The sequence below is a fragment of the Eublepharis macularius genome, chromosome 4 (genome assembly GCF_028583425.1).
Source record: "Eublepharis macularius isolate TG4126 chromosome 4, MPM_Emac_v1.0, whole genome shotgun sequence".
Taxonomy (NCBI): domain Eukaryota; kingdom Metazoa; phylum Chordata; class Lepidosauria; order Squamata; family Eublepharidae; genus Eublepharis; species Eublepharis macularius.
In genome coordinates, this window is record NC_072793.1 from 153,910,398 (window position 1) to 154,198,100 (window position 287,703).

General features: G+C 45.1%; 8 protein-coding genes, 1 long non-coding RNA gene and 1 pseudogene across 11 annotated transcripts; 7 read left to right on the forward strand and 3 right to left on the reverse strand.

Moving 5' to 3' along the window:
- Positions 1 to 3,317: 3,317 nt before the first annotated feature.
- On the reverse strand, positions 3,318 to 15,616 carry LOC129327667 (ankyrin repeat and SOCS box protein 8-like). Its single transcript, XM_054976420.1, has 6 exons — positions 15,612 to 15,616; positions 15,104 to 15,264; positions 12,048 to 12,362; positions 8,062 to 8,255; positions 7,748 to 7,876; positions 3,318 to 6,060 (listed from the first exon to the last, which is right to left on the reverse strand). Exons 1-6 carry the CDS (start codon positions 15,614 to 15,616, stop codon positions 5,839 to 5,841), a joined length of 1,026 nt encoding a protein of 341 aa, XP_054832395.1. The 3' UTR covers positions 3,318 to 5,838.
- Positions 15,617 to 17,163: 1,547 nt separating this feature from the next.
- On the reverse strand, positions 17,164 to 142,567 carry PLXNB1 (plexin B1). Its single transcript, XM_054978319.1, has 39 exons — positions 142,252 to 142,567; positions 115,904 to 115,953; positions 114,431 to 114,555; positions 76,352 to 77,486; positions 70,117 to 70,299; positions 66,634 to 66,762; positions 62,830 to 62,930; positions 61,765 to 61,897; positions 59,715 to 59,871; positions 57,871 to 57,979; positions 57,652 to 57,760; positions 55,568 to 56,425; positions 53,384 to 53,503; positions 51,311 to 51,433; positions 50,528 to 50,621; positions 49,445 to 49,611; positions 47,469 to 47,620; positions 41,122 to 41,227; positions 38,617 to 38,753; positions 37,872 to 38,048; positions 36,000 to 36,168; positions 34,729 to 34,971; positions 34,406 to 34,582; positions 33,084 to 33,232; positions 31,505 to 31,605; positions 29,495 to 29,712; positions 28,399 to 28,577; positions 27,750 to 27,816; positions 26,703 to 26,849; positions 25,771 to 25,948; positions 25,278 to 25,381; positions 24,336 to 24,420; positions 23,899 to 24,065; positions 22,978 to 23,138; positions 21,170 to 21,317; positions 19,081 to 19,145; positions 18,919 to 18,994; positions 18,468 to 18,542; positions 17,164 to 17,554 (listed from the first exon to the last, which is right to left on the reverse strand). The coding sequence occupies exons 4-39, from the start codon at positions 77,483 to 77,485 to the stop codon at positions 17,450 to 17,452; spliced, it is 6,603 nt and encodes a 2,200-aa protein (XP_054834294.1). The 5' UTR covers position 77,486; positions 114,431 to 114,555; positions 115,904 to 115,953; positions 142,252 to 142,567; the 3' UTR covers positions 17,164 to 17,449.
- LOC129329492 (U6 spliceosomal RNA) lies at positions 30,386 to 30,443 on the forward strand (annotated as a pseudogene).
- Positions 142,568 to 188,000: 45,433 nt separating the features above from the next.
- Positions 188,001 to 200,479, reverse strand: CCDC51 (coiled-coil domain containing 51). Its single transcript, XM_054977689.1, has 4 exons — positions 200,195 to 200,479; positions 198,437 to 198,784; positions 197,312 to 197,476; positions 188,001 to 188,837 (listed from the first exon to the last, which is right to left on the reverse strand). The coding sequence occupies exons 2-4, from the start codon at positions 198,734 to 198,736 to the stop codon at positions 188,055 to 188,057; spliced, it is 1,248 nt and encodes a 415-aa protein (XP_054833664.1). The 5' UTR covers positions 198,737 to 198,784; positions 200,195 to 200,479; the 3' UTR covers positions 188,001 to 188,054.
- A 172-nt stretch (positions 200,480 to 200,651) lies between these two features.
- LOC129329139 (uncharacterized) lies at positions 200,652 to 204,870 on the forward strand. The gene is made up of 4 exons (XR_008596918.1): positions 200,652 to 200,988; positions 201,788 to 201,843; positions 202,214 to 202,301; positions 204,365 to 204,870. It is a non-coding gene; the product is annotated as an uncharacterized LOC129329139 (long non-coding RNA).
- Positions 204,871 to 225,182: 20,312 nt separating this feature from the next.
- On the forward strand, positions 225,183 to 231,415 carry LOC129328337 (zinc finger protein OZF-like). The gene is made up of 2 exons (XM_054977334.1): positions 225,183 to 225,402; positions 227,063 to 231,415. Exons 1-2 carry the CDS (start codon positions 225,297 to 225,299, stop codon positions 228,142 to 228,144), a joined length of 1,188 nt encoding a protein of 395 aa, XP_054833309.1. The 5' UTR covers positions 225,183 to 225,296; the 3' UTR covers positions 228,145 to 231,415.
- Positions 231,416 to 240,092: 8,677 nt separating this feature from the next.
- On the forward strand, positions 240,093 to 246,419 carry LOC129328406 (zinc finger protein ZFP2-like). The gene is made up of 2 exons (XM_054977456.1): positions 240,093 to 240,232; positions 242,245 to 246,419. Exon 2 carries the CDS (start codon positions 242,325 to 242,327, stop codon positions 243,261 to 243,263), a length of 939 nt encoding a protein of 312 aa, XP_054833431.1. The 5' UTR covers positions 240,093 to 240,232; positions 242,245 to 242,324; the 3' UTR covers positions 243,264 to 246,419.
- Positions 246,420 to 254,102: 7,683 nt separating this feature from the next.
- On the forward strand, positions 254,103 to 260,771 carry LOC129329155 (zinc finger protein 470-like). 3 transcript variants are annotated; one of them, XM_054978589.1, is made up of 2 exons: positions 254,103 to 254,952; positions 256,079 to 260,771. In XM_054978589.1, the coding sequence occupies exon 2, from the start codon at positions 256,097 to 256,099 to the stop codon at positions 257,108 to 257,110; it is 1,014 nt and encodes a 337-aa protein (XP_054834564.1). In that variant the 5' UTR covers positions 254,103 to 254,952; positions 256,079 to 256,096; the 3' UTR covers positions 257,111 to 260,771. The 3 variants fall into 3 exon arrangements, with proteins under 3 accessions (XP_054834564.1, XP_054834562.1, XP_054834565.1); XM_054978587.1 differs by having other exon boundaries at positions 254,103 to 254,431; XM_054978590.1 differs by having other exon boundaries at positions 254,103 to 254,273.
- An 8,394-nt stretch (positions 260,772 to 269,165) lies between these two features.
- Positions 269,166 to 270,257, forward strand: LOC129327668 (zinc finger protein OZF-like). Its single transcript, XM_054976421.1, has one exon. It carries the CDS (start codon positions 269,166 to 269,168, stop codon positions 270,255 to 270,257), a length of 1,092 nt encoding a protein of 363 aa, XP_054832396.1.
- A 7,171-nt stretch (positions 270,258 to 277,428) lies between these two features.
- On the forward strand, positions 277,429 to 282,172 carry LOC129328083 (zinc finger protein 501-like). Its single transcript, XM_054976833.1, has 2 exons — positions 277,429 to 277,831; positions 278,859 to 282,172. The coding sequence occupies exon 2, from the start codon at positions 278,924 to 278,926 to the stop codon at positions 279,944 to 279,946; it is 1,023 nt and encodes a 340-aa protein (XP_054832808.1). The 5' UTR covers positions 277,429 to 277,831; positions 278,859 to 278,923; the 3' UTR covers positions 279,947 to 282,172.
- The last annotated feature ends 5,531 nt before the right edge of the window (positions 282,173 to 287,703 follow it).

Genomic DNA, 287,703 nt, shown 5'->3' on the forward strand with positions numbered 1-287,703 from the left:
AGTTAAGCTCTGTACAAAACGACCATTGATTTTCAAGGCAGAACAGCGCCATGAAGCTGAATGGATTTTTTTTGGAGCTCATGAGTGTTCCAACACCCATCTTCAACGCAAAGGCTTTAAATCACCTCCACACCTCACTGCGATCTGTGAGATCTCCCCAAAACAGCAAGCAGACTTGCGGCAACTTAAAGACTAAGACTCAAGATTGCTTCTTAGTTTTGCTGCAATTATCTCACATAGATTCTGGAATTTGAAATCTGCAGAGAACACCTTCGTAAAAGTACCATCTGTGGTTACCATCTGCCTCATTAACATATCATCATTATAGCTAATTCTGAAACAGACCGTACAGTGTGGATCAAAAAATCCACACAGCGGGACCAGAGGCAGACAGGAGTTATTATTCTGTAAACTTGAAGTCCCAGGTTTGCAGAAAAATATGCCATGTAAAAAAAAAATTAGAAGTTAGAAAAGCCCAAACCAGTAGAAGTAATGTCTGCTTTCTTTAAAAAAGTGTGCCACTGAGATTGCAAAAAACTTACTTTGTAAGATCTTGATGGCCACTTGAAGGGTTGCTAGGAAACCTACAACCAACATTGCTGAGGATTCCAATTTTCAGTGTCTGGGGAGGATACAGCCTAAAAAAGTTTTTTAAAAAAGGGAGGAAGAACCAGAAAAGAAGGGAAATGTGAAGATGGAGAAGAGAAACAGTAAAAAGTTTGTATGGGAGGGTGCCCGAGGCTGCTGGGGGAATAGAGATACATAATAGATGGGGGGAGAAAAGGAAAAGGAAGTTGCAGGCACTGCCAGGTTGAGGCAAAGAAACTGGAAGGAGACAGGAAGTGGGGATATGACATTCTTCCCTGTCTTTACAGGTCCCCACTTGTAATAAAATAATTGACTGCCCTTTAACAACACCCTAGATTTGCTTTCCAAGATGGCCACCTCACATTGCTTCCACACAGATCTTTTGTTCCACATTACCTTCCAAATGTGGTTTTTAATCGGGGCTTGTGAACATCATCATCATTCTGTGGATATGTCAACACATGTGCTGCTATGGCACATGGAGCTCTGAACCATCGCGAATCATTTGTAAAGCATTCGGCTATACTGATCATGTAAAGGCAGGGAAGCTGATGACATGTTGAGGGCTTCCAGCCAGGCTGCCACCTGGAGCATTTTGAAATCAGTGACCTGTCAAAGTTTGATCTTTTTTAAAAAAATCAAATAAATGTGTTAACAGAAATGGGTGTTGAAAACAGGCGCCAATCGTATTCAACCTTTGCATTTTGACATGAAGGGCAGGGTATTTTTAAGGTGTGTTGATACAAAGATCACATACTTTTACTCCGCTTTAACTAAGATAGTATAACCAAGGTAAGGTGAGCCAGTTACTTGAGGCAGCAGATTCTGGAGTATCATTAAGAGCTGCAGAACTGTAGACCATCAGGTCTGACATGAGAGTCCCCTCTGCTGGGAAGTTGTCTTACAAAACCACGTTGAAACAAATGTGAGAAACCTCCCAGGCTCTCTGTCCATTGTCCTCCATCACTGAGTAGGGCATCAAAGGGAACAATTTCCCCAAAAGCAGTATTGTGCGGATGGTGCAACATCACAGCAAAAACCTGGAATCGGTGTCATATCAATATCACTCACTTGATGTTAACACGACCCTCTAGGATTTGAACAAAACTATGGTAGAGCAATTCCCTTCCTCTCCTGCTGGCCACACTCCTACTAGGAATTGTGTTACATGCTGTCTGGGAATGTGTAATTTCAATCATGTGGATTTGAAAAGACAGATTATGCAGCACAGACAATTTTTTTTTTAAATGTAAATTAAATTTGCACTGAATCAACCCAGATTATTGCTTCCCGTTTCCTATTTACCTTGGGCAGTAGTTACCACAAGCAGGCATGCACAGAAATGAAGCCACTAGATTAGATTTACATTTTAATGAATGTTTTTAAATTGTATTTTTAGTAAATTTACTTGTTTACCACAACAAAGAACAATCAGGCGTATCACAAATTCTTTTAGGTTATAACATTCCTACAAATAGCCAGCCTGTGGGCTGACTGTCTCCAAAATCAATTTTATCTGGAGGCCCTACCAATTTTAATCAAGGGTTAAAAAACAGTCGGTCATACTTTTACACCTGAGGAAACCAGGAAAGTCATTTTGTTGTAAGGATTATCACCCTTTAATAGTACATCTCTTGTGCATTGAACATGTATGCAAATATACATATTTTTATTAATATAAAAAGTTATGTACTCTCCAACTGTGAAACCGTTTTTCTGCTCACTGGCCACTACTTTATTATGAAATTCCAGTCCCCAATTACTGTTTGGAGAACAGAATGGCCAACTAAAATATAGAAGATTGCCATCCCTACTCTAAGCTATTTTCATTATTATTCCTTATGACACTGAACAGAAAGAGAAATACATATAAAAAAGATAATGGGGAAAGCTGGGTAGACATTGTCCTTTGAGTAGACACACAACATGCTAGGAAGAAGGCCCACGAGAGCCCTCCGCAGACAATCTGTCCACGAATTCATTTACCGGAAGAGAAGGGAGAACAGGCGCAAACGAGCTGGCTCCACCCCCACCCACCTCTGCGTTGTCTGTGCAGTGCGAATCTGCAGAGGAAGTGCTGATGTGTATGTCCTCTCCCCCTAATAATTAATGTTTGGAAAGCACCATCACTGATCATGGGGAGGGGGCATAAATGCAGACACTTGCTCTGTGCATTTGCACTGTGTAGATGACTCGGTGACCACATGGAGGCAAGAGGCAAGGCCAATGTGCTCAGAATCACTCTATTAAAACAGTCTGACTTGGGATCCCGTTCCCCTGGTGGGGGCAGGGGATCCCCCACTCAAACCTTTTGCTCCCCTCCACCGCTTACCTGGTCTTGGGTGAGGGGGGGTCCATATCCAGCATTACATGTTCTGTTTATCTCTGTCATAAAAAATACAGTTGTACTCATACCAAGGTGTGTGAACAGAAAGTGGAGTATTTTAGGAAAGGTGACCTTAGACTTTGAACTTGCCTTCGATTACAGCAACTGGGTTACGCGAGAGTTCCACCTTAAGTGAAAACTAAGCCGTAAGACACAGGGTTGCACCCAGGGCTTTTTTTCTGGGAAAAGAGGTGGTGGAACTCGGTGGGTTGCCCTTGGAGAAAATGATCACATGGCTGGTGGCCCCGCCCCCTGATCTCCAGACAGAGGGGAGTTGAGAGAGGCCCTGGAGAGAGGCCCTCTGTCTGGAGATCAGGGGGCGGGGCCACCAGCCATGTGACCATTTTCAAGAGGTTCCGGAACTCCGTTCCACCGCGTTCCTGTTGAAAAAAAGCCCTGGTTGCACACTTATTTTTAACCTTGCTCCCATACCTTTCACATACCAGTCCACCAATGGGAATGGGGGAATCTCCTGCTTCCAGCTTCCACCCCCTGCCCCCACTCATCTAGTTGGGAGGGGAGTGCAAGGAATGGACCCAGGAGCTCCGGAGTACACTCCTGCACACTCCACAACTCTTCTTTGTTGCACCAGAAATGACGTCATTCCCAGCACAATGAGGAATAGCTCTAGAGTGTGCAAGTTCCCCCCACGACACACCCCCGTCCCCTGGTTTGGGCTCCAGTGGTCCTGGCAACCCTGCTTTCACAACATCTGGTCACCCAGAAACTTAGCAGGGGAAGCTTTTACTGGTCATGCTTCAGTTGCAACATTTCTGGGTGTCAGGTGTTTGTTAAAGGCCTTCGGGCAGCACCAACACCAAAGGCAGTCATTCTAAGCCAGTGATGTTACTGTGGGTTTGAGCAGGGCCTCTCACAGCTTGCAGAAGGAACAATGATTCATCAGCAAGGTTCTCTGAATCTAGGGTTTTTTAGGCTTTTTTTGTCAGCAAGCACAAGGACTTGAAAATCATCATCAACATACTTGATGCTTATAAAGATGACACAGGGGAAGACAGAGGCAGGACTCCTAGGAAAAGCTGGGTTTAAAACCTTGCACCATCACAGTCCCTCTTCTCAGCCTCAGCTTCCCCATCCATAAAGTGGATCTATTAACCTACCTGGCAGGGATGTGTTAGCAGGATGAATGACACTATTGCCATAAATCACTTTGCACTCTTTAAAAAAAATATACAGACAAGATGAATTCATATTCTTTGAACACATAAAGAAATTGGTATTTCTAACCATGGGAATAAAGGATTCCACTACTCACTGAGAATCACCTTCCAGGAAGCTAAGAAATCTATTATGTGAGGAAGCTTTGGGGGAACAGCTGGCCTGAGAAGAACCAAGACTCCCTCTCCAGCCCAATCCAATGTGGTAATGAACAGAACTACTTTAAGCTAAGTGGTTATGGCCCTGGCCTCTCTTTACAGGAAGCCAAGTTCAGCCCAGCTGATCCAAAGCAACAAAAGGTATCTGCATTTCTTTCTTTAAAATTCTGTATTTATTTTCTCAAAAGTTGCTAAGGGATTAGAGTACAGGGAAAAAATCCCCGCACAAAAGTCCCATCCTGGCTTGAGTGGGTGGCAACTTCAAGCAGTTACCAGAGCCTCCAGACTGGCACAGAGCCCACCACCCCAACAGCGCCACCACCTTCCCTTTCCACAGGGAAACCTGCTTGAAGCTTGCAGGACTCGCCTGAGGCTTCTCCTCCCAAACAACAAAGAGTTCTTAAAACAAAGTATGACAGCCTGTGAGAAGCTTCTGAAAGAACCAGTTATTGTGCCAGGGCTGCAAGGCCAGCGCCAATGCAGTCTCCATGCAGACGTCGTGCTGACTCTGTGGCTGTCAGTGGGGAGACCAGCAATCTCAGTCCCAAACCCTTTCTGTGCATTGTGCTACAAAGAGACTTGTGATTGAACACGGGGAGATTAGGGACAAGAGCAGCAAGAGGGGTCCCACGAAGCTGCCTTCTGAACCTACCCAGCTCCATGTTGTCTACTCTGACTGGCAGCAGCTCCCTAAGGTCTCAGGCCCAGGGCTTTCACATGGTTTTTCGCTGAGCTATGGCCTTCCCTCCTCTCATCTCCCTTCCACACATCTGATTTCCCTCGGAGAACAAACAGGGCATGTCTCTGCCAACACTGATCTTCTACTTGTTATTCACATTTCTCTTATCCCTTCACCTTTAGGAACTACAAGCAAAGTAGCAGACGGCGCTCTGAGTTTTGGTCCACCACTACAAAAGAAATCTGGCCTCTTCACAAAGAAAAACTGCAATGGGGTGTGAAGCGGTGGTGGGACAACGGCTGACAGCATGTCCTATGGTGGGATGTCCCATCCTCATCTAAGTTCTAGAGAAGCTTAGGGATGAACTCCTGTCGGAATGAACTGTGTGTAAGTTTCCCTAGAAGAGAACTAAATGAAACCTCCATGTTCAGAAGCAGTACCAGATTCTGGGGGCAAGCCACAGGGTATGTGATGCTGGATATGACCTGCCTGCCATGCCTGTGGAATTCCCAGCAGAATGTAGCTGACCATGGCCGCAGCCGGAATGCAGGACATGTCAGACCCTTAGCCTGACAGGCCACGTTTTTCTTGGCTCCGGTGTCCAAGAGACAGGCAAAAGTGACAACAGTCAGTTGCTGATGAGGAAGAGTGTGACACACATGCACACAGCCTGCAGCATCTTCTGCTTGAGGAACTTCCATGTGGCAGAGCGCTGGAACCCAAGCACAAAGACAAAGCTTGGCTTCTGGAGAGGGGGAAAAACAGTGCTGAGCAGCTCTTCCTTCCAGTTCCAGCAGCGAAGCAACGGCAATCTATCAGGCTAGCGGTTGCCAACTCCCCAGGAATCCAGGCTACAGCTTGTCTGGCAAAGTCAGGTCCTCAAACATGAGGTACTGCTTTAGCGCAGGAGGAAGGTCAAAGTCCCTGATGGCTTGAAGCCTCCTGTGGCCAAGAGCCATCCGAATCGAGAGGCGGCTGAGGTGCTTGAGGGAACACGGCTGCTGGCGGCAGGATTCCAACCAGGAGATCAGGGCTGGCTGTGAGACAAGGCGCTTGGGAGGGGCTCCAGTTCTCTGCGGCAGGAAACAAAGAAACAGCGTTGGATTTGGAGGGAAGGAGAAGCCGACGGGCCAGCTTGTGCAGTCCAGTGGGGAAAACGGGGGATCTCTGGAATAAGGGCTCCTCATATTTAAATGAAGCTAAAACTGGAACTTTCTACTAATTTCTTAACGAATTGTTAGCTGATGAATCGTTTGACTTATTGGGTGTCTTCTGAGACCATGGAGGAAGTGCAAAATTAACTGGCAGTTTAATAAACAAAAGATGGTGCCCGGTTGTTTGAAGGAAAGGCCTTCAATGTTTTCATTAAGATTCCATGTTAATGTCAGACACCCATATCAATGTGCTGCAAAAATGAAGAAGTATGCACTTACAAGGACACCCAAAGCCACCAAGGTCCCCTAGAGAAAGCACACACACACCCTGACTTCATACCACATTTGGGGCCCTTGCACATTCAGAAGACGACATACAAGATGTTCGATTCTTGTACGCTGCTCCTATCCTCTAGTGGTCCCTTGCTGCGGTTCCTGAGCCACCCTCCGAAATCTGGACTCCCAGAATTCTTTTCTCCTGCCTCAGCCATCTTGTGCTCTTAATCCAAAGCCACACTGATAAAAGTTGGAGTTATCAGTTAGAGGATTACTCTATCAATAAAAGCTTGTGTAGAAACTAGCTATGAGGGACCCCCACATTGGGGAGTCTGATGTTACTTCTTTGGGATGATCTACAGGCTAATTCTCCAGCCCTACTCACACATTTTTGCCAATGAGGAAAAGGATGGGGAGCATTTTGTCGTTAAAAGGGTTTATTTCCCCAACAATTCCATGCTGTCCCATAAGTGGGTGGAGAACGTTTCCTGTAAGATGCTTCATCACTTTCCCACTGAACCTCTTTATGTCAAGGGCTCTGAACAGATACCGCCTCTTGTTTACTAAGTCAACTACTTGTAGGGAAGGAGTTGTGAAGGACAAGAATAAAATTAAAGAACAGAGTTTCCAGGTGGATATAGACAGAAGATTAACAAAATAGGATATCAAGATGCCCTTTGGGTAGGAACAGGCATTTAAACTGAGCCACTAAGCCATGTGAAGTTATAATAACGATAGTGGAGGAAGTGATGCTCAGACCATGTGCAATGGTTCTCAACCAAGGGCCAATTGATACTTACACATTCCTGGAGCAACAGGAAATGGCACCCACAGGGAAACAGCTGTGGCTTTCCAGCTAAACTTGATCTGACCCCCTACTACACAAAACATTTCGGTTTAGAAATCAGCCCGTGTAGAGCAGAGACTAGCATTTGATTCTAATGTGCACAGCATATGGAAAATCTCTAGATGGAAAGGCAGGTCATGTATAGTCTAAGTTAACAGTTGGACATGTTGGGTTAGGAGAAGCTGGATAGGGCTGGAGGCTGAGAGGAAAGGAAGGTTGGAGGAAAGCAAAATCAAGCAAGTGCTAAAGACCAGATCTGCTATTGAGAGGACAATGTGGTGTCACCCATGGTAGAAGCGGCTGCTCTTGGCTACGTGGAGGAATGACTTTGCTCTGCTCAGTTATCTGCATCGTGTGGCAAGAAGCCTGAAATGGAAGTGCCTCCCTTCACAGCAGTGGCACCAGGCAGAGTGGCCAGGCCACAGGAGGACTTGGAGCCAGGAAAGGCCAGATTTGCTACACCCGCCTTCAGCAAGGGACTACCTTGTTCCTGTAGGAGATGTAGGCGCCTGCTTGCACCAGCAACCGGATGCACTCCGTCTGTCCGCTGCACGCAGCCAAGTACATGGGGGTCACTCCCCAGTTGTCCTGCAGGTTCACATCTGCCCCATGCTGCAAGGGAAAAGAGTTCATTGGGGTCTCCAAATCGTAGGCCCCAAACCCCCAATCTATTTGCAGCTGCACTATGAGAACCACACCCAGACACTAGTGCCGGATGTCTTTCTCAGGAAGATGAGACGTCACCCTTGTTGGTAATAGAATGAGGTGGCCAGAAGCAGTTGGGGGGGGGGTGTTACCTGGATCAGCAGGAGGGTGCAGTCTGGGAAGAGGCCAATGGCAGCGTGGAGGGGGGTCCCTCCATGTTTACAGCACGTGTTGACGTTGGCCCCATGTTCCAGCAGCAGCTCCACTGAACGTCTCTGCCCTTTGTAGGCAGCCCAGTAGAGTGGCGTCTTGCCGTAGTAATCTTTCCTGTCCACCAGCTCTCTGCCTGAAACCAAAGAGCAACGAGCACAAAAATAATGGCTTGGAGTAGTTAAGCCTCTAGGACAAGCTGGGGACATTTTGCTATGCCAGACTAAGGTTGCCAACTGGCCAGTTTTCCCACTCGTGTGACTGGTTTTCTTCCACTTATGGCTGGTTGCCAGGTGCGGTTTTTTCATATCTTGAAGGGAATAGGATGGATGCTGGTTTTTAACTGTAATACTGTAATGAACTCTACGTAGGTCTCCCCTCAAAGTGAACTCAAGGGACTCCAGTTGGCACAGGATGCTGCAGCTTGATTATTATCAGGAGCTAGGCGAAGCACACGTATTACTCCCACTCTGCAGTCACTCCACTGGTTACCCATCAGTTCAAGGTTTTGGCTATCACTTACAAAGCCTCTCATAGTCTTGGCACCTCAAATTTATAGGAAAGCCTCTCTCTCTATGCTTTGCCAAAGGAGCTTTGTTCATTTGGATAGGGCCTTCTGCAGGTACCACCTTGCAAATGAGCAAAATCAATAGGTACCCACATGCACATTCTTTGTTGTAGGCTCTGACCTTAAGGAACAGCCTGCATGAAGAGGTCAGGAAAGCTCCCATCCTCCTAGCTTTTTGCAAACTGTGCAAAATCAAAATTATTCAGGAGGGCTTTCTTACACAGGTAATAGGCCTGTTATAAGGAAATGGTTTAAAGAGATGCTTTGATAAAGGGACAGGAACTGTAGACTATACTACTTGGAACTGTCTGTTGCTGTCGTTTATGTCATGTCAAATTGCTTGCGCTTTGTTTCAACATTGTATCAGATTCCTGCAATCTATACCCTACTGAATTGTTTATTGAATGTACCGGTTATTGATCACATTGACATACACCTTGAATCTCAGTGAAACAATGTAAATAAATTGATAAATAGTTTAGTACTTTTAAAGGCAAAGCTATTTACTTGTGCTGCATCTTTAAGATCGTTGCAGAACTGGGCTTACAGCCAATTTTAACTTTCATTTTCAGCCCAGGATTTTCTGTGCCTGAAAAACAGCTTTGCTGCCTTTTCTGTTTCCCTCCTGAGGTATCTTCCACCGGTGGAAGAAAAAGAAGTGTGCATCTTAGATAAATTAGTATTTTCTTTTGGCTCCAACTTTTGACCCCTCAGGCCCATCCCTGGGCACACAGACTCCTCCCCTTTGAACACTCTGGTCTTTTCCCTAGATGAGTGCGGGAGGCAGGGCTGCAAACCAGAAACCATCTATGTCTCACTTAGTACACACCTGAGGTTTCCAGGAGTTGCCTCAGCTTCTCTGTATTGCCACGGCTGGCCTCATAGTGTAGCTCTGTCCACCTGTAGTTATAGCTAGGCGCTGCTTGGTAACGCTTGACAGGAGGGCGCGAGTCCAGCTGAACCCTGTTACCATAGGGAGGTCTGGAGAGGGAACTTATGTAGAAACCCATCTTGCCAACTGGACAGCTTCCCTCCGTCCACATGGATTGGCATCTGGGCAAGGCAAAGCTTTGGGCTGATGGTGTTAACTGACAGTGAAATAAAGATGGATGTCAAAACGTTGTAGCAATGGCGGAGCGTCATAGTGTTTAGCAAAGTAACTTTCAAGGCACTTTTTGTGTATAAATCAGATGTTCTTAGGACAGTCTGATAAGGAAGGCCAGTATGATTATCTTCACGTTGCACATGGAGGACTGAGGGAGAGTGGCTTTCCCTGAGCCTCCTTGTAAGTTTGTGGTTGAAACAAAATATGAATCAACAACTTCCTGGATTGCAGCTCAGTGGCTTAGCCACTGTGGACTCATTCCTCTGCTGCAGCTGAATTTGCACGAAAGGCTCAGCCCAGATAAAATGCCAACTAATAAATAAGAAGCTGGTGCCCCTAAAACACGTGCAGAGTGCATTTCCATTACAACCAAATACAACTGACTCTCTTCTACTATCAGACGCAGGCAATGGCAAACCACCTCTGTTAGTCTCTTGCCATGGAAACCCCACTAGGGTTTGCCATAAGTCACAATAATTTAATTATTTCAAATGTGATCAGACTGATTTTAAGAGACAAGATTGAATGATTTGGGGCTGGGATGCAAAATTTTCACTTAACACCTGGAATAAACAAACTTCTGACACCTCTTCATTCAGAGGGCTGATTGCCTGTCAGATTGATTATTAGAGAGAAAATTCATCTCAGTACAGCTGTGGCTTAGTGGTTAATGTGTTGCTTTGGAACTGCCAAGGAGCCTGACATTGCAATCCTAAACAGAGTTATGCCAGGCTAATCCCATTGACTTCAGTGGGTTTAGACTGGAGTAACTCTGCTTAGGATTGCACTTTTTTATGTGCCTGTTTGAAATAGTGTTTCCCCCACAAGTCTCATGTAATAGTTTCCAAAGCTTTAAGTCTCATCACCTTTCTCTTTTAGAAATTAACTACTGTGAAGAAACACTGACAGCACCTGACAGATAAAATGCACCCGGCAGGATAAGACCAAGGGTCTCTCTCATCCAGCACCCTGTTTTCCACAGGGACCAATCAGTGGCCCACAAGTAGAGTCACAGAGGCCAAAGCCTCGACAGGTACTTCCCCCAGCAACTGGTACCTAAAGGTATTTTGCCACTAAACATGGAGATTATAATAATAATATTCAATTTATATACTGTCCTTCAGGACAATTTAATGCTACACTCAGAGCAGTTTATGAAGTATGTTATTGTTATCCTCACAACAATCACCAATCAATCATCAATGAGGTGGGTGGGGCTGAGAGAGCTCTGGAGAGCTGTGATTGACCCAAGGTCACCCAGCTGACTTCAAGTGGAAGAGTAGGGAATGAAACCTGGCTCTCCAGATTAGAGTCCTGCCACTAACAGCCATTGATAGACAGGTCATTCATGAAATTGCATAATCTAAAGCCACCCATACTAGTGTCCATCAATACATGCCATGCCAGTGAATACCAAAAGTTAACTATTGTGTGAAGAAGTAATTTGGCCAGAAACTAATACTCATCAACTTTATTGGGTTCTCCTGCATTCTAGCATCGGGGGAGAAAATGTCCCCCCTGTCCACTTTCTCCAAACCATGCATTATTTTATAAGCATCACAGCCCGCCTCCACTTTAATTTTTTTTCCCCTAAAGGGAAAAGCCCACAGCACTTGCGGTTTCTCCATGGATGCAGTGATGGGCAGAGGGCTTTAAAGGGGCATTAGACCAGCCTTGTGGAGGAAAGGCCCATCGTGACTAAACCTCTGAATCAAAGAGGCGACATCACTTTCCGCCTCCCTGCCCTGTTTGTCGTTCTTCCAGGGCTCAACCGGGCTCCCCTCACGTTCCCAAAGGCGATGCTCCAACCCCTCGAATGTTTTGGCTACCGCCCTTCTGCACTTTCCCCACTTCCTCGCTATCCTTGCCGAGACTGGGTCGACCAAAACCGCAGCCAGGATTCCAAGTGCGGAGGCGCCAAGGAAAGGAGAAATGTGGCGCAGGAAAAGGCGCGCTAGGCAACCGTTCCCCCCCGACCCCGGAGTGCAAAAGCTGGGCCGGCCTCGTCGAAACGCTCCCTTGCTTCGCAGCAGCGCCTTTGCGCCGAGTTTACCGCGCGAGGATGCAGGCCGCGGCGCGAACCCCGGGCGCGGAGGCGGATCGGACGCCGCGCGGACCTCGCCGCTATTGTCTCTCGGGACGCTGAAACGGGAGTGGCCGGCTTCTCGGGCCCCGGCCCGCAGGACCGCCGCAGCCCGCCACGCCGCGCGTCTCGCCCGGCCCCGCCACTCCAGCCGGCATCCAGAGGCGCTTACCTGCCTGAGCTACGCCGGGCGGCCGCGGCCACCAGCCTCCTCCTTGCTCGGGGCTCGGACGGCAGCCATCGCCAAGCGCCTCGCGGGGCGGGGAGGCTGGGAGTTGTAGTCCCTCGTCAGGGCAGGCGAGCAGCCAAAAGCGAGCCTGCTGCGGAAGCCGCCTCCTCGCCGCCCCGGCTCTCACTGGCCCCTGCGAGGAGCGCCTTCGCAGCCGCTTCGCCTCGGTTCCTCGAGCCGGCCGGGCGGGAGCAGCTGGAGAGACGGATGGAGCTTCCGGCAGCCAGGGCGCGACGGGCTGCTGCTGCTGCGGCTGGTCTTACGAGCCTGCGGACGTGGCGCCTTCATTTCCTTTGGGCAGCGGCCGCGAAAGATTACCCACTTTGCAAGCTAAAGAGCCCTCTCTCTGGTGCATTTTATTCTTCTCTCCAAGCCAGGCAGGTCAGGGTATCTCAGAGGGTGCCCGCTTTCCCTCTTTTGTCTTCATTACAGCCCTATGAGGTAGGCAACGCTAAGAGGCAGTGATCTGGCCCAAAAGGTCACTCAGGGAACTTCATGGGAAAATGGGGATTTAGCTTTGCAGCTGTTAAACATTAAAAAAATGAAGTTCTCAAATCCAATACTTGTCCAGTGTGAACCAGAGGGACACAACATATACAATGAATGCATTCTAATCTGCACTCTGCAAAGTGTGGGGAGATTCATTGGAGGCAGAATGGGACAATTCTGAGCAACAGGTAAAATCATCTGTAAACCAATTAAGTGTCCTGTTCTTTTGTTCAAAAGTGTGGTAAACACAACCACAGAGAAGTAGATAGAAGGCACATTTGTGCAGGAAGGACCAGTGAGGCTGGCCTGGGATAGCGCCAAAGGGTCATAGGATAGCATGACCAAAATGCTCCAGGCATGTGCAGAGGTTTTCCCCTCTGCGTGTATAGAATTTTCTTGTGTGAAGTGTTGTTTTGTAGATCAAAATGGGGAGGATCCTTGCTTGCAGACATAGACCTCCACTGCTATGCTGAAACCCTTGGATTGCTTTCATTTAAGAACCAAACTCTTGGTCTCTGCCCCTAAAAACCACTGGATAGCCTGTTTTCCTTCTGAGCCCTATTCATCCACATCCAGTAAGCTGCTGTGGGTGAAGGGCTTGCACTGCACATGTGCACCTCCCAACTTTCAAGATTTAATTAATTCATTTATTTACAGAGCTATGATATCTCCTCTCCCTCATCCCGGTCGTTGAATGTGTGTTGTAGTTCCAAATTGGACCAACTGTGAAGTCGATGCACATGAATGGTATCTCAAAGCTCAGCTGGGTTTTTAAAAAGATAAAACAACTCTACTCCTGTCTGACACACAAATCAAGTAAATCAAAAAAGCTTTCTCCGGCATGCAGGCTAAGTGGCCCTCCTGCTTCTGAAGCTAGTGGGGTTTAATGTGTCATTAGGAAGTAACCGGAAGCCAGTGCCCAGATCTGTGTTGTATATTAAAGTTTATTGAATTACCGTGTAAGATTTTTTGCTTTGTAATAAAATCATCTGGGATCTAAACTGATTATTTACAGACAAAAAACTTCTCATTTCATGATAAAATTCCTACTTTGCTCGGGACGGTATCTACAATAACATTATTATATACTATGGGACAACACACACAAAAAGCAACCCCAGGCTGGTTTCTCCATCAAGCTTTCCAGATCAATAATTAATTCTCCAATCAGTTGAGAAAGCACATTTTGGGGAGCTAGACAAGAATGCAGAGAAGAAAACTGAGTTATTGACCAGTGATGTGAAAAACCTGAAAAGAAACTGGGGCATACCAAATTCCCCCAAAGTTCAGAAAGGGGCAGCCATTCTCCAGTTCTGGCTATCAGCAGCTGCACTTCCTTTTGTTGCTGGTAAAGGCTGGTTTTCTCAAGGCAATCCTGGTTGGGTATGTACCACTTTCTATAGCCAGCTGCAGTTGCTCATGTGGGACTTTTAAAACCATCTCTGAAATGTCCATTTGTCACTGGAGGAGGGTGACAGTGGAGTTGGCAGCAGAGGTAATCTCAGGGTTTAAGCTAATTTTACATTTACCCCTCCTCCTTTGGTTATGGCACCAAGAGGGAGCTGCCACTGCTTTTGGGGCCAGTTTCAGAGGTTGGTGGAGGGCATCTGAGAGAGGCCCCCCCCCCAAATATTCATCAAGCTGCTGCCCTTCTCTCTCGCCCCTGAACTGTGGCCAGAGGTAGCTTGCTAGAGGTTAGCAAGAGTCAGCCAGGAGAAAATGGTGTAACCTGAGGACAGGCTGCCATTTCCTCAAGCAGAATGAAATGTGTAACCAGTGTTTAAGTAAGTGCAAGATATATGGCCTTCCTGGTGGAAATCTGAGCAGGCTAAACCTTGACAGACAATCATTCAGCTCTACAGCTCAAGTCAGAAACTCTCCTTAGAGGCAGGACACACGAGGGCTTCTGTTGAATCGATTGTGATATTGGAGTTTTGTGATTAGAACTCCTGACATAGTTTGGCCCCCCAAAATTAGAATCCATAGAGCTCAGTAGGTCTCGGGGCTATGGCACAAGCTCTTCCACCATATGCCCTCTTCCGATTGAAAGAAGACTCTCCACACCCTCCTGGTAGGAAAAAGACAGTGTGAGACAGATACCCGCCTTTTTCCCTACCAGCATTTAAATGCAACCGAGGAAAGAGGAAATTTCAGTCGCAGAAATGGGGGCCGGAGAATTAGCCTCCCCTCCCCAGTAGTCTAGCCCTGAGTTGTATTGTGCTTGCCATGGTTGCTTTTTAGAGCCAAACAAAACATTGAGCACTTCCCATTACGAAACTCCAACATCACATGTTTGGCCCTAAGGGTCTCATCACACGAGACAAAATACACTCAAATTTCACGGGTGATTTGAGTGTATTTTGTAATTTGAGTGTATTTGAGTGTATTTTGTCTGGTGTGGTTTGGCCCTCAGTCTCACAACCTGTGTTCATTTACCGGGCTGAGTCCTGGAATGGGTAATACAGACTAGAGCCCAATGAGCATGTAACAAAGCGCCTTTCTCTCAGCACTCAGCCGGCTCTCTCGGGATGAACTTTCCAGGTCAAAGAGTATGGCTTCCAAGGAGGCTGCTTGAGCCTTGGCACTTGACATCTGAGGTATCAACTGGTCTTGAGAGAACAAGAGGAAGAAAGGAGGCTCTGAAGGCCGGAGTGAGAACTTCAGGAGGCTTCTGCAGAGGGGAGCAGAAGAGACAGGGCAGGGTAAGGCGATTTTATCCTGCTGCAGATGTGTCTGTGCTAAGGTGAGACGAGACTTTTGGCTGGGGCAGTCTTCATAATACTTAGTATTTATATCGCCCTTCCCAGAAGTGCTCAAAGCATGGCGCACACACATACACACACACACAATAGCAGTAGACCACCATGCAAGGTAAGCCAGTATTCTCCTCCTCCTCCTCCTATTATAAATAGGAGGCTGAGAGAGTGGCTGGCCTAAGGCACTCAGTGAGGCCATGCCTGGGTTGAGATCTGAACCAGGAACATTCGGTGGATAGCTTGTGCCTAGCCACTGCGCTACTCCATCTCTCGCTATTCATCATCTTCTGAATCTCTTATCTGACCAACCAATTTTGATGTAAGACCAGCCAGGCTTTGAAGTCACATGGAACTCTTCATAAGGCCTGCTGAAGAGTTCTGTTGAACTCAAAAGCTTGCATACTCCTAACTCAACACAGGCTGGCCCATTTTTTGAAAATAAAAGTCTTGTCCCCTCATCTAATGTGTAGCTTGGCGATGCAGTCAGAGAGAAGCTGCTGACTTGCAGCTGTTAAAGGCACAGGAGTCCTACCAGATGGCTTCAAGGAAGGACTGTGGCCTGCACTGTCAAACGGCAGACTGGAGTGACTCCACTATTGGATCTACTTGTGTCCCAACCTGCCACCTGGGCACTAGTCTTGCTTTCTGACTGTGGTCACAGGAAGAACAGCACAAAACCCTACGGGGACAAGAAGAGGCAAAGAGAAATCAGGAGCCCAGGCACAGCTAATCCTGGTTTCCTCTGATATAAAGAAATGGGGAACAATCCAGCTGTGCTTCAACTGACCCAGGTGGGCTACAAAACAGGGTTGCCAACGCAGCAGGAAAAAACTGCCAGGCTTGTTCCTGTGCCTTTAACAGTAACTTAATCGATGGCCGCTGAAGCTTTTCAGAACACCTGCTAATGCTGAAAGATTTCACAGCTGTTAAAGGCACATGAACAGAGGAGGGTAAAAAGTTGGCAACCTAGCAGCAGGCAGAGAAACCGCCAACACTGCCAATGGGGGTGGGGAAGAGGATGTGCATCTCGGATCGCGGAGGAAGTCAGAGGAACAGCCAGCTGGCTTTTGCAAAAACCCTCGGCTGACTCTGGCAGAGCTAGAAAAGCCCCCATGGGGGACACAGCAGAGTGACGGGACGGGAAGAAGCGGCTGCATGAAGAGGGAGGGGGGCAGGGGGGAGCCCAAGAGGAGTGCTCTCTCAAGGGGGAGCAAAGGAAAGCTAAAACTTTTTAAGCTCTTAAATATTTTTCCCCATTTCTACAGTGCAATCTACAGATTCAGAACAGCAGCAATGTGGATGCGAGAGAGGTGGAGGGAAGCGAGGTTTCACTTTGTGCTTTCTAGGGAGCGGGGGGGTGGGGCTGTGTCTGAAGCAGCAGTGGTCAGAAAGATGTGCTTGCAGGCTGCAAGGACCACCTGGACTGGGCATGGCAGAGGCAGGGACAAACAGATCTGGGCAGGCGGCTGCCTGTTCCTGCTAGCTGGGTTTTCGCCTGCTCCCAAGGAACATCAGCACTTTTAAGTCACATGACAGCTTTTTGTCCCTTGGCCAGTTCCTTTGTGCTTGTCCTAGGCCTGTTGTGAAGCACTGGTGCTCTCTGAGAAAGGGAGGCGCCACAAGAAACCCCCCCAAAGGGTGGGGGAAGAGGCAGAGGTACCCCCCCCTTACTGTTTCTCAGTGGGATCCCAACACATTTGGAGGAAAGTTCATGCTGATTCGGATCCCTGCCTGAAGGGTTCTCTTCAGTGGCTTCAGATGGTGGGGAGAAAGGCAGAGATCCAACGTCTCCGTCTCCCAGGACTGCACAAGTCTCCAGCCCCCTTAGCACATCAGTAACTTCTGGCCTCCTGGCCACTTGGCTCGGCTTATCTGGAGGAGCCCAGGCTGTTTAGGGAGGCTCCTCCCATAAAGATCATCATCATCTTCATTTTTAAAAGTCTGTTTTTAAAAAGTCCTCTGGCGCTCTCAGCACTTTGTGCTTCCTGATCTGCTGCTGCGGCTTCCTTCTCCTGCCTCGGTGTGGAGCGTTTGTTTCTGTCTGCAGCGGGTGCTGTCTGCCCCCCACCCTGGCTCCTGCTGGGCATCCTTGCATGCACATCACAAGTCCGTGACTTTGTTCTCCACTGCTGCGGCGATCTGCTGCAGGCGATACCCCAGCTGCATCTTCTGGGCCGTTGGGTCCTCCTCCAAGGCAGTGATGATCTGGGGGAAGACTAAAAGTTGTCAGCCCACAACCGTCTTTCAGTGTGAGGGTGGGGCTTCAGATCAGTGGTCAAGCACATACCCTGCGTGTTATTGGGCCCAGGTGTAATCCCCAGGGAGCAAGCCGAACAAGACACAACGTTTTGTCTGCCTGGCCACCACGGCTGCATCCTCTTCAGCTCCTCCCTCTCCCACTCCTGTCCCTGGGTGCACAGTCCAAACCTTGCAGCAGAGGGCCTTGCTGGACTGGGCTCAGCTGGAAAGAGGAGGGGCAGCGCGGGGGCTGCTTCCCCTCACAGCACAACGGGAAGCATTGCCACTGTTGTAATCTCTGCTGCCATTGCTGTCCACCCTTCACCCTACTGCTCGCTCCTGGCCAAGCAATGATGTGGCCTTGGGGGCCGAAAGAGCCTCTCCTCTCTTGCCCCCCCGCCCCATTGGACAAAGCAGACCTCTACATAGAGGTCTACACAGAAGTCCCACCACTTTGCTCATGTGGGTTTCACTTTGCATGCATCCCTGTGGCGCTGGATCAGTGGTGATAAAAAAATAAACAAAATTATCACATACAAATTGGTCTTAGGACACGCCCCCCTCAGCTTTGAAACTATTTTAAAATGTGGAACAGTGGAAATGAAAAGGCCATTTGGAGGTTTGCTTACTTGTTTCGTATGTGTGTGTGTGTGAGAGAGAAAGAGACAGTGGATGGAGTTATATATCTTATGAAGTAAGCAGGCAACAGTGGCCAGTGTAGAATTTGGCTCACTGTCAACAACTTGCACCCACACTTCATGCCATGACTTCTAGGGGCAACAAAGTAGTAGACAGTCCTTTGGGCTCTCAAAGTGTATGGGTTTCTGTGTACCCCTCTGAAAGATAAGCTGGGAGGAGAGCAGCCAGGAGCCACACCCACCTGGTCATAGTACTTGTTGATGTACTTGTAGAGTTCGTGCAGAGCCACCAGGGAGTTGAGTTCACCTGTGTAATTCTGTAACCAAGAGAGAATGGGTTCATCAGCAAGGGAGCCACAGCTAAGGAGTAATCACAGGACCAGTTCACAGTGCTGAATTCCACATGGATCTATGGAATGCACCGGTTTCGTGGGTTACCTGACTGGATCCTTATTTTCCTTGTGATAGCCTCTACCCTAGCTACAGGAGAGCTGCAGGCCGAGTTCACCAGAAAGCAGAAAGAAAGACATGTTGTACCTCTATAATGAAGACAGATAGTGCAGAGGAAAACCCAGCTTCAATGCTACTTTTAGATAGCATCATGGGCATTACCCCACCTCATCTAGCAAGCTCTGCAAAAGAAAGGTATGGGGGAATCAAAAGGGGCTATAGTGTGGCTGGGGGGCTACTTACCCGTGATAGCTCAGCCAGGGCAGAGTTCATCTCTTGGTCACTGGCAGAGATCGTTTGACGGATATCAGCGTAGTATCTGCAGGATGGAAGTAGACAGGTGTTGTTTCTCCCTCCACTTCCCTGCCATCCTTCCACTCTCAGCTCTCCCACCCTCCTCCTCACCTTTCTACCATTTGCTTGTAGCGTGGAATGTCACGGGCGTAGAGCAGCTTGTTAATTGGAGAATCCTGGAAGGGAGCAGGGAATTAGCTACAATGTCTAGTAAAGTTTAAAAGTTACAGGGATAAAAGGGGAGCTTTATTAATTAGGGCAAGGTGGAGGGAGAGAAGGCCGACTGATCAGAAGCACAGAGAGATGCACAAGGCAGTCACGTCCCAGCCTTTCATTCAAGGAATTCCTTTCCATCTTTCCTCTAGGTCCAGCATCCTCTCCAAAATGCATTTCAGGGTTTGTCCTTCATGACACGAGGGCTAGCAACTTCATACATTTTGTGCTAGCTTCTGGAAAATGTTTAGAAAACTGGAAAACACATACAGCCTAAATGACTCTCTTCCATCCCTTTGAGGTTTATTATTCCACCCCAAGGCTAGGTTAATGCATGTATACTGCGGGGAAAAGTTCTATGAAGCGCATGTAAAAGCTGAAAGTCCCTAGCGCTGCAAAGTAAAAACTTGGCTTGAGAAACCCTGCTGGTGCCAAACAGCAAGAGGCCCTGCATCCTGGTGAAAAGGAATATCCAAGAATAACCACCCTTACAGTGCAATCCTAAGCAGAATCCATGGGCTTAGAAGGGTGTAACCCTGGTTGCATTCAGACGTCACAACAAACCTCTGTTCTCATGCTGCTGCAGTTGCTTCTCCCCACTCCCACCCTGTGTGACTGATGGCTTCCTGGCTCCCAAGTCTCGAAGCTATCCTGATACTCTGGATTTTGTGGTGTCTGCTTTTAATTTTTATCATAGATACACATGATATTTTTAACATGTATGGTTATTTTAGCATTTAACGGTATTCACCTTTTATTGTGTACATCTTTTGAGGCTTCCTGGTTTGGGAAGCCTTGAATCCAGCTACCGTTTGCTGAGGCACCTGAATACAGGCACCTGGGCAAATGGGAACTGGTTTCCAACCCCACAAACTGGGTTTCTGACCTGGACTTAAACACCACCATTTAGAATCGTCAGGTGACACAGACTTGAGTCAAGGCTTCTCAAATCCGGAAGCACTCCACTGGGCCCCCCGTATCCGGAAAACCAACAAACATGAGAATAAGCTGCGTTTGTGCCCAATCACAGATGGGGGTTTGTTGTGATGTCTGAATGTGGTCTATAGTTGGATGAGAGCTCTGCATTTGTACCATCAGCTAAATAAAAAAGACATTCTAACAAACATGTGCTAAATGGCACTGGAATGTCACGCACAGAAATGGTGTCTTTGAGTGTCATTTGCATGAGAGGTGCTATCCAAAAGGTATTCAGGATAGTACTCGGGCTTTTCAGGCTAGAAAAAAGATGGTTAAGGGGAGAAATGATAGACGTTTATAAACGGTTGGGAAATACTACTTTACTGTGGAATTCACTGTCCGTAGAGGTAGTGATGGCCATGAGAGCAGATGGCTTTAAAGAAGGTTACACTGATTCAAGGAAGAGAGGTCCATCAATGGCTACTACCTCCATCTACAGAGACAACAGACACCTAAATACTGGTGCTAAAAGGCAGCAGCAGGGCAGGTGTTTACGCCCTGTTTATCCTTCCAGGGCAACTGTTCTGGCCATTGTGTGAAAGAGTGTGATGGTCTGATCCAGCAGGTTCTACTTACATTCTTAGGAGCCCAACCACACTCCATGCAATGAACAATCTCATTAGTACTATCGATGTTAACTAAGGAAAGAACAGCATTTTCTAGGGGAAATGCAATACACTTAAAGCAAAATGGCTGCTCTGAGAGAGATTTCATGTACCAAATCAACAACTGCTGCACATCAACAGCGTCAGAAAATTATGGTCTGGAAACGACACACTCAGGATTCTCTCCAAGATAGAAAATGAAGTTGTGGTATCCAGGGCTTTTTTTCAGGGGGGACGCGGTGGAACAGAGTTCCAGCACCTCTTGAAAATACTTGGCAATAGTGCTTGAAAATAATATTATTTCAAAGAAATCCGTGTGTTTCTTCCTCTTTTCCCTCTTGAGAGTTCCGCCACCTCTTTTCCCAGAAAAAGGACCCTGGTTATCTGTTTGTTTCCTAGCTCACCCGACCCAGCTTGTGATCGGCAAGGGTGCAGGAGTCCATGAAGGTCTGAGCGATGACCAAGAGCACAGCATCCACATTATCTGAAGTCTGCACGTCAAAAACAAACTGGGGGTTCTTGATAATGTTGATCCAGAACCTCAGGGGCAGGCTACGGAGAAAGGAGAGGAAATGTTCAACTGACAGCATGTGCACAAAGCTCTGCAAATCAAGTGCACGGAGGCCAATCCATGCAGGCAGCGTATACAAGTTAGGTCTGGAGTCCTCACCCTGCATTGCTATCAGAAGTGAACTGCACATGTGGTGTCCAATTTGGGTCAGGACCACAGCACGCATGGAGGAAGGGGCTTCTGCCTTTCCTGCACCATTTTCCTGACTTGAAACGGTCTGGAAGGGGTGCTATTTGGCCCGTTGCACGGTCAAACAGCAACTCTCCCCCACTTTGTTCCAGGTGGGGAAAGCAACACGGGGGAAGGCTGACGCCCCCTGACAGTGCTCGTCTGAATCAGGCATAGCATGCACAAGAACCGAAGAGAATGTGCAATTCATGTCTGGTACAGCCTGTGCGTTCTGCAGCATGTGAACCGGCCTCTGGTATCAGGAACCGAGCCCATCTGGTTAATTCGGATTATGTGGTTTGGATTTGGGAAATGTGAACTTGGAGCTAGGGATGTCCACACACACACACCCACCAAAAATTGGTAAATCTGATCTTTTTTTTTACCAAAACTGAGAAAAATTCAGAATTCCATGAATTCCAAATTGATTCTTTGTCCTCAAGTCAGAGTTGACTTATAGTGACCCCAGTGGTATTTCCAAAAAATACCGCCCCGGGGGGGGGGTATTTTTAAATAGGGGGGGGGCTATTTTTCAACCAAACATCACCAAATTTGAAGAGAGCCTATTCCTGACCGTCTTCTAAAGATGCTCCAGGTTTCATGAATATTGAACCCCGGGGGCCAATGTTATGGGCTCCCACTTATTCTTCATTATTCCCTATGGGGAAAATATCTTGGGGCTCTCTGGAGGGATTTGAGGGTGGCATTTTTCATGCAAATTCCACCAAATTGTGGTCTAATCTTCCTGAAATTTGGGGGGGGGGTTCCTTAGAAGACAATCAGAAGTATGTCCCCTGAAAATTTGGTATATTTTGCATGAAAAATGCCACCCCCCCCAGCCCCTGGATATTTTTCTCCATAGGGAATAATGAAGAGTTGGGGGGCACCTTCAGGGCCCATAAAATTGGCCCCCAGGGTCCAATCTCCATGAAACTTGAGGAATATTTAGAGAATCATCAGGAGTAGGGTCTCTCCAAATTTGGTGAAGTTTGGTTAAAAAATAACCCCTCCAGCCCACTGGATAGCTCCCAGAGTAATTTCTCATTAAAAACAATCGCCAAATATTACCCATTTTTTCCTGAAATTTGGGTAAAAATTCGGGATACCTGGTTTTTGATTTGGAATACTTGGATTTTACCAAATCAGCCAAAATTGGGTATTTTAATCCAAATCCCAAACTGAACTAAACACTCCTAACTGGAGCTCTGCTCAGCTACCAATGTGCCAAAATGTTTTGGGCAAGCTTCTTTCTCTGACCCCTTACTTATTTAGCCTGCAAAACGGGAACAATAACGGTCTGCCTCACAAGGCTGGTGGTAACAACGAGGATTAAAACATAGAAAGGTCTACAGGAATGGAAATGGTCGCCTTTTGCTGTCACATACTCCACTGCAGCTGCGCCTGACATGGAATGCAGGCAGCTGGGGATCTTCTGCTCTCAGGATGAGCTGGACAGCAGCTTGCCTTACATACCTGTTTGTTTTCCAGATATGGATGGTCTCTGGGTCTACAATCCCATGTTGTACTGCTTGCTCATCCAGCAGGTCAAAGAAATACTTCACAGCCAGGGGAACAGGGCGATTAGTGCTGAGGATCACTTGGAACAAGTCGTCCACAAATTTCTGTAGTGTTCCCTGCAGAGAAACCCAGGCAAAGTCAGGGGAGGGGTGAGCATAAAAATCAAGCAAAAAAGAGCAATTCCAAAACTATCCTCCAGTGTGGAGCCAGCCACAATCTGGGGGGAAAACCAGACTAGAGAAAAAAGCCCTAAAATTCAGTGAATAAAGTTTCTGGCAGATCAATAGAAGAAAAGCTTGTGGGTACATAGCAGCTAAAACCATAATCAAGAGTCTTCTTTATTAGGGTCAATTTTCAAATCAATCAAAAGACACCTAAGAGACCTTTCCCTCCCAGATTTCTCTTCTTTCAATTTTAGCATGAAAGACATGCTCCACAATAGAAATAAGTCATTATAAAAATATTGCTGGAGTTTCAAGTCCCGCGAGAGTCCTTGAAAGAATTTCCTTTGCATGATTTTTTCTTCCTACGGGTGACTCCTATAACTTTCTCCTTCCCCTAAATTTGAACCCAGGCACAAAGTTGAGCCACCATAGCACATTGTTGATAGTGATAAAAAGGAATCGCAAGCAAGGCTGTTACTTTTGCAATCAGTATTTTGCTCTTGAATATATATGAAGCTGCCATACGTGAGCCAGACCCCCTCGGCCTATCAAGGTCAGCTGTCTACTCTGACCAGCAGCAGCTCTCCAGGCTTTCAGGCAACGGCATTTCACATCACCTGCAACATGATCTTTTAAGCTAGAGATGCCCGGGATTGAACCTGGGATCTTCCGCATGCAAAGCAAATGAGCCACAGCCCCTCCTCTTCCTTACCTTCATGGAGAGGAGGCGAGTCAGATAGATTTCGGGAATGGCCTTGGCTCTTTCCCTTTCCCGCAGGCTCCCTCGCCGATGTTTTGGCAGCTCCGGCTCCTCTGTCGGTTTCACCAGGTGCCAAAGCTTCATCCCACCTTCATCTGCATCCTCCAACATTGGGGTCTCTACAATATAGATAATTTAAAAAAAACATTTTGGAACTGGCTCTGGATTATCATTTTCAGGTCTTGCAGTGAACTGCAGACCTTCTCTTGTCAAACCTTTGCCATGTTTCTCCTGCAAAGTTTTCTCATTTGCAAAAAGCAGAAATGAAATTGAAACCTCTTCCTCCCTCCTTCCCGTCTGGGCTTGGTGCCGATATATTCCAGATTATATGATTTTCTCCAGCATCCAGTTCAGAGCCATCATTTTAAAAAAGAGCTGAAATGACTCACTCTCTCCAGGGATGTAATCCTGATTCTCTCTTGTCAGGTGCTTGGTCATACGAGGAACAAGAGCGACCGTTGCTCCGTCAGGCACCTAAAGCATAAACAAACATGCAGGTGGAGCAGCATGATAGACTCTCTTTCAATGTTGCATTGCCTCCTTGAACATTACCAGAAGCACTTGGAATATATACATTTGGGATCATGCGTACCAAACCACACCAAACACTGTAAACACAAAATCCTGCAGCTTTTGACACGGTAAGAACACGCCCAAGCTGCCCAAGCTCAGCCACTGAAATAATTTTAAAAATATTGGTGGCAGCGCTCAAAATGGAAAATAGTGTATACAAGTTTTAACGGCCCACGAACACAGGAGCTTCCATTCACTAGCCCTACTGATCAATCTACAGAAGAGGCCAGTATGGGCCAGATCCCAAAACTGTATGACCTTAAGAGTTTCACGTATGGAAATCCAAGCATGTAAATGGCCTTAAAAAGCAGTTGCTGGGGGGTGGTCTATGGTGTGTGTGTGTGTACTTGGAGAAGGGTGGTGTTCTCTCTCCCCATTTGTGTTTTGATCAAAAATACACCAGGACCTAGCTCCTTGAAATATCAATGAGGAAAAAGACTGTATCATACCTGTCTTTTTTTTTCCTGTTGAGAATTTAAAGCACTTGAAGGAGGCCATTTTACACCAGGTAAAACAGTACCAGGAGAAGGGAGAATTAACTTCCCCTTCCCTGTGACTGTGGATATAATCCACATTTGGGTTTTCACAGTTGCTTTTTAGGGCCAAGTAACAGTATAGAGTTCCAGTTGAGGCACTTCAGGGCTGCAAGCAGTTTGGTCCTCTGGTGCCGAGCAGAAAGGCGCTGAGCTTGAGACAACTCATGCAACAAACCAACCCCCTAAGCAATTAACAACAACAAACCTCCAGCCCTTCCTCACCTTGTAGTGCTGCAGCGTGTTGAGACGCTTCCAAGTGCCCTGGACAACTGATGTCACATCCTCGTCAGAGAGGATGAGGTGCCCAGCCAGGCCTGATCTCCATTCTATCACATCAGAGACGGAAAACAAAATAAGATTGAAGAGCATTGTTGGGGATGCAAAATTCCAGCAGTTTCAGTCCCTCAGGAGGATGGGACACTCGTCCTGTGTGCCCCCTGGTGTGTTCCCAGCAGCTAGACATTGGGGCCCCTGCTGCTGCTGCTGTCTCCCCATTGTGGCTTCCTGTTGTCTGTCTTGAGTTGACCTGGAAGTGGATGGTTAGCAACTGTGCTGGCACAGAGGCAGCAACAGAGTTCCTGAATACAGACATAAGAGAGGGAATTGCACCCAGCAATGGAAGTGGGGGGCAGAGCCCAATTTCCATTTGGGGCATCTCAGGGTTCCACTATAACAGCCATGCGCCCTCTAGCGCTAAGGTTAATATGTAGCTCACCCAAGTCAAGAGAATCCGGGTCTGGTCGGTGGCAATAAGGTGTCCCTTTGTAGATCTGGTCGAGGATCTTTTCCTTCACCTGGGTGATTGTGTCACAGTCCAGCACTTTCACCAGTACCCCCTGAGCACCCTCTGCTCCTCCCACCGTGCTCCCACCTTGTGCCAAGGCAGTTAATGTCTGCAAAAACAAACAACCAAGGCAAGCTGTATTCCACCTGCCCAATAGCTCCAAGCTAAGCACTAAAGATAAGCCTTGACATTATTGGGACACCAAGGAACAGGCAACAGGTGTTTGGCAAAGGGCTTCAGCCCACAACACAAGATAGATTTAGATGGGATTCCCAATCCCGTGTTTTGCGAGGCAAATTGATAGATGTATGTGTGTGTGTGTGTGTGTGTGTGTGTGTGTATTGATTAACCTCCCCTCCACAACATATGGTTCTGCAATTGAATGTGAACTTGGCAGGAGGAAGGGTGGCCTAGAATGGATAGCACTTGCAGGGGAGAATCAGTGGGTGTGGGACAAGGTTAAGGATGTGCCTCTTTCCTTAAGTTCCAGTCTCTCAACATAAGTGGGCCTGGGAGCAGGAAGCTGTAGAGAAAAAAAATCTGGCTCTGATCTCAGCTTGAAGGACCACGGAGACTTTGGAGGGCTGAAACAATGGCTCTTGCACTACCACCCTTTTGAAGCAAGCCTGGCCAGCTAAACAGAGGGATGGGCTGGAATGTCTCCCAGGAGACTCAACAACTTCTTGGGCCACAGCCAGCAAGGGGCTAACTTGAAATGGAGCCATTTGGTCCAGGATGGAGAAGCTGCTGGGAGGTGAGATGGGGAGAGAAGAGCTTGGAGAAGTGACCTTGGTTCTTTGAGTGGCTGGAACAATACATTTCAATTTGAGGCCCATGAAGAGCAAAGCTTCTGCCGCTCTCACCAGTGTGCGATACTCCGGGTCCTCTCGAAGAAGGCGGTTGTCGTTCAGGGTGTACTTGGCTCTTCCAGTTACCCAGTCCACTGGCCCTTTGTCCACCTGGTGCTTGATGCCACGGAAGAGCATATAGAGCGGCTCCCCAACAGAGTCCTAGTGGAGAAACGGAGAAGGCCTCATCACACAGGAGAGGGCTTTGAAGCTTCACCCGCCACACTGGGCCATTCCAGCCACACACACACACAGAAGAACCGATTTGGGTGCAGGAGTCTAACCAAGTCCGTGTCAAAAAATGGTATTCCTTTTTAATGAGCCTCTCGTAGGTCAGTGCCCATTTAACTGGCGGCTGTCCTGAAAATCAACTTCTCATAAGTGTCTTTGTCAGCGGTGGTGGTGGGGAGTGCCCTCAAGTCAAAGCTGACTTATGTCGACCCCTGGTGGGGTTTTCATAGCAAGGGACTAACAGAGGTGCCTCTGCCTTTGTCAGTAAGAGATCACATTTTCACAGTTCTGAAGGGCAAAATGTGTGTGTTCCGTGTGGGTCACACTGTCCAATTCCAATTAATTACCAACAAAAATGAGAGATAATCCCTTGGTTCTTGATACAGAGCCACCCCAGGCTCCTACTCCCAAGCTCTTGGCACCCTCATGCCAGGACAACACACTCAGTTCTTGGGCAAACAAGACAAACCTGTTGGGACCAAAACATCCAACGCTCCCTGGATCTGGTTTCCAGGTAACTTCCAGAAGGAGGGCTGGTTCCCTTGTGGCCGCTGTGGATGCTTTAAAAAGCAGCAGCTGGAAGAGTAGCAGCAAGGACTGGGAGACAGCACCCTACATCACTGTTCCCCCCTCCAGTACCTGATCAGTCACTGATCCCACAAAAAACCTTATTATAGTAATAGGATCTTAATTTTCTCTTACTATAATTTGGAGGCCTATGGCATATCCATTATTGGAAGGAAGGAAGGAAGGAAGGAATATATTCTAGCAGGACACGGCATTCCATCTCGAGCTCCTCTCCCTATAAATAGAGAGGTTGGGTTGCCTTACCCTTACAAATGCATACAGACAGATGGACATCCAGTTGGTCAGCAACTTCTCCACCACAGTTTCGGTCCTGAAAGAGAATCCATATGTCTTATGCTCCTGCCCCTCCTGGAAATAGCCTGGCTACCAAAGTACTTGTGTAATGCTAACTGAGTCAGACTAGCCCAGCTATTCACAAAGGTATTTAGGATGTCCCTTTCTATGCCTTGAGTTTGGGAAACCAGAGATACCCACAGTCTCTTTGGGAAGTCGCAGCTGTTCTGTGTTGCTGTTCCGAGTTCATCCCTGCTGCTCCTGGATTTGTACTAACAACTATTCCCAGTTTGGTGTAGTGGTTAAGAGCGGCAGGACTCTAATCTGGAGAACCGGGTTTGATTCCCCACTCCTCCACTTGAAGCCAGCTGGGTGACCTTGGGCCAGTCACAGCTCTTCCAGAGCTCACTCAGCCCTACCCACCTCACAGGGTATTTGTTGTTGTGGGGATAATAATGACATACTTTGTAAACCGCTCTGAGTGAGTGTTAAGTCATCCTGAAGGGTGGTATATACATCGAATGTTATTATTATTATTAATGTTATTATAACAGCTATTCCCAAAAGCCCAGCCTGAAGAGGAAAATGGTGGAGTCCTCTCTCCCTCCCATGTCCTCACCTTCTCAGCATCAGTTTGGGATTCTTGGCCACGTATTGTTCTACCAAGTCATTCAGTAGAGTCTTGAGGATGTCTGTGAAGTATTCGAGCTTCCCATGCAATGAGACGGTGAGAAGGGAAGCGACATAAGCCCGGTCCCTCGGAGAGAACGTCCGCTGGATCTCCAGGGTGTGGATGAACTGGACCAAGGGAGAGGACCGACCATTTCAATGTTAGGAAATTGCTGTTCTGCTGGGGACCAGAACAGCAATTTAAAGGGGTTGGTGGATCACACACAAGAATACGCGCATGGGCTTGCCCACAGTGTTCATCTACACATGTGGTTGCTTAGATGGGTTTGAGGGCCAGATCAGAAAAATCCAAGAGGGCAAATAAAGAAGGGCCGTGAAGGAATCCCATGGGGCCAAATGCAGAAATGGAGGGGAACTGCATCACCTCCACTTTCTGTGACTTTGCCAGTCATGAAATATGAAGTGATTTCAGACACCCTTCCACTCAATGAGGAATCTTGCCCCGACAGAAGAAGCCTTCTTCCTCTTACAGCAGGGCTCCTTACGCTACAGCCTGGCCAAAGGGAGTTCAATCATCCAATTCACTGTGGCCATCCTGTAGTATTAACTACAACTACATTATTGGGGAAGGATACAACGTTGTCCCTTCCTATCTCTTCCATCACCAGAGCTGTGATGTTTTAATCTGTTTCTATGAGCAGAGCTGTGAGGATGGAAGAGGGCAGAGAAGATAGCAATACCCCTCTTTCACCTCCTCATTGCAACCCACGTGATTAGTACTCCGCAAAGTTCTGCAGCCCACAGGAATCAACTTTCCTGGAGATGGAAATGGCTACTGTGGGAGGGGAAAGCAAGAAAGAACCACAATTCTGCTGTGAGCAGATCGCTGGATCTAACCCATCGTGCTGAGCAATAGTCACACATCCTGACCCCATCTGGTTTCTCAACTTTTATGTCGTACCTCTTAAACAATTTAAGGTTTTTTGCTACAAACATCTCTTGCGGCACTGGGTTCTGCTCTGCAATATGGTTTTTGTGTCGTTAGCACAGGCTTGGCCCTACCTGACAGGTGTGTGTTGGTTTACCTTGGTGAGAAAAAGCTTGCTATTGAGGAGGTTGGAAAGCTGCACCAAGCCCTGTTCTACTGTCTGCCTCCGACACTCCGGTACATCTAGACCTCTTTGTATTGGTGATTCACGGTGACCGGGGAAGAAGATGCGTTCTGCATAGGACTTGTAATCCAAGAAAGGAATTCCAGTGCCGACCAAGTCACTGGTGAGATCCATCATCTCCGTCATAAGGTCTGGAAAGAACGGAAGCCTCTGAATTATGGGAAGAAGCCTCAAAGGGATTGACAGAAGTGCTGCTAAGAAGAAAAGACGGTCCCTGCTGGATCAGGCCAAGGGGCCATTGCGTTCAGAAACTTGTTCCTCTCTGAGGCCAGTAGAATGCTTTCAGGGAGCCCACAAGTAGAGCACGGAGATCAACAGTTGTCCACACCTGAGTATTCTCTATCATGGCTCTGACCTGGTGGATTGGCTGGCCTGATGAGGTCGAAAAAGTTCCCATACTTTTATGACTCCACACAGTGTGTACATGAAATTGGTTTTTTTGCGGGGTGTGTGTGTGTGGATTGTTATGGGAATAAGATTGTAGTCAGCATCTCTGAAATCTTAGGCAGGTTTTATTGCATTCTTCTCTAATCTTACAGTCCAGCTCTGTTGCATTGTTGGTATGTACTGTACGGTTTTCCAGAGCTCTGTTATCTAATTTTGTAAAGTGGTTTTATTTACTGGTGTTTGTATGTTATACACTGTTCTTATTGCACTGTTTTTAAACTGTGTAGTCTTTATTAAATCTCAGCAAGAGAAAAGGTATCTTTTCTATCATTGTATCTACTTCATCCTTTTGGGTGAAGATCGCCCATTATATTACCATTCTCTATATGGCAGCCATTAAGAAGGGGTGTGTTGAGTGTGCTCGCTTCGGCAGCACATATACTAAAATTGGAACGATACAGAGAAGATTAGCAAGAAGGGGTGTGTGAGTGTTGGATTGAGACTGCACTGATCAGCAAATTTTAATCTGCTTCTCCTTCCCTTTTTGGATGTGAACTGGCCCACAAGGTGCGCTGTTTAGAAAAGGGTTAACTGGCACCCCATGCTTTAGACAATACTGCACTTCTGATACAACGGGGGGCAGAGATGACATTTACAGGACTTTAGAGGGAGATACACTCACAAACCTCCAACATCTAATCTATGCTAGTCCTAAACTACTGACCACCACTATTCCTCGTAGCACTGAATTCCTTAAGTATACTCAGTGTGAAAAAGTACTCTTTTACTTCTCCTGAATCTACTGCTAAACAATTTTACCAGGTGACCTTTGAATTCTAGTTATCATACACTTACAGTACAATCCTAAAAAAGATTACTCCAGTGTATGCCAACTTATTTCAATGGGCTTAGACTGGAGTAACTCTTCTCAGGATTGCACTGTTAGTTGACTTTTTTCTATACCAAATTGCTTATGTTTTGTTTCAGCATCGTTCCAGGTCTGTACTCAAATTTCGGCTTGTTTTCAAATTTCTGCAATCCATATTCTATTGTATTGTTTACCAAGCGTCCCAGCCATTGACTGCATTGACTTACACTGTGTAATCCGCCTTGAGTCTCTATGAGAACGGCAAACTGTAAATAACATAAATGAAATAAAAAGAAAAGCCCTGAAATGCTTTAGCTTTCCATTGTACAGAAGGTGGCTCCAAACCCTTCAGAGATGGTGCACCATCACCTCCCCCACTCCAAAAGGTACAGAAGATATCTTTTATCTGAGAGCCAGCATGGTATAGTGGTTAGAATGCTGGACTAGTAAGTAGAAGATCTGGGTTCGAGCCCCAAGTCAGCCTGGAAGCTCTGCTGGGCGAGCTTGGGCAAGTCACTCTCTCTTTCAGCCTAGCCTGTCTCACGGGGTTGCAGTGAAGATAATGTTGAGGAGAACTACACACAGAGGATAACTACAAATATGCCATCTTAAATTCTTTGGAAGAAAGGCAGCCTAAATATGTGATTGACAGACAGACAGACAGACACCTGTGAATTCTTTTTTGCACCGATCTCGGACGCTCGTTTCCAGATTTTCTAGCTGGATCTGAACTTTTTTGTAATCCCTCAGAGCCTGTTTGCTCTTTCTCCTGAAAACAAGAAGGGAAATAGTTGATAACTGGGCTCCTGCTCTTGCAACGGTGCGAGAAAATCAGCCACATTTTGAAGCACAAAATAATAGTAAGTAACTGGAATACATTATGGAGAATTCAATCTGTATACATCAAACAGGGGCAAAGTTGTGCCTCAGTGGCAGAGCATCTGCTTGGCATGCAGAAGGTCCCACGTTCAGTCTCTGTTATCTCCAGTTAAAAGGAACCAGTGGCAGGTGATGTGAAAGACCTCTTGCTGAGACTCTGGAGACCCACTGCCACTTACAGAAGGCAACACTGACCTTTATAAACCAATGGTCTGACCCAGCTTAAGGCAGCTTCAAGGGCTTTTGACATTAATTGGACTTGGGGGGTGTTGCAATGATTGGAATTCAAGGGAAAATGTGCTAAGACAGGCACTGATCTGTAATTTCAGAGATACATCCCCAGTTGGAATGGGATAAAAAGCGGAGACAGAAAAGACATTTGATGCAAAATGCATTTACCAGCTATCTTATCCAGCTGGCTGTCATGGAGATGAACAGCAAAGGTCCATGATAAATGGGGTAGGGGAAATGAATGTTTATTTCAATGTGCCTGGGGTCACCACTGAAAGCTAGACCAGTGGCCTGTACTGTTAGCATGGATAGCATGCATATAAGTAATTCCCATGTTTACTTATACATGTGCTGCATTGAATCTTATTGCATGCATGAAATCTGTGTTGTCATCAGTATGCAACAGCTATGCATAAAATATAACTGGAATAAATTACAGAAAGCAGAGGGGCTATAGTGGTATGCTAGAGACTAAACTTGTAGGCAAACCCTTTGTACCCCTCTAGTTTTTGGAAGCACCACTAGTGAACTGGGAAGAGAGCTCACCCCTAACCGCAGAGGCTCATGTGCAGGTCACACGGAGTATCCCTCCTCCGGCCACTGATTGCTGCTGAAGTGGGAGGGGAATGTTACTGGAAGATGGCAGGAAGCATCAGTTTAGATAGCAGGGCTGTGATTGCTGCACTGTGGGTGCATGCTGCTGGTGAATGGATAGCAGAACCGAGGAGATGATATCACTTGCTGACCCTGGGTTCTACTATCCATTCAGTAGGTGTACTCCTGCACATCTCCCTTGCTGCCTCCCAACACTCTCTGATAATAGCACCACATCCCCATCAGCAGTACTGGGGGAAGGAATGTAAATTCTCCCACCCAGTGCCCCACTACATAAGATACATATGCTACCTGGGGTTTTTTAATAGCCAGAAAAGGAAAGCACTGCAAAGCTCTACAAATTCCAAACAGACTTTTCAAGGAATGGCCATAGCTGATTTCTGTGATGCCAAAAAACAGCGCTCTAGAGCTGGTTACTAAACTGGCCTCTCTAAGGTGCAGACTGCAGAAAGTGCTGCCTGGCTGGGCCTATACTACAGAGCCTTGCTCTCAAAAGATTCCTGCTTCCGTATCATTTCTCACCTGTAGATGAAAACAATGATTAGAACGATCAGTGCAACAAAAGAGGCTCCCACGCCCAAGCCAATCTGGGCTTCCAGGGGGAAGGTGAGCTGACTCTCTGTGTCATATTGCACACGACCCAGCCGGAAGTTTATGTTCCCCATCTGAACCTGCAGGAGGAAGAAAGGATGGAGAAGTGAGCTCTGTTGCAAGCCATCAGGCACTTGCTGATACAGGTGATGGCAACAAGTGTTTTTTAAGAGAACAAGACACATATTTGGGCAAGTGGATTATTAATGCCTAACAGGAAAGACATAAATCCTCATATCTCGGGGTGGGGAGCTGAATTCTGATGTCATGATAAACCATGGTTGGTGCAAGCTCTGGCTGGTCTACCAGAAGTAACAAATCCCAATTTGTGATTTAATCCCTGCTTTGTTTGTTTCTTGCCTCTCTCCTACTTCCTCCCTATACTGGTCAAGCAACTGCAAGAAGCAATGCTACAAAAACCCTCTACATAGTTTATAATTCATACGCCATAACAATTACAATTAGTACAAACCCTAGTTCAAAATGCAGGTTTGGTGCCAATCAACAAACATCAGTTCATTAATCCATCTCCATTCAGAGTCACAACTAACCAGGATTTGGTCAAGCCATAAATAGTATCTGAACACAGTTTTGGGCACAAGTAACTAAAGCAGGCATCAAACCCCATTTAAACCCACTTCATGCGACACTCCTTCAAATCCTTGTTTGGTGGGCCACAGCATAAGATCCTCTCCCCGTACTGTCGTAAGCAGAGAAGGCAACAGAGCGGCTCTTGGGAAGGGGGAAACTGTGCTGGCTATCCCTGGAAAGTCTAGCTTAGAAAAACACGCACAGTTCAAATTAAGCCTTGGAGACTCAGCAGCAGGGATCAAACTTGATCTCTTTTAACAGACTGTATCTGTTTGCTTTGCAAGTTCATAGATGATTAATTAATCAGTTCTAATCCCCCTAAAGATAAATATAAATCTAATATTTTAAGAAATGTTTTAGGTGGGTAGCCATAGTGGTCTGCACAGTAGAAGAGCAGGATTTGAACCCAGTGGCACCACAGAGATCAGTAAGATTATAAGGGTGTGCGCTTTCTAGAGTCAGAGCTTGTGTCTGAAGAAGGCAGCTGACTCTCAAAGGCTTACACTCTGAAAATCTTGTTGGTCTTTAAGGTGGCATTAGACTCAAATCCTGCTATTTTAAGAAATGGCTGTTCCGTTCTACTTCTGAGCTCATTCCAGCGTGCCTGTCCTTCCACCCACCCCCCGGATCAAACTCCTCTGCTGCCAATATCCATCCCTTACCGTGAACTCTGGCAGTGAGTCTGTGCCTTCCCGCTTGGCTCTGTGCAGAGGTGCAGGTTGCTCAGATGGTGGTTCACAATAGAGGTGGTGCTTCGTGAGGGTCTTGACGCCGCAGATCCCAACTCCAATCCGGGCTTCCACCTCATCTTTGGAAATGGCCAAGTCCAGATTCTCTCCCTGGAGGAATGAGCACAGGGTAACCAGGTAAGGCAGTATCCAACTGCAAGTGAGAAACTGGCGTGTTGAGAAGCAGGCCTCTTTGAAGCCTCATTAAATAGCTGCCGCTCAAGAGTTTGGATTGTTAGGGGAACCAACCCCATTACCTCCACAGAGATGACGCTCCCAGGCTTGTGGCGATAAGGCTTGGTGTCATCATCTGCATTCAGGGGATTCAGGACGGGGTCCACCTCGTAGGAGAAGCGAGTCGGATGCAAGGAGTTGAAGTCAAAGCTGAGATTATCCAGCACAAACTCCAGCTTCACTTGGACGGCAGGGGGCTGCGGCTTAATGGCTGGCGTTCTGCACAGGATGAGGCTGGAGGAGTTAACTTCACACGGCTCTTCAAACTAGGATCAGAAACGAGGAAGAGTGAATGGCTGGCCCCGCTCACCACTCCTCCAGAAACAAGCCATTCCTAAGGCCCAACAAGAGCACCGAGAATACTTCTATCTAACGCTGACACTAGTTCCCGGGCTTCTTTTGTAAATGAAATAGAAAGGGGCGAAAAAAGGGTGATGCGCTCTGCAGAGAGTCTAACAAGCCTGTTTGTTCATTCCTTGGCTTATTCCCCCACCCCAAGTCAATGGGTTGGATCCGGCATCCTGCTTTTGCTAGGCTTGTGGATCTTTTCCATTCCCCCAGCACACCTTGGGAAAGCTGATTCCTGGAGTCACAGGACCAGAACGGAGCAACAGGTCAGAGGGCTGCAGTGAAGCTCATCGGAGCCAGCTCAAGATCTGCAGTGACTGAGGCTGGCCCCTACAATTTTAGCACTTGGGTTGGAAAAATTCAGAACTGGGCCAGTGCTTGTGGTAGAAATAAAATATTAAGTTAAAATCAGTAATAATATGCCATCCTTTTAATTGCCGCTTGAGGCAGCTTGTCTCATTCTGCTTATAGCCCTGGCATAGTGTCCTGTTTCAAAGAGACGATGCAAAAAGGCGAGAGTGGAAGCAATGGTCTTGTTCAAAGATAGATAGATCATAGTACAAGTTATGGATCCATGGGGAGGTACTGAATTAGAGAAGGAGTTTTTGTTTTCCACATCTTATATGAATGAGTCCCGCTTGTCCACTCTTACTGTGTGTCCTTCAAAATCAGGCCAGGTAAGCGAACAGGTGAAAAAAAAGTATCTGGTGTTTCCTACCTTTTTCTAAGATAAAAATAAGAAACCTCCCTATCACTAGGCAGCAGACAGGGCTAGAACTGGGGGGGGGGGGCTGGTCCCAGCAGAAGGAGTGATAATCCTGTTTCATTTACACAGTCCTGCCTGTGGAGTAAGTCAGAGGAATAACTCGGGATACTCTCCTCTACAGACAGAGAATCAGTTTCATTCTTGTTTGAGTTTCTTTTAATACCATGGTAGCCAACCTACTTGCTGGACACTACAGAGAGCATTCTCAGGGCACTCTGTTTCTGGGATAATCCTCCGCCACCTCCCCAGGCCCCGGCGACGGCGTTCCAACGGTGAAACTGTTACACGAATTTTCGGCCACTGTACAACGTCGAGGTTATGCCCGTGAACTCGAATCTGCCGCCCACCACTGAAATACACAAACAGGCACAAGTTGGTGACAACTACACAAACCCCTGACAGAATGCCCCACAGCCTTAACAATTCCCTGATCACACTGTGCCCTTAGACAAACTCCCTGGAATCAGCAATTTGGACCCTGGAAGAACCAGGACGTGTTGTGTGACAGCAGTTACTTGCAAGGACACCTGCTAGCCCACTGGTACATGATCTATCAATACCCTGTAGAGGGAATATACGGGTTCACTTGCGCACTGCTATCAGCATCTGCAGTACCCTGTAGGAAGTGCATTGCTGTGTGGTGATATCTTAGAGACCTGCAGGGCAAGGGTGATCATGCATACTGGGAACACTGCCAAGGACAAAACTTTGATCCTAATTTTGGAAGTATTACTGAAACCAGTGTGACTTATTTCAAAGTAGATGTGTGTAAGATGGTACTGAAATGCATGCTGAATATCAATGAGAATACACACTATTTAGATAATATCAATCTTCATTATAGGCCCTCATGGATTGTAGACCAAAATATGGCAAAAACTTCCACCACGGCAAATTTTATTCTATTTATTCTTTTTTCATGCATACTGCTTGTTCTTTCCTAATTCTTCTTAAAAATTGTGCAGAACAGATAAAAAAACAAAATTATGGAATTGAGTAGAGATAGACAAGGATACAATGCCAGCAAAGGATGCACATTTATTCCCATTTAAGAACACATTCCAACAGCAGGAAATGGATTGTGGGGTTGCAATGATGTGGTTATTTGAATTTCCTAAAGCAACATTTCCTGCACTAACTTCAGGATTATATGTGGAATCATGGCACATATTTGCAGTGGTTAATATCCTACTGCTCTGTGGAGGAAAATAGACAAATGTGTGCAAGAACAAAAAAGCATAGCCGTTGACACAAACTGCAGGCATTATGGGAAACATCAGTCAGACAAAGAGAAAGTTTGCTCAATTGGGGGGAGGAAGCTCTGAGATGGGACTGTAATTATGAAGATTTCTTGTTCCCAACCACTAGATAATATTTTATGGTTTGGCTTTTGCTGAATTTCTTAGCGCATCAACTAAAGTTAATCTCCAGTTGTCATCAATATATCCAATTCACAACAGGGCCATATCTGTGAATACTTAAATCCAGAGACTGCCTCCGTTTGCAGGAAAATCTGAAATCTACATATGTGTGTGTACACACACCCACACCCACACCCACACCCACACCCCATAATAGAAACAGCACCTGTAGCTTTTAAAAAAAATAAATGCCCACTGTGGCTGTAGCTAGGCCACCACAACAGGAGATAATATGGGGGTTGCTAGGAAGATGGAAAGAGGAAACAGTGAAGGGAAAATGAGGTGCCCCCCTAGGTCCTTGTAGGCTCCCCACATGTTAATAAAATGACAAGTTTTTCATCTGCTCTCAGCTGATTAAGGGACCTGTGTATACTCTCTTAGAGAATCTGATCAGCTGCTGGTTGCTCCGATGCAGCTTCATACCAGCTGCACCAAGAGCCACCTAATTTGATCAAGTTGGAAGCACACTGAGCACAAAATCCAGTTTCACTCCTGCAACCCATTCTGCAGGGACAAAGATCAAAGGTTCACGCCGTTTGCATGACACAGGGTCTCCCACGTGACTTTTTAGCCTCCTGTGCGAATATGCCAGCTGCGCAGTTTTCTCAAATTAGTCTTCAAGAGTCATTACCTCTGGAAGCTCTTGGATGGTTCTGCAAAAGTGATGTTGGGATCCAGGGTGTATCTGAAGAAGGAACCCTCCAGCCTCCGTTCTTGATCCCCGTACTTGATGGTGACCGGAAGTTCCACGGACAAATTACTGAAACTTGTCCGACACTGCAGCTTGTCCTCTTGCATCTCAGAATGGCTGGGGAGGGAGAGCACAAGGAAGGGGCCTGCTCAAGAGCCTGCCAGCCCTCAGAGATGGCAGAAAGATGGAGGGAAATGGACTCTACCATGGCAGCGGCGGGGGGGAATGTAAGGGGCTAAAACCTGTGCTTCGATACAGTATGCAGTGCTTAATTTGAGGAAGAGGGGGGGAAAGAGACGTCCCATTGAGGGCCATATGGCACCTCCCGGAAATGGCCAACATGAGGTACAAGCCAGAACCAAGGGGCAGGGAAGGTGGATTTCCATCCAAGGAAACAACGCAGGGGCCATGAGTCCATCTCCCTCCCCCAGCGTCTTGACACAATCCATATCGCCTCCTTTCCTCATGTCTTTTTGTGGACAATTTATACATCGGGGGTGGGGGGTGTCCAACCATGGATACTGACTGTAGCTCATCCCTTTGGATGAACAGGTGAGCGGGTCACCCACAGGAGACTGCTGCATATCTAAATTAGAACGGGGAGGCAGTGTCTCAAGAGAGGCTCTTAAGGACTTTGGCTAAGGGCCAAGGCCTGCTCCAGGTCAAAGCAGGCCCCAGTGCTTACATGTAGCAAGGAAGGCGTCCAATCAGAATGCTGATTTTGCCAGGGTTTCCAGTCAACAGCTTGGATCCTGTCAGCGTCAGGCAGGTTCCTCCGGCCTTGGGGCCGCGAGATGGAGAGAAGGATTTCAGCTCTGGATTCTGCAGGCCCAGGAAGAAAGGAATTCACGTTAAGCAGAAAGAGCAACAATGCAGGCAGCACCTGTTCAGATGGGCTATGACTGGTCACGTTCCCTTCAGGGCAATATTTTTTAAAAATAAATCCCCTCAGTATAAATGACAAGAACAATTCATCCATGCGTAGCTTTTTATACGCTGGCTGCTCAGGAAACAAACTTTTGCAGATCCCCTTGCGCACAAAAAAAGCTCCAAGCAGACAGAAAAATAGCACAAACAGTAGAAAACCTCCATCTCCCTCTTAATATGAGGGAGCGTTCCAAAATTTGACCTCCCATCTGCAGTCTGCTCTATTCTATCACCTCGTTCTTCTCTGTGTGTGAACAAGGCAAGGGGCAGCTCTACTGGGGCAGTCGCCCTTTCTTCTCACAGCCACGCTCAGACCAGTGGGCCACATTTACGTGGGAAGCCAAGAAACAGTTACAGCAGCAATGGCACAGTGACTCAACCAAGGGGAAGCCGCCGCCGCAATACTGTGGTTTGTGGCTACTGGATCACACAGCTGAGCTTACAGCTTCTGTTGCAAACATGAGGAATTTATGTTTAAGACATTGGATATGACTGAGATCAGCTTTATGCTTTATGCTGTAGCAATGGTTTGTGTTATCGTTGTGATTGCAAGTGGTAGAGGGATGAGGCCAATCCTGCCTCTCTGGCATGTCTCCTGAGATGCTACATGCTGCAGTGGTTAAGCATACGCTGCATGAACGCCTCTGACCAGCCTGGTGACTGACTCAGATGGCTCCGAGGAAGAGCCCAAGGAGCCAAGGGGGGGAAGCAGGAAGACCAGAGGGATCAGGATGGGCCAGACTGCAGAGGCACAGGCTGACCACGTTCCAGCAGTGCCAGACCCCACCCTGCCAGAGAGACTTTGCCGCCAGCCTCTGAGATCCCCACCAGGCCTCTACTGGGCAGGATGCGAACCCGGGCCCATAGCTCCTCAGGTCGAGCACCCACTCTGCAAGAGCAGCATTGGCGGAAAGCCCAGGCTGAGAGAGCGTGAAGGAGGCAAAGAGCAAAGTCGGAAGCACGCAATCTCAGCCAGGGCTCTGAGCAGAACTGCTTTGCAGGATCCTGGCCCAGGAGCAGCTCAGCTTCAGGAGCCTCCGCACTTGGCAGCAAGTGCATCTGAGCCAGATTAACTCCCAGCCTATTTAGGCTAAGGCTTGGGAAGGCTGCATGGCTTGATCCAGTCTTTGTCATCCAATCTAGCCAATCAGGCCTGGGGCCTTACTCCTGAAGAATCTAGGCCCAGCCCTCCTGCAGAGCATAAGACACATTTGTTTTATGCACGTGCTGTAGCTTTTATGTACAAAATCATTTGTGCAAATTCAAACTGCAATGTAAAAAAATAGAATTAAGCTCTCCTGGAAAGATCAGATTTGTTGCTTGCTTGGGGGTAATACTACATCCATTACTGTGCCTGGATTCCAGATAGCAGCAGTGGCCCAAGGTGCCTTTTTCCAATTTCAGCTGAAAGACAGAGATCTCACCCCATACCAATGGCTCAGTGACCTCTACTGCAATCCCCTTTACATGAGGCTGCCCTTAAATACAATTTAGAAACTTCAGCTAGCACAGGATGTCGCAGCCAGACTTATCTGGTATGCGCAGGCATGAACATATTACACCAATGCTGAAGCAGCTCCACAGGCTTGCTACTTGTTTCTGGTTCAAGCGTAAGGTTGGGGCATTGGCCATTAAAGCCCTAAATGGCCCAATTCCAGCCTATCTGGCAGTGCCTCTCTTGCCATATACACTGTCCCCACACACTCTGAGATTATCTAATCAGGGGAGGTTCTGCTTCCGTACAGAGCAAGGTTTTTTTCCATAGTTGTGCCAGAGTGCAGGATACCCTTCCCAAGAGAGCTAGTCTGGTATAGTGGTTAGTTTGTTGTACTAGGATCTGGGAGACCCAGGTTCGAATCCCCATTCTGCCATGGCAGTTCACTAGGTGACCTTGGGCTGGGGTGGCCCTTGCCCTGTGCAAAGTAGATGAGCATACATGGCTCCTGCTGAGCTGGCTGCTGCCTGTGCCCTGGGGAGGGCATGTGGGGGGGGCATGCATGCACATCCGCTGCCACCCAGGGGTCAAAGGGGGTGACCTCAAGTGGTGGTTGGAGTGGTGGGTGCTCTTGCTTTTCTCTCTCCCCCCAACCCCCAAGGCCCAGAAAAGCTGCCCTGGATTTGACTACCCCTGAAAAGCTGGGAGGTTCATTAAGGCACCATGATGCTGTGGGAAAGTGAAAAAAAAAATCCCACTTTCCAACAGCATCCAATCTGGGGTAAATAACTGGTGCACTCTGTTACGAGAAACAGATGTCCACATTACCTGATAAGTAAAAACATGATCAGAGATCCCCTGTCCTCCTCCGGGAACCTCCACGACCACGTGCCCAGACCTCTCTGTTCCACTTTTGCCTGTGGTGCACACGATACTGCAGGATAAGGGCAGAAGAGAGGATGGAGAAGAATCCCCCACCAAGGTGCACCACATGGGCTGCTCTAAACCTGAGTTAATGAGAGGGGGGCACTTTTAGCATTTGGCCTGGTTGCGTAAGAGACTTTACTCGCTTAAACACTCATCCTGTTCAGCAACTCTGCCTTCCCCACCCTTGCAGGGTGCATCTTGGCTCGCTCACACGAGTCACCTGGACGATCAGCTCTGTAAGCACCTTTCTCCAGTGCAGTAGACAGTGGTCTGGACTGTCAAAGTTTACCAGTCTCCACTCAAACAGGCCATTTGCTTCATCTCCCCCCGCCCCCAGCAATCTTGGTCATGCCATTTGAGGGATGTTGACCTCTCAGTCTGCGCCTGATGTCACCAGCATAAGCCTGCAGGGTGTGAGTGCCCTTTGGCTGAGCATCAACACGCAGCTGATCCCTGCAATTAGCACTGCAAATGGCTGTGACCACAGAGATGGTCTCTGAACCGAGTCTGGAGCAGAATTAATCAGATGCAGGCCACATTGTTAATGAAGTACATCTGTTTCTCCTGCCAATTTTCCTCCCTTTTGTATCAGTTGGAGCCCACTGTTTAGATTATCAAAAACTTCTTTCTCAGATTTTTAAAGTGGATTTCTGGCTCGAGAACAGCATCAGAGGAAGAAGAAATGAGGAGACAGGCAAGGTCCTGGGAAATTAATGGCAGGAGCATCAGGATTCATCCTTGCTCTGTTAAACTGGAACAAGCAGAATAGCAAGTAATTCAGGACCAAACTAGATGTGTAATGTCTGATGGCCACAGCAGGACTTGCGGCATGAGAACAGCTGCAAGTGCCCCATGGGAACTCAATTTCTGAAACACTGCAGGGGCCCAACTGAGATCAGGACCAGGGGCGGGGGGAGTGACTTCAGTTTCCCCCCCCATACTGTTTTCCAATCCTGAAACAGCCCCAGGGAGGTGTTATTTATAGTGGTGTGCAGCAAAAAAAGATTCGGTTTTCCCACTTCGTAATTTATGAAGTGAGAAAAAGAGTCGGAAATAAGCGATTTCCAAAGTGGCTATTTATTTATTTATTTCAAATTTGTATTCCGCCCTCCCCGCAAGCGGGCTCAGGGCGGATAACAACATATTAAAATACAATTAAAATACAGTTAAAATTCATATTCATTAAAAAAAAACACATTTAAAATTGTGTTGCTTATCGACCCGCTTCGATATGGTCCGTCCCTGCAGCTTCCTCTTAATCTGATGGCGGGGGAGGTGGGGGAATTCTCCATCTCCCCGGCACTGGGTCAGTGAGTGGGGGCGCAGCCAGTTTAAACTAGCTCTGCCGCTGCTGCCTCCTCTTCAGCCAATGCCCGGGAGATGGGGGAGTCCCTCTGTCTCCCCAACATCAGGTGAACAAGTGGTGGCACAGCCAGTTTAAACTAGCCCTGCCGCTGCTGTCGCCTCTTCATACCTGGGTGGAGTCCCTCCATCTTCCCAACATTGGGTGAACGAGTGGCGGTGCAGCCAGTTTAAACTAGCCCCACTGCCGCATCTTCACTCTATATCTGGGAGATGGGGGAGTCCCTCCATTTCCCTGGAATCGGGTGAATGAGCAGCGGCACGGCCAGTTTAAAGCCCTTTTCGCGGCATTCCCAGCGGCAGGGTGCAGGCTTAAGCCTACTTCCCCGCCATTGCCTTCACCCGCTGCGGAAGGGGCCAGGGAATTCCCTAACCCCTTCTGCAGTGGGTGAATGGAGCACTTGGTAGCAAGGTGCAAGCTTAAGCATACTTCCCTGCCGTTGCCTTCACTCGCTGAAGAAGGGGCCAGGGAATTCCCTGACCCCTCCTGAAGCAGGCAAATGGAGCGTCCTGTAGCAGGGTGCAGGCTTAAGCCTACAACCCACCGTTCCCTTCACTCAATGTGAGAGAGACGAGGGAATCTCTCTGCCCCTCTTGCACCAGGTGCAGCAAGCACAGTGGTGCCTCCTCACCCAATTGCAAGAGGGATGAGAGAATCTCCCAGTCCCTCTCACACTGGGTGAAGCAAGCAAAGCGACGCCCGCTTGACCGATGGAAGAGGGATGAGAGAATCTCCCCGTGCCTCTCACACTGGGTGCAGCAGCCCGGCAGTGCCTGTTTGCCTGAAGCAAGAGGGACAACAGAATCTCTGTCTCTCTCGCATGGGTGAAGCAAGCACAGCAGTGCCCATTCACCTGATGCAAGAGGGACGAGAGAATCTCCCCATCCCGTTCACACCAGGTGCAGCAGCCCGGCAGCACCCGATGTAGGAGGGATGAGAGAATCTCCCTGCCCCTCTCGCACCGGGTGCAGCAAGCACAGTGGCGCCCACTCACCAATGCAACAGGGGTAAGGGAATTCCTTCGTCCCTCTCACAGCATGCGAGTGCCTGTGGCGGCAAGGTAGTTTTGCCTGCCTCACTGGCGCACCTGCTTCGCCCAGTATGAGAGGGACAAGGGAATTCCCTCGTCCCTCTTGCATCAGGTGAGTGGGTGCCCACAGCAGCAAGGCAGGTTTACCTGCCTCATCACCATGCCTGCTTCGCCCGGTGCCAGAGGGGAGAGGGAATTCCCTTGCTCCTCTTGCACCAGGCGAAGCAGGCACAGAAGGTGCTTTAAACCCCCCCTCCAGCTGACTAGCTCTAGTCAGCTGGAAGGAGGGGGTGTAAAGTCTAAAGTGCTCCCCGTGCTGTTTGCGCGCTGGCGAGCTGCATGGAAAGGGGCATTTCAACCTCATAGGCTGGACTCAGTCGCTTGTCGGGGAAACCCCCGACAAGCAGCTGATTTGGGGGTTGAAATGCCCCTTTCTGTGCCGCTGTGCAGTGGCATGGAAAGGGGCATTTAAACCCATTGACCCAAAGTTTCCTGAAGCGATACAAATTGCTTCAGGAATCTTTGATTCAGGGGTTTCCAAAAGGGACTCAGTACGTTAGGGCTGTTTCGGAAATCCCAAATCTTTGTGAATCGGGTCCGATTTGGGTATCTTTCCCAAACTGGAAACCCAAATCACACACCCCTAGTCATTTAACCCCTAGTTATTAAACTTGTGGGATGACTGCATATGAAATTATTCAGTATATGTGCAGCCCCCTGATGGGGCAAAAAATGCCCCGTGGGGCCAGGTCAGGCAAGTGGCACTGGGGGGAGGCTGAAGGACCTCCTCCTGCCATGCTCTGGTTCTGATCTGAATTGAGCCCCTGCAGAGCTTCAGAATTCCCATGGGGAAAAACAAGGTTTCATTTACCTGTTACTGTTGTTCATTGAGGTCTTCTGTGCAGACACACATGGGACTGTGCATGTGCAGGTCTGCCGATTTCGGTGGTTTTAAAGCTAAACTTCCACCAGTGGGGAGCTTTTGAACTCAACCACTATATACGATTTTAAGCACCCATACATCAGACATAAGGCTACACCGGACCTGTAGCTCTCGTAGCCTTTGCCCCAAAACTGGGTCTGGTCCCAGTTCTAGTCAGAACTGCTTTGGGACCTGTACTTGTTCTTTAGGGTGACGGATTGAGATCCCTTCTGTTTCTGGTTTTGTTTCCATCTGGCAAAGTTGCCCTGGGCACTCTGGAATTGGCGCTGATTAGGATACAAGTATCCTTGGTAAGGGTGATAATGATACAACCATCCTCTATACTAAGTCTGCTCTCTATATTGGCTTCTCCCACCTTGCTGAGTAGATGATAGGACACCATAAGAGTGAGCCGTCAATCTATCTTTCCACTTCTGGGAAAGATACTCATCTGTCTTTTCAGAGAATAATGTCTTTCCCTCAAAGGGTAGATCCTCCACTGTATTCCTTGTTTCAGTAGGTAACACCGTCGCCCTCAGCCAAGCATGCCTTCTCAGCACTGTAGCAGAGGCCATTGTTCTCATTGAAGTGTCAGCCACGTTCCGCCCTGCATTAATCTGATGTCTGGCCAATTTTACAGCTTCCTCCTGTATGACGTTTATCAGGGTTCTCAGATCCTCAGGCAACTTTTCATAGAAGGCTGATGCTTTGTTCCACAATAACAAGTGATAGGCCCCCACCATTGTGGCATAGTTAGCGATCTTGATATTTAGTGCCGCTGATGAGTAAATCTTCCACTCTAGTGCGTCAAGCTTTTTCCCTTCCTTGTTGGAAGGGGTTGAGTAGGGGGCCTTGTCTTTTCTTGGATTGTAATTCCTCCGTAACTAAGGAGGAGGGTGGTGGATGCATCAATAGATAAGGGCAGGACTCATCCTTTGTTTTGTACAGGCTTTCCACCTTCTTGGTCGTAGCTGTGGCCGATGCTGGCTTCTGGTACATCATATCCCTGAAACTTTCCATCACTGGGAAAGCAATGCTAGAGGTAGAGCCTGAGTATAAATGCTGCAATATTTTGTCCTTTGGCTTAGGTTCAGCTGACGAAATGACTATCTCCAATGCTCTGGCCATCCTTAGCAGCTGCTCTGTATACGAGCAAAAGTCATTTGTGGGTGATATTTCCCCTGACTTTCCTACTGCCTCATCTGGCGAGGGGTCTGATGGTAGGCTAGGACTGCATCTCCCCTGATATGGGTCTAGCCCCACATCTGGTTCAGAAAATTGAAAGGCCATCCTTGAGCTTGAGAAGGAGTGACGTTTCCTTAAGGGTGCAGGTGATGGCTCTCTAGACATGACATCTGTATAGTAGGTCCTCCCCGTTATCAATCTCATAACGTGGTTGTTCTGCATAATACCATTCTTTTCCTTCCCGATGGTAGTAGTGCTCCTCCCGTGGTGACCGTCAGGACAGGTACTTCCTGTGGGGAAATTCCCCTTCTTCCTCCGAGGACTGTACAGACATGGACTTGGAGCGCAGAGAAGGAAATCTAGAACGTATAGACCGTTTAAAAGGACGTTCAACGAGTATCATCTCTTCTCCCATCCAGTCCCCGCTTGGGGATGGTGTAGGAAGTTTTTTTGTAAAGAAATGTTTCATCTTGGTCCTTTTCCGTGGTGGTTCTCCCCCACTTGCTTCTTTACCATTCAGATCCATTTCACTGAAGTCAGTACCGGCATTGGGGCCGAATCCGTCGACTTTGATCATCTGGCCCCAGTTGTCAGGTACAGTAGTGACAGAAATCTCGGTTCCAACGTCAATTCCATGTCAGATCCATGGAGCTCGAAGCCTCTGGTGTGGTAGATGGTGCTCAGCTTCAAGGTGTCCTTGACCCCAATGAACTAGGTCGCAGAACTGAGGATGGTCTTGGAGTTGACAGTGCAGCACCATCAGCCTGGGCTGATTTCTTCGCCTTTGGCAGGGGACCCACCACCATCATGGCTTTTTCCTATAGCGCTGCCTTTAATCGACCATTTCTTTCTGAGCGTAGTGAAGCTCTGGCAGTGTTTACATGTTTGTACATTGTGTCCTACTCCCAGACACATTAGGCAGCAGGAATGCCCTTCAGTCTTTGTCATTTTAGTGTTGCACTTCACATAGCCAGTTTGGTGTAATGGTTAAGAGCGCAGGACTTTAATCTGCAGAACCAGGTTTGATTCCCTTCTCCTTCACTTGAAGCCAGCTGGGTGACCTTGGGTCAGTCACAGCTTCTAGCTCTCTCAGCCCCACTCACCTCAGAGTGTTTGCTGTTGTGGGGATAATAATAACATACTTTGTAAACCGCTCTGAGTGGGCATTAAGTTGTCCTGAAAGGCGGTATATAAATCTAATGTTGTTGTTGTTGTTGTTATTAAATAAGGCTTTCTCCAACATTGTAAACACAAGAAGAATAAGAAAAGTTTTACTACTTATCTCCACAATGAAGCTAGAACCTCTTCCAACAGCAGCAAAAGAGGAACTGAGGGTAACGGGGGTGCCCTACCTCCCAAGGGGGCTGTTTCAGTGGGAAATGGCAGTCCAGACGCAGTGGGAGGCAGGGGCACCCCCTGGTGGAAGTTTAGCTTTATAATCTCCAAAATTGGCAGGCCTGCGCATGCGCAGTCCCATATGTGCCTGCACAGAAGACTGAAGATGAACTTGCTGTTGGTATTTGGTTGCAAATCCCCATGGCGATAGAGTTGCAAGTCCACCACTGAGCTCAAAGGAACACCCCTCCTGCCTCCCAACTAACCGAGGCACCACACAAACACAGTGGCATTAGAAGAAGTTAGCAGACAATGCGATGGTTATGCTTTTGGTAGAAACCCTTGCAAGAGGAAGGAGGGAGGATTTCACCTAATACTGACTCTGTGCTATGGTGGGGTGGGGCTGCACTTACCTGCTGGAGATCTCATACTCTAGGGCATCAACCTCACAGGGGATCCCTGCCACAGTGACAGTATCTGCAATATCTTCATGTTTCTGGCCAAGGTTGGAGCCCATGATGGTGATTCTGGTACCCCCTTCAACTAGTCCAGTTAAGGGGGAAATCTGAAAAAGAAGCCCAGACACAGGGGAATGATGGAACAGGGATACTGGCCATGGTGACTAAAGGCAACTAAAGCTATGGTGACTAAAGGCAATATCCCAAGGCAGCAAACCTCTGAACGCTAGTGCTCGGAGGGAATATCGAAGGAAAACATTGGCCTCTGGGCTTGTTTGTTGGCTCTCCGGGGTATCTGGTTGGTCACTGCATGAAACAGGATGCTGGACTAGATGGACCACTGGTCTGATGTGTCAAGGCTCTAAAAACAAACAGGGCCACTCTCTCCAACATGCTAGATTGCATTAGGACAATTTATAACACGGAAAGGACATCACCACCATACCACTACCCTCTCTGGGGCATCTAGTTGGCCACCGTCAGTTAAAGGGTAGAGATTGGTGATGAACCACTGGTTTGTTATCCAGCCAGGGCCTTTCCTTGGTGTGTACATCCCCTACCTCTCTTATCTTATAAGGCCTAGTACCACATGGCAAAAACAGACTTCCATCTCCAGTCTTTGTCCCAGTAGGACCAAGACCATTCGAGCACCTCCTTCTGTACAGGGTAGTCCAGGAGGGCAGCAGGTACATGTACAAATAAAGGGGATTCACTTTGTTTTGTGTTTTCCAGTTTATCAATCCACCTTCATCAGGCCTTGAGACTTAAGCATAATGCTTCTGCTTAAAATTCACTACCTGTCTGCCCTCCTTTTTTATCTCCTTTTTCTCATCTCTCATTATCCTTCTCATTCGCTTTGCTCTTCACCAGCTGACCTCCCAGATAAGGCCTCTGTTTTCTCCTCTTGCTTCTGCTTTTCTGCTGCTCTTCATGCCTGAAGCAAACTCTCTCTCCACACAACACACACACACACACTCATTCATTTATAGCGCAATACAAAGAAGAATTACCCCCTCCAAGCCCACTGACTTCAAGGGATTCAGAAGGATGTAACTGTATTTAGGATTACACAATTAGCCACTTCCCTTCCCCTCCGTTGAGACCCACTTCTTCCTGTCTTTTAAAATGTAAATGATATTGATTCTCCACCCCACCCCCCTTCCAAAGTTACTGCTGTTAAAATTGCCAGCAAACACACAGGGGAACCATAAAAACCTCTCTCTGTTTGCTTGCTTTCAAAGATGCTTCTTGTTGCAGATCCTTAGGAGCATGTGAGGAGGGGGAGGGGGACATTTCCTGCATGTACTTTGCAGGTAAAAGTCAAAATTTGCTCACATGGAGGCACTTTATCAATGCTGATGCGCACATGTATTTTGGACCCTGGAATTAATTTCCAGTGATGAATCAACAGCATTATAAGTTTCCGCAGCAGTGATCCCCCCCCCCCTGTTTTCTTTTTGATAACTTTTTCCAAGTCTGAGTGGAACTACAAACTTGGTGCAATATTCAGATTCATGAGAATTGGAGTTTTAATTTTTAAAAATCCTTGAAAGACCAAGGTTTTCGTTAAAAATATACTGCTAGTTTCTTTGGAAATACAGAATATACACAGATCTTTAAATGGAGTGATTTTTTTTACTGCTATAATCAGCCCCTTCCCAATATGAGAATCTCTTCTTTCTCACTTTAAAAAGTGTCCATTCAAAATTCAGCATCCTGTTCACAGTTCTCCACCCTGAAAAAACAAATTATACAGCCATGCAAATGTTCCCAGATTGGATCTACTATTAAACTCATTTTTGTTTGCAGAATTCCAGGCTGCAGGAAGTAGGTGGGAATTCACACCATTCCCTCTGTGAAGGAGGCTTTGTCAGACAGGAAAGATTTCTGGACCCACAATCTGGCTTCCTCTCCACGGCGCTTTTACTCACAGAATGAATCAGCGGGGCTGGGCACATGTCTGCCACCTTTTCTTTGCAGGAGTCCTGGAAGAGGCAGCTGGGGTGTTCCCCACCACACCACACACAGTTATACTTGGCATCAGCAGTCTGGCAGCGGCTGCAGTCAGAGTGCCCCACCGAGCAGTTGTACAGAATCACTGCAGAGAAAGACGATACAGGGACAGGCCCCGGTAAGCCTTGCAGGACAACCTTTTCCATGCACATAACAGGCAAGCAAGACAGAGACACAGGAGGGACACAGATGATGCTTCCTTACACTGAATCAGACCATTGGACCAGCAAGGTCAGTACTGTCTGCTCAGAGGGGCAATGGCTCTCCAGGGTCTCCGGCAGAGGTCTTTCACGTCACCTACTACCTGGTCCTTTTAACTGGAGATGCTGGGGATTGAACCTGGGACTTTCTACATGCCAAGATGCCGCTGAGCCACAGCTCCTCCCCTAACCAGAATGTGTATGGGAGGGGGACCAGAGGGCCTACCATGTCGTCTCCCTTCCCCCCTACTCCAAGACAGACTGCCCTCCACCCCAAGGTAGTGTCATTTGAAAACTCCAGGGGCCGAAGGACACCCAGAAAGGGGCTGGTGGTGCAGAAGTTCCTGTGGAGCCTTCCTCTCCCTTCTGCTCAGTGAGCTGAATGCCTCCTGGCAGAGAACCCTCCCTGATCCACACTGAATGTGTCAAGATGATTTCATCCCCTTTCTCCACCTCACCCCAACCCCTAGTCTGGGAAGGAAGCAGCACAGCAAGACCTGTGGCTTCGTTCTCTGCGTGAGGTCTTAGGAGGGGTCCAGAGGTGCCCTCTTCTAATGCCAGCCTTTCATCGTTGCTCCACTGCAAACGTTCTTACGTGAGGCAGAGGGCTGCACTTAACTACCCGTGAGAATCCCAATGTGGAACAGTTTACTGGTGCTGCATTAGAAGTGCCGCGCAGGAGGGAAATGGAGCTCCCAACATTTTTTTCCTTCTTAAAGACCGCAGGTACATGGGGGACCAGGTCAGATCAGGACTGGGATTGAGGGCGCATGCACTTTCTCCCCTGCCCAGTGCCTGTACCATGGAGATCTTCTGCGCTGTCCACACGGAGGCGCTGCTTCCTTTGCACAAAAATCACAGCACTGAACTCCAGTTGGGGGGCCGAGTACCTGTACTGCAACAAGACCAAAACATCAGTCCTTGAAAGTGATTAGAAAACAGCACTTACTCAGCCCAAATTATTCTTCTTAAAAAAAAAAAAGAATAAATCCGCTTTGCCAACCAAAATCACAAGATTTCTTTTACAAAATCCGAAGTTTTTATACAAGGTCTGCACAAGCAGGAAAGGCAGATTGGGCTTTATGCATTGTGAGAACTGAGGCTGGCACTCCGTCCAAGCTCTGGCTCAGTGAGGGGACCCTTATTTCCTAGACGTTTCTAGTGTAAGAAATATAAGTCAGATGCACTTTGCCTTGGCACTGGCGAGTAGTAAACCGCTAGGGCAGACGGAGGCCTGAGCCATCAGTGAAGCAACCACAGATAGGCTGACACGTCCTTGGTGACTGTCGATCACAGTATCACCATTCCACCTCATGCCATTTTTATCTCACCTTTCCTCCAGGGTGGCATACACAGCTCTCCTTTCCCCACTTTTGTTCTCACTACAACCCTGTGAGGTAGATGAGGCCGAGAGTGTGTGACTACACCTCCCAGGCAAAGTGAGAATTTGAACCCAGAAATCTTGGGTTCTGGTCCAGCACCACCACACAACACTGCTTCTTACACCTATTCCTCTCTAGCTGGATTTTGAAGCCAGAGCTAGCAGAAACTCAAGGGCAGACATGTCTTGCGTGAAGATCTTACCTGGTGCAGCTGGCATGTGATATAGCAAAGGGATGGGTTTGTTTCATCATGTTCGATGTAAGCATCCACGACCAAGGTCTTGCCTTCCAGAATCAAAGCACACTCATAGTCCCACAGCTGATCCTTAAGCAGGAAGAAATGCAGGGCTTTGTCATAAGGATGAATATTCCCCTTCTCTGCCTCGCGCTGTGCTCTGAATTCCATTCCACACCTCTCAGCCTCCCTCAGAACACAACAAAATGTTCCTCATCCACCTTCCTTCAGAACCAGTTCTTTGTCTTACTTGCCATGTACATAACCCTGTGGCAAAATGCCTTTGGGAGAGGTCATTTATGTTAAATGAGACCAGCAGAATGGAGAATATTATGCTAATTTTGTGTCAGTTGTGCTAGCTGCCTCTTAGTTTCCAAGCCCAATTTAAGCGGCTGCTTTTGACCTTTAAATGATCTGGGTTCAGGAAGCTTAATGGATCACCTTCATTCATATAGTCGTACCAGATCTGCCTCTCTATGTGCAGAAGTCAGATGGGTGGCCATCTGGGACAGGACCATCTCAAAAGTGATGCCGTGGCTGTGGAATCCCCTACCTGAGGAGACTCACCTGGCACCTACCTTGATGAGATTTCAACATCACAGAAAAGCAAAACTCTTTATAGCACCCAGGCATTTTCTCTGAATGTTACTTGCTGTGACTGGCCTCCTATCATTTGTGCTGTTCGCTTTTTTTTTATTGTTGTTGTTGTTGGCTCAGAGGACCGTTCTCCTGATTTGCTGCATTATTAGCTTATCAAATTTTTTTGGTACAAGTGAGAATTGTTGCACTTTCCATTTTTCTTGTTAGCTGCTTTGGGGTCTTTGGGAAGTCAAATGGTGGGGTACAAATATTTTTTTTAAAAAATATTCAAAATTTCAGCCCCCTTTTACTTTCTTCCCATTCTTCACCCTGGTGCATAAAGAGCAGACTGTCCAATCTACTCTACCCCAGCAAGTGCAACAACCAAATCTATCATGACGACAGCAAACCCCTCTTTTAAAATGTGGGCTCACTCCACTCCTGTATAAATCCATTCCAGATTTTAAAAATGAGTGATTTTTATTCTGCCTCAGATGTGATCTACTGAGAGAGGAAAGAAAGTTTTCCCTTCTCTCTCCCCTTGCCTTTAAGATCTTCACAATTCTCTTCCCCTTCCTCTGGAACATCAGGGTGTTTTAGGGTATGCACTGCAGGCCAAAGTCATTCAAGGTCTAACTCGATGTTACGTGAATCTCTGCATAAAAATAAAAAAGGCCATTGGCGGCATTTCCAAAAGGTATCATCAGGGGGCAGCAATTTGGAGCAGTACACACAGCTTCCCTCCTTCAAATTAACCACCCTGAAGCTACTTTTTCCCCAAAGGAAGGCAAGACGTTGGTAACACTCCTTTGTGTACAGTGTGTAATTCCACTGTTAGAGATCCAGAAGAGTTAGCCGTGTTAATCTGTAGTGGCAAAACAGTAAGGAGCCCAGTAGCACCTTTAAGACTAACCAGCTTTATTGTAGCATAAGCTTTCGAGAACCACAGCTCTCTTCATCAGATGCATCTGAATCAGATGAAGAGAGCGGTGGTTCTCGAAAGCTTATGCTACAATAAAGCTGGTTAGTCTTAAAGGTGCTACTGGGCTCCTTACTATTTCACCCTTAGAGAGAGGCACTTGGTTCAGATGACAATGGCAAACCATCTGCACCAAGTGCCCCAAATGGCTCTGTGCCACACCTAAAGGATCCCCAGGCTCATATACTCCCCTCCATACACTTGAATAGAATAGGGCTTCTGACAATACCCTTAACTAGCGGGCAGGTTCATATGGGAAAAAGCAGTCCTTTGGACACCCTGATCCCAGGCCATACAGAGGTTTATAGGTAATAACCAGCACTTTGAATTGTGCCTGGAAGCAGCCATAGAGAGGGTTTTTTTAAAAAACCTGGCGACATGCGATGCCTCTGACTTCTATCTGCTAGAACGTAGCTGCCTTATTTTGAACCAGGTGAAGCTTCCCAAAAGTTTGCCTGGTTCTGCAACAGTGTTCCTCTTACTTGATACAGATGGAAATTTCTCCCGATCAGGGTTATCTTCCTCTGCACATTGACTGGCATCAGAGAGGACCCCTGAATGCCCCGCACACAAGGACAGGCGTCAGGTCCCCAGCTTTCACTCTGAAAATGCACAAACACGCACAAGAAGAGACTGTTCACACAACTCACTGCTCGTCCCTTCTTTCATCCAGAAAGCTAAAAAAGAACTGAAAATCAGATAAGACACGTAATCTTATCTGAAACAGAAGCCATCAGGCTTTATCTGATCATTCCCATATAATATTAATTATTAGAGTTCACAAGAAGTACATTCCAATCTTGGGACACTGCATGCTCTTCCGCTGAGTGAATAAAGAGTTAACAACGCCAGTGTTAATAGTTAGGTTGCTGCAGAAACATGGCATTATATAGAGTTTTTTCTTGCATTGGTTTAGATCCTATGAATGGATCTCTCCCCCTTTTCTCCGCAGCTCTCTGTACCCCCCTGAAAAGCTGCTCCTGAAAAGCAGCCCCTCAGTAACAGAGTGGGATGTAGCAGAGGAGACCACAACAAAATGAGTAAAACTGGCAGAAATTTGCCCCCTCCTGCGCTCTTGCTTTGCCGACAGGATGAAAAGGGAAGGGGAGAATGGCTTCTGTCAGTTTCCCCACGAACTTCAGCCTTGAACCGCATCTAACTCTGTTCTCGAGGGATGTTACAGGGAGAAGGGGTAGAGATCTGTCTTATGAACTCATTACATTGCTCATAGCTCATAGGATCCAATCCTTTCATTATCTGGATTAGATCAAATTTTGAGTTTGTTCTCAATTTAATTGTAATATGCAGCGGTATTGTTTTAAAACCCTCTTTATATAAGCTTCTGCAACATTCCATATTAGTGGCCACGATATTCCAGACAGGTATTAACTCTCACTGACAGTGTTCCAGACCTGTGTTTACCTCACAAACTCATGTGAAGGAAAAACAGTTGTGTGCGGCAGCAGGAGAGTGTGAGGAGACTGGAAGGGTTTAAGCATTCCTTCCCCTTTCTGCTCACCCGTTCTCTGGTGGAGTGCAGCCCCACTAAGGGTGTTTTGAAAGGAGGTAAGGCTGTAGAGCTCTTGTTAAACATGGCTTCAGTGTAACACAGGCTAATTCCACACAAAGATTTTTCTCTGCTTCAGCAACTCTAGTTGTCTGCCTTTTTTGTTTGTTTGTTTCCACATGTAGTTCTCCATTTCTGTACAAATCATGAACAGCTCATTTCCCCCCCACTAAAAACTCTGTTTCTCAAAAGTCTGGGGAGGAAAGCCTGAACTTTCCTGGCATGGTGTTCTTGGAATTATATTTTTCAGGTGTGCAGAAGGGAAAATACAGCTTGCATTTGAATGAAAGGACATGCCCCCTTCATCTGCATTTTCACAGTGTCGTTGCTGACACCAACAAAACTGAGAGTTTTATTCTGGGGCATCAAGGCAACATCTGTCAAGTGTTTTTCTCTCCTCCCTGGATCAGAATTTGAGAGATTCCAGAAGTGCTCTATCTCCTTGTCCCACGCAGTAGGAAGCAGATTAGTCTTTTCAATGTAGATGACCACAATGAGATACCCAGTACCTTTCAACGATCAGCATTACCAAAGCATTCAAGTATTGCATTGTTCTGCAGCAGCATTATGCAAATACATGTCTGTTTTTTAGTGTAGTATTACGCTATTCTTGAGCAGTACTATACATGAACCCAAACAGTTTTTAAAAGATGGGCAAAGAATCAAGAAGGCTGCATAACAACAGTGGGGAGAGGGGAGATGCAGTCTACTTCTGGTGTGAAAGGCAAACAATGGTTACACAAGGGTGAAAAACCAGATTACTCTGTACTGTGTATTTCAGGTGAGTTGGTCTGCAGTAGAAAAGTAGGATTTGAGTCCAGTAGCACTTTAAAGACCAACAAAGTTTCCAGGCTGTAAGCGTTCGAGAATCAAACAAATGGAACTTTGATTCTCGAAAGCTTGTACCTTGGAAAACTTGTTGATCTTTAAAGAGCTATTGGGCTTGAATCTTCCTTGTATAATGTGTTGAATCTCTGTTTGAAAGTGCAAACTGAGTAACAATTGTACCAGCAACATGACGACCATGCATGCACATACACACACACACAAAACCCTCATATGGAATCAGCTACACTCTCAATCGTAACTTGAGACTCACCAGGTCCAAAAACCCAGGGGCATCATATTGGTAATCCAGACCTGGATTCAGGATTCTGGGGAAATCGGTGGTATCACTCTCCAAAGAGTCTCCATCGCCTGAGAGAAGCATGGAGGCAGAGAAGGAAGATGTATCGTTTTCAGATAGCAATGGATCCATCCATTCCTCGCTGTCCTTGAGTTCTAGACCATCCCCAGGAAGCCAGTCTGGAAGACCTGTAGAAGGAGGCACCTCGGATGTAGGTAGCCCAGTCTCCATGTCTCCAGGTAAGTCAGCAGAAGAGGTGGAGGCACTTCCTGTCTGATTGGGGGTGAAGGGAGTTGGGATAGAAGATGTGGGTGCCTCAGGCACAGGAGATGGAATCATGGAATCTGCAGCTTCTGTGGAAGGTGTTTGTGCCTCTATGACTGGCTCCAATGTGCTGTGAGTCGGAGAGGTGGGAGAGTCCGTGGACCAGTCTTCAGGATCAACGGGAGGTTCAGAGGTAGGCTGTGTAGTGAGGCTTGGAGTCTCCGGTTGGCTGCTGGGGACAGACTCGGTCGCAGTGATAGTAGTAGTGGGGACATCCGTAGCGGGCAGTGTCAAGAATTCTGTGGTTGTCCTGAGAGAAGTGAGAGAGTTTGTGGATGGAGATGGCGAGTGTGTGGGGCTGAGGGTCTGTGGCTGCGGAGTAGTTGGGGCAGAGGTTGCTGGCTGAGTGGTGGGGGTGGGGGTGGTAGTGGGACTGGGGGTGGAAGATTCTGCTGATGTTTCTGGGAGGACGGCAGGGTCAGTGGCCAGAGCTGGAGCCGTTGAAGGGGACGCTGCCGTAGCTGGAACAGCTGAGGACGGTAGAAGGCTAAAGACTGGTATCTGAGTCTAGAGAAGTGGAAAGAGACAGAGAAGAGACAGGCAGTCAGAGCCAGAATAACACAGCAAAGAACTGGAAAGAAATCAAATCAGAAAGAGATCTTAAGGACTACTCTCATTTTTAAAAGAAATAATTTTTAAAAACACAACAGACGGGATACAATTTTCTCAGATATGCTAAATGCACCCTAAACTACCAGACAAGTGCCCTGTGAACGTTATGGGATCTTGCTCACATGCTGATTGGCGGAGGGGCAAAAGTGACGGGATTTTTGTGTTTGTCAGAAATTCTGTAGCCCAGAACATCTTATGTGCATGAAAATATCACAGTGTGCTGGGTGATCACACAACAAAACCCATTTACTTAGCAAGAACTGAAATTTCCTTTCCTATTCATACTTGGCTATCAATTATTGCTGCATCTCTGCTCATTTTTTGCAGATTGCACTCATCATTTTTAGAGAGATCTGGAGCTTCAAAATGAGGCCTTGATGACTTATTGTAGCTAGAGAACATCTCATTCTATGGCAGCAAGATTCAGCAGACATTTGATGGGAAATGTGACCATGAACAAATTTTCAGAGGCGTGTGGCCATGGCCCCCAGTGATTATTTTATTTAAATTTTGGATGTAGAAACATTTCAACATGCATAATGACTCTGCAAAATGTCAACACAATCTGGGCCTACAGCGCAACCCTCTTTGAGTTGACATCGAATGCCCTGCTTGCTCCATCCCATATTATTCTCCCTGTGCTCTTTTTTGTCACCAACACAAAGCTCCTCTTGACATATTTAAAGCTGCTTGGCTAAATAACAGAATAGGACCTCCTGTGCTTTTAACAGTTGTTACAGCAGAAAGATTTTTGGCAAGTGCCGCTTCTCCTGTCACTCCGTTCCTCTCAGGCACATTTTCCAGCTTCCTGAGGAAATTCAGACTGGGCAGTGAGGCAGACAGTTGAAGAAGAATAAATTTCTTCCATGAAAAAGGACAACTTGGATATTCTGCCACACAGTAACTGGGGCGCTGCCTTCATCCTAGATAAATACCACCCCCCCCCTTTGGAGTCATTCAAACATCTTCCAAAGCAGGCACTTCATAACAGGTTCTGCAGAGCTACTTTGTTTGGTGCACTGATTCTTATGGCAGCAAAATGGCTACCCTCCAAAGTCTGAAACATAACCTACTAGGAATACAACAGACAGATTAGCAGACAGGAGCTATGAAATACACACTCTTTCATTGTAGATAATGATCCCTTCTTCACAGGTGGTCTTATGTGTGCAGACGTGTTGATAGACGCACCAATTACACCCCCAATGGCTGCTCACACACCCCTGGCATCTGTGGAAAGGGAGAAAAGAACAGCTGCACAACAGGTCTCGTAAGTAGCTTTGAAGTGACTCAAATGCCAGAGAACTAAGTTTGGAGAGATGTTATCCACATGGACTTACGGTGCTGATTTCCTCAGAGAGGCCACTGCGGCACAGTCGTAGAAGGAGAATGCCGTTGAAGCAATGAATACATCACGGAAACGCACCACCAGCTGAATGGTTATGTGGTCTGAAAATGGAAATTAAATACCTCCAGTCTCTTCAATGCAGCTCATCGGCCAGCACTGCTCTATTTTGACACTATGGAATTCACAGCTATTAGTTACAATGGCAAAATGGAACCTCCAGGATTAGAAGCAGCGAACCTCTAAATACCAGGTAATGGGGACAAGGGGGGGGGGGCTACTGCATTCTTGACCTGTTTGTAGGCTTTCCACATGAATCTGGCTGGCCACAGATGGAAACAGGATGCTAGCCTATTCAGCAATTCTCTTCTCGTTTTCATAACATACCACTCATTAAACTTGAATAGGAGGAAAGCCAAATTCTGCAAAGTAGCTGCCAGGAGAATGAACTATGCTAAGTTTATTTTGGACATTTTATTTTTCATACAGTGGCTTAGTTTAGACACCACCAGGGCCGGCGCGTCCATTGAGGCTGGTGAGGCCGCCGCCTCAGGGCGCTAAGGCACCAGAGAGGCACCGGCCCAGAGGCAGGGGCGCGCGCCACGGAGCTGCTGCCGCCGCCAGCCAAGAGCGCGTGCTGATGGCGGCAGCGTGGGGCAGCTAAGCAGGCAACCTCACATTCAGTTGCTCTGCGGGCAAGGCGCAGCCGGCAGCCAGGGCGGCCGGCTGCACCTGGCCCGCAGAGCAACTGAATGGGAGGGCTGGAAGCGCCCCCATGCGCGCACCAGCCCCTGTGTGATGATGTCACATTCAGTGACGTCATCATGGAGTCTGGTGCGTGCGCACACACTCACACACACACCGAGGCAGCATTAAGCTGCCTCAGGTGCCGGTGACGCTGAAGCCGGCCCTGGACACCACACAAAATCACGGTTCAATTTAACTTTGGTTAGTGAGACAGTTTGAATGTAAGCCACTCCACTAACTATGGTCAGTTAGGCTCCGTCAAGCCAGGATCTGAAATACAGTTGCCAAGTCTGGATTTGGAAATTACTGGAGATTCAGGGGTAGAGCCTGAAGACAGCAGGGTTTGGGGAAGGTTGCAGGGTATGACGCCACAGAGTCCATCCTCCACAGCAGCCATTTTCTCCAAGGCAACTGATCAGTTATAATCCCAGGAGATTTCCAGGCCTCACCTGGAGGTTAGCAACCCTTATCTAAAACCACAGTTTGAATTTAGTTTATTAACCACTATTAGCCTTAGCTAGAGTTTTGCATGACGTGTGAACACAAACGTGCTGTCTGCATCCTTGCTTGTTCCCTGGCACTGCTTTCCCAGCTAGGGAGCAAAGGCCAGGAAACCAGCATTTGTTGAGGCAAAACCAGGGCCGACTCCTGACGTCCCTCCGCATCGCAAAACTCGCGCGAGAAAACGCGATATTTCGCGTTTTCTGCACGACGACGCGCGACGTTTCGCGATGCGGAGGGCCGTCTGGAATCGGCCCAGGTCTGGAGCAGCCATCTGCAATCTCAATCCTAGTTTCACCAACTAACCATAGCTAAAATAAACCATGGTTTTGCATTATGTCTCAACTGAGCCCATATGTATTATTTAAACTAAGGTATATGAGTTGATTAGGTTGCAGGACTAAATTGCCTATTTGAGGGGCGGGGTGCAGATTCAAGACTGAATCTACGGCAGGTGCTATACACTAGTAAAAAAGGAGGAGGGACCTTAATAAGGGAGCAGTGGCTGCAACCCATGTGGACTGAACAGAGTATTCTGAAACCTCCACAACTTCATTTGTTGTGCTTGTATTTCTGACCTTTGTCACTCACCTGTTCCTGCTTTCAGACTTGGAGCTCGGCTGGGATCTGGCGAGGAACACATAATGCCCAACCCCATCCGCACCGCAGGGCTCTCATACTCTTCAAAGAAGCATGAATACGATTCTCCGTCTCGCAGGGGTGGCAAATCCGAAAGAGTTAGGAATATCTGCCAATCAAAGAGCAGCCTGATCAAGAACGTCCCTCCCTAAGCAATTGACATCACCTCGCCTTCCAGAACTGGGAGAGAATGAATCAGAGGAAATGTAAAAGAAAAGGGTCACGAGCGCGTTGGCAGGCCAAGTGCTTAATTCCAGGGCCTTGACCAGTAAAAGCGTCACAACACCCTACAGTCCCTAACTCTTTAGCTCATGCCCCCATGTACACAAATTCCCCTTCTAGGAGGACTAGCAACTTATTTTTGGTTTTTAATTGCAATCAGAGATATCCAGGCGTCTGAATCATTTTCCTCACTTATCAAATGCTATGCAACCAAATTCACCATTGATTGGCTGGATTGTGTCCATTTCCAGCACCTCAACTAAGGCGTAATGTCTAACCAGCAGAGCAAAATCTGGACTGGGCAAATTATGAATTTTATAAAATAGCTAGAATTTGCATGCAGAATAAATTAGGTGATTTTACATAGTTAAGTAACTAATTTTGCAAAATTAGGTATGTTTGCAAAGATACACTAACTTTATACAATTTATTCTGTCTCCGAGATTTAGGTTTTCAAATAATTAGGAATCTGTTTTACAAGAATTGGAGTGATAAAGGGCAAAAGAGGGAGTAAAATTGAAAAGGCGAAAGAAATGAAGATTGCTGATAGGTGGGCATGGCAAAAGACGCATTCTGACCAGCTCTCACTTTTAGCCTACATAAAATGTTGTAAATAGAATTGCAGAGGTTTCGAGAGCCATGAGGACTAGATGCTTGCTTTAAAATAAAAGAAATAGATGTCAGATTTTCTGCTTCTACACAAATGCATGGGATGGACCCATGAGATGTTAAAGGGTATCAACCATACAAGATCTAAAACAGCTTCTACAACATAATGTACCACACAACTCCCGTGCAATATTCTAAAGCACGGTTGGAGCCCGTGTGATATGTATGCATCATAAGAAAACAAGAGAGTAACAATGCAATTTATGTTGCAAAAAGGAGTTTGGGGCATTCTGGTATCTGTGAATTCTGTAATTTTGTATTTTTATTGGAAGCAGTCTTAAGAGCATGGAAAGGAGGGATATAAATGTTCTGAATAAAGTCAGCAGGAAATCTGCTCTCCATTGTGGGGAAATGAGCAGTTCACAAGGCAAGGCTGTATACGGCTTGAAGATGCCCATTCAAACCCCAAGAAACTAGGCTCTAATGAATACCCAATGAATAACAACAACATTTGATTTATATACCACCCTTCAGGACAACTTAATGCCCACTCAGAGTGGTTTACAAAGTATGTTATTATAATCCTCAAGACAATCATCCTGTGAGGTGGGTGGGGCTGAGAGAGCTCTGAGAGAGCTGTGACTGACCAAAGGTCACCCAGCTGGCTTCAAGGGAGGAGTGGGGAATCAAACCCAGTTCTCCAGATCAGTGTCCCACACTCTTAACCACTACACCAAACTGGTGTTAGCTCCCACTTCTTTAGCTCCCATTTTGGCAAGGGAAATCTTGAAAACATCTCTGTGTTAACCAGTGGGGTTCTTTCTCATTAAAAAACATTTGTAGGATACATCTCACCTAGTGCATGCAAACACACACACTGAGGTCCAGAGTTAGTGCATTTGTGCACACACATGTACACACACATTAGTTTCTTCTTTCTTTACACACTCCTCGCATCTACTCCTCTCCCCTTACACACTCCTCTCCCCATACTCCAAGTACTCTTTTGGAGTATCCATGGTTATCAGTGTGATCTTGACCTTAGATGACCAAGGAAGTGTGCAGAAGTAGCACAAGCCACTCCCACTTCCAGCATCACAGCTTATGCATAAGGCACAAAGCTGCTCTTCACTGGACCTTTAAAGAGGAGCATTAACAGATCAGGACTTACCGTTCTCTGTTCTTCTCTGCTGATGCTGGCTGGGCTCAGCGACTGGACAGACAAGCACTGCTGGGTAGAATTGAACCCCCAGAGCCACTGCTCACTCACTCGGAACCTGCCACATTCAGAGCGACGGCTGCACCTGGGGAGGCAGGAAAAAGATGTAGGTGGGGAAAAATAAACTATCAGCACCCACGAAGGCTGTCCTAGAAAGGAGATTATTTTCTCCCTCAGCTTAAACTTTATGCATATCTCATGTCTACAGGCACACAGAATGGATTATCTGGCCCCAAACAGGATGCCTTAAGAGAATCAGGCACTTCCAGTCTTCGTTTCCATTGCAGAGGAATGAGAATGTAGCACCACAGACACTGAATGAGAACTTGCTCTGCTTTACCACTTACAACAGCAAGAGGTCTGGAAAAGCCTCTGCTTTCATTTTGAAATAAATCAGACTTCTGATCCTCAGGTTTATAAGCAACGGTCCTGAGAAGTTTAATCAGCAAGCTTTTTGACCTTTCCTGCTTTTGTCTACACATGTGCAACAGGGACTTCTTTATTTCATCAGGAAACCAAGATGTGGCCACATAAGGAGCCAGTAGGGACATGTTTTAAGGAAAACATCCCTGAGCATAACCACAGGCAGACTCATTAAACTCTCCACCGATCCACTGGTAGTTAAAGATGCTCCCACTATGTGAGTATGGTGTTTTGCACATTCATGTGTTCGGGGACTGCTGTCAGGAGTTTCCCAGGGATCCTAGTTGTATCTATTATAAACTATGATTTTTTTCTGTATGCTGTAACAGTCACATTTTGCTCTACCTAATGGGAGTGTAAAGGGCAACACCCAAGCACAAGCCAATAATTCTCACCCTGTGGCTGCAGCTTCTAAGCCCCCATGCCGATAGCAGTGCTCCTGCACCAAACCTATTTCAAAGGATCCTCCTCCTTTAAGCATGAAAAGAGCCTTTAAACTCTGAGCACACTGTTCTTGTGTTATATTACAATGGCACCAGCCATTACTGATGCCCATATGAAGACATGTTGAGGAAAATCAAAAGGAGATCTCACCTTCCTTGGAGAACACACCAGCCACAATATGGATCCCTCAGTGCTAAACATGATTCACAGTCAGTGTACTGGGAGCATTCAAATATGGGAATCTTCGTCACCTACAAAAAAGGCATAGTAAATTATTTATTGAGAAACCCAGCCCTGACTTGGATAGCCCAGGCAAGCCTGATCTCGTCAGCTCTCAGAAGCTAAGCAGGATCAGCCTTGGTTAGTAATTGGATGGGAGATCTCCAATGAAGACCAGGGTTGCAGAGGCAGGCAATGGCAAACCACCTCTGTTAGTCTCTTGCTATGAAAACCCCACCAGGGGCCGCCATAAGTGAGCGATGACTAGACAGCACTCTCCACCACCAGAGAAACCCAACCACTTTCTGACCACACATTCTGTAGATCTCTCTAATTGAGTCCAACAGCAACACAGACCATCATCTCCCTGCCACTGCTAATACAGACTGTGTGCACTTTCATGCAAAAGCAAAAGAAAGCCACTGGATAGAGAAATGCCTCTTCCCCTACATAGCTGAAGCAGAACATTATAAAAGTAGCGCTGTTGAATCAGCCCAAGAATCTTCATGCTTCCAACAGTGGCTAAACAGATGCTCAAAGGCCAAAGCCAAACAGCAGGGGCACAGAGGGCAAAGCTAACCCCCCTGCTTCTCCCCCCCCAACTGATAGAGGAATTCTTCCACTAAACACAGAGTTTCCAGTTAGCTATCATGACCAATGCACTGACCAAATCTGTCCAATCCCATTTTAAAGCCACCTCTGCTACTGGCCATCATGACTTCCTGTGGAAGTGAGTTACACAAGCTAATCATGCATTGTGTGAAGAACTAACTACTTTCATCTGTCCTGAAACTACTATGGGGCAACTTTATTGGGTGCCTCAGAGTACCAGTGTTTTGGAAGAGGGAGCATGAAGGTCTCTCAATTATTTTCTCCGAACTACACATTACTTTACAAACCCTTATTACCACCTCCTCCATACTGGGCCCCAGTCGGCTCTTTTCTAAGTTAACGAGCCCTGAATTCTTTAGCCTTTCCTCACAGCGATGGTGCCTCACCCCCGCAATCATTTTGGTTTGTCCCTTCCTACCTCTTTTCCAGCTCTATGATGTCCTTTCTGAGGTGGGGAGACCAGAACTATACACAATATTCCAGATGTGGCCACACCAAAACCATTATAAATACTGGAGGGTCTGTTTTCGATTTTTACCCCTCCTGCACAATGACTCCAACATTTTCACTGAGGAACCCCAAGATCTCTTTCTTAGCCAGTTCAGACCCCGCTGGTGAACATGTGAAGTTAGAAGGGGACAACCCTCCCTGTCACCAATTATTCAAAGTCAGCAAATGCACATATTGATACTTAAAATATCGAGGCATAGCAATCGGTTTCGCTGGGTGCAGCATGTATTCCGTGAAACATACCCAACCCTGCATGTTTTCAGCTGCTGCTTTCTTCTGATTGCAGAACCCAGAGGAAGAGGAAAGCATCGGAAGGGATGCCTACGTGGGGGCTGGTGAAAACAGCCTCTCAAGGACTGAAATTCCCAACTGGCTTGGACAGGGGATGGTCACGTGGATGGAAACCGGGTGGAAAGCTCATAAAGAAAGGACAGTGATAAATGATAGCAGGCTGGGAGAGATGGCTGGATAGCTAGGGCTACAGAGAGCCTGGCCCAGCTCTTTGTCTTAATGGACACTTCCCATCTGCTGGATTCCACCCCCAGCGCAACCTCAGTCTGTTGTCTGTTTTTTGTCTTAACTTTTTTTTTTGCATTTGAAGACAAGGAATTAGTTACCCCCCCCCCAAAAAAACCCCACTTTAGTTCCTAGTGCACTGAACATGCGTAGAAGTCACACTTAGTTGAATGAGGCTAGCACACATGTTAATGCCCAGGATCCCAGAGTGTTTTGTATATTAATGACTGCCCCATGGGCTTTGTCATGCTGAATTATTGCTACCTGTCCCCAAGGCCTTAGAGAGAAGCGGGTTAGAAGATCAAACTCGATAAAATAAATTAAATGGAAGTATGTTCAGGAAACAGTCTCTTATCCGGTCACATCCCCAGTTTACAGCTGCGAATTAAAAGAAGCTCTTTCTTCTCCATTACTCAAGGGGGTTCCGATATTCAAGATCCCTGTGGGATGTTAAAACTACTGCCCTAAGCTTTGTTATCTTTATTTATTGGTATGGATTTCTATGCTACTCTACACCTAAGGTTCAGAGAAGGTCATGATGTTCTAAGAGCTTCAGAGTATCTTCATTTGTACTTTGTAGAATGTAGAGAGAATAACCCAAAACACAGCTGAATGCTTAAAAAACAAACAAACTACAAGAACTACAAGTTTTCTCTGTATGGTTGTGTTAATTATATGGTTTTGGCTGAACATTTTTTACCATTAGCTTTTCAAATCCAGTTCCTAAGGAATCTTCCCTGAGAATTATCTTTTAAGTTTATTTGTCAGAAGAATGGCTTGATCTTAATATAACCTGGTAGTATTTTTAGATTTGCCAAACAGCTTTCCCTCCCTCGTGGGCACTGATCATATAAATGTTACTCTGAAGTAAATCCTACAGCTCCCAGTGAGGCTACTTGCGTACTTGTTGCATGTACATATGATTTTAACTCGCTGGTGTTTTGATGCCCTTTTGGCCTTCACTCTGTCACTTTTGAATGGAGTTAAAGAAAAAGGAAGTACTTCTTCATGCAATGAGTAAATTGCGGAATTCATTGCCAGGGGACACAGTGATGAGCCCAAGCACATATGACTTTAAAAGAGAACTGGAAAGAATCAGGGAGGAAAGGTCCATCAACGGTTACCCATCATGATGGCTTAAGGGAGACTCCACATCAAGAGGTAGTCCACCTCTGAATCTCAGTGGGAGGAGGCAATATCAATGGAAGGCTTTGACCTCTGTGCCGTTTGTATACCTTACAGGGCAACTGGTTTGTCATTGTGTAGAACAGGATGCTGGACTGGATGGACCATTGGTCTGATCCAGCAGGAGACAGAAAGCAATTTGAAATGAAGGGTACTTTCTGATCAACGAGGTTCATTCATTGTTTAGAAGCACCAGGTATTAAAGTTCTTGACATCATTTGACAAAGCGCCCTTGGCCACAAGCACACAATAAAATCTGAGAAAGCTGAAAAGTGGCTGGAGTGCAGCTTCATTTCCCCAGATATACTTATAGATTTCTTCCATTCTGCTACCATCTTTGGTCAGACAGATTTTTGAAATGCTGCAAAAATCTGCTTATTGGTGGCGAAAATAGGATGACTGCAGACATTATGACCAGTGTTTGTCTTTCAACCTGCCGTCCCATCACAATCGTTGTCAGAAATGGCTTTTTAACAGCTTTGTCATTCCCAGAAGACAAGTGGCTCATAGCTAGTCAACAAATACAGCCTCAGTTTTCAGAGATCCAGCAGTACGCAAGCAGAAACGTAAACCGATTCAGAGCCGTTTTGCTTGCACAGGGTCTTGTGGAACACCCAGTGCTTGCCTTCCTCTATATTACAGTGCCCCAAAATTGGTTGCAGCAGATCCTGTGCAAGCAGAAATGCAATTGTGGATACGATATGTCTGACTTGGCATAAGTGGCTCCAATCCATAGACAGCAAGCCTGAGCAGATTTATTTAGAAGGCAATCCTATGTTATTCAATGGGTGCTTATTCCTAGGGAAGTGTCCTTAGGATAGCAGCCTTATTCACCCTCTAGATACCCCGCACGGAAAGTCATGGGCTTTTCCCATGTCTACAGTACAGTGCCATAAAGCCAGTGGCTCTCACCATTGACTGAGTCATGACATACAAATGCTTCTTGGACTGGTCGAAGAGAAGGTCTCCATTCACTGCGCTGTTTGGTTGGATCACTAGAGAAGCATACAGGTCAGCATCCCCCATCGATCCCAAGTAAGCCTGCAAGGCAAGAAATCAAAATGGGCAGAGGTCAGTATTCAGGTGGGCAGGGAGAGGAGAGCTATAGTCCCTGGCTGTCCAAGGTCCTTGACGTACCTTTCAGTAATAATTTCTAAACTCTACATTCTGAGGCTAGAAATTCTAAATAAATGAGGTGAAGTGGGTGACTTCTTTATCTATTAAGATCTTTCCACACAATCAGGCTAAATCTCAACTGTATTTTCACCTAAAATGGAAAGCTCTTATTATTGCAATATCCTGTTCAGATGAAGGTGATATTACTCTTGCTAAGCGAAGAGAGTTATACATAAGCTTAGGAAGCTTATGACTGATAACCCAGCAGGAGAGGGACGAAAAGACTGACAACCTAGCCCACTGATCCAGCTAGCTGAGTACTGCTGGCTCTGACTGACACCAGCTCTCTGGGATTTCATGCAGAAAGTGGCCTTTCCTGTTACTGGACCCTAATGAATCTGGGACCTTCTACATGAAGAGCAGGTGCTCTAGCTTTGTCTGGAGATCGCTCCAATAACTGTTTGCCTCCACCCTATTTTTTTAAAAAATATCTGGTTAGATGTATATGCCAGTGCAGAAGAGGGGGAGTGCAAAGCCTGTAAAGAATATTTTTAAAATGAATGACTGAAGAAAAATGTTTGTCCAGTCGCAAGGCACTGCTGCAGAAGGAAAAGAAGGACAGGGATGTTACTGACATTCCCACGCTAAGTAAACATGGCCTGTTGAATGCTCCTATGCTGGAGTTGTACAAGAGGGGAGTTTTCAACGTCTTCAAAGAATTATGGAAAGAATAATAAAAAATAGCAAGCTGCTGGATCTACTGCACGTAAGTTTATGAGCAAGCAGGAAAGCAAAGGTATCTGTCCAGACACAGGAAAGAGTTTTACAAGCAAAGTTTATTTAAAATATTTGTGTCACGCTCTCTCAGTAAAAAACGTTGCTGAAGCAATATACAACATCCATTAGGACAAATCTAATTAAATAAACCAGCAGCATAAAAATACATAAAATCAGTAATAAAATGGGCAGATGAAAAAGAATAAAAGTAGCAACACTTGGTTTAAAAACAAAACAAAAAACAGTGGTACTTGAGCAGTAAAACGTTTAAGGGACACGAGGAAGAATGAAGCAGGGGGAAGACAGTTGCCGTAACTCTTGAATGAGTGATTCTCACAAAACCTAGAAGCCCAGATCAGGAATGCACCCAATAAAGGACAGACTTTGGTAGCTGCTCCAAACGGAAAGTTTCTGGGCATCTCAGTGAAAATTGCAAGCCCTGGTTTCATTTCGGAAGAGGGCCACAAGGTGGCGACAAGGCCCAACTATTGGAGGAAAGGCTGTTTCTTGACAGCTTGCAAAAAACTACAGTGGTACCGGCATCGCCCAAATGTCCTATGCTGACAAAGTAATCCGGCTGAGGGAATCAACAGTGAGTGGCTCACCTTGGGGAATAATGCCAACAGGAATCAGAGGGGGGAGAAATTTTCACAGCAGCTTCAGTGATAGGTTATGCCTCTGGTCATCATTTCACAGCTCATGGAGAGCCACATTTGCAAATACTATCAACTGAAAGAGCCACGTTTACTTCCATCCATGGCATGAGGCCTGCACCTCAGGGAGGCTTGCAGCGTACCCATTCTTCTGGCAGTGGCTGTTTCAAGGTGGGAAAGGAACTAACTGACAACCAAAAGCCTCGCTGAGCAAGGACCTTGCACATTCTCATGAAATATGCGGCAGGTGCCACACTGGGGAATAATGCTCAGAAGAGCCATAGATGACATGTCAAAGAGCCGCATGCGACTCCCAAACCACTGAGTGAGTATTAGTGGGTTGCCACTTCAGTTACAAATTCTCTGGGTAGACACAGCCATGCCATGGCCCCTCGGCTTCAGTTTCCACACAGTAAAATGGTTCTGCCAAGTGTCACAGGTTTCTCCTTATGGGAACCTGTAAAATTTAGCTTTCTGGACTGTAGAACATGGAGCTTTTTAAAAAATGAAGTGAAGATAGGGATAGCCCGAGGAGACATATTCTCGTGCCGTCCAGCAGCATCTTAAGACTATGTCTGAACTAAATGCTGCTGCCAGCCAGTTCCAGCACCTCAAGTTCATTTAGAAACGTACTTATGCATGGAAAACAACAAAGCTGAGAAGGGCCGTTTTCACATGTCTTACCTGCCGCCGGAATATCGCACAAAACCCTCAGAAGACGAAATCGCACCAGGAAGACGCGATTTTGTGCAAAACTCCTGGATGACAGCATCTTCCTGGTGCGATTTCACGCAAGAAGACGCTATCTTCCGGGTGTTTTGTGTGATGTTCCTGCAGCAGGTAAGACGTGTGAAAACGGCCAAAGTCCTGAGAATTAGCACACATTAATTTTTCTGGTGCTGAAATTCACCTCCATATCAGAGAACAGACATGTATGCCATGATGTGTAGAGCAGAGTGTTTCTGGCCTCACATCTCAGCTTCCTGACCTGCTGTCACACAGTTCAAAAAGAGCTACTCTCATACTCTCATGACTGGGCCCAAGCACTGAAAATGGTATTGGATGTTCAATGTTGAGGTTTCCATTTCTAACAGTGCAATCCTAAGCAGAGTTACTCCAGTCTAAGCCCACTGATTTCAATGGGCTTAGACTGGAGTAACTCTACTTAGGATTGCACTGTAAGTAAGTTTTTAGTTGCAAATTTAGGTTGAAAAGCCTTTTGGCAATTGGTAAAATCTCAGAAGCCAACAGGGGCAATCAGTGTGATTTCATGCAGCTGAGGGGTGCGGCTTGAGAGTTTTGCATATCTCTTTATGTCTTTAAATAAATTATTTAAAAAGATGGGCTGGGACTCACAGGGGAGTGGAAATTCCATTCCCGGCTGGCTTCCACTTCTTCCTCTCTTGCTCTCATTAATGACTTGGTTTCCACCCCTTCACAAACTCTTCCAGTTGCCAGTTTTCCTCACCCTTGCCTTCCCCACCCAACTGACTGGTTCCCTCCCACCAAATCTGATCCCTACTTTGTTTTGTTTTAAATTTTTGCACGGCCTTTTTTAAAGGTTACTTTGGGGACCAGTTAACCATATATATATATATCTTTTACTATCTTTATGCAAAACCTCTTGTGGATTTTTTGACCACACAGGAGGGGCACCTATTACAAGGAGATATAGGATAAACACCTGCACATTTGATTATTCACAATTAAACTCTGTGCTGGAACAAGTAATGTGCAAAGCAGTCCGGACTTGTTCCTAGCAAGAAGCAGCCAAAACGTGACTCAGGTAGGAACAGAACCAAGACTTGTACTAGGCTTCCTTTCCTTCCATGACCCAATTAGCACATACCTTGTGCAGGCGACCTTTGCTGTCCCCCAGGAAAATGACAGTGTGCTCATCTTCAATACTGACAGCTACTGCAGTCAGACGTGCATCTGGCTTCTCCAGGATTGGGGTAGCTTCGAGTGGCACCCTGCTGGCCATGGGGCTGGGGGTATGGTCTGAGCCACACGGGTAGGCATCCAAAGTATCCTTTGAAAGAAAGAAGAAAAGATTAATTCCACATCAGCCCATATTATTGAGGGCTTTTTTCATTATCTTTTTCATACTGCTGAAAAACTAAGTTGCAACAGAAGAATTTAATATGAACACACTCTTGGTCTATCACGGTCAGTACTGTCTGCTCTAACTGACAGCAGCTCTCCAGGGTCTGAGGTTTTTCCCAACAGCTATTATCTGATTCTTTTGACTAGAGGGGGTCAAGGATTGAAACTGTGCCCTCTTGCGTGCAAAGCAGACACTCTACTGCTGAGCCTCGGCCCCCTGTCCCAAATTTAGAAACATTCCATTCTAGGACATTGTGCTGGGAAGGCGGGAATTCTAAAAATCAGCCCTAAGTCAGGAAGTGGTTGAACCTGCTTGAACACTGGAATATATTACCTCTTTGTATCAAAGTTATTATTTTCTCAGATATAGCACCCCAGTTCAGGGCCATACAGATTCCTAACCCTATCGGCTGAAGGCGCAGCAAGCCTATGTTCCACCACCAAGCTCTGGGCCAAGGGAGAGGTCTACAAAAGAACTCTCTTCTTGATCCACAGGACAGAGGAAGGTCAGACCTTTGATTAAAAGAATTATGGTTCAGGCTTGTCTTTTGGACTGACCCTCCTCCTTTGGCTTCAATTTGCTGCTGCCATGGTTTTATTCCCAGGATTTGGCAGACATTCATTCTCATATATATGAGCATGTGTGGTAATTGGTATTATTGTTGTTATTGTTATTGTTTTTATTTGACTTAATAAATGGCCCACCTTTCTCATTGAGACTCAAAATATAGAAGGCAATTCAATCCGACAGCCAAGATCACCAACAAAAATGGTGTAGGAATAGAATTACAAAACTGGGAAACAATGCAAACAAAAACTGGTCTAGAGCATGACATCCCATAATGAAGGAAGGGGGTTTCTAACTAAATTGTTTAATTTGAAAAGTACGGTCTGCACATTATATTGGATACTGTCCTGACTGGCATTCAGGTTTCGAGCCCCAAGATTCAGATCTCACATTTGCCAAGATGATTCCTCAATCCTACACACATCTAGATCAAAGTTCTGAAGCTCCTTCCACCTTAGTAACTGTTCTGCTCTCATTCATCCATCGAATCAGCTGCTCAAAGAGAGCACTGACATTTTTCATTTTGTTTCTCTGTCCCAGTAGCTTTAGATGCATCTTGACACCTATTAGGTACGTAGCACCTGAAATCCAGTTAAATCCACGACACTGTTCTCATTCTCCAAGACTCTCCGAAAAGGCAGACTAAGGGCTCCTCCAGCAAGCCCTGAAACATCCTTTTCTCTCCCTGCCCAACCTTTTTGTACTAAACATCAATTCAAAGGCTTCCTGGTCCTAATTAAAGGCTGCTGGCTGTTGATTTTGGAATTCTTCTATGGACACAGCTACCCATAATCTTTGTCCATCTTTGTAATAATTTGATTTGAACACATCTGCTTATTCTCCAGTCACTGGCACACAGAAATCACATTTCAAGTTTTGTTTTCTTACTCAGCACACACCCGAGCTTTTCACAGTCACCTATGTGCAAGGGGGGAGGTTTTCAAGGTTCATTCCTTTTCTCTTTTTGGATTCTGTATACCCCAGCCAAGTTAGCAGTATATCTAAGGAGAATACCTCTGGTTTTGTGTAGTTTTGGCACAATTTTAGAACAATAAGCCTGCTTCACAAATGCAAAGAATGGTCCATTATTCCAGGAAACCGCAGTAGTACTGCAGATAGGATTCAACATGCAATGTTTATGAAATATGATGCACGGGGATAACAAAGAACAATATATTATGAAGCAAAACATCATGCATTTTAATAGAAGCGCACTGCTGTAGCTCAAGGAAACCAAGACTGCACCCAGGAGCACATCACACACCACTGAAAGGGGGTGGTGGAGTACTCAGGGCGAATGGAGGGCACCCACTGCAATTCTTGCACGTACCTATTTGTTCCCACCTACCTAGCCTGGAATGCCAGAATTCAATACTGTACCAGAGAAGTCAGTACCAATGAACAGTACCGAAAGGTAGCCAGATAGAAAAGAACACAGGAGTAGCCATACCAGATCTAACTAGACTATCAGAAGCATTCTTCCTCTAAACCTGGAGGCCCTGTAACTGTCATGGTTAATAGCAAATAACAGCCCTTTCTCTAGGTCTTCAGTGCTCTTCCTTAAACACAGTAACTGAAGCCGTGACGACTGAAAACAGCTACTTCATCATATGAATCCTCCCTGCTTGCAATACGCAAAACTATTATTCCAGCCTCAGTAAAAAAGGGAATGTATTTACAGCTCATGTGCCATTTTTGGTCTGTGCAGTCAGCATCCAACCAAAGAGATAGCTGAGATCAGTAGCCGCTCAAAAGTTCCTTATTTTAACCCTTTACGGTCATAAGGGTACTACAGAATACTGCTAGAGCTGCTGTCTCATCCAAGTTGGTAAATATGGAACAAAAGATGAAGCGTTTTGGTGATGTGAAACATTCACAGAAGCAAAAGGAGCATTGTATGGTTCACAAGGGAACACGCTGTCTTCCCTGTACGCAGTGTGAAAACACGTGCACGCAAAAAAACCCTCTGAACAAGCCAATTTAGAACGCTTCATTTTTAAAAAAATAAAGCTCTCTCAGGTGTCACTCACGATTTGGGACCCACCTGCAATTCCAGCCATGAGAAGTTCATCCATTGCTACTCACAATGTTTCTAGAGGAAGAGGAGCCCCTTTGGGTCTAGGGAAGTTAACAGGGAGCGACCATATTCCCTCCACGAGGGAGTTCTCACACAGCTGCAACAAACAGGAGCTTGTATTCGGCACAGCTACCAGTTCCTCTGATTTTATTATTAAGGTGGCTCGGCCATCACAGTGTCCTAAGCAAACAGTTCCCCTCCACATGGCTCCCAAAGTTTACAAGGCCTCCCTTTCTGCCAGTGCCAGACATTTTCACACTTGAAGTGGAGATAAGAGGCCCACCCCAGCCCCACTCTGGACTGGTGCCCATTTTTTAAAAAAAATAAAGGCGGTTGGAAAATGGTTTCACCTTTGGAGTCTCCTCTCTGAAGCAACTGGTCCCTGTAGAAGCTGGCTGTGTCCTCCTCTTCCACCCTGTCTGGTTCTATGGTGCTTATTTAATGGAGTCTTCCTTCCCTTCCCTCCTCTCCATCCTTTTAATTATAGCATTCAGGTAGTCGTTCCGCAGAGTTGCCAACTCCTGCCTGGGAAACAGCTGGAGACTGGGGGGCAGTGTCAGGGAGGGCGGAGTTTGGAAACGGAGCTCAGTGGGGATGTGATGCCATAGAGCCCGCCCTCCAAAGGTGCCACTGCCTCCAAGGAACTGACCTATGTAGTAATTGCATGAGAATTCCAGGCCTCACCTTGAGGCCGGCAACCCTTTTGTTCCTCTATTCCGCTCCTCTTTCCATACCTCATAGGGAACGTCTATGTTACAAATTTAAACTGGTCTGAAATCAGTCATGTATGAAGACTGTGGTGTAACATTTGCTCACTGTGCTTCGGAAGGTTCATAGGCGTTGGGGTTCCTTTACACTTGCGAGAGATCAGGAGTCCTCACAAGTCCAGGAACTTGTCACCAACCTCTTAAACAGAAATTTGAAAAAGACAATGTTTGCAGAACATCACCACCACCAGCAGCAGGGAGCTGAGCCAAAGATTTTCCAGAGGAAATGACCGAGCTGAACTTTTGTCTAGTGTCTGGTGTTTCTGGCGGACCCCTATATGTTGAAAATAGATTTGAATGCTAGCTTGGGAATTCACTAGGGAAATGGTTAAGTCAAGAGAGAGTACAGAATTAACATTCTGCCTGAAGAATGCAATGAGAATAGGCCTCCGCTTGAAACCGGCCAAGCTCAAAACCCCCTCTGGATATATACACATATTGAAGAAACCTCACTGATGGAATCTTCCATTCACCAGCCGAATGGTGCCACAGAAGAGTTGGCACAGCAAAATGTGCCCTGCTAGATACAAATTTTTAATGACAAGCTCTTCCATGTGCTGAATGGCAAGGGTGAAGTTCACATGCCGCTGGATAAACGAGTCATTAAAAGGTCTGTGTCCCACACATAGTATTTAGATCGAAAGTATGCAGCTGGAACTTCAGAAGACTGAGACAGGAAACTCTTAACTTTTGTGGTTCTCTCTCCCCCAGAAGCCTTTTTCTCTCTTTAGCCCAGTTATTTATTTTGATATAAAATTCCATTTACCATGGCATCCACCCTCCCTGCCCGTCTTAGTTTCCCCTCCCCCAATCTTCAGCGTGTCGCATATTTTGGCACGGAAGTTGTCTGCAAAAGTTAGAAGTTTGCTCTTCTGGCACTGAAAGTCCACGATTCAGCATCGTCTGGTAGCAAGAGGAGCATACAAATTACCTAGCAGTTTGTAATTTCAGTCTAGGACGGTGAAACCCAGCATGTACCTACCAATGTGTTTCTGGTGCCCACTTCTTCCTTCTCCGAAGCAAAGAGCCAATCCTGACTCTCCTCTACTTCATTGGAGGAGGAAGTTGGTACCAGAACAGCCCCAAAGGCATCAATTTTATGTCTGCAGGGAGCACCCATTTTCAAAATAAAACAGTTTGTCACTTCAGTCAAGGACAGTGAAATCCAGCATGGTCCAGCATGAGTGAAGGAACCAGCACCAACCTGCGATGACCTTGTTGATTAACACCTGCTTCAAGGGTTATTGGGCTATTGGGTTTCATGACTTTATTTGAACGGGGGGGCGGCGGCAGTTTTGTGTATGTGTGTACTTGATTTTATTAGCCTCTTTGAGTTGTCAGAGTGGGACAGGAAGGGTAAAATACTTCACTAAATAAATTAAATACATGTGCCTCAGTCACTAGGTTGTGAGCAGAATGGGGGACGGAGCAGGTTTCGTGAGCTTTTATGCACCCCCTCCAAATTTTTGTAATGGGGAAGGAGCTAGAAGGGCTGCGAAAGTGTTTGCAAGATGGGGGGGGGGGGTTGTTACATTGCACAACAAAATCCTACAGTGTTTTACAACCAAAACAACGGGCTACAGAATTATTGTTTACAACACATGAATTATCAATGACAGTTTATGTAATCATAAATAGTAATTCATAATTTACTATTGATAGACTGCATGAAAGTGACAACAACTCATGCTAAGATTCTGCCTCACATATAATAGTCTTGTTTATTTTATTAAATAAATAAATACAATAGTCATTATAATATATAGTAGTCTTCAGTTAATTATAATGACTTACGCTTCTATTGTTGCTGCTGTTGCTTTTTTTGAGGTGCAAAAAGATTTTGAGACAAAGCCACAATTTACCTCAGGCAGTTAAAGACACTTTCATTAGTGAACAACTTTTCTCTGTGCATGATTAAGGATTTCATCACTTACTCCCTTCTACTTGACAAAAAGGACTCTAAAATAATGAGATGTGCATATCCTTCTCCGTTTATTTGTATCTTACTTGTCTTTCACATTATTTTCCTGGCTTTCCTCCAAGAAACTCAGGGTAGCATGCATACGTCTCTTCTCTTCCTCTTTATCCTTACCACAACCCTATGAGGTTGGTTAAGCTGAGAGAGACTGGCTCAAAGTCACCCAGAGAGCTTCGTGGGAATTTGAACCTGGGTCTCCCAGAGCCTATTGCAACCCTATGGGAGGCAACCCCCACCACATTTGTTGAACAACTGCATGCCAGACCATTACTTTTGACATGCAAGGCAAGTTCTCTGTCCAAGGGACTCAGTGAGTTTCTGAGATACTGGAAAGAGGTACTGGGACTTATTCCTAGTGTACCTGGCCAAGTCCAGCCCTCGTCTCTCCTCCTCTTGTTGTTTGCTCATACACCACCCCCTTCACAGGAACTCTCAGGTTTCTTTCCTACCCTATTAGTTAACCGCTGTACCACACTGGCTCCCACATGAATCACATTTATATCTCATCCTCTGGAATCAACAAGATAACAACTGTTCATATTCGTTTTACTGATAATTTACACACATATGCAGTGAACAACCACTTACCGCTGACAACTGGACACAGTCCGAGTTGACGTCGTATTCTATGTAAGCCACCTCTACGCCCTCCTCCGATTTGCCGTCCTTGGTGTAACAAAGGTCCCTCGTCTGGGTGGTGAGGCGGTTCACCTCGTCCATCGTATAAATACAGAGTGCAGATTCCTCACTCAGCTTCCCTGAGGAAGCATGCCAGGCAGAAAAGGCAGTGAAGAGTACGTCTCCTTGGGCCACAGCAAGGTCTCTTTCCCCATTCGGCTGTGCAACATAGGCAGCCTGCAGGAGGCTGTAAGTCTTCTCTTTGCTTCTGCAGAGCAAAGGTAGCTCTACATAGGAATAATAGTGAGAGTCATCTAGGCAGATCCTAGAAATGTAGGTCCTGTACTCACGGGACTGTGACTTGAGATCCCGCCGGTAGAACAAGAAGTAAACACTAGAGCCGTAAGTAAAAGTTTTGATAAAATGATGGTTATATTCTGAGAGCCGGCCCACAGCCAGCTTTGCCGTTTCTTCATAGGAGAAGATGGAATGAGAGTCTGACCCAGGCTCTTCCCCAGGGTGGGCCCAAAGATTCCGAGTCGTAACGGGAGGAATGCTTCCCCCGACTCCTCGACTGGTGTAACCTCGGCCTACAAACAACAGTGGCACGTTGTCTTTGGAGTACCCTACTAGACCCACAGTGGAAATATTGGGGTCATTTGCTGCTACATACTGAGTGTCTCCTGGCGTCTGGGGCTGGAAGAGAACATGCTTAATGAAGCCAAGGTTCCTCTTCTCACAGATCCCTTGCCATACGCTGCCACACACTATGAGCTCCTTCTCCACTGAGTTGATCAACAACAGCTTGTTGTAGTTGTCCGTCTCCTGGGCCTGGGGACAGTCCAGCTTGGTGACAGGGGGAAGGCAGTCCTTGCTGTCTAAAGATGGACCTGTGGAAACGGCTTCCTCCATCACCAGGTTCGCTGTCAGCTGGAAAAGGAAGTTTGTAGCCCCAAGATAAAGAGTCCCAGAGTCAGAATCCATAATCAAATGAAGAAACTTGGTTGTGTTGTATGAAAAAGTGGCATACTGTAGCCCTTCTGGAATGACTGCCCCCAGGAAACACAGAGCAGAAAGAAGTAAACCCAGTGGCATCATAATCATTCTACAAAAAACAAGAGAGAAAAGAGTATGGTTAACTTCTTTGCCACTTCCAAAGCCTGAAGGTTATCAAAAGCATCTAATATCTATCCAGCATTAATAAACAGGAATCCTTTGGTACCTTAAAAACTAACAAGATTTTATCCCACCATAGCCTGTGGACTACAGCTCATATCAAAGATACGAGGAGGAAGCAGTCTCTACTCCACCAACACTTATCCTGGAGTAAAATGCTGATATTCTTCAATGCTCCTGTTAATTTTCTGCAACATACTAACAAGGTTACCTACCCCTCTAGAATTATCCACCAGATGAACGCATGTCAAGAGGCAGCTAATTTGCACGCAATCAGCAGAGTTTGCATATCCTAGGTTGAAATTAAAGTTGGGGAACTTATTTCACTTAGTCTTCAAGGAGATGTGTAAACTGTTCATGGTAAATAAAACCCTCATTTTGCATCAAGGTAATTAAAATCAGGATGAGCTAAATTATGCATCTATTTGTAAAGATTTGCATTTACATTGATTGGCAACAGAGAAAGGAAAAGGAATACCAAAATATTAGAAATCCTGCTCCCCATCTCTTCCACTTCTTTAAAATTTCACTCTAAATATTATTGGTTTTCAGTTGGAGACATGGGACAGCCTAAGGTGGAGGACTGTACCAGAAAAACCATGACCATTTTATTTTGTTCAATTAGGGTGAATACTTTTTTTAAAACTTTAATTGAAATTTTACAGAGAAGAAGCAGTATTATGAAGCAGTATTATGAGAAGATGACTGGCAGTGCATTCCGATGCAGAGATACTCTAAGCTCACTGAAATCAATGGGTTTTAGACTGGAGTAATTCTTCATGTTCTAAAAGAGGATCACAGGCAGGAGAAAATAACATTTTTAAAATAAAAGGAGAAAGGAGCTTAAGGAGGGGTAAGGAAAGAGGAGGACTGTGCAGATACAGGACAATCCCAAATAGTTACCCCATTCTTAGCCCAGTGAAGCTGACATGCTTAGAATAGTATAACTCTATCTAGGACTATACTATAATATGGGCAATTCCAGGGCTTTTTTTCTGGGAAAAGAGGAGGTGGAACTCAGTAGGTTGCCCTCAGAAAAAATGGTCACATGGCTGGTGGCCCCGCCCCCTGATCTCCAGACAGAGACTCCCCTCTGTCTGGAGATCAGGGGGCGGGGCCATCAGCCATGTGACCATTTTCAAGAGGTTCCGGAACTCCGTTCCCCCACATTCCCCCTGAAAAAAAGCCCTGGGTAATTCTATGTGTGTTAACTCAGATATGTCCCACTTTATTCAACTGGCTTACTCCCAGGTAAGTGTACATTAGGACGGCTGCCAGAGTTTTCAGTTAATCAATATCTAGAGAAACAAAATTCCATCAACAGGAGATCACAAGGTAAGTACATTCCCATAACAGCAGATTATTTGTGCAATGTTTGGCATCCATTCCTGGTCTTTATGGACCACTCTTCACAAACCCATTCAGGATATTTCAAAAAAAGAGAGAGAAAAGGGTTGAGAAAGAAGAACCAAATGCAAAAGAGCAGCAAGCTCCTATGCTTTTGATACCCACAGCTTTTTCAACCCTGCATGAATGTTGCATCTGCCAAAATTCCCTCTTGTATTCAAGATACATGGTATAAGAGCCCCCCACGCCTTTGCATCAGGTTGCCCTTGAGAGAGCTGAGGAGGAAGAGGTAACATAAAAAATTGAAAGTGAGTCCCACGGTGCAGGTAAAGGCTAGAGGTGAATCCCTGATCTAAGAAATTTGGCCTACACTTTCCAAGGGTATCTTTACAGCCATTACCAGTAGAACTCCCCCCCCCCCCCCAAATGAAAACTTGAGATTTCCAGGTGCTGAATTCTGTTTTCAGGACCAAATACCACATTTGTGCAATGCAATCCTTGAAATGCAGGCCTTGACAATACGAAACATTTTTTTACACTGAAAAGCTCTTCAAAGCTTATAGGCCTCTTTAGTTACCATCTGCACCCAAAGGCTCTGGGAGTAGACAAAGTACAATGAAACTAGGCATTCATAAATTTAAATATGTAGGTACTTCATGGTTTACAGGTTGCTCATCTTGCCTTCAGTGTAATTTCAAATGAGTGCACACCTATGATGAAGCCTACTACCACATAAGGGTTCACACTTCTGAAATCTGGCTTTATCTTTGGGAAAAGGCCAACAGAACATTACACCAAAGTTTATTGTGCAAACCCGATCTGAATATTATAAATCAGGAATGGTAACATGCTGTTAACGCCCCACATGTGACACAGAAGCTGTTCAAGTGCAGTTCGCTTCAGGGCACTTCAAGAATGTTCTGACTTCATTTGTTTTCTTGCCACACACTAGAATGGTGGAGGTGTGAATGGAGAAAAGAGGCATAACTATACATTACACTATCCTTGCATCCTACCCAGGTCCCCCATTAGGACATCTGATCAAACGTGCATTGCAAGTTTCTTGCTGGGAACTCAATTTCCAAGTACAAACATGTCTGATTCAGATTAGGATAGCGGCAGTGAGGAGAGAGTACTTCAGTCACCCTTCTGTGCCATGTTTCCCACCATAAATGGCCCTATAGAGCTGCTATTCACTATGTGGGGGAAACTTATATGTAGCCCTCATTATATATAAGTTTTCACAATGAGGAAAACAGCAGCTCCTTGGGGCCACAGCACTCAGAACAGGAAAAATGGCAGGGGGCCATGGCACCGTGGTCTTAATCTTAACTGGGGCCCTGGAAATTGAATTCCCAGCACAGAATTTGTCAGAATGTCTGATGGAGACTTTTCTGGGTGGACATAGAGAAAGTGGGAGAATAATGTAAAGTGCAGTACAGCCAGGACTTTTTTTTTGGGAAAAGAGGTGGTGGAACTCAGTGGGTTGCCCTCAGAGAAAATGGTCACATGGCTGGTGGCCCCGCCCCCTGATCTCCAGACAGAGGGGAGTTGAGATGGCCCTCCGCGCCGCTGAGTGGCGCGGAGAGCCATCTCAACTCCCCTCTGTCTGGAGATCAAGGGGTGGGGCCACCAGCCATGTGACCATTTTCAAGAGGTTCCGGAACTCTGTTCCCCCGCGTTCCCCCTGAAAAAAAGCCCTGAGTACAGCCATCTGGGAGCCTTATTATCCAGAGGGGCAAGCTGCTGAGGGACCTAGACATCTTCAAACTTCTTACTAGCAGCTCTTCAACGTGAAGATATTCTCATCTGTATGTATACCAAGTCTTATACCAAGCCTTATACCAAGTCATACTTATACCAAGTATGTCTAGCCCAGTGCTCTTCCCTCTCTGGCAGCAGCTCTCCTGGTCTTTTTCAGCTCTGCTGCTGGAGAGGCAAAGGATTGAAGATGCAACATCATACATGCAAGGCTTGTGGTCTACCACTGAGCTAGGGCCCCTCCTCCCGCTGTACCAGGGCATATGCTCAAGATAAGTAACAGTGGATAAGCTCCTCTGAAAGGCAGCTTCCCTACTGGCACCCATTTCCCTAGAAACACAGTTAAGAGAACATTGGGCAAGTCTGACATAGCATTTAGTCTGCCTGGTGCAAGGGGGTTGCCAATCTCCAGGTGGTGACCAGAGATGTCTTAGAAATATAACAGCGATCAGTTCCCCTGGAGAAAACAGCTACTTTGGAGGGTGGGTTCTATGGCATTTAAACCTGCTGAAGTTCCTCCCCTCCCTAAATCCTGCCTTCCCTAGGCTGCACCCTTAAAATATCCAGGAATTTCCCAATCTGGAGCAGGCAACCCAACTGGTACAGCCTCCAACATTTGATAGTGGAAGACAGGTTGCGATGAGTTAACTAAATGAGCTCAAGTTGCGAGCAAAAAAAGAAAAGAGTGATCCACTTCTACAGGATCTGCTAGCATGTCAGAGAAAACTTTTTGAAATATTAAAATACAATCCAGAAAGCATTTTTGCAGGTCTTGTAAAGCTTATGCTTGTTTATGCAACCAAGTTAAAGGAATAAAGAATAGTTAGGAGATACACAACCCTGTTCACAGCAATAAAACTGCATGTTTTGAAAGACAGCCTCTATTTTGCCCATTAAATGGGCACAAAAAGGACAAGGACATCAAGGATTAAGATGTCTCTGTGGCACTTACTTGGAAGCAGACACACTCACCGAACACAGAGTTTGATTCCTACAATCCACGCATGGTAGGGATTTTGAACTATGATCTCAGGGATCTCAATCAAGCTCCAGGAAAGTATTCTCCAAAATGAATCCTTTCATGCTGCAAGACCTGCCGCTGATACGTTGTTAGTGCAAGATTAGTCCCCGTTACTGGTATACCTTATCAGTGCCCCTCCTCAATGTTATAGCCTCATCTCTCGCTCTCTTTAGAAGCAAGTAAAAACAATTTTGATCTGACAGGCCTTTGGAAGAAGAGGTGGCCTTTCTGACACAGACTGAGATCTTCTGCTTTATCTGGTTCAAGTGTTTGCTTTCTTTGACTGAATTGTTTGAGGGAGCTTTAATTTTATTACGGTTTCTCTTGTAAATCAGTATGAAAAAAGTAGTACATAAGTATCCAATAAATAAAAGCAAATATATTATTATGGGTTGTATATATTCTGCAGAGCTGGCTTTTAGCTGCTTGTATATGTGTATGTTCCGTGGGACAAGTTACCTGTTGTGTCCCAAGAAAAATATATATAAATATTTTAGCTATTTATTTATTTATTTACTTCATTTATACCCTCACTTTCTCCCAGGTGGGAATGCAAATCAGCTTACATGATTCTCCTCTTCCCCATTTTATCCTCACAACAATGCTGTGAGGTAGGTAGGTTGAGAGATAGCGACTGGTCCCAGATCACCCAGCAAGCTTCCATGGCAGAGTAAGGATTCGAACCTGGAGCTCCCAGATCCCAGTCTAACACTACACCACACGGACTCTCCAGATAGAGATGGACATCTTATAAAAAAGTGCAAGACAATGACTAATGATACAGTTATTACACTGTGATATTTTTATACTGTTGGGTTTAATATTGCTGTTCACTGCCCCAAAAGTCTGATGGCTGAGGGATGCTATATAAATTATTGAGAGAGGGGGCGGGGGAGAGAAAAGAAAATGGGATATATGGATGAGTAATCAAATTGATGAAAGAAGGTCCAAGAATTACAGGAGCCCAACAGCCAGAATGCATTTTAGGAGATCTTCATCAAGGGCCAATTTGAACACAAGGCTTCAATAATCCATTTAACATACAAAACCCCAAAAAAACCCAGAAACGCTGCAGCTTCTCTTCTCAGAAGTTTAAAGACATAGTCTGCAACAGGTAATTATACTAAATGATCTCTTGAAATTTAAATCTTAAAAAAAACCCAAGAACTCAGTCCACACAGGGCAGAGAGTGCCGAAAGTGTGTCCCCAGTCCCCACAATTAAGTCCAGGCTATACATGCCGTGAAACAAGGCGGGAATGAGGATGCTGCAGAGTCCTGAGGTAGCAGAACGGACTGTACAAGGGTTCAAGGTGGTGTGTGAATCAGATTTTGAAATGGTCTCCTTGATATAAAAATAAAACCCCTGCTGCAAATAGAAAACCATTACATAAGAGAGCAAGGCAGGGGCAGAACCTTTCTCCCTGGTGTGTTAGGTAGAACCATTTGGAAGAGAGAGGGGATAGAATGTGCCAACACCAAAAGCCAGGCTTTACATGTAATCAAATTATAGATAAGCAAGGCGAAAAAACCTCACTCGTGTTAAGAGAATAATAATACACTGGAACAAGATACGGTAAGAATGAGTTAGTGACCGCTTTCCCAGAAGGAGGGAGCTTGTGGGTATGAGATGTCCAATTTATGGAAGGGGAACCAAGCCCAGCATTTCCAAATGGAGAGCCAGTTTGGTGTAGTGGTTAAAAGCGTGGGAACCTAATCTGGAGAACCGGGTTTGATTCCTCACTCCTCCCTCCACTTGAAGCCAGTGGGTGACACTGGGTTAGCCACAGCTTTTCTAGAGCTCTCTCAGCCCCACCCACCTCACAGGGTGATTTGTTGTGGGGATAATAACAACATGCTTTGTAAACTGCTCTGAGTCATCCTGAAGGGCGGTATATAAATCAAATGTTGTTGTTGTTACAGCAGCATAGGGCCCATACTAGCAAACAAAACAGATTCAGGCCTTATTGACAAAACCACAGATCCTCCCTATTCTTAATCCATCACTATGGTAACTGGCCATGAAGGCATGAAAGGTCAAAGTTGCCCTGGAGAGGAAGGCAAAGCCCAAGGCGGCACTCGGCTTCCCAAAGAGGACTCTTTGCTCCCAGGACACTTCAATATGTTGTCAGGGCAAGAGTTCTCCAAGTGTGACTGGCCACAACACACTCGGGTGGCTGCAGGAACAGGCCGTCCAGGCCAAAGTCTCTCCCTCTACCCCCTTCTTTTTCTTTGCTTGTTTCTATGTTTGGAAATAAAGTTTTCAGAGGCTTTTCAGAGTTGATCTCAACAGAGACTTAGTTGTTTTATTGACAGGGATGTTAAGACAGAATTCTTTGACATTTCTGTCAATAACACTTTAAAATCTCCCCTCTCCCCCCTCCTCTTCTGTATTTGACCAGTTTGTATCATGCATCTGACGAAGAGAACTTGATTCTCGAAAGCTTATGCTGCAATAAAATTGGTTAGTCTTAAAGGTGCTACTGGACTCTTTTTGATTTAGTTAATTCTCAGACACACTAAGTAACAAACATCTAACTACTCTACAATTACAGGAGGCCAATCCACACATGCTAGCCCGTGAGCCCTCCGCCCCCTGGCCACCAAATGGTCCCCCCTCTTGATGTCCCATCTACAGGATCATCACAAGGAGGAATAAAAACACATTAATTGGCCAAATACAGTCACTGTGATTTCTACAATCTAAAAACTTCTGCAGTGATCACAGAAATAATAAGAATAGTTTGGCTGTACTATCTGTCAGAATGGTTTTCCACTGTGCAGCCCACCCCTGTAAAATAGCACTCAGACTCAAAAGCAGCCTGCCCTTGCATCTTGGTGAGCTGCCTCTTGAGAAAACCAAGTCTAAAGTCCCTTTAGTGCAGGGAACTGATTTCACAGCTTTTTTTTTCCTGGCCAGCTTAATCACATAGTGACAGTTCACCAATGAGTGGTGAAATTCCATCGTAATCACAGAAACAGCTCCAACTTTATTGTGAGTGGCTGGTTTTTTGAAATAATCTTTATTTTTTTAAGCTAACTGATGTAACATTGGCCTGCCTGAGGAGGTCAGGAAAGCTCCCACTTTCCTGGCTTTCCACAACTATGCAAAACTGAATTATTCAGGAGGGCTTTCTACCCAGATTATAGGGCTGTGTCATAAGAAGTAGCTCAGAGAAATGCCTTGGTAGGGGCAGGGACTATATGCTACACTACTGGGTGTTGTCTACTGATGCAGGTATGTGCCTACTAGGGAGTTTCCACATTGCTAAACATGCCATGTAAATTAGTTATGTGTTATTTCAGAAAGATTTATGCTTGTTTTCACATTTTTCTCCTACCATACTCTATTATATCTGTTCAATGAATGTCTTAACTGTGGTTCATTTTTGTACTTTGTTCAGTGAATGTCCTAGCTGTTGATTATATTGTTATTTCATTTCCACTGTGTAATCTGCCTTGGATCTCCGTGAGAAAGGGGGACTACAAATAAATTAATAACTTGATTCACACTCAATCTTAACAATGTACTAATTTCCATTATTCTGTTTAATATAAAGGTGAGGCACAATTATACAAGTCTAATGATATTTTAAAATTATTCCTCTAAAATTAAAAAAAAAGTTTTCCAGCTATCAGAAAAATAAGTTTTTTTTAATACAACCCTCTCTTAATTGAACGATGTCTGAAAATTTGTTTATCTTGTAATAGCCTAAACTTTTTGAATCCAAAATTTAATTGTAAGATATTTACTCATTTTTCAATTTTGCCAATATGCGTGTGAGGGAGGGGGCAATTCAGCATTTTCACTATGTTTGGGGCCGATTTGGCCCCTCTAACACCCAACAGACTCCATCTTTCTACTGGAAGTGCTTTACTGGGGCCTCCAGAGCATGCACATGTCATTCCACTGTGCGCCCCAGTATCAACTGGCCTACCCCACCCACCCCACCCCCGCCAGCCAGGTGAAAGGAGCTGGGGGCGAAAGATTATTACAGATAATAATCTCCATAATGTAATGAATTTCTATTAGATCAAAATATTTTTGAACAATTGATTTTTGTATGTGGCATTTCTATTTATAAAATCTGCCTTCAACTTCCTACAATTTGAAGAAGGGGAAATTAATTAATTTGCAAAATTCATCCAGGTTGCAAAATACCATTTTCCTGATGTGAAATTCTATTCGTGCAGAAGGACATGCAGAGTAACAGGAAACAGAATGTATTCCCTTCATACCTCCATATGTACTTGCATGGTCCCTTTATTGCCTCCAATTATGAGAAGGGCTGCAGACAGCTTCCTGCACACTGCAAAACATCGGCCTAATCTGTTGAAGCTGCCTATGTATCATTATAACGTTTTACAGTCAGCGGAACAAGCACTGTGTAAACATACTGTATAAAGAACAAGCAAGTGTCTCTTGCCCAGACAAGAAGAGAATTGGGCGAAACTCTGGAAGCCAGTCTGGAGAAAACAGGTCTTTTTCTGGGAAATGAGGCATGTGCATTCTCCTGGTGTTGCTCTGTGCCCATATCTTCAAAAAACAATAAGAGTGATGAGAAAGGAAGGAACCCTTCCAAAAGACAACTTGCTTTCCTTTGGGGTTGATGTCCCCTGTTTGCTGGTACTACCTGAAAGGTGTGTGCGTGTTTGTGCCTGCTCTCTATGTGTAGAAATTGTAAAGCAAAGGCAATATAGCATACCGATTATTGTTACAACATTTTGCTTTAGACCAAGATCCAGCTCTGCGTGCTGATTTTAGGTAAGAAGGCAACTAGGGACACTCACGGGGTTCACCGATGCTACTTTGGCACCTTGCCCTTGAAGCTCACATATGTGGATTCACATCACACTAGCTCTGGCTGCTGTTTAGGTGGCTTACACAGAGGAGCTTTTGTTCTTAAGGGATAATGGGCATTTAGAATTTCCTCCCCACAGAGCCACCAGAAGAACCCGCCTCGCTTACATTCCCAAGCAACGCTCTGCACTGAGCTTTGGAGATCTTTTTTTTTCAGGCTTTCATGGGAAGGGAAAGAGATGGAGGTGCATTTATTAAAGCTGGATAGACAGTTCTTTGTGGTGAGTTAAATATTTTGATGTGCCAAAAACCCTCAAAATAACAATCCCTTCCACCAACACACAGAAATCTTCATGCCCAAGCAAGGCAAGAAATAGCCAATGTTCATAAACAGAAATCAAATTCCATCTGCCAGCGTTCTAATGGATCAGTAGGAGGTTTATTTATTTATTTATGCTGCCTCTCCAGGGTCCTCCTGGAGAGTAATACCGAGTGCATAATTTGTTAAAGGGGCAAAAAGCCTGGGTTCAAAGCCGCCTGGGGAAAATGCCGTCTGCTGCCGTAATTAAAGCAACTTGCAAAATTTGAAAAGTATTGTTACTTGGTCCCTAGTTAATCAAGTGATGAGTAATTCCATAGGAAGTACTTTCTATGTTTGGTTTCTTTGTATAATACAGTACTGAAGATATGGCATATCTGTAATAGTTGAAATATACAAGTAAAGCACAATTGAGTGGTTAGAGTGTTGAACTAGCATCTGGGAGACCCAGGTTTGAATCCTCAGTCTGCCATGGAGGCTTGCTGGGTGATCACATACCCAGTCACACACTCTCAGCCTAACCCCATGGTTCTCAACCAGTAGTACAGGTACCACTGGTGTGACACAGAAGTGGCTTAGGTGGGGACACAGAGCTTTCATAATAGTTACTAAGAATCTGATCTCTTTCAGTCTCCGTGTCTATCTGCAGGTGTGACTTGCCATCTCCTTTCTATCCCTTTGTGCCACAAATTATCTACCTGAGACCTTTGTACATGCTGGTAGTAATATCACAATAATACAGAAAAAGGCAGCTTTTTGTTTCAGTCTTGACAGAATGATTAATGAGACGTAAGATATGAAAGGCTGAGAACCACTAGCCTAACCTAGCTGACAGGGTTGTTGTGAGGATAAAATGGGGGAGAGGAAAACTATGTAAGCTGCTTTGGGTCCCCACTGTGGAAAAAGTCAAGGTATAAATGAAGGAAATAGATAAAGGCACTCCTAGAAGGCAGAAGATTTGCCAGCTCCAGAGAGGGGAAGAGAGAGAATTCTTGCCCCCCAAAGTGCTTCATTTTAAATTCAGTCTCAAGTGTCTCTGTCCGCCTCTTTCTGCTCCTTTCTGAAACACTGACTGCTCTTTCCACACAAACTATTATATGCCTACCCTCTCCCCTTAACCAGAGGGTGACACCTTCTTCAAAGTCTGAGAGAGACCCTCATACCAAAGCTATCAAGAGACCTTTCCTAACAATTAGCTCCCACTGAGGAAACACCCACAGCCATTAAAGAAGATTAACTTTCATTTGTCAAAGGTCCAGACTCTCAGCACAGCATCACTGTGGGGCAAACCACAACCAGAGATCTATTTTAAAGTAGTCAGACAACACACACACTCACAATAGGACTTTTGCAAGATTGCCTGGAAGCAAGGGCTGACAGACTGTCTCACTGTCTAATTCTGTACACATGAAGGCTGGATGTAGCCACTTGGGGCCTGTTAACATGACTGGGAATAACAACTTCACAATTCACTTCAATCCCTGACTTCCACACTTGGGAAGGGGGCGATGAATCACAGGCTGCTGTGATCTGAGAGAGAACAAGGACTGCTGACTCACCTCTCTTTCCTCTCCGGATCTTCTTCTATGCAAACAACAAGCGAGGTGGTTCACTTGGATTAGTGAAATTCACCATTCTGTTTGTGAATTTGTTTATCTTTGGGATGCAACATTTAGTCAGACGCTAAAATCTTTTGACAGGTTAAAACGGAGTCCCCATTAACCTCTGCGCACACTGACCCTATATCTATCATGCATAGGATTGTGAATAGAGCATGTTGAGGGATTGCATCCTCCTGTTGGTTGCTCTCTGAATAATAGCTTACCATGTAGGCTCTCAGGCACTTATGCCCGGTCTGTACAATTATTATTCAGAGAGATAATTTTTAAAGGTTGCATGTTGGATATAGATTCCAATCAAAATGTGACATCAAACGTGGATGTCACGTGAGTTTGGGTGAATACATAGTGGGTGGGTGTGGGGAATGTGACAACAAATCAGGTCTTATGTTAGTAACAATGTACTCTAAGCAGGGACTTTGAAATCCATGGTCACAGAAAGATCAAATGCTTCACAGGACTGCAACAGTAGGTTCTAGTCTGCGGTAACAGAGCCACATAGGCAACGGCTGCAAGAGCCTTTGGATAACTTAACACCATCACCGAGGGACTGTAATGTGAACACCCTGAGATGTCTGGTTTGCATAGCCAGGGGTAGGTTGTAATCTCCAGAGAATAACTGTGGGATAACAACTGACTTTTGCTTGTACAAACTGAGGGGAAAACTTTGGGTTTTTTTTTTAACAAAAAACGTGCCAGTTCCCAAAGAAAGGCTGCCTCAGTTTCTACCAACTTCTCCCTCAGGACTTGGAAGAGCCTCAAAAGCTGCCAGTACTCAGCACTGGTGAGTATCTTCACTCACACACAAAAAAAGCCCTGGGAAAACGACATTATATGCTAGTGCATGCAATGAAGCCCAAATGTTTATTTTTTTAAAGGAAAAAGCCTAATATGGTTGCGATTTGAGTGGAAGGCAATACTTTTATGCTCAAAATGGCCCTCCAAACCACTCCCATCTTGGAGAGTTCCAGATAAGCAGTTACCACAGCAAAATAATACTGGGGGGAGTTATTTCTCCCGTTTTGCTCCTCTATATGCACAGAATATACCATGTGGAACAGCAAAAACAGCGAAATAACTCTCCCCCTGTTATGTATTGGGCTAGCTTTGAGGAAAACAGGGCTCCTCAGGTAGCCAATCCTATTGGGAATTGGGGTTATCAGCAACCAATCATTTCCCCTGGATAGGAGCCAATCGCGGTCGTGTAAACATGTTACCCTTTTGTTTAGTGCATGCAAATGAAGGATCCTAGTGCCTGTGTTCCTGTTGGGGAGTTACGGAAATGGGGTGGAGTTGGAGGTGTATATATCTGGCTCCCTCGGGAGCCACGTTGTTCTTTTTGCAAATAAAGTTACTATCATGAGCTGCCTGGCTGACATCACTTGAGCACTAGGCTCAATATTTAATACTGGCGACATCACTTGAGCACTAGGCTCAATATTTAATACTGGCGACGAGGATGGGATGTAAGGCAGGTATGCAGCCCCACAGAGTGCTAAGAGCGAAATCACTACACGCGGGTAACCCCCCTCGTGTTGTTTCAACATAGGAAAACAGTTGCGGGGAGGGGGAGGCAGGAACTCTTCTTCCCACTGTGGCAGAGTTTTGAGTTCACCTGCACTGTTCATTATTTAAAAATGCCATTCCCTGCAGCTGCTGTGTGGACTGTGGGGGCCTGAGCTGGGTCCAGGAAACCTGGGCTCAACTCTTTAAAAATAAGCACATCTAGTTTGGCCCTAAATCAACTTTCCTACACAGAATCTCTCTACACGAGACATCTGACAGGTGAAGAACACATGTCAAGAGATGCAATGTTAGCAGGGAAGGGTAGTTTTAAAAGACAGAGCTGGAGGCAGGACAAAGACTTTGCTATATACTGGAGCTGTGTGAAGGGGCTATGAAATGCCAGAAGGGAAACTTCAGCCCATTATAACCTCTCCAGGTCTGGAAGGCAGATCCAGTCCATTGCCACCCTTCGCTGCCCTCTAGCTGGGATCCCGCACAGTTTTAGACTGGAAAGGTGAAATTGACAGAGCCTTCAGAGAGGCGAAGATGAAATTAACAAACCCTCTGAGGAGCGATCTCCTCTCTGGTCGCTTCCACACACTCAAATTTTTTCGGGTTTCCCCTCTCCCAAAGCCTCATCTTCCCAATCCGCTTCGAGAATTCACTTTCCACATGCATTGTCCTCATGTGTGTTTTGTGGCTGTTTGTCGTGGGGATAAAAGGTCACAAAACAGAAAACGCATTCCCGCCCAACTTTCCTCCCCCCCCCCCACAGTGCATTAGTAATTGCACTATACCATTGTCCTGTCTTTCAGCTTCTCTAGAAACTGGGCATGCGTAGTGCTCCTTCCCTACCGTTGACTTCCCGCTCAAAGTTTTACATGCAAAAATGTTTAATAATAAATATGCAAACAGTAGAGTAGCGCAATCATGCAATTCCATATCCTACTATATAAAAGGCAAACCATGTTCCCCACCACTCACTCCTTATCCTCGTGGAGGCGCAGTGTGTAGTGATAAGAAGTGAGTCGCAGCAGTAAGGCCTTCCCAAAGCCCCACAGCTGTGGGGGTGGGGCTCCCTGCCGCCTCCATGGATCCTTGGGAGGGCCGCGCCCAAGCCAAGTGACAGCCAAGAGGTCAGAGGAGAAGGGCGCCCCACTCTCTTTCCCAATTCCCCCTTGGCTGATGCCATGGGGAGAGGTGGGGGGGAAGCACTGCTACGACCTATTGTATTTTCCCAAACAATGGGCCTTGTTGATAGTTTGAAATAAAATCAGAAATGGCATTCCGTTCTCAATGTTGATCCTAGACTGATACTCTAATTGCTGAGCGATCCAATGTAGCAAACACTGCAGTATGATTCTCTTTGTATACACAGATACTGTAATAGCGCAAGTACCATTTTAAAAAGTAAAAAAAGGGGGGGAATTATATGTTCGCGCACGCAAGCCAGGTGCATGTATGGAAGGGGTAATGGCGGGAGGAGGGGGTTGGAGATTTGTGGGAGGGCACTTCAAAAGCACAAAAAAGCTTCCACATGCATGGATACGGTAATAATTGCGTGGAAAAAGCAACATCAAAAATGAAAACGGAATAAAACAGGTCTCACAAAAAACGCTTAAAAATCCAGGATCATCATGACCTGCTCGTGCATGGGAACAGATGACGTGTGTAATGAGTGAGATAACCCGCCAAAGTTCCATTGGTAGGCCATCTCATTAAGGATGTGTGGAAGCAACCTCTGTCTTCTTAAACTATGCTTTCCAGCTAACATTGCATCTCCCTACACTTGGCAAACATGTGATAAGGAGTCTCATGTAGAGAGAGACGGTAATCCTCGAATTTAGAAACCTGGTGCAAGTGAATTCAGAACTGAATGGTTTTTACATGTATACTTTACCAGGCGAGGGTCTGAAAAGCACATTAATTGGTACAACCTAAAGCTGAAATGAAATTTTGCACATAATCCAATTCCAGAGGTTTTGTGGTTTAAAATATTCATATTTAGAACTTAGAATTTTTAAACTTGATTTATAAGAGCTACTTTTAAAAATCTAATATATTGCAAATATTCCCTTTCCAAATGTACCCCTTTACATCCTGTTTTTGTAAAAAAACTCTTGAATCCAACACCAGCCATAATTATGACTCTTGTAAATTAGATCAACAACTGTGTTAATTATTGCCAGTGTAAAATAATTAACAAGGCTGTATTAACAAGTTCAGGCAGCCAGAGGCAGAAAATATGCCTTACCTTTAAAAAAGCAATTACGTTCTATAATGTCACAGTAGTTGTGTAGCTATGCATGAAGGTTAAAATGAACTGCTTTGCACATGTTTACCCAACTCCATCGGGATAAAATAAAATAAAAACTTGTACTGGTCTTTTGCAGAATGGAAGATCCTTAAATGTTTTGTTTGGAGGGAAAAATTAGAAAAGGAACGACACACAGCACAAATTGTTGCCAGGAAGGAAGCGCACAAAAAAAGAAGACAACAAAGACCAGGAAGGAAAATGGAGAAAGGAGAATACAGGGAAAAATGAAAAACTCCAAAGGTCACTGACAACACTAATGTTCACTCTCACAGGAAGCTTATTTTTCCATGGGCTCGGCAGAATACATCACAAAAAGACATCCAACAAGCTACCAAAAACTCAGGCAACTGCCAACAGCCCACCACACTCATCAGCACTGGGACAGAGTAGGTCAACACAAACAGAAGATCACTGGGGGAGGACTGTACCACTCCTATAAAAAATTAGATACTAGAGAAGGATTCTAGTCTTTCTATGAGCAGGTACATTTTTCTTACCCTTGGGGATGTGTGCAAGCAAGCAGTTTATCTAGGGACATTCTGCTTACAAGAAGCATGGGGTTCAAGTTGGACAGTTTACTGGATGCGTACAGCAGCACATATTGGACATATAATGTATATACATATATCTTTATTGTGTGTGCGCACACGTGTGTATGTGCACCCACGTATAAAAACCCCTGGAATCTCCAGTTTAAAGGATCTCAGATGATGGGAAAGATCTTTTTCTGCCTGAGATCACAAACGGCTGCTGCCTGTCAGAGGAGACAGTCAAATGTGTTATAAGGTAGCTCCATGTAACTTGTGACTAGAGATGGGCATGAACCGAAATATGAACCAAAGTTCGTGACGAACAGAGCCAGTTCATCGTTTGCAAACCGGCGGTTTGTCAGAGCCCATTTCTGACAAACAGCCACAAACTTTAGGTTGGTTCGTTTTTTGGTTCGTCACTGCAGACAGCCTGGCACCGATCAAACAGTTTCCTAGGCAACGGGGGATGGACTTCATGTAGACCTTCTGCTGACCCAGAAGTAGCCTTCTGCTGGCCCAGAAGTGACCTTCTGCTGGTCCAGAAGTGACTTTCTGCTGACCTGGATGTGACGTTTTCATGAACCAAACGAACCAGTTCGTGAACCGGGGCAGGTTCATAAAAGTTCATGGTTCGTGAAATGCAATGAACCACAAACCACAGTTCGGGTTTTTTCCAGTTTGTGCCCATCTCTACCTGCAATGTATGTGTTCTATCCCTGAGCTACAGCCTAACTACGTGATATTGAGTGGGGTTAGAGTGGTCATACTGTACAGAACAAACTTTAGAGCCTCAAATGTGAAGTCTAAATAGAATCTTGATGAATCCACTTTCAATTTTTTAAAAAAAAACAAGTTAGAGCCTTCAGTATGTTCATCAAAATTCAATAAATCACAAACTGTTTGATTCTACAGGCAGAGCCATGGATTTTTGCTTTTGCCCAGTTCATAACTGGTTATTTCTTCTCTTAATGTTTGCTATTTGTACAACAGGATCAGGCTGGTTTGAGGCAAGCATGCTATATGGTTATTCTGGTGAGAAACTAATCCAAGTGTACCAGTATGTAGACAGCAGCTTCCCACACTAGCTTTTGGGTGCTGCAGAGCCCATGCTGTTTAAATTTCAGTGCCTTACAAGCAGCGTTGGGTTCAAGTTGCAGTAAAACAGATAAAGACTGAGTATCAGGAAAAACCATAAGGGGAAAGAATGAGACAGAATTTTGATGGATTCCCTGGATCACTTTTGCTGGATAAGTAACAGCACAATGATGAGAGAGTATATTTCTTGAGCTAATCCCTGGACCAGTTTTAGGCTAACAGTGCAAGTTTCTGGATTTAGACTCTGCGTAGCTTATTTATTGTTAGACCTCCGTTTTCTCCCTTATCTCCCTGATGGACCCAAAATGGCTTAGATTGTACTGTAGGTCCCTTAAATTAAAAAAAAAGGGGGGGGGAGTATATTCCTTCTCCTGCACTCTCAATGTAACCTTGTTTTTGCTGCCTCTCTTTATACGCACACACTCAAACCCAGAGCTTATCCTGCCATGGTGGGGCTTCTTTCATACTCCCATTTGCACAGTCCAGCCAATCAGCCATTTCCTACTTGGATCCCTGATTCGCCTTCTTCCAACCATGTATCTTAATGAACCTCAATCCCAAAGGACCAGCCTCTTTGTCCACCCTCACCCCATTCTAGGCACATGTGACTCGTCTGGAGTAGAGGGCAGAATTTCATTGTTCATCATGACTCTCTGTTTACCAGATATATCCAAAATAAGTAAATATAGGGGCATTTTCATAATCTGAACAGGTCCAAGGAGTGTTTTTCTTGTTGCACAACTAAGATTCATAAATAACAAGTACGCTTGTCCTTGATTACAGGATTAGGATTAGGCCCTCCAGCGTTCTTTTGCCCCTACTGTTCTCAATCTGTAGAAAAGCATATACCCTGCCTTCCTACCCTTCCTTTGTTCTGCTGCTACAGTGGCAAAGCTCACTGCTCTCTTATCTATGCACAGTATGATAATTTGTAAGAGAAGAGAAGAGACAAGGATATTCAGTGATAGATTTGGCTAGAATTGGCTCCAATAAATGCAGGTTTGTCCACGTAAGTTCCATCCTGAGTCAAAGTCGGGCCTTTTCACTCACCAGCCATTCCGTTTAGGGACAGAGAGATAGATTCAATTTAGCAATTGCCCTTTTAAGTGTTTTTTTACTCTTCTTCTGCCAGAAAGACAATAGGGTACTTCATTTCCCTTTTCTGTGGGCCTTTCCCCATTCCTCAGTGCTAAAATGCCACTCACAGGTTTATTAATCTTGGCAACAACAAAAGATAATGGCCTAACGTGAGATTTAATTGCTTCTGCCAGAGAAGTCTGTATTCCCTATTACCAAGCACATGACTTCCAAAGGCAAACTTTTTGGTGTGTTTTGTTCTTTTACTAAAACCACATATTGGTTGGGTATCTGGACCACTCCCATCTGCTGCGTGCATGGGACTTTTAGCTCTGGCGAAAGCTTTTTTACATTTCTGCAAAAATTAGAAAAGTAGAAAGAGATCGTACATATCAGAACCCCCCACCCCCTTTCATTAGGGAAGAATACTAATGTAATAGCTACGCTTAGAGACTTATTTCAATCCTCTTACATTATTTGCCTAAATAACCAGACCTACTCCCTCATGAATACAAGAAGAGATGGTATATAATGCCTCTGCTTCCAGGCGAGATTTCATATTATTAGTTAATAATCCCTACCATGTTCTGTAAACAGAGGGGGTTAATGCTTAGCCATTAGCAGATGCTGTTTTCTCTACTGCACAACCAGCAAACCTACTCCAGAGAAGCCCTTTAGCAGATGGTTTTGAAGGATTTATAAATTGTCTTTGCTCCTAAAACTGAAAGTGGTGGGAGGAGAGACCCGCTGTCGATCTAATTAGTTTTGGATCTAGAGCTTTCTCAAAGTACAATATGGGACCTCCCCAAGGAGACTGTGGTCATTCACAGCAGCCCCACGACTTCCTTTCTAAACCGCTTCCACAGCTTTGTTTCTTTGTAGATAGGAGGTGGAGTCAGGGATAACAGCACACAGCAACTGCTCTCTTGAGGGCTGCTTCACGCATGATTTTAAAGCTGCCCTTATTTTAACTTGTTTCTCTCAGGGCTAAGGAAGAATTCTAAGGTCAGTTTAAACCTCTGTTCAATCTCGGTTTGTTATGATGTCTGAATGTTGCCACTATTTTGAACAGCTGGTAAGTATGGTTGCCAACTCCAGGCTGGGACATTCCTGGAGATTTGGAAGTGGAGTCTGGGGAGGGTAGTGTTTGGGGAGGGGGAGGACCTCAGAGGAGTATAATACCTTAAAGTCCATGCTCCAAAGCAGCCATTTTCTCCAGGGGAACTCATCTCTAGCCTCCACCTGGAGGTTGGCAACCACAAAGACAGTAGAACATTTATGTTCTTCTAGGCTGCTACCGTGTGGGGATTTCCCCTTGCACGGGTAGCGAGAAACACCTGCAGTAAAAAGGAATGTCAAGACAATGTTGTGCACAATCAAGGCATTACTCATCGGTTCCCATTTCTTTCCTTTTTCCTTTGGAAAAAATAAAAACCTGTTTCTCAGATTCAAACACAAAACTGTGAGGAAGCCACTTGCCACTACAAGGAGGGAGCAGAGCTAAAATCCTCTTTCAAAATGGCACAGGCATTCCTCTTTAGCCCTTTAAAGGGCATTCCCCCCCATTTCTTGCTGGGCTGAGTCATGCTGTAGCATTACAGTGCAGATTGGTAAGGAAAGGGATGGTAAAGGGGGGGGGCGGTATCAGACCATGAGAAGTAGTCTCCAAAATTGCCAGTTTCTGTGCTTTTGCACAGGCATGATGGAAGAAAGGGGAAGGGGTAGAAGCAGCGAGTGAACTAAGAGTGAAGCAAGAACAGCTGTGTGTGGACCCTGATCTTTCCTGTTCCTGCGAGGGTTGCCAGGTTCCCTTTACCTTCCAGCAGGAGGGTGGAGGGACCCAGCACTTACCTCTAGGAGCTCCTTTCACAATTGCTCCCAGGACAGCATGATGACAGCCTTGGGAGTGCTCCTGGGTTTTGCACCGGGCTGCTTGGGGCTCCAAATGAGCCAATTCTTTATGAACTGGCCAGGCACGAATCCCAGGAGCACTCCCAGGGCCTGCATGATGACATCACTCCTGGAAGTGACGTGATTGCACAACCCAGGAGGCCCGTTCCCACCCTTTTCCCCCTGCTGGCCAGGTGAGTACTGGCAAGGGCTGGGGGGCAAGGGCTGGGAGTAGGACATCCAGGGCCGGCACGCCCATTGAGGCCAGGTAGGCAGTGGCCTCAGGCGCGAGGTGCCAGAGGGAGTGCCGGAGGAAGCGCGGGGGGCAGGAGCGCATGCCACAGAGCTGCAGCCTCCTATCCCTCCCGCCCTGCGCCGCCGCCGCCAGCACACACCCCTGGCTGGGTGCAGCAGCCGCGGGCAGGTGTCTGCGGCGGCACAGGCAACAGAGCGGGAAAGCTCAGAAGCCACTCGCACACCGTCCCAGCCGCCCGCTGCAGCAATTGGGCCGGCGGTGCGCACACACCCGTGATGATGTCACACATGACGTCATCATGCAGGCCAGTAAGTGAGCGCGCATGCGTGCGCGCAGAGGTGCCTGACCACCTGGCCAGCTGCAAGCGCTGAAAACCCTGGCGCTGCGCCTGAGGAGATCCCCCGCTCCCACCGGGGGACCGGCAACTCTAGTTTCCACCCTGCCTGGTGGTAGAGTTGCCAGTTTCCAGGCAGTGGCTGGAGAGCTCACATAATTACAAATGATCTCCACACAAGAGAAATTAGTTCCCCTGGAGAAAATGGCTACTTTGGAGGTCCATGGCATTATAACCTTCTGAGGACCTTCTGTTCTCCAAACTCCATCCTTTCAAGGCTTCACTCCTGAAATCTCCAGGAATTTCCCAACTTGTCAACACTACTTGGTCAGGCTGTTGCCATGGCAGAGGGTTACAGCCATATGTAGATGCAGTTCTGCTGTATTATAACTAAAGAACAGACATCTATCTGGCTTTTAAAACTATACAGAGAAGGCTACTGCAGAGTAAACAGACACAGCCTACAAAGAGAAAGAGAGAGAGAGAAAGTGTGTGTGTGTGTGAGTGAGAGAGAGAGTGTGAGTGAGTGAGAGTGAGTGAGTGAGTGAGAGAGAGAGAGAGAGAGAGATCCCATTTGCTGAAATGTATTTTAACAGATTAATGACCGCTACTGGCCCCAATACTCGCATATATAACCCCCCACTGAGATCCTAGATTTCATTCCCTTTGACAACAGCCCTTGAGAGGGATAAGCATTTCTCATTTATAATCTTGTAGCAGTATTAATAGAAGTCAAATAGTGAGCTTCTTGCCCACGTGGTGCCCAACATTATGTTCCTGAGAGATGTCAGAGTGCATACTTTTTATTGCCCAATGGAGCAAATATTTATGATAACCGCTAATTATAGAAAGTGGAAGAAACCAACAGAGGCGTGGCATTCAGATGCTCTGGTTTGCTTTAACAAGGCAATATTAAAAATCACATTAAGAGGCTCACATGGGTTCTGGCCTATCTTAATAACCAGTCCTAAGACAAACCTCAAGGTAGTTTAACAACTGGTCATATAAAAAGAAAGTTACTACAGAAAATAAGCGTTTACTGGCCCTGCATTTGTGCTAACATGCATATATATACATGTCTGCACAGGGTTCTAGACTGCCATGTGTTGGTTTCATGCAATGAAATGGTTCCCAAGTCTGGTGAGAAACTGAAGGCGTGGGAGCCAAAACGGAGCTCCATCTCTCAATGCATCCAGAACATAAAACTTTGGTACCGATCGATCAGATTGTTTTTAAAAGGGCATTACGGTATTCATTTTGTACAACCTGACAACAACCCCTGTAAAGTGAGTAACTGATTTCTAGTTTATTCATGGAGGAAAGAAGGCTAAGAAATACAGAGTAGTTTAAGATCATGTAGTCTACTAGGACAATGACCTACAGTCAACAAACAAAGCCTTGTGGTAGGAACTTGCTTTGTCTGAGGTAAAGATTGTTGAGGAGTCTTTGCAGGGCCTTTGCAGCTCTCAGCTCCCTGAGGAGATGAGGGCTTGCAGAAGACCACAGTGTGCATGTTTTTATTCTGGAAAGCCTCTGAACCAATTTAGTGGCCATGCTGCAGATTACACCTTTTTGTTTGTTTTAAATGGTTTTTGTCTTACATTTTTTATGGTTCTACTGTAAAGCTGCCTTGGGTGCTGTAAACATGATACAAAGGTGGCATGGAAATGAACAAATTCAATTAATACCAACTATGGTCACCAATTAATAATGCTGATTCTTTGTTGAATAGTGTGATTGGGACCACGTGGAGCATGCCTGGGGCTCTGCTCAACAACTACTTTTCATGGAGGGGCTCAGAAAGGACAGATGGTAGTAGGCAGGGTTTTTTTCTGGGGAAATAGCTGGTGGAACTCAGTGGGTTGCCCTAGGAGAAAATGGTCACATGGCTGGTGGCCCCGCCCCCTGATCTCCAGACAGAGGGGAGTTTAGATTGCCCTCCGCACCGCTTGGCGGCGCGGAGGGCAATCTAAACTCCCCTCTGTCTGGAGATCAGGGGGCAGGGCCACTAGCCATGTGACCATTTTCAAGAGGTTCTGGAACTCCATTCCCCCGCGTTCCAGCTGAAAAAAAGCCCTGGTAGTAGGTCAGGGGATCTTGCCTATCTTTCTTTAAAGCATGGGCTGTTGCCAAATCCGCCATAACCGCAGCCACTATTCCTCCACATAGGGCGATGGGGTCATGACAGTATGGTAGAATACTTCCTTGGCAAGCGGAAGTTCCCAGGTTCAACCCCCCAGGATCTCCAAATGAAAGAAACAGTAATAGATGATAAGCATGGGGGTGAGAAGACAATAAGTATATTTTACCTGGTCCTGTGGATCTAGGTAGGCCCGGTCTGTGACAAAAGTCCATTCCCATGGTGTTATATATTCATGACATTTCACACATGAAATGAACATTTTTATGACTCATGACAGAGTATGTATCCAGTGCACAGAACTATGGTGGGCGGAATGTCAGACTAGGCTCAACAGCTGAAATCATTATCTCTTAACTTAGGCTACCTTTACAGGACTGTGGTGAGGGTAAAATGAAGAAAGGGTGAGCCATATATGCCATCCTGGTCTTTGGAAGAAGAGTAGGACAAAAATGTGATAGATAGGACGAAATGAGTGTTGGACACGTGTTAAAGGAGAGAAACAAGCACCAGTGGAAGGGTTTCCAGATCTCCCGTTACAGCAGTCTCAGTCTCCAGTCCCTTTTCAGTCTCCAGGCCTCCACTGCTGCCCAGTGCTGCTGTGTCAATGTCATTTCCAGTCATTTATGCTTACTAGGTGCATGCCAATGGTGAGCCATCTCCAGGCAATTTATGTTTCTGCCCACTGATCGCCAGCTGATTGGCAGGAGGAAACAGGCCAAGGGAAATGAGCACATTCACATCCTTGGGCCCTGACAGCCCTACTAGGGTTGCTAACTGCCTGGTGAAAAAAACATCCCTTTAACAGAAGCTTAATGGGGTGCTCTTTACCAGATGATGTTTACCTCTATGTTATGAAAGGCTGCCCATTTCCATACATTAAGAATCATAGAGGTGGAAGGGGTCTTAAAGACCATCTAGTACAACACCCTGCCCAATGCAGGAATGGCTTAAAGCATCCTCAACAAGTATACGGCCTCTCCTTGAAGACTGCCAATGAGGGGGAGCCCACCACATCCCTAGGCAGCTGATTCCACCGCTAAATTACTCTTACTGTGAAGAAGTTTTTCCTAATGTCCAGTCAGTACCTTTCCTTCTGTAGTTTAAACCCGTTGTAAGTCCTATCCTCTGTTGCCAACAGGAACAGCTCCCTTCTCTCCTTTAAGTGACAGCCTTTTAAATACATAAAGATAACGATCATGGCTCCCCTCAACCTCTTCTTCTCCAGACTGAACATTCCCAGGTCCCTCAGTCTTTCCTCATAGGGCTTGGTCTCCAGGCCCCTGATCATCCTGGTTGCTCTCCTCTGCACCTGTTCCAATTTGTCCACATCCTTTTTGAAGTGAGGCCTCCAGAACTGCACACAATACTCCAAGTGGGGCCTGACCAATACAGGATATAGTGGGACAATGACATCCTGGGAGTTGATTGTTATGCCTTTGTTGAGCCACCCCAAAACTGTGTTCGCCTTTTTTTGCTACTGCCTCACACTGACTTCTCATACTTAGCTTCCCATCCATCTGTATCCCAAGATCTTGTTCATACACACTGCTACCCAGAAGTGTATCCTTCATCCAGTATGCATGCTTTGCATTTTTGTAACCCAGGCGGAGAACCTGGCACTTATCCATGTTAAATTGCATCTTATTCAAATCTTGAAGATTGGGATGATATTTGTCCTCCTCCAGTCTCCTGGCACACCATCAGTCCTCTAAGAGGCCTGGAAGATGGTTGACGAAGAGCCTGAAGGGTCTTTTGAAAGTTCTTTAAGCACTCTCAGGTGCACCCCATCTGGCCCAGGGGATCTGTACACATCCAGTGCAAAAAGGTGCTTCTCTACAACTTCTCTGCCCATGTCAACCAGCAGCCCCAGAGCCATGCTGTGCCTGCTACTACCTCTAGGTGGGCCTTTTCTCTCCTTCAGGGAGAAAACTGAGGCAAAGTAGGCACTGAGCCTTTCTGCCTTCTCTCTGTTCTATGTCAGAGTTTCTTCATATTCACCCAGCAATGGGGGTGTTGCCCCCTTCACATTCCGTTTGTTCCTCATGTATCTGAAGAACGTCTTTTTGTTCTGGTGAGCCCCCCTAGCCAGTCTCAGCTCCTTCTTTGACCTCTCTGACAGCTGCCCTACAATGTCTAGTTACCCCTAGATACTCGTCTTTGGATGCATTTCCTTCCCTCCATTTCTTGAGGGACATCTCCTTTTTCCTCCTTAGCTCATCAAAGCACTCTGTTCATCCACATTGGCTTCTGAGATCGTCTACCGCATTTCCGTCTTGCTGGGATGGTGATGTCTTGACCATGCAAGAGCTCTTCTATTAAAGCTTCTATTAAAGAGACTGTTTTCTCCAGGCTTGTTGACAACCCTGTACCTACTCCCTTGATTGGACACTGAGAAGCAGGCTAGGACCCTTAGGCAGCGATACCCAAATTTAGACCTGGTATAGCTGTTCTCCTGATCACTGTATGGCTTGAGCTGGAGTGCAACGAGCTACATGACTGACCAGGCAAAGCCTGATGGGCAGGCGTCATAACTTATACTAAGCCTGGCCAATTCATCAGCTTTATATTGCCTGCCAGGCCTTGAGGTGCACATCCCCATTTCAGCAGGGTGTAATGCCCTACAATCCAACCACCACAGCAGCCATTTTTCTCCAAGGGAGAGGATCTTTGTAGTCTGGAGATTAGTTGTAATTCTGTGAGCTCTCCAGACCCCATCTTGAGGTTGGCAACCCTAGCTGGCAGCTCTGACCACATCCCTGCCTGTAGCTGATCTTAGTCGCAGGACAGATAGCAGCTCAGTAGCCTCAGACATTCCGATTCCAGGTTAATGCTCTAGCGTTCCAAACAGACACTTCTGTACCTTCTACAATAAAACCGTAATTCCAGTGGGGGTAGTATGATCTGTGTCAGCAAAATAAACAGGAATCTCATGGCACTTTAAAGTCTAATAAAATTTTAGTCCAGTGTATTCCTACATAAAAATGACAGCCTAGCGAGGATCCAGTCACTGCATCTGAAGAAGTGGGCTCTAGTCCATGAAAGCTGTTGCTGGGATAAGACTGCGTTCAGTCTTTTACGGCACCATAAAAATCCTGTTTATTTCTGTACCTCCTGTAACCCAGGCCTAAGGATGGGACAGATGAAACAGAAGTCAAATCCTTTACTGAGACCCTAACATGCTTTTATTTTTCCACAGAAAAGCATATTTTAATTCTGACTCTATTCACTTCCTCCATCTGCTCAGGCTTGAGGGGCCACCTGTGGCTTCCAGTTCACATGTCACAATTTGGCCATGTCTAAGGTTGCCAGGTCCCTATACCCTCCCGCTGGGAGGGTGGGGAACCTGGCTCTTACCTCATGCCAGAAGCGAGGTCGCACGTGCTCCAACACCTGCACCATGATGTCACACACATCCCCCAGAAATGATGTCGTCACGCTGGCCACAGGAGCGGTCCCCTGTTCTGTGCGGGGCTGATTTGGCCCGTTTGGGGCCCAAATCGATCCCAAATGAAGCACAGGAACACTCCAGCAGTTGGCATAATGATGTCACTTCCAGGGGTGATGTCACTGTGCCCCTTGGGAGCGTGCGCACAGAGTGCGTTCCTGGCGTGCCTGCTGTTGGCAGGCAACCTCCGGGAGCTTGCCACCTCCCGTTGACCACCGGCAGGTCAGCAGGCAAGGTAGTAAATCCCTGGGAGTTTGTCTGCTACCAGAGGGCACCTGGGAACCCAATGTCCCATGCAGCAGATACTCACAGGACTGCAACCTCTGCCATTTAGAAGAATCCCTGCAGGTGAAAATCTGCAGAACTATCAGTATGTGGGCAACTAGTTGGTACAACAACAACCTGTGCACAAACTAAGTAAGCCACTTCGAGGATGTGTGTAATTAGGCATGCCATTGTTTAAACAGCTTTCATAACAGACAAAGCCTTAAATGATTTCTTTCCCCTGAGGCTACTAAGGAGCCAAGATTTTCAAAGTTCCTTAAAAAAGTTGCACCACCCCCCACACGCATGCTCTCAGTGGTTAAATATAGGCAAGCCTTCGTTCTTCATTAACAGTTCCAATTGCAACCCAGTTACACCTAAAGCTTGATATACACAAACATCACATGGGGAAACTATTCTCAGATGATCCCACCAGATTACAAGGAGAGGATGATACAACGGAGCGCTCCCCCAGATTAAAAAAAAAAAAACAGCCTCCTGGCACATAGAAAAGTAGGCCACAGGGACGCTTTTAGCCTTCTCTTTCACATGCCAGTTCTCTTGTGGAAGGATTATTTTTCATGGTACTGCATTCAACCACGCGATCTCCCAACCTCCGATCTAAAGTCAAACAATTCAGAAACAAGAGTTACCACATGATCTGCTGTCTCAGTAGATTATACCTTAGTTCTCTGAGATTTTTAAAAACATTGTTTATATCCTTCCATCCTACCTTTATTTAGTTATTTATTAAAACATTTTACCCTGCATTCCCTTGTGGTTCAAGGCAGCTTAATAGATTAAAAACATTTACAGTTAAAATCAAAACAAAAAAAATCTCCCAATCCTCCTCCCTTAAAAGATGCCTTTCATTTAAACTCCCTCAAAACCCTGGCAAACAGACAGGGCTTGAAGCGCCTTCTAAAAATCTCTAAGGTGGGAGGTCTTTCTCCACAATTGGTGACCAAAGTGGCTCACATTGTTCTGCTTGCCCTCATTTCATCTTCACAACAACTCTACGAGGTAGGTTAGTGTGTAATTGAGAGTGTGGAACTGGCTCCAGATCACCCAGCAAGTTCCCATGGCAGAGTGGGGATTTGAACTTGGGTCTACCAGATCCTAGTCCTACACTCTGACCAATACACCACACTGGCTCTTTGCTATATATGCAGGGTTGCCATCCTCCAGGTGGTGGATGGAATATCTCCCAGATATTAGTTCCCCTGGAGAAAATGGCTGATTTGGAAGCTGGATTCCATGGCATTATACACAGCTGAGGTCCCTCCCTTCTCCAAACCCTGCCCTCTCCAGGCTCCTCCCCTAAAACCTCCAGGAATGTTTCAACCCGGAGCTGCCAATCCTAGCCATATGCTGTATTCCATTAGACATTTGCATTATGTTGTTTAATGGTTGCCATTCAATATCTTTTTTGATATTGCTTATGACACTTTGGAATGTTTGTGCAAGATGGTGGAAGGGTGAGCAGCTATGGAGGGCAGGAGACTCAGGCTGAAGGTCCGGGGGGAGGGGGGGGAAGCAACTGTGCAGAGGAGAGCCCAGAGCTTCGTGGTAGGTAGAACACATACTTTTCCACGCAGAAGATTAATTTCTGGCGTCTCCTACTAAATAAACTTTGAGTAGCAAGCTGGAGAAAGACAAGGCTGCTCAAAGTAGGCTGGTGGTTCAAAAACGAAGCTCAGACAAGAGAAACTGAAGCATGCACTGAAAAGTTAAGCTACAGTCTTGGCAGCAGCCTCTACTATATACTCCTCAGAGTGGACAGGCTCCCTGGAGTACTGATTCCCCCTCTGCCAATATACAGGCAGTAGTATTCCCTAGAAAGTGGGCAAAGGATTCCCTAGAATCCCCTGATGTAGCCTGCATGGAAGCATCACCATTGTCTAAACTCCGTCTCTGAGTGAGCAAAGAGGACCACATTAATCACTCTGTCTTGCAGTTACAAGGAAGACATCTGGCTTTTGGTCTAAAAGATGGCTCAGAAAGTATACACAGATGAAACATGCTTCCAATAAGACCTGATTTCCAGGCACAGTGTACAATACAACCTGTCTCAGAATAAAGCTGTTTCATATACCTGGATAAAAAAACCTTCTTGTCCTTAGAAACATGACACAACACTACCAGTGTGAATTTTTATCAGACATGCTCCTCCTATATCCAAATATCTGTGGACAATGAGGGCTAGAAACTGAGTTTTTAAAATAAGGGTTGCGGCCCTCAAGATTCCAAAACAAAGCCACAGATGCCTATATTGAAAGGGCAGATTCCTCGATGTGAGTCTCGTTTCATAGCCGCACAGACCTCTGGCCCCCCCTTGACTATAACTAGCACACAATAACTGTCATAATGAAACCACAGAAAGCTTTTCAGCCAGACAGCAGTCTTCCATGAGAGGGATATAAATTGACAAGAAAATGAACAGTGATCAATTGTTCCGGGTCACACGGGAGGAGGCGGCTTTGAGTAGGGCTGGCAGCCATCCCATACTATTCAATATTTTAATTAGATATTTGAAGGGCTGAGTGGTAAATACACTAGCCGAATTCATGAATGATCTGAAGCCCAGGAAAGAAATAGTGAAGACAAGGCCAGAGATCATTAAATAAAGGTCTGACCTCAATAAGATGGAGGAATACACTGTGTCGCTGGCCTGATGCCACATAGAAGCTTATACGGGGTAGCAGCAAAGCTACGTTGATGTGTTCTCATTTTATTTATTTATTTTACTTTTACCCAGTTTCGAATTCTACCAGCTTTAGAGGATTTAAGTAGGGAGCACAGCACATCTGCTTGGCTCCTTTACCAGCATACAAAGACAAACACTTTACCGATGTACAGTTCAGCTTCAAAAGGAGAACTAGTTAGAAATAGAAAGGTGGGGTGTAAATTAAATAAATAAATATTTCCAAAAATGTGAGACTTCTTCTGTGCACATAAAGAGTCAAGACCGTCTGTACAAGCCCTACCAAGTCTCAAGCAACACAGAAAATTAGGCGGGGTGGGCGGGTGGCCTTTTTCTGTTTCCGGCCCCAACTGTGGGTCATCAGCTGTACAAAGCAGAATTGTCCACTTTATTATCCCACTAGCAGAGCCTATAATACTGGACTGTAGAAAACCCTATAAAAACATAAAATTTCTGTATAAAGCCAACATGTGTAGAAGATCCAGAGGAGTTAGCCATGTTAGTCTATCATGTGTAGAAGGACTATGGGAGCAAGTGAGCACACAGGCCACCCCCCTACTCCCAACACTAGCCAAGCTGCCTCCTCCACATGCACCACCTAATTTAATTTATTAGATTTATATTCCGCCCTCCCACACCAGCAGGCTCAGGGCAGATTACAATTTATATACATTTAAAATACATCTAACAGTTTAAAATTATAAATATATAAACATCCTAACTTTTAAAATACACATATATATATACATACACGTATACTCAGCGGCATAATAAAATGCACTATACACATACACAAGGCACCTCCCTTTCACCTTTACAGTGGAACTCAACAGGTGGAGGATGTCGCTAGTGGGGAGGGCACAGACCATGCTCGACTGAACAGGGGGGCTCCGCCTAGCATCAACCATACGCCTATCGGAACAGCTCTGTCTTACAGGCCTGGCGAAAAGACAATAAATCCTGCCGGGCCCTGGTCTCATTAGACAGAGTGTTCCACCAGGCTGGGGCCAGGACCGAGAAGGCCCTGGTCCTGGTCGATGTCAGGTGGGCCTCCCTGGAGCCAGGGACCTTCAGCAGATGTTTGCCATTACAGTGAAGAGTCCTCTGAGGCTCATATGGGGAGAGGCGGTCCTGCAGATACGCCGGTCCCAGTCTGCATAGGGCTTTATAGGTTAATACCAGAACCTTGAACCTGAAAGGCAGCTAGACACTTGCCTTCTGCCAGAGTACACCACGTCCTTCTGTTATCACTGTTCTAGTGCTAACCGTATACACTACCCCCCCCCATATAAGATTGGGGTGGCGATAGCCTTGCTGATAGAAGCTTGTGTTTCATTTTGTTTTTTAAAGATGTCACAAGCATGCAACCTAGCAAAGAGGGTAAACATACAGCCTTTGAGGAGGATTTTTTTAAGGAAGAAAATTAGCTAGAACATCAATGGGCAAAATGAAGTGGGTATGTAGAAGAGGGACCAGTGAAGTGCCCAACAGTGGTCAAGGGTACAGTCCAACAGGTGCCCATTAAAATCATTGGCAGTGCACACACAATCATTTTTAAGTAGGTATTTATTATTTATTTACTTCATTTATACCCCTCCTTTCTCCACAATAGGGATCCAAAGCAGCTTGCATCATTCTCTTCCCTTCCATTTTATCCTCACAATAACCCTGCGAGGTAGGTTAGTCTGCGGGTGTGTGAGTGGCCCAAGTTCACCCAGCAAGCTTCCATGGTGGAGTGGGGATTTGAACCTGGACTAGACTAGATCCTAGTCTGAGACACTAACCACTGTGCTCACATATTAGATCAAGCATTTTTATTTTCCAATTACAGTGAAGAATAAGAAGAACTCTGCTAGATCAGACCGGTGGCCCATCTACTCCAGCATCCTGTTTCATGCAGTGGCCAACTGGCTGCCCTGGAGGGCAACCAAGCAAGGCAGAGCAGCCCTGATGTTGCCTCTTACCTCTGCTTTACTGCCTCTGGATGTGAACATTATCTATCTGGATTAGGGTTGCCAAGTCTCTTTACCCTCCTTGCAGGATGGGGAGGGACCTGGAACTCAGTGTCTTCAACGTCTTCTTGGGATGACATCACTTCCAGGAAGTGATATCATCGCACAGGGGGTGGAAGCATGCACACACTGTGCAGCGGGCCGATTTGGGCCCCAAACAGGCTCAATTTGGCGTGTTTGGGGCCCAAACTGACCCAATGCAAAGTGTGAGAGTGTTCCCAGGGTGGCGTGATGACATCACTCCTGGGAATGATGTCATCATGCCACTCTGGGAACATACCTGGGAGGCCTATTGCCCCGTCTTTTCCCCTCCAGCCAAATGAGTGGTGGAAGGGGGTGGAGGATGTGAATGAGGGATCCCCTGCCCCCACCAGGGGACCTGGGATTCCTAATCTGGATGCAAGAATACCCTGATTTTATTATCAGTTGGGGAAAGTGGTAACTGGGACATTACTTTGTGAGTAGATTAGCAGCAAATGTACCAGCAAAGGCAAAGGCAATTTCCGAAAATAGTTGCATGACACAAAGGAAAGATGCCCGGGTCCCCAGCAATAACTAACTGCCATGCATTTATTATATAATAAACTGCCCAGAAACGATTTTCAAATGGTTGTGAACTGTATGTTTTATAGCCACAATGGCTTGGGAATATAATAACAACTTTGCTGTCCCCCCCCCCTACTCTCTGCTAAAAAGAAAAAAAAAGCACTGTGTGTGATGTTTGAATGGGGCAGGGCAAAAAAATAAACACAACAAACCAAAGAACTGCCTAATTGAACCGGATTATAGTTCTTCATCCATGCAAAGAGCAGAGGGTTTATCCTAACCCTCTCATCACTCTGTCTTTTTCTGGCTCTCAGAGCGTTTGATGCACTAATTAGCCCACCCAACCTGGGACTGCCCATCTTGGTCTTCCTTTTTGGCTCTGACCATTTTTAGCCTGAAGAAGAGCCACCCAAAACGCAACCTCAGCTTTGCCACATATGTGAGTGTTCACTGTTGTTAGTTCCTCTAGCTCAGGGGTTGTCAACCTTTTTGAGCCTGGGGGCACGTCTAGAATTTTGAGAGGGGATAGTGAATGACACCCTAAAAATGGCTGTCGCAGGAAGTGGAACTAAACACCATACCTCCTTCCTCACTTTGCAAAAAAAAAATGCAAAGGGGCATTAAAAGAACCTAAGGCAATACCAATCACATCAGATCTTTGAAGCTAAGCAGGGTCGGCACTGGTTAGTACTTGGATGGGAGACCACTAGGGAAGATTAAGGTCACTACGCAGAGGCGGGCAATAGTAACCCCCCTCTGTTAGTCTCTTGCCTTGAAAACCCCAGCAGGGGTCGCCATAAATCAGCTGCAACTTGACAGCACTTTGCACACACATGGAAAGCCCAGGAGAAGGAAGCAAGAAAGGGGATGTTATGCCAATATATATTAAAAGCACATGACAATAATCAATACTAATCAGTACTAGGCCAAGCTCCTGTACTCTCTAGATGAACTTTTAAACTTTGTATGAACTTTCTGTGTATTTTTTTCTATGTGTTAGGTAATTCAACAGGTGTGCTTTCATCCTTTGACAATTAATTAAATTAGTGGCCTCTACCGAGATTTATGTTCCTCTATCAGAGATTCAACCAATGGTGATCGCCCAACTTAACTTTTCTTGACACTTGTTAGAGATTTATAGTTTTCTTTTGCAGTTCTGACTATGACATAATTTTTTAACTAATTGGAAGGCTGTACTATGAAATTATGAATATTCAGTGAAGTGTCAAACCAATCATTATTTGTTTGTGCTATCATGTGAATAGACCTTAAATATTTGCATATGATTAGGTATATAATTGCAAACACAGATAGTATGGCAGGGTACTGATGGAAGAGATCTCTTGGGAGAATCTAGGTGAGAACTTATTCTACCTATGTATTTCATAGAAACTTTGAGCATGTTAAACTTAGGATTTATTAAGAAATGTTAGTGAACTTATTTCTTATTGCCTTTCTATGTTCTGTTGTTATAGGATTCATATTAATAGCCATTTATATTTTGATTACTTGCTTCATTAAAAAACTAGGGTGTATTTTCAATAAAGTGAAATAAACTCTAGATAGGTGTCTGCGTGTTTGATAAAGAGTTGCAAAGCAATATTGAACCCTATATAAATACATGTACTGATAAACAGCTAGTTCAAAGAACTTATCTGTTTGACAGGTCTAAGACTAACTGATTTCGGCTTCCCTGGAGAGAGATCCATCTTTCTCCTGGCTAGTTGAAGCTTAGTTTTAGACACGGGCAAAGGCTCGTTACAGGGAAATAAAGAGAAAGGAGGTGGGAAGGAATGGAATCATGAAGCTGGATGCTTACTAGTCCTAAACCTCCAGTGTCAGCTGCTGCTATTGCACCCATGGAACCCCCTTTTATTTGATCAGGAGATACCATCTATGGAAGACTGGATTTTGAAAGTTCTGAATATGGCAGAAATGGACAAATTAACGAGGAAATTGAAAGAGCAAGAAGTATTGGAATATACATTAAGCTGGGAAAAATTCAAGAAATATGCGGAGAAGGGATTCGGTTTCGTTTTCCCAGCCATGTCGGACGCTCCTCTCCGCAGGTCTGGGAGGAAACGTCCGAGCAGCCTGACCGGGCGGTTGACCTGCGAGGGTTAACCCCCAGGACTCCCAGTGAGGGAGGCAGGGTCCGGAGCACGGCGGGAAGAACCCCCTGAAAGCAATGCAGGGGGTAAATTGCCCGTTTGCTCCAACGGAGGCCGGCAGACTTGTGCAGCACTTCGCGTGCTGCCGGGCCATGGAGAACGGCAATAAGCAGATTTAAGGTGAAAACCTGTAAGTAAGTGAATCCCTTCTGATTTCTAAGCGTATGCGAAGGATTGGTGGGAGCTGAAGCAAAGAAGGCGCGGATTTCTTCCCCTTCACGGAGTTTCGGAACTTAGCTGGCGCCCCCCCCCTAAGATGGCGACAAAAAAGCAGAGCCCTGCGATGAGTAAATCGGTGATGGCAATGTTACAGGCAAAGGGGGAAACCCTGGAAGAGATGGTCAGACGAGCGGTCTTTGAAGCTATGCAGCCCTTTGTAGCGAAGCTAAATGAAATGGGGCAAAAGGTTGATTCAGTGGAAAGCGAAGTGAAAACCATTAAAGAAACAGCGTCTGGAGCAGAGCAGTCTGCACGCAAAAACGCAGTACTCATGAAAGCAACAAGTAAAGAAGTGAAGCTCTTGGAGAATCAAATAATAGGATTACAAGTGGACCGTGCCCAAACGGTACTGCGTCTCCAGAATGTAAAAGAGGAGCAAAGTGAAAATCTAAAAGATTTGGTGTCGTAACTTTTGGCGTCATTCGCAAAGGCAACTAAAGAAGAGTTAAAAAGCGATATTTTGGAAGTCCGTCGGACATCTTCAAAATATGCAATGAAGTGTCAGCTGCCTCGCGAGATTATTATTGACTTTTCATCTAAGAAGACTCGGGACACCATCTTATATAATTCGCATAATGTGGACTTGGACTATCTGGGCAATAAGGTTAAGATATTGAAGGATGTTCCATTTTTGGCTCATAAAAGAAGATTTAAGTATAAAAGACTTGCGGCTTTCCTGAGGAAATGTGATGTAAAATACAAATGGTTGTTTCCGGAAGGCATCTGGTTCAGATACAAGGATCAAACCTACAAGTTAACATCGGAAGTACAGCTGAGAGACTTTTTGTTTAACCATCAGGAGTTTCAGCAAGAAGAAAGTCCAAAGTCTGAAGGGGAGAGTGGGGGGGGAGGAGGGAACGAGCGCAGCTATTGTAGCTGCGCAGAGAGAACTGAGACCGAGACGCGGGGGGGGGGGGGGGGGGAGAAGACCTGATCCTGAATGTAGTCTGTATTTTATAAGATCTACCAATCTGATAGCATGTTAGAAAGTTAACTTTAAAGAAAAATTGCAGCATGAAGGGAATACAAGACATGTACACGTAGTGTGTGTTTTCTGTTTATATGTTGCTCTTCCCTTTTCCCCAGTCCCCTTTTTTCCCTTTATATTTCTGTAGTTTTTTGTAGTGAAATTAAAAATAAAAAAAAAAAATTAAAAAAGAAATATGTGAAGAAAAAGTGGGACATGAAGGGGAAATTGTGGTCTTTGGATAGTTGTTAAGGGGGAGATAGAAACTTACTTAAGGTTAAAAGGGGGTATATTTTATTATATTTTATGGGATTAGTATAGAGTTATGGTATTATGGTATTATAAAGTTAAGAGTAAGATAGCGTATTTATATGGGAAGTAGTAAGGTTGAATAATAAGAATGTATAGGTAATAGGGAGTATATACGATATTTTAGTGATGTAACAGAAGTAATAGATTTATAATATAGATAATAGGTATTTAAGGATTAGTATATTACATATATATATATATATATATATTTCTTTTTTCTCTTTTAGTGAGTATATGAACTTATTATATACTTATATATTTTTTATACTCTTAATTTAGATAAGTAGTATATTAAGATAGTTAATACAACTAACAGATTAGATTAGTATGTATTATATAGATATATAGTATATATATTATTATTATCGATTTTAAGAATTTAAAGTATATATTCTTTAGGTTAAGTTGGGTATGGAAAACTGTTGGGAGTCACTAGATAAGGGAGGGGGGGAAGGATGGGGAAAATGTAATGGGGTGGAAATGATAATGATTATCATGTTTATGTTTGTTAACCCATCCAATAAAAAAATTTGAAAAAAAGAACCCCCTTTTATTTGAATGAGGGCAGTCTCTAACAAGCCTGGCCTACAAGGGTCCCACCCACTTTCCGAGCAGCTTGGTGTGTGCCAAGCTGGTGGGCGCCATGGCACCCACAGGCACCACACTGGGGAACCCTGCTCTAGCTCTGTATCTCTTAGTATTCTGATACATGAACAGTACAATAGAGGAATGCCAAGAAGGAAAATAATATTCCTTACACAACCCATCATATCACATATTTTAAAAATTCCCCAAATGGCACCCACGTGGGGTGGAAGTTGTGCTGCTCCATGATGACACAGGCACCAACCAACACAGGACCACAACCACATTTCAGAAACCATTCACAATCATTGGAGATGCCATCAGTGAGGGGTGGTTTGTTTTCCACAGGGACAATAGGTTGCTACTTGAGACCTGGGAAGATGTGGTATTCTAGCAATAAAAGCACTACCCTGAAGAAAGATCTCTGGATGGCCCAGGACAAGAAATAACAGTCTGCAAAAGCACAGTTTTCCTCAAACCCAAATCTGCCTCCTTACTGGAATATTTGTTCTGGCCTCAAGCTCTACACTATGCAGCCTGATAATCTGATTAAGCACAGGAGTGCTGTGCTTTAAATTGCGGCTTTGGGCTGTGAAAAACTTTATGCTAAACACACACACACACACACACACACACACACACACAAAAGGCACCAAAAACACAATGCTGTTACCTCATCTCATCCTCTCCTTTTTCTTCCCCAGACTAAACACTGCCTTGGTGCTTCTGCTTCCCCTTAATCAAACACCCACTCAATTGCTTTTCATCTTGTTTGTTCTTCTGGGATCGGATGTATGGCCAAGACCCCAACAGATCTCACCTTTGGCAGGGGTGTGTGCTGTGACAACAGTACACATCCTGTTGTGAGCTCTGCTGCACTTGCCAGCTAAGAGCCTCCATGTTTCTCCCTTATTGCCTAGACTTTCGGCCTAAAGGGACTGAGAGCATGGGGCATATTGGTCACACTACATTAATTCAAATAAATGCAGGGGCTGTGCATTCAAAAACATACATGTAAAACACACACAAATAAAAAGGAGATTATACTGAAGCAGTGTTCTATGTGCTAATGGGCATCACTCGCAGCACCGTTCCAAGCAGATTTACTCAGGAGCAAATCCCACCAAGCTCAATGGGACGTACTCCCTAGAATGAGTGTTACGGACAGCAGTCTGTGCTGGGGTGGCAGCCATGGCAACTGGACACAGCTGCATCCTGTCTTGCACAGTTCCCACTTCCTAATAGCCGTCCTCAAGGAAGTCGGAAGAGGCTGCTGGTCAACTTTGGTTTCCGGTGAGCGCTTGTCTGTTTTGTGAACTTCTTGCTCTGCTCATCTTAGACCATTCGCTTGACTTGGATCACCGGATGCTCTCCACATTTAGACATTTCAGTCCGGCTTGCCAGGCAGGTCATTTGAGAACTGGGTTCTTTGTAGAGTATGGAAGGCGAATGTCTCATTACTCCACAACCAAAGGTTACGAAGGCATGATAATTTGCCAAAAAGCTATTGTGCAAGTCTTAACACTGAAACTTTCTTAGCCTGCAAAAACCCAGGGCAATGCAATTGGCTGGGCTTTTTGCTTCGCTTGGAACATGGGCTGCATGCATTGGTATATGACCCAGAACAAACTTACCTGACTGCTATAGGCTTGTCCCAGTAGGAGTCCACGATCTTTGCAAGGGGAGCAGCAGAACGTCCACAGGTGAGTCGCTTACATCTGCAGCCAGAAATCTGCGCAGTACCCAGAGTTCAGGCAACCTTTTAAAAAAATTAATTTTTTTTAGCAAAGTTAATCTTCTGCCACATGGAGAGGATGAGTCAATGAAGCAGGTAAATTTGTCTGTTCAGGATGCAATTCAGAGATTCTAGTTTCTAGAATCAGTGAAGGTAAATCCCCCAAAAGATGTGCATGAAGATCTTAGTCTCACCCATTTGATTCACAGAAGCCGATTAATCCATACAAAGAGCAGGATGTTAGTTAAAACAAATGCATGACCCAGTCCTAATTAAACACTTCTTCGTTCTCACTGATTTCAACTCAAGACATTTAAACATGTGTTTAACTCAATAAAAGCAGTGGTGGTTGAAAGTGCTTCATTCTGATCGGGTTGTGTGCCAAGTACATGTATGCACAGTTACTCACTCTATATCTATTATTCAAATATAACATGGCCAGTCTTGGCACAGACCATTTTTGATTTTATCACTTCTTATTATAGCTACAAAGTGTAGTTTGTTTTTTAAAAATAATACAATGAATTCTAGGAGCTGCATTCCCTGATGTGTGCAAAAAAGGGGAAACACTTCTTTTAAGATGAAGCTGGCTACAATGCAGACATGCATCATATACTAGCAAGCAAAGTATACCTTTTTTTTTAATTCCATGGCTTTCTTCTATGCAAATGTATGCTTATCTAATCAGTTAAATTAACCAGTCAATTCAAATGCATAGGATTAATCAACTAGGATATCTTAAAGCAGACGATAATCCTACTTCCTCCACATTCCGAGCCATCAGCCAATCAGCAAGGGCACAGCAAGGCATGAAGATTCATCAGCTACGCAAATGACTGACTGTGTCATTCTAAAAAGAGGTACTCCCTTCTAAACCCATTTACTCCAGTGGGTGTGTAATGCTGCTTAGGATGGCACTGCAAAGGTTGCTTTCAACTACCAAGTGCCCATAAGGTTCTACGGGTGGCTATAAAAGGTAAAGGTAGTCCCCCTGTGCAAATACCAAGTCATTACTGACCCATGGGAGGACATCGCATCGCAATGTTTTCTAACTTTGCCAGAAATAAACATATGTAAGAAGCATAGCTCAAAATGGATGCACGTTAGTTAGTAAGGTCCTACAGGTGGTTATAGCTGGCTCCCAAATATTGCTGTCCTACACAGTTGCACCCTTTTAAGTCTATTGAAGGCAGTGGGCTTAGAACAGCTTAGCTATGCTTGGTACTCAGATGGACATAGTTTTGACTGGTCCAAAAATGTGATCTAAGGCTGGGTCTAAACCCTCCCTCCTCCCATGGCCTCCCAAGTTTCTAGCCTGTGGCCTGCCCCACCCCTAGTAGTACAACAATGAATCGTGGTATCTTTTGCTTACCATCTGGACTGCCGGGACTTCATTTCTCTTCTCAGTCAACGCACCTCAAGCTACAAAGACACAATATGCAGAATGTAAAGGGAGTGTATTCTCTTAAGGAAAGCAAATGCCGTTCTCCTTCAGTGGACAGTTAGGGCCTGCCTATTTCTACTTGGCTCAGATCTCCTGCTCTTTTCATAAGTGTACCAAAGAGAAAATTTTACCAGGTAGAGTTTCTCCCATCAAAATGCTGCAGGGTGGGAGATAACAATCTCTGCCACGGAAACTCGCTGGGTGACCTTGAGCCAATCATACTCTCTCAGCCTAACTTACCTCACAGGGTTGTTGTGAGGATGAAATGGAGAGATGTAAGTTGCTTTGGGTCCCCACTGGGGAGAAAGGAGGGATATTAGTGAAGCAAACAAATAAAAAGCATGCCTTTAACAGAAGCCAAACACACAGAAATATTGCAAAGTGAGCCTTTGCCCACTTACTGGTATGCTAGGAAAAACTTCATTCTGCTAAATTTCTGAGTATCAGCCAGCCAGTTAAGCATAATAATAGGAAGACCCGGTCTCCTGCTTCAGCTCCTCCTGGTCTCCCTTTCTGATTCCCAATGCCACTTAGCGGGGCAAAAAAATGGCGGCATCACACCAACAGAGCAATGTCAGTTCCAGCAAATACCGATGTGACGTCATTTCAGGGTATTCATCCGAAGTGATGTCACACCAGTGTCCGTTCCCCCTGACCCCGTCCCCCTCCCTCTCCCACTGGTTGCCAGCTGATATAGCTGGAAACATTAGTTAGTAAAAAGGTAGCAAACCTATGCGGCATCTTGGATTGCCAACCTCCATGAGGGGCCTGGATATCTCCCAGAATTATAACTGATCTCCAGACTACAACGAACGGTTTCCCTGGAGAAGATGGCTGCTTTGGAGAATAGGTTAAATGGCATTATCCCCCACTGAGCTCTTCCCCTCCTGAAACCATCCCCTCCCTAGGCTCCATCCACAAATCTCAAGGAATTTCCCAAACCAGAGTTGGCAGCCCAGCATGAAATAATAACTTGGTCAGTAATTATCAGTAATTCTGATAGACAGACACTTTTATAAGGGAGTTGGAGACAAAGGGCTAAGGATTCCTGCTTCCCCCTTCAAAATAGTCTGCTGCCAAATCCTACTGCCACAAGTATCACCCATCCACACTTGCTTTTGCAATCCGAGGGGGGTGGTACCCACAGAGGCTTGGATTTAGCTCAAGGGCTACCAGTTCCTGACCTCTGAACTAAAGGCACTAGTCTTCTATCCAGTTTGAGAAACCCTTGTCTATAATACTTGATAGGATTTCCCCGTCTAGTGACCCACTTCTTCCTCTGCTGTTTTACAAAGCTAAAAGTAGAAAGAATCAGGATAAGGGTCTTTATACTGGTATACCAATGCTAATTATAAAGTAGCATTATTACCACATCAAGGTAATGTGCTGTGCAGCTGCACAGCACAAGGCCTCACATGAGCCAGATGAGGAGTGGTATTGGGGGGGGTGGCAGCTGGGGCAGGTCAGGGCTTACCATAGCATGCTGAAAAGGGCAAGAGTCCAGTAGCACCTAGAAGACTAACAAAATTAATGGTAGGGTACGAGCTTTCATGAATCACTCACAAAAGCTCATACCCTACCACTAATTTTGTTAAGTCTTCTAGGTGCTACTGGACTCTTGCTCTTTTCTACTGCTACAGACAGACGAACACGGCTACCCATCTTGATCTACAGCAAGCTTGGAGGAAGGATGGGATTAAAATTGTTATAAATGAACAAATACATGACTGAGAGACATTCCTCCCATCCCAGTTGTTGGCACTCAGGCTACCAGAAAGCCAGAATGGTGTAATGGTTGGACTAGGATCTGGGAGACCCAGGTTCAAGCCCCTGCTCTGCCATGGAAGCTTTCTGGGTGACCTTGGGCCCATCACACACACTCAGCCTAGCCTACTTCATAGGGTTGTTGTAAGGATATAATGGAAAAGAGAAGAACGATATAAGCCTCTATGGCCACTGGGGAGAAAGGTGGGGTATAAAGTAAACAAACACACATGCACTAGTGAACACATACACTTGTGAATGAACACACTAGTGAACACACACACACACACACATGAGGCTGCCTTACAGTAAGTCAGACTATTGGTCTATCAAGGCCAGTTCTGTTTTCTCGAATTGGTGGCTGTTGCACTCCAGGGGCTCAAGTTAAAATATTTCACGTTCCTACTACCTGATCCTTTTCACTGGAGATGCCCGGGACTGAATTTGGGACCTTCTGCCCACAAAGCAGAAGCCACTAAGCCACAGCCTCTTCCATAGGAGAGTCATATTAGGACCCATGAGTATTAATTTAGACATGAATATTGGCCATCAATTCATGGCAGAAGATTTATCAATGGATATAAGCCATGAATGATGCTGTGATGATTAAAAACGCCATGTCTCCAATGAACAGGTGCCATGTGCAAATGATGGGGTCCAGGTATTTCACCATGTCCTGCCCGAGAGCTTTCCGAGGCATCTAGTTGGCCAGCACCAGAGACAGAGTGCTGGACTAGATGGACCCTTGGTATGATATGACATGTCAGGTTTTGTCAGAAAGGGGACTCAAAATAAAAGAGCCAGGATCCTAACACCTTGGGATAAAGCTATGGCACAGCTGCATTTGGAAGTTCTGATCACTCCACTTTACAAAGGACACACAGAGCTGAAAAAGGTGTAGCAAATGCAGCCCAAATTATGAAGGCGTTGGAACACCTTCTTTACAAGGCAAGGGAAAAGCCTTCAGGGCTTCTGTTGTTCAGAAACAGACAAGGGAGGAACCAGCCAGGACTCATGGTGGAGGGAAATATCTTCTCTCCCTGCCAGTCCCCACCTTCCATCTCTTGGTTTCCCCCTCTCTCCCCTCTTCACTCCCCCTGCCACCCAACCTTTGTCCTGTACACCCTACCACCCACCTGGACTTCCCTATGGTTGCTATTTCCAATTCACTGCCATTTCTGGCTCCCACCCCTCCAGACCTGCTAGCTCCTGCTTGTCTCCCTTCAACGCCCCCCCCACCCTCCTCTTTAAGATCTTTGTGTTCTTCTGCAAACTGTAGTCATGTATGAGCCCATTTGCCATTTTTGATCCACAGTGGGTGGGGGTCACACTTGGCTATTAAGGATGATGAAGATGAAGATGATGATGACGGGAGGATTATAAAGGTTAACAAAATTCCAAAAGGCGTGGAAACAGTACATAAAGAGAAACTCTTTATAAAGCAGGATTAACTTATAGAATTCACTGCCAAGGAATACGGTAATGGCCACTAGCTTTGGTAGCTTTAAGAAAGGATCAGACAAATTCAAGTCCATCCACTATTAGCCATAATGGCTACATGCAACCTCCAATTTGGAAGCAACACGTCTCTACATATACCAAACCCAGAGGAAAGGGGCTACTTTTACATCCTGCTTGCAAGTTTCCCAGAAGCATTCTGTCTGTTCACTGCTGGAAGCAGAATACTGCGCTTGATGGCTCTTTGGTCAAACCCAGCAGGACACTTCTTATGAGCCAGCAAAGCAATTTTTATGTTCAAGGCTCGCCGCTCAAACCAACCCCAGGATGCTGCTTAGCTGGTGCGGATGCCAGTGCCAGTCAACACCAAGCCTTTTGCAGGCACACAAAACAGTATGTTGTGTGTGAGTGGGGTGGGGGAGGCTAGTCCACTGTACCAAGGGTAGGACAATCCTGTGAAAAAACAAGGGAGCGTTATTCTTGCCCGTGTCCATTTTTGGCTGGTCCTCTGCTTCACCTTTCCAAACAAGAATGGAGACAGAAGATATCCTCAGCTCCATCGCCCCCAGGGGAGAGGATTCCAGTTGGCATGGTGACAGTCGCCCAAGCTTTCTTTTAACAAACAAGAATAAAAATGTTTTGTTCTCATTAAGAAAAAATAGAGCTGCATTCCTGATTGGTGAGTAATGTCTCTGCCTCCGAGTTAAGCTCCCAGAAAGCTGTGGCAGGTTGGAACTGTTTCCAGTTCAGCCCACGCAACTTTCATTATTGCCTCCTGAGCCTCCAGGTACTCTACGAAAAGGGTCAAGGCCCACACTCTTCTACATCGCTTGGTACAAGGCTCCCCAAACTGAAAACCGATGCTTTTTTCAAACTCCCCAATGGGCCATGAGATGCCAGCTGGGTGGAGTTGGTGTGGGCAGGGGCTGGGTAGTAGAGTATCTGCTTTGCATGCTAAAAGTCCCAAGTTCAAGCCCTGACATTTTGAACAAAAATGTTCAGGTAGTGGTGATTTGAAAAACCTCTGCCTGAGACCCTGAACAGCCATTGCTCATCAGAGTAGAAAATACTGACTTAGAGCTAACCTGCAAGAGAATTGCATGAAGATGCTCACATGAAGGGAGTCACAATGTTAGCCGGGAAGCTGAGTTTTTAAAAAACAGATCAGAAGGCTTTGTCAATTTCCTCTCTCTACAGAGCCAGCAAAGATTGCTCTTCAGAGGGTTTATTTCCTCTTCCATCTCCAGAAGGCTCTGTCAATTTCACCTCCCCTTCTAGGAGGCAAAGAGGAAGTAAACCCTCTGAGGACAGATCTTTGCTGCTTTGTTGAGAGGGGAAATTGACAAAACCTTCCGAACTCAGCTTCCCAGCTAACACTGCAACTCCCTTCATGTGAACATCCTCGTGTAATTCATCTCTTGTAGTTTAGTTCTCAGATAAACCAAGGATCTGACTCAGTAGAAATTATGTGTCTAATAGATGAACTCTTTGTCATAGCTCATGGTTTCTCCAACTTTTTTTTCATGCCAGATGTATAAACTGGTATTTTTTTCTTTTTTATCTTCAAGGAATCCTTTCCACATCAATTTGTCTGCTGAGGAATACTTGAGTTCCTCTTTAAGGTGCAACTGGACCCGAATTTTGCACTTGAGCTTCTAATGTGGAACTCCTGTGAACTGCAAAGCCTTCTGGGACATGTTCAAGGATGCCCACTCTGTTTGTGCACAGCAGTGGCCAGGACCATCCAGTTTGTCACCTAACACAAGCAGAAAATGCACCCACCCCCTGAGTCTCAGTTGGTACAGCACATGCTTTGCATGTATACAGTTCTTTTGCATAGTTCTTCACAATAACTCCCTGTGAACTGACAGCGTGCCCTAGAACTAGTACCTACCCCGCAGCTGCATGTTGCAAGGGAAATATTAATAGTGATGAGCAAGCTGTCTTTCATCGAAGCTTCATTGGACCACAATTCACAAACCACCCATTTAGAGCTCAGGTTATGCATAGTTTATCTGAATTAGCTTTCAGCAACACCCATTGCTTTGATTTAGCAAGCTCAGCTCTGGCAAAGGTTTCCTTAACTGCCAGCAAAATGCATAAGAAACTGAATGAAGGTTACAAATTCCCAGGACGTTAGAATTTGTAGACAGAAGGAAAGTTACCAGTCTTAAGTGCATCCCACTAAGTCTAGGAGAGCTGACAGATCTGTTTTATATTATGACAAAAGTGTTATATTATCATCATGTACGCTTCAGATTTGTTTAAACTGTGGCCTTGTGCTCCTTGTTTATTCTGTAGTAAACTTTCTTCACTGTACCTCTGACAAATTCTTGGAACCTTCACATCCTGTGACGATGCTTTTATATGTTGTCAAGCCAATTAGTGACACGTCTACACTACAAACTTGTAGTATTACTACACCAGTTTATTGTTTTTCCCAATGACCCTTGGGAACTACAGTCTAGTAAGGTGCTGAGAATTCTCTTAGAGATCCCTACAACCCTCACCAGGTGATACTTAACTAGCGGTCAGAGGCAGTTGGTATTAAATCAATTTAACATCTATGGTGTAGAAATATTTTTTAAATAACTTTGGCTTGGCCTGAACTAAAATTGGCTTCCTCAGCACCCTTGTTTTTTAAAAAAAACGGAAGGAGGATCTGTTGCTCTTAAATCTTCCTTTCTCTTTTTATGCTCACGAGAAAATGCCTAATGACATCCGCTCACAGCGACTCTTGCAATGCTGATTCTCCGGCAGGCGGCAGATGGACCCTCGAAGCCATCTGTGATATGAGCAATTAGCGTAAATGCCAGGAGGAGATCGTTTCCCAACTGACAACAGGGACAAGTTATTTCCAGTGGAGAAGCAGCCGAGTTCCGATAGGCCCAGGCAGGCATTTCACACCCTGGCAGCCAACACTCGCTCTCCGCCTCCGAGCAGGACGTTCTCCTACTCTCTGCAGCAGCAGCAACGGGCAGCAGCAGATCCTCCAGCAGACAAAGGGCCTTCTGACGAGCACCTCACTGAAGGAGGCAGCTGAATGCACAATGGTTTTCTCCCCCCTCCCCTTTCATCCTCACAGCAAGCCAGAGAGGCAGTGGGCTAGTAGTGACTGGCTCAAGGACACCAACAGAGATTCACAGCAGAATGAGAATTGGAACCTGAGCGTCTCGGATCCCGAAGCCTGTCCTAAAGTCCGATGATTTTAAAGCCGCTGAATGTGCAACTAGGTGATGAGTCATAATGCAGCTGCTACCAAAAGGCTCTTCCCCCTCTCAGCTCCAGCAATGTATAGTAAAAACAAAACAGGTGATATGATTATCTGCAGAGGCAGCTCCAAGTTTCCCTGCTCAACTTTCCTGGCTAGTGTGGAGGATTTGGGGAAGTTTGTGGTGCAAAGATGTCATACCACGCATTTTGTTTTGCTGCATGTTGCTGGGGAAGATACAGAAGAAGAAACATGGAGCTGCTGCTTTGGGTGGCAGCTGTGCTTTTCTTAAGCCCAGTTCTTCCCAAGGCTAAGTACCATAGCTCCTGAACAGAGGTGAAGGGTTCCAACAGCCTCCCTAGCATATTTTATATAGGTGGTATGCATGTTTCCCTTCAGCACAGGGATCAAAGGGTTGTTGGGCCTCCCCTCTATAATTACGTACTGGGCAGGGGAAATCGATTACATCTTAAGACCACAGATTAATATACACTGGAAAATTCATATGAACAGGAACAGCTTGCTATCCAAATGTACCCGTCTCTCAATACGATCACTCAACCTGGCTCAGTGTAAGGCAGCATCATATGTTAAATCCACTTCTGATCTCTCCATCCGTAGTCTTAAACAAAGTATGTGCAATATTTCAAAAATAAGCCTGAAAATTTAAATGCATGTTATCTGGAAGACTGAACAGGGTTTATTCTACTATCCCACCATGCAACTGCAAAAATCAGTACAGGAGTAACTCTGTTTAAGATTGCACTGTCAGTTATTCCCAGGATATATAAAACGGTTTATTCACTTAGTTGAGGTAAAAGTTGCCAAATCAAGGTCTTGGGAAAGTTTCAGTTGCTTTAACAGCTGCCCAGAAGAGAGAATTCTATCATATGCAGCTTCTCCCACCATGGTGCTGTGCTGAACAGAAAAGATGCACAGATGCTGGTGCAAGTCTATGCTTGGCTTAACTCTGACATGATGAAATTAAGCTTCAATTCATTTGTGATATCCACTGACATCAAAGGCAACCAAGAAGCATTAGAACAATATATAGAAGGCAGGTTTTGTGGCTATCAGCCATGATAAGGCTGAAAATCCAAGTTCAGAGACTGTGTACCTTTGATTACAGGGTCTCCAGAGCCATTACTAGGTACCAAAAGGCCCTAGTTTTGAATTTCTTTACAGTGTAGGTACAGCCACCATCAAAGAGAATGCCGATTTACAGACTGGGCCCAAACACTGAGTCGGTGAGAGAAAATGAGTACAATAAAACGGACATTTTTCTTCCATGGCTCACAAAAGTGCATGCTGAGGGTAGTGTAGTATAGTGTCGTGTGAATGTGCTTGAACCTGGTCCAGAGAAGCGGTTGACTGGAGACGGCGTGGCCCCCCTTCTGGCCCACATGGCAACTCTTAATGTTCAAGGTGCTCGACCCTCACAATCTCCATGGCTCTCAGTGTGCCCGCCTAGCCTCTTCAGAGAGCTGGCCGGCACTGTGCGAGTTAACGTCCACATTCCTCCTCTTCTGACCTGAACGGTGCTGCTTGAGTCTGAGGCTATTCTTTGCACTCTTGATAAAGCATGTGAAGGCTGAAGGCCTCACACATTCCCCCATTCAGGGCTTGGCTGCCTGCCTGTAAACTGTCACTCCCTGGCACCCAGGGCAGAAAGGGAGAGAACTCCTGGGAACGTAAGCCAAACTCCCACCCCAGCCAGCTGCACTTAACCCCCCTGCCTTTACCCCACCAGAGAGATTGGATCCCTTCTTCCGGTGAGAGAATAATACAAGATTTGGCTCCGAGTGGCTCCTTTCAGAGAAGTCATCCCCTCTCCCAAAGGCTTTACGAGGGCTGGGAAGGCTGGAGGCTACTTGTAGCAGCAGCAAGCTTCACGCCTTCCCCATCCTTCAGGAACTTTCCAGCATAGGCAATTCAGAACAAGCCCTGCTAATAGCAGGGTTGTGCCACATTTCTATAAAACGTGGAGGGAGGAGGAGACAAGAGTAAGAAAGAAGGCTGTGATTTGGATGCCCTGACATTTTAATTACCAGCACCATACCTGTCCCGGGGAAGAAGGGCTGCAACCCAGGTCTCGGCCGCCGTTCCTCTTTTTCACAAGAACGCTGATCCCACATTTTCCTCACTCAGTGGGAAGTTGGATGGTTTGCTTAATATATTGTTTTTTCTATTTTTTTTTTTAAAAAATCCAACTCATCTGTTGCCAAAGCAAAACTTTTTAAAAATACTTCTTAAAAAAAATAAAAAGATAGCTCAAGAAGAGGGCATGTTTAAAAGCCAGTGTCAGGGACAATGGAGATATTTTTAGATACTCTGAAAACAAAGTCTCAGCTATTGGGAAACACAGAGAGAGGATGACGGGCAGGCAAGGGAGACTCCCTTATGAGTTGGATTTGCAACTGTGAGCCAGCCAGGAGTCCTCTTGCTCAGGGTTGTTTGTGGACTCTGTGCCACTCCCTTTAAAAACAAAATTCTGCAGAAGTGGAAAGACAGGGAGACTGAACAAATTACTCAAGGGGAAGAAAAGGAGGAGTAAGGATAGTAATTGGAGCCTCAGGAAACCCAAAAACATCTAAGACCATGATACAATAAATAAATGATCTACCTCTGTGACGACCAGCCATAAATTGAATTCTTAACTGACTGGGTATATGTGATAAAGTATCAACCCCTTTTAAATATAGCAGGCCGTCTAGATAGCACGTCTTGACAGTTAATAGTTAAAGCAGGCAGGTGCTTCCCATTCCCTGTTACCACATGTGTCTTCCTGCATTTAATGCATTAAGATTTCCTCTCAACGCCTACCTCTCAGCTTGGGAATGAAAGGAAATGCAGGTGTCCTAGAGAATGAAGAATGCTCAGAAGCTATGGCTGGGCAGACTGCAAAGTGTATTATCTAGGGATACCAGGCTACTGCCCAACACTCCCAGGTGCTTTGGGCATGGGGTGGAAGTGATAAATAAATATTGTACAATGTGCCGTGCCGTGGTTCCCAGAGCATCTGCTGATGCCACATCGCCATACAGTTTAATGTCATTGTTGCCCCCCACTGTTTCTCCTGCTGGCACAGACACAAGGGTGGGTGGAAGGGAGGGATGGACTGCTTACCCAAAGCGGGCAAATGGCATGCCTGATAATATCATAGCCATTGAAGTCCATCAGAATCTTAACAAGAATCTGTCAGCAAATATGGAAAACAAAACAATGCCCCACAGACCGGAAATGCTCTCTACATTCTAATTCTAAAAAAAGGAGATGCCAAAGAGTGCAGCAACTATCAGACTATCACATTAATTTCCTGTGCAAGTAAAGTGATGCTCAAAATTCCACAGCAACGACTCTTACCGTGTATGGAATGAGAAATGCCAGATGTTCAAGCTGGATTCAGAAAAGGAAGAGGCACCAGAGATCACACTGCAAATTTACAATGGCTAATGGAACATAGCAGGGAATTTCAGAAGAAAATCAACCTGTGTTTTATAGACTATAGGAAACCTTTTGACTATGTGGATCATGAAAAGCTATGGAGAGTCTTAAAAGAAATGGGGGTGCCACAGCATCTGATGTTTTGATGCGCAACCTGTACTCTGGACAAGAAGCTATTGTCCGGACAGAATAGGGAGAAACAGAATGGTTTTCAGTTGGCAAAGGTGTCAAACAAGGATGCATATTATCTTCCTACCTGTTCAACTTCTATGCAGAATATATCATAAGGAAAGGTGGATTAGATCTAGAAGAAGGTGGACTGAAAATTGGTGGAAGGAATATTAACAATTACAGCTGGACATCAAGAAGACAAAAGTAATGATTACCGAGGAATTACACAATTTTAAAGTTGACAATGAGGACACTGAAATAAGATTTTCTATTCCTTGGCTCAATCATCAACCAAAAGGGAGACTGCAATGAAGAAATCAGAAGAAGATTGAGACTTGGAAGAGCAACTGTGAGGGAGCTAGATAAAATCCTTAAAGTTAAAGCTGTCTCTCTGGGAACCAAGATCAAGATAATCCAAACTATGGCATTCCCCATTACTATGTATGGATGTGAAAGTTGGACAGTGAAGAAAGCTGACAGGAAGAAAATAGATTTATTTGAAATGTGGTGCTGGAGGAGAGTTTTGCAGATACCATAGCCAAAGACAAATAAGTGGGTTCTAGATCAAATCAAACCTGAATTCTCCCTAGAAGCTAAAATGACAAATCTAAGGCGATTGTACTTTGGTCTTATCATGAGAAGACAAGATTCTCTGGAAAAAGTTAATAATGCTAAGAAAAGTGGGAGACAGTAGGAAAAGAGGAAGACCTAAAATTAGATGGCTTGACACAATAAAAGAAACCACATCCTCCAGGGTGCAAGATCTGAGCAAGTCTGTTAATGATAGGACGTTTTGGATGTCTTTCATTCATAGGGTTGCCATAAGTCAGAGGTGACTTGGCAGCACATAACACACACACACACACACACAGCCATGTCTGGTGGCTCATGCACTGAGCTTAGACCAGGGGGACCAGAGTTTAAGACCCTGCACAGCCAATGGAAAACGTTACACGTGAACACATAAAATTACCTTGTAAAGAATCAGGGCATTACTTTATCAAGTTCAGTACTGTCTATTCATTATGGCAGCAGCTCTTCAGGATTGAACCTGAGACCTTCTGTATGCCAAGCAGATGCTCCACCACCGATCCGCAGCTATAGCTGCCATGAGGCCTGGAGAAAACTGTCCTCCCCCTTCAATAGAAACTTAAGGGGTGGAAATTGACACCTGAGGCTTTTAATGGAATGGAGGTAAATAATTATCAGTTAAATAGCATCCTATTAAGCATCTATTAAAGGTAAAGGACATTTATTCTCCAGACAGTTGGCAAGTCTGTGCCCTTCCCCAACCTTCAGCACCTGGCAGGGTAGTACGCATGCAAAGTGATGCCACAAAATTATGTTGATCCAGCGTGACATGGAAACTACAGGTTGTGCCAGGAGGCGATTTGATAAAAATCATCCCCAAACACTAAGTTTAGGGGTGATTTTTAGTGAATCCCCCCCCCGGTGTGACCCATAGCTTCCCGCCCAACCCCACCTGACCTCTGGGGACCTGGCACCCTTTGGCTGGGCAAAAAGTTTCTATCCTCTCCAGCAAGCAGCCCTTCTGTAAAATGATGTGGACCAGAGATGACAGAAGACAATCGATGGTTGTTGTGGATTTTCCGGCTGTATAGCCGTGGTCTTGGCATTGTAGTGCCTGACGTTTCGCCTGCAGCTGTGACTGGCGTCTTCAGAGGTGTAGCACCAAAAGACAGAGATCTCTGTGTCACAGTGCGGAGAAGATGTTGGCAGGTAGTTTATATCTACCCAGGAAGGTGGGTTTGGGCTGAGTCATCCAGTAAGAGTTTCCCAGGAAGATGGTGGCAGGTAATTTATATCTACTCAGGAAGGTGGGTTTGGGGCTAAGTCATCCTGTAAGAGTTTCCCAGGAAGACAATAATCAATTACCTCTTGCTCGTCAGTTATTTCTCGTCCTGGATCCAGCCATTCTGGCCATGGTGTTCTTGTTTCACCAGCTCCTACTTAATGTACTCCCTGCTTCCCCCCTCCAAAAAGTATACATTCTTCCTCAGCCTAAACCAGATCCTTCTTTGCAGTCTGCCTTTCTCAGTGAAACTCAAGTTGGATTACATAGTCAGTATGAACTATGGCTGGAACAATTTATAAACAATGCAATAGGTTATAGCAACAGTTAGCATACAGTAGTAGAGTCTGCACTTACTATTCCGTCACCAGTGCATCTTTCTGAACCATTTCCTTACATTTCCCTATCACCTGTGTAAAAAAGCAGTTTGTAGAAAGCCAAGAGAGTGGGTGCCCTCCTAACCTCATCAGGCGGGCCATTCTACAAGGTGGAGGCTACAACAGAGAATAAGCATCTACGAACAGTTGTTGATTTTGCAGGTTGGCACCTGCAGAAGGCCCTGTTCAGATGAGCAAAGCTGCCATGGTGGAGCACAGGGGGAATGGCAGTCCCACAGATGTGAGGGTCCAAGACCATGAAGGGCTTTGTATGTGATAGCTAATACCTGGAATTGAGCTTGGTAACTGATGCGCAGCCAATGGAGTGGCTGCAGAATGGGAGTGATATGCACAGTCTGCCTAGCTTCTGATAATAACAAAGCTGCAGTATTTTGCACTAACTGGAGTCTCCAAGTTGGCATTATCACTAATAAGACGCTAACGTTACTGATCAGACCACATTCAGAATAAGCTTTAACTACAGGATAGAACCATTCACTGAAACTGTTTTTATCTTTCAGTTACGCTTACATCTGCACTTCCTTCCAAAGAACTTACCAAGAAACATAAAACAGCTTACCTGAGGCTCCCGCCAAATCACCTCCCAATCATGTTCTCACCAAGCTGAAACCTGCTTAGATTTAACTACGTAACTGCATCACTGCCCTCTAACCATTCTCTGAAATTATTCTAACAGCACTTCCCCTGTGAGCCCCTGAGGCACAAATTTCCCGCTTGAAACTCCCCATGGTTTTTCCACCTCAGCAGCCAGCCACCACTCTAATGTTAATATTGGAGCATGTGTGAGACTGCTAGAATGTGGCTGTTCTCCAGCCGCTGGAATCAAATAATACTGATGTAGGCAGCAGGATTTGGGGGTGGGGGTGGGGAGGTAGAAAATTTTCTTGCATTGTATTTATTTATTTTTTGGAGAACCTATGAATCAATGACCTCCAAAATGTCCTATAGTTGAAAGCCCTGCTCAAACCTCATGAGGAGATTTCAAAGCTTGTGTGTTATATTGGTTTGTTTCTAATACAGTCAAATTGGCTGGAGTGGGCATTTGAGTGCTGAACTCTTGCCTGTATTAACAACATTTATCTATAACACAAAAAGCCCGGAAGACGTTCAAATACGATGCATTGTTACATATTGTGGTTGCCTTCAAAAACGGGGAGTTACAGGTCCCACCTACCTCAGCCACTCCTACCATATCTTCCCTTAGCTCCACCCATGGAATCCTCCCCATCAGCCACGATAATATAATGTGTGCTTTTTTTGCTAGTCCTGCTCACATCAGCACCATTTTCTTTACTTCAACCCCCACAGCCACCACCTTTCCCCCTACCTGGGAGGAGGATTGAAGCAAGGAAAGTATGGGGGCAATTACTATCTGGATGGTCTGCTGCCACTGCGGATGCCTCTGCATTCCCGGTAGAAAAATAAGTTATGTGCAGAATAATAGGCTCCATAAGGAGCAGCCAGAGTTTTTGTTTTAAAAAACTAATAATAATCACAGACAATTATTTCCTAAACAAAACATGTTCACACTTGATCTTAACCCTTGGAAGTCAGTGAGATCATCTTCCCAATCCTTCAACACTCCTGCACATAACTGTTTCACTCAAAGAGACCATACTGGAAGGGAGACAATATAGTAGGGAGTACTACTGCCTTACTGCCTCAAGATCTGTTTATTTAACAAAAGCTTCTCCTGATACAACATAGTCTTTTGTTTACCTGGACCTAGCGCTGACAAGATCTCTCTTCCCAGCCCCACTCCCCATGGCATTATTTCAGTTCCCTTAATAACTGCCTATCTAGTAGATTACATTTTTCCCAGCATGATGATAAAGTAAGAACGCAAAGTTTTACATGTGGAATTGCTGCTTATCACACAGCTGTTAAAGGCAATAGAGCCCTGTCACAAAGAAGCGGGAAATCCCATTCATAGCTCCTCCCTATCTGATCTGATCCCATCTACCACAAAAGTAACACCACACCCATCTCCCCCCCATTTCTGTCTTATTCATCTGGTGTAGACTACAAAACTCTCTAAGCAGACATCCTCTCTCCTCTTTGTTCTGTACAGCACTTACGCAAAACCCTAGAGCAAAATAAATATTAAATAGCAGCAAGTGTTAATAATTAAGAAGGGGAAGCTTTGAAGTCCCTTGCTTCATTAACACCCCAACCATAAATTCACAGTTCATGCTTCAGCCAAGTCAGGACAATTTTAATGGGAGAGTTAAGATTGTACGGAAGTTTCTCCCACTGAAATTTCCAGAACTTCAAATATTTAATTTTAGCTGGGACATGCCCACTGCATGAAATAAAGCTCCACTGAAATTTGTGAGCTTTTCTTCCACATAACCTGACTTGGGCGCATTTGATCTGGCCTCACTTTTGACTCTTTTCACAGGTCTCATTAGTAACACATCATTCAAATCTACCACAAAAGACATCTTGAACTTTCTGAGCAATGGAATTGTCTCCTTGCAATCTCTTCAATGACAGCAAAGTTGTTTAATTTAAAGGAACATAAAATTAATCTACAAATTGAAAAAAAATGCATCTTTTTCTTTCTTTCTTTTGCTTTTTGAGGACATATAAAATGGATGGTGAGAAGCATCAGTGGTTGTTAAATCTCGCTGGCTCATACTAGGGCAGCCACCTCTGGCTAAAAGAACTGGGGTAGCATGACTGGGAAAAGCCCCTGCCTGTGGCCTTGTGCGGTCACCGGCACAGCCACACTAAATGACAAGATATGTTAGTGTAAACCTCCACATGTTCATCCCGTATTTACTTTATAAATCTCAGAAGAGCTTTTAAAAAATAATTTTAACTGTTAATGGCTTCTGACCCTGAGAAGTGTTAGGGATTTTTTTTTTGTCAAGGAGGAGTGTTGAGAAATCTGCCGCTACAAATAGGATCATATGGAATTGCCTTGTATCTGCTCTGTTCATGGGTCCATCTAGCCCAATAACTCCCACTGGCAATGGCAGCTGCTCTCGAAGGTTTCTTGGACAGATGTTTCCCAGCCCTGTTGCCCAAGACCTTTTTAAGTAAGGACTGAACCGGGTTGGCACCCTCCACATGAAAAGGGGAACTGATTTCTGTTGCCAGGAGATCAGTTGTCATTGTCTGTTGCCAGGAGATCTCCAGCTTCCACCAGTTGTCTGCTGCCAGGAGATCTCCAGCTACCACCTGGAGGTTGGTATCCCTACTCATGGTAGATTCTGTGGGATGGTGGCTAAGTGGAACCTCCATGCTCAGAGGCAGAATACTTCTGAATAGCAGTTGCTGGGGGCAACCATAGGGGGAAAAGTTGGCCTCCATGCTCTGCCTGTGGGCTTAGCTCACACTCTGAGGTGGTGACCAGGCAGGTGTTTAAGAAATCTTCAGGCAACGCTGACAGGGTGTTTAATGGTGTATAGACTGAAGGTATTTTATAGTGGGGAGGGTATTTGTGGTTTTATTTTGTATGTCTTAGATTGTAGTTTTTAAACCACGTGGAGCCACAAGAAAAAGCAGAACATAAATATTTTGATCAATAAATAAATATTTGCAGTTGGCCACTGTGATGTAAGTGGATGCAGGCCTAGATGGACTATTGGTATGCTTCTGCAGGGCTCTTCTTATGTGCATTCTGCATTTAAAAAAACATGCTTCCCAAATTAGACTTCACACCTTATTCACTTTCCTTTTTAAAAAATCGATTTCCTATCTGCTTCCATACCTTCCTCTGGGCCTTCTACAGATATCATCCTGTAGTTGGGCAAAATCAACAGCTGCTCATACATGTGCATGCTCTATCATACATAGCTTGTCCTCTATGATAGCCCCCACCTAATGCAAGGGCATGCCTGAAGAGGTCGGGAAAGCTCTGACTCTCCTGGCTTTCCACAAATAATGCAAAACTGAATTATTCAAGAGGGTTTTTTTTTACTCAGGTAATAGGGCTGTGCTATAAGAAAGATGCTCTAGTAAAGGGTCAGGGTACTGCGTACTGTCTGTTGATGTAGATATGCTCCTACTAGGTAGCTTCCACATTGTTAAAGATGTCATGTTGTATGTATGTATGTATGTATGTATAGTCCACCTTTCTCACTGAGACTCAAGGTGGATTACACAGTATGAGGTTAATACACTCAGTTTCAAGGACATTTCCATAAACAATACCATAGGGTAAATAAACATAATTTTACAAAGACATAGCATTAGTATGAATCTAATACAGAGTTGAAGAAATGATAAAACAGAACATAAGCAATTCTAGGGCTGACATTAGACCACATGAAGCACAAGTAGCTCATAGGAGCACATATTTAAGTCAACAGGTAGTACATAATGCAACATAGTGGTGTAGTCTATGGTCCTTGACTCATTAGTGAAGCATCTGAGAGCCCCTCCCTACAATACAAGCGCCTTTTTGAATAATTCGGTTTTGCATCATTTGCGGAAAGCTAGAAGACTGGGGGCTCTCCTGACCTCCATAGGCAAGGCAGGCCATTCCACAGGATAGGGGCCACCACAGAGAAAGCCCGTGTATGGGCTGCTGTTGATTTCACCCATGTGCAGGGTGGCACCTGCAGGATATTACTTATGCTTTGTTTCAGCAATGTTTCATCTCTGTATTCAGATTTATCTTGGTTTTCAAATTTCCAAAACCCATACACTATTGTATTTGTTCACTGAATGTCCTCACTATCGATCTTACTGACTTGCCCTGTGTAATCTGCCACGAGTCTCAGTGAGAAAGGTAGACCATAAACAAACAAACAAACAAATCCACTGCTCACACACATAGGCAGACAGGAAATCTTTCATCCATCTTCCTAACCTGGACTGTCGGAGCTCTACCTTCCTCCTGGTCTTCAGACTGTTTACAGAACTTGACACCCTGGGCATTGTTAGAAAGGGGTGGAGGGAGAGAAACCGTGACCACAGCCAAAGCAAGCAACAAAAAGGAGACTGAAAAGACTTTTTATGCCAGGACATTCTCCCAGGAGATTAACAGTGTGCAGTGGGGAAAAGGGAGGGAGACCTTTAACAAAGCTGCTTCTTAAATGAGATTTTACAAAACTACAACAGATGTGGGAGCTGAGGCAGAAGGGGGAGGAGATTGGTTAGTTATCAACCTGTTTGGCTGATTTGCAGAGAGAAAGCTAGGCAGGGAACTTAAAAACTTTTAATGAAGACTTCTCACAGAGCACAAAATTACATTAACAAATCAAGTCCATGCTTGACAAAAAGGGATTAGACAAATTCATGGAAGATAGGTCCTTCCATGGCAATTAAATGGTACTTCAAAATCCGAATGCAGCGTACTTCTGAAAACCGTTTATTGGGAATGCAGCAGTGGGGGAGTTGCCTTCGTGCCCTGCTTGTGAACCTTTGAGGGGCAAAGAGGATGCTACATGGACCTTTGGGCTAATTCAGAAGGGCTTTTTTATGTTCTTAACACTCCTTCCCCTAAATATCATCAGGAAGATTCTTGGGCAGTGTTCAACAGCTGAAAACATTTGTAGCTCTCTTGTGCATCTATATCAGAAGACCAAGCCTTCCTCCACAGCAACGGGTTTGTTTCACAGGTTTCATTTTCCTGGAAGCAGTCAACTTTGCAGACATCTTCCTAGTGAGCATTTTTCTCTGCTCATGTTAGAAGAGGTTAGTGCCAAAAATAAAACCAAGCCATAAAGAGAAAAAGACTCACAAGCAGGGCTTTTTTTCAGCTGGAACACGGTGGAACGGAGTTCCGGAACCTCTTGAAAATGGTCACATGGCTGGTGGCCCCGCCCCCCGATCTCCAGACAGAGGGGAGTTGAGATTGCCCTCCGCGCCGCCAAGCTGCACGGAGGGCAATCTAAACTCCCCTCTGTCTGGGGATCAGGGGGCGGGGCCACCAGCCATGTGACCATTTTCTCCAAGGGCAACCCACTGAGTTCCACCACCTCTTTTCCCAGAAAAAAAGCCCTGCTCACAAGGAAAGAAAAGCAAGGTTCGGGTCCAACAGCACCTTAAAGACCAACTAAATTTCCTGCATAGGAACTTTTGAGTCAGAGCTCCCTTCATCAGATACATTACACATGAAGAATAAGGATCCCTCTAAGTCGCACATCTCACAAGGCGAACTTCGGCCAGTCACATTCTCTTTCAGCCGACCTTAGCTCACAGGATTTTTGTAAGGAAGAAATAAGAAGGGAAGAACTACAAAATGCTCCTGAACTCCTTGGAGAAGGGAGGGCTTTTCTGCACGCTCAACTTATTCCTGATTTTCTTAACAGGCAATCTATAAGCAATAGAATCAGTCTGTGTGCAGTTCTGTCACATGACTGCTCTCCCTGTGCCTTTTTACAGTTGTGGAGTCTGTTTATTTTCTTCCTAATGTGATTAAATAGCAAGGATTTTCAAGAAAAGACTGCTGCTGTCATTGGTGGCGTCATCAGATGCATCACAGCACACACATCATTTATTTTTGTGCATGCTTATTGATAATAGATGCAGAGGGTTCTTTGAATTCCCAGCTTTCAGTTGTTTTAAAAATATAAGTCTCTAGCCCCTTCCATTGTAGAAACATGCCGCTTTTCTTAAATCTCCAAAAGAGAAGGGGCTAAAGACTTAGTTTTTTAAAAAATGAAAGCTAGGAATTTAGAGAACCTGCTGTATTTATTATTACAACAGTAAGTTGGTATAGTGATATGAAGGTGATAATTTTTTTAAAAAACATTGAAAATGAAATCAGAAAGGGAGGGGTAAAGGAAGGCTTGGGGAGGAGGTATTCGACAACAATGAACATCCAATCATCAAGAAGTGGGTGGGAAGTGGGTGGGAGTAGGCAGGACAAAAAAAAATCAAAAGAAACATTACACACAAGGAAAAAAGGCAACTCGGAATAGGCTTCAAAAAAAGATTGGGGTAAAAGCGGTCTCAAAAGAACGAGAAATTTTTTTGAAGGAATTAAAAAAAAAACCCAAGCAACAACTGAAGGCAAAAAAATGTTAGCATAAAACAGGGGATAAACTGAAGTAGTATGGGGTCAGACAACTAAGTGGGATATTAGATCAAATCAAGCCTGAATTCTCCCTAGAAGCTAAAATGACAAAACTGAGGCTATCATACTTTGGTTACATTATAAGAAGACAAAATTGTCTAGAAAAGTCACTAATGCCAGGGAAAGTGGAAGGCAGTAGGAAAACAGGAAGACCTAAAACAAGGCTTGATGCAATAAAAGAAGCCATGTCCTCCCGTTTGCAGGATCTGAACAAGTCTGTTAATGAAGGGACATTTTGGAGGTCTTTCATTCATACGGTCGCCATAGGTTGGAGGCAACTTGACGGCACATGACACACACATGGGGTCAGAACCAATGAAAAAGCCCTGTGCAGAAACCCCCCAAATGTTGTGTAGTGGTTACAGCACTGGACTGGGATCTGTGAGACGCACGTTCAACTCCCCATTCTGCCACGGAAACTCACTGGGCCAGTCACACAATCTCAGCTTAACCTACCACACAAGGTTGTCATTGTGAGGATCAGATAGAAGAGGAGAGAACAGTGTTGTAGGGCACTTTGGGTCCCAACTAGGGAGAAAAATGGTTTATAAATATATATTTTGGACACACGTCATCACATATCTTGCTGCTATAAAGTGTCCCCGTTGTGACCTTTTAAAAGTCTGTGGCTCCTTCCCCTGTTCTCTTATTGGGACGTGAGACATACCACCCCCACTAGGATGTTCAACGTGTGACATTCCACAAACATCGTTGCTCTACCATGGAAGCATTAAATGTAGGAACACCATTCCAGATTACAATAAGGAAAGAGGGCAACATTCAGTCCCTCAATTAGTGTACAGAACCACCATATATAGGCCAGAGACAGGCTTTCTTAAGACTGACCACATGTGGTTTGAAACGTTAAGAGAGTGGCTGCCTCTTCTGCCTTTTAGATATTGAGAATTTATTTATTTATGAATTTTTCTGCCCCCTCTCCAGAGACCAACTCATGGCAGTGTACAATAAAAGTAAAGCAATAAAAATTCAAATTACTGCAACAAGTCAATAAAAAGCTCATTAAAGCTAAACCCACCAGCGGTAAAATTATTGTAACCAACAGTCATAAACCCAACAGCCAAAAAAAAACCCCAACAGTGCCTCAGCAGCACAAAGCAATCAATAAGAGCAAATCAGAAACACATCAGAGAGGGAAGGAGACACACCTTAATATCATAAAATTATTAAAACCAATGCTTAAAAATGGGATAAAACTTCAGCTAAAATTCTGGGCAAACAGATGTGCTTGCTTTGAACGCCAAAAGGATGGGTGCCAGGCAGACCTCAGGGCAGGGGTAGCCATTCTAAAAATGGGGTACCACCACCAAGAAAACTTTACCTTGAAATGCCACCTCTCTTGCCTCCGCAGGCTGAAGCAAAGGGTCTGAACAGTCTAGGAGGAGACAGTCCCTCAAGTACTCTGACTCTAAATCATTTGGAAATCAGCCCTGTCCAGGGATACTGTAATACTCTCCTCATATTCAGCACTCAAACTTCAATTTTTATCCCTCTTGATGTCCCAACAACTGAAATGTCAAGGTGTCATGGCTGCCTGGATTACGAAAGGCCTCCACACATGGACCCACTGCAATGGAACGTTCTTTGGCTCCAAGTAAACTGGATGGTCCAGGAACCAGAGACAACTCTCATAGGGCCAGACAGTCAAGCACTCTGGTGCATCAGAATTGGCAGCATGTGCTATATTGACACTATACCATTGAGGGCCCAATTTTCCCTGCCTGTCTGATAAACTGAGGGCTCCATTTCCCCTGCCTGTACCCATGACAACATACAACTTTGAAATGTGTGGTTCAACCAGTGGTTAGAGCATTAGGCTAAGATCTTGGATACTGAATTCCACACACTGCTGTGGAAGCTCTCTGGGCCTGTCACTCTGCCTAACCTACCTCACAATGTTGTTGCAGTTGTGAGGATAAAACAGAGGAGGAGGGAAGAATGAAGTTGTAAGCCTCATTGAGACCCCATTGGAGAGAAAAGCAGAGTATAAATATCTAAATTAACAGATCCTTAATTAGGCCTGGAAGCCAATCAGAAGTCACTCAGCACAGACATTTCAGAACAGGGGCTGTGTGTTCAAATTGGCTAAGTAGGTAAGGCAATCCCTTTCATTAGATCAACTTGGCAAAAGTATAGATAAGCTCCCAAGCTGCACGTTATCACACTTATATCCCACCCACAACAAGATAAATAAGATTCCTGCTGGTCTTCTAGACACTCACTGACCAGACTCGCGGCTGCTTATCTTCAGCCTTCCAACTATAACTTGAAACAATCAAGATGGAAAAGTATCCTAAGTAGAGTCATGCCATTCTAAGTGTGACAGCCAGCATGATGTAGTGGTTAGAAAGTTAGACTATGAACTGGGGCATCCAGGTTTGAATCCTCATTCTGCTGTGGAAGCTAGCGGGGTGACCGTGGGCCAGTCACACACTCTCAGCCTAACCTACCTCACAGGGTTGTTGTGAGAATAAAATAGAGAGAGGGAGAGTAATTTAAACTGTTCCTGATCCCCTGTGGGGAAAAGTCAGGATATAAATGAAGTGAATAAATAAAAATTTGTTGACTTCAATGGACTGAAAAGGGTGTAACTCTGTTTTGGACAGAGAGGCAGCAAAGATACATTTTAAAATTCTAGCCACCTCCATCTTAAAAACAAGACAAGTAACAAGAATTTGAAAGGAAACAAAATATTAGATACAAAAGAAAATGTGGCTTAAGTGATTAGACAAAGATGCATGCCTGGTTGCCACTGGAAATCCTCCATTCCCAACTTGTCAGTGTGGGTGCTGGGGCAAATCCCACATTTTGGCATTCAGTCTGAGATGCGCCTGGGCTTGTTGACTGCCAGAGAAATGCATGCTATTATGAGGGAGGACTCATGTTGCAGATTTCAGGTGAAAGAGGAACACATGTTCCACTTTCAGACTCTGATTCATCAAAGGATCTCAGACCATGCGCATACCAAGCAGCAGCTTTTCTTCTACTGAAATGATGCACCCTAACCATTTTTATGCTCCAGAGTCAGTTAAAGCCAGTGCATCTTTATGATATTTGTATAGCACTTCCCCTTCCCTCTTGTGTCCTGTCTACTTAGACTATTAAAAAAATTGGAAGTGTTTTCATTAACTGTGAACTGCTATACCCTTTTTAAAAAAATTAACACATACTGCTGCATTATCTGTGGTCAGTTCAGACAGCTCGCCCTGTGAGACAGGCCAGTTTGAGAGTGAGGATTCAAACTGGGTCTTCCAGGCCCTAGTCCTGGTTGTATACTCTAACCAATACACCACACCTGGTTATAAAAACTTAGTGCATCATCTCATGTAAAAGAACCAACAAATGCTGTCCTCAGTCCAGTAAATGGGCAATCCCTACTGCTGGCTGTGAAAGGTGAAAAGTTCCTCTGCTTCTGCAGCCAGCAATGGAAACCCACATGTGCACATAAGACTGTGGATGGCTGACCTAATTTGATGGAACTTCCATGAATGTTAAGGTGCCCATAACACTTTATTGTGCATTTTATGCATCCAATTACATAGGCTCTTGAAAGGTATCACTTTTTGCTGAAACAAGCTAACCAGGCAATCCTATGGGAATTTGTTCTCAAAAACACAATGGAGAAAATGTAATACCAAATCTAGCATTCAAGAAGCATTCACACATGGGATATATTGTCGCTCCACTTCGTGAGCTCAGCTACACACCAGTGTCTTGGCCTCTTCTGAATGAATTAGGCCGGACCTCAGCATAACACACTTGACCCCGATAAATCAGAGTTGCCAGATGTCCTTTACTTGAAGGAATGTCCCTTACTCTCCGCAGCACTTTATAGGATAGGCCTTGGTTCATTATTTTTGGACTTTTGACCTAGTGATGTTCTCAGCTTAATTGGAAATGCAGGCAAATGTCTTGGGCCACAGCTGCCCAAAAGACTTCAGCAGATGACGACAACAGGTTTGCCTAAAAGAAGAGCAGGGGAAACAAAGCTCTTACACCGAGCCCAGCCATTGCCAATAGGAAAGCGAGCCTGCCCCAAACCCTCAGGGACGCTTCCCATTTCTCTCCATTGCCGGGGGTGACATCTGCTGGCAAATTGTCACACCACAATGTGTTACATTCACATCTCCGCAGACAACACAAGGTGATGAAAGTGACTGTCTGCTGCAGCTGTTTGGGAGCCGGATGCTGATCAAAGGCTTTCCCCATTTGCATTTCGACACAGCTTGCAAAGAAAGCTTCAGGCAAGCCATGCAACTACTGGACCCAGATCTTGCTCTTAAGATTTCCCTTTAGTGGTTCAACTAGGGCAGGGCTGGATCACTTGATCAACTGACATTCAATCAATCTATTAAGATTCCTCACAATCTCACAACTTTTTCCTCCCCAAATACTAGAGGGAACACCTAATTAAGCTGGTGGGCAGAGATCCGTGACAAACAAAGGGAAATACTTCTTTTCTCAATGAGTGAATTAAAATGTGAAATTTGCTGCCAGAGGATGTAGGGATGGCCATGAACACAGATAGCTTTAAAAGGGGATTAGACACATTCATGGAGGAGATGTATATCATTAGTGGCTACTGGCCACTGAGTGAGGCAGTAAACCTCTGAATACCAGTGCCAGGAGGCAACTTCAGGGGAAGGCCTCAGCCTCCTATGCCCTCCATAGCAACTGGCTGGCCACTGAGTGAGACAGGATGCTGGACTAGATGGGCCACTGGCCTGATCCAGCAGAGCTCTTCTTTTGTTGTAGGCTCCCAAGTCTAATATTCCCCTAGAGTAGCAGACCCTGGATACCTTTGGGAAATTATAACTAAAATCTGTAGAGTCACACACCTGATTTTCTGCTTCCCTGGCAGAAATATCCAGTACCTAAATGAGCTTTACTGCATTAGGTTGGAGACACAGGGCCAGCAAGGAGCTGAAAGATGCTACTCTGCCTGGCCTGCCGTTCTCACTAATCCTCCCAGCAAACTGACATATTTTTATTAACCAGTCAGAAAACATATCTAATTATTCCAAATGTTTAAAAATAGTATTATCATCAATTTATTACATGCCTCTTTGTTACATTACTGATACTTCAACTGTGACCGGCTGGAGAAAGGAACAATTTTCTTGTAGCTGGGAGGGGGACACACAATCTTTCTTCTACTTTTGTCTTCAGTTTTATGAGAATTACAAAAGGACAAACCAAGACTTCAAACTGCTTAACTTTGGCTAGATAGTGTCTGGTGCATGTGGGTATTAAAGTGTGTCCGCCGATCTGTCTTAAATTAACAACTCCTAGCCTACATATGCACACACAATCCCTTGAATCCAGAATAAATATTCTGAAACAAAACCATTCACTTGAGATTGGGTTCACCATCTCTTACACAGATTAAATTTTGAGTTTACGGTAAACACATACTAAAAGGAGAGTAGGTGGGAGAAATGAGAATCCACCCCTTTACCTTCCAATGATACAAAAGGACAACTAAATGTTAACTGAAGCACAGGAAGTGATTATCGTGTACTCGGCCCTAGATGATGATTTATCTTTCCTAAACTAGGGACAAAGTTCATTATTCAAAGGTGGAAGTCAGAGTCAAAAGTAAGATAGCCTAGCGTAGTGTTGTGTTCCTTTGAAGATCTTCCACTGCTTTTCCAAACATCCCTGAATATGCCCTGCCATAATGAAAATCTCCCCAGGGAAAGATGCTATCCAGTCACAAATTGGGAGTGTGTGTAATGTAGGCAGAAGGGCTCGCCCTGTTAAAAAACAGAGCCGGGGCAGAGAAGCTGGCTGGAATCATCAACATCCCCTCTCCAGCACGACGTTCCCTCCTTGTACAAGTCCTTCTACCTAACGCAGGTCCCAACTTTGTTGGGAGAAAGGCCGGCTGACAAATGTTTCAAAGAGATTTCGCGCTGAGGACACGCACGTCAACCATCACCCCATCCACCTTCCCCTCGCTACACAGGCAGGTTCAAGGCACAAGCGCATCGCACCATTCCCATTCTTCGCCCCCTCCTCTGGCAAGCAGGTTTCATGTTTCTTGCAAGCACCACCAGCTCCCTGTGGGACAAGCCAGCACCTCCACGAACAAAGGAGACAGAGGGGGGTGGGACCAAGGCCGGCCCTCCAGCGCGGAGGGGAAAGGGTCTCTGCTGTTGGATGGCTCTCCCCCACCTCCTCCCCCTAAGATAAAGGGGCAGGGAGAGGGGGGCACTTTTCAGGGTGATGGAGAAACCAACTGATTTCCAACCTCGCTGCACGGGAAGGCCACTCGTTCCGAGCGAGGCTTGAAAGGGGCAGAAATGTGCCCTTTATTCTCTGCCCCCCTCCCGGGCTCGTTTTTGCTGGCTTGCTGGGCTGGATTGTAAGCCAAAGGGGAGAGGCCAGCGGACAGGCTGCTTCACACAAGCAGGCAGAAATAAAGGGGTCATTCTAAGGGCCGGTGCCTCCGCCTAAACACACACACACCTCGGCGACTTTAGCGGCCAGCCAACTCGCACGCAGGCACACAAGCCTCCTCAGTGTCTTACTAGGGAGGCGATTCCACCCCCACCCCCCAACTCCCGGCTCCTGGCGGCGGCTTCCTTCACAAGTTCGAAGCAAGCCAAGCCCAAGCCCGGCGATGCCCTTTCCCACCACGGCGAAGAAAAAGTTCGATTCAAGCCTTGCGTGCGCCGCCTACGTCGCAGAGCCGAGTCCAGAATGAATGAACAAACTTGGGAGCGTAAGGTGTGGGGGAGAAGATCCAAGGAGAGGGAAAAGGCGGTCACCCGATCCCTCTTCCATTACTCTGAATGCAAAAAGCAAAAAAAAAACAAAAAAAAAAACACCCCACCAACCCCTTCCCACCACCGAAGCTCCCCCCCCCCCCGCCCGCCTGCCAAGTTGGAGCAAAAGCCACACCAGAGGCTCGGGGGTGAAACAAAAGGGCATTCTGCACGGGGAAGCACGCAGCCAACTCACCCCAAATGCCATCTCGGGAGAAACTGCCCAGAGAAAGGGCTGCCGGTGCTGCTTGCGCCCCAGGAGACGGCAACAAGAAAGAGCTCTCCCAGTCCACGCTCGCCGCGCCAGCCCCAGGCAAACCACCTTTGCTGGGGGGGATTCCAACGACTCCGAAATCCGCCCGTGTAAACAAAACCGGCGCGCAGTCGGGCACGCAGCTCCGCGCCCTAATCAATCCAGCGGCTTTCCCGGGAAGGCGCCGCCGCCGCCGCTGTTTGCGTGAAAGTACTTGTGCGCCCGGCAAACGTCGCCCAGCCGCTAAAGCCGCCAACGAGCGAAGGCGCGGGAGCCCCTGCTGAGGGGAAGCGGCTACTGCAAAAGGAGCGGGCGCTGCTGTGGGGGCTGCAGGAATCCGACGGACAAAAGCCGAGCCGAGCCCCAGCGCCGCTTCCTCCTCCCCTGGCTGCGCAGAGCCGCGAAGCCGAGCGGGAGACTCCCTCCGGGATCAGAGCCCGGAGGGGGAAGCCGGGAAGACTCGGCCTGCGACTTGGCTTCCCAGGGAAGAGTCGCGGCAAGCCCTTGGCTCGGCGGCCAAGCCTGACTTCACGGCTGTTGGGAATAGGAAAGAAAGGGGCAGGCAGCGTCTCGCGGAACGCAGAGAAGAGGCGCTCTCCCGAGTCCTGGGTTCGAATTCCAACCCAGGCAAAGCATTTGACCGCACGCTTGTGGTTTCAGCACATAGCTGTATTCTGCCCCCTGGCTCCTATAGAAAGAGCTGTGGAGAAACGTGCACTTTTGAGAAACACTCTGCAAAACTTTGTTTGTGACAGTAGAAAAGAGCAAGAGTCCAGTAGCACTTATAAGACTAACAAAATTTGTGGTAGGTATGAGCTTCCGTGAGTCAGTCTTATAAGTGCTACTGGACTCTTGCTCTTTTCTACTGCTACAGACAAACACCGCTACCCATCTTGATCTGTCTTGTTTGTGACGTTATGTAACTTATGTGTTGTTATTTTCCATAAAAGAACATACAGAGAGAAAGGAAACCTAGTAGGAAATGTCATCTAGACGTATCAAAGTTTAAAAGTGACAGTGCAATCCTAGGGAAAGTTACTCTTATTCTAAACCAATTGAAATAATGGGCTTAGATCGCAGTAATTCTCCGTAAGATTGTTTGAAGGGCTGTGGCTCAGCTGCAGATCATCTGATAGCATGCAGGAGGTCCCAGGTTCAATCTCTGGTTAAAAGGACCCGGCTGTAGGTGATGTGAAAGATCCCAGAGAGCTGCTTCCTGTCTGACAAATACTGACCTTGATGGCCTGATTCAGCATAAGGCGGCTTCATGTATTCATGTGAGTCTTGACAGAGCAATCCTATGCTCCAGCTTATGCCATCTGGAGATATTTAGGATGGCAACTAAGGCTGCAGTCTTAAGAATGGTTTCCTGGAAGTAAACACCGTTGAATAAAATGAGGCTTAGGCATGTTCCCTAAGCCTCTTCCTTGAACCAGAGGATCTTCAGCCACCTGAGTAGCTAGGATTGTTCTGTTAAAAACCCATGTTTCTTTTTAAAAAGGCTTGAAGTTTGGTGTCACCTTCTGCCATAGACGGAAGATAACACATTATGTGAGTCCATGTCATGCTATGGTCCATCCCTTTTTCTTAGAAGAATAAATTGGGCTTCTGCACCAATAACTGCATGCAAAAGCATTGCTACAGTTCTGATAAATTAGCCCTTTTCTTGCACAACAATGTCTCATCCCTCAGCCTTTATTCTTGTTTGAAATGCAACTGAGAATCTGAATGGTTCCAAAATCTACGTGATTCATGAAGCAACTACGTATACCTGCAGCTATTTACTGTCAATCCTTTGGATTCCAGCAGACCAGATAGAATGGGGCTTATTTTGGTCTTTAGTTGAACGCAATCATCCCTGTTTAAAATGCTTTCGTAAATTCTTTGGACATCTGATAATTCTTTTAATTGTCCTTCCTGTCAATTAGCTTTCAACATCTAATGTAGAATCATAGATTACAGATACTGTATTTTTATGTCTGTCTCCTTTATTTTCTTATAATGTCTTACGTTTGCTAAATAAATATTTCCCACTTTTATTGAATTATTTATGCCTTGGGTTATTCACAGGGTCTGCGTACAAACCTACATTGGTTACAATCTAAACTACTTGGATGATCAGCTTTAGGATGATGGATGGTAAGATTAGAAAGCCCCTTTTGTTGTGTTAGTAAGGAGTTTGTAGACTTTTCCTCATTTATTTTTATGTTGTGTTAACTAAGTATCATTAGCTACCTGAATATGTTATTCATTTGTTCGTTCGTTCATTTGTTTGTGTTGTTTTTAGGCTGCCTTTCTCACTGAGACTCAAAGGCGGATTACATAATGTAAGACAATATGATCTATGCCTGGGACAAGCAATAGCATTTGCAAAACAGAAAATCTGAAAACAAGCAGAAATCCGATATAAAGCTAAAACAATGCTGAAACAAATCATAATCTACTAAACATGACATGTTAACCAATGCAGAAGTTACCTAATGGGAGCATACTTACAACAACAGACAGTAGACAGGAGTATAGTAATGCTATCAGTAGTAAAGTAATGGTATCTGTCTTGACTGTGCAAGTTGGCTAGCTGATTCCTGTCTGTGTGTGTTAAAAGGGCTGGGCTTCAGTATGAGAGGCCAGTGCAATCCTAAGAACACATTCCTGGGAGTAAGCCCCATTGAATAGACCTGAGTCAGATTCTGAGTTAGAATCATAGAATAGAATCATAGGGTTGGAAGGGACCTCTAGTTCAACCCCCTGCAGAATGCAGGAAATTCACAACTACCTTCCGCCCACACACAGCGACCCCTGCTCCATGCCCAGAAGATAGCAAAACCCTGTCAGGATCCCTACCCAAACTCACCTGGAGAAAATTGCTACCTGATCCCAAGGTGGCAATCAGCATTACCCTGGGCATGTAAGAAAAGGCCACGAGAAAGAAGCACTGCTGTAACTCTTCCTGCCCTCCCTCTCATAATCTGCCTGCTTCAAATTGCTCTCTGTGTGGATTCTGCCTCCAGGTCCCTAGCAATGGCCTATGTGAGTCAATTTGAATGCCAGAAAAAGTGGGATATAAGTATTTTAAATAAAAATACTGAATTTTCAAGTTCTGCAAATTGTTCTGTTTGCATTTTGAATGGTACACTGAAAAATGTAGAGATACGTATATTTGTATCTAAATGCAAAAATATGTTTTCAATAGTGTAGGGAAATACACATTTTGAATTTCAGATTTTCAGGCAGAATGAAAAGATAGGAGGGCACCAATTCCTGACCACCCTGGGCTGGATCCAGCAGTTTGTCAGCAGAAGGAATGTGGATTTTTGCCCCATTTCCCTTTGTAGTCCCTTTTGACACACAGAAATTCATTTCTGGGTTTGCGGTCCCTATTGGACAAACAGCCACATGGGTGGGTGGGGGGTTCTATGAGGAGGTGGAAGGGGACAAAAATTGCCCTGTGCTCTCTCTTCCACAGGCACAGCTCCACAGACAAAAAGAGAAGAGCATATTTTTGTCCCCTTCCCATTCTTCACTGCCTTCCCCCCCAATCTACATTGCTCTTTCTCCAGGCAGATCTCATCCTGGTTATCAGCCTTCAAAGGGCCAGAAGGGACCACTGGGGAGAAGGCAACATGGTGAAAAACTGCATCTGCTACTGCCGTCCACTAACAGATCACTGGAGGAAGGCTTCTGCAAACTTTGTCGAGCTGAGCCAGTGTGGTGTAGTGGTTAGAGTGTCTGATTAGAATCTGGGAGACTGCAGGTCCAAATCCCTGCTCAGCTATGGAAGCTCGCTGGGTGACCTTGGGCCAGTCATATTATCTCAGCATAACCTACCTCACAGGGTTCTTGTGAGGATAAAATGGAGGAGAGGGGAATGAGGCACGCTGTTTCTCCCATTGGGAGAAAGGCGAGGTATAGATGAAGAAATTAAGTAAAAAAATTCAGGCCGCTGTCTGCATAGATTCCTTGTTACCACAGCACAACTCATATTCATCCATTCACCTATGGCGAGTCTCTTATAGGTTATACATGCAGACCACCTGCCATCTAGGCCACAGGAAGCTCTGACAAGGCATTAAGGACTGCTCCTGGGAGACTGGGTGTGGGAGGGCTTGTGGGATGTGTTCTGTGACATTGACCTGGTGCCTACCATGCATGGCTGAGGTGGGAGTGTTGATGATACTGTGACTGGTAGATGGTGGTGGAGTTCCCAAAGATGCTGCAGGGGTGACTACTGGCGATGTTGCATTATCTTTGTTTTCTATTGCCATGTGTGTGTTTTCTGGTATTACTGATGGGGAGAGCATAGGGCTGCAACTGTATTATGTATTATGCTTAGTATAGCATACCAGACATAGTACAACAATAACTACCTACCTCCTATAATGAGTTCCTCTGTTATTTAATGGACAAGGGCAACATACTGGTCAAATGTCAGAGAATATTTAACAACACCCAGATCTTACAATGCCATTCTAAACAGAGTTATCATATATTTCTGAACTACAGTGTCAGTGTGCATATCATTAAATCCACACACCGGGGGTCAGGTACAGAGTAGGGAGATGTTTGCACAAACCTGAGTCAGCTCCCAGGCTTGCACAAGATTTTTTAAAAAGTTTTAAAAAAAACGAATAAGCTTCTGCAGTCACCATTTTGCCATTCTGTGGCTGCCATTTTGAGGGAGTGCTCCTTCTCTTGTGCGGGCAATTGTCCCTTGTGAGCAGAGCAAAAATGGGTGGAGTGGCTTCCCTCCCTTGCCACTTGCCCCTTGCTTCTTCCCTGCTGGGGCAGGCACCTCTGCCAGCAGCGTTTCCTGTGATGGCTGTTTCACCAGCTGCATTCCTCACTGCTACTGCTGCTGTGTAAGCCAAGTAGGTGGCAGAGAGGCATGGGAGACCCTACCTAAGTCAGGCAAAGGTGCTGCAGGCAGGCAAGCTGGCCAGCGAGTGAATGAGATCCCCCCCTCATGAGTCTTCTGGGTCCCCCTAATGGTACCATTCTAAGTCCACTGACTTAGCCACTCTGCTTAGGACAGCACTATTAGTCCTCTATAATGTCAAATTATAAAACTGGAATCTGCCAGCCATCTGATCTACGCTCCTGCCATAATGTTCAGCTTCCTAAAAATCAACACTCAAAATCCAGATGGCAGTCATTCATAGCCATCAGACATTTTAACGCTTTAAGCCTTGCATTGTCTCTTCTTGATTTATAATTGGTGTATGGGAAATCCTTATCAGAAGGCTGAAGGAAGAACATCAAAGATCGGTGACTCACAGCTCAAAGCAGAATCTAAACATCTACAAAGCCTGGGGATGCTACTAAATGAATTTGATGTTAGTCAAATAAGGCATCTAGTTTATTTATACTGATTAGCAAGTGTTAATGAGGAATCATTCTGTAAATCTCATTTACAAGTGCTTGCTGGAATGAGAATTCACTCCTAGAATCCCTCCTAGGCAAGTAACAGTCTTCTCCAAATGCTCTGCTTAAGAAAATCGTTCTTCCTCTTAATGAGTGGCTTGCTCACTGCAAGAGGAGTTTGCCATGTTTTTACTTAATGAAATGAATAATCCTTATCTAACTCTCTAGAATTGTCTCACTGTTCAGCATCATTATCTGGTATAGCAGCTCAAATCTTGCAAAGCTTCTCTTAATGAGCCAATGCACAGGAAAAAAAGGCACCGATGCTTGAGATGAGAAAAACAACCAAAAGTGACCAAAAGGCAGGTAAGATTCAAATATAATTGGAGGTAGATTAGTCCTATCGAATGTAAACTACCTGGCCCCCATCGAAAAGGTGAACTGCTCAGGAAATGAAGCCTGCTTAAAGCACAAAGATGTGCATGTATGCAAAACCAAATTATTCCAAAAAGCTTTTTACTCAGATAGGAGGGCTGTATTGTAGGGAGGAGGTCTTAAAGAGATGCTTCACTAATGAGTTAGGGACCATAGACTTCACCACTATGTTGCCTTACCTGTTATCTGTTGCTTTGAATATGTACTCCTGTAACCTACCTATACTTCATGTGGTCTGTCAGCCCTAGAACTGATTGTGCTCTGTTTCAGCATTTCTTCAACTCTGTATTGGATCCTTGCTAATGCTCTGTCTTTGTAAACTTGTATTTGTTTATCCTATGGCATTGTTTACTGAAATGTCCTTGACACTGTATGGAAATGTCCTTGATATTGATTGTACTAATCTCACATTATGTAATCCGCTTTGAGCCTCAGTGGGAAAGGCAGACTATAAATGAATTAAATAAATAAACAAATAAATGTATCTGAGAATTGAATGCAGATGTGAGTATCTTTCACCTTGTTAAAAAGGAAAGTGCAAACATCTCCCGAGGTGGCGGGGAGTAGCTTAATTGCGGAGTGTTTCCCACGTCCGTTGCTGACTGGCTTGCTAGTGCCCTGGCCATTGCTTGTTTCCCATTTCAAATACTAACAAATATTCTTTTTATGCAGGGTCCCAATCCCTGCTTCCTATTTAAAGCACTGGTTGGTTTGCACTTGTACAGAAGTGAACAACACTTTGCAATAATAGTTGTTACTTTTGGTAGGGCTTTTTATTTTAGATTTTTGGGAAGTCAGTTCCATTGTAATCTTTCAAAAGCATGGCTGGCTCTACTGTGAGACAAAATGAGGTGATGGCCTTGGGCGGGGGGGGGGGAGTGGGTTTAACCTGTTGGTGTCACGGTTGCTGTGCTGCATCCCTCCACCCCATCCAGAACTGGAGTAGCTAATGATGACCCCTTCCTTCTTCCTTCTCCAGGCATCTTTCAAGACAGCATGGCAAATTGCACATGTGCAGTAAGTCTTCCTGAACACTCATGAGAGTTTAGGAAGCCCCGTTGAGCACATGCTGCGTGCCTTGCTCGGGATCAAAAAGCATTACTTGTTCCAGCTCCTGAGCAGGGGTGATGAGAATTGGTGGGATGGGGGGGTGATGAGCGGTAGTGTGGTGGAGAGATGGGGAGCAGATGGGGTGGTAGCAAGGACTAGGGGCAGCAGGGGGGAGCGACCCCAGACACCCCCTCTAACTGAGCCATCACAGATCCAAATCTGCTGTTCTTGCTCCTGAAATTTAAACCCCCAGATATTTGTTGCATCCCCTAGACAAAGACTGCAACGTCAGGAGAGCCAAAGTTCTGCAGTGACAGCTGCCCATCTGCTGCCTTGTCTGAAAAATAGTCAGCCCAGTTTTCTGCACGACTGCACGAGTCAACTGCATGATTGCTCCTCTCGAACAGTGTTGGCTGCAATCTATTCTCTCAACAGGAGGGAGCTGAGCTGCAATTGGGCAGGAGGCATCCTCTGCAGAAAAGGGGGAGGGAGAAGAGGTTTGCTTTTAAGAATTCTAAAAGTTTCTCTCTGCAGCAGCCGTGCACCTGCCCTTCCCAACACACTCCTCGGTCACAGGTAAATCTTCCAGGTGTTTCACAGACTCCTGCTAACCTACAAAAACATTTGCAAGAGCTGAGCCCACTTAAGAAGTGGGAATTAGGGGGGATATTGATTTTTTAGGAGAGAAAGGTGACCTTTCACATGTCATCCAAGGGGCTTTCCTTTCACAAAAGTAATTAAACCGACTGGTAGGCATGCAACCCCTAGGAGAATGGACCTTCCTTTCATCTCCTGGCTCCCTAAACTTATTTTGCAAAGAAGGAAAGCCTCATAAGAGCATAACCCAAAAGAAGATTGACCTGGAAAACAGAGTTGCCAACCCTATTGAGAGAGCAGCAGATTTCTTCCTGGGATTGCAGAATCCCAATCTGCTTGCACTTTAATAGCTCCATCTCAGCCTCTTCAGCAAGAGAGGCCACAGGTCTGGAAAGATGGATCCACTGAGGATGAAGAGAGCATTTATCTGTCAGGGTCGTTCAATCAGCCAGCCACTAAGCACAATGCAGAGTCGACTGGGTTGGAATTCAAATAAGCAGTGCAGCCACTGGACTCTAAGCACAGCTGAGGCAGCAATCTCCATTTCAGTACATTTCCCCCCACAACAAGGATTGAGAATCTTACCTTGCAAAACAGCAAATATCTGGTGTCCTCAGCAAAAAGCACCAAAGTGGCTCTGCACCTGCAAGCAGAATCAGGGTTAGATTTTTATAAATGAGGTGAAATCTGAAAATGTCACTTCTCCTCCATTTGCTTATGAAAAATGACACAGGGATGGCACATAGAAGCAAGAAAATACTTCCCCCCCCCATCCCCTGCTGGCACTTATCCTCACTTCCTTCCACCTTCTGTGCACTGTAGGGGGAAGAGAGGCAGTAGCCAGAGGCTGCCAGCAGCGGTGGCTTCAAACAGCACACTTTGTTGAGCCAGCAGTGTGTGTGTGTGTGGGGGGGGGGGTGTTGTTGCTGTACTTCATTGGTTCTTGAGGGCAGATTCCAAAAGGTGGATCCATTGTTTGAGGTTGTTTAGGCTTTGGCAATAAGGTAAGCTGCATGAAGTCCAGATAAAGTTCAGAGGTGTGAGTTGGTGTCACTTGCTGCATTTTGAAGATGCTGGATGGTTCTTCTCACTGTAGTCGGGAGTCGACTCGGGACTCATCATTGCTCTTTACCATCAGGGAGAAAGAGAGCGACACACAACGCACATACATCAGAAGAATGCCCCAAATCCCGCTTGACCTACAGCGATGGGGCACAATATGTATATTGCATTTCCTTGATCTCCCAGTATCTCTACGGTGATTTTTGAGTCCTGGCTCTCATCTCATGTTTAGTATGTCATATTCAATTGCTTATGTATTGTTTCAGCTCTGTACTGGATTTCTGCTTGTTTTCGAATTTCTGCAACCCATTCCCTATTCTATTGTTTGTTGAATGCCCCCAGGCATTGATTGTATTGACTTACACTGTGTAATCCTCCTTGAGTCTCAATGAGAAAGGTGGATGGTAAATAATGTTTAAAAAGAGACTGAGGTGATGTTAGTAGGGTGTGCCTCAAACCAGGATAGCATCTTAATGTCTGGTCTGGATAATCTAGCACTCTTCATAAAGCTACGGTCTTCACCCTTTCAGAGGTGGGACCCACTGAGCATGGAACTTATCGAGCTATGATGAGCTCATGAGGGGAAGTGATGTGACATCAGCATCTTGTGACAGGAAGAAAGGGAGCGAGAGTTATGGCATCACCAGTGTCAGGATTATGGTCAGCAGGCCAGAAGAGCTGGGGACAAGAAACAACAAACCAAACATCCGGACGTATATTGTAGTGAGAAATAAGCCAGCAGTCAGAGCTTTGAAGGAATCCTCGCCACCTTCCTTCTGCTCTTCTCAGCATGAATGCAAAGAAAGGCAAGAAGCATGAGTACCCTTACTCTCTACACAGCAGGTCCTTCCAAAAGGTGGCAAAAAAAAATTGGCAGCTCCTCATGACCCAGCGGGGGCGGGGGTTCTGCAACCCACCCAACGATCCCAACCTACTGCTCTCAAGGACAAGCTTTGCAGTTTCAGAGTGCTGTTGGGTAAGTACAACCTGGATACAAATGACCTATCTACCTGCTGCTCATGACAAGCCTTGACCAATATATTGTGCTCTATGTGGGTCTGACCTTGAACACTTTGTGGAAACATCAGCTTGTCCAAAGTGCTGTGAAGAAATTCATGCCGCTCTGATACTCAAATATCTGCATTGGCTTCAAGTTTGTTGGGGGGGAGGGATTCAAAGTGCCAGCCTTGACCTATGAATTTCTAAATGGCCTGAAAACCAAATATCTGAAGGAATGCCCTGTCCTGTATGAACTTGTGCATGCATTGTCTTCTGCAGAAGTTCTTCTCTGGATGGGCCTGTCAACAGATTTTAGGCAGGGAGTGACACCACACCCCTGGAACACTCTGCTCCAGAGATTTACCTGGCACATTTACAGACCAAATGCTAACCAAAGTTACGACACATTAAGAAGGGGTTTGTAAGAGCGTAACTCTGCTTAGGATGGCACTGTTCATTGTCCGGTAAAGACGTTCTTATTTCATTTTCTGCTCTGGGTTGAATTTGTCTGAATGCTGACAGAAGACTTTGGCTGCTTCGTTTCTGGCTTAAATTTAGTTATTTTCATTTAGTTGATGGTTAGTTTTCTCACTGCTCTTATTATGGGCCACTATGATTTTCTTTTAAAGCTGTGCCATTGTCTTACTGTGTGCTGCTTTTTAATGAAAACAGTTTTACTTCATTGTTTTATGATTTGTTTCAGTTGTGAGACGCTCTGGATGACTTTCCAATTGGGAAAGTGGGATACAAATATTTTGAAATAAATAAATGTACCTTCAAAATTTCTGGTCTGGAACCCTACAGGCAAATCATCCCCATTTTTATTGTTTATTGCTCATAAGCTAGATTTAGATCAAGGCAACGGCTTTCTTGCTCTGCATTAAAAAAAACAAAACCCGCCCTCTTCATATGTCCTCTTTAAAAGCAAAAAAGAGCACCTTCTCTTAACGTTTTGTGGCTCTCTTATTAATCAAGGGTACTTGTCAGCGCAGGGGTCTGCATTTCCCATAGGAGGAAAGAAAGAAGGAGGGGGAGAAACCAAAGAAAGCAAGCAATATGTCATATTCTGACAGGTCCACAACTTCAGTGTTAGACTTCAGTACATAACAATTTATGAACCATCTGTGCCCATCCAAGGTCACCCTACATGGCATTTTTAACGAACACTGTTAGATATAGCATACAGTACTAGGAAAAATATTAACCATGCTGGCCCTTGTCTTTTCACTAATAATAGCAGTTGAAAAGATAAAAACAGCTTTATTGCAATTTTACAGAAATTCCCAAAGTGTGTGTAGTAAGAGATCTAATGGCATTTATCCATACATTTTAACCTCCACTCCCTCTGTGGCGTTCAGGGCAGCATACATAATTCTTCCCCTCCCTATTGTATCCTCACAACAAGCCTAACTAGGCTGAGTTAGAAGGAACGGCCCAAGGTGAATTTTGTGGCTGAGTGCTGATCTGAACCCAGGTCTCCCCAATGACACTACCCCACACTAGCAAGATCACAGGATCATAGCCGTAACAAACAAGTTAGTCCTTCAGATGCCAGAAGTCTTTCTGCTAATTTTGGTTGCAGCAGACTAACGTGGTTGCTCCTCTGTAAATAATGAATTGATCCAAGCCCAGTGTATCTACCCAGAGCCTTCCTGCTACATCTTTACATGGTTTGGTCAGCCTCTGGGTAATTCTGCCATGTCTTTGCATCAGGTGCAGTTGAACTATTAAGTCACTCCCAGCACAAACATGCAACAATACAGGCTGCCTTCAGAGAAAGATGCCAGTTCTGTTTCTGCATGCTTCACTCACTGCCTTTGGGTAGACCTGCTTCCAAACAAGTTGCTCATGGACTCCTACAGGAACACAGGGCATGGGCTCTTTTTGACGGAATAATTCTTATTCTTGTGTGAGTAAAGTGCTGTCAAGCCACAACCAACTTATGGTGACTCCATAAGGCTTTCAAGGCAAGAGATTAACAGAGATGTTTTGTCATTTCCTGCCTCACTGTAGCCACCCTGGACTTCCTTGGTGGTCTCCCATCCAAGTATTAACCAGAGACCACCCTGCTTCGCTTCTGAGATCTGATGAGTTCAGACTAGCCTGGGCCATCGAGGTCAGGGAATTTACGTGTACATTGTTTAAAAGTGAACCTTTTAAGGCATAAAAACGAGGTATGTCTCCAATTTTTTGTTCAAGAAAAAACGTGTCTTTGTTATCAGAAATCTATGAAACATCGAACTATGAAAACGCATAACTCAAAAGTGCTTTTTTCATGATAAGGAATCAAAAAGCTAGGAACAGCCAGAGGCCATCTAGTCCAACTCCCTGCCTCAAGGCAGGGCCACCCATCCTCCAAACAATTATGAGTCAACTTACCCAAGTGAGATCTCAATGTTCCTCAAGCAGAGAAATGCAATTTAGTTTATATGTCTGAGGAGCAATTAGGGTTGCCAGCTCCAAGTTGGGAAATTCCTGGAGATCTAGAGGGTGAAACCTGGAGACACCTGGAGAAAGTGGGGTTTGGGGAGGGAAAAGACCTTGGCATGGCATAATTCCATAGAGTCCACCCCCCAAAGTAGCCATTTTCTCCAGGTGAACTGATCTCTGTGTCCCGGAGACCAGTTGTAATTCCAGGAGATCTCCAGCCACTACCTGGAGGCTGGCAACCCTAGGAGCAATTGCTCTAGGTAACTTGAGCAAATCGCTGCTGCTACATGCTAGAGAAAGGGAAAGACTCAAATAATCAGTAACTAATCATATTGGGGCAATGGGTACATTCCAAATATAGTGATTAGTTTGGTGCTCATGTGGTTCAGTCATGTCCTCCACTGCACTGCCTTAGAATGCACATGAACTGCACAGAAGCATACCCATGTGGTCATCATAAACACACCGGGGAAAGCAACAAAGGGTTTCTGATATCGGCTAGAAGTGCTAGCATACAAGGAATCCTTTACTTATATTCTGGGGTGAGAAAGTCCAGAGCTGGAGGACTGTCCTGTATGTGCTGCTCCCTGTTTACACTGCCTCTGCAGCGTGAGCCAAAGCAAGCATCTTGCTTGCATACAGTTTGCACACATCATCTGTTCAGGAGAACAACAGAGAAGACACGAGGACATGGAAAATATGTCCTCTGTGGTGCTTTCCCACAATTCTCTGCAAACTACGGATACACTAGAATTAACTACCAAAGATAATTGCACCCTAGAGAGGTGGAAACGGTTTTCTGCGTGGTGGACAGAGAGAGGCACAGGGTGGGGCACAAGGCTTGCCTCCTGGCACCAGTCATCCTATATGTCTGTCTATCCAGAAGTAAATCCCAGGCAAGTGCCCTTAGGCTTACAGCTTTAGAAGAATCTCAGCGGCATGGATCTCTCTCTCTCTCTTATTAAAAGGACATTCTGGTATCCTGTTGTTTTAGCAACAACAGAAATAAACATTCTTTAAGGGATTCCTGGAGTAAAATGGATCAAGTCATAGTACAACACTGCAAGCAAAGGGAAAGGGTTATTATTACACATTTTGAATCCTCACAAATTAGCTTGATTCATTCTGCCTGAGTTAGAATAAATTGCAGGGTTTTCTTTTCAGAAAATACGATGATAGCAATAATTATGAGTGTCTGCTTCTATTCAGAGTGCAATCTGAAGGGAAAGGAAGAATAGTACCCTTTGGGGTTCACTGACTGACTATGAAGACATTTCTCATAAATAATCAAGATAATTATAATGCAAGATTTGGGGGCTGCAGAGATGTTGCGATTATATTGCCTAATTGTCTGGCATGGTGAAATGTAATGATGCGTTGTGAAATATAATTTTGCCTCATGAAAGGTAAAAAACAAATATTCTATAAATATGGGTCAAAAAGGGAACAGTCTCAGAAAAAGAGTGTAGGTCCCTTTAGTTATATAGGAAAAGAAGAACGACGTTGTTACTGACCAGACTGCATCCATAGAAGAATTATTTTAGTAACTTTAATCATATAAATCATGTTTATGTTAATCACATTAGTAGCCTAATTCTTTTCACGTTTGATGGCGTGAAGTTTTTATGTATCACAGAGGCTACATACTATCAAGTTAAATTCTGATATTGAGCAGTATACATCATCACATTTGCTGTTTGATGTTCTTTCTGAAACGCCAATACAGAAATTTTCATTGAGACTCTCATATGTAAAAATCCAAAAAAATCTCAACATTTGAAATCTGAGCTTAATGTTTCAGTTTTAGATTTTGGGTAGATTTTCAGGTTCCCTACACTTGAGCATCCCCGTGCAAGATGTCTTGTGTAGAGAGACTTAGTCAAAGGTCTGAGATACTACACTTGATCTTATTCAATCCAACAACAACACATTACATTAAAAAAATATCTTAGGCTCTTCTAGAGTGGGTGCAACAAAGACCATAAAACCAGAATTAAAAAAAAAACAACCAACAGTGACTGTGAAAGCTGAGCCAAGAGCTAAAAGTCAGGAGAAGTCAGGACAAATAGAAGCTGAAACTAACAAAAATTTTTACAGCACATCAAACTGTAATGAAAATATCTTGGATGGGGCCTTCCTTAGAGACTATTCTACAGCTGGAGCTCTACCCAAGAGGGTGCATGTCCCAACACCTTCAGAAGACGCACAGAAGACACGTTCCCTTTTCAGACATGCCTCATTGGGCAGAATGTGGAAGTGCAAGAGCACTCTTACATCTGCGGCCCATACAGGTACTTTGTCTGTTGTGGCCCCAACCTTGTGGGGCTCCCACACTTCTGCAAATTTTGTAAAATGGAATTGGAGGAAAGGAGGAGAGTTTTTCTATAACGGTCTCAGCACTTAGAAAATCCTAGGTTTTGTTTAGAACTCTGACATGGGAGGAGGACTCTACCATTAGCCTTCTTCTCTCCCACTCCCTCTTTCTGTGTCTCACAGCTCCCCAGTACCAGAAAAAGCCACCTTACCTCAGAGATGTCACTAGGAACAACACAGCTGCCCTTCTCAGTGGTTTACTATTCTCTCCTCAATCCCTTTCTGCCCCCTCAAAGCCAGAAAACTTACTGAGTTTCACAAAGAGCAAAAACATCAGTAAAAGACCTCCCCATTTCAGCTCAGCTGTTTTTAGCACTGATAAACTTCTAGATTTTATTTTATTTATTTTATTTTACTTCATTTAAACCATGCTATTCTCCCCAACAGGGACTCAAAGCAGCTTACATCATTCTCCTCTCCTCCATTTTTTCCTCACAACAACTCTGTCAGGTAAGTTTGGCTGAGAGTGGCCATTTCCATACGTCCTTAATGGGACGGCCCACTCAACAAACGTTGGTGGCTTCTCCTCTTGACTCCAGAGACCTCCGTTTTCAAAACGGTAGCAGGCTGTTTGGCTTCTGTTTTTTGGTGCCTTTTCTGAGAACGCACTTTCCTGAGGTCCCAGAAAAGGTGCCAAAAAAACGGAAGCCAAACAGCCTGCAACCATTTTGAAAACGGAGATGTCTGGAGTGAAGCGGAAAAGCCACCAGCATTCGGTGAATGGGCCGTCCCTTTAAGGACATGCGGAAAGGGCTAGAGTGTGACTAGCCCAAGGTCACCCAGCAAGCATCCATGACAAAGCAGGGAATTGAACCTGGGTTGCCAAGATCCCAGTCCATCATTCTAGCTACTACACCATGCAGGCTCTCATATGTACAGACTTGTACAGATATTGTACAGACTGCAGTGCCCCTTGTCTGGACAGCTTTTACAATTTGGTCAGTCCTATGCATCAAGTTCATAATCCCTTGATTTCAAGCAGATCCTAGTTGTGCTGGTGTAACTCAAGAGGAGTTCAGGAGGCTCCAAGGGAAGTGCCCTTGCTACATCTTGAATGAGCGGAATGGCTTCAGGCTGGTAAATCACACCTTTGAAATGACAGGGTGCATTCATTCAGACTCTCTGAGCAGTAAAATCACAGCCCAGAGAATAATCCTCACAAAGCCTCTGCATCTAACATGTAACCTTCAGTTGCACGATACAGGATGGGCCAACCTGCCCTCCTTTTTAAATAACTGCCTTTTACTGTTTACAATGCAGTGGGATAAAAAAAATCGGAACAGAATAGCAGCTGGGCAAGTTAAAATTCTCCATGCATGGTTTTTAAAAGCTTGACACTGTTTATTACTATTATTATCATTAATATTATAATATGATGATGTTATTATGATAATTTATTATTATTAATAATAAATATTTTACAAATGTATTTGAAAAGTGCCCGCTTCGCTAGAAAATGATGGTATAGCCCCTGCAAACAGCAAATGAGGTGGCAAACTTGTGTTGGGGCTGTAAAACTTCATACTGCAAATGGGAGTCCACACAACTGAATTAAAAAAAAATCTTGTTCATAGAAAAGTAGCAGGGAGAAAGCTAAGCTAGAACTTTTGCAATATCCTACAACTCCCGTTCTCTTGCCAGTATCTTACATTGCTTCCCAGCATCACTACGCATTTGTATCAGCCCCCGCCCCGCCATCTCCCTCACCTGCCATTTAACCTATAAATGATTTCTTAACCATTTTCTCTTAAAGAAGCAGAAATAGTGTGCTCAGTCGTATATATGTAAATGTATTTCCACACACCTTCTGTTAAATGGACAGATAATTGTTACTTCTATTTGTTCTTGACACCTGATGTCACATACAGCTACTGCAATGCGCAATGCGCTCATCAAAGAATCTTTCAGGAACCTTGTCAGACCTTTATATTTATTTAGTACATTTTTATCTCACCCAAGGAGCTCAGGGCAATTGAACATTATTCTTCCCTCCTCCATTTTACCTCATAACAACTATGTGAGATAGGGCAGGCTGAAAACTGAGAAAGTGTGACTACACCAAGGTTACCCAGCAAGCTGCTTGGCAAATGGTGGATTTGAACCTGGATCTCCCAGAAATACTAGTTCCAGCACTTTAACCACTGGCTCAAAACTAATCATGTCCCCTTTAGGGCATCATACTCTAATCTCCCACATGACAGTCAAGGATTCTTACCGCTATACTAATGAGGAATATATTTGGGCTGGCATTCAGTGGCTGGGATTAATCTGCTTTTGTGGTGTGTCTGTGTTGGTTTGATTAAATATTGTGTAAACCTCATTGTGGTTTTCACTGGCTGTTTACATCTGCTAGCTAAATACCTGTCAATTTGATGGATATGCCTGTATAGTTTTCAGAGTGGGGAGGTATTGAGAGGGCTCTGGGCCTACTCTTATACATGTACTAGGAATTAAGGGCTTCTGTGTGAGATACAAGACCCTCTGCAGTCTCATTATATGAAATATTTCAGAATCCATCCGTTCTAATTTGGGTGGCACAGTAGTAATTCCTAGTAGGCCCAAGAAGTCTATGTGTGAGTTAGAGGGTGCTGGAGGAAGGTAGCTTTTTGTCTGCTTTATTGCCATTTTTACCCGTATCTGGTATGCGGGGGGGGGGGGGCGGTTCTGATCGTGTATTCTCTTCCTTCTTTACCCAGTGGCAGCACCTAGAGCAGCAGAATGCAAGCAAATGAATTTCCTTCCTTCCCTCTCTCTTCTTTTTCAAGTTGCCTGTGTAGATTGCAGGCTGTGCCACTGGAGGTGGAAAGTGGAGAAGACTGAGAATTTTTGTTATTGTTGAGCGTTTTTTCCCCCCAAGACACCTCTCAGGATCACCTTGGGCCATTCTCTCTCTCTCTTTCCATCTAATCTACTTCATAAGATTGTCACAAAATGGGGGAGGGAGAGCCCTGGACTCCTTGGTGAAGGGTAGGATAAAAACGTGATTGCTAGATAAAAGAGAGCAGAGCAGGGGGTGATCCTACATCTTTTTAATCTATCTTAGATGTGGGGAGCAGGTGATATTCTTGGGGCTGACGATGCATGAGAAAAAGAACAGAAATGCAGGCAACAGTAACGAAACATTAAAATTTTGATGCGCTGAAATTAGAATTTCAAATTGAGAATCTGGCAATACTGCCCCTGGCCTTCTGGAATTAGTACATGTATACTTACTTCCTATTTTAACTTTCTGAATGATATGTGCTTTTCTTAAATAATAGTTTCCTGTTTATATTATAGTATGGATGTGATGTAAAGTTGAGTTTGATCACTGGTACAGAGACAGATCACCTGATTGCTGGGTGATGCACAATAGCCAGTCTGAAGCCAGCTGTTGGAAGTGGGGAAAGAAGGTTTTTAGAACACTTGGTTATAAAGAAGAGCTTTGGTGGAGTGTTCAGTTGTGCTCTATTGTAGAGCACATAATGGCTGTACAGAAAACTTTAAATTCAATCCTCAGCATCTATGGCTAAGAAAGATTTCTCTTCTAGTCACAGGGCCAGAAAAATCCTCTGCCTTAGATTCAAGAGAACCACTGGCTGAAATCCTAACAGTGCAATCCTCAGCAGAGTTACCCGGAGTACTCCAATGTAAACCCATTGATTTCAGTAGGCTTAGGCTGGAGTAACTGATTTTAGGATTGCACTGTAAAAGACACTCCTGAGCGCCACTGAACATGGGCCTTCCTTGTCAGCAAACCTGCTTAGAATTGTTCCCACTGCCAGTCAGGCAGACAACTAAAGGTCTGATTCAGCAATCAGCACACAACAGCTTCACATTTTCATATACAAGGCTGGGGAAGTGTTTTTCAAAACCTCACTGCTATCACAAAGCTTTCTTTGTTTTGTTGTTGTTTTCATTTCCCAACTACCATTAGTACTCGTTGGTGATTTTTATATGTTTATAATTTTTAAAAAACAATCACATTAATAGCCATCAAAGCTAAATCCACTTAGGTCTGGGAGCTGAACGCATACAGTTGGCGCCAGAATCCAACCGGGCTGCCTAGCATATGACACACTTGATTCCATCAGTGATATGAATGAGCTATCTCCAGAGCAGGCCTGGCAGTTCCCAAGACAGAAACCAGGCTGCGGTTGGTTGCTAAGAATAGACGCTGGTAAATTTTTATTATGCTTATCTTTATTTTTCTTCAGCAATGCTGTCCAAAAGCTACTTTGCCAATGATCTTGTACATAGGCCCCTCCACCCCTCCCTAGCACATGATCTGTGCTTTGTTCATTGATTTAAGCAGGGTTTAATTTGGGCCAGAGCTTAGCAGCCCTGGAATCTTTATTTTCTTTTTTAAATGCTAGGCGCGTGCGCGCGCACACACACACACACACACACACACAAATTAGTAAAATATCCTACAAATGGACATCTCCCTATGCCACTTATGCCTTTCCTAGGTTATCTCCATTCACATTTGATAGCAATACAAAAGAGCATCAAATAGATTTAGACAGAAATAGCTACCATCCTGCAGATTAACTTCTCTCCTCCCCCTGGAATGCAACATATCTTTTAAAGAGGTCTTTATGAGGAAAGGCACTTTCATCACTAATTTATTCCTGGAGCCAATCCTTTCTGAAGATTATTCTGGATTTCAAAGACTTTGACGTCTGGTGACATTAATATGTGAAGAAATATGCCCCATATACCTCTCCCACAAGGTCTCCCCATTCTTCCCAGTGATACAACTCAGCACTAGTTTGGTGGTATACTGGTTAGAGCAGGATTGGGGAAACCTGGGTTAAAAATCCCCATTCTGCAGCTCACTGATGGATCTTTGGCCTAGTCCCTCTCTCTCAGCCTAACCTACTTCATAGAGTTTTTATGAGGAAAAATATCGGTGGGAGGAGAGGAGACCATATAAGCCGATTTGAGTTCTTTGGCAGCGCTTTTTCTGGAGATGGGTTGCCAGCTTCAGGTTGGGAAGTTCCTGGAGATTTGGGGGTAGAGTTGAGCAGGGTTTTGGGAAGGGAGGGACCTCAGTGGGGTATAATTCCATAGACTTCACCCTCCAAAGCAGTCATTTTCTCTAGGGAAATTTATCTCTGTTGTCTGGAGAACCATAGTTCTTCCTACACTAAACAGTTGAAAGCATCAGGAAATCTGTCATGATAAGGGATTTATTTGTAGACTGCAGTCGCTTGATGCCCCAAGGTACAGAAATGTAGCTTGTATGGTGTATTCATTAAAAGCCTGAGCTATAAACCCAGAAATTCCTGCTTCAAATCTTTGCTCAGTCTTGAATGAACAGTGTGGACTTAGCTGAGCAACTTCATTCAGTGTCAACCTGGTCTGATACAGTTGCAGGCCACATAAGTACAGTGGCACAAACACCAGAGCCTAGAGAAAAGCTTAAGCATCATCCTTAGTTGCTCTTCCACCAAGGGAGATGAGCTGGGGGCATTGCTCCGTCTGAAGTCCGATAAAAATCCAGTAGGATCATTTTATAAAAGGGAAGGGTATAAACATCTAAAATAAATTAACAAACAAAATATGACCAGAGCAATGAAGGAAGGCATCCCTGGGGCAACCAGCCTGCTGAGCAATCAGCATGTCATGCTATTATTTGGGAGATTTGGGTCCCAATCCTATTCAGCCATAAAACTCACGGAGTAACCCTGGGCTAGTTATACTCTCAGTCTAGCCTGTTTTTCTGGGAGAATGAGGGAGGGGAACCATGAATGCTCCTTGAAGCAAGGGTAGGATTAAAAATGTAGCAGAACAATAGAAAAGGAACTCATCCTTATACTGATGTCAATAAAGTTTACTTATGAATAAAAATTGTTAGGATTGGAGTGCAAGTTCTCCCCCTACGTGTGATCTTAACAACCCTGAACGTTAGGCCAACATTATTATCCCCACCTGCACCAGACCAGACTGACACTGAACGCAGTTGCTCAGCTAAGTCTACACAGTTCATTCAGGAGTCAGGAGGAGGAGGACTGAGCTAAGATCTGAAGCAGGAATTTCTGGGTTTATAGCTCAGGCTTTTAATGACTACACCACACCAGCTACATTTCTGTACCTTGGGGCATCAAGCAATTGCAGTCTACAAATAAATTCCTTATCATGACAAATTTCCTGATGCTTTGAACTGTTTAGTGTAGGAAGAACGATGGATCTCAGCACTAAAAGAGCCATTTCAAGAGAAGAAAGAGAGAGAAGCCTGTGTTATGAGCTACAAGAAACCTAGGTGATCCTTAACTGTCATACCACAAAAAACTGAGCCCAGCATCACACTTTGCTGGCAGCAGTAACTATCTGTTCCACATAGAGGCATGTCGGAGTTTGGCTAAACATGAACATACAAGCACAAGTAACTTTAACGTGCTACAGAACTTGAAGCCCTTGAGTACATACTCCCCTATCCCCAGTTGCACCAGAGTTAGGGTCAGTGATATTTTTATGCCTCCCTATCTCTAAGTGCCCCCCCATTTCAACAGGTACACCTAATGTGAGCTATCTGTAGGGCTGCCAGCTCTAGTGTGGGCAGGGTTTGAGGAGGTGGGACTTCAGCAGGGTATAATGCCAGTCTACCCTCTAAAGTAGCAATTCTTCCAGGGGAACTGATCTCAGTACTCTGGAGATCAGTTGTAATTCCAGGAGTTGGCAACCGTAGCTACCAGAGGCACTTAATGACAGACATACCACCATAAGTGTATAGATATGTATTTTATTAACTAGCCAGGAAATATATATTTTCGTGTTAAAATACCCAAAATGTTTCTCAGCAGCTGCGGCAATTTATGTTTGATGTTGTTTAAGATTTTACTGGGTTATTTTTTAATACTTGATTTTATTGTTCTGCATTGCTCTCCTGACTTGAAAAAAAATGGCAAATAAATCCCCCCCCAATCCATCTTTGCACATAAATCCACATGCTAGCCTCCAAAAAAAAGTTACTTGCCTGTCTGCCTGCTTAAAAATAAATGTTTCTAAAAGTTCTCCCTACTTGGTCACCTAGGTATAATTCCTAGTACTTTTTTATTTTTATTATTTACATTTTATAGGTTGCCTTTCTCACTGAGGCTCAAATTGGATTACACGGTGTGAGTTAGTACAGTCAATTTCAAGGACATTTCAATAAACAATGTAATATGGTATATAAATGCAAATTTGTAAAGATTTAAAACCAGTAGAAATCTAATATGGAGTTGAAGAAAATGCTGGAAAAAAGTATATGCAATTCTAAGACTGACATATTAAACAACTTAGAACTACCCAGTAGGATCATACTTCAAGCAACAGATAGTAACTAGCTGGGCTCATTTCGAGGGGGGGGCGCACAGGAACGCAGTTCCGGCAGTTCCCCAAAGAGGTCACATGTCAGGTGGCCCTGCCTACCTGACTCTCGGCCATTTTGGGCCCGTTTCGTCCTGGATTGGGGCTGAAACGGCCTGGATCGGGCCTCTGACGGGTGATGGATCACTATGCCACTCATCAGCGGCCTGATTCTGACCATTTTGGGCCTCCTTTCAGGCATTTTCAGCCCCTTTTTGCCATTTAGGCCCAATTTCGGCCCTGAATGGCCAGGATTGGGTCCAAAACAGCCGGAATAGGTGATGTCAGGGGGTGTAGCATATGCAGATCAGTTATACTAATGACACACTTCCGGCGATGGCAAGAGGCATGGCATATGCTAATAATTTATGCTAATGAGTTATGCTAATGAGTCCCTCCCGCTCTTTTTCTACGAAATGACCCCTGGTAACTAGTATATAGTAGTAAAGTCTATGGTCACTAACTCTGTACTGATGCATCCAGGGCTTTTTTTCAGCTGGAACGCATGGAACAGAGTTCCGGCACCTCTTGAAAATGGTCACATGGCCAGTGACCCCGCCCCCTGATCGCCAGACAGAGGGGAGTTGAGATTGCCCTCCACGCCGCTACAGCCCCTCCAGTGGCGCAGAGGGCCGTCTGTCTGGAGATCAGGAGGCGGGGCCACCAGCCATGTGACCATTTTAACTGATGGCAATTTAAACTTTAAAAAACTCCCCCCCTTGTTCCAGCTGACCCAAAGTGACGTCATTGTGTGGTGCTGGGAGCAGAGTTCCACTACCTCTTTTTCCAGAAAAAAAGCCCTGGCTGCATCTCTTTGAAACCATTTCCTTACAGTACAGCCCTCCTATATGAAAAAAAGCTCTCTTGAATAATTCAGTTTTGCATTGTTTGCGGAAAGCCAAGAGAGTGGGAACTTTCCTGACCTCTTCAGGTAGGCTGTTCCATAAGGTGGGGGCCACCATAGAGAATGCACCTGTACAGGCAGGTGATATATTGTTTAAAGCAGGCTGTGGAAACTTTGTTTGTTTTCTTTATTGTTGGGACATTTAGATTTTTCAGTTAAAGCTTCTTAAAATTAATTATTGAGACTTACCAGCTATTGGACCCTACTTTTTCAGTGCTGCGAATCTTGCTATGAGGAACTCCCATTGTACGCATGGTATCAAACTATCTGTTCCTCTTGTCTTTGGAAAAACATTGGAAGGTATGTTATTTTCTGAACTGCTAAGGCAACATTTCAGCCTCATCGTCAGCTCTGATGATGCACAAAAAAGCAGAGATATTGTGTCCCCCAGGAAGCCAAGCCCTGCATGCCCTCACACCAGATACATCATACAGCAGCCACCACGAATATGACACTCTACTGGTTCCAGCTTCCCCCAGCCTGTACAAATTTCTGTGAACTGCAGGAATTATTCACAAAGCAGGACAATATCACTAGCCATATAACCAGAGTGTCCCCCCCACCCCCACCCCAGTTTCCTTGCACGGAAGGCCAGCAGTGCGAACGCTGTGTGCATTTCAGCACTCTGAACCACTGCAGTCGTCAAGCATAAATTCCCCACTCTCTGTGGTGCTCCCCCCTTAAGGCCCCTCCACCCCGTGAGGCTGCATTTAAGCAGCAGCTGTTACCATGAGACCTAGAGGAATATGTTAGTTGCAGCCCATCCCCCTCGGCTGTTCACCTCCTGTCCACAACAACTGAGACAAAGCCCGGGGTCTTTCCTCTTTCTCTTCTCCAGCCTGGCTGGTAAAAATGTAAAGCTTGCTCCTCCTCAAAGTATAGAAAAGATCCAAGGTAACTCTGTCATCCTTTATGAACAGAACTCAAGTTAAAAAAAGAAGACTCCATCTACGCTACAGACAGAAATCAGATTCGGATTCCAATTAAAGATATTGAGCAGCCAGAGGTTTGCTGGTCTGGCCAGTCAAACTGTGTTTTTTGTTAAGTAACCAGTACAGGGGATGGGCTCTGCCCCAGAGAGTGGTCAGGCCAGGCATTTGCCCCAAGATTAACAAAAGGCCGCCACCTACTCACCCAGAAAGCACTGCCATTTGCATATTGCTCCCAAGGTTACAGATACTTCAAGAGAATTCTTGGTCTTCATGCCCCACATCCAAGTTAAGTAGCAAACTGATTGTATATCTTGCATAAGAACACTGCCCAAAGAAAGCAATGTACTGGGGACAGCAAGAGAACTGGTTATCTAGGGTACTGGAAGGTTGCTACCAGCAGTCCATTTCTGTACACTGACCATTACAATAGCAAAATCCAGATTCTGCCAGACTTTACCCATCCTGCCAGACGCTATCCTTCTGACTCCTCCCCCTTGCTAGATTATCCTACATTCTACCCTGTGCTACCAGGTTTTGCCTCAAGCCCACTCAGCCAATATTTTTGAAATCTTGGATTTGCAGCCCTAGTTCCAGCGTGGTTCCCAGCACATTAGAATCAGAGGTAAGAATGCCTGACTACTTTCCAAAGCATCCTAGTCCCACAAAGTACTATAAACCATATTGTTCCCTGGCTCCAAAATAAAATTTCAACCACAGATTCACTTATTCTTTCAGCCCCATCCAGCCTCCTTTCTGCAAATTTGGATGATATGATCCCAAAACTGTTTCAAGGATTATAGCACAATTCTATGCACATTTACTCCAGTTTAAACGCATGGGCAAAGACTGGAATAACTCTATTTAGGATTGCATAGTTAGTGAGCAAATGTGTGTGGAGTATTTTGAAAGTCTGAAATGCACTGCATAAATGTTAAGTTTTATTTTCAAACTACACTTGCTTGTACTGTCCTTTAATTCTCCAAATTTTAGTCTGGTGAAACTCATTATTTATGTCATTTATAGTCCGCCTTTCTCACTGAGACTCAAGGCGGATTACACAATATGAGATTAGTACCATCAGTATCAAGTACATTTCAATACAGTATCAAGGACATTTCCATAAACAATGCCATAGGATAAATAGATACAAGTTTAAAAGACATAGTATTAACGAGAATCCAATACAGAGTAGAAAAAATACTGAAACAGAACATAATTGACAGTAGACAATATGGAGCACAGGTGATACATAGGAGTACATATTTAAAGCAACAGATAATATGTAAGGCAATATAATGATGACGTCTACGGTCCCTAACTCTTTAGTGAAGCATCTGAGACCCCATCCCTACAATACAGCCCTTCCATTTGAGTAAAAAGCCTTTTTGAATAATTCGGTTTTGCATCGTTTGTGGAAAGCCAGGAGAGTGGGGGCTCTCCTGACCTCCTCAAGCAGGTCATTCCACAGGATAGGGGCCACCACAGAGAAAGCCCATGTACGGGCTGCTGTTGATTTCACCTGTCTGCAGCCTGGCTCCTGGAGGAGACCCTGTTCAGATTAGCGAAGCTGCTGTGGAGGAACATAGGGAGGGAGCGAGGGACATAAACAAATAAATTTGACATGATAGCTTCAACTGGAAGCCAACTATTCAAATTGGCATTGCCCAGGTATGGATTCAAAACAATGGCACTAATTTCTTCAGGAAACTTTAGGGCTACTCCCTCTTAATCCATTTGGATAGTTTCAGGAGGGTAGATATGTTGGTTTGTAGTAGAAGAGCAAGATTCAGATCTAGTATCACCTAAAAGACCATCTAGACTTTCAGGGTATGAGCTTTTGAGAGTAAAAAAATATCTGACAAGGGGAGCTTTGACTCTTGAAAGCTCACGCCCTGGAAATCTAGTTGGTCTTTAAGGTGCAACTGGAACCGAATCTTAATCCATTTGCTGATTCATCCTTTTGTTCTCCAGATAATACAATCCTTCCAAAAGATCCGAGGATAACTGCATTACACCTCCTTTTCCAGGGGCAACAAACCCAGTTTAGGCAAAATAGAATTCATAGTTATTAAAAATATAGTTCATGATCTGCCAGCAATGTGTTGCTTACTATTTCACAGCAGAGTCTCACGGATTACATGTATTTATTTTTTATCTAGATGTAAAAAAGTTACCTGAAGACTGATTCTTTCACACTTTCTCATATTAAGTTGACCAACACTGCAAAGATAGAGTCTGCAATAAATGATGTAAGCAGTAAGCACTAATATGAATAATCTTACAGGCCTCTGTCAAAATGGGGATGCAATTACACTCCGTGTTCCCTCCTAGTCCCAGCTGAGAGTCTCCATAGTAACCCTCTATCCACAGACCTATTCACTGATCAGCCAGTCCACAATACATATTAGTCCACACCCCCGTAGACCCCCTCCTCCTAGCCATTCTAGCATATTTGTATTAATGGTTTGCCAAGGCACCATTGGCTGGCTAGTCTTTCTTCTCTAGAAGTTGCACTGCACTGTCAAAAAAGGGTTTACTAGCACTTCCATAACTTACCCAAAGAATCCTGCGAATAGTAGTTTGGTGTGAGATCTAAGAATTTTCTGTTCACAGTTCAAGGGCAGCCTACAAATTATGTGGGAGACCTGTAATCAGCGGGTTTGGTGAGAGTTGTTGCAGTGTGGATGGAGCAGGGGAAACGGGACAAACCCCCTTCCTAACTCTGCTGTTTTCTTGGTAGAAGTACTCCCACTGCAGAGCCCCACCTTTAAGTTGCTATTAGCCATGGGTGGGGGGAGGAGAAAAGGGTTCAATAGCATCAACAGTGGATAAATGTTGACGTGCAGGGCTTTTTTTCTGGGAAAAGAGGTGGTGGAACTCAGGACCGAACAATGACGTCACTTTGGGTCAGCTGGAACAAGCGTTTGTTTTTTTTAAGTTTAAATTGCCCTCAGCAAAAATGATCACATGGCCAGTGGCCCCACCCCCTGATCTCCAGACAGAGGGGAGTCTAGATTGCCCTCTGTGCTGCTGGTGCGGAGGGCAATCTAAACTCTCCTCTGTCTGGAGATCAGGGGGTGGGGCCACCGGCCATGTGACCATTTTCAAGAGGTGCTGGAACTCCATTCCATCGCGTTCCTGCTGAAAAAAAGCCCTGTTGACGTGAGACAAAATGGAAGCAGAGAGTCAGCATAACTGAGTAAACTGGGGGGAAACTCTGGAGGTAGGATTGTCAACTCCAGGTTGGGTAATTCCTGGAGATTTAAAGGGTGAAGCAGGTTAGCCATGTTTCCACTGATGGCAGGAGAGCAACGGGCAGTATCCTGATGTGCCCAGAAGTGATGTCAGAACATTGCTGGGGATGCTCTTCTATGGCTTAGCCATAACATTTTGCCCAAACGTTATAGAATCTCTGGTGATGTGCCAACAACAATTCCAGGTGCATGGGGAGTGAGTGACATCAGAGTGTCATCACTAATGTCATTATGCTGCCAGTGTGCCCCCCCCCAAATAAGTCTCCTGCTGGTTGCCAGGTGGCAATCCTAAAATGAAGCCTTGGAAGAGCAGGGTTTGTGGATGGAAAGGAGGTCAGCAGGCTATAATGCAAGGGTCCCCAACGTGGTGCCTGTGTGTGTCATAGTGTCCACTAACACATCTCCTGGTACCCATTAAGGTTTTTTTTAAAAATGTGAGTGGAGCCAGGTAGGGTTTTTGCTCTGCAGGGCTTCCAGTTGGCCACTAGAGACCTGATTGGCTATGTAGATTTTTAAGAAGTTGCTTTAGCTGCAGCTGCCACCATAACACAGGAATCTTCACTGTATGACTGAAGGTAAGCTGTGTGTATGTAAGGAAATATACAATATTTTAAACCATATGTTCATTTTGAAAAGCATCCCTTTTAAGCAGAGCTTCTGCCTGAAACTTTGAAGACTAGTGGAGTCTGCAAGGAGTAGGCTTGGCAGGAGGAAGAAAAATGGTTTTGATTCCCCACTCCTCCAGTTGAAGCCAGTTGGGTGACCTTGGGCCAGTCACAGCTCTCTGGAGCTCTTTCAGCCCCATTCACCTCATAGGGTGATTGTTGTAGGGATAATAATAACATACTTTGTAATCCACTCTGAGTGGGTGTTAAGTTGTCCTGAAGGGCGGTATATAAATCAAATGTTATTATTATGAATGAATTAGGGTCCAGGGTTCTAGAGGAGCCAGGACATTGTTAACCCTGTTAACATGTCCATAACTAGGTGTGCCATCATTTCTATAATATCTGCATATTTAAAGAGCATCTCAAAACTATAGTAATACCAGTTTTGTATTAGTTTAAGTGTCAAAACTTATGCCAAAGAATTGTAGTCTAACCAAAACAACAACAACAGCCCTAATTTTCTTGTTCCAGATCCCTGGTTCCAGAATTATAATTCCCATGTTATCCTAAGGAGAAAAAATTACTATTAAACAAGTTTGCATATATAATGTGGATATGCCCAAAGAGACCCTAAAAACAAACACATTTATGATGGCATAAGCTTTTTGTAGGAAAGACTCTTCTTAATCAGATGTGTGAAGATGTATGCATATACACAATATGGGTCCCGGCTGTATATGTTGGTGGCAAGGATGTGTTTTTACAAGGGAAAATCAGTTCATTGATTTTTTAATTGCTGGGTGCTAATAAGAACCCAAATTTTGGGATGGGTCAATTATTGTCATCCTCAACTATCTCCTCCTGGTCCACTGTGAATCAATTAGATAAAAAAAAGCTAGAATTTGGGGGGGGGGACATCTGAACTAGTTGCCTGGAACTTTCGTGCAGAAGTTGGAAACTTATGCTTGTTTCTGTTACAAAACTTAGCATGATTTTAAAAAGACATATCTTCTTCCCCCATAAATGCTAACAATAGTACAGGAAGCCCTTTTCCAATTAGATAAACCCACTCTGTGAAACCAAGTCAGTGTTGAATGGTTAAACCTCTTCTCTCACTGTCCAATCCCAGGCAAATTGGGGCTGCTTACTTAAGTAACGGATGAACAAAGATCTGTGATCTCTGACAGGTCCGCTTGTGCCCTTAGTAAACATGTTTGAACTGAATATCCCGGACATATTTACTAAAGTACCCCACATTACTGAACTCAACCATAGTGTTTTGAGCTCAACCATTTGTTTTTATCTTAAGGACAGCACAGCAGTACGTATAGTTCCTCCATAGCCTTTTTACCCACCCACAGTCTCTTTGAGCCAAAACAGGCAGGGTAGCCAAAGCCCAGGAAAAAATGGAATTTGGCAGCCCAGGCAGTGGAAGTTATGGGGATTGTTTCCATACCCACTTGTCTGCACAGCTTCTTAAGGGAGGAGCTGTAGCTCAATGAAAGGGCATCTGCTTTGCATGTAGAATGTCTCAAGTTCAGTCCCTGATATCTCCAGGATCGAGTAGTAACCAGGATCGGCTAGTAATGTGACTCTGGCACCTCCATCCTCCAAGTCTACCATTTTCTCCAAGGGAACTGATTTCTATAGTCTAGAGACCAACTGTAAATCCAGGAGAATTTCAGCTCCTTCCTTAAGGTTGATGCCCTAGCCCTAACTAGAGATGTGCGATTTGGTATTGGCAATACCAAATAAAATTGAATGATTGCCAATTTAAAATTCCAGGTATACCAAATCAGATTAAAAAATCTCGAATAACATTGAGATACCAAATACACTGATGCTGGATAAATCTGAATATATTTGGGTTCATCTGGCAAACCTCCACCAAATTTGCAAGGAACCACCCTAGTCCTTCTTGTCCACTAAAGACCCCCCAAGTTTCAAGACAATTTGACTTAGGGGTCCAATTCTACGGGCCTCTGAACAAGGTGCCCCCCACCAACCACTCTCCATTGTTTCCTATGGGGAAAATATTTCCAAGGCTTTCCAGACAAAAGAACCTTAAGCAAAAGGGCAACCCCCGTCCAAAAACCAGTCCCCATAACCCTAATCCAGCCTAGGTATCAGAATGTTTAAAATCAAAACAATGGAAATCTTGTTTATCTCCACACCAAGAATTTTCTTTGAAACTATGTTCCTGTTCAGGATTAGATGCTTTTCTTTTAATAGCTCAGTAGATAGTGGTTGCCTAATAAACAATTCAGATGTTTGCTGGCTCCTGCTTCAACCTAAGTTGATCCAATAAAAGATATAACGTTACTCTACTTTATATTGCTTTGAAAAAGCTACTAAGATTTTCTACCCTGATTTTCTGTAAAACATTTGACGAGTATTATTTCCTCCAGTAATTACCTCAGGGCTCCTTACATTGTGTTTGGCTGAAATGTCCAACCTTGATTCGAGGCCACAAGGGATGGTGAATCCATCACTTTCTTGGCAGTCTGTTGCTGTTCATCCTCTTGCCAAACACTGGGCCCTTATTTCTCTTTTATTTTTGTCTTACTTTAACTGTGTTATTCTGTTCTGTTCTCTTCAAAAGCATTTCAGGACTCAAATGTTCCTATATGCCATAACTATGCGACATTTCAGCCTGCTAAACAATAAACTAAAAAAGTGTTGGTGTTGGAGAGTGCCCTCAAGTCAGAATTGACTAATGGCAACCCCTGGTGGGGTTTCCATGGCAAGAGACTAACAGAGGTGGTTTGCCATTGCCTGCCTCAGCAACCCTGGTCTTCACTGGAGGTCTCCCATCCAATTAGTAACTAAGGCCCACCCTGCTTAGCTTCTGAGATCTGACAAGTTCAGGCTCACCTGGGCTATCAAGGTCAGGGCAAACTAAAAAAGTACTGATTTTTTTTTATTTATATCCAATCTTTCCTTTGGGGGCTTCTGATGGAATGCTCTTTAAAGAAGGTTTCCTAAGTGCAGCAAACAGAAAGCTGTGAAAGAGTTAACAATTGCCTGGAATGAGAGCTTGATTGACAGGCCTCTCTGATTGGCTAGTGAGAACCAGCTTTCAGGTTGACAGTTGGTTGCTGACAGGATTTTATTTTCAGAGAGAGTTTGTGAATGAGTCTGACAAGGAAGGTAAGAAAAGTTCCCCTCAGGAAAAGGAATCTTTTGCCTTAACTGTAACATCATTGTCCTGAGGAAGAATTCTAGTTAAGAATTTCAAATGTAAGAGTCAGCACAAGCTGAAGCCCATTTACACAGCCACGAGAGAACTGAGAGTGTGTTGGCAAGAGTGCTAGAGTAGTTGGTTGAGACTCCATGTCAAGCTAAAAGAAGGAGGATTATATCTTCTTATCCTGCCCAGATTCAAAAAGGGGATTGGCTCTGAGGAGGACCCTGGGTCTATTGTGAAAGCAGTTTTAAACTAACTCCAGGAAACCTGAGTTGTCAAAGGGAACTCTGAAGAAACATTGTTGCTGTAACTAAAGAATTAAGTAAAAACACCTCACCATTAGCAACCACGAAGATAAGAAACTAAGCTTCAAGAAAGATATTTTGCCTGTTATTCATAGAGAGCCAGTTTGGTGTAGTGGTTTAGAGCGTGGGATTCTAATCTGGAGAGGTGGGTTTGATTCCCCACTCCTCCACTTGAGGCCAGCTAGGTGACCTTGGGCTAGTCACAGTTCTCTGGAGCTCTCTCAGCCCCACCCACCTCACAGGGTGTTTCGTTGTGGGGATAATAATGGCATACTTTGTAAACCGCTCTGAGTGGGCATTAAGTTGTCCTGAAGGGCGGTATATATATCGAATGTTATTATTATTATTAATCTGTATTAACAAATTCTACCTCAGCACTTTCATTCCCTGACTACACTTATTCCATCTCTGCCTATTCAAAAAAGTTGTTGTTTCTTTTTGAACGTTATACAGTCTCCAGTGCCATTTCCAACACAAAGGGAGAGGGCTCCTGCTTTCCCCCTATTAAGTTTCTTGTCTGGGCTAAAAAGCCAACATTATAATTGCTTATCAGGGTAGAACAAACAGACTTTCAAACGACAGAGACATGCTACTTGGGGCTGCTCAGCCAAAGCAGGCAAACTTGATTTTTGGTGGGAAAATCTGCTTCATAAAATAGGAGTGAAAGGGGGAGTCCATCATAGGGCTCAAGGGGTGTCTCTCTCTTTCCCTGTCTCTCACACACACAAACACACAATTTTCATAAAAGAATCTGTGGTACTCCACCATTAACTGGTTATAATAGTTGGCCCTTCCTTTTATTGTCTCCCCTATTGTCAAATTTTAGATTCTATGACCTTCAGGGCAAAATCTCTCTTTTTTTTCTTGTGCTCAACATGCACACAGCTGGCACTATTAATAATTAATTATCATTATTATATGTGTTCTGACATATTATTCCTGTTCTGTGGTGTATGGTGAAAATGAGGGCAGTTCTTCTCTTGTCATTTCATGACAGCCTGGTTCAAATTAAAACTGATTTCTCAAAAAACTGCAGTTTACAAATCTAAAGCCAGCCTGAAGAACAAGGATTCCTTCCTCTGTTCTCCTCACACCAGTACTAATTCCTCTTTCTGCCCTTGCCAGTTGCAACAACGGTTCAGCATTACTTCTGGGCAAACTTAACTGTGTTTTGCAGATCCATTTCAGGCCTTGGCTTCAAAGCCAGTTAGGATGTAAATCCTGGTATAGAATGATACAGAAAAGAGGAGTTTGCACCTCTGAACATGAATATAACACATGTCTGGAAAGATAGCAGATACCCCTAGGAACCATGACCAATCACATATTTACTTCATGCTTGCAGAAATGTCCCTAATGTAAGTTTCCCAGCAGTATACCTTTACCAACTCCTGGCTCCCAATTTACGCAGAGCCTTTTCTCTGGCCAGATTTAATGTTCTTCCTTCAGCCGTTTTATCTGGCAGATTTCATGGGACTCCTTATTATAGCAGGTGTTGTCCTTGTTTGATGGACTGTGTTGCAACTGTTTCCCATGTTCTTCTCCAGTGCTCTTTTTATCAGGTGCCATGCTGGGATCTTCTACATCCTATATTAGCCCAACTTTCAGAGTTTTCTGATGATTTTAAGGTTCAGTTTCTGCTTGACAACCCAGATAGGGAAATAACTGAAATAGTAGCAAAGTTTCTCTACAGTGCCATGGCTATACGCCCTGACAAGTAATATTCTGTACTGGTTTTGCTGCACTGTTGCCCTGCTCCTATCTGTATTTTAATCTCATTTTGTATGGAGTCTCTGTATTTAAAATTATATATTTTATATATGCCAGTAAAGGCTTGCTTGACTGACTGACTGCATCTCCTTTAAATTCAAACACTGTATCATGTTGCAAAAATCTATTGTACACATCATGCGAATGGTTCTCACAGACATATTACCTTTGGTTTACTTCAGCATCTGCCCCTGGGAGATACACTAACTCTAGTCAAATGCTGCAAGAGTCAGCTATGGTCCGGAGCCTCTGAAAGGAACCAGTATGTTAAAGGAGCAGCAATACAGATAGTTTGTTCAGGGCTTTTTTTCTGGGAAAAGAGGTGGCGGAACTCAATGGGTTGCCCTCAGAGAAAATGATCACATGGCTGGTGGCCCCGCCCCCTGATCTCCATGCAGAGGGGAGGTTAGGTTGCCCGGGTGCTCTAAACTCCCCTCTGTCTGGAGATCAGGGGGCGGGGCCACCAGCCATGTGACCATTTTCAAGAGGTTCCGGAACTCCGTTCCCCCACATTCCCCCTGAAAAAAAGCCCTGAGTTTGTTAATAACTTCTGACCTTTCGGACATAATTGGCAGAAGCATCTTTACCAAAGCAGTTAGTTTTAGGTGAGTGGCTGTGTTGGTTTGCAGTAGAATGCTGGGATTTGAGTCCAGTGGCATTTCAGAGATCAACAAGAATTTCAGCGTATAAGCTTTTGAAAGTCAGAGTTCGAAAGTTTATACCTTGAAAATCTTGTTGATCTTTAAAGTGCCACTGGAGTCAAATCCTGCTGTTTTACCAAAGCAGGCATCCTTCTTTATGCCATTATCAGGATCCCAATCCAATCCTAGCCATTTAATCGTGTCTGATCCTTGGCTACTCTGTAGATCGTATCCCTCCAGGCCTTTCTGTCTCTGACTGCTTCTTTCAATTCCTTCATGTTCAGTCCAGTGTCTTTCATGATGGTATCCAGCCAGCGGGTTTTTGGTCTTCCTCTCTTCCTCATTCCACTCACCATTCCTAGCATCATTGATTTTTCTAGTGAGTTGGCCCACATTACGTGCCCGAAATAGCTGAGCTTCTGCTTTGTAATCTTCCCCTCCAGAGACATGTCAGGTTTTATGTGTTCCAAGACAGCTTGGTTTGTTACTTTTGCTGTCCAAGGGATCCTCAGGAGTCGTCTCCAACACCACAGTTCAAATAAGTCAATTTTTCTCCTGTCCGTTTTTGTTAAGGTCCATGTCTCACATCCGTAGGTTGTTATAGGAAACACAATGGCTGTGACCAGTCGGCGCTTGGTGCTTATTGTGACATCTTTGCATTTCCAGATTGAATCCATGCTGACCATTGCTGAGCGTCCAAGTGTGATTTGCCAGTTTACTTCAGGTGTCCAGTCACCCCTGTTATTGATTTGTGAACCTAGGAAGACAAAGTTGTCAACCATGTCGATCTCATCATTGTTTATCTTGATATGGATTCGTTTGTTAGTGTTGGTCAGGAATGGGACATTAAAAGCTGTCCTGGAGTGAGATGGGATAAATGGCTGCTGCACTGCTGGCACGGCACGGAGTCCACTTGGCTTGGACCCAGGCACCAGTAATAATAGTAGCAGGTATAGGGCCAAGCCTAAATCTGTTTCCATTGTCACCAGAGCCCAGATCTAGCCTTGTTTTATTTTACTTGGTCTATATGCTGTCTTTCTCCCCAGTGGTTACCTCTCCACAGGTTACCTCAGGGTTCACTTGAAAACATGAAGTTGCCTTATACCAAATCAGACCACTGGTCTCTCAAGGTCAGTATGGTCTACTCAAACAGGCAGGAGCTCTCCAGGGTACCAGGTACAAGTCTTTCATATCACTTACTTAACTGCCTCATCCTCTTTTAAAGGGAAATACCAGATACTGGACCTGGGACTCTCTGCGTATAAAGCAGATAACTCCCCCCCCCAAGGCTCAGCTTGCTCCTCGCTGCCAGTGGTCCTCCAGGGCAGTACCCCACCTCCATGAACGTTCCCAGGTAAATTAAAGAGCCAATCCGCCCCTCGGCATTACCCACTTCAAGAAAGCACAGGATGGCCTGAAAAACCTATGCAAATAGAGAGTGACAAGAGAAATGGAAGCAAAGTGAGTACTGTGAGGGCAGACATCGTAACCCTGTTTGAGAGGAAAGAGTATAAGGATAGTTGTGATTGAGGAATGGTCAGGGAGCAGTAATTAGGCTATTGTCTGAGCGGAGTGAATGTCTATCACTATGAGTTTGCCTCAAGTGGCATCTGATGGGGAGTCAAGGCCTTTGAAAGAAGCATGTTAATGTTCCTGAATGACAGCAGATGTTTCTTCAATGGGAGCTAATTGTCAGATGATCTCCAAATGGCTCTCTTGTTGAGGGGCCCATCAGAGCTTGGAAAAGGAGCTGGCTAGAAAACGAAGCGCAAGTCTTTCTCTCCACACTCTGGTACAAGGAGCAGTGCATCTGCATCATTCTAAGATGCCTTTGACTCCAGGGGAGCTCTACTGCAGCTATCACAAAGTTTCCAAGGGCACTCTCTCTGACTCCCCACCACCACCACCACCACCACCACCACCACCACCGAACCCAAGCCACGTAGCCCTGACCCTGGAACTTTGCACCATTGGGGTAGCGAGGAACAGTATGAGTCACATGGCTTTTCAGTGCAAAGGAAAGGAAATTATTTCTGTCATTGTTCCCTCTCCTACATCCCTCCTTAAACGAAACAGTAGTTTGAAGAGGCCCTGCACAGAGGACCCCGTCAAGGTGCTTCAGCTCTCAAGCAAGAGCAGCAGGTTTTTAGCTCAGCGGCACCTTAGAGACTGACAAGATTATCAGACTTAAGATTCTTATCTCACTACAGATGCTAATTTCTGCTGTAATTACACTGCATTATCCCTTTACCTCCTGATGCCCTCCCTTGTAACTCCCCACCCATCTTGTCTGGGATATGAAGGTTCAGAGATCCCCTCTCATGTCTGAAGAAGGGAGCTCTAACACTCAAAAAGTTTTACACCCAGAAAATCTTATTGGCCTCTAAAGTGCCACCGGACCCAAATCCTGCTGTTCTACTGCAGACCAACATGGCTACCCACCTAACTATCCTCGTGCGGGAGCAGCTCTTGTATATTCTGATGCTCTCCTAAATTCACTTTCCCCTACAACTCTAAAAAGGTCATTTGTCTCTGCCGTGCTATTTGTGGCATGTCTATTATCTACCTACTATATTTCTTCCCTGTCTTTCCAGCAAGGAGCTCAGGACAATGCACATGGATCTCGCCTTTTATCTTCACAATATTGTGAGGAATATTAGGGAGGGAGAGAATAACTGATGAGGCCCCAGATGTCATCCAGAGAGCTTCATGGCAGGAGGGGAACATGCACCCAGGCCTCCTAATCTAACATTCTAATCTCTGTACCAAACTGGGTGGATATTATTAATGCAACAGAAAATGAATGTGCTTTATATCCAAGCAAGGTTTTATGTTTGTATCCTTAGATCAATTTAAGTCAGGTTGCAAAGGAGCGCCCCCCCCCCCCCCGCACACAAGGCACTTGCTAGGTGACAGGTAAGATGTGAGTACAGTACAGGTGGGCATTCTTTATGGTTTGGCACATGGATGCCAGTTGCATGCTGAAAACATTGTAAGTAGAAAAGGAACGTGTGAGCCAAGAACTTGCTCCTACACACATTGCTGGCATTTTAGAGAGCAAAAATATCCCATGTACTGGAATGTCAGTCCCGTCTTCCTGTATCTGTTCCTGGCCAAAACTCAGCTCAGCTCTGCTCCTCTGGGGCTGCCCATCTAAGCCCTAGATTTCTAAGTAGTCACAGCAATGACAACACGGCATTAGTGTGATGGTCTAGGACCCCCCCCCCCAACTCTATGGTTTTCCAGGTTTCTGTTTGAAGTGATATATACTGTCAGTGCAATGGCTCCACCCATTTTCTCCCTCTGCTCTGCTAAGTAGTGGTGGAGACAGCATGAGGTCTTCCACAACACCTCTGTCCTCCCAAGCCTTTTCCCATGCAAAAACAGTGCGTGGGGGAGACATTTCCCCATTTCTGCTGCTCCACATGGAGGTATTATGCACACGTGTGGCAACAGAAAAGGATCCCCCCCCACCCGCACTGTTTTTGCATGGGAAAAAAGCTTGGGAGAAAGGCAGGAGCTCTCCCTCCCTTAGCAGCAGCTTTCCAAAGCCATTTGCACTCTCGTTCTTTTAACAGAAGCCAATCCCCAGAGCTGACGTGAGTCTGTGTGGAGTATGGGTTAGCTCCATGGGGAACTTGTAAAAGAAGTAATGTGTAGAGTGACCAGCCTCTTGCAGTCTTCTGAGTTAAGCTGAGAGACTGACTGGCCCAAGGTCACTTAGCAAGCTACTATGAGAGTAGGAATTTGAACCCAGTCTCCACTACACCATGCTCACTCCCAAGCATAGTATTATGTAGAACACTTAGCAGCAATGCCCATTGTGTGAAAAAATACAATGGACTCTAGAAAACTGATCTGGCAGGCCCCCTCCCAGCAGCAAGTGGGTGCTTCGCAACGGCCTGGAGGCCAGAGCAAGAGGGCACTGAGGGGAGGCGTGGGGATGAGTGCTTAGGCCGTCAATTTGAAGGCCCCCTCCCAGCAGCAAGCAGCTACTTCACAGCAGCCTTGAGGCCAGAGTCATCAGCAATGCATCTGCATGAGGATAAAAAGTGAGTTTTTGGCAATACAGCTTGCCTTTTATATAGTAGGATGAGTATAAGAATTTTCAAGAAACAAATGAGGTTATTAATAGTTCTAGAAGGAGTCAGCTTTAATAGACTATCCAGTTTTGAAGGATTCAAAGGAATCTTCCCGCCCTCTACAGCTGCAGTTTACTTTTTAAAAACAATGGGAATTTCCAATTGCAAATCTTGCATCATCTTATCTCGTTTGACCCTCAGTTCACCCAAAATAATTGTGAAACCCACCAGGCCTCTCCAGTGCCTTCTATGAACTGACTGAAGTCTAGAATCTTGACCCAGAATCCTTTTCAGTGCATAAGGCTTCGTTGACAGACGAGTCTGTACTAAAAGGGCTCCCTAAAGGCTTGCAGAGCAGAATCCAGAGCTCATAGCACATGCTTTGATTCTGAATACAGCCACATCCCGGTGAAACATGTTAAAGGGGTGTGGGACAGAAGGGTTGTTGATTCAGAAGTGTCTAGTTCAATGTGCCAAACATCAAACAAGAGGAAAGGCAATGAAGTTCTTTCCTTATTTCTTCATCCTCTCTCCTAAGCAAAGTTCAGGTCCAAGTTATACACACTGATCTCATAGAAAAGGACTTCCAGTGTGCCACAGTCACACAAACATTTTCTCTGCTCACAGACATTCTGAAACTCCAGCAGTTTTTTCCACCCAAATCTCAAATTGGTAACTAGGAGACAGAGCCAAAAACACACTCTTGCCTTGCTCCCATCCATTCATGACTTTTAAACACTAATCCTCTTTGTACCTCTCCTCCGGAGCCAATCCTTGCCTGCAGCCCATTCAGCCCGGTACAGAGTTTTCTTGCAAGCTTCATTTAAAGAACGGGGAAGGGAGGGGGGAACATTAAAAAGAAAGGTTGGAAAAAAGTAGTCTTTTCTTCCTGTCCCAATCTCGGTCTGGAGTGGAGAACTGTGTTTGTATGTTCTGTGTCTTTGCAGCAGAGTAAAGACAGGGCTTTCAGTGAGAGCAAGTGCCTGTCTGTCACAGCCCTAGAGCATTCATTCTCAAACACTGTATGCCATTCATGGGCTGCCAGGCCTGGATGCAGAATACAGCTTAACTCAGAAGACTGCGAGAGGCTGAGAAAAAGGGACAGAGGTGGGAGAGAAGGATAGACCAGGAAGAATAAGAGAGGCAGAAAGGACTAAGAAAATGGAGGATTGGCAGGGAGATTGTCAATGCCAACTGGTCCCCAAAAGCAGACCGGCCTGGTCCTATGTCTCTTACAAAAGCAGTTTCATAACCTTGAGATAACTCATGTTTGCAGATGAAGCTATTGAAGGCACAGGGACAAGTATTTTTTTTTAAGTGTTGACCCTCAGACTGTGGCACACGTAAAAAATGAAGGTTATGTGCATAGATGCATATATATTAGGCTTAACTTGCTGCGAGCTTCAGCCCTGGAAACCATAGGGCTTACCTTTTGAACAAGATGAACAGTAGTTCAGAAAATTGATCATGCACAGAGTGACCTTATTTCATCACCTCCTGCTCCTGCAATAGGACAAAATGGCTTCTACGCCTGAATATGGCTTCTGGACTTCCAGTGCCACTTGCCTGAGCCCATTTTAGAAATTAAGCACTACATGTGTGTATGTGCCATCAAGTTGCAATTGATGTATGGTGACCCCAGCAAGGGGCTGTCAAACAAGTGAGAAACAGAGGTGGTTTGCCATTGCCTTCCTCTGCAGAGATTTCCCCATCCAAGTACTGACCCTGCTTAGCGTCTGGGATCATTAGATTGGCCTGTACCATGCTGCCTTTCTTCCCAAGCACTACATATATCCTCAGACAAAAGCCAGATCAGGTTAAACACTCTATTTTGCATTTTGTGAAATAGTTTGTTATGATGGGGGAAGACAGCAAAAGCTTCTGAAACAAAGCAACTCCTTGACATCAGATGGTTGGAACACTCTACGTGATTTTGTGAAAAATCACTGCAAAATTTGTTTCCCCCACACCCGTCTACACTGGCATATTCATATGTTGTACAAATCTAATTGCCAGTTTGGAAGCCAAGGTGGAGAAAAATCTCAGAGCAGAAGTAGCTCACATTTGTCAGAGTTCCATAAACTACATATGGTACCAAAGCCCAAAAGGTGATGTATTCCTATCCAAATAAATTATGTGGAGAATAAGTTTCAGAATCAGGCACAATTTTACATTTCCCCATCCCTAAGCACTGAGAAATAGAGGACAGCCTTTAACATGTAACTTGTTTTTAGAAGGACCATTCCAGTCCCAACACAATGTTAACTTGCTATAACTTCTCAAAAATCCCTAGAAAGCTGTTCTGCCCACTCAAGCAAAAAACAGCTCCCATGTTAATGGGTGTTTTAACAGCATTCTAGAAGACAGCAATGTGGCAAGTGAAAATATTCCAGGCACTGAGTAGTACAAAAAGCTTAATCTGTTATACAAAAAGCTTAATCGGTTCTATTTCTCTTTGTTGAGTGCTGCTCTAGCAAGACACCATTTACTTTTGTTCACATAAACATAGTTTAAGGACTAGTCTATAGCTTTAGGCAAGGAAAGTTCAGTCCCTTTCTGGGACCATGCCATTTCAGAGCGGAGGTGGGGAGGATTTACCATTCAATCTCTCCTCAGTTATAAACTTAATTTCTACATAGCTTTAAGAAGGTATGTGAACATTGTTTCTTGTCTTGATAGAAATAAACAGGTGCCATAGGGTACCTTAAAGACACATCAGATTTTATTCCTGTGTTTTCATAAAATAGGGTTTAAGATGCCACAAATAGAGTTGCCAACTCCAGGTTAGGAAAATCATGAGATTTGGGGACAGTGCCTGGGAGGGGAGGGCGCTCAGCAGGAATGCAATGCCATAGAGTTGACCCTCCCCCCAAGCTGCCATTTCTTCAGGGAACTGATCTCTGGTGTATAGAGATCAATTGTAGTTCTAGGACACCTTCAGGCCCAACCTTGAGGTTGGTAACTTTAATTGCAAGATTCCTACTGGAACTACTTCCTGCCGGAGGCTCTGTGGCATGAGAACGCAGATGTGAACAAAGTTTGGCATGTGCAGTTTCTGTCATGAAGTCAGAATACCCCTATGAAGGAAAATAGGTAGCACTTCTACCATGAAGGTCAGATGCCATGAGCAGAAGTAACATTCCTACCCACCCCTTGTATTATTTATTTATTTTCTACATCTTTCTCACCAATGGGGATGCAAAGTGGCTTACATCATTCTCCTTGCCTCCATCTTCCTCGCAACAACCCCGTGAGAAAGGTTAGGTTGTTTGTGTGTGAGGCAGGCCCCGAGGTCACCAACGAACCAGCTTCCATGGCAGAGTGGGGATTTTAACCCGGGTTTTCCAGATCCTATTCTCAAACTCTCATCACTAAACCATACTGGCTCCCACATCTTAAATAGTTAAATCCCATACCATAGAACTCCCATCTCTTAAACAGGTGTAGAATATATTTTCCCTGTCAAGTCAAACTATGCTGAGAAAAGCCTTACCTGTCAAATGGCTGCTTGCTACTAAGCTACTTAAAAATACAGGAAGCCAGCCAGAGGGGTTTAAAAAGACAAGGTGCTCTTGAAGCAGTACTCTAATTTCACAAATTAAGCACCAGTTTTGTGCTAGCAGTTCCCTCTCCCCCTGCTGGTTCCTAAGATGAATGTGGGTTGGTGGTGGGGACTGTTTGCACAGAACTCTGGCCAGTACAGGAAGATTGGCTTCTGTCAGGGGGAAATGGAGGAAAGGCTGAATATCACCCAGGCAGCCTTCCAAGAACCACAAAAAGCTCCCCCAGCTCGCACTCCCAAATTAAACATGGAAATTAGTCAGTTCCCTCATTACAGGCACCTGGGAACTGGAGAGCTCCTCAATAATTTCTATACCCCTTTGCAAAGCCAAGGCAGTAAACATGAAGCAAAACCACAGCTCGATGGGGATTCTTTTTCTGGACCTTAGTTTTGTCAGAAGATCACACCAAACTCCCTGCTCAGAGCCAGAGTGTGACCCTTTGGAGAGCTAAATGCTAACAAGAGGGCTTTCTTTAGACTTGGCTAATACGGGCCTCAGTCACAAGGTAATTACAGCCTTCCTGGGGTAAAGAAACAGCTCAGTAACCCCCCCCCCCCACTCCCACCCCAGCTTCTAAAGAAACCTCCCTCAATTCAAGCGAGTTTGACGGGTGATTGTTTCCAGTTTCCTCAGAGACCAAAGTGTTGCAAAGTTTGAAAGGAAGCCACAACTAAATTAATAATTAGAGCCCTTGAGGGGATGTCAAATTTCTTTCTAGGAAGCGTTCAGGAAATTGGCTAACAAAATGCTAATAAAGCCAGACCTTAAAACTTTTGTAGCCTCAGTGGCTTTGCAAGAGTGACCTTGGATTTCTAAATAAACCCTTTGTAACCTGAGTTTGTTCACAGTTACAACCAAGAGTTTCCCAAAACCAACCTCTCTTTTATTCAGCGTGGGAGAGATGCTAAGAAGGTTTATTGAAGATGAAAGGGGATAATTAAGGAGCAGAACATCCAATTTGATAGATATGAGCATCTGTATGACAGGTTGAAATTCACCAGGTGTAACTTTACCTAGCATAGAGAGAAAATATAGGGGCCAGAGTTTCACTTTTGGATGTTTGCTAGTCATATTGCCATTATAAGATATGAGGCCTGCCCAAAAGAAGGCAGAAAGTAGATATTTATATCTTAAAGTAGATATTTATATGCCACTTTCCCCCACAATGGGGACCCAAAGCCACATACGACATCACTTGCCTCCATTTTCTCCTTAAAAAATCCCCTTTTGAGGAGGTTTAATGACTGGCCCAAGGTCACCCAGTAGACTTCCATGACAGAGGGAGGATTTGAACTTGGGTCTCTCAGATCCTAGTCTGACACTTTACACACTATATCACACTGGCTCTGTTAAAAAATGCCACAGAGATAATGAACAATAGACTTTAACACACTGATACTCATTCTTAATTTCACAGAAAACCACATTTGCTATTACCATCAACTAAAAGTTGATATACTTCCATCCTTGGCATGAGACTTGCATCTCTGGGAGGCTTGCAGCTTACCCATTACCCCAGTGGCAGCTATATCAAGGTGGGAACCAAATGCCAATCACTAGCTCCACTGGAAAAGGGCCTTGCCCACGTTGTGATGTAGCATAGTGAGCTACAAATCAGCACTTTGCTGGTTCGAATCCCACTACTGCCATGAGCTCAGTGGGTGGCCTTGGGTAGACGACTCTTCTCAACCCCAGATGTATTGTGCAGGTAATAACAACACTGATTCTGTTCCCTGCTCTGAGTGGGGCCCTAATCTGTCAAGAACGGTATATAAGCACAGTTATTATTTCCTGAAACATGGTGCAGGTACCACATTGGGAAATAAGGCTCAGAAGAGCAACAGGTGACTAGTAAAAGAGTCGCATGTGGCTCCTGAGCCACTGTCTTCCCATGTAAATGTGTTTTGCTTATAAATCGCAGAGCCCCATTTTTACTGGATCTTGTTTTCCCATTTCTCCTCCAGCCCTTTTGCCTACCCTTTCCTCCTGCTGGCTGAGTAGAACAATTAGAATTTTCCATGGTTACAGTGAGTAGAAGAAGCAGTCGAGGGTGATAGTGGAAGACATGGCTGCATTCTTTTTCACGGTGCTGGAGCTATTAGAAAAAATGCAGGAACAGCTCTACTGTGAGGCAAACGAGGCAGCCAATTTCTATGAGAAATTTCTCCTGCACAAGGACCAATGAAAGGAACGGAAGCCTTACTGAAAGCTCGGTAATTTTATTTCAGTGAGACTGCTGTAGAACGTCCCTGGGGATCCTGTTGAAGCAGCTCAACTTCCCTGCTACTGCTGAGCAGGAACAAATTAACATCATAACTACTATAAAGCCTTCTTCTCAGACAGAGTTCTACAGGTTATGAGTATGTGCGCCAGCGCACACAAACTCCAGGGAAGCTCCTGCTTTGTGTGATGGAAAGAAATTAAGAGTGGAACAGGAGAGGGGGCACCAAGCAGTCCACTTACTGGCAAGGCTGCCCTCCTCTCTTTACCATTATTCAACCAACAGACATGCAACAGATCAAACAGGTTTCACAGCCACTTTCCTGAGCAATAGACTCATAGAATCATAAGGTTGGAAGGTACCTCTAGGGTCATCTAGTCAAACCCCTTGCACAATACAGAAAATTCTGTTACCTTTCCCCCACCACCACCACCCAGTGACTTTACTGCACGCCCAGAAGGTGGCAAAACACCATCAGGATCCTTAGCCAAACTGACCTGGGGAAAATTGCATCAATAAAGCATCAAAGAAGACATGGGTCACAGACCATCTGTCCATTTGGATCCATGCCACAGTAACATCAAGAAGACTACTACGTCTCACCTTGAAGTCAGCTTGGCAACTCCAGTTGGTGCATTATCCACTTTCTGGGTTTTCCCCTGCTTTGATATGATCTTTCCCAAACCTAGTTTGATATATCTCAACAACAAATGGGGCTAGAGACTTCTCTTTTAAAGGCTAGGAATTCAAAGGAATTCATAGTACTCTAGTCTGTAGCAATGAATTGTAATGCTATAGGGATCTAGCAACCACCGATTTATCTTTCACAGCCCCCCAAGCCCTCTGGTGGTAGTAAAGGGAATGGCAACCAAGAGAGGCTACTAGGAAAATGTGGGGGGAAACTGCTTTGTGGACGCTCCATTGCGCTCCATACAGAGAATGCCTCTGTATTTGGTGTGGCAATGAAAGCTGCATGGAGAATTGTTGCCAGGTGGCAATGACAAGGAAGTAAAGTCCAGGCTAGGAATTCATTTTTACAGGGAACAGAAGGCTAAAGGGGGCAGCAAATTGGCTTTGCCTACTAACTCCTATACAGTATGGAATATGGCACTTTGACCGTCTCTATCCCTGTGTGAACTGCACAAGCATTGGTAAAACTCTGCCTGAGAAAAAGGCAAAAAAGGTTCTTTAAGCCTTTTTTTATAGCTCAAGAGAGTTCTCTCCTTGTGCACTGTGGCGAAACGGGGCCTTTCCTCCCACTGGTAGACCCCGCTCTGCCTACCCCTCCCTTTCCGCCTCTGGCCAGGTGCCTGAAGGGGCTGTCTCCCTGTCCTGTCTCCAAGTAGTTGCTGCCACCACTGTCCCTGTATGGGATCCTGGTTAGGCGGGACAGCCTCCCTCCTCTGCTAGTGGGCCCAAGCGGTTGGGAGACTATGTGGAACAGAAGAGCTTTCTTCCTTCATAAATTCCAAAACTCATTTATTTAACTTCTAACTATACACAGGCCAAGATACAGTGAACGGAAGGAATAATAAAACAGAAACAGAAACCCCTGCTCTATCTCCCTCATGCCCTAATTGGATGTTGTGTAGGGCAGGCCCGATCCTTTGATACCTGGGGTTACATTAGATCTCCCTCTCCCCTCAGAGCCATCTCTCCCTCCACTCTCCAGCCACCAACTGTCAATTTCCGACTCCCACAGACTCGCTCTCCCTCCAATCACATTCTACTCCAGAACTGGCCCCTCCCCTCTGCAGCCCGTAGACAGTTAACTCCCCAAAGCAAACGGGCATTTCTCCACATGCGCCTTAGTAATTCACTGTCAAGATGGAACCAAGACACTAAAATGCACAAGAGCTGGCCATAGCCTGGGAAGAAGGTAGGTGCTTCAGGAGCCCTGTGCTTAGTGTCTTGGGTCCTGCAGGAGAAAGAGGTTTGAGACAGGCTTAATGGGGGTCCTTGGGACAGATGGGTAACCTGCAGAGGCTCGACTGAGTTGCTAAATTGATCTAGTGCTGCCAGCTCCTTGAGTAAGGCCTGAAGTGAAGACTAGTGCTATGCACCCTTAAAATATTTCCTAGGTGACTTTCTGACAAAAACATAAAACTCTTTAAGGAGTAACTTCTGGAAAAGCTAACAGATATGTTAAGGCAGGAAGACCAAGAGAAACAGAGGATGCAGCACAGAAAGACTAAAGGAAGTCACACAGAAAGCATCATACCTACTAGTATCCAACTGGCAGCTTGGTTCCTTTCATTTCAGAAAATAATCTATGTTAGATAAAGCACTCTGAAACGGCACTTTATTCATTTGGGAGCTCTTAAGAAACAGAGAATGGAAGGCTTTGCTGGGACTAGTTCCTAGAGCTGCATCTTTACTAATGTAACATGCGAAGGGCAAAAATACAGCAACGTCGCCAAGAAACAGTACCTGTGAATGGACAAATCCCATAAGCAGTTTTGGAACACGTGCATGTTAAGACATGTATGTTACATTTTTACTAAGTGGAATTGGCCTCTCCAGATGCTGGGGCGAGTTCACAAAAGCACTTTAAAAAGTAATACAAGAAGGACCCAATAGAGCTCAGGGAATGTCATTTTATTACTCCAACACATAATTTTTCATCCGGCCGTAGGCTCAATTACCCTTGAGCAGCACATACAGCACAGGAAGCGCAATGGCAAAGACAGTACACGTGAAGGCTGTGCTGTAGATGGAGTTCCTCTTCATTTGTGCTTCCAGTCTCCTCTCCGCATCGCACAGCTCTAGAACCACATCCTGTACCTCATAGGTCTGACTGTTCCCTTCCACAGAAGAGCCAAGTAATACTCTTTCCCCAGGGGTGGGATAAGCTGTACTCTTCATGCTCTGTACTCCGGAAGCCATTTCCCCCAAACTCTTTTCCAGATTGCCAAGCTGCTGCTGCAGGCTTCCAAGCAATGAATTCATTTGTTTCGAGTGGCTGAGCTGTTCTTTAATGGAAACTAAGACAGGGTCCATTTTAAGTGAGGCGCTCAGGCTGCCTTTGGCCGAGGACGCCCCCTCCTTCGCTTCTTGTGATGTCACAGTCACAACGTTCAGGATGCTCTTCAGGTTGGTAATAAGATCACTTAGATCCCTCTGTTGGGAGTCATAGCTTGAGGCTTGTTCCCGGATGGCTTCCTGAAGGCTTTTGGGTCCCTTTTGCGCTTCAAGAACCAAGGCTTTTAATTCCTGCAGTCTAACACGGTTGACGTAGGTGGAACCAAGAACCCCAATAATGGCCCCTAGTACTGAGCCGATAATGGACCAGTTCTTTGTTTTCTCAGCTCTTGTTCGCTCTTTCTCATGGCTTTCTCTCACAGCGGCAGAGAAGAGAGAGAACATTTCTCGCTCAGATGCCTCAGCAGTTAAGTAGGTTGCTCGGTATTTCTTCTCTTCCTATAAAGTATGGTCAAAGAACAGCACATTAAAGGCTTGGAGAAACCTAGAAGTTCAACAGAAGTTTACACAATACATCGGGATAGGCTAATGGTTGGGCTGCCACCTTTTCAATAAGCCCTGCTCTTGTGCCTTGAATAGCAGCCCGATGTGCTAATTGTTTATCTCTGTATCAGGAAAGACTCACCTGCCAACTTTTAAAAGATCAAGTTGGTATTACATGGCAGAGGAGCAGGCCAAATTTTTGCTTTTCTGGTCATTTGGCCAACCCTAGGTGTTATGGCTAAAGATCTGGAACACAATGTTGTGGGATATGGCACCCAAAGGAAACATACATACATAATTAGGAGACTTTGGTGGAGGAAAAAAAGGCAGACCATTGTCTATCTGACAGTATTTTTCTATGTCTCAGATCTTTAAAATATTCTGCCACAAGGCATCAGGATACAGCAGAAAAGAAGTCCAGCAAACTAACAGGCGAATGAATAAGAACCAGATACAGGAACTCTGCTGGGGATATCCAGCCCAAAAAGTTGGATGGCAGTTTGAAAGCCCAATCTGGGAGGAATTTGGGACACATCCAGGAGGTTCAATCTCCAGCAGCTCCACTTGAAAGAACTTAGATGAAGTTTTAAGACTTCCCCACTGGGTGTGAGGCTCATTACACTTATAAAGACAGAACTAATCTAGATCAACTGCATCCGCCAAAGCCCACGTTGGAGCGTCTTTCAATACTGCATAGTGGTTAGAGTGTCAGACTAGGATTGGGGAGATCCCACGTGAAGTTCCCTGAGTGATCTTGGGCCCGTCACACACACTCAGCCTGACCTACCTCACAGGGGTACTGTAAGGATAAAATGAAGGAGAACGACATAAGCCACTTCGGGTCTCCGTTGGGGAGAATGGTGGGGTGTAAATGAAGGAAATAAAAAAAATGCAAAGTTACAAGAGTCTGCCTATGTGGACACATTAAGGAAGTTGCTGCCTGGTTGAGCTGTTTCACCTCAGGTAGCAAGCAAACGAAGATCCTTACCTACAGAAGTGCTGAAGCTCTCTGGCAATAGGAAACCCTGACCAGCTTAAGGAGCAACCATTTAGGAAAGACTCTTTTGCCCTCCGCCTCTTATCCCAGGCCTGAATTTTGCTCGCACAAAACATGGGTAGCACCACCATCCAACACTGAAAGAGCTCTGTCTCGAGATAAGGCTCAACTAATCTTCATGGAGTTCACAGGCTTCCGCCACCACTTTTCATTGAACCGTGGCTAAAGGGGCATTTTCTGCCCTCTTTTTCAATGTGTGTTTTTCTCACAGTCATCCATGCTTTAAATTAACTCAAAATGTCCTCACAATCACTTCCGCAGTTAAGGAATATCATGGCACCCCCTAAAGAAGAAAAATACTGAAGAACAGAAAGGATAAATCGTGTCCAGTAAACCACAACCAATTGTTTGGTCTGAAGCCAGCTCCCCATAAATCCGTTGCGGCTTGGCTCGGCTGCTCTGAAACATGTTTACTCATGAGTAATTTCACCGGGCCTTACCACATTGCTATTATGCTTAGGATGGTGGCCTTATTTTGAGAAAATGCCAGGAGGTACAGATTCCTTTTCTATTACACCACTGTGCAACAAAAGACCCACAACTATGTGAAAATATGTACCTATCACTTCCTTCCCCTGAATGCTTTTATTGCAAATACCTTTGGCTCATTCCTCTGACACAGTATGAGATCTCATTTCCTTTCCGACTGAAAGCCTGCAAATCCCCCTAAAAATTTACATTTTAAGCTTCTTGGTATGGGGATTTGCTTCACATATGTGACTGAAAAGCCCAAGTGCCCATGCTCTGAAAAGAGCTTTGCAAACAGGATGCAACATTAGGACAAGCTGCCTTGACAAAAATTTTATCTAGTAGATTTTTATCCAGCTTTTTTTCCCAAGGAGCTCATCATGCACCTCTCTTTTCAAGGATCAAACTCAACCATTCTCATCAAAGGTCGGCAATGGGAAATTCACACAATGTTGCTTGTTATTCGAGTAATCACTGAAGCCAGTATATCTGGGCCACAGAATGTGAACTTTGTACATGGAGGAGTATGGGAGTCTTGGATTCATGTTCCTAGCCCACATGTTGAATTTCATAACTAAGGCAGTGGCGTCTGGGATCCATCCGGAAGCCCCTACAGAGCCACCATTTTTTTGTTGGTTTTTGGAAGGACCTCATGCTTTGGCGCGTATGCATACACCCTCTTTTTGTCCACACTGCCATGAAATAAAGAGGATTATGTGGTGTGGTGCGGATGCCATTGTTGGCATCACTGTAAGCATCACCGGTGCTGTCACATCTCCACCCCTTTTTAAATTTTGCATATGGCCAATCACGTTATTACATTATGACGTTATGACAACCAGAAGCATGAAACACTAAGGAATTAGCAAAACATCCCAAAAAAAGAACAAAAGGAAAAGGAAACAAAAGAAACCCAAAAAAGAAACAAAAGCAAAAGGAAACCCAACATGGCGTATGTGTAGTGTTGGTGGAGAGTAAGCCCAAACACAGAACATTTAACCCAAAAACCATAGAGAGCTAATCTTTGAAAACCTAAAAGAGATCCATATAATCATAACACAAAGTAACCTCGCCATTATATTGTTATTTTATTTATTTATTTTATTAAATTTATATTCCGCTCTCCCCGTTACAATGTCATTATGCTTGGTTTAATTTTTTTTTAAATACCCAATACCCAACAGCCATGCTCCAAGTAGACATTTTTGTTTATGATTTATGACCTCCCCATGTCCAAACCAGAGAGCCCCACAAAGGCTGACCCAGAGCTGGCAGGCAGAGTCCAGCTCCACTGGGGCAAACCGACACAATACAGTAACAATAACATTACGATGTTATAATATCATTAAGTTTTCTTTCAAAAAAAGGCGCATCTTGGGAAAGGAGGGGGAGGAGGGGAAGGAGGAGGAGGAAAGGGGGAGGGAGGCGCTGAAAGGAGGATGGAGAAAACAATTAAAGAGAAGTGACCTGCAAAGGAGAGGGAGGAGGGTGGAAGAGAGGGCGGAGGGGGGGAATGAAAGGAAAATCTGCACAATTCAAAAAGTAGACTCAAAAATTCATTGAGAAAAACACTGGAGAATAAGTGCAGAGAGCTCTTGAAAATGCCACACTGAAATCTGAAAGGGGAGTTAAGTAGAGAGAATTCAGAAGAAAACCTGAAGCAGTACGAGGCTAGAACTGGCAAAAATTGCCCATGTGGAAAAGGCCAAAGACTAAAGCTAATTTCAAAACCTTCTATGCTGTGCAAGTGCTAAGCTTCCAAGGAAGGTCTTCTCTAGAACTCCATGCCACGTATCAGAGATCTCGTGTGGTACAGTGGTCAGAATATTTTACTAGTATCTAGGAGACGGGTTCAAATCCCCTCCCTGCCCCGTAGCTCACTGGATGACCTTGGGCCGCACACCTTAACTTACCTCATACTATTGACATGAAGATAAAATGAGAGAGGTGAGACTAAAAGGTGTCCTGTGCTCCAGAAGACAGAGTAAAATATTAGAGCAGCCAACAACCTGGAGAAAAAAAGTCCTGCAGCCGCTTAATAATGGCTTAATGGCATGTTGTTTACTCAATGATGTTATTTACCTCCGTGTCATAAAAAGCTTCATCTTTCTATTTCTACACATTTAACAGTGAAATCCTAAGCAGAGTTCCTCCAGTCTAACCCCATTTATTTCAATGGGCTTAGACTGGAGTAACTCTGCTTAGGATTTCACTTCAAGTCTCTGGTGAAGGAACAGGGCTTTCTTTCTCTAAGTTGTTGGCAATCCTAGATAAAACATGGCAAACATGTAGAACTCTGCCTGCTTTTCTTTGCCTGTCTCCACCTCTAGGTTCCATTTCTCGGTCATGATATTACAACAAAGACAGAGAAACTGGGAACCGGTATTTATAAATGGTTAACAATGGGTACATTCATAAATGTCACCGTTTTTAATGCTATGTTTAGCTCCATATTTGCATTTGGTTAAAGCTGTTTCAGAAGCCAATTTTGTTGAAATCAAAGCTGTATGAAATCATTGGTGCCTTCAGAGTCTCCATTTGGAACAGATGCAGAAATGGCTGCATAAACACATCTGCACAGCTAGGAAGGAACTCCATCTGCCTGTTTGGAAGGTAACGTCAGCTAGGCTAATGGGATCACAGCTCTGTCCTCTTTTCCCATGAGAGCGCTTCTCTTCCCCCCTGAGGAATATAAGATAGTTCTGTTCCTGGCAACATGAAGCAGATATGGAAGAGAATGAAGGTAAGACTACCTCCCCATGAATGTGCGCATAATGCACAGGAATCATAAACTGAGACCCCAGGCCCAATGTATGCATGAGATCCATGCACACTGGCAGGTTTTCTCCATGGCATTCCCTGTTGCTAACTGGGTCACAGGAAAATGCTTATTAAATCCCCACAGGTTTTTTTAAAAACAACAACAACAAACCAGCTTAGCATTTTTCAGGCTCACAAACAAATCCACACTGAGATGCACCTGCTGTTAGGGAGACAGTAAAATGAGATCTGATGGACTAGTGGCAATGAGGTCATTCGGTACCAAACTCCAGTATATGTTTCAAGCAACTGCTTCTAAGTTTCTATGGAAGAAGCCCCCAAAGCAGCCCATAGATCTTGTGCTCTGTGATGTGGGGGGCTGTGACTGCAGCTGACAGGGGAACTGACATCAACAAAAGACTGGAATGCAGTTCCCTGATGCACAGTCTGAGATTGCGGATGTTTACTCTAAAGTAAGCCAACTCAGTACAGTGGGCACTAATTACAAGTAAGAGCATACAGCACTGCCCTTTTAGAACAGTAAAGCGGAATGATACCATACCAGCAATAACAGGGAAGTAATTCCTAGAACAGGATTTTCCCTTTGACACTGTACACATGTAAAATGCCTTTATAATCAGGCCATTGATGTGTCAAGGGCATCGGCTTACTCTGACCAGCAGCAGCTCTCAAAGAGTTTCAGGCCAAGGATTGACCTTCTGTGTGTAAAGCATAGGCTCTACCACTGAGCTATGGCCCTGTGAAGTACATCTTCACAGAATGCAATATTCACTTATGGAATTTGCTGTCATCAGATGTGATGATGTTCTTTGGCTCAGAGGCCTTGAAAAAAAGAACTTAGACATTCATGCAGGAGATGTCTATCACTGGCTCTCAGTCATGACAGCTAAATGAGACCTCCATGTTCAGAGGCAGTATGCCATTGAATTGCAGTTAACAACAACAACTACAACAGCTGATATATATACCGCCCTTCAGGACAACTTAAACACCCACTCAGAGCAGTTTACGAAGTGTGTTATTATAATCCTCACGACAATCACCCTGTGAAATGGGTGGGGCTGAGAGAGCTCTGAGAGAGCTGTGACTGACCCAAGGTCACCCAGCTGGCTTCAAGTGGAGGAGTGGGAAACAAACCTGGCTTTCCAGATTAGAGTCCTGTCGGTCTTAACCACTATACCAAACTGGGAGCAAGGCAAAGAGTGTGGGGGCATTGTTGACTTGATGCTTTGTTTGTGGGGTTCCTGGAAGCTTCTGTTTGTCCGCTGATGGAAACACGATGCTGGACTTGAAGTAGCATTGATCGAATCCAATGGGACTCATTACGTTATGTAAGAAAGCTATTCCAGGCAGAACGCACAACTAAGATTCTTTTGGAAAGAAAGATTAAGTTTCTTGACAATTATTATGGTATATTGAGTGTTTATAGTGAAAGCTATCACGCAATCCAACCTGTATAGCAAGTTATAGCTAAGCACCAACCTAAAAAACAAGGCAGACCATCCCAGAATGGTGTGTCACAAAATGAAAAAGAATTTAAAAGTATTGCATGCTTTCAGCCTGCTGTGGGGCAAAAATTGATAAAGAGATTTTGCTCAAGCTTCTCCAGCCATCAAATAAACTAAAGAAGCCTGCTTTGTAAAGGGAAGGAACATAAGGGTAACTGAATATTTCCTCTAGAACGACATCTGTACAGTAGGGAGGGCAGGGCAAGTGGAACCAAACAGCAGGCCAGGCAGATCAGATGGCCAGAAGACAGGGTGAGGCATAGGCAAACAGGTCAGCATAAGCCTCTTTTCTCAAACTGTGATGCACACAGGATGCAAAAGCCAAGCAACTGAGGGGAGGAGGGCACTCAGAGCTAAACTACACAAGACGTCTGACACGTGTTGGATTCTCATCAATTTCCGTTCTGCTCAGGTTTTCCTCCGGGAGCTCAGGGGCAGGGCCAACTACACTTCCCAGGTAAACTTGCGAGAACCCAACATGTGTCCGGTGTCTTATGTAGTTTAGCTCTCAGTCAGAGGCTGCTGTAAGAGCAGCTGCTGAATATGGTCCACCTGTCACTTGCTACCCTGCCACGGGAGATGGACAGGCCCAGTAATCTAAAAACCCCTTGCTGAAGACCCTCTGTAACATGTCTCTCTCCTGAGATATGAACACATACAAAGCTGCCTTATATTGAGTCAAATGGTTGGTCTATCAGTCAGTATTTATATGGACTGGTAGCAGCCCTCCTGGGTCGCAGGCAAGGGTTTTTTTCTATCACCAACTACCTAAATTTAGCTGAGAATGCCAGGGATGGAACATGGGACCTTCTGCATACAAAGCAGATACTCTGCCACTGAGCCATGAAGCCATAAAGAAAGCTTTTCATCTCAGACACATTTTATATGTATTCAGCACACATACCCATGCACCAAACAATTGCCAACAGGGGAGGTAGGACAACTTTCCATCAACAGAAAATTTCAGGTTGAAATGGGAAGACACCCTCTGGCTATGAGTCAAGAGTGCAGGAAAAAACATATCTTTCTTGTACTGTACCACTTCAAAAGACTAAGAGGGAATTGCAGGACTGAAAGCTTCCCCCACCCTAAAAACTCTTTGCACACAGAAATCTAGGATGGCATAGGCTTTTCATTTTGAAGGGATTTTTCACTGTTTGAGGATGCCCACGGACTGCTGAACACATCCGTGGCTCAATGCTTGTTCTACAGAGACTTGGCTCATAAGGACAGAGTGCCTCTCACAAGGCTTTGCAGAAGTTTTGTAGAGGAAATGAAACCCCTCAAAGAGGCAGAAACCTGTTAACAACCATCCCAAACCTGTATAAGCTTAAAGAACATTAGCTCCACTTGTGTCTTCTTATACGCTGTACATTATTGCACATTTTCCATAATAGACATCTACCTATTAAAGAGACAGAATCGGGATTGTAGCAAGGAGGGGCTGGCTATGTCTTAGTTTCTCTCAAACAGCTGCCCAGCTGAAGTTAAGTAGACCTGGGACTGGTTAGTGCCTGGATGCTAAGTCTCCTTGGAACCTTATAGGTAGATCCTTTCTGCGTTTCCTTCTGGGGCAAGGAGCCTGCCTGCCTTCCTCAGACAGGAGAGGCTCTTCTGCTAGCAGAAAAGCGCCTTGATCAGGGTAAGGATCCTTCTGCCAGACCAAAGCATCACCACGAGCACAACAGCTCTGCAATAGCCAACCCTATGGATGCCACTAAATAACAACTCTGGTTAATGTTCTGCATGCATGATAAAACTAGTTGGCAGGAAGGGATCCTTGAGCTGGGAAGAGGGCTTGTTCTAGAGAGGACTGCATACATTACGTGCTTAAATATACAAACCGAAAATGGTATTCAGCAAATAGTTATCAACTTTTATAGTGATCATTCAAATGAAATATGCATCATTCATATAGCTTCTGCACATCCAAAGTAAGATGTCCTTCAGCAGTGCTGTATAACTAGTGGAAATTCTATTCAGACCCTGCCCACATGCCATCTTTGCAGCCTTAACAATCAGACACTTATTTAAAAATTAAAGCTGTCATTCTCAGGATTCTATTTTTTATGCCCAACAACAAGTTCTGCTCTTGTACAATATAGCTTGAATCCACTGGTAATTCCATAAGTGGAGCATGACTCTCCCCCTCCCAACCACAGTTCATCCCGCCCTCCCACAATACTGCTTCTACAGAATACTCCCCACCAAGATCAGCATGAGAGGGAGTCAAAGGTTTGCTATGATAAGGAGTAATTAGTGGAAAAAACCCTCCCCTTCCATCTGCAGAAATTCTCTGTGAGACTGAGGGAAAGTTACAACAGATCCTGCGGAGTTTCAGAATGCTTAGTCACAAAGAATGGTCCAGAATGCTACAGTGTTATCAAAATTTAATATGAAACTAAATTATGCAAATCCAACCATTAGGAAAAAGAATTGGCGTGCAGAATTTGAGTGTATTTTTGAAGTCCTTCCCCTGTCCTTTCAAAACAGTACTGTCACAGAACGACTTGCCCCCAAACCCCTATAAACAAAAAAATTCCTCCAAAATTAACAACTAAAAGCAAAAGCGAACATAGAATGTTGTTGCTTCGTATCATGCCAAGTGCTCTTACCTGCAGTAACTTGTGCTCCAGGGTTGCCAGCTCCAGGTACTGAGTGTCATCTCGCGAGACTCGGTCCAAACGGTCTCGAATGTCCTTCAATTTGACCTGCTGAGACTCCCAAGTTTCACGGGCTTCTCGTACGATCCCTCGAGCAACCATAAACTTTTTCTCAGCCTGAAATGGGTTGTGTAAAAAAGAACAATTTTCCCTTTTAAACACCCAACAGCAGAATCTACTGAAGTTGCAGTGCCTCTTTTTGCAATAGTCCCTTTTTCAGAAGTGTGGGATAAAAACAACAAAATGCAGCTTTTGATTTTCTCCAAACAGCTGCTGGATTGGCAGTGATCCGCCTCTCAGGGTCAGTTTATACATGACACCTTACTCAAGTCCTTTTTCTGGTCTGTCCCAGTCACGGGCAAAGTGGCCACGCAACTACAGGGAAATTTCCTGGTGGGTTGCTGGCAGCCCACCAACAGTGTTTGAGCTCCAGAAAGTTTATGGATTCTTAACGTTTCAGAAGCAGTGGCCTCTTGTGCAGTTAACTTGTGAAACTCACCGTCAGAACTGGCAGTGATGATCACTAGCTTATATGGTTTTAGAAGGGGATTTGCTCAAATTAATGGAGATTAGGTCTATCAATGGCTATTAGCCATGATGGCTTAAGAGGAAACTCTGTGTTCAGAGGCAGTATATCTTTGGATACTAGCTGTTGGAGGCAACAAAGGCCACTTATACTTTGCTTGTGGAGCCTCCAGGAGTAGGCAGTTAGCCACTGTGTTAAACAGGGTGCTGGACTATATGAACCACTGATCTGATATAGTAGCACAGCTCTTTATTTTCTTATGGTTTGGGGAACTGGCATGACAGAGAGAACATCATGCATCATTTTTAAGGTAGCTCATTCTAGGCCTTTAAATACTGACATTACAATAGGAATTGCACTGTGAGATGGAATTCTTATGAAGACAGACCAGCCTCAAGGAAGTCATCTGACTCTGATGAATCCACAATGAAATTCCCTGCTTCCTTACGGAAACTATCCATCCAGAGAAGAAGGGGAGCAAGCAGAAAACACCAAAAGTTGACAGTAGCTCAAGAAGCCTGAAAGCTATATTTTATTTATTCTGCCATTACCTCAGTCACATTTCCCTGAGCTTCTCGGACTTCGTTGAGACCAACAAACTCCTCGTATTTGTCCCACCAGTTTTTGGCAGCCGCAGAGGTTCTCTGAAGGGTGTTCCTTCCTACAACCTTCCCTGATTCTGTTAAGCGATGGAGAAGACTTGTAGCTATTTCCATTGTGGTGTTAGCCTCAGGCCTCTTGGAGGCTGGTGAACAGTATGGCTGTACCATATGCCTATGTGTTCTTGGACTCCTCAGAACTAACAGACGATGGTGCTGCATATTGTGGCGCAAAGACAATAGAAGCACCATGACGCCTCATTAAACCAGATTGTAGTCACCAATCATGGTGGATGATGCCTACAAAGACATAGAAGCAAAGCTGTGAATGTTACCATGTTAAACAAGCATAAATAAAACTCTTGAACGACTTCTATTGTACACAGAATATATGCTTTGGTGACTATCTAAAACAACTTTGCAACATTTAATTTTTGTTTTCAGGACAAGAGCAACTGGGTGGGGATAGACAGATCCACACATAGATGTGTAAAATTTCTAGAAAATATGAAGCCATGTGAAAACGGGTGTTTTTTGGTGATGGGGTTTGAAAAAAGAGAAATTTTTGAAAACACAACACTTTTGTCAATTCTAAATTTATTCTGCTGCTTTATAACTTAGCATATACAACTGTACTATTTTACATATTTAGGAATTTTAAAAGTTACAAGTACACACAATTCTAAAGAGAGTGCTGCACCTTATGCTACCTTAGCACATGCATCTTAATTTTCGTAATCCAAAAGGTAGAGGAAAAAATGTTAGTTGAAAATAGAGAACACAAAAGAAAGTGTCTTATTTCAGCAGAAACAGTTTTATACAGTCACACGATAGCAGTTCAGGGGGCACATTTTCCCCTACATTTCTGCAGCCTTTACATCTCTACCCACGGCATGCTTAATTAAAAGAGGCAGAATACAAATTCTGCAAAACAAAAATGTACCCAAAGGATTACCTATTAGAAAATTTTATATTAATTATATGATGCTGACTTGTACTGAACCAGATCATTGATCCATCCAAGTCAGCATTATTCATTAAGGCTGGCGGTGGTTCTCTTCCGTCTCAAGTAGAGGTCTGTCACATCACCCACTGCCTGGTCCTTTTTAATGGGAAATGCCAGAAACTGAACTTCGGACCTTCTGCATGCCAAGCAGATCCTCTACAGCTCCTCCCCTAAACTGAAACCCTCATGTTCTGGAAGAGGAGGAATCCACCAGAGATACTTCCAATCTCTTTGGTCATTACAGCACTGTTTACTAGGAAGGTCTATCTCATGTTCTATTGACTACCGAGTTAAAGAATTCATCTGTTTAAACATTAATCCCGACACAGAAATTGAACCTCCTTTCTTGAAAAACCCCAAGAGACTCTGCAGCTTTATCAGCGGCATAACATTCAACAAGGGGCGGGGCTTGAATGAAAGAACTGCAGGCATTCATTATGTCCTGCTGCCACTCAGCTGTTAAATCAGAGGAAAAATAAAAGTGACAATCCTGCTCCCAGCTCCCACTATTGACAACTTGCAAAACGTGGAGGTGGGTGACTGAGGAATTCAACTACAAAGCGCAGCATCAGTGCGGCACCTGATCTATAGCATTCATTGCTCTGCGCTCCATTAACCCACAGTTGCCCTTCGGCATCCCCACGCCCTGCATTGCTTCAACTTAGAATTCTACGTCTTCCCCGGGACCCTCGCCTGTCACTCACTTTTCTGTTTCTTTCTTCAGCTTGTGCCGAGCTTCTTATCCAGGTCACGTGCTGCAAATGCCGGGCAAAGCCCAACAGGAAATAGTAACGAGATACGGGCGGAAAACGAAGTATAGGTCAGTTTGCCGTTGGTGGCCGCCTCCATAGGGAAAAAAGACAAAAAGCATAGACGGCACTTCCGTTAAAATGTGATAGGCGGGAACAAAATACTTACACAGCATTTAAAATATAGGACCAGTAGCCAACTGATAATTGGTTAATGCTTTTTTTTTAAAAGTTCTTAAAAACCAGAAAAGATTCCATTGGTTAGGATTCTCACATAATGGCGTCGCTCTAGGAGCTCGGTACCTCTATGGTAAATGACCTTTTCGGATGTGGCTTGGAAGTCATAGGGAGGAATTGGACCCATGAGAACGGAAGCGCGTTTCCCAGAGGGACTTCCGGTGCGAGAGCCGAACTTGTGTCCCCTTCTAATGTCCAAGAGGTTGATTTAATCATAGAGACGGGACGGGTAGAGCGACACAGCCTCTGACGTGCTAACGGCTCGTAGTTTTTTTTTTTTACCGGAAAATCAGCTTGTGCGTCGCTCTAGCCTCGTGGTTTTTCTGTCATAAAGCTGGTCTTATTTTCTCCCTATTTGCATGGGAGCGCCGCTTCAGGTCTAGGAGGAAGTGGTCTGCGAGTCCTGACTTCTGGCCATTGCGGTGCTCGCTTCTTTCTCTGCTCCAGGGGCTTTTGGTGCCAGTACCAGAGGAGGGCCGGTGCAAGCGAGCGAGCCATGTCGGGACGAGACGGTAGCGATCCTCTAGGGATGGAGGGGGCGTGTTAGAGACGTAATGGTGGTGGGCTTGGAAGGTCTGAGAGAATCTGAGGCGGTGCGGTATAGCCTGGTTAGATTAGGATTGGAGAGTCCAGAGTTCCAATCCCCCCCCCTTTCCAGCTCTCTCAGCCTAACCTACCTTATAGTGTGTAAGTTGTGAGGATGAATTCGTAGGGTTGGAGCCCAGTACACTCCGTTGAACTCTTTGGAGAAAAGGTAAAGTCAAAATGTGGCTGGTTGACGGTTTAGTAGCAGAATTAGATTAGAATTAGAGTGGGGAGGTGGAAGAATAGGATGCGTATTAGAGAGAAGGGGAAAGAGAGGGGTACCTGTTTAGTCCTTTCCATATTCTGCTAGATTTCCTCTTGTAGGTAGATCAAGATGGGTAGCTGTGTTTTTCTATCTGTAGCGGTAGAAAAGAGCAAGAGTCCAGTAGCACCTATAAGGCTAACAAATCAGGTGCTACTGGACTCTTGTTCTTTTCCTATTGTAGAAAATATTTCAAAATGTCAAAAAGTATAGTTCCTCCCTTTCAGTCTTAAGTGGTAACAGAACATCATCTCAGCACTCTGCCCCCTAGTTCTGATGCAGGTGTTGACCATGCCTGGGTCTAGTTGGGATGGGGAGATCTTTTTGAGATGAGGAAACAGAAAGCCATAAATCCTGGTGTGTGTATTGAAATCCTGTGCATTAAAATGAGGGTTTATGTGGTGTTTCTGTACCCCATAATCTGATCTGCTCTCCCCACTGCTGTTTCCTGCTGTTAACCTTAGGTGGTAAGAAAAAGCCTTTGAAGCAACCAAAGAAGCAGTCGAAGGAAATGGATGAGGTATGAATAGACAAGGAGGGGGTGGACTAGAGTAAAGACTAGGCTTGTTGTGGAAGCTGCATCATTGGGAAGGCGGTTAATCCTGTGATGCTGCAGCTTGGATTAGCCTCATTAGCCAAAAAACCAGTTTCCATTGCTCGTGTGAGATGCGCATTCTACGAAGTGTTGCCTGTCACTCCTGATTTCTTTGATGATAACATTGTGTGTTTGTGCTGACAGCTGCGCTTTGAAGAGTGAGCTTCTTCACTCTCCTTATTTTCTTTCCTATAAAAGGGACTGTTGATTTTTGCAGGGCATGGCTTTTGTAGTGGTTTTTAGTGTATTTGTAATTTTGGATTGACCATAGATTTGTTGTTAAATGTCTTCCTAGGAAGACCGAGCTTTCAAGCAAAAGCAGAAAGAGGAGCAGAAGAAGCTGGAGGAGCTGAAGGCAAAAGCTGCTGGGAAGGGCCCGCTTAGTAAGTGATGTTCTTCTGTACAAAGGAAGGATAATCCTGTGGATTATGACTACTGAGCAAATATAGAAGGGGGATCAAGGTTAGGTTAAGGATATGGGAGCAGGGAAGTTGTGCTTAAGGCAGCACATTCTATGTTGGGCCTCTCCAGTGTCTTCTCTGGTAAATGCAGACTTATTCAGATAAGTGAACACAGTGCTGCGCACCTTCTTATGTCTGACATTTTGTAGCTTGCTGGTTTGGGATAAGTTTGCTTTTTACTGTGGGTTGCCTTGATGGGGACTAGCTGCTGGCTTCTTCCTATCTTCCTCTTGAGTCACTCCCATCCTCAGTGCAGCCCATTTTGGGAGACACCCTTTCAGTGAGAGAGAATGTTATTTACATCCATGCTTCATAAACTCATTATTCACAATGGCTTAAAGACTTCTAATACACAGTAAAAGATAGGTCCTGTGTGCAGGTCATTAAGACAATTTGAAATTATTTTTGATAGTGTTCCTAAATTGGAATAGGCTCATATGAGGGTCAATGAGGAGAAAGTTCCAAACTGAGGGCTCCAGAGTAAAGATGACCTTATTCCTTGAATTCACATCTTCGTTAGAAGTGGGCAGTTTGAGACTTTCCTCCTTTGCAGATCTCTGTGAATAGGTGGGCTCACAATGAGAAAGGCTTTCTCTGAAGAGTACAGACTTATGCATGCTAATTGAGGTTTAAGCAATAACTCTTCCTTCCAAGCAACATACCTAGGGTAAAACAATAACACAGACAGAATAATCTAGGCTTTAAATCTTTAAATATCAATATTAACACTTTAAAATTGACTTGGAAGTTGCATTCTGGTTAAGTACATCAGCTTCATTTAAGTGCTTGATTTTGGTTGGGTCAGCAGAACTAGATGTCTGCATAATTTCCCCCACCCTCCATCATTTAACTTGAAGTTTGCAACATTCTTTAAAATTTGGATAGTTATTTCTCCAAATACAGTCAGGAGCGTTAATTAAACGTACAGTGTTAATTAAAGACAAAACACTTTCTATATTCATGGCAAATTGGAAACCCTTTATGGACTCTCTGTAAGAGACGAAGAAAAATGAATTAATGATTTGTGGTTTTGATTTTTAAGAATAAGGATTTGGGATATCAAGAAGACAAGATACAGGGGAAAAGATACTAATTAGACCACAAGCTGATTGGTACTAAAGGAGGAAGTGTAGGTGAAAAACTGTAATGGATTAACAAAATGCTTATTATGCTTTTTACTGTTTTTTACTTTGTAGATCGATATGTAGGCTACTGTTGGCTCTTTGTAGTTGTGTTTTTGTTGTTTTACTTTCCTTCTTTTGCTCTATCTTTTAACTTTTCTACAATAAAAATAAAAAATAATCAAATACAGTTAGGAGGACAGTTCTTGTAACACTGGGTCAGCCTTCAGATAGTTGTTATATTTTTGCTTGTGTGAAATCTCAACCCTGAGTGGCAGCAAAAGAAATTTGCATTGTTCCTGGAAGTTTGAAGGATCTGTTACTATTTGAACCCACTGAACCAATTACTTGAAAAGTGATCTTTCAAAAATGCCAGTATGTTAACAGTACTTTCATAAACTGAAGGGCTCCTGCTATTTCACTGACTGCCTCTAGATAGCAGCATGGTACAAGAAGCAACATGGTTTCTTGGTTCAATTCCTAGCCATGGAATGCCAGGTCTATCAGGAATTTGGGGTTGATCCAGTGTAGGTGCTGGAGTACCTGCATAATGCTCACTGTATGACCCTGTAAGAAAGTGGGCCATTGCATCAAGCAGAACTACTAGAAGAGAGATGGGAATGAGCCATGTGTCCTCCAGTACTCACAGAACTTTCTGTCTGAAAGTTCACGGGTATCATGCTATTGCCTGGTCTTTTGGACACTAAAATAGTATTTTATGGCTGTTTCCTTCCATGCATACAGATGAAGTGAGAAGGAAAATATGCTGAGGACCAGGCCAGGAGAGAATTTTTTGCTACCACTAAAACATGTTAGCTCTGTTCTTGGTTAATGCTTAGTGGTGTCTTTTTTTTCCCCTTGCAGCTGGAGGTGGAATTAAGAAGTCTGGTAAAAAGTAGCAGATTTGATGGACTACATGACAAGTGAAGCATTTTATTTCCCTAGGATGCTTGGCAGTGGAACAGAGCTAATGTCGTAGGATATGTTAATCTGTACCCTTGTACATTTTGTTCAAACAAAATAAATTGGGGGTGGGGGGGTTGGCTAATGACTGTTTTCTCTCTTCACCTGTATACTTCAGCATGTGTTATTACCAAAATGCAAATATCTTCAAGGTCTGAATCTGTTCAGAGTCACCAGTGTCTCAGAGTTCAGCCATTCAATGGCAGTAACCAATGTCTCAGTATTAACCTCTACGTTTCTTGTCCCTGCTATGTTGCAATATGCTACACTTCAGGAGGAATTTTTATGGGAAAAACATAGATTCCAATAAAGCTGTCAGGACCCAAAAGCACATTTTTAAAAGGTGTGCCGTCTGGCCTACAACACATGCAGTTGGGTTTGTTCTAATAAACATGTTAACTAACAAATCTTTCAAAAGTTCTGGCTCTCATTTTTGAAACAAAAAGAAATGGGAGGGGAAGAAACCATGGTGCTCTAAATATTCCTGAATTCTGGAGAGGAAATTCTGGAACAGGCATGCCTCTGAATTGTCTACAGGGAATTTGATTAATCGTCCCCTGTTGAGCAACTGTGTTGACGAGCTTACAGTCTAAAGTTTGGCAAGGAGGCAGTGAAGGAAAGAGAGAGGTGGAGATAGCCCAGTATGATGCTGAGCAATGGGAACGAAATATGTTTAGGCTTCCTTTTGTTTGAGCAGAAGAACAGAGAAGTGAAACCAAACACTTGAGGGGACAGAGGGATTTGGAGGAGGGAGTGGAATGGGGAGGAAGCAAGGCTTGCACCACATTATTGGCCTGAGAAGTAGGCAGTGAAAGAGAGGCCAGTCACTTAGAGTAGGAGACCTTTGATTGGTAAAGCAAAGGTTATGGGCCTGATGGGGGACGGGAAGGCTGTAAACAGCCTTGAAGGTAAGGCATTCACATGGCCAAGAAAAGGACCACGGCAAAAGAAAAGAAAATGTGCATTTAAAATGACAGTCTTTCCTCCAGCAGTGTCAGCACTTCAAGAATGAATGGAGGCAGAAATTTGGAAGTGCCTCTTTCTTGTTCTAAACTCAGCAGTAGAGGCTAGTAGAGCCAGACAACTTGATGCATTTTGGAGGGGTGAAGGTAGAAACTTCAGAGCCTAAGGAGTGAATGGAGAAGATGGCAAGTGATTCCAAAAGAGCTACATCTTTGATAATTCAGATCCCATAATGTGGGGAGGGTGGGAAGGAAAACACCAGTGATTTCTTATTAGGCCAACAATTGTTACTGTAATGTGTTCAGAAAAACTTGTGTATCTGTCAGTTTTTCAGCTGACACAGTCAAGACTTTTGATAGGTCTTGAACATTGATTTTTGATTGTAAGATTGGGACGAATAATTTTACTGGTTTTAGGGTGGGAAGATAATTTCTGGTCTCTGATGTTACTCAATTTAGGTATGGAGAATGGTGTCAGTCCTTGGCAAGTAAATCCCCAAGTTCTCCACATCAATCACACAGGTGATTTGGTTGAAGTAAACTTTATTAGAGCTCCATCAGGTTCAAGGTACTCAGACAGTGAAATTGGCAGAAGTGCCATGTAGAGGGAAAGCATGGTTATAAAGTCCCACCCCCCCAGGTTAGTAGCCCGTTGAAATTCTGGTGTGAACACCAGAGACAAAAAGTATCGAAGTTTAGACTACGATATGCAACAATAGCGAGAGGAATGATATCATCCTTGTTCTCATGGCAGATAGGATTCAGTCTAGCTGCATCTGGCTCCAAGGCCGTCGGCTACAGAAGTGAAAGTGTTTAACTTCAAAGGAGAAAGAACACAGTGAGCTTCTAAACAACAGACACTGAAAGGCACTCAGAACTCTTCACAGTGTCAGAGGACTACTGGACAGCATACAGCATACCCATAGCATGTATTGCAGGCAGGCATACATGACAAATGGAAAGGTTTTAAAGTCCAGTCTCCAAAAACAGAGCTTCTAGAAAGATAACAGTCCTGATATGGAAGGTCTTTTAGCCGAAGTCTGCAGTTATTTACAGAGGTCATGAATCTATGGCTACATTAATAAATGCTATGGGGATAATGTTGAGCGAGATCTAGAAGTCCCATTGTGAAGCTGTCCTTGCCAAAAAAATTAGATTCCATTCTGGAAGTATTAGCGTCAGGCCTGGGGAGGAAGAATATGTAACCACTCTTGCTTCATTGCAGTGGTTTTAAACAGCCCTGCTTCATTATCATGTAATCATTTAACTTGTGGGAAGATAAATGTTTCACTCAGCACCCAAATTTTATATGATGTGATTACATAAATGCTCACTAATCCAAGTATGCCTATTTTGGAACCCACTGGTTATTCATACTTTTATTAATCCTTCCTTCATTGTTAATTAACTTTTATTCATGCTCTTTATAGTGTATTATTACTGTTGTTGTTAGTATTCATAAATATTGCTAATAAATAGTGTTAACATGTGGGAAGATACCAAAGGTTGATTAAATGAGTGGGTTTATGCTTGATGTTCAACAGTTAACCATTAGATCAGTGTGGAAGAGTATACGGCCACTTAGCAACATACCCTAGAAATAATAATAACTGCGCTTATATACTGCTCTCCTAGATAACTGCCCCAATCAAGGCAGTGAACAAGTCAGTGGCATTATCCCTCCAGTCCAGCTGGGGAGCTGGGACATAGAAGTAGCTTACTGAAGGCCACCTACTGAGCTCATGGCAGTCATGGGATTCGAACCAGTAGAGTGCTGACTTGTAGTCCGACCATCAAAGTGCTACCTACCTTCTCTAGATTCTGGAAAGGGAGAAATGGTCTGCAGCAGCTAGAGAAGATCCCGCTCTGATTGACTCAAACTGGTGGAATGGTGCTCAAGCATATAGATCAAGGGAGCTTCCCAAGTATTAGATGGACTCCGTAATGATGAGCTGCTTGTAGAGAACATTTGTCTGAAAAAGCAGCAAAAGAACCTCCAAGAGATGGAGAAATTCATGGGTTGGGACTGCGCCATGTTTATCATGGTGGCAGTGAAATCCTGAGCTGAGGCCCTGGCATGAAGGCCTGAGGGGCTTTGACGACAAATCAAAGACCATCTGCAATTCAGACTGTGTCATCTTTCCTGCACAACGGTGCATTGATATGTCAGGGTTCTGTGGGTTGTCATAGAGGCTCCCACAATTTTGTAAAATTACCGTTTACATATGGCAAGACAGAAATAGGACTTACGTTGGGGTCCTGATAAAAAACAGATCGTGCTTTACCCAGTTTATACGAAAAAGTGTTAATATCGTCATCAATTTACAAAAGCAAGCGCTCTTACAACAAAATTGAATTTGCAATACCACATCAAGTATCCTGCAATCTTTTGTGTCCAGTACCAAGATCAAATTAAGAAGTTTTATGACCCTCAGTTGGCAGAAGCTTACCTCATCAGTTCAAAAAAAGTGTTTCTGCTGACCATATGAAGAAATATTAAAGCATTTATACATATATAAATATATTTATTTAATATATAAATAATATATATAAACAAATCTGGAAACAGGCCGTCTCCCTTCAACCTTCCCTCCTTTTTCCCCTCAGTGTCCTTTTTTGTGTTTTGACTCGGGGATCTGGGGATAATGCCAGCTAGAGATAACAACTTGACTTTTTGCTATCTCTGTGGATGTGTCTAATTTTTTTCTCAGATATATGGTCCATAAATAATTATATCTATCTGTAATTATATAATTATCTATAGATATAATTATATAATTACAAAGAATGGAGTGGCCGGTATTGTGAAGATCTCTGGTATCTTACCTAGGAGTAAATACTCCCCCTTCCCCCTTTTTTCCTTTATTGTTTTTAGAAGATCCCCCCCCCCCTTTTATGTGGAGTGGAAATTGTTGCGGTAGGCAGTTGCTAGCTGATTTACAGAATTATGGTTCTGTAACCCCCTTGTGGGTTTTCCCCTTCTTTCTCCGTCTTGACTTCCACCTGCATTTGGATATAAACGAACGTAACATTAGCAGTCAATTTCCTTCTGGCTATTATGCCGCACTTACCTGGAGTTGTCTACTCGGGAACCCTGCTGGTACACATCGGGTCCCCGAGCCTTTTTGATTTGCTTTTTGAATCAACAGCATATCAATTTAAAGGAGTCTTGAGCTCTTCAAGCAAGAATACACGCTAATGGAAGGACTTTGATAGCTCTATGAGACTACCTTAAAGGGACGTCGTTTCATTCATGTCTGACATTTGGACTTTGAATTTATTGTAAATGATTGTATTTGTTGTAAATGATTGTATAAGCACATCTTGACATTGAGCACTTTAAAGAAAAAGGAATTTTTGCTAATTACATAGTAACTGTTTATTTTCAGCAGCAAGTGCCATGTTTGCGCTAGTTGACCTCCTGCACTTGATATTTGCCTTCAGTTTGTATAGGTTCACAGAATCAGCATTGCTGTCAGATGGCCATCTAGCCTCTGCTTAAAAACCTCCAAAGGAAGAGAGCCCACCACCTCCTGAGGAAGTCTGTTCCACTGAGGGACTGCTGTCAGGAAGTTCTTCCTAATGTTTAGCTGAAAACTCTTGCTTTAATTTCAACCCATTGGTTCTGGTCTGACCTTCTGGGGCAGCGGAAAAGAACTCCATGCCATCCTCTATATGACAGCCCTTCATGTACTTGAAGATGGTTATCATATCACTTCTCAGTCGTCTCTTCTCCAAGCTAAATATACTGAGCTCCTTCAACCTTTCCTCAAAGGACTTGGTCTCCAGACTTCTCACCATCTTCCTTGCCCTCCTCTGGACAAGTTCCAGCTTGTCTATATCCTTCTTAAATTGTAGCACCCAAAACTGAACACAATACTTTAGGTGAGATCTAACTAGAGGAGAGGAGAACGATACCATTATTTCACATGATCTAGACCCTATGCTTCTGTTGATACAGCCCAATATCGCATTTGCCGTTTTAGCTTCCACATCACACTGCTGACTCATGTTCAGCGTATGGTCTGCTAAGACCCCTAGATCATTTTCGCTCATACTACTGCCAAGACAAGTCTCCCTTTTGCTATAATTATGCCTTTGATTTTTCCTGCCTAAATGCAGAACTTTGCATTTGTCTCAGCTGAAATTCATTTTGTTTGTTTTAGCCCAGTTTCCCAGCCTGTCAAGATCATCCTGTATCCTGAATCTGTTTGCTACCCCTCCCAATTTAGTATCTGCAAATTTAATAAGCATTTCCTCTATTCCTTCATCCAATTCATTTATAAAAATGTTGAACAGAAAAGGTCTCAGGATCAATCTCTGAGACACTCCACTTGTCACTCTTCTCGAAGAGGATGAGGATCCATTAACAAGCACTTTTTGGGTGTGGTCCGTCAACCAATTACACATCCACCTAACAGTAACAGGATCCAAATCACATTTTACCAACTTGTCAACAAGGATATTATGTGAAACCTTATCAAAAGCCTTACTGAAATCGAGGAAGACTCTTCAAGCCCATAGATTATTGTCCTTTCTTGCTCATCCATGTGGGAACAAATGATACTACCCGGCACAGCCCAGAACACATTAAAAGAGACTCTGGCTCTGGGTAAAAAAGTGAAGGACCTTGGAACACAGGTTGAGTTTTCATTTGTTTTTCCTGTTGAAGGCTGTGGTTTCAGAAGGGAAGGAAGAACAGTGCAAATAAATGAGTGGCTATGTAGATGGCGTCATCAGGAAAGGTTTGGGTTTTTGGACCATGGCTTATGCTTTCAAGATGAAGCGCTTCAATTGAGAGATGGTTTGCACATCACGAAGGAAGGGAAAATGTGTTTGGTAAGAGCCTTGCAAACCTGATGAGGAGGCCTTTAAACTAAATTCCATGCGGGGGAGAGACAAAAATTCAAAGCCTAGTATGATGCCAGTAACGAGCTGAGAACATTAAAGATTTTCAGAGAATGGCACATATGCTAGAAAATATTAACTCACAGGTAAGTACAGAAACCAAAACCTCAGGGCACATAACCCATGGATCCCAATGTCTCTACATTAATGCCCAGAAAATGGGAAACAAGCAGGATGAACTTGAAATCCTAATACAGGAAGGGGACTATGACCTAATAGGCATTACTGAAACTAAGTGGGAGGATGCTCACATTTGGAATACTAGAATTGAGGGATTCAGCTTGTTTAAAAGGGATAGACAAATAAGGAAGTGGGGAAAAATAGCGTTATATGTAAAGGAGGTATGTACCTGTGAGGAAATACAGGTATCTGAGCATGGAAGTTCAGTTGTTCTGCTATCTTGGACTTGCTTCTCACCAACAGGGAAGAACTGGTTGACGAGGTGAAAGTAGTGGGCACCCTGTGTAGTAGTGACCATGTAATTTTGGAATTTACAGTCATAGAGAAGAAAAGAGTTCTATGTAGTCAGATGTATAGGATGGAGTTCAGGAAAGCAGAACTGCTGAATTCCTACTTTTCCTCAGCCTTCTCCTGTGAGGGAAATAGTGCTCAACATGGCAAAAACAACACACAATGAGAGAAGGGAGTTGCAGCCTAGGATCAGCCTAGGGGTAGTACATAAATACCTAGTTTCTTTAAATGGTCCTCAGGGCCAGATAGCAGGTCCCTTTGTTTCCTTCTCCACTTTCTGAAAAATGAAATTGTCAGCAAGACAACTCAGGAATTAATTTGACCTTTCATTTTCAACAGTTAGACTTCTAACAGATATCAAGGAAATTGAAATCTCCCATGATCACTGTGTCCTGGCTCTTTGATAACTTTGTAATTTGTTCTTTGAGTGTCTGATCCAAGTCCTCTGCCTGGCTTGGTGGTCTATAGCAGACTCCCACCATAATATCACTATTATTTCTTACTCCTTTTATTTTTACCCTGAGACTCTCAACTGAACTTTGCATTAGTGTAGCTACATTGGAATCCATGAGTTGTGTGCCCTGAGGTTTTTGTTTCTGTGCTTAGCAAATGGACCACTCCCCGCAAATGTATAGTGTTCTCAGCTCCAGTTATAGGCTTTGAATTTATGTCTCTCTCTCTGTTGGGCATTTACAAGTGTCATTCTCTTCTGTCATGAAAGGCTTCATCTGTTTGTATTTAGCTAGGCATAATTAGTTAGCTTGAGGCCAGTTAGATGTCGAGTTACTCTTTCCGGCAGGGCAAAGGGGAGTTGCATGCTTAATGAACAAATCTAGGATTGATTATTGGCTGACCAGGTTTATTGGGCGCAAATAACATTCTTTCCTTTGTCCAGGACGCCATTGCTCCCTAGTCAGTTAGACCATTATCTCCCTCATGTAAGGATGTAGGAACTGAGTTAGCTCTTCTTTATTTTATCACCAATGTAACCTTTATTATTTTACCCTTTATGTAGTAAACACTGTTTTAGAAGCTGAACACACGTCTCTGTGATTATCTGCTGTGCAATGCTCTACTCTGCTAAACATAATCATACCCAACACTCTCCCTCATATGATTTTGTTTAAAGCCCTCCTTATCACCTTTGCAAAGCTCTTACCAAACACATTTTTCCTACCCCCATGAGGTACAAACCATCTCTTGAAAGAAGAGCTTCATCACGAAAGTTTAAGCCATGGTCCAAAAGCCAAACCTTTCCTGATGACATCATCTACGTAACCAGTCATTTATTTGCAGTGTTCTTCATTTTCTTCCTAAACCACAGCCTTCGAGAGAAAGAACTGACGAAAACACAACCTGTGCTCCCAGATCCTTTATCTTTTTACCCAGAACTATGTAGTTTCTTTTAATGTGTTCTGGGCTGTGCAGGGCAGTATCAATTGTTCCCACAAGGATGAGCAAGAAAGGATAATAATCTGTGGGCTTGATGAGTCTTCCTACCCTTTCTGTCATGTCCTGGATGCGTGCATCTGATAGACGGTGTACCTTTCAAGACAAGTCCAGTCAGCACACTTTACCCTCTACTCCCCTTCATAGGGAATTCCCAATCATCAGCACATGCCTTCTCCTATATGTGGGAGCAGAAGCTCCCCATTTCTCATAGGGGCCTGAAGAATTTCCTTCAAGCTACAAGGAGGCTGGGAGAGCAGCCCTTGTTCCAGTGGTCCAGAATCAATATCTATGGGGAGATCCTGGAACTGATTGCTTAGCTACACAGGCTCAGAACGTCTCCTGGTTTTCCTGCTCCTGTGTGTTATATTCTTTCATGCACCTGCCTCTTGTGTGTTAGAGCGAGTGTTAAACTACGCTGCGGAATTAAACGCCGAGCTGGTCAGAGAGGCAAAAGCTTTATTTGAGGAAGTTACATGCTTGAGGGAAAGGGAGAGAGATAGATCCTAGCTATCTGACTACATCTTGCAGAGAGAGAGAAGAAGTGTGGCAGGAGAGAGAAGAAGCAGGATATTGCCCTGTTTAGCCCAATAGGAGACAAGGAAATGACCCCCAGGAAACAAGAGAGGTGCTACTCTCACTGTCCTAACTAAGTGATCCTTGCTGCCCCCTGCGTGGTAGGCTCTTCTTACTTCTTGCTGCTGCAGTACACCAGACATTGTTATTTCTAACACCCCTTCTCAATGTCTAGTGTACAAAGTCCACAAAGTTCAGTCTTTCTCGTAGACTTTGAAATTTCTCTTTGGCAAGTGGCTTGGTGAGGATGTCTGCTATCATTTCTTCTGTAGGGCAGTACTGTAGCTCAACAAGCCCTTCTTCTTGCATATTTCTCACAATGTGATTCTTTATGTCAATGTGCTTGGTTCTTGATCCAATTCTTTCTGTATTTGCAAGCTTTATGCAAGATTGATTATCTTCAAAGAGTTGTATAGGTTTGGGTTCATTTATCCCAAAGTCTTCTAATAGTTGTAGAATCCACTTGAGTTCTTGGCATGCTTCTGCTGCTGATATGTATTCAGCTTCTGTAGTTGATGCCGCTACTAGGTCTTGCTTTCTGCTTGTCCAACTGATTGCTCCTCCACCATAAAAGAATACTCGTCCACTGGTAGACTTTCTGTCTGTGATGTCTTCTGCCCAGTCAGCATCCATGAATCCCACTAGTCTGGGATTGTCGCTTGCTGGTAGCTTGAGCTTCAGTTGTGCAGTACCTCTCAGGTATCTTGCCAGTCTTTTGACTGCTTGCCAGTCATTCACACTTGGTGATGCACTTTTCCTGCACAGTATTCCAACTGCTGCTGCTATGTCAGGTCTGGTCACTGTACTTATGTAGAGCAGTTTTCCAATTGCTTCTCTGTACACTTTGATGTTTCTCAGAGGTTCATTGTTTCCATTTTGTTTCAGGAAATTGTTTCCTTTGGAGTACATGTTTGTTTTCCATCTTTCATGTCCATGTAGTCTAGGAAATCCATGATCTTTTGCTTTTGATTGAGAAGATAGCTTCCATCTTCCTCTCGCTCTATTTGAACTCCAAGGTAAAAGCTGACATTTCCAAGACGCTTTACTTCAACCTCTTGGTTCAGGTGCTGAACTATTTCATCACAATCTTGTTGATCCTCATAACAAAGAAGAATATCATCTACATAAATCAGGATAAAAGTCCATTTGTTGTCTTTCTTTCTTGAGTACAGGCAGCGTTCTGCCCCGCCTTGCTTGAATCCTTCCTTGATGAGCATTTGGTTCAGTTTCTGATTCCAGGCTCTTGCACCCTGTTTCAGTCCATAAATGCTCTTCTGCAGTTTGCATACAAGTCCTCTGTCTTTGGACTGTTCAAATCCAGGAGGCTGTGTCATATACACGTCTTCTTCCAGCTCTCCATGGAGAAACGCAGTTTTCACATCCAGATGCTCCACATGCATCTTCCTTGCGGCTGCTATGCTCAGTAGTGTTCTTACTGAAGTGTGTTTCACTACTGGTGCGAAGGTTTCATCATAGTCTTCTCCATACTTCTGGGAATATCCCTTTGCAACTAGTCTTGCTTTGTACTTTTGTACTTCTCCATCTGCATCAAGTTTGGTTTTGAAAATCCATTTGCATCCTACTGTCCTTTTTCCAGGTGGTAGTTCTGTGAGAATCCATGTCTTGTTCTGGATCAGAGAGTCAATTTCTTCTTTTGCAGCTTTTCTCCATTTCTCTGCTTCTCTTGCTGGCATTCCTTCTATGTCTTCCCAGCTAGAAGGTTCTGGTACAGCTTCTGTTTTTGCCAGGTAAGAGAATTTCAGTGGTGGAACTCCTTTGTTTGCTCTGTCTGAGCGTCTGACACTTGGCTCTGCTTCCCCTTCTCTTTCTGTGGGCTCTGCAGGTGTCTCTTGCGTCTCAGTCATGTCCCAGAGTTGCACAATTTCTGGCTGCTGTGCTGCATCAGTTTCCTTTGGTATAGACTCTCTGGTGTCAGGCTTGCTTGCCTTCTCTTCTTCATCAATGTGCACCACATGGCGGATCTTCACCGTGTCTGTCTCTGGGTTGAGGATTCGATATCCCTTGCATCCCAGTGCATATCCAACAAATATGCCTGCTTCTGTTCTGAGATCCATCTTAGACCTCTTTTCCTTCGGAACATAAGTGTAGGCTTTTGATCCAAACACTCTCAGATGCCTTACATTGGGCTTGCGGTTGTACCACAGTTCAAATGGTGTGCTGCTTGCACCCTTTGTAGGTGGCATGTTCTGCAGATAGGCAGCAGTGTTGATAGCTTCTCCCCAATATTTTTGAGGTAGCTGTGCTTCTTGCAGCATGCTCCTGCACATTTCTGTGAGAGAACGATTTTTCCTCTCTGCTATCCCGTTGAGTTCGGGGGTGTATGGCACGGTCAGGTGATGCTCTATTCCTTCAGCTGCTAGGAAGCTTGTCATCTCCTTCCCCGCGTACTCGCCTCCATTGTCTGTGCGGATAGCCATTGGTTTTCTCTGGAATCTGTTCTGCACCATTGCTAGGTACATCTTGAATTTTTCCAGTACTTGGCTCTTTTCCTTGAGCAGGTAAATCACAGTAAATCTTGAAAAATCATCAGTAAAAGTCAGAAAGTACTTACTTCCACTGGGTGTTTCTGTTCCCATGGGTCCACAGACATCACTGTGAATCAGCTCCAGTGGTCTTGTCGTCTGCTTCTCACTCTGTTTGGTGAAAGAAGGTCTTGTGCCTTTGGCTTGAATACAGCAAACACATTTCTCTGCATCAGGACATTTTCTCATTTGCAAATCATTAGTCAGATTCTGCCTTTCAAGCTGATATATATAATCCATATTAGCATGTCCAAGCCTTCTATGGATAAGACTAGTACAATTCTTGTGAGTGCACTTTTCAATTAAATTCACTGCGCCTTCAGAGCAATCCAGCATATACAGGCCATCCTCTAATGTGCCTTGTGCAATTAATTCACCTTCATTGCTAATAAAACATTTCTCTCCTTTGAATACAGTCTCAATTCCTCTTTTGGCCATTGCAGAAACCGATATTAAATTAGATTTAAGTTCAGGTACGTATAGACAATCAGTGATCTGCACTTCTCTAGTTTGGCCACTGGGTAGTGCACAACATGCAGATACGGTCCCTTGTCCCCGAGCCGTTAAAGCCTCTCCATTTGCTGTATACAATTTGTCGTGGCTTTCTTTCATCTCATTAAAAAACTTCTTGTCTTTGCAAAGGTGGTTAGTACACGCACTGTCAATTGCCCATTTGCATATGCTTTGATCATTTTTACCAACATTTAAACAATTCTTATCAGATCTGCTTTTCCTTTGACCATCGGCATTAGGTGACTTAATGGCTGCATTAGCATTCCTAAAGCCCTTTGTTCCCATCCCTCGTGGCGGCGTGCTTACTCTCTGTGAATCACGAAACCAACAGTCTTCCTTTAAATGTCCTTTCTTTCTGCAGATGCTGCAGGAGAAATCACTTCTTGAACTGACTCTTAAAGCTAGCTCTCTTGGCTCACTTATATGATCCAGTTTGCTAAAACTTTCCTCTTGCAGTCTTGCAAGTACATAGTTTAAGCTTAAATTTTCTCTCATTTCCAAAACATGTACAATGCTTGCATAAGATTGAGGAAGACTAGACAGCAAAATTATAGCTAGATCCTCATCCTGGATCTCCTTTCCAAGGGATCTTAATTTCTGTGTTAATTCCATGAAATTTGCAATATGATCTTTCAGTTTTTCCTGAGGCTTCATCTCAATCCGATACAATTGCCTCATTAGCAAAATTTTAGTTTTAATTGATTCTTGACGGTTTATTTCTAGAAGAGACGTCCACATTTGTCTAGAAGTGGGCTCATGAATTACTCTTATCAATTGTTTATCACTTAAAGCATTAATGATAATAGATCTTGCCTTATTGTCATGCTTGACCCATTTGGCTTCCTTCTGAGGATCTCCAGTCGGTTTTTCATCTGTTATTGCAGACCAGACGTCCAGTTGAATAAGATGGGCTTTTATTCTTTCTGCCCAAAGATCATAGTTCCTCCCGTCGCCTAGTCGGTCGATCTGGAACCCCTGCTGTGCACTGTAGGAGTCAGCCATCTTTCCTCTATTGTCTGCCCTCTGTGCTTTAGCCTGCGGCTACAGCAGAACTTTTATTGCTCTCTCTTAACTTCAGCTTGCGTTAATTGCCTCTGTGGCCCATTACCCTGTTAGAGCGAGTGTTAAACTACGCTGCGGAATTAAACGCCGAGCTGGTCAGAGAGGCAAAAGCTTTATTTGAGGAAGTTACATGCTTGAGGGAAAGGAAGAGAGATAGATCCTAGCTATCTGACTACATCTTGCAGAGAGAGAGAAGAAGTGTGGCAGGAGAGAGAAGAAGCAGGATATTGCCCTGTTTAGCCCAATAGGAGACAAGACAAGGAAATGACCCCCAGGAAACAAGAGAGGTGCTACTCTCACTGTCCTAACTAAGTGATCCTTGCTGCCCCCTGCGTGGTAGGCTCTTCTTACTTCTTGCTGCTGCAGTACACCAGACATTGTTATTTCTAACATTGTGTTGGGTGCTCCTCCATATGCTGAGATACCTTTCCCTCCTCCTCCTGTTGCCCTCTCAAGAGTGCTTCATGTATTCTCTCCATGAACTCTTCACCTTCCCTTATAAAAGTGGAGTGTAGACAAGCGTGCCTCAAGGCCCTGTATCTTCTCCTCCAATAGGGCTACCAACTTATACTTGCTGCAAGTGTAATTGCTGTTACCGTCAGGCAGGGCTTTTTTCAGCTGGAACCTGGTGGAATGGAGTTCCGGAACATCTTGAAAATGGTCACATGGCTGGTGGCCCCACCCCCTGATCTCCAAAAAGAGGGGAGTTTAGATTGCCCTCTACACCACTCCAGTGGCACAGAAGGCAATTACGCTCCCCTCTGTCTGAAGATCAGGAGGCGGGGCCACCAGCCATGTGACCATTTTCACTGAGGGTCATTTAAACTTTAAAAAACTCCCCTCTTGTTCCAGCTGACCCAAAGTGACATCATTGTGCGGTCCTGAGTTCCACCACTGAGTTCCACCACCTCTTTTCCCAGAAAAAAATCCCAGCCCTCAGGTAAGAATACGAACATGCCATAGTCTTTGCATGTCACGGCCTCTCAGTTCTCTCATCAGTTATGTTACTGCAATCCACTGCAGAAGTGGTTAAGTTTTTCTTGTACTTCTCTGATAACTCCCCGGCCAAACTGCTTCACAAGACTACTTGTGAAAGCCTTGTAGAAACAAAAAAGCTTAACACATATAGGATGTAAGAGCTACTCATCTTCTTACAGGCCAAACCCTCAAGCAAAGAGCTATAGGGCAAGAGCCCTTAAACTCTTGCCGAAAGCTCACACTTCTGGGGAGGAGGAACACAATTCAAGGCTCACACAGCAGAGGGCGGGGCCAGCAGTCAGCCCCAGGCAAAACAGACTCTCCCTAATCAACAACAATCACCTCCTGCAATCAGCTACAATCAGCACTTCAGCAGTTCTCTTTACTGCTCCTTCTTTGAGCCCAGCTGACTATGGTCTGCCTCTGGCGAGGAGGAGCCTTATACAATTCAAGATGAATTCAATGAACTGTGTTATATGACCAGCAGGTTTCCATATTCCACACCGGTAATATTTCTGAGTCTGCTAATAAAGAATGTGGCATGGCTAATAACAAAATCAATTTGAAGAGCAACTAAAACATCTTGTACGAAATGTTCTAGGCCATGGTTTAGGTTATGTTAGGGCAAGTCCTCAAGCTACCAGTTCCCCAACTTCATTAAACGTAAAGGAAATACCTCACAAGGTGGAACGCCCTCAAGTACCTCTGCCAATAGAACAGCCCCACTCAGCATCCCACATAAAGTTATGTCTTCTGCACCATTCCTGGCATTCTTCACACCATTGTTGCAAGTCCATGAATACTGCTTGCAATGGAAGTCTCCCTGCTCCCAGGTGTCCTCAGCCTTTTTCTTGTGGGAATCCCATTCCTCTGCCTTTGGAACAGGACTGCCAAGTATTACTCCAAGGTGGGCTTGATGCAGATCTGGTTGTTTATAACTTCCATCTTGATCATCCTCCTCTGTGTCTATTGAGGTTGCAACATAGAAAACATTAGGTGAGTAGAAGAAGAGAGGAGTGTTTGGAGAGTATGCAATTCTGTTGGTGTTGGAGAGTTCTGTGGTTTGCCATGTAGCAGTGGGTTTTGTACAAGTGGCTAGGGTGGTGGACTATGATCTGGGCCACCCAGGTTAGATTCCCTGCTTTGTCATGAAGGCTTGCTGAGTGACCTTGGGCCCATTACACACTCTCAGCCTAACCTACCTTACAGGGCTGTTGTGAGGGGGGAAATGGAGGAGAGGAGAATGAAATGAGCTGCTTTGAGTCCACTTTGAAAGTTGGAGTATAAATGAAGTAAAATAAAAATAAAACATATCTTTTATGTTCCAGAGGACTGATTATGCAATCTTTATATAAAGATGTAAAGATTTCATTGTGCCCCAAAAGAACAGAATTTGTTTTAGGGTGTGGGGTGTTTGCCACAATTCCTGAATGCTTAGATTGACACCATGATGGGAAAGGCGGATTAATTACTTTTGGTTCACTTTGTGGGGGGAGTAGTACCTTGTGTATTTTTTCAGTTTACAAATGGGAATTGACAGCTCTTCCAGCTCTCTTGTTTTGATCATTGGGAATTCACAGGTTGCCTCATGAAATTACTTTCAAGATTTTCATCAGAACTTTTCTGTCAAAGATGTACTATGTGGAGGACACATTAACAAAGTGCGTCCATCTTGGCAAAAACGCCCCCCAAGTCTAACCTCCCTCAGGAGCACATGCCCAAATCAGGGATGGCACAAATTTCACAGCAAGCTTGATTGGCAGCTGAACATACTGTGTTTGACACAACCAAATTGTTAGCCAAAAACAGATTTCTTCATTTCAGGCTACCTAAGGTGGAATAAGCAGGGTAATATTAAACAGAAAATCTAATTACAGAAAATACATTTTGTCTAAAATGGAAATCTAATTAGGAAAGATTGAAATGTTCAGAAACCAGTATAGAACACTTGATTGAATCTTGTCAGGAAGGTGGGGTTGTCTTGATGGCATCAGCTCTGGAATGTGGTGGCTGTATTGAGAAGCGTCCATTAAGTGTCCTGGACAGCCGGCACATAGCTTCCATTTATTGCACGAGTAATCTGGAAGAGAAACTCTGGTATAGCTGGTTAAGATCCGCAATAATTTAACCCAGACTGCAGCTAATTTCCCCATAAAAGAGCAGTTCTGGTAACACCTCTGGTGATCTCTTCATACCATAGCTACTTCAACAAAAGGATGAAAAGGTTCACAAAGGGTGAGTGTTGCATAACATCCATGGGCGAGAAGCCACATATTAAAGCTCAGGTTCATCAGCCACTATCAAGTAAGTTTCCAAATTGAAATGGAAACCAAATAAGACAAAAGTGATGCAAGTTGGGAAGATCTTGAATGATGTGCTCCCTATTTTCAGTGGGTTTCAGCTGACACTTGCTGACTCAGTTAAGAGTAAAGGGATGATAGTGAATCCAGCATTGCTGCTAGAGAAGCAAGGTAATGCAGCTGCAAAAAAATGCTTTCTACCAACTCAGCCTAGCCTGGAAAATGGACCCCCGTACCTTGACACAGCTAATCCGGCCACCTGGAACCACACCAAGGTAACACTGAGACTAGACTACTGTAAATGCACTCTACATAGATCTTCCCTTGAAGTCAACTCGGAGATTCCAGTTGGTGCAGAATGCCACAGCTCAGTTATTATCAGGAGCTGAGTGGAGCATGCATATTACTCCCATTTTGCAGTTACTCCATTGGCTATCCATAAGTTACTGGGCTCAAGTTAAGGTTTTGGCTATTACATATAATGTCCTTGATGGCTTTGATCCTTCATATATGTGGGACTGCCTTTCTTTTTATACTCACCAAGGTAGCTTTGCTCATCTGAACAGGGCCTTCTGTCACTTTACAAATGGGCAGAATCAACAACTGTTCATACAGGTGCATTCTTTGTTGTGGCACTTGCCTTGTGGAAAGGCCTGCCTGAGGAAGTTAAGGGGGGGTCCTTACTTTCCTTTCTGCAAATTATGCAAAACTGAATTATTAAGGAGGGTTTTTTTTACACAGGCAGGAGGGCTGTGCTGTACGGAAATGGTTCTGAGAGATGCTTTGGTAAAGAGACAGAGACTGTGGACTATGCTACTGGGCAGTTTCTGTGTTGCTTAATATGTCATGTTTAATTGCTTATGCTTTGTTTCAGCATGGTTTCAGCTTCGTATTTGGATTTATGCTTGTTTTCAGGTTTCTGCAATCTGTGAGTCCTGTGGTGCAGAGTGGTAAGCTGCAGTACTGCAGTCCAAGCTCTGCTCATGACCTGAGTTCAATCCTGGCAGAAGCTGGGTTCAGGTAGAAGGCTCAAGGTTGACTCAGCCTTCCATCCTTCCGAAGCCAGTAAAATGAGTACCCAGTTTCCTGGGGGTAAAATGTAGATGACTGGGGAAAGTAATGGCAAACCACCCCGTAAAAAGTCTGCCAAGAAAATGTTGTGATGTGACGTCCCTCCATGGGTCAGTAATAACTCGGTGCTTGCACAGGGGACTACCTTTACCTTTTTTAACCTTTATATCCTATTGTTTATTGAATGTGTCAGCTGTTGACTGTAATCTGTCGAGTCTCAGGGACAAAGGTGGACTATAAATAACATTAAAAAATACCCTAATAATTTCTGAACTTACTTTCCTTGATTCCCTCATGAATTACCACTGTGAAAGTACAAAGGGGAGTCAACGGTCTCTGGAAGGCTCATAAGCCGTTACTTCATCTTTTTCTTAGAGAGCTAGTTTGGTGTAGTGGTTAAGAGTGTGGGACTCTAATCTGGAGAACCGGGTTTGATTCCCCACTCCTCCACTTGAAGCTAGCTGGGTGACCTTGGGTCAGTCACAGCTTCTAGGAGCTCTCTCAGCTCCACCCACCACACAGGGTGTTTGTTGTGGGGATAACGATAACATACTTTGTAAACCTCTCTGAGTCAGTTTTAAGTCACCCTGAAGGGCGGTATACAAATCAAGTGTTGTTGTTGTTATTTTCAAATAATCATTTGCCAGATTAATGAGTTTTCTATCCCGTTTTCTCTGTCCCCAGGGAAATGCACTATTCAGGTCCTGCCCAAGGTGGAAACACAAGGGATGAATATAGAGAATTTCCCAGAACTCACAAAATGGGTACGGAGCACTATGTTGAATGTATTCAGCAAGACGGAAGAGGGCCTCCAGTGACACCAGCACTACATTCTGTCTTATGTTTCACCTTCCCACTGTCTCATTAGTCACAGAGTATCATGTGCCTCAGAATTTCTTAAAGCAGTGGTCCTCAAACTTCTTGAAGTGGGAGTCTCTTCTAAACTTACTCTGCCTTTTTTAAGTTTAGGAGGGCCTTCCACTTCAAAAAGTTTGAGGACCACTGCTTTAAGAAATTCTCTTTTAGGACGTAGCAAACCCTTCACCTGCCTTTTCGGACCTACCATTGCAGCACTTCAGTCTGCCAGAAATGCAAGTTTGGAAGTCTGTGGATGTCTGGTGGAGGGGAGCAAGCTAAGTTTCTGGAAATCAATGTGGATTCAGCAGTTCTAATTTCTTCTCCTTTTCCTGCTGCTGGGAGGACAGGGTCCCCTTCTTTCCTAGCTCAAGAGTTTGATCCTTGTGACCCACCACAGGGAAAGTTGTGAATTGCTTCTGGGTCATGAAACACAGTTTAAGAATTGCTGGTTTCATGGTTGATGTACTATCAAATGGTGTCCAAATGGTGTCATCCAAAGAAGGTGACAGATTGAGAGAGAAAGCAGAGTTTGAACAACTAATCAGTGGAGATTTAAAGCACTTATTAGGAAAAGTATTCAAAAATTTATTGCAATATGCCTCAGAAACAGAACAAATTAAAAAACTGTATGATGAAATGGATTGAAAATTTTGGAGAAAGCGTTTCTATGATCCAATGGGGAAATTTATGGACCAAAGAAATCAAATTTACAGATTGTCAAATGTTAAGAGAGAATCAGTATAAAATGTTCTACAGATGGTATATTACCTCTAAAGACATTGGAAGAACCAATAAAAGACTATAGCAGACAGAGTTGAAAATGTCAATGAATGCAACGTTCTAGCATATGTGATGGACAAGAAAGCGAGAAGATATTGGACAAAAATACATGAAGAGATGCAAAAGATATGAAAGTTTCGCTTTGAGCTGAATCCTAAAAATATGTTATTAAATATTTTAACAAGTAATATTACAAAAGTACTATATGTATATTATCTAAGCTTTTTTATGCACTTTCTGTTGTCTTGAGATAGAGAAGACTCTCTAGACCAAGGGTTTGTAACATATGTCGAAATTCAGAGCAAGAGACCAACAAAGAGCAAGTATAACACAGCCGATCTGCTTAACTGAAAATATACGACTTAATATTACTGAGCACTGACATATTGATTAATAATCCATAAAGTTTCACAGCCCAAACACTGGCTGCCGGAAATCCTTCCAAAGTGGCATGCACAAGGGTCTCACAATAAGTAACAAATATACACAGGAGCAGTCTGCACGTTTACTTTGGTGAACTGGTATAAATGTATGCATGCTTTGCACTTGGATTACTGGCAACTGTTTTCTATCATTTCCCTCTCTGGAAAGCATTTCTAAATCCTATAAATATCTTTCCCTGCCATTCCCATCACATACTGGTTATTCTGGCACCCCCCACCTACCCCTCCCATATATACCAACCCGATTTCCTTTTTTTTTTTAAAGAGCCAAATTTGGCTCCGTACAGAGCCAGTTTACAGAGCCCCACTCTAGACCAAGGGTACACAACATTCAGCTATTTTGTGCAGCCTATGTGGCGCCCCTCTCATTAGGGGTAAAGGAGGCACTGGCACTTCAGCCAGTGGCCAAGAGACACTGGCAGTTTCCATCGCAAGCCTCCCCCATACAACAGAGCAGTTTCTCTTCCTCTGAGGCTGGGTCACAACACCACCACCCATCAAGAAGGCTGAATGCGCTTCTTGCTGCGGTTATGGCAACTGCATTGTCACAGGGGCTCTGCTTCCACAATCGCCTGCCCTCTTCTGTCACAACAGAAAGCAGAACCTAGGTGAACAGGCAATTTCCTAATTAAGGAGATACAAGTGCCCACCTCTGTTCCCTGCAGTGGCCTACAGGCAGCAAAAGGACTCCAACGTCACTAGAATCATAGGGTTTGAAGGGACCTGTAGGGGCATCGAGTCCAACCCACTGCACAATGCAGGAAATTCACAAATACCTTCCCCCACACACACCCAGTGACCCTTACTTCATGCCCAAAAATAAGGGCTTGTTGCTCTCTGTCGCTGCCTCCCACCAACTGGTTTTTAGAAGAACACTGCCCCTGAACATGGAGGTTCTACTTAGCCCGTATGACTTATAACACGGAAGGATCCCTCTTTCTTGAACATTCACTAACCATGAATAACTAACCAGCATGTATAGAGTACTAGAATGGTGTGCTGGTCGCGCTTGGTATTCCTCCCGTGCTACTGTTGTGTTGAATTTAAAATAAATCTTACAATAAGGGTCTGGGCATTTTGCAGGGTTTACCTAGCCCAAGATCAGCGCAGCCTTAGCTGCATATACCCATTAAAAGAAACCAGCTAGCTCCCAATCTACTCAAGCAACGGAACGAAGGGCTTAGAATATTGAAATCAAAAAGAGTCCAGTAGCACCTTTAAGACTAACCAATTTTATTGTAGCATAAGCTTTCGAGAATCAAGTTCTCTTCGTCAGATGCCTGATACAGAGACTGGTCAAATTTGACCAGGCATCTGACGAAGAGAACTTGATTCTCGAAAGCTTATGCTACAATAAAATTGGTTAGTCTTAAAGGTGCTACTGGACTCTTTTTGATTTTGCTACCACAGACTAACACGGCTAACTCCTCTGCATCTATGACCTTAGAATATTGAGAATCTAGAACGGGTTGCACCATTTCCGGGTGTGAGGGGTATATCTTTTTTGAACGCTTTTCAATCTTAAAAAAAATCTAATTGCAAATAAAAAAGCAGTACAAAAAAGCAGTCTCTCTCTCTCTCTCTCTCTCTCTCTCTCTCTCTGATACATAATTTTTATGTTTTCGTGTGTGTGTGTGTGTGGGGGGGGTGTTAACGTAGTATTCCCCTCCTGTGGCGTGAAATGGTACAAACCACTCGACCACGTTGTTTCATTTTACTGCACGCGGCAGAAGTTCCCATGCAGCGATTCAGCGTTGCGGCCACTGGGAGGCTCTCGCTGGGCTTTAACCGGGGGTGTCCGGCTTCTGTGCTGGGGGGTGGAGCTTTCTGGGTCAGATCGCCAATGCGGCCGCCTGCGGTCTCCATTGTGAGTGGGGAATCCCGAGCTGAGCGAGCCATCTGCTTGTTCGGGTAGCCTTATGTCGGTCTGTGCCCAACCAATGGGGGGACTATCCCAAGCCAGAGCCAGATCCCTGGGCCAGATCTTGCAGCAGATCTTAGCTCTTGGGCAGAAGGAAATCCCAGGTAAGTGTGGTGGGGGCGAAGGAGGACGGAAGGGGGGGTGAGAGGGGAAATGAGTGTACAAAGAGCGCTTCCTTACCCGCCCTTTTGCACTGGGGTGGGACACTTCTCTGTCCTATTCCGGTCTGCTGCTCGTGCCTTCATTGCCCCACGTGCTGTGAGCAGAAGAAGGAAGACGAGATCAGGGGAGGGGGCACACTAAAGTAATACTTCAGATCACTTAATCCGAATTAGTTTTACTACAACGCTCTTGGAATCAGCGCTGCAAGTTTCCTTCCCCTAATCTCGCCCATGCCATTGGAGAATTTTTTTTGCCAGTGAAAGCAGCAAAGCCTTGAGATACTCTCCATATAGACTTCCTCCGTTTTATGCCTTCCCCGCCCTTCACCCAAGTTTCTCGGGGACAATATTGGCTTCTCGGGTTTTGGACTGAAATGCAGTTAATATTGCGTGGTTTTCTGCCCTCCCAGTTTAACATTGGCTTGTGTGTTGAATTGACTGCTCTACTGTAGAAAAGAAACTCGATTCTTTTAAAAAACGCACCCAATAATGCAGCCTTGGAATGAAGTGTAGGTTTGGATTGCTCTTTGCACCTTAATGATAAAGAGACCTGTGACACCCAAAAAACCTGGTTTATTAAGATATGTGTACATTACCTAGAAGTATGTCTTTGCCTGGGCACGCCCATGGCACAGTAAGCAAGGTCAGAAGTTCTCAAACTTTCTAGTTTGAGGGGACTTTTTCTAGATTAGAATGAAGACCAGGGTTGCAGAGGTAGGCAATGGCAAACCACCTCTGTTAGTCTCTTGCCATGAAAACCCCACTGGGGTCGCCATAAATCAGTTATGACTTGAGGGCACTCTCCCCCACCATGTTTGCATTTAACAGTCTGTTGTTGCAGAGGATTCTGGGACATGTTCCAGGCCTGGGCTACACATGCAGTAGAATAAGTCAATAGAATACTGAGGTGGTACAATGAACTATATCCCTTCAAACTGAAGGATCAAATGTATGAATTCTTCCCTGCGTAAACAGCTCCCTGCAGGTACAAAGCAAGTACAATAGAGATTGGCCTGAGCTAGACTCTTTCTACTTGAGGAGCTCATTTTTTTTTAATTTGGGGGAGGGTTTATGTGAAGGAGCAATAAAAATGGTATCCCCCATCTGCACTTGCAAGTGAGTAGATTCCTACTACTGCATCTGTAAATCAGGCTTCAGTTCATGCTGCTTGGTAGCCAGGCTTGTTGGGCCCCACTTTCACCCGAAACAATCTGAGAAGGCCCCAAGAGCTCTTCCTTGCATTTTGTGTTACAAAGAAAGATCAGAAATTGTGGAGAAGCCATCTTTTAGCAAATGTTACTTAGTGTCATTCAATCTTCTTGGTGAGGAACCCCTGATAAGACCCTGAAAACTCTCAATTGATCCCTGGGATAGAATGAAAACTAGGTAGTCCAAGGTTTTACAGGCTTTTGCCTTAGTCCTCTTCTGTGACTGTTAGCATGAGCCAAGAGGTTGCTTCATAAATGATCCGCAGTACATTGGAGCCATTTCCCTGTGGTGGAGACTTGTGGGAGCTGTGTTAGAATGAAACAGCTACATAGCCCGTTATCCTTGCTTTACAGGTTTTTTGTCATCTTGACTCATATCTGATTTCTCCTCTTAGGTGAGAGAATTGGAAGGGAAAATAATTCAGCCTTCAGATCTGAAACGCCAGGCAAGATCTCTCCCCAAAGACCTCCCAATGATTGTGTTCCTGAGCACTCAGATCAAGACAGTTCCTCCAGGAGTTTAGGAAAAGAGCAGCAGGCAATTGTTACCGAGGTGACAGGAGGCAAAGAGAGCCACGAGGGCTTAAGAGTTAGGAAACGCAAAGGGGCTGTGGTCCACCGGCAGACCCATGTGGGGGAGAAACCAAACATCTGTATTGAGTGTGGGAAAAGCTTTCTCCAAAGTTCAGACCTAATTAATCATCGAAGGATTCACACAGGAGAGAAGCCCTACACATGCCCAGACTGCGGGAGGAGTTTCAGCATGAGCTCAAACCTTCTTAGGCACCGGAGGACCCACACAGGAGAGAAACCCTATGAATGCACTCACTGCAGGAAAAAGTTCACTGATAAATCCACACTGATCCAACACCAGAGAACTCACACGGGAGAAAAGCCTTATCAGTGCCTGGACTGTGGAAAGACCTTTAGCCGTAATTCCCATTATAAGAGACACCTGAAGAGCCTGGCAGGGAAACATCATGGCCAGTGCAGCTATCTTGAGAATGCAGCTAGCAAGGCTGCCTCTGCCCTCAGAAAGGAACGAATGGCCAAGAAGAACTCCCCTGCCAAGTTCCCGAACACATGTGTGGAGTGCTGGCAGAGCTTCAGCCAGAACTCAGACCTGATCAAGCACATGCGCATCCATACTGGGGAGAAGCCTTATGTGTGCGGCCACTGTGGTAAGTGCTTCAATGTCAGCTCCAACCTTAACCGGCACCAAAGGATTCACACAGGGGAGAAGCCCTACACCTGCTCAGACTGTGGGAAGAGCTTCACTGACAAATCCACCCTCACCCAGCATCATCGCACCCACACAGGAGAGAAACCTTATAGGTGCACTTATTGTGGGAAGAGCTTCAGCCACAGTTCCCACCACAAGAGGCATGAGAAAATCCACAACGGGGGAATCCCTGTTGGCTTTTTGCCCTTGTGGGCCTATCCCAAGCAAATGTTCTCAAGCATGCAGGTTTCTTGAAAAAGGTGGAAACCTGCTTGTGTGAGTGTGGCAGGGGAGAATTGTGTTCTCTGAAGATTGCAAGCTGTCTGTACAACCTCTCTCCTTAAACTGACTGGTAACCATATACCTCAGAACAAGATGTGGAAACTCTGACATTATAGGGGCAACAAGATTCTTAAACATTTACGTTTCTGACAGTGCAATCCTAAACCTAGTGACACCTCAGCCCATTGACTTCAGTGAGTTTAGAAGCGTATAACTGCTTAGGATGGCATTGTGAGATTTTTAGTATTTTAAAGCTTAGAAATTGTTATAATTCTGCAGGTATTTATAAGCTTTTTAATTCCCCAGTGTGTCTTTCCCTCAATCCTAAACTTAATTAAAGTAACATATTGTAGGAGTGAGTTTCATGTGCCAAGAAGACATAATCTTTTAATCCAGTAGATCATCTCTTGGTTTACCCTTTATAGTGGTGATTGGGAGGTTTCTTTGTCAAATATTCCACAAGATAAGTCCTAAGTATTCAACTATTTCATACATATGTAATCCATCCGGCCCAATCTCCAAATCTTTCCAATTAGTATTAATTTGCCTCTCAGCTGTGGTAGTGGAAAAGGCTGTCAAGTCACAGTTGACTTATGGCAGCCCTGTAGGGTTTTCCAGGCAAGAGACAGTTCAGGGGTCGTTTGCTATTGACTGCTTCTGCTTAATGACCCTGGTCTTCCTTGGTGGTCTCTCATCCAAGTACTAATTAGGGCTGAACCTGCTTAGCTTCCAAGATCTGGCAAGATCAGACTTCCCTGGTCCATACAGGTCAAGGTCTCTGAGCTGTAGCAGGTAATAATATAGTGTGACAGACACGGGTAGGGTTGCCAGGTCCAGGTTGCGAAATTCCTGGAGATTTTGGGAGTGGAGCCTGGAGAGGGTGGGGATTGGGGAGGGGAGAAGCCTCAGAATGGTATAATGCCATAGAGTCCACCCTTCAAAGGAGCCATTTTCTCCAGGGGAACTGATCTCTGTCACCAGGAGATTATTTGTAATTCTGGGAGATCTCCAGCCACCCTAGACGCAGGCAAAACTTCAGACTTCATTCTATGGCATAAGCAGGCATAGAAGCCATCTTGCTCCTATCTAGTAATGCTTCAGTTTCCTCGGTATCTGTGTCATATGGCCTCTGGGCTAGAACTTGAGGATGAGTCACAGCATGTACTAAGGGCAGAGCATGTGCATTGCATTCAGAAAGCCCCAGATTCAGTCTCCGTTTAAAGGCTCTTTTCAGATAACAGGTGCAGGGATAAGCCTGAAATCCTGGATATCTCCTGCCAATCAAAACAGACAATATTGGGTAAGATGTATCGAGAGGGCAGTTGTTTTGTTCAGTTGTGCTAAGACAGATGCTTGGATCAGTCCTTTAATTCTAACCAGGAAGTGCAGGAAGAGAGAGCAGGAAAAGGCTGTGGTTTCCTGTGCCTCTCAACCTGTGCAGACCGCCGTTGACGCCTGCCTCCGCCCCCCTTCCCCCCCCCCAGCTTCTAAGTAGCACAGGCAGAATTACTGCTCTAGGAAAGGGGTCCTCAATCTGGTTGATGCAGATGCTTTTGGAATTTTGAAAAGAGGTAGTGGATGCAACAACAGAATTGCTGCCGTGGGGGCTGGGGCCCATCACAAGTCATTAAAAGGTCCTACAAAACATTAGGAGGTTCCAAGCCAAGCATTCTGTGATGTAGTCAGCAGTGTTCCCTGCGGAATGAAAGATGGTATCCGCTGGGCCTCTCCTGAAGCACCTCCTACTTTAGTAAAGTGGAGAAAAAGCCAGGATTGGCTCTTTGCTTTGGGGAAGAAGTAACTAGGCGTCTGGAAATGCATCAGCAGGTGCCATAGCATGCATTGGCACCATGTTGGGGATGACTGGCCTAGAATAATGATCAACAGCCTTGGTCCCTAGTTGCCAACCTTGGCCCAAAGAGGTATGCTGAATAAGAGCATCTGGTGTCTATACCACCATTTTGCAGAGAGTCTACAGAGTGGGGACCCATAGATATAGTCAGCTAGTGAGAAGATGCAAGAATCTCTTTCTTTACTCATGAGTGACATCATGTGTTTTATGGCTGTGGTCTAGGGGAAAAAATCACCCATCATGTATAATAAAAATGCTCCAGGACTACCACTGGAGGGATCATATGACTGGCTAGTCCCCCATTGAAGGGGGAAATTATAAATACAGAAAACTAGCATGTCAAGGAAAAGGCTAGGCCCAAACCCTTCTCTTTAAAATTTATTTGCAGGATTTTTTTTAAACATTGAGGTGCCAGTCATGTGATTCTCCAACCTTCAGTCTACTATGGAACAATTTAGGAATACATTTGCCACATGTTAGTGTAGATCTGGCTTTTACTGACCCTGGCTAAGGTCAGAATGTCAATCTCTCATATGTTGCATTAGAGAAGAGGCTGAGCATGCAGCATCCAGCAATTTATTCTGTTTGCTTCATTTATACCCTGCATTTCTTACTGAAATTCAAGGAGGATTACAATAAAAAAAAAGTTCACTCAGGCAGCAACAACCTCCGATAAACAATGCAGTAGGACTAGGATTACAGAATTGGAAAACGATGCAAACAACAAATACTAAACCGTCAGCATGAAATGCCATAATGCAGAAAGTGGGTTTGGAAGTGCCATTCTAACTAAATCGGAGGCAGAACAGAGGGAGTTAATATACTGGAGATATGGTGGGAAAAGCTAATGATGTGTTTTTTAAATGCTGTAAACCATTCTGAGAAAAGTGGTTGAAAAGTGGGGTAGGCATCTTAATGAATGAATAGTAGGACAACTGGTGGCAGCAGTGGTTCTTACTCCCGTGGTTCTCGCTAGGAAGGAATGTGATGTGCATATTGGTCCTAAGATGGCAGTCCTGAGCAAGCTACCAACTATGCTAGCAGGCTTGCTGGCACTTCTGCCGGGTCCCATTGAGTTCCCATTTGTCACTTTTTTTTCAATTAATCAGTCTTTTCAGAGGAGGTTGCAGAAAAACTTTGAAAATTAATCTCTCCCAATGTGTCGATTTTATTTTCCGCTTACTGCTTAGAGCTTTGCTGAACTAAGAAAAGAATGATGGAGAAATTGCTGATGCCCAAAAGTTTCTAAACCTAATTTTTGTATGTTTTCTTTTTTCAGAATATTTTTTGTATTCTCACATAAAAGTATATTTATAAGCAGAATTTTGCAGATGTTCTGGGATTTTGGATCCAATACCAAACTTTTCTGAAAAATTAAAAAGCAAGCTATTACTTCTGAACCAATAAAAGGTTTTTTAAAAAAAATGACATTTGACATGGAGAAGGGATGGATGGGTTCCTCTATTCAATTGTTTGTGTGTGTGTGTGACTGAGAGAGATTGCATGTGTCTGTGTGGAAGACTACGAGTGGAATCATGGGGGAAATGAGGGGGTATGATAGAATGTGCACAAGTGCTTGTTCAGAGACAAGAGACTGGCACAAAGAAGGCAGTAGAAAATTATGGGAGATTTGAAAGGATACTTGGGCATCCCTTCTCTTCAGTATCATGGTGGGAGAGTGCATCAAAGTATGGGGGGGAGGGGAAGGATGCACATGCATGCATGGGAGGGGTGGAGCACCGAGGTCCCAAATAATGGGAAATCTTCCTTCTTCCCTTCTCTGCTCCCTTACCATTTCTTAAAATGATACCAGTGAGCAGTAGAATGTAAAATCACAGAAAATCCACTTGTTTTTAAAAAGGTAATACCAGCCCTTTTAAAAACTGACAATAAATTATCAATCAGCAGGTCAGACCAAAACAAGCAACCGATCTCTGGAATTCATTAGAAAGGACCATAAATAACAAGGAATGTGATGGGGGGAAATCTAGGAAAATGTCTAATACAGCTGCTGAGGAAGCCGAGGGAAGGAACACATATGATTTAATTAAAAAGTTTTGGGAAAAATATTGTCAAAGGCTTTCACGGCTGGAGAACGATGGTTGTTGTGGGTTTTCCGGGCTGTATTGCCGTGGTCTTGGCATTGTAGTTCCTGATGTTTCGCCAGCAGCTGTGGCTGGCATCTGTCAGGGCTTGCTGCGGCTGCCACTGGGCGTGGCACTGGGCAGTCTGCTCCTGACGTCACAGGGGGGCCAGGGAATCTGCAGGACCCTGCTCTGTGGAAGGAGGGGCGGTATACCTCACCCAGACTCCCTCTCAGTCCACTCGCTGGCCTGCTCAACCTGGCCTGCTTACCCTCTGCATCCTCCTTCATCTCCTCCTTCCAGAACTCTCCTCCAAGCCACCACCCTTGCATCCTACTGCTCTCACTCCACATCATCACTCCTCACTCACACCCACCACCTCAGAGCTCTTCCTAGCCACCTTATATAGGGCTTCCTTTCCCCGCCCTGCCCTCCTTCTAGGCTTGTTCCCTCTCCTGACTTGGCCCAGCTGTGCCTTCCCTCAGGTGTTTCCCTCCTACCACTAATCCCTTCTTGGCTTCCTTGCCTTGCTGGCAGGGTGGGGTTGAATGCGAGCCATCCCCAGCTGAGGTCTCCTTGGCCTTGCTCACGAGGAGCTGCCCCAGCCGGCTTCTGTGCTGCTGAGCCTGCCTGGCCTTGCTCGCGAGGAGCTGCCCTGGCCAGCTTTTGTGCTGCTGAGCCTGTCTGGCCTTGCTCGCGAGGAGCTGCCCTGGCCAGCTTCTGTGCTGCCTGTTCATTGATGCCGGGAGGGGCTACCCATCTCCTCCCCCAGAATGCCTGTGGCAGCTCCACCTGGAGGGGCTTGGCTCCTAGCACCTCCTGAGCCAGGCTGCTGTCCTCTAGCCAGGGTGTGGCTCTGGGCTGTGGTGGCTGCTTTTCCTCCTTGGAAGGTAAGGGCTCTGTCTGGGCTGTTGCTGTGTCCCTGTTCCCCTTGCCTTGGCCCTTTTCCTCTAGCCTGCTTAGCCACCTTTCTCCCCCATGGTGGGTGGGACTAGCTGGCTTCTCCCTGCTCCCTCCAGCCTTCTGAGGCTTTGGCCTTTTGCCCCTTCCCCCTGGAGTAGGCAGGGTCTGGCTCTGTTTGCCAGACAGAGCAGCTGAACTGCTGTCTCCCGGCTGCCCCCTGCCGCTGTCTGCCAGCAAGTCCGGGGGCTGGGCCGCTGACCCCGGACACACACCCCCTCTTAGCCTGGACGCTGGCTCGGGGGGGTCTGGCTCGAAGAGCCGTGACATGAAGTCCGCATCCCTATGGCTGGTCCCCCGGCGGTAGGTAATGGTGAACCGGTATGGCAGTAGAGACAGGTACCACCTCAGGATGCGAGGGTTGTGCTCTTTCATCCGGTGCATCCATTGGAGGGGTGCATGGTCTGTCACCAATGTAAAGGGGTTATTCGCCAGATAATACCGCAAAGCCCCCACGGCCCATTTGATGGCCAGGGCCTCCCTCTCAATGGTGGCATACTTCTGCTCCGCTGGCTGGAGCTTGCGGCTCAGGAACAAGACGGGCACCCTCCCTCCATCTTGCTCCTGCATCAGGACCGCCCCCAGGCCTGAGGCCGATGCGTCAGTTGCCAGTACGAAGGGTTTCTCAAAGTCCGGATTCCAGAGCTTGGTGGTGTCCGATAGTGCAGTGCGTAAGTCCTGGAAGGCAGCCTCCCGCTCCGGCGTCCAGCTGAGGCGACTAGGGCTGCCCTTCTTCAGACAGTCCGTCAGGGGGGCTGAGCGGGTCGCAAAATGGGGGATGAAGCGCCCGTAGTAGCCAAGAAGCCCCAGAAACCTCCTGAGCTGACGCTTGGTCTGTGGTTGGGGCACATCCCCTATGGAGGCCACCTTTTCAGGCGGGGGTCGGATCTGTCCACCTCCGATGACAAATCCCAGGTACTTGAGCTCCTGGAATCCCAAGTGGCTCTTCTTGGGGTTGGCCTTCAGCCCTGCCTTCTGGAGTGCGGTGAGGACTTTCTCCAGGTGCTGTAGGTGGGAGGGCCAGTCGGGACTGAAGATGACGATGTCATCAATGTAAGCCATTGCAAAGTCCCGACAGTCCCCCAGGACTTGATCCACCAGCCGCTGGAAGGTAGCCGCTGCCCCGTGGAGGCCAAAGGGCATGCGGCGGAACTGGAAGAGGCCCCGGGGGGTGGCAAAGGCCGTCTTCTCCCGGTCCTCCAGGCGCACTGGTACCTGCCAGTACCCTTTCGTCAGGTCGAGGGCGGACAAGTACCGGGCCGGCCCCAGTTGCCCCACTAGGACGTCCGCCCGCGGCATGGGGTATGCGTCGAACTTGGCCACTTTGTTCAGTTCCCGGTAGTCGATGCAGAAGCGAGTCGACCCGTCTGGCTTTGGCACCAACACGATGGGGCTGCGCCATTCACTTCGGGACGGTTCAATCACCCCCAGGCGCAGCATTTCCTCTGTCTCCCGATCCACCGCCTCCCACTGCTTCCGGGGGATGGGTCGCCAGGTTGCCCGTGCAGATTGCCCCGGCTGGGTGGGGATGGCATGGTGCACCAGGTTCGTGACCCCGGGGCGTCTTGAAAAGACCCCGGGCGCTTGCTTCCACAGGGCCTGTAGCTGGGCCTTCTGTGCAGGGTTGAGCTGTGGATCCACCTTCGGCTCCTCGAACTCCGGGGCGTCAACGGTCCATGGCAGCTCGCTTTCTGGGAGGTCTAAGGGGTCTTCGGCCAAGGCGCACCCATCCTCTGGCCGCTCATGCCACCGCTTGAGCAGGTTCACGTGCAGGGTTCTCCGTCAGCGTCGGCCTGGCCCGCACTGCAGCTCATAGGTCGTGGGGCCCAGCACCCTCCGAATTTGGTAAGGGCCCCTCCATGGGTCCCCCTCCTCCCGTGGGAACACCGAGTGGTGTACCAGGACCTTCTCTCCGACTTGGAAGGTCCTCATCCTTGCGCCCCGGTCATAGGCCGCCTTCTGCTTTGTCTGGGCGTGGGTCAGCTGGCGGTTGGCCTCAGCCTGGGACTGCTGCACCCGCCCACGGAGCTGGCTCATGTACTCCGGTATGGGGGGAGCAGGGCTGCTGGTGCGGGGACCCCACTGTTCCGCCAGCCGAGAGAGCATCCCCCGCGGCTTGCGCCCGTACAGCAGTTCAAAGGGGCTAAAGCCAGTGGACGCCTGCGGGGTCTCCCTAAGGGCGAACATGAGGGGGTCGATGTATAGGTCCCACTGTCGAGGCTTGTCCCGTGTCATCTTCCTCAAGGCTTCCTTGACGGTCTGGTTCAGACGCTCTGCCAAACCGTCAGTCTGAGGGTGATATGCCGAGGTGAACACCTGCCGGATCCCCAAATTCTGGCAGAGTTTACGCATGGCTTTGGCCCGGAACGGCCCCCCACGGTCTGTCAAGATTTCATCAGGCAGTCCCACCATGGCAAAAAGCTTGGACAGGGCTCGTATCATCCCCGGGGTCTGCATCGTCTTAAGCGGGATGACCTCAGGGAATCATAGGATTGTGTAGCATAGTCCACAATCACCAGGGCAAAGCGGTGGCCCCGGGGCGTGCGTGGCAGTGGGCCGATAAAGTCCATCGCGATGCGCTGGAAGGGCGTCTCCATGACGGGCAGCGGGGAGAGGGGGGCCTTTGGTGGGCGCCGGGCTGCCACCCGCTGACAGGTGGGGCACGAGCGGCAGTGGGCCTTCACGTCCGCGTTCACAGAGGGCCAGAAGAACTGCTCGAGGATCTTCTTCAGGGTCTTGTGGTGCCCCAGATGCCCGGCCCAAGCGTGTTCATGGGCCGTGCGGAGGACTTCTGCCCGGTAAGCTGCCGGCACCAGTAGCTGGCGGATCTCTCCCTGGCCATTTGGGGCACGGGCTAGGCGGACCCACACCCCTCCTTGCTTCTCAATGCGGGGAAGCCGTTGGGACCTCCGCTCATCCTGCACTCGGTCCTCTTCACGAGCTGCTGTCTCCCGCAAGCGCTGTAAGGACTCATCTGCCCCTTGGGCCTCGCAGAAGGGGCGGTCGGCCAGGGGTCCCGCTGATTCCTTGGCCTGCGGGCCTGCTCCTGGTCTGGTAGAGGGACCCTCATCCGGGTCGGGGGCCTCCTCCACTTGCAGCGCTGGGGCAACCTGTGGGTTTGCCAGTCCCTCGGCTGCCTCCCTAAGTAGCCTGGAGAACCCCGGGGCATCTCTCCCCAGCAGCATAGGGAGCGGTAAGTGGTCTACCTTGGCCACTTCCAGGCGGCGGAGCGCTCCCAGGTATTCCACTGTGATCCAGACCATAGGGTACGGCTGGGTGCGGCCCATCACGTCTGTCACCGGGACCCAGCGATGCACTGGGGTGTCAGCTGGGATAAGTTGGGAACGAACTGCTGATACTGCGCTCCCTGAGTCCAATAGGGCTTGTAGGGTCTGCCGTCCTATTCTCACGGTGGCGCACAGCCCCTGCACCGCCTTGCTGGCTGGTGGGTTAATTTCCCACGCGAATGCGCATACCACTGGTGGAGTGGCTGTGGGGGTGCAGGCTTGTATCTGGTGTTCCACCGCCTGTGCTAGCTTCACCTGAGCTGCTTGGAAGGTTGCCTCCAGCTTCCTCCACACCTCGTCCAGGTGTGCCTCTAGCCATGGTCTGAGCTCTGCAGTGGCATTGGGATGCATCCCCTCGCCTGGCGCCTGCGTTGGAACGACCTTCCCCGTACGGGCCACCAACTTGTCAGGGCTTGCTGCGGCTGCCACTGGGCGTGGCACTGGGCAGTCTGCTCCTGACGTCACAGGGGGGCCAGGGAATCTGCAGGACCCTGCTCTGTGGAAGGAGGGGCGGTATACCTCACCCAGACTCCCTCTCAGTCCACTCGCTGGCCTGCTCAACCTGGCCTGCTTACCCTCTGCATCCTCCTTCATCTCCTCCTTCCAGAACTCTCCTCCAAGCCACCACCCTTGCATCCTACTGCTCTCACTCCACATCATCACTCCTCACTCACACCCACCACCTCAGAGCTCTTCCTAGCCACCTTATATAGGGCTTCCTTTCCCCGCCCTGCCCTCCTTCTAGGCTTGTTCCCTCTCCTGACTTGGCCCAGCTGTGCCTTCCCTCAGGTGTTTCCCTACCACTAATCCCTTCTTGGCTTCCTTGCCTTGCTGGCAGGGTGGGGTTGAATGCGAGCCATCCCCAGCTGAGGTCTCCTTGGCCTTGCTCACGAGGAGCTGCCCCAGCCGGCTTCTGTGCTGCTGAGCCTGCCTGGCCTTGCTCGCGAGGAGCTGCCCTGGCCAGCTTTTGTGCTGCTGAGCCTGTCTGGCCTTGCTCGCGAGGAGCTGCCCTGGCCAGCTTCTGTGCTGCCTGTTCATTGATGCCGGGAGGGGCTACCCATCTCCTCCCCCAGAATGCCTGTGGCAGCTCCACCTGGAGGGGCTTGGCTCCTAGCACCTCCTGAGCCAGGCTGCTGTCCTCTAGCCAGGGTGTGGCTCTGGGCTGTGGTGGCTGCTTTTCCTCCTTGGAAGGTAAGGGCTCTGTCTGGGCTGTTGCTGTGTCCCTGTTCCCCTTGCCTTGGCCCTTTTCCTCTAGCCTGCTTAGCCACCTTTCTCCCCCATGGTGGGTGGGACTAGCTGGCTTCTCCCTGCTCCCTCCAGCCTTCTGAGGCTTTGGCCTTTTGCCCCTTCCCCCTGGAGTAGGCAGGGTCTGGCTCTGTTTGCCAGACAGAGCAGCTGAACTGCTGTCTCCCGGCTGCCCCCTGCCGCTGTCTGCCAGCAAGTCCGGGGGCTGGGCCGCTGACCCCGGACAGCATCTTCAGAGGTGTAGCACCAAAAGACAGAGATCTCTCAGTGTCACAGCTGAGAGACAATGCCAAGACCACGGCAATACAGCCCGGAAAACCCACAACAACCATTTTGGGAAATATTTTCACTTAGTGCCTGAAAGACTAGTCACCAGGTGTACAGATGTGGAGAGGACATTCCAAAACTAGACTGACACAATTTAAAAGGCCCTGACAGTAGAGTATCTCCTCAGAAAGTCAGGAACACATGGGACAGGACCTGTGACACAGATCTTAGCTGGCAGGCAGGTTTGTATGGGAGGAGGTGGTCCTTTCATTTTAGTACTATTATTTATATCTCAACTTTTTGTTCAAAAGAACACCCAAGATGGCTAACAACACATGAAATACTAACATCATAAAAACAAAATCCTGTAACAATAAATTACACAAATGGAGGAGATGAAGCCCCATAACAATACGTCAAATTACCAGCTGGAAAAATCTTCCTAAGCAAAAGGCAGCACCTCCATGTCAGTTCCTTTTAGTTGTGGCATGGGGCTGAGAAGGTGGGAAAAGTTCAGCCTAGATGGGAGAGTCAAAAGCCGCCCCCCCCCCCACTCCCAGGTAAAAAGAGGTCTAGTTTTCCTTTGCCCATGGTCTCATCCTATGGGGCTTTTGGGCAAACATTAAACCAGGGATGCTAAAGAGAGTTCCTCCTCAGAATCACCAGCCATTAAAGCCCTATTCCTTAGTCAAAGGTTAACCAACAGCCCAAGGTGTTGTTAACCACAGCAGCTATGTTTTTTTGAAAGGTTGAGACAGGAAGCTTATAGACGGGAAATGCTTTGAAACAATCAGGTTACCAACAACACGTACAAGACAGACAAATGAAGTAGTCTAGATTGTTATCTTTATGTCCTGATGTACCTGATATGGATAATTAGTAGAAAACAGGCATACCATAATTCACGTTGTCTGTGTTGTATGTGTGTGCAATCTGAATCCTGAGTTTATCTGTGCATATATTTGCATTTGACTATGTGAATTTGAAACACTCGAATGTGTGTTTAGAGTTTCTGTACACAAGCTGAACATGTCTAAGCAGACCTCCAGTGTCTGCAGTGTAATTATGTCCTGAAAGGCAGAAAGAGAAGGATAACGGAGAACAAATTATCATTGGATCTCATTGTTTTAGATTGGGATTACAGTTGAATCTGAAAAAGTTGGATACTACTGTGCTACACTACACCGAGGGATGTGTCTATGTGGAGAGAGTCAGCGCTGACAGGCAATCCTTATGAGCAACTATTTCTCTGGCCAAGCTCATTAGTTCTGTTCATACCAAGAATGAATATCATGTGGGCCTATTAAAAACTGCATATGCCAAAAACACTAATCCTTTTCCTGGGGTGGTTGGTTGGGGGAGACTACTGTGATAACATTGAAATTAACCCCCAGGGTTAGAGTTTTGTGTCCCTAATTAAAAAAATTGGGCTTTCTTGTTGCTTTTGCATGGGCTTTAATATGACCCTGGTTTCAGCCAAGAGTTTCCAACTCCATCTTGGTAAATTGTTGAAGATTTGGTGGTGGCATTTGGGTAGGAGTGGGGGGGCTCAGTGGGTATGCAATGTCAAAAACTCCTCCAAAGGGGGCATTTCTTCCAGAGAGGGCCAGTCACTGTAGCCTGGAAATCCAGTTGTGATTCTGAGAGAATTCCATGTGCCACCTAAACACCCTAGTTTTGCCCCAGGGCCTCTTTTTTTCTTCTTTTTAAAACGTGTTGGGAGTCCCCCTCTGGAATATGGGAAAGCAGAACTGTTTAGAAGAGGCTTTGACAGTGTCTAATGGTTGTACGCGCAGGATGGTGTAGAGGTCTGTCAGGTGTCGCTCTGAGGCTTATTCCTCACGTGTTCTATTGCTTCAATATTATTTTAATGTCGTTTCAGTTTTGGTATGTAAGCCGCTCTGACTTCGGACCTTAAAAAAACCGAGATAAGCGAGAGTGCCTCTGGGCATGTGAAGCACGCCTTTCTGTCAGCAACCCACCCCTCCCATTGGGAATGTAGGCGCTGCTTTGGTCGCGTCGCAATTGTGCCTTCCTCAAGCGGGTTGACATTTCAGCATCCAACCTGGGCGAGGGGAAATGGACGCGGCAGAAGGCCTGGCTGAGCTGCAACCACCAGAGGGCTCCTGTGGCTGGCGCGCAACGGCTGCTCTCTTTGTCTGTTCGGGCTGAGGGTTGAGCTTCCTAGGTCAGGTCCTGCTACAGTGGCTTCCTCCATTGTGAACCCGAAAAGGTCCGGGCACAGCGAAGCCACTACGCGCAACTCATCCCTGGAGCAGCCGGGGACTTCCACTTGGAAACTGGGCAGGCTCTCCCGGCACAGGCGCCCCCTTCGTTTCCCGCTCGGTTTGATGCGCGCCTCGCAGGTGCTGTGGTTTCGTGTCCCTCTTTAGCAAGAGACGCAAAAGAGTTAATGATGAGAAAAAAGGAGGGGTCGGGTCGCTGGGGATACGGAATTCCCTGCTACAGAATGTCTGCGCCTTCTTTTTTTCCTGTTAAGATACCTTTTGCAGAACATGGGTCTGTCAGTAGATCATACAATGAAACTTCCATGTTTAGAGACAGTATACCTTTGAGTAACAGGGGATGGCTCTGTCACGATTTGCTTATGAACTTCCCAGGACAATCTGCCTAGGCACTGATGGAGGCTGGATTAGATGGCCCTTTATTTTGAGTTTTTATGGGGGGGGGGGTTACAGCAAATTTGTGGAGAGTTCACCTCTTCTTTCCCAGCAGTGCAAATGGAAACAATTATTCTCAAGCCTAGGCTGTTTGAGAATAATTTGCCTAATAATCTCAGCCAATAAGTACATGGCTGAGGCAAGATTTGAACACCAATTTCTGAGGTGCTGTTTCTGAAGCAGCTACACTACTTTGATTCTTGATTAAATAATGTATTTATTTATTTCATTTATTTGTTTATTTATTCAATTTTTATAAGATCTCGAAGCCGTTCACAATTACAACAAATAAAACAAAATAAAATATATTCAATAAAATCACAATGGACTAATACAAATAATTAAAAACAATTCTAGTCCCTACCCCACCCAATAAAACCTTGCATATAACATAAAAATTTCTGGTATACCCTGCCTGTTGCTCCAATGGAGACTTAAAGCTGCTTATATCATTTTCCTGTCCTCCCATTTTTTCCTCACAATACCCCTGTGAGATAGATTAGGCTAAGAGTGTGTGACACCCAGCAAGGTCACCCAGCAAGTTTCCATGGCAGGATGGGGTGTCTCAGATCCTTGTCTAACAATCTAAATGCATTACCACGCTGGCTGTGAAGCCAGAGTAATTATCACTATGGTTCTATATTTCTAGTTGCTAACACAGATTCAGATTGAGAAAAAAAACAGAAGCATTTAATCTTTTCTCAGATCTCACAGGTTTCTTTCATTTTTCTTGTTGGAATTTGGATTCCTACAAATGTGATTTGAGATCAGATTTATGCAAGGTCACCTGCTCTTTCTAGTATTTCAGTGGCAGAAGTTCCATCTTTCTTTCTCATAGATTTCATTATCCTTGGCCAACATGGTTGTTCCTGCAGGTACATAACTGAGGTGCAGTTTCTGCCAAATGTTCCTTTTATGTTCCTCCCCGCACATACTTGATCTCTACAAAAAAATACGTATGTGGTCACACTTATTTTTAAATAATCATAGTTGTTGTTTTCCCTTATGAATACTGGAATTCAGCTAGTGACTTTGTAGGATGGTACAATAAAACAAGATAAAAACACAGAAAAAAAGGATAACTCACATCCTTTCCTTTTACAGAACTATTGGACAAAATAGGGAGATGACATGGTACATAGTAGACAGGAGCGCTGAAAATGTGTATTTATGCTGCTGAGTTCAGAATGTACAGCAGATAGAGAATCCAATAGCATCAACATGGCGTTTCTAGCCCCCATGGTTTGCAGGAAGAAGCCTAAATATTTGTAGACAGGGCTATATATATACAGACTGCAAAACTGTACCCCCTTAATTGGGTATCATTTAATTCTTTTTTGTGTGATCCAGAAGTGGCCCTGAAGCTTCTGTCCCTAGGGGTAACTCCATGCCACTGGGGTATATAATATTTGGATGAACAATATCAGTAGCATTGATGTCCCCTCCCTCTATCATTGCTAGGAAAGAGGATGATGGGAAAAGCTGACATAACTAATACCCTTACAGGCAGACACTGCCCTGTGGCACAGGATCACGTCTTAGTGTAGTGACTCACAAGCCAATTATGAAGAGGGTCGCCATTCTCAACGAACAGGCACACACTTAGGTCTCTAGTGTTTTTAAGCCACAGGCAATAGAGTCAAATTAAAATCAAGCAGCTCTCACAGTAACGAAATCTGGAAATTGTGTTTCCTCAGGTGACAGTATTGTGGCAAAAGGAGAATACTGTGCCATGGAGGATACATTGCAGAGCCCTTCTTTCTAAACGTTCCAAAGGATGTTAACCACCAGTCCTGAGTACAGTCAGCTCTGTGACAGCAGCCTCCAAGCTAAAGGAGGGGAAGAAAGGATGCCCAGTCCCATGAAAGCTGTTCATGGCATAAGGAAACGCAAAGACTTTGTGGTGCATCAAGGTACTCACACAGAAGAGAAGCCCAACATTTGCATTGAGTGTGGGAAAACTTTCAGCCAGAGCTCCAGCCTGGCTAACCACCGGCGAACGCACTCTGATGAAAAGCCCTACAAATGCCCTGACTGTGGGAAAAGCTTTGGCGTCAGCTCCAGCCTGAACAGACACCAGAGAATCCACACAGGGGAGAAACCCTACAAATGCCCTGAGTGTGGGAAAAGATTCAATGACAAATCCAACCTCACCCAGCACCAGCGGATCCACACTGGGGAGAAGCCCTACAAATGCATTGACTGTGGCAAATGCTTCAGCCGCAGTTCCCACAAAAAGCACCACCTGCGACACCCGCTAGGGAAGAAGCTGAACAAGGGCGCCCAGGCAGACGGTGCTTGTGCTGCTGCTGGCACAAAATCGAAACCCAGGCGGAAAGTGGAGGTGGTGAACACCTGCACAGAGTGCTGGCAGAGTTTCAGCCAGAATGCAGATCTCATCAAGCACATGCGCATCCACACTGGTGAGAAGCCCTATCAGTGCAACGTCTGTGAAAAGAGCTTCAGTGTCAGCTCCAACCTCTTCAGGCACCAGCGAATCCACACAGGGGAGAAGCCCTATGTGTGCTCAGACTGCGGGAAGAGATTCACTGACAAATCCACCTTGGTTCAGCACCAGCGAATCCACACTGGGGAGAAGCCCTATGCCTGCAGGTTTTGTGGCAAGAGCTTCAGCCACAGCTCCCATCACAAGAGACACGAGAAGATCCACAAGGGAGAATACCCTTTATTAGCTTACCCTGTCCCGCTGAGCTAGCCAGGCATTGAGAGAAAAGTATAGGGGGTGCTAGTGAGCATTTGTTTTTGGAAGCATTTGAACAAGCTAGAGGCTAGCATGGGCTCATGATCTGATTGACCACTGGATTTCAGTTCAGTGATTCTTGGATCAGACCCTCTTTTTGAGCTAGAGCGCTCATTTCAGAAAGGGATCCTCCAGGCTACTCAGCAAAATGGTATGATAAAGATTTTCCTGGACCTGCATGTGTGTGGAAGGGAGGAGCATATATTTTAATATCCTTGTCATTGACCACACTGGAACCTTTCCTCCTGATGTATTAATTTTCCACATACAGGGAGGAATATTTTTTGTAACATAGAAGAATTATTCATAACTGCAGTCTGAAATGGTATGTGCCAAGAAAGGATCTGCAGCAGGATTTTGCCACGTGTTGATCAGCCTTTGGTCTCTGCCATTTTCTTGCAGAGGCCATTCTGGCAGTGGATTAGCATCTTTATTGAAAACAAAGTTCTTACTTCCACAGGAAACTTGTTGAACACTCTGCTTTTTGCTAACCTCAAATCCTTCCTGCTGTTAAAAACAAGATCTGTTTGTAAAGCTACATACAGACTGTGGTTCTGCCAGTATGTAAACATTTCAACTGTAAGCTAAAGAGTTTTTAATAAGCATGTCCAGACTTTGAAAGTGCTATACAGGGACCATCTCCTCTTTTTCAATGTACTTTTCATAGGAGAGAGAGGGAGGGGCAACAGTAACTTGGACTTCACCAATTCCAAATAATCCTATTTTCAAATGAAGACTGAAACGGAATGTGGAAAACTCCTCAAAGATCCAAGTTTAGATTTTCCTGTCCCTTGAGAATATTGCTGGTTATGTCAGGACGTTTTATGCTTCCGTTGTTTATATTTCCTCTTTACAAATGTGGGACCCACAAGGTTTTGCAAGAGACATACCATTTTCTTCTCCCCGACTCTTTCCTCTTTCTTTTTCCTGAAATCCCCCATAGCCTCTTCCCTTTTTCTCCTTCCTTCTCTCCTTCTCACCCGCCGGTCAATCTACCTTTATCTACCCCCCTGTTTTCATTCCCTCTCCTTGGCAGCCTTTCCCCAGGAAAAGTCTGGCCCAGTTGCACCATGCCAGCTGCTGTGCTGGTCAAAATGTGTGGTGCTGGGTTGGGCTGGGTCCAGTTGCATGATGGGAAACCTGCAAGCACTCCTAGGGGAGAGGAATCTCACTTCCTCCATTCCTCCTGGCAGCCCCTATATCCTCAATTTCCCTTTGTTTCATTCCCACCCATCAAGCAACCTACCTTTTATCTGCCCCCCATCATCAGGTAAATCTATTTACTTCATATGTAACCCATGTTTCTCCAAAACGGGGACCCAAAGCAGTTTATATTGTTCTCCATTTTATCTTCATAACAGCCCTGTAAGATAGTTTAGGCTAAGTGTATGTGACCAGTCAAAGGTCACCCAGTAAGATTCCATGGCAGAATGGGGATTCAAACCTGGCTTGCTAAGATCCTAGTCTGACCACTACATCATGCTAGTTTTAATGGGATGGTTGCAAGTGAACAGTAGCAAGATGCCAGGCCTGAGTGAGTCATGCAAGCAGCATGGTATCAAGTCACCTGGTAGTTACTGGTGGGCCTGGCTCCAATGAGTCCTCCATTATAGACCAAAACAACTCTGGAAAGGACCCTGCCCCCTCCCGCTGCCTTTTATTGATAGGCATCAAGGCTTCTGCAGGTAATGTTGTGGTTGCCTAGCAACAGCCGCTGAGGGCATTCATTTCTTAAAGCTTCAGTTTCTGCTTCTATTATTTTAAAGGGTTTAACACACACACACCCCTCCCCAGTGTATTTTTAAAAAATATTTCTGGTTTTTCTTCAAAACGGGGGCTCAGGTTTGTAGAAAGACCAGTCATTTCTCTTCATGGTTCCAATCTCTAGATTTAAGTATCCACAGCTTTGGCCCCATTGAGTATTAGATACATGGATGTAAGGCATCTCTTTGTCATTCCTAGTGTATCAAATATTAAATTGACCCCTGTCTCGCTACAAAATCACAATATAATTATGGATTTCAATTTTTAAAAAAGATTTCCTGTTTCATTCTGAATGTGTCCTGAAGGGTGCAAGGCTCAGTTCTTCTTGACTCAAAAGGACAAAACAGCCATGTCCCCTTCAACCTGCTCTGTCCCATTCATCATCTTAAGTGCTTACTATATCTCAGTTATTTTCCCCTTTCCCTTTAACAGCACAACTGAGCTGAGTTTTCATTTGCAAGGAACACACTGGAAATGTATAATAAGATGGCGGACCTTTGCCCGTCACTTGGCATATTTAATTTGCATGGAATTCATATGATATACATTAAAATGGCAAGTGGAGGCTCCATAGATTCAAGCTCTGTTGCACTTTCCCCATAGTGTCTACTTTACAGGCTACCTGTGTTATTTCACAGACAATCACTTGTTAATTGCGACCTCTATTTTCATTGTTTATATTGTCACTTGGGGTCATGGGTTTAAGAGGATGGTTTCAACGCATTGAAGAGGTTTATTGAAAAATGTTTTCATCTTCTGCCATGTTTAGGGAGGGAGGGGGATTGAAATGCAAAAAATATCATATATCTAGGAAGCTATTTTTCATTCTCATTTCAGAGGAGGTCTCTGGGAGACCAAAGTTAAGTAAGTTTGACAGACTACCTTGAACTGTGATGGAGATAGATCTTCATCCTTAAGAAGATGTCATCAATATACTGTTTGCCATTTACTGAACCCAATTTAATGATTGTCCTGTACATTTTGAAAAAGGATGATCAGAACTCAGTATCATATTTTTGAGAAAGATAAGCTATTTTAGTTTTTATAGTGCAGCATTTTTATGCATCCTGTTTGTTCAAACTGCACAGTAAGAGGAGATTTTTGCCCCCAGCAAATTCTCTACTCTGGAATTTTTTTTCTTGAATCAGTTTGAAACTTTGCAAAGTACATGTTCAGGTCCTGTTGTCACTTCCTGATCGGTCACTTAGTGCTGAGAAGCTCCTACTGGCTGCTAAAATAAAGGGAAAAATCACTTTTACAAAGTCATAAGGCATTCTACAAAATTCACTGTCACGGCTTTTAAGCCCTTCCCAGCTGAATTAAGTCTCTATAACAGAATAAAATAAGATTTGCTACCAAGCATGCCAAAATACTTTGCCTCTTTATCTACCCTGTTTAATGTGATCATAGTATGCAATCACCTAGCTTGATTCAGGCCTGTTTCACAGGTGGATGTTCATCATATGATACAGTACCAGGGCTCTCCTAAGCAGAGTTATACCCTTCTAAGCCCATTGATTTAAATGGATTTAGAAGCTGGCTCATCTTCAGGGGGTTTTTTTTGCCCTAGCTGAAGTTTGACTTTGCTGTCTGCCCATACCCCACATTCAATATAGAGAAAAAATAGAAGTTTAGATTGAACTTTTCTCTTTATTTACTTGGTTTTTGACATTAACAGTGCAAATATATTTTGATTGATTTTGTTTTTTTAAAAGCCTTTCCATTAATCCTAACAATTATACTGTGTAGATAAACTGCCCAACAACTGACCCTTCACAGTTTTAACTGTTTTGAATGGGACACCATGTTTCTGGTCAGCATCACAGAAAACTGCATTTCACATTTATGAGAGGTAACAATAATGTTAATATATATTTTTAAATGCAGGAAATAAATTCACTTCTGTATCATTTGGCATCCCTTAAAGCCTGGTGCCAAGTTCACCTATATAGTCAGACCCTCCCTGCTTCCAAGGGTGTAAGTCTGTCAATCGTCTAGTGATAATTTTCACGAGTACGTTCTCACCATTTTTGCTTCCTGAGTCCACTGTCATGGCAACCTCTGCCTCACACACATGCCCGCCAGCATACACTTCTGTTGCTTTACCCACCTGGTAGCTGGAGCAGTTCATCCTCCTTCCCGCTTGGCTCTCCCTCTAGGGCTTTCTAAATTATCACAAGATTTCCTCTTGCAAGAGTGGGACTCTCATTTTGGTTGCCCAGAACATCCTGCTGGTTATCATGAGTACTGATACAATTAATATGATAGCCAAACTGTTGTAAGAAGTAGAAACCGAATCAGGGGTGTTCTATAGGGTTTGTGTGGTCTGCTGTGCCATTTTTAAGAGAACCGAATAGCAGCAAGAGGGCAAGCAGAATTAGTTGCTCTGGTTTCATGAGCAGACGTAGCAGGGAAACGGGTGAGACAGGGCTGTTAATGGGCAGGAATGGAGGACACTGCCTCCCCAGAAGTCTACCATCTCATTTGGCTTCATGGTAGAGCTGGCCCTGATTAGCATGTGTGACTGGCCTGTCTACCACAGATGGTACTTCAATATAATTTCAGATTACCTCAAGCGCAACTCTCTTCAGTATAGGGCCCACAAGCACCTGCAGTTATCAAATATACATTAATGAAACTGAATGTGCACCTGACTAGTGAAAAGCAATGTGTTTGAGGTGACATGGGTATTTTATTTGCTGTGCTGAATCTCCAGTGGCCATTCAAACATGCACATCCATTGCCTGTGGTCCCTTCCACCCCCCAAGTCCTTGACAAATTGAAGACTGAGTTTAAAAAATTCTAGAGGTCAGATTGCAGGGTACCCATAGATTTTTTTAAAAAAACTTTGCATCCAGTGTTTTATCTTAGAGCAGAACCACAAGTGACAAAAGGCACAGATTGGACACTTGTCAGCTTCCCTCAAGTTTTGATGGGAAATGTAGGCATCCTGGTCTCGCAGCTTGGCTCTCTGACTGCTGTCCAATGGACTTTTCAACTGTCACTTGTCCAACATTCCGCCAAGCTGCCTACATTTCCCATCAAAACTTGAGGGAAGCTGACAAGTGTCCAACCTGTGCCTTTTGTCACTTGTGGTTCTGCTCTTAGATAGAAGCAGATGTATGGAAGAGTTTGTCTTGGAAGGTTAGTTTTACTGATGGATGAATCAAAAGATTAATGTGCTTTGGGGAGGGAGAAGGAAAAAGTTTATTTCCCATGGAAAAAAATATTCTCTCTCATTTTGTATATATAACATGAGTTGCCTACTCAGAATTGACGTCCACCCAACTGAGCTTTCCAGAGACCAGCCAGATGCCTCTGAAAATGCAAATATGATGTTTCCTCTGTTTATTTGTCTCTTGAATCTGATATTGAGAAGTATGGTTTTGTACACAGAGGCTTCAATATGCCTTAGCACCAGTGATATCTTTGTTAAGAATATGTCTATCCTTTTTAAAAACCATGTTGCTACTTCCACGCTTTGAGCTGTGAATTCCAAAAGTTAATTATGTGTTATATGAAGAATTTCCTTTACTCCAGAACCTATTGCCAATCATCTTCATTGGGCTGGGGGTCCTGAATTTTTATGAGGGCTAAAAATTTCCTTCTCGCTAAACCATTTGAAATTTTCTAAACCAGTTTCCTCTCTCATGCCACTTCCCCCCTCCCTAGTTCTTTATTGCACATCAAATGAGAGGACAAAACTTCATGAGAAATTTTCCAGAAGGGCAGCCATGTTAATAGCAAACAAATGAATCTCGTAGCACCTTGAAGACTTAACAAAAATGTATCCCAGCATGGGCTTATGTACACTACAGCCCGATTCTGAATGAAACCTTCATGAACGTTTATGCTGGAATAAAAAGTTGCCTCAGGAGGACTACTATTTATGCTAAACATTTTCATTCTCCTTACCCCTTTTATCAAAGGAGGAGCTCAGTATGGCATATATAGAGTTCTCCCTACCTCTGTTTTATCTTCACAACAACACAGTGTGGGGATGGGCACAGTGGGTGGCCCCAGATCATCCAGAGAATCCCATGACTGAGTAGGGGATATGAACCTGCTTTTCTCTATTCTGAAGTTTTTAACTTCACTGGTTCTGATACATACCGCATTGCCCCTTTCACCCCCTGGGCCTATTTCCTGTGCCCTTTTTACAACAGCCTGACATGCAGAAATAGAAACGATGAAAGTTTTCCTGAATTAAAGGGATGTCACTATCTTTATTTGTTTAACCCAAGATCAGGACTGGATCAAAGACCAACTGCAGACCCTTTTCATATCTGCAGTCCTTTGGGAAAATTCCAAAGCCCTATTGTTTGTGATTTTCTCTGACATCACAGTCCCCGCAACAGTGGGGGACTGGCTGCTCCATTTCTCCTGGGAGAGAGGGTCTACTTCCTTGCTTTGCTTGTTGCTTGGTTTACTGTTTTTAAGGTGTGTTTGCTACCAAATTCAGGGAAGAATAGGGGGAGGGGAGCAGAAAGAAATGGAAGGGAAAAGCGGGGGCACAAAGATGGTTGCATAGAGAGACAGAGAGAAATTGGAACTTACACATAATGTATCTGAAGTCAGGAGTGAGCAGTGAGGTAATGAAGGTTGCAGAAGTATGCTGAAGAAGCTGAAGTATCCAGAATGATTACATTGCAAGCAGACAGTAGCTTGTTAGCTGTAAGCAAAAGCAGCCACTGGAGGAGAGGAAGTTGCTCCTTAAATCTTTCCCCAGTGCCATTTTCCCATCCAAAACTGGAACCCACCTCTACCCTTCAAAGATTTTCTCCGCATGAAGACAGATCTTGAGGAATTTTGAACAATTCTGACAGCATGAGATGATTTTGCATTAAAAGTTGGTTGGTGTGAAAATGTGAGTAAGCTAGCACATTTCTCCTGTGTTGCTCCTCAAAATTGCAGCCTTAGGCTGCTGAGCTAGGGTTGCCAATTGCCTGGAGAAAAAAAATGTCCTGCCCCTTTAATATAGGATGGCATTTCTCGGGTGATGTTATTTATTTCCAAGGCACGAAAAGCTTTAGCTGCCCATTTCCATATACTACATCTATGTTAAGGAATAGGACATTTTCCTCCAGGCCTGTTGACAACCCTCCTCTTCACAGGTTTCCTGTGTCATGATACTGAGGTAAAAAATGGAAGGTAGGAGAGAAAAATAAAACACACTTTAATGAGAACACCTGTGCATTCTTCTTTGTCTATTCTCTCATGCAGGCTAAATAAATAAATACTCACTTCCTTTATTTATACCTCTCAATGGAGACAAAAGGTGGCTTGTATAATTCTTCTCCCCTCCATTTTATCCCCCTAATAACCCTGTGAGGTAGGTTAGGCTGTATGTGACTGGCCCAAAGTCACCCATCAAGTTTCCATGGAAGAGTAGGGATTTGAACCTGGTTCTCCCAGACCCTAGCCTAACACTCTAACCACCACAACACACTGGCTCTCTTGTCTATTGTCTTGTAGTCAGTCATAGCTAATGAGCTTTTTCTGTGCTTGAAGCCCAACCTCAGTAACTTTCCACAGACCAAATATGGAAAGTAAGCACAAAGGTTATGCTGATCTTATCAAGTATGGCCTAAAGCCGTCTCTTCAGAGAGGATGTTAACATTACAACAGCTATGAGAAGTAATACAATTCTCACAGTAATCGTCAGAAAAAGCAGGAAAGTTGTACAACCATATGGTTCCATTTAAAATCCAAAACCGAGAATGAAATCTGTATAATACTTTTTATTAGGACCAACCATACTGACACAAACATTGTGCAAACATTGTGTCAGTTTGCTCAGTCCTTATAAAAGGTATTGCACATAGCTTATTCTTGTTCTTCTATTCTTGTTTTGGAACAAAGCCGGGGGCGGTGCAGAACCTGGCCAGCTTGTTTTCTTTGGAGGGACAGTTGTTAGAAAAGCAAGACCTGTTTTGGCTTTTCCCTGCTTTTTTGGCAAGATTTTTTAAGCTGTACATCTTTGGTGATGTAGACCACTTGCCGACTGGGTAGAAAAACATGGGGTTCTGCACCAAGACTTGGAGAACACTGCTTGCTTCTGTCCCTAGCCACAAACTGTTGAGTTTCACCCCGCCCTCAAGAACTTCCCAAACTCTCTGAGCCTCAACATCTGGCCTGAAGTTGCGTCAGACCTGCTACATGCTCTGTCCCTTGTTTGATTCAAGTCTCAGGAAACCTATTGACAAAGAACTTCCCAACAATCTGAACTCATAATTGGATCATTCTGTGGTTTATATTGAAAGGCAATTGATTTCCATTTCTGTCATCCAATACCATGGGATATATTCATTGGTGATCTCTTGAGATAGCCACTTAGGAAAACATCCAAACGGCTTTCTTGGCCTACTTGATGCCTAATACAGATCTCAATTATTTCAGAGCAATCTCTCATACTTATATCTACAGCTGTTTTAAACCATGAATGTTAGAAATGAATTAGGATATTAAAACTTAATAATTTTCTTTATGTCCTTACTGAAACCTCTAGGAAACCTAGGAAAGTATTTCTGAACTTGAAGTCTTTAAAACTATCATGTTTTTATTCATGTTCTGTTTTATGATGTGAAGACCTCGTGTTTAGCTTTGTGTTTAGAATATTGTGTTTGTTTGTGTATTACATTGTGTTTTGAAAGTCAATGTGGTGTAGTGGTTAGAATATTGGATGACATCTGGGTTCAATTCCCTATATAAAGCTACCTTGGATGACTTGGATCAATTGCCTTCCTAGCCAACCTCACAGGGTTGTTGTGTGGATACATTGGCTTAGAGGAGAACCATGGATGCCACCTGGAGTTCTTAGAGGAAGAATGGGATAAAAACATGATCAATTTCTGATTGATCATTTATTTTAGGATAATACAGAGAACAGGAGCTTAGAAGGAAAGAGGTCCATGTCTTTCCGTGGAACGCCACCTCCTTAGCAGCAACCATGGTCCTGACGCTGAGGTTCAGGTTGAGAGCTTTTATGGTTTTAAACGGCTCCTGTGCCATCAGTGCCTTAACCTTTGCCTGATATTCAGAACTTAAGATAACGAAGCATTCTCCATTACTTTGGAAATAGCTTTGAAACAGTTCTAAAAAAACTGATGGAAGATATTTCTATCAATACTTGCCATGGCAAACAAAAAAAGAGGGCTATCAGTAGCGTTAACAGCTAGTGACATTCTCAAGAGCATCTGGCTGGCAGCTTTTAGGGATTGATACTGCAGTTACTCCATTCTAAGCTGGAGAACAAAGAAAGTTTGTCCCCCAAAGAAACCAGAATTTTAAGCCGAGGTGTAAAGCCAGGAAACATTATTCTGGCTATTATTTTTGTTATTTCTATATTTGAATCCTAAAGATTCATTAAAAAAAATACTGTTCAGAGGTAGGGTTCAGCATTTGAACTTGCCTACTGTACCTTAAAACAGATCTTTTGTTAAGAGTTCACAGGAAGAGGTCAAAACACAAATGTCTCTGCATAACAATGAGCCGAAGTATAAAGGTATGTATACAGCTGTTGTTCTGTGGATTTCCAGTTTTGTAATATTACTAGGTGTGCTGCAGTAGTGAAAAATCATAGTATGGATTCGGGTGCTATATTACTGTGTTCTGCTTTCAACAAATCTAATAAAAACTATTTAGGGTTTTATGTTTACTTCCAGAATTGTGTTGATTCCAAAATGTTTTTATTTCTTTACACAGTCATCAGATATGGAAATAGGATCCCATTGCTTTGCAACCCTGCTCACAGAGTGTAAAGGAAGTTGGCATATGTGACTTCACTGATGTGAGGTATGATGCTGGCAGCATTTTCAAACCCTGTTCCTTCCTGTTCCTTAAGCAACAGTTTAATCTACAGCAGTAAGTGGATTCCAGTAGGGTAGCCCTGTTAGAACCTTGCAGCAAAAATTAAAGATGCAAATTTGACATAAATATGGCAAGTCAGAAACCTATAGAAGAGCATTTCAAATGCTAGAATGTGCAGTTACTGACCTTAGGTCCCCCCACCCCCAAATAGGTTTAATTGTATTAACCAGAGCTTATATTTATCTCAGCCTTTACTGTCTTTAAATTGCTTTGCAGAACAAAGGACACTTGTGTATTCACCCATTACAGTTGCTGTGAATGGTCACTGTTTAACTTGTGTGCTTTAGAGTTTTGCATAGAAAAGTTACAGACATTTGGTATTTTATGGCCTTTTCATTGAACAGTTACCCCACCTGCTATGTATATATCTACAGACTGGGGTTTCACTTCATGCATCCAATGATTAATTTATTTACTTCATTCATTGGGCCTTTCTGCCCACTGTGGCAGCTTACATTGTTCTTTTCTCCTCCAATTATCCTCACAACAACCCTGTAAGGTAGGTTAGGCTGAAAATGTGTGGTCAGACCAAGGTCACCCAACAAGATTCCATGGCAATGAGGATTTGAGCCTGGATCTCTAAGATCCAATGATGGGGGCTCTGTCACACAATTGTGTACACAACAAATCTGTTCATTTTAAGGTGCCATGCGGTTTTGTTTTTGCAGCCAGAGGGGGATCATGCCCTGAAAAGTTCTGCTGGCGTAACAAAGCTCTTGTTAAACAGTCGGAAGCAGGGTGGTCCAGGGCTACTTTATTCCAGCCAGCCAACAACCTTACTTAGGAAGGGCACTCTGCACATGCTTAAAGGTCTAAACATTTTGTTGCTAGTGGCACTCAGTCTGAAGTGCCATTTTTGCCTTGGTTTTAACAAGGACAATAACAAAAGTGTATTGCAGGGGATAGGGGATAGAAGTTAAGCCTAGATGAGAGACCTCTTAGCACCCCTGTGAAAATTGCCTTGAGTTCCGTAACGGAAGAAATGCAGGCTACCAATGTAGTACTGTTAATAATAACCCGGGCTGATTCCCGGCCAATTGTCGCCGTTGGCCAGCAGAGGGCTCTGGTATTGCTGGGAGGCTTCTTTCTTTGTCTGTAGGGTCAGCCTTTAGGATTGAGTTTCCTGGGTCAGAGGTAGCTGCTGCAAGCCGCCGCCGCCGCCGCCTCCCCCTCTCCTTCCATTGTGGAGGGGGAAGCCCGCGCTCGACCCCAGCAGCTTTCCAGGCGGAGGGGGAAGATCCGCGCCCAGGAATGGTCCTCTAGCAGCCTCACATGAATTGGGGAGGCGGGTGAAGGGGCTGATCCAGGCAGGGGGCTCGCCCCCTTTAACCAGTAAGCTCCGAACCCAAGAAGGGATTGGATTAGCCGAACAAAGGCGCCCTCTTTCTGCCCCCTCACTCACGCCCCTGTTTTGGGTCGCCACCGGACAGGGGATCTCGCCGCAGCTGCCTTGGCTGACCCGCATGAGCTCTGGCTGCCTGGATCGCCAGGTAGGGATGAGCAGATCCCCTACGGATGGCAAAAGGAGAGAGAGGAGCGTGGCCCAACTGGGGGTGGGGAATGCACCAGGGTGTTGTGCATACTCGGGTCTGCTCCTATGCATCACACTGCTCCGACGGAGCCATCCGCGACTCGCGGGAGAGAAATAGCTCCGGGTTGCAGTGCTAGGAACTAGATCGCTCCTTGCCGGCCGCCTGTGGCCTGGCGCACTGTGGTTGGCTGTAGCCTGTGCTGCAGCTTTAATCTTCATGCTGTGGGTAGCGGATCTCTCTTTCGCGGGGGTTAAATTGCAGCCCTGCAACATGTGGCATGCTGAGGAAGGAAGAGTGGCTCCGAGCATGTGCAGAGAGCCCTTCTCTCCCACCGTGGCCCAACTCCTACATCACTCTGTACTTAGGGCTCTGTTTTCGGGCTTCAAATACATGCAAACGGTGGCCTATTTTCAGATTGCATATAATGTGCTATCCATTGTAGAGCTTGCAAGCAATATACATGACAGCAGCAGCTTGTGGTATGTACCAATGCGTGTATCTTCTGTAAGTCCTGTTGATATGTGTTTTGTTCCTGAGAAGGGGCCCTCAGTAACCAAAGTAAATCTCAAAAGTGTTTGAGGCTAGGGTGCCTGCCTGAAGACTTGTTCATAGAATCATAGAGTTGGAAGGGGCCATACAGACCATCTAGTCCAACCCCCTGCCCAGGGGGTTCTCTCTTATTAGGGAAGAGCCACTTTAGAAGAAGACTGGGAGTAGGTTGTGGATGGTGGTTATTCTTGAAAGATCCCTGTGGGGGATGGTCAGCCATCTCTTGTTTTAAGGAGCGTTAAGGGTTGCAAAATCAACATTTCTCAACATTGAGTGCAACTTCTATATAGTCAAATAGCAGAGCAGCAACTGCCAGCTCAGAAGCTAAATTCAGCCCTTCCAGAGATATCAAATGCCTGCCCCCCTCTTCAGTGGGGCAAGGCATACAGTGTCTTTTGTGCTATTTCAGAGAACTCAGCTGTGTATTCTTGCGGCTTGTCATTGGTGCAGAGGACTCTACCTTGGCATGCCCCAACCCTTCCCAACAAGGACTAGAAACTTGCTCTTAAAAATAGTTTAAAACATCCTTAATACCTTAGGCTGTTGATTGTTACAAGCAGTACATACTGTGGTTTTCATTCTTTTCTGTCCTTGGGATGGTTCACAAAACTAAGAAAGCAGGACAGCTATAGAGCAGTGTTTAGCAGTAGGCCCTTCAAAGCCCTTTTAGCTGTAGGATTTTGTGCTGAATGCTTCCATCTAGTAATCACAGGCAGTAACAGCTGATCTGTCTTCCTCATGAAATCAGGAGCAATTGGCCAAAGTAGGTCTTTTTTGGCTAGTCTGTAATTGAGGGCTAGTTCCTGCATTACTTTTTTTCTTCTGTTGCATCCTTGAATTAAGAAAACAAGTGAAAAATACATATCAGAAAGTGACGCTGATATTTAGAATTTGCTTTGGGGGTGCTACAATTTCCTGTATCAGGTTGATTGGGAAAGTTGGGAGTTTAGACTTGGGTCAAGGGGCTGGTCATGATGAAGATGTTGCTTAACTTGCTGTCTGAGAATTCTCCTTCCCCACCTCCTTAAAAAAGCAACACATTTGATTTCCTGCTAGGTAAAAAGAGGTGACAAAATGAGCCACATGGAGGAGAACTTTAGCCCAGAGGAGGCACGATCGCAGCTTGTGACCAAACGTAAACTCCTTAAGATGTTAAGCTTAAGTCCTGGACACAGTCAGTCTCGCGCTGAAGTGAGGGAGAAAAAAATCCCTTCAATGACGTGGCCAGTGAAACCAGTTCAGACCATCAAGAAACGGAAAGTCTTTTTGGTCCATCGGGGTACTCAGACAGAAGAGATTCCTGACATTTGCATTGAGTGCGGGAAAGTCTTCATCCAGAACTCGAGCCTAGTCAGTCAGTGGCAAGCACAGCCTGATGATAAGCCGCACAAGTGCTCTGAATGCGGGAAAAGCTTTTCAGTCCGCTCCAGCCTGAACAGGCACCAGAGAATCCACACAGGGGAGAAGCCTTATATATGTCTTGACTGCGGCAAACGGTTCAATGATAAGTCCAACCTCACCCAGCACCAGCGAATCCATACAGGCGAGAAGCCCTACGAGTGTATCGACTGTGGCAAAAGCTACAGCCGCAGCTCACACAAGAAGAAACACCTGAAGGACTCAATGGAAGAACAGATGGAGACCTGCACTCCGGGCGATGATGGTGCCGATGCTAGCAGTGGCAGTGAGAAACCAAAACCAAAGCAGAAACCGGAAGTGCTGAACACCTGTACAGAATGCCTGCGGAGCTTCAGCCACAACGCTGACCTTATCAAACACATGCGTATCCACACAGGGGAGAAGCCGTACAAGTGCAACATCTGTGAGAAAAGCTTCAATGTCAGCTCCAACCTCTTCAGGCACCAGAGAATCCACACAGGCGAGAAGCCATATGTATGCTCCGAGTGTGGGAATTGCTTCACTGACAAATCCACCCTGGTTCAGCACCACCGGATCCACACTGGGGAGAAGCCTTATGCGTGTCGGTTTTGTGGCAAGTGTTTCAGCCACAGCTCTCACCACAAGAGACATGAGAAGATCCACAACAGAGAAAACCCCTTGTTTGCTTATCCTGTCCCCTTGTTTTAACAAGTAATTCTCTCAGTGGGGGAGGGAGCAGGGGATATGGGACTGTGCGCCTCGAGGAGCTTACTTTTTTGAAGAATGCAGAAACCGCCAGTTTGAATGACAGGAGGCCAACGAAAGGTTCATCCATGACTCAATAGAGCTACTGGATATCAATGCATTAAGTTTACAGTATCTTTAACGAGCTCAGCATACGTTACGTGTTCCAGGGGATGCTCAAAAGTTAATGAATGTTGGTGTTCTCAATCAAATGCCAATAATCCTAGCTGAATTTTGTGAGTGTCTGAAAAAAGAACTCCCTAGCTTTGAGGCGTATGCCCCTGAATGCTGAGGCGAGAGCATTGAGGCGAGAGCCAGTATTCATTGGCTGAGTCTGGGCATGTGCTGATATTCACATGAATATCAGCCTTCACCAAAATAGGGAATATCTAATATTTCCAAAGAGCTCCTTGAATGGAATATTGTAAGAACTTGGGAATGTTGTAAGTAACATTTGGATTTTCAGTCAAGGTCCTGTAGAATTAGTATATTGATATGCAGTCATTGTATTGAGTTGTGGGGGAACCATCTGTTGATTCTGCTCCGGGGTGTTTTGGCTCTTGGGCCTCTGTTTTTCTTTCTGGCTCCTCTGACTACCTACGCAAACAAGTCCGCTAGTCTCTTTTTGAGAAAAAGACTCCCAGTCTCTATGCAAAGACTCTTGCGTGATGGAGAACCTGCTCGCTTCCATTAGGAGGTAGTGCTAGTAGTAAATTAATCTCAGTAGCCTTATACTTTGGGGCTTAACTTTTGGATCATGCTATATTAATTGGATTCCAGCTATTAGATCATGCTATATTAATTATCTGCTAAATTAGAACAAGCCCATATTTGGTAGAAAACTGTGTGCCATGTAGGTTTCTACGGAAAATTCACCTGATCAATGCCTCTTTGGTAAGCTAGGTAACTTGAATTTTCTTGAGGCCTCCAGAAAAGGCGTTTTTCAGACTTGGGAACTGTATTTTTTCCCTGCCCTTTGCTGCACTTTCTCAGCAACGTGGCTAGTAGAAATAGACATTGGAGGAAGAAGAGGCATGTTATTCTGTAGCAACAGGAAGATAAATTGTGCTGTAACACCATAGAGACTGAGTGGTTATTATGGCCTGAGACTTCATAGGCAACAGATGCCATCACGTACTCACACAGTGGACTGAGAAGGTGGAGGGTGTGTGCGTGTGTGTGTGTGTAAAGTATATAAAACACACGGACACACACACATGGTTAAAAATCAAATTAACAACATGAAAACTGAAGGTAACATGCTCAAATTACTGGACCACTAAACGTATGAAAACAAAACGTAATGAAATAGAGGATAGAAATAGAGTAAACCACCTATATTCTTTATCCAAGCCCTGAGAAAGGTTATCAGATTAGTTAACAAATCCTATTCTTTTCGGATTCTTCTGATTTAAGAATCGCAGCCCTATGGACCAAGAGGGAGCATTGGTGAAGGCTGCGACATTCAGTCGTTGGTTTCTATATGTTCCCCTGTGTTGTCCGGTTTATGTCCAGAAGAGCGTGATCCATTCTGATAAGAGTTAGTGTTCCCTCCAGCCATGTTGGAGATGTTTTATGTGAATCTTGGCTCAGCCATGGACCTAGTGGGCAAAGTCACTGCCTCTGTGCCTCTGCTCCTCCTCTGTAAAAACAGGAGTACTGGTGATCTACTTAGCTGGGTAGTTATGCTTAACTATTAAAATAAGGCAGTGTTGTGGCCCACTCTGATCTTTAGAAGTAAGGTGGGCCTACAAATTTAGATCTAACAGAGGTAGCCTGAAATGGGAACTATAAAAGTAACACAATGGGAAATTTTGGAATTAGCTGTCCATAGAAGACTGTTGTTTGCTATTATCTAAGTAATTTTTGTGGTTAGCTTTTATCCTTTTCTGTAGGCATCTTTTATGAAAATGTTTGTCATTAATAGAATGTCTGATAGGAAATCTAACCTTGGCTCTTTTGACATATTATAGCAGTTGATTCTACAGGTTAATTAAATATTTTGGACTATTGGCTTTTTTTTGGGTTAAGCATCTTGAATGAGATCTAGAGGGGCAGACAGACCTTGTCCTCTAATTCTACAAATACAAGGAAACAACCCCCCAACATTTCTAACCCCCCTATCCATATGCCCTGCATTCATGCTCTTTGAATTCATGTTTTATTTCTGTCTGCTGTCTGTGTTTTGTATTCCAGAAGGCAAACTCTTGGCTAATATAGAGGGCTTTAGAATATTTCCACTATTATTTGTAGATTATTCTTTTTCAAGCATTATGTGTTAAGGGTTTTTTTGTAAAAAAAATTTAAGTCAACCTTACACAACATCACCCATTGCAAACACTTCTGCTGCCCTGTCTGCCCGCCTCATTGCTAAAATGCACCTGCAGTGCTACCATAGCATTATGGTTTGTTGTATGGTGTTGGAAGGGAGGGAAGGTGGCATGGTACAGCCTGATCTCGTCAGATCTCGGAAGCTACGCAGGGTCCGTACTTGGATGGGAGACCACCAAGGAAGACTCTGCAGAGGAAGGCAATGGCAAACCACCTCTGCTTCTCACTTGCCTTGAAAGCCCTAGCAGGGGTCGCCATAAGTCAATTGTGACTTTATGGTACTTTACACAGACATGGTGTTGGCATGGCACGTGATAAACCCTCTCCTAAGCATTTTTGTGTTGGCAGAGCTAGACTTTGGATCACAGCAGAGTGATCTGTCTGCTTTGACAACCAAAGTTGTGGACCCGAAAGATCAGCTGAAATCTAAGAGGTTTTTTAAAGATCAATAACCATGCAAGATTGCTGCCCAGCATCCAAATTCAGCAAGTCTTTTATGCTTGTGATGTCCACTAGCAGGGAGGATGGCTTTTTAAAACAACTTAAATAAATGGATAGGTCTATCAAAGGCTATTATCCATGCCAACTAAGTAGAATCTACAGATTCTGGCTGAATGGAGTCTCTCTCCATGTACTGAGGCAGAACACTGAGACACTAGTATTGGTAACTTCCATCAGGGCCTGCTAAAGAACTTCCCAAGAGATCTGACTGGCCACTGTTGAATAAAATCTTTATGTGCATTAGAAGATGAATGTGGATTACATGTGTCCCTCCCAAATTCCCATAATAATATACCCCATAATTCTAAACTTAGTGATTACTGTGGATGAAATGTTTTGCCAGAACTCTATAAAGATTTGCTGGTACTCTGTACCAATCTATTCCTGTCTCCTTCTGCCACTGTGTTTCCTGATGTACAGAGCCATCTTCCCCCACCCCTCCTCCCCAGGTGTTTGCCATTGCAAGGATTTCAACAGTGGGCATAGCTCACAGAGAATGGGGATGTTCATGCAAGATCTCAAAAGTGTGCTTTGTTAAGGACCTGGAGCTGTAGATGAGGGGTGGGGAATGGGTGAACTCAGCTTCTTCCTGAATTCCCGCAGTTAATTTAGAGCACAGCAATGTGTATATGTAGTTCACATCTTTCCTTTTTAAAATAGGTGATGTGGTGTAATGATTTTAAAGCAAGCCTTGCTATTGAAGTGAATGGAGAGTTATAATAACTTAACTGACATAGTATCTAAGCATTTCCCTGGTGAATGAAACCTTAATTAATAAAATAAAATAAGGTTTGCTATTGTGCAGTCTGCTTTCTTTTACCCTTTTCCTGTTCTGAATGTCTTTAGTTGTCCTATACTTGTTTGACATAAGAAATATGGGCTACCTTTCAAAGGGTGTACGTCCCCTACTTACAACCTGCTGGAACATCTGAATGGTACAGAGATTGATCTTCTTCTCCCCTTCCCACCTTGCATCCTGGAGATTTGTTTTTACCTGCTTTAGCAAGAAATGGGACCTGCTTCTGCTGTTCTCAGTGGTTCTTGCTCAGTTCTGTTGCTCACTCCCTTCCTCTACTTATTTTGGGTAAGCCATGCCATGCCTTGGATCCCACATAGATTTCCACGGGTGCAGGGAAGGGAGCAATTTTCACCATCTCGTCCCTCTCATGGAATTGGAGGTCTCCGGTGGGAGGGGGATTGGTGAAAAACACCCTCTTTCTTTGCAGACTTGGAAATCTAAGTGGGATCCAAGCCATTGTATGCTTCTGCAGGTAGAGAAATGGGAGGAGCTACACATCCTAGTGATCAACCTGGTATGGGGCAGTGTCACCTTCAGCGATGCCGGGAGAATTAAAAATAGATCGGTTGAAACCTGATACTTCTACAAGGGTCCTCTTTCCACTTCAACAGCAGCGCACCAGGAACATGATCTTTCAGGTGGGAAATGTACTGTACGTGAAGCATGAGGGAAGGTAGCAAGGTATAGTCCGATTTTATCAGATCTAGGAAGCTAAGTAGGTTGGTACTTGGATGGGAAACCACCAAGGAAGACTGCAGGGGATGACAATGACAAACCTGCTTCTCACTTGCCTTGAAAGGCCGTTGTTGAGGTTGCCATATGTCAGTTGGGACTTGACAGCACTTTACACACACACACAAAGCATGTGTTAAACTTTATGGAAGCAGGGCATGTTCTGCCTAACCACTGCAAGTGTTCTTGTAGAATTTGTTAGTGGGAATGCAGGCCACAGGAAAACAGGATTTGCTAAATATGAATAAAAGTTTGTGTGAACACAATAACCATTGTCTAGGAGGGCAAATATGGAGTAACATGTTGGTGTTCCTGTGTGTATACAGGTGATAATAGGATCAGAGTAATGGGATAGTCAGTGCGGTGAATTTGCTAGAGCACTGAACTAGAATTAAGACCAGAGAGACCTTGGATCAAGTCCCCACTAGGTCCAGAAGCTCACAGCATGGTTCTAGGCCAGTCATTCTCCCTCAGGCTAGCCTACCTGTGAGGATTAAAAACAGAGGGGAGATCATTGTGTGCCATCCTGCACTCTTTGAAGCAAGTGCAGGGTAGAGATACAAAGACAAGCTAGAAATTTAGGTCACCCTGCATACAACACTTGTAACTACCAATAAACAGACTTTTTGATATAGAACATTTCACAAGAGAAAGGAAATACTGGTCAGAACTGGCTTTTCTGTTGTGGATGAACTCAGGTTATTTGTTTGATTATCTGCTCCTCTTCCCATTTTATACTTACAATAGCCCAGTGATTTAAAGTGGGCTGAGAGTGGGTGTCTGCCCAAGGTCATCCACTGAACTTCAAAACAGAGTGGGGACTTGAATCTGTGTCTCCCCATCTGTTGTTGAACATTTCTAGAACACACAATCCTAACCACTACAGAATACTCACATTTCATGGCAGACCTGAGTACCCTGTGTCTCACCAAACAGGTCACTTGTTATGCAGTGTGGTGCTTGAATATAGAGTCAAGGGTTGGCCAGTGTCCATCCATGGTATACTTCATAGATGACAAGTTTTGTAGAACTCCTGTTTCAGTCTGAGCAAAAGGATGGACTTCTGTTGATCTGGTTTCTGGTTTGATCAGCTCAGAGTATCAACAAAACTGCTTTTGAGCTTTCCAAGAACTTTGGAAATGTGTAGCTGTTGAAGATGGTTAGACAAAACCATTTCTAATGCAAGATGCAGTTCCTACAATTGTGGCTAAAATATGAATCATTGGGAGGTGAGAGATCCCCATATGTAAAGGTAGCAGTCATGGGGTGAGGGCCTGGTGGAATTCCCAGGTTTTCTTGGGTACATATACAAAATCACATCCTTTTAGGAGTGCTGAATGCAGAATAGCTGGCATCTCTGTTCCCTACACTTGCTAATGTGAATTAAAACTCCTACATCATACATAAGCATGCCTAGGTTGTATGTGCTACCCTTTAACCACTCCTTCCTTCTTGCTATCAGGGTGGTTAAAGTAGCTAATCCACATTTTTTAGAAAAACCCTTGAATATTTGTTCCCTTTTGTTCATTGTCAGCCAGTGCCTAGTCTTGGCCTGGGGGCAAGTGGCTATTAAAGCGGCCAGACTTTTCACTGAAGCAAGTGCCTCCTCTCACCCTGTTTACAGATGTACTATTTCTGATCACTTCTGGAGTATTTTTCTTGGACCTCTTTTAGGCTGTGAAGCAAAAATGTTAAAAGACTCCATTAAATGATGTCTGGGTGTGTCCCAATTTCTCACTCTTGAGCGGTTTTTTTCTGTCAGTGAAATGGGAACTATATCCACAGATTGAAGATGGTGATGTGTGTTAACCTTTAACATTCAAACAGCAACACTTCCCATCTAATTTTGAGGCCAAGCTAGGTGTGATAAGACCATGTATCTTGATTTGTTCATGGACCTGTTCTGTTCATGAGTTAGGTAAGTGTGGGATCTGATGGGTCAAAGATGCTGTTCCTTGCACTCTATCAGAGCTGGGCTGGGATCAGAGCTGGGCTGGAGAACGATACCCGAAGCGACAAGAATGTGGGGTGGTCGAGTGGGGAAAGTTTTTCTTCCTTCATCCATGAACTCTTTTTTTCATGTTTACTTAAGTCTCCTCCCTTGTATTTTGGTGGCCAATGAGGAAGAGACATAAATAAAGAAGAGGATAGACAAGAGAATAAACAAATATGGCTGCCTCTGCCTAGGCTTGGATCCTGTGGTAAATTTCCATTAATGGAAGGTGGGAGATTGAACTGAATTCTGAAATTCACTGCAGATCTTCTACTCTTGCACTGCTATATTTTGGGGAGCATTTTGGGCTACAGTGGGATGGGGGAGGCATCCATTGACCGAAATGACTTTTTCAGAGATTTACTGCACAATTCAATCACTCATTGGATAAAGGACATGTGGACATTTATTTAAAATATTTTATATCACACTTTATCTTGCAATGAACCAAGGCAGTTGAACTACAGAAGTGTTAGAGTGCAATTAGCCATTCTTTTAAGAACGTAAGAAGACCCTGCTGGATCAGGCAAGTGGTCCATCTATGCTTGTGGCCATCACTACATCCTCTGTCAGTGAATTCCACATCTTACTCATTGTGTAAAAAAGTATTTCCTCTTGTCTGTCCTGAATCTACAGCCCATCAATATCATTGGATGCCATTCAGTTCTAGTACTATATGAGAGGGAGAAAAAATTGTCTCTGTCCACCCTCTCTACCCTGTGCATAATATTATAACCCTAGAAAGGAGGTGGTATGCAAACTGCAGAACAATTTTATCTGTCACATCCATCAATGTGGTGTGCGTGATGCAGACCTTCCCCATCAGAAATCCACTGTGGTGTTGGTCTAGGGTTTAAATCCCCATTCAGTTCTGAAGCTCACCAGATAGCCTTGGGCCAGTTATTTTCTCTCAGCCTCACCTATCTTTTTAGTATTGTGAGTAAAAAGGGAAGGGGCAGGGAGAAATTCCCACAAGCACAGAAATGCAATGTATCTGATTTCCTCACAATTTCATCTCTTTGTTGGAGAGAGTTTTTTTGTCTGGCACAGCTTGAGACGCCACCAAGCCAAATGCAGATCAAGAGTCATGTACTGGGGCCTGTCAAGTCTTCAACAACTCCAGCTGTGTTTGCAGTCCAGGACAGGCAGCAGAAGCGGAAGGCTTATTGACCCTCTGGTTGGCTGCCATACCTGGATGGTACCCAGTATTTCACACGGTACATCACAACTTGTGTGGGTCTCTATTAGAGACTTAGGAACTCTGCCTGAATAATTGTTCTCCAGGTACAAATCTCTGCAATAGGTAGTTCAACGTTCAGCCCAATTTTGGCTCTGGAGATAGAGAGCACTCAGGGAAATGACCCAAAGTTAGCTTGGCTGCTACTTTATCAATGGACCAGCAATAAGGCCCATTGTTTTGGAAAATACAATGGGCCCTAGCAGCGCTCAACCCCCACAACTCCCTCCATGGCAGTTGAAGGGGGGATTGGGAAAGAAATCGGGGCCTCCTTCCTCCTCCGGCCCCTTGGCCACTGCTTGGCCAAGGGGCACTGTGGCGGTGGCAGCAGGCTCCTCTGCAGCGGAGGCCGTGGCAGCGGTGGTGGCAGGCTCCTTGGAAGCTCTGAGGTAGCGGGAAGGCCCGGTGCCATGGCACCGGGCCTTCCTGCACCCGCACTGTGCCTTTCTGGGCCTCTGGAAACCATTTTGCCCCTGACTCGCTTCTTATCCCTGCCACCAGGTGGTGGCTGAAGATCTCCTGGAATTACAACTGGTCTTCAGGTGACAAAAATCAGTTTGCCTGGAGAAAATGGCTGCCTTAGAGGGTGGAATCTATGGCATTATACCTAGCTGAACTCCCTCCCCTCCCCAAATCCCACCCTCTCCAGGCTCCACCTCCAAAATGTCCAGTAATTTCCCAACATGGACCTGGCCACCCTAGCCTGCGCGAGTAAAAGAAGTGAGTCATCGGCAACATGGTTTGCCTTTTATATAGTAGGATTAGGCACTATGTTTTCCTTTGTGAGGACCTTGGCTTATTCACCTAAGGCGATGAATAATCTCTGCTGGAATTCTAACAAAATTGCTGCAAGCCACAGTAAGTGTAGATGGACCACTGGTCTGAGTCAGTGAAAGATGTTCCTAAAGATAAGAGCTGGTTAGTTTCTTGGTTAGCAGTGTTGGCTATAGTTCAAAAAGCTGACTGTTCTAGTTTAGATGTAGGAAGAAAACATGTAAGAGAGGCCTAGATAAAACCAGGGCGAATAAGCCAATCAATGGCTATTACAAGATGGGCCAGTCATCTGGCCAGTGCCTCAGAACTTATGCCAATGGCCTTATTTAGATGTGACATTAGGCATAAACCCAGAGAGACAGCATGGTGTAATGGCTAGAGTATCAGACTATGATTTGGGAGACCCAGGTTCAAATCCTACATGGCCAGAAGGTTGCTGGGTGAACTTGAGCCAGTTGCTCTCTCAGCATGAACTAACTCACAAGGTGATTGTTGTAAGGATAAAATGGAGGAGAAAATAATCTAGTAAGACATTTTGGGTTCCCATTGGGAGGAAAAGTGGAGTATAAATAAACAAATAAATTCATTTTGGATTTCCACTCACAGTGTCGTGATTGACAGCTAGGTGTGCTACATCAGAACCACATTCTCCCAAGCCACATATCCTGGCTGGGCACATTCATTGAAGAGCAGTTTAATATGAGACCAAAGCACATGGAATCCTACAGAGGTCGGTTTTAAAACCAACATAATGCCAGACATCATGTTTAAACCGAGCCTCCCACTGCTTGCCTGATTCTTGTTCTGGCCTGTAAAGTATCTCCCGCTTCAAGTCTGTGCCACAGATTTCCTGTCATTACAACTCTTTGTATTGCAGTGCACGGGATTCTGCCTGCAGTGACTTTTCCTTTGCCTGCCCCCATCTCCGTCCCTGATGCCTGCAGTTAGCATTTAATTGGTGAGGGGAGGAAGCTGTAAATTTGAGGGGAGGGCTCCTTCCTTGCTGCCACCAGAGGGCCCTGACTATTGCTAAGGGAGGCATTTCTCTCCCTCTTTCCTTAACGTTTTCTGCTCAGCCTTCTTAAAGATTGAGCTTCCTGGGTCAGAAGAAGCTGCAGCTGCCGTCATTGTGAGCTTGCATGCTTTCCCTAAATAGTTTCCCTTCTCCCCTTCCCCCCCTTTCCTGTGTGGTCCAGGCTGAGGTGTGTGAGCGTGGGGGAGAAACCTCAATCCAAGCCGCACTCCTTGTGTACCTAAGGTGGGGAATGCCCTGAGCTGGAACAACCAGCCTCTCTCAGGACAGCCATTCATGCCTGAGCAGGAGATTCCAGGTACTTGACCAAAAAAAGAAAATTGGTTAAAAAGAGTGGGAAGGGGAAAATTATTATCTGAAGAGGGTATGTTTCTAAACCATGGAAAAGTCAGGCACAAATCAAAGTGTCTGAACAAGATCTGGGCACTTCACACGAGGCTGGCTTTTACTGTGAACAGCAGCAATACTGTGAGAGCTCAGACAGAGAAAGTCTTTTCCTAACTCCTGAAAGGGGCAATGTCAAGGCTCGGACACGGAAAGTTCTGCATACAGAGCAGGTCTTCTACAACGGAGCCACAGTCCTTTACATGTTACGAAGCTGGGCATCTGCTGCCATTTCTGGCTGCTTTTCTACTTGTACTTTGAGAATAAGCATAGGGGAAGGTTATTTATGTATTCGTTTATATCCCACCTTTCTCCCCAATGAAGATCCAAGGTGGCTTATGTCACTCTCTTTTCCTTCATTTTGTCCTCACTACAATCCTGTGACCTATGTTAAGCCAAGAGTAAGTGACTGGCCAAAGGCAAACTTCCATGGCAGGGCGGGGGTTTGAACTTGGGTCTCCCAGATCTTAATCAAATGCTCTAACCATCACACCATACTGCTAATGTGGGGAAACACTGATGGGTTGATTGAGGTTTTGTTTTTTAGCCTGGCCAAGTCTGATGTTAAATTTTTCACAAATGCATCTTCAGAATGGTTGTGTCCAGTCACCAACGGACCCTCAAGAGTTTTCCCATGCTCCCAGTGTGATAAAATAGACAAGAGGAAGAACCTCTGTGCAGATGTAATTCATAAATGCTAGTATTTTCATTTCAGGTCATGTTTTAAATTTGGAGAATGGGACCCAGGGTATGTGGGTGTCCAGGGATGAATTTTAAAAGTTGCATGCTATTTTGTTGGTAGACCTGTATTATTACAATAACTCGATGCACTGTTATTTATGAGCATAAGTGTGCATGCACTTATTTATTTGTAGAGCCCTATCAATGTGCAAAACACTTTGTGAAGTCATCATGTATTCTCTGAGGAGCTTCAAGTCTGAATTTGTACAGAGGGGGAGGAAGGAGGAGATAAAATGATAAAAAGGGAAGAATCTTTATAGGCTGTTACATGTACGTAGGCTGAGTTTCAGTTAGGTCAGAGGGTTAAGACCTGATTCACATATGCAAGGGGAATGAGATAGCAAAGGACAGAAGATCAAAAAATGGAGTGTACAAGACTGTGGGGTGGTGCTGCCAGCTTGGAATGTTCCTTTGCATAAAACACTCAAGGCAAATGGAAAATAAGTATGCCACTGCCTATTGCTTGCTGTTTCTATGTGCATGGAGTTTTTCACTTATTGAAATATTCTAAAACATGAGCCTTTAACTGCTGTCTGCAATGGCACAGTCCATTCCAGCAGATTCTCATTCTATGCTTTCCTGAAAAGGTGTTTTTTGAAGACGGATCTGAAAGAAGAGAAAAAGCATTGCAGAGATGTTGCTGGCAGGGAGATCCAAGTGTAAGGTCCAGCATGGGGAGGTGGAGCAGAGACCTTTGGATGGCTGAAGGTGGTGGAGTTGAGGGAGCAAAGGTCCCAGTCAGGGATACGTGAGAAAATGAGGGCTGAGAGGAAAGGGTGGGAGGAAGTTGTGGAGGGCTTTGAAAGAAAGAACAAGAAGTTTGTACTGAACTGGACTGGACAGGAAGCAGCTGGGAGGATTTGTATCATGTGGTCTATCAGCAGTCTAAGTTCAAAGTTTCCCCAAAGTGTGGGCTCTGACTCTTATCTGGGGGTCTACAAGGCAACTTGTGAGGACCATTTATCTCAGGCTGGATATGAGATGGCATAGCTATGTATGCATGTGGACAAGGAATTGGGTGGATAGAGGTGGGTGGGAGAGAGATTGGAAAATGGGCAAATGGTGGCAGCAATGAAGGAGGAAGGTTAGGAGGCAGGTGGGTACATCCCGTTCAATTTTGAGAAGGAAAGCAACTCTAAACTTGTGCTATCATAGCTGGAAGCAGAATCCAGAAATCCGGAGTCCATCCACTCAGCCCTGCTCCAAATGTCTAAATCCCAATTCTCTCCCAGATCAGAACCTGTCAGCGCATCATTCCACAAACTCATCTTTATCTGTCCTTTTGCACATGCTTAGTCTCTTTTGTCATCCCTCTCTCTGTGTGTGGGAATGTCCATCGTTTTGCTGACTCTGGAAGAGCATTTCCCATCTGGATTCTCTCTGTCTTTCCCCCTATGTGGCAGGCACAGTGTTGGTAAAGGGGGAGGCGAGCTTTCAGCAGCAGCTGCTGGGATGTCCCCTAAGAAGAACAAAAGCACTGCTTCTGTGAGCACCATGGTAAGCCAGAGTGCAGGTGGAGAGAGGAAGAAGAAGAACAAGCAGAAGTTGGAGCGCCCATGCCGCAGCCCTCCAGAAGAGGAGGTGGCAGTAAAGAAAAAAGAGGTGCCATACCCACATCAGGCAGCTGTCACCAAAGGCGGGCGCCCCAATCTCTGCTCGGTGTGTGGGAAGAGTTTCCTGCACAGTTCGGATCTGGTGAACCACCAACGGATTCACAGTGGAGATAAACCCTTTGTGTGTACAGAGTGTGGCCACAGCTTCAGGCAAAGTTCCACACTGATCACACATCAGCGCATCCACACTGGTGAGGCCCCTTATGCCTGTGGCTACTGTGGCAAGCGTTTCCGTGTCAGTTCCAACTTTGTGCGTCATCGGCGCATCCACACTGGGGAGAAACCTTACACTTGCCCCATCTGTGCAAGAAGTTTCACTGACAAGTCGACACTGACACAGCACCAGCGTACACACACAGGAGAGAAACCGTATCGCTGCTTAGACTGTGGAAAGAGCTTTAGCCGTAGCTCTCATCGCAAGCGCCACTTGCACAACCCACCTACTCGAGGCCACTCTCGCTGTTCCCATCGCCCACTTCCATCTCCGCCAGAGAGGTGTAGTGACAAAGTGAAGGCCACCAAAGAAGCAAAGGCTAAGAAGCAGACATGGGCAGTTCCTGCAGCTGAGCCAGCCGTTGAGATCCCCAACACATGTGCGGAATGTTGGCAGAGCTTCAGCCAGAACTCAGACCTGGTCAAACACATGCGCATCCACACAGGGGAAAAGCCATTCCACTGTAGCCACTGTGGCAAGCACTTCAGCATCAGCTCAAACCTGACAAGACACCAGCGCATCCACACAGGTGAGAAGCCATATGCTTGTGATGCCTGTGGCAAGTGCTTCACTGACAAGTCCACACTAACACAGCACCAGCGCACACACACGGGCGAGAAGCCGTATATCTGCATCTACTGCGGCAAGAACTTCAGCCGCAGCGCTCATCACAAGAGACATGAGCGCACTCACACAGCTGGGGATAACCCACAGGCTCTCCTTCCACTCTGGCACCACCCCCCATCACAGACTTTCTAGCAGGTGAAAGGAGAGACAAAGAGGATGGGGTAGCTACTACGGAGAAGGTGAGCATGAACAGACAGATACCAAATACTGGGAAAACAGTGTGCTTTCATCACTAAGCTTTTAAAAAAATATTATGGGGTGTTTGAAAAGAGAACACTTTTTGTCCTTGGATAGCTATGACGTTCTGGATAGGGACAAAAAATAGTCCTGATCCCCATTTTCTCCTTAATTTATTCACTTAATAATGTATACATGAAGAGAGATTTCTAGTTCCTCTAAAAGTAACATTAATCTTGAAAATGTGCAACAAAAAGTAAATGCACGCAGGAGTCGCCTTCCCTGTCCTCAAAGATATCCTGAGATGTTAAGAACCTCCTCAAACATTACCCTCTGAGACGTGTCAACAGCAGCCGGGGTGGGAGTTCAGCCATGGAATGTGACACTTTTCTACACTGCCACCAAGTGGTTTGTGAGTAGTAAGTACGGAGATATGTAAATTGTCCCAATTCATTTATTTGGTGGATGGGAGTCTTGCTGTTTTGTCCTCAGGATGTAGGGACAGACGAAATAAGCATGCTGAGGTGGTACCTTTTTATCTGAAAGGTTTGAACTTTGTTTTCAAAAGGCCTTTGAAGGCTTTTTATGTTAAACTTGGTAGAATCACTCCAAGATACTTTGGCTCTTGAGATGGAAAACTAAATAACACCTTCCCTAAACCACTAACCTGGGGGAGGGAATTCACTGGGAATATCTCATTTGTAAGATTATTGAAAAGGATAGAAACTGCACAAGAATGCAACAGAGTTTGCAAGGAGAACTGACAGGTGACTTCTGTCCTTTGGGTCAGATTTACCTGATTCCAACTTCAAACACTTCTGCCTCCAAAGGGTGGCTGGTTCCCTTTATCAGGCATCAGAACTAGGTCTGAAATCTTGACTCCTGGTCTTTGTCTCTTCAGTCTTTGACTTTCCATAACCTGATGAAGAACGCCAGATGGTTTTCACATGATGATAAAGAAATTATGAGAATAAGTTGTTCTAATTACTAGGACCATCATTTCAGGTGCTAGAGATTGGGAGGGAGGGGTTCAAAGGCCTACTTATGGATATATTCAAGAGTAAACTGAAAAACAAAAGAAATCAGTGTATTTGAATAGCATTTGCTGTGGCTACTTTTGAAAAACCTCAGGAGAAACAAAGACAACTTCCACATGGTGATGGTGATGATTCTGTTGCTGCACAACAGCAATGGCCCTTCCACAAGACAGATTTCCCTGGCCCCAGTTCCCTGTGGTTATCACACAGTTACACAAACCACACACCACACCCTACCTGAGGGGTTTGTGGAAGCCCTCCCCCAGCTTTGCTGTGATCTTTCCAAAAACGGCATAGTAAAGTACATTTTGGAAAGCTGCAAAGCTAGAGGGTTCACTAGAGCACCACAATGCTATGTGGAAAGTGGAAAACAACCTGCTTTCCATTCACATTCAAGCCAGACCAAACACATGGTATGACCTTGCAGTGCAGTCCTAAGCAGGGTTACATCCCAATGGGCTTAGGTGTAAATCTGTTTAGGATTGCATTGTTTGAACCAATCTGTGATGGTGTCTAGAGATGGGCACAAACTGAAATACGAACCAAAATTAAACACGAAGCAGGCCGGTTCGTGGTACGCGAACCACGGTTCGTCAGATCCCATTTCTGATGAACCGCCACAAACTTTTAGGCTGGTTTGTTTGGTTCATTTTTTGGTTTGTCACTGCAGACAGCCTGGTGCCAATCAATCAGTTTCCTAGGCAACAGGGGATGGACTTCCTGCAGATCTTCTGCTGACCCGGAAGTGATGATTTTCTGACCTGGATGTGACGTTTTCACAAACCAAATGAACCAGTTCGTGAACCAGGGGCAGGTTCATGAAATTTGACGAAGCACGAACCACATGGTTCGGGATTTTTTCAGTTTGTGCCCCTCTTTAATGGTGTCCCCTGACATCAATTTTGATCCTAGGTGTGATCTAAATCATGGCCCTCACACTTAGACAGAACCGCCCCCCCCCCCCTGAAAGCCACTTCCTTGGTCAAAACTGTATTCCCAGCAGCAATTTGCCTCACTAAGGATTGCAGTTCCCGGAGGGGAGTCATGCTTTTGATCAGGAAAACTGTGTGTGTGTGTGTGTGTGAGAGAGAGAGAGAGAGAGAGAGAGAGAGAGAGAGAGAGAGAGAGAGAGAGAGAGAGAGAGAGAGAGAATTGCCCTATCTCTGTTCTGTTTTGAATCAATAATCCCTGTAGCTTCTTTTTTCACAAACAAAACTTGTCAGGAGCTGCAAAAATCTCCGACATAAAGAGTAGTTTGACCATAGATACTACTGAAAATGTTATTTTAAAACACAGTGCTGGGAGAATTGGGTGGGGTGAACAACAATTGTCTACCTGCTCTAGATGGTTAAAAACCTAGTGCATGAAGCAGAACACCAACACAGTTTAATACAATATTATTTGCTTATTTGGGGGGGGGAAATCCCACCTAAGCTTACCGACTGAAATGGAGTTTCTCAAGGTGATTTCCATGGAAAACAATTGTAAAGCCACTAAAGCAAACAAAGTCGACAAAGAGATAGCTGATCTACAACAATAAACCCGAGTGGCCATATGATCTAGAAAGATTTGTCTAAATAAAAAGGCTTAATCCATCTTCTGAAAAATTGCAAACAAGCTAGTTTGATGGAGCTGCTTGAGGATTTCCACCAAGAGGGTGTCCCCACAATAAGGATCCCATTCTCTGTGTATCAAATGGTGGGAATCTGTGGAAACAGGCCTCTCAGAAGGTGAGATGGATATATATATATGGTTTTATAGCTGATTTCATTTCACTGGGCTTGTCTGTCTATTTCCTCTATTATATTGTTTCATGCTTTCTTTGGAAGCTGGTTCAGGTCAAGAGGAGTTCTTGTAGTTAGTTGCTTTCTATCTGTTTAATTTTACTTCATTGTCCCTCGCCATTCTCCCCAATGGGGCCCAAAGCAGCTTGCATCATTCTGTCCTCCATTTTCCCCCTTCACAACCATCAAGGCTTTTTGTCTGCCGGAACGTGGTGCAATGCAGTTCCAGGACCTCTCAGAAGTAATCACGTGGTATCTGGGGAGGGGCGGCCTCTACCGCTGGTTCCTCAAGCGCTTCTCCCTGGCCAGAGGCAGAAGGGAGCCTCCCCACCCACGAGCAGCAGGCGTGGCCAGTTGGCGCAGGAGATTTCTGTCCCAGGTGTGAGATCAGGTGCTGCAGGTGCTTCCCCTTCCCTGTGCTCCTCCATTCCAGCCCTGCGCCAGGCAACCTGAGCTCATGGGCTTGCTCGGACCGGAGAGCAACTGACATTGTGGATGACATCCCCAGCCAGCCAGACGGTGAGCCTGCCTGTCCCTTCCTTGTTCCCTGCGCTCCCCACAGGTCTCACTTGGAAGCGTTGCTCTGGCCATGGCTTGCCTGCTCCCCTGCCCCGCTCGCCCACCCCGTGCTTTGTGGGTCCTTCGTGGGTGCACTGGGCTTTCTGTTGTGTGTGGTCCTGCCCTGGAGTAGAGTGGGGCATTGCCACGGGGCTTTGGCCGAAGTCTCCCTGTGCAGCATTGTGCTTTATGTGCTCTTGGGCGCTTCCAAAAGGATTGGAAACACCCCCTGGTAATCTAGCACGGGTGGAAGTAGAACCACTCCAATGCAACTGATTTTTTTTAAGCAGACGGCTTTTAAAAAAGCTGAGGAGGAGAGGGTTTTCAGCAAGGTATTATGCCATAGAGTTAAGGTTGCCAGCTACAGGTTGGGAAATTCCTGGAGATTGGAGGAGCATGGAGCATGGAGAGGACAGGATTTGGGAAAGGGAGGGACCACAGCAGAGTATAATGCCATGGAGTCCACCCTCCAAAGCAGCCATTTTCTCCAGAGGAACAGATCTCTATGGCTTGAAGATCAGTTGTAAGGCCAGGAGATCTCCAGCCACCACCTGGAGGCTGGCAACCCTACAAGAAGAACCTGAGCTGTGTCTGTAGGAGGCCACTCGTGCTGCCTGCCGCTGCAACAGGGTGGCTGGCTCACAGGGCACCGAGATGGCCCTCCTGCAGTGGCTGCTGGCTGAGAAGCACGCTGAGCTGGTGGTGGCGATGTGGGCGGCTGTGCCGGAGGGCTGCCAGGTAAGAGGTGGGGTGAGCTGGCCCAAATCGCGGGAGCACTGCTGGGTGGGTGGGGGGAGCTGCGGCCTGCACAATGATGTCACTTCTTGGAAGTGATGCCATTGTGTGGTCCTGGGAGCATGCACACACAAAGTGTGCACATGGTGGTGCCAGTGGCGCCACCTCCTGCTGGGAGTTGCCCCAGGTGCTAGCAACCCATGCTACACCAATGAGTTCCACAACCTCTTTTCCCCAGAAAAAAAGCCCTAACCATGCAGTGAGGTAGGTTAGGCTGAGAGTGTATGACTGGCCCAAGGGCACCCAGCGAGCTTCCGTGGCACAGCAGGGATTGAACTTGGTCATAGTCTGCCAGTCTGACCACTATGCCACACTGGCTCTCCAAATGTGGTGGTGAAAATGTGTGGAGTGATAATGTTTAAAATAAACCCTGTGAGACAGATCCCCATCGTTCTTGTTCAATGGATGGGGAATGAGAGAGGCCTCCCAGCTCCCTTTGGGTACAATACTAACCTCTGGCCCTCAGTATAAGAAATGCCAGCAAGTATCAAGTGACGTGATTGTATATTACTGTGGGCACCCACAGTAAAAGTGAAAAATGATCACGTTTTTATTCTGCCCTTCCTCCTGAAGGTATATGGGTCTCCTTTGTCCTTCTCCTCTACCCTGTGAAGTAGCTTGGGCTGATAGACCCAAGGTCACCCAACTAGCTTCAGGACAGACCGAGGAGAAATTCTAGCGCAGAGATGACCTTCCTTTTTAACAGAAGCCATCATAGCTGAGTGGCAGAATTCACATAGGATGTCCAAAGTCTATTGTTCGTTCCCTGACACCACTGGGAAACAATATATGATAATAGATCTAGGATTTGAGTAGTCTCTGTAAATCACACTCAATAGTGCTGGACTACATCACTTAAAGCCAGTTAAAACAGAACTGTGTCTCTGCATGAGCATTCTTCTCACAGTGTCTTCACAATTGTATTTATTTATTTTCAAAATCTGTGTCCTGCCCTTCCAATAGGCTCAGGGGAGCTAACAAAAAGAGATTAAAACCATACAAAATGTGAGAAGCTAAAAACCTGACCATTATAAACAACTAAATTAACTTGCATGGATCTTAACTACAACAATCTGCCCATGTTACAATTGAACAGCATTATCAGACCAGTAATTGCCTTCTAAGAATAGTAGGCTTTCATACGCTTTATAAAAATGAGGATGGGAGTGGATCTGATATACAGCATAAGGAAGGCTATTTCATAATGCTATGTGACCCCTTAGGGTTCTTGACCTGTTCTTGACCTTGATCGATTCCCTAGAGATCTACTGTATTCTTGCAGAATTTGCTTTATTTACAGGTACAACATAGGTGGAAATATGGAGGTGGAAATAAGCACATATTGAGCCTGTATTAACGAGCCCCGTGGTGTAGAGTGGTAAGCGGCAGTACTGCAGCCCAAGCTCTGCTCACGACCCGAGTTTGATCCTGGTGGAAGCTGGGTTCACATAGCTGGCTCAAGGTTGACTCAGCCTTCCATCCTTCCGAGGTCAGTAAAATGAGTACCCAGTCTCCCGCGGGTAAAGTGTAGATGACTGAGGAAGGCAATGGCAAACCACCCTATTAAAAAACGTCTGCCAAGAAAACGTGATGTGACATCCCCCCATGGGTCAGTAATGACTTGGTGCTTGCACTTTTACCTTTACCTAAGCCTGTATTAAAGAGAGGATATTTTTCTCCGGGCCTGTTCCTAGACAGTGTTCTACGTTTGCTTCTGTTTCTGTCTTTACAGCATCAGAAGTGTGTTTCCTTCATACACAAACACACACCTGCAGTGTGTATGCGTGCCTGCTTGATTGGAGCCTTTAAGAAGGGAAACTTATCTGTAAGCCCCATCGGTATATGCCATTTTTTCCCAGTGGTGCAAAGAGGGATTCTCCAGAGCTGCTTCAGATCAGCAAAATCGTGTGTGAAAGAGGCTTAAGCCCCCTCTCCCCACATGCTCTGGTTTTGATTTACCGGGTCCCTGTGTGCTTGACAAACTAAGTGTCACTCAGGAGGAGCTCTTCTGGTGCAAGCCTGCTTCAGAGGATCCAGGGCGGACATAGGCAGACCCATAAACAGAATATGTCGTTATTCTGAACTGTGCCTGCGTCTTGCACATTTGTGCAATGGAAAACTAGTTTGTTGCCGAGGCACGTTATAGAGCCTGTTTTATGATTGCTGGTTTAATTAAGGAGACTTCCGTAAGTATGAAGCAGCCCCTGTATTTTGTAAATCGACTAAATTTTGTTTAAGTAAAGTTTTTCATAATGGTTGGTTGGCGCCTCTCCTAGGAGGCCTAGAGGAGCCCAGTACAGCATTCTTTAGAGCACACAGAATTACTAGCCTGCATCTACTAGCCTCTTACGAGGTTGGTTCTCCGGGACCATTGGCTAGAATTGCTGGCCTTCATCATTACACATTATGAACTCAAGGATACCTTACAATGCACTACGAAGAGAAGATCAGAAGGGGTGGGTGCTGCTTTACTGCTTTAGAATGACTGGGTTCAGGGGAAGAATTCATTCAATGAAGATTCTTATTAAGGCTCCATTCATTTATTAAATTACGATTCCGTTTATTAAACACAGATTGTATAAGACCCGTAATCTCTTCATGACACTGCTCTGGCTCTAATTGACTTCCAGCAAGTCTGGGAAATAAATCCCTGGGATTTTTATTCAACAGGGAGGGTGGGCAAATCTCCTCTGAGGTTTATCATAAGCCAGTGCAAGGCGGTAAAATCTTGAACGTCTCCACATTTGCCCACAAAAGTTTTGAATCCCCTCCTCCAGTTCGCAGTTTGACCCTGGGTCGTATCCCTCCCACCCCCTTGTTCGAGGTAATAAATGGGATGCAATTTCAGCCGCGGTGGCCACTAGAGGGCTGTCGTGATTCCAGGAAGCCTCCCCCCGCCCCTTCTTCCTTTGCTTTCTCCCCTCTCGATTTTGAGGTTGGGCTTCCCAGGTTAGAGGCTTGTGCCGCTTCCTGCCACTGCTCCTCCATTGCGACCCCCTCCAACGCGAGAAGAGCCCAGCTTGCTGCTCCCTTAGCCCAACTGGAGGAAATCTCTGCTAGGAAAAAACATTTCTCCCAAGTCTCCCTCCTCCGGCGGCATTGCGGGCTTTCCCATTCTCCTGAATCCCAGACCCCTTGTCACTCCCTCCCCTCCCGTCCCTACTGTTGCTTTTTGACATATGCACGGATCATGCCCGGCTGACTCCTCCAGAGATCCCCCCCAGGAGCTGATCCATGAAGGGCTCTGTCAAGGCGCCGCCGGTCCAAGGAGCCCTCCCCGGCAACGAGGAAGAGATCCGACGTCTTCTCCATTGACGCTGCTCCTCCCTCTCCCTCCTTTCACCGATACTATCAAGTAAGCGCGGCTGTCTTCTCTAACATATCCTTTGTTTTCAGCAAGCGAGCTGCCCGTCCATCCAAAACGCATGAAAGAAATACAAGGGATAACACGACTGGTCAGCTATGCCCGGCGCTGCAGTAGGGTTGTCAGGTTTAGACCCCGAGAGGTGTACTGTTCCTTTAAGAGATGAAAAGAAGGCAGACTTCCGTTAGGTGCCGCTTTCGCCCGGACAATGGTAGCAGAAGCTGATCTAGGTGGGAGTTTCCCTTTTCTGCTGCACCTAAAAGTGCAGGGACCTTCTCAAGAGGTCTGGACCTGGATGCTCTCCTTAAATGAGGGAGCCCCTGCCCAGAAGGGTCAAGGTAAGGATGAAGTAGGAGAGGTCAGCGCTTGATAGATGATCTTTGGCAATGGGAAGGTGGAGCAAGGCCACCACTGTTGTCTCTTCCCCCACCCCATTCGCTTCTAATGACACACAGACAGAAAAACAGGTGAATCCATGGGGGTTCACGGTGCGCGGAGGAAAACTGTACCAGTTGAATTTCCTCCTGTCACACAAAGGCTCAAGAACCCAGTTTAAAAGAAAGCACCATCCTTCCCATGGAGTTGTTCAGGAGGATCTGGAAGGGTTTTGCTGAAGAAAAGTGTCTTTGTAGCAGCTAGAATTTAAGGTAGGAAATGTTGACTCTTAAGAACCCCCCAGGGCAAAGGAGCTTGTTCCCTAGAGTAGCAGTGGATATTAGAAAACTCTTAAGGATTGCCAGATTTTATTGGAGGGGGGTGGAGAAATAGGCTGTTGAAAGAAAGAAAGAAAGAAAGAAAGAAAGAAAGAAAGAAAGAAAGAAAGAAAGAAAGAAAGAAAGAAAGAAAGAAAGAAAGAAAAAGGAAACAGGGGGACCTCACATGGAAGTGAGGAGCAGAATCGTTTGAGAACCTTTTGGGATGGCCGAGAAGTTGACTCCCAAAGCATGATTTGATGCCCCATGTATTTGATTGTTCACTATATAAGCTGCTCTGTGTCTTTTTTCCCTTATCTGAATAGGTTATGGAGCTCCAAGTGTAACCTAAGTTGGGGAGCCTCTTCAGTTTCAGTGGGACCTGTTCAAAATGCCTCCAAAAAAATCCAGAGGGAAAGCTCCTCAAGTCTCAGGTCAGAACAGAGGACTGAAAAGTCAGAAAAAGTTAGAAGAACAACAGAAGAACCGCCTTCTTCTGGAGGGGAAGAGGAGAGCTGTCAGTCCCGAAAAAAGAGTGAGAAAACGCAAAGGCACCACGGTCCCCCAGAGAACCTGCTCTGGAGAGAACCCAAACATCTGTACCGAGTGTGGTCAAACCTTTGGACAGAGCTCAGATCTAATTAACCACCAGAGAATCCACACAGGGGAGAAGCCATACAAATGCTGTGACTGTGGGAAAACATTCAGCATCAGTTCCAGCCTGAGCAGGCACCAGAGAATCCATTCGGGTAAGAAGCCGTACCTTTGCTCTGAGTGTGGGAAAAGTTTCACTGACAAGTCTACCTTGGTTCAGCATGTGCGGACCCACACAGGAGAGAAGCCCTACCAGTGTATCGACTGTGGAAAAACCTTCAGCCACAGCTCCCATCACAAGCGGCACCTGAAGAGCCTGCCGGCAAAGCGGCAAGGAAAATGCAGTCCCCTGGAAACCAACGCCGCCAATGCCTTGATTCCTGGTAAAGTCAAGAAGGCCAGAGTCTCCAAGAAGCAAACATCTCCCTTTGAAATCCCTCACACATGTGCAGAGTGCTGGCAGAGTTTCAACCAGACCTCCGATCTGGTCAAGCACATGCGCATCCATACGGGGGAAAAACCGTTTGAGTGTAACCACTGTGGGAAATGCTTCAACGTCAGCTCCAACCTGATCAGGCACAAGAGAATCCACACAGGGGAGAAACCGTACACCTGCTCTGACTGTGGGAAAAGCTTCACCGACAAATCCACCCTCACTCAGCACAACCGCATCCACACAGGGGAGAAACCTTACACGTGCACTTACTGTGGGAAAAGCTTCAGCCGCAGCTCCCATCACAAGAGACACCAGCGGATCCATGCAGGAGAAAACCCGGTCTCTTTTCTGCCCTTGTGGCCTTACCCTAACCAAATGTACTAAAAGTCATGCCCATGTCTTGATGAGTGGGACAGAATTTTCAGGAGACCTCCGTCCAGCTGAATCTTGGAATGACCACGCAGCACCTAAGCACTTCCCAAGCTCTAGTGGATGTATTTGTTTCTCATCCCCTCGCACTGATGAAAAGAGGTTGCCAGCATTCCACGACAGCACAGATCTACAACTCACAAATTTTCAAACCCCAAATCCATCTTGAGCCATTCAAAACACACTAGGCTGTACTGAAGGTTTTCCCCACTTCTTTTCAGCAAGGGTCCAGATCTTTTATTTAATGGCATCTAAGATGTGCAGGGTATAGGTTTTTTAAAACGCATTAATAGAACTATTAATTTTAATTGTAATAAAAGCAGTCATGATGTATACTGTTCTCATATATACCAGGTGCTGTACTGAGCATGGGTATGTTAAAGAGTTTGGCCCTTTCTAAACCCTTAGCACTATTATTCTGTACAACTTGCCTGTCCTCCTTTTGGAAGCAAGAGAAGTTTCTTGCAGAGCGACCCCCTTGGTGGTCTATTTTTCTTTTTTTTTAAATGGCTTTGAATGGCACTTTTGTAATTGCCTTCTTCTTGGGTTTGCCTCTGTGGGCCCCAAATGGAGAAATAACGTCCACCAGAGCTGTTTCCAATTGGGAGGACTGGACCCCTCATCCCCTGGTGCTGTGGTCCCACTCCAAATCAGGCTGTACTTGGGGAAGTAAGTTCCTTGCAGCTTCTGTGTGACTTTGGAGAATGCAGGTCTAAGGGATTCCCTGATCCATCCAAGTGTATAGTGCAGTTTCACACTTCGGCTCTGGAAGAAGACCATAGGTGGAGGAGAAGGGATATAAAGCAGGGATACTCTGCTAGACCAAAGGGGACATTGAACTTATTGACCAATGAGGATTTTTAAGTATGTTTTATTTTCATGGCTTGTGGGGGGGCGGGGAATCAGGCTAAGATGGTGAATCGAGTAGATCCTCAGCCTCATAACTGCACATACATTTTATTGAGAGGAGCAGGGCTTTTTTTCAGCTGGAATGTGGTGGAATGGAGTTCTGGAACCTCTTGAAAATGGTCACATGGCTGGCGCGGAGGGCAATCTAAACTCCCCTCTGCCTGGAGATCAGGGGGCGGGGCAACCAGCCATGTGACCATTTTCCCCAAAGGCAACCCACTGAGTTCCACTACCTCTTTTCCCAGAAAAAAAGCCCTGGAGAGGAGGAAAGCTGCCATACAAGTTTCAACCCCACCCACAGTACCACACTAGTGTAAGATTAACAGGGAGTGTTCCTTGGTCAAATTCTGGAATGGCACTATGTGGATGCTACTCACTGCTGAGATGTAGCCTTTCTTTACACCATATTTCTTGGAGCACCCTGTCTTAAAAATAGGCAGCAGATGCAGATATCACAGATAACCACCAGTTCCTCCATTCTGCTCAGTCTGGCACCACAAGGCTTCTGAAATGGGAGTTACCCCTCAGTGCCCTCTGCTACCAGCAGGGCCGCAACCATCTCCTTGCTTGAGCAAACATGCACCCATGCGCCCAGTTTTGTTCTGATATATGGAGAAGGTGGAATAGATAGATTGTTCTGTCTATACTGCATATCTCTAGATGGTTGCAGTACTGTGAGGTAGTTTTGAGGTAGAAAAAATAATCTGGGCTTGTAAACACCTTGTGACAAACAAAAGGCTTTCCATCACTGGAAAGTTCAGGGGAAGTTCAGTGATGGAAAGCCTTTGCCTGTTGAGTTTCTGCCTGCTGTCTAGGTTTTACAGAAATAACAGTATAACTTACAGGTCTCATGCATTCTACTCTCAAAAAGCTAGAGTTAACTACTGAGGAAGGCAGAAGTTTTTCATGGCATGGAGGTAAACATCACCAAATAAATACCATCTATTAAAGGAATAGGACATTTTTCTCCAGAACTGTTAGCAACCCTGTCTACATTATAAAATCTGTCCACTTTGCCAACCCACCCCTACTGAAGCAGTTCTGTGAATCCTTTTTAAGAATGGTCAGTGGATGCTGCAGATTGTTTTTGAACTACAAAGGCTTGTAAGAACCAAAGTTCTAAGGGGCTGGTTTCAATGGGCTGCTGTTGAATAAATTTAGAAGGCCAAGTCCTTAAGAAAGTGGGATGGTAGCAGTTGTCTGGGGTAAGTTACCTGGGATGTTGTGGGGGGGACCATTAGCTTTCAGTTGAGGATGAAAGTAATTTGACTTAAAAATAAACGTTACGAACCGGAGATATAGACTGTTGTTGGTATCTTGTGACACAAAAGTTTTGGGTGTCCAAGGGTAGTAGGCATCTAATTCAAACCTTACGGAATACACAGGTTGAGTGTAGTGTTCCAACTCTGTGTCAGATGTAACATAGTCACATGTAAGCTGTAGATTCTTCTCAGCATGGTGACAGATTTAGATTAGGACAGTAGCATGTGTGGGACTTCACACACACACCATCATCTCCCCAATCTGAAACAGTCCTGGAGAAGATCCTATCTGGGGAGATCTTCATGTTTCCTGGGATACATGTGGGCTTCCTCAACAGGTGAGCCTGAAACTGGACTGGTTCAAGTTGGAAAAGTTCTGCATAAGTACTATGGCCCTGATTGGAACTGGGCACCATAAACATGGGAATTGTGGAGAACCTGTGGCGCAAATCATGTGTGACTGTTGCATTTGACTCAGGGTGAAGAGGAGATCCCAAACTGAACCTCTGTACTCCATAATGTGTAAATTGGCTGTGCATAGATGATCTTCTGTAATGGCGGCCAAAAGCACCAGATACAGAAAGTTGCTAAATTGGGCTGCCAGAATATGCCAATATTCTTAAGACTTTATACCTTTGTAGCTTATGGGAACCTTGCCCAAATGGATGTCTTTGCTGTGTATTGGCAGTGGAGCCACATGCCCTGCAAAGGATTCTGGGAGGTGTTCTAGGCTTCATGTGCCAATCATGCAGGGTGTGGGGCAGGCCTGCTAGTACTCATTCTCTTGGCTCTGCAAATTTTACAAAGGAAGCTTGTCTTGTATTAGCAATTCTTGGGCAAGCCCTGCTTTGCTTCCACAGACTTCTGTGTTTTCCCAGAAAACAGTATGAAAATCACTACCATGAAAGCCAGCACCTTTTAAATTAAAAAGAACTTAGATTCTCAGGAATGTGAAAGATGTGGCACAGAAGTATGAACAGCTGAAATCCAAATTCCGTTCTTGGTAGCACAATCATAGCCATACTGTAAACTGGATCTATCTTGTCTTGACTGAACAGCCTGTTCTTAGGAATGTCATTAATCAGCCAAAGAGATGCGTGCAGGAATAAGTTTGCCCATTCACCAATGGTGCGTTGAATGTCCTGGTGAATAAGGAACTCCTTAAGCTCAGAGTAAAAATGCATCTCTTCCATTTTCAGTGTCATGATCTGATTAGGGGTGGAAGATGGTTTCTTGGACAACCTCCCCCCCAAGAACAACAAAAGTGCGGTCTTGTTTAAATATTGTGTTGAACAATTGAGAATATGCCTCATCTGCAAGTGCGAGTGATACAGCTTTCTTTGGAAACATCATCTATATCAAGATGCTGAAGTTTTTACCTTCAGTCCTTATGCTGACTTGACTGCTTCTTTGTCTAAGTGGAGATGACAGCAGTCGCTCCCTGTATTCTGGAACAGGAATCACAGCCAAAGCAATTCAAGTCACCCAACAGCAACAGGTACAAATTGTCAGTGAGAAATCTGAAGATATCAAGCCTACGTAGGGTTGCCAGCCTCCAGGTAGTGGCTGGAGATCTCCCAGAATTACAACTGCTCTCCGGGCCACAGAAATCAGTTCACCTGGAGAAAATGGCTACTTTGGGGAGTGGACTCTATGCAATTATGCCATGCCAAGGTCTTTTCCTTCACCTCCCAGATCTCCAGGAATTTCCCAACTTGGAGCTGGCAACCCTAAACCTATGGGAATCTTTACAAAATAGTTAACAGCAACAAATCTCCCTCAGATGTATGTGTTCCATACTGAATCAGACCACTGATGTATTGTCTGCTATGACTGCTATGACTATGATCTCCAAGGCCAGGCCAGGCCTCAGATTAAGGCCTTTCGTATCTCCTAGGAATAGATCCCTTTTAAATGGAGATACCAGGGATTAAACCTGGGATCTTTGGTGTGAAAAGCGGGCGCTCTACCACTGAGCTACAGCTCCTCCCCAACATTTTGTTATGAAGCTTAGCTACAGACCAGCATCAAGAGCAGCATGGCTGGGCAGCTGCCAGGACCATATAAGGGGCCAGCACTGTTCTCTGATTGCTGGCATACATGGTGTAAGGGGATTCTCACCAGCCAACCTGCCACTAAATGTCACTTGCGCTATTCAAACACACACAGAGCCAGAAGGGAGAGAGAGAGACAAAGAGAGAAAAACTTATCTTTGGCTCGCCTGCCTTAAAATCTCCCTTTAGTACCCATGTCCCTTCTGAACACACACAAACAAATGTTCTCAGTCCCAGGCCACAGCATCGTTTATGTGATTCTTACCATCTTTCCTGGAGATCCCAATCAAGACCCTGGATCCCAATCAAATCAAGACAGACATATTGGCAAAGTAAAAAAGTTTATTGGAGACAAACTCAGACTGATGCATTCTCAGACGACTCTGACCAGAGTGCACACCCACAGGGCAGTTGCACCCAGCTAGAAGCTAGAAGCTGTTACAAACAGACTCATCAGAACATTTTTACAACAGTAGGGCAATCTACAAAAGAAAAAAAAAGCTTAAGTCAGTAATTTTCTTTAAAAATTGGCAGGTCATATAAACCCAAAGGAGTGATGTCTAGCACCCAGCTGGCACTTCTTGTTATCTTTTGGAGACCCAGAGAAGTGCATCCGTGAAATGATTTAAAAAGTGCTAACAGATCATAACAGCCAAAAATGTTCAAGGCTGGTGTCCTGTTGTAAATTCAAGCACCTCTTTGTCTCACTGTCTTTTACCTATGTTGCCATGTCCAGAAGAGGACAGCGAAGTAAAAGTAGGGGAAGGGCAATTTGTAGGAGAAGGAGCCGGGTCTCACTCCCATAACCCCCTACTGAAAAACAAGCTTAGAAAAAGGTTACAGCTGAAACTATATGAACATATAAAATCCCTTAACACATGGCTTCAGAGCCAATCCCTGGCTCTGTGTGTACACCATTTGTTCCCTCTCCCAGACAGAAATGGAAGCTCACCCCAGAGGCCTCTACAACATCTCCCCAGAAGTCTCTGCAAGACTCCAAGGAGTTGTATTCAGCTTCAAAAGTAGTTGCTAAGAGGGAGTGCATGTGCATGTATTAGAGTGCATGTGTGACTGGGAGCTTGCGAGAAGTAATTCTGCCCAGGTGACACCAACCTGTAGGTAGCCCTGCTTGCCTGCCGTGTTGCCTCCCCGCTACACTTGGGGCTGTACAACACAGAGCAAGGCACAGAAGGAAATGCTCTCAAGCAATGACAGACAAGTGATTCTCTGACAGGTTCCTTCTGACAGGCTCCGTCTGCCTAGGATAAGCTCAGTTCTTGAAAGTAGCTTTTTGTTTGTTGCTCCTCCTATCCCCTTTTCATTCCAAACTCAACAGTGAGCAACTATTTTCTCTGTGACAATCAGGGCTTTTTTCAGCTGGAACGCGGGGGAACGGAGTTCCAGAACCTCTTGAAAATGGTCACATGGCCGGTGGCCCCGCCCCCTTATCTCCAGACAGAGGGGAGTTTAGATTGCGATCTAAACTCCCCTCTGTCTGGAGATCAGGGGGCGGGGCCACCGGCCATGTGACCATTTTCTCCGAGGGTAACCCACTGAGTTCCACCACCTCTTTCCCCAGAAAAAAAGCCCTGGTGACAATTGTGATAATTCAGCATAGCATCATCATCAGATTTATTTCATTTTTTGTGGTCCTTTATTTTGATAACTCCTATACTCTACTATTAACGATGCACACATGCTTTTAAAAATGGAGCTCATACTTTATTTAAAAATCTGCTGGGAACCATGAAAATGCAGCCCCCGCCCCCCCCCCCCTGATATCAGTGCCACTTCCTAGCAATTTGGTTGTCAAAATGCTGCAGATTAGTACCTTTTCTGCACAGGCCCCGATGCAATGGAGGGGAGTTCATCTGCAGCCCCCATAACAGAAATCCTTCATTTGGGATGAAAGAGGGGTCAAAGGATAGCTGCAAATAAGCACCTTTTTCAAGCCTGACGGCAGGCAGGGTCTTTTAAGGAACCTGTCTGAATCTCTCTTGCCATTGCTTCTGCAGCTTGCCCATTCTACTCCAGTTGTGGCTTTTTTCTCTAGTCAGCTCTGGTTTGCCACTACGAATTAGGGCTGCCAGCTCCAGTTTGGGAAATTCCAGTAGATTTGAGGGGTGGAGACTGGGGGGGGGGAGATGGGGTAAGACCTCACAGGATGTAACGCCACTCTTCAAAGCAATCCCCAGACCCCACCTGAAGGCTGCTAACCCTATGAAATAGCTGAATTTGCAGGGCCAGCATAGTATTCCGAGCAACGCTGCAGACTGCAGATGTGTCCATGAAAGAGAGAGAAAGAAATTCTAAGGAAAGGGCTCGTGAAGCTGCTGGTGTCCTGTCTACCTCCAGAATCTTTTGGTGCTGTCTCTGGCTCCCTTGAAGAAATGATAGCTGCTGACTCTGAGAGTTTCTCCTCTTGCACACCCTCCACCATCCAGATCTACATCTCTAAGGAGCACAGGAGACAGCTGGGACCAGCCTGTCTTCTGCACAGGCCTCGTCATCTCCCAAAGGAGATGGCATGGGGGGGGACGGATGGGGTGGGGGAATGGATCGTCGACCCAGGAAGTTGACTCCTGATATCCTGGTCAAAGGAAAAACAGAGAAGGGCACACAGGATTTTTTTCTCTCTTCCCCTCTGTCAGCAATAGCCAGAGCCCTCTTGTGGTCACTGCTCAGCCCCTCTGTCGTAACACATATTACCTCCCACAGACACAGACCAGAGATTCTCTCTCTTGAAGTGAGGGAAATATAGATTGAATGGATCTGGTGCCTAAACTGAGCCTTGTCATTAATTTTAAAGGCCATTCTTAGAGGATAATACAAGAGTGTCTCTCTGCCATTCTTAGAGGATAATACAAGAGTGTCTCTCTGCATGGGAGAGAGCTCATCCTCATTTTTTAAAAAGTGCACTTTTATCCCTCTAGGATGCTCAAGGCAGTGTCTGTGGTTCTCCCCTCCTCCATTCTGTCCTCACAACAGTCCTGTAAAGTAGTTTAGGCTGAGAAGGGGTGACTGGCCCAAGATTGCCCAGTAAGTTCCATGGCTTTCAAGGATTTGAACCCAGATCTCCAAAGATCTAGTCAAGCACTAAACACAGCATTACACTGGCTCAGGAGTATGTTCCTGGAGAAATTGTCCATTAAAAGAAACAACTGAATTAGTCTGATTATAAGGGCAATCTGTTCAGGCTCAAGTTTCATTATTCAACCTCTTCTCTGCACAGAGAAACTGGGAAGTCTTAAGAGGTATGGAAAGGGAAAACTGAATTTAGCAAAGACCTTTCATTCCCCCCCCCCCCCATTTGATTCTGAAGTCTGTTGCATAATATTTATGGGTTAAATGAGTGGGGCTGTGGCTTAATAGCACAGCTTCTGCTTTACATGCCAAAGGTCCCAGTTTCAATATCCATGCCCTCTCCAGTTAAAAAAGATCAGGTTATGGGTGATGTGGAAGACCTCTGCCTGAGAGCCTGGAGAGC

What these genes read in the sequence shown, in the direction of transcription:
- LOC129327667 (XM_054976420.1), bottom strand. An exon ending in ATCCCGAGAGAGCCGGCTGA is followed by an intron (nt 12,363 to 15,103) that starts GTGCTGAGAGAA and finishes CAGGCTCGTAAG; the next exon opens with ACCAGCCGCAGCAGCAGCAG. An exon ending in ACATCTCCTACAGGAACAAG is followed by an intron (nt 6,061 to 7,747) that starts GTAGTCCCTTGC and finishes TTCCTGCCGCAG; the next exon opens with AGAACTGGAGCCCCTCCCAA.
- PLXNB1 (XM_054978319.1), bottom strand. Translation starts at nt 77,485, where the DNA reads ATGATTATGATGCCACTGGGTTTACTTCTTTCTGCTCTGTGTTTCCTG. An exon ending in TGGTGTGTTCTCCAAGGAAG is followed by an intron (nt 61,898 to 62,829) that starts GTGAGATCTCCT and finishes CTGCCTCCCCAG; the next exon opens with GTGCAGCCGTCGCTCTGAAT. An exon ending in CAGCGCAGAAGATCTCCATG is followed by an intron (nt 49,612 to 50,527) that starts GTACAGGCACTG and finishes CTTTCTCTGCAG; the next exon opens with TGATTCTGTACAACTGCTCG.
- CCDC51 (XM_054977689.1), bottom strand. Translation starts at nt 198,736, where the DNA reads ATGGTGCTTCTATTGTCTTTGCGCCACAATATGCAGCACCATCGTCTG. An exon ending in CTCAGGGAAATGTGACTGAG is followed by an intron (nt 197,477 to 198,436) that starts GTAATGGCAGAA and finishes AACCCATTTCAG; the next exon opens with GCTGAGAAAAAGTTTATGGT. An exon ending in TGGAGCACAAGTTACTGCAG is followed by an intron (nt 188,838 to 197,311) that starts GTAAGAGCACTT and finishes CATACTTTATAG; the next exon opens with GAAGAGAAGAAATACCGAGC.
- LOC129328337 (XM_054977334.1), top strand. Translation starts at nt 225,297, where the DNA reads ATGTCGGTCTGTGCCCAACCAATGGGGGGACTATCCCAAGCCAGAGCC. An exon ending in TGGGCAGAAGGAAATCCCAG is followed by an intron (nt 225,403 to 227,062) that starts GTAAGTGTGGTG and finishes TTCTCCTCTTAG; the next exon opens with GTGAGAGAATTGGAAGGGAA.
- LOC129328406 (XM_054977456.1), top strand. Translation starts at nt 242,325, where the DNA reads ATGTTAACCACCAGTCCTGAGTACAGTCAGCTCTGTGACAGCAGCCTC.
- LOC129329155 (XM_054978587.1), top strand. Translation starts at nt 254,405, where the DNA reads ATGAGCTCTGGCTGCCTGGATCGCCAG. An exon ending in CTGGCTGCCTGGATCGCCAG is followed by an intron (nt 254,432 to 256,078) that starts GTAGGGATGAGC and finishes ATTTCCTGCTAG; the next exon opens with GTAAAAAGAGGTGACAAAAT.
- LOC129327668 (XM_054976421.1), top strand. Translation starts at nt 269,166, where the DNA reads ATGGTAAGCCAGAGTGCAGGTGGAGAGAGGAAGAAGAAGAACAAGCAG.
- LOC129328083 (XM_054976833.1), top strand. Translation starts at nt 278,924, where the DNA reads ATGCCTCCAAAAAAATCCAGAGGGAAAGCTCCTCAAGTCTCAGGTCAG.